We start from the raw sequence: 288,358 nt of genomic DNA, 5'->3' as shown, positions 1-288,358 counted from the left end.
ATGACTCTTGATAGCTGTTTCATATAACAAACATTACAACATGTATTCAAATAAGTATAATAAAGGCATATTATGTTAAGAACATAGTGGGTATCTTTTTAAATGTACAAAAGAATAATAGCTGCTAATAGAAATGATTAATAAATTTGCATTTAATACAGTTTGGGAAATGGCGGCCAAGTATTCTGAGAAAAACATCATAATTTTGAGAAAACATTGCAAGAAAAAAAGCTGTAATAGCTCAAAAATAAAGTTGCAGCTTTTTTTGTAAATATGAGCAAAAATCATATTTTTTTCAAGTCATAATATTTTTGTGAAATTAAGCTGTCAGGAAATTATTTCTGTAAGACAAAGACTGTATTTTCGCTGTTAGCTCGTACCACAAAATTTCCCAACACAAAATCAAAACTCTAAAGACTTTAAAGTCTTTCTAATTGTTTACTTGCAGCAAGGAGTACAGGCAATGGGTTACACCTGCACTGAGGCAGTCTCAGTGTCTTCATGAATACATATACAAGAAATGTCCCTCCCCAGTGGCTCCCCCCCGTTACACTCCTCATTTCTCTCATTTTGATCGCCAGGGAAGCGCCATCTCGGTCATCTCCACTTTCACTCCAAGGTCCTCTTTATCTCTGGAATGCTAGCTCAGCCGGATACATCTCAAACAATTCACTCTTTAGTCAGTATAAAGGTGACAACAACAATTATCACACAGTTCAACAGATTCAGACTGAAATAAAATTTCATGTTAATAAAGCATAAATGTATTAATATATAAACGTGTCTGCATATTTCCTAACAAAAGTCTTAATATTTAGAAAATAATTACAATAGTTCAAGACTGAAGTCAGATAATTATGATGCCTTTATCATTAGGAGTCAAGTTGTCATTTTTTAATTAAAAAATTTTATATTTTGATAGAAAGAGGGTGACCATTTTTAAAATAAAAGTAATTTTTTGGAGACATAAATCTGTTTACACAAAACTGCAGGGACTCTGGGTGACAAACAGTATTGACTGCAATAAGACACAACTATGACAGTGAGATACAAATGACCACAAACACACTTCAAAATGACAAAAGACAACTCCAAAATGACACCAAAAGATGATGAAGGGACAGAAAGGATGACGAAGAAACGCAAAATCAGGACAAAGAGACATAAAATTGCTACACAGAAACACAAAATCACTAAAATGTGGTACAAAGAGATTACAAATGGACACAAATGGATGTAAACAGAAAGAAATTAACTACAAAGACACACAAAATGACTATGAAAATACACAGAATGACCACAAAGTGACACAAACGACACAAAACAACTAGAAAATGACACAAACTTAGTTCAAGGGTGTTATGATCCTGCTCTAGCCCCTGCCCTTCTTTCTCCTTCCTCTTTTCTTCCTTTTCCTTCTTCCTGTATTTGTCATCTGTCTCTGCAGTAATGCACATCAGCTGCAGTAATTAGTTCACTCTGTTCACCTGTTCTCTACTTCACCTCCTGCTATTTAAGCCCCGTGCTTTCATTCACTCCCTGCCGGATCATCAACCCACATGCCTTCATAGACTCACATCTCTGCATGGACTCCGGTTTCCCCCCTCCTGGATTTTCCCCCACATGGACTCAGTTCTCCTTCCGGATTCTCACCTGCTCTGCTTCAGTTTCCAGCCTGCTATAGCCCCACCTGGACTTTTGTCAACCCCACTCCTGAATAACAGCCGGTCCCCTCTGTCTTCAGCCTTCTGTCTGCCAGTCTTGTCCCCCTGCCAGCTTCCTGATTCCCCAGGCCTGCCTTCCTTGCCTCCTTAGTTCTGTTTTCCCTTAGTTTGTGAGTACACTGTCTGTTGGCTTAGTTTAGTTTTTTGCTTGCATTTTCCTAGTGTTCCACTGTATAGTTAGTTTTGTTCTCTTGCGTATTTTGTATTTGGTTTGGTTTAGTCTTTCCCCGTAGGTTAATTCAGATTTTTAGGTTTTTTTAGTTTTAGGGTTAGATCGGGTTTTTTTCAGGTTAGACTGTTGTCTGAGGGTTGGTGTTTTCGTTAGAGGCTTAGTTTCCCCTTGTAGTTTATTAGCATTTATTTGTACAAATAAATCCTGTTGTTTGACACCTGCTCTGTCTCAGCCTGATTTCTGTGCCTGCGTCTGGGTTCTCCGGCCCTCCTACTGTAACAAAGGAGACAGAAGATGACTAGAAAGAGACACAAAATTATTGGAAGATGACACAAACAACTACAAAGGGCCACTAAAAGACTTTAAAGAGACACAAAATCCCCCAAAAAGTGACAAAATATTACATCGAAGACACACAAGCAACTAGTAAAAGACATAAAGGGTCATCATTTTAGTTCAGCATGCAAACACAGTGACAATTTAAATATAAAACAAGTGAAAACACATCAAAAACGCTAACAGTCATTCAATCCCTGCAGCTTTTAAACTGTCTTTAATTGTCTCTTATTATTACTGTGATTAATTTTAATTCTAATTCATGTAGAATAACTGTAGAATAATCCCTTCTTGCCTTAAAAATGCTTAGATGCTTACATGTAATTCTGCACTCCTCTAGAATGTGCAGATCTATGAAATCAACACTGCTAGATGCATCAAAAAGAGTGTTTTGCTTTAGATGTCATTTACATCTGGCCTTGTACTGATCATACAAGGTTCTGAGGTGCCGATTTAAATAGTCATTCAAATTCGTTGCCTTGTGCCTTGTTTATTCCCATAAAACTGAAGCTGCGTTTCTCTTAAAAGCCAAATCTTGGGTTCCCAGATAGCTCAGCTAAGCTCAGGTTTGAGTCCAGCCCATGACCATTTACCATTCCCCCACTCTTCTCCCAGCGTTTCCTGTCTCTCTCTCTCTCCACTGTCCTATATAATAGAGGCAAAAAGGCCAAAAAAATAACTTACAAAGGTATTTCTCTCTTGCTCCTCCCTCACTTTGCTATGCACACATGGAGCCTGCATGTCAACAAACTCCGTGTCTTGTAAATAAAGTAATAAATAAATAAAAACATTTGTGTATCCTACAACTCTTCATTTCTTTAGTATTAAGACGTAAAATTGAAGTTGCCTGACTTCACATTGCATTGCACGTGATTATTGCACATTTGCACATGGTGACGTTGATGCTGACAGAATATAAACGCGGCAGCTCTACTTTACAACACACTTAACTCACAGACACTATTAAAAATCTTACGTATTTTCAGGTCAAGTTGTCCCAAAACTTGAAGATCTGAAACATAAAACCAAATACATCTGGATTCAAACTTCATCCAACATCCAGGAGTAAACTGAGATCCCACTGATCATCAGTTCTTGTTAAGTAAAAAGACAGGAACACTTCTATATATGGTAACAAAATGGTAACAATTACTAATACATGACACTGATTTATTTTGAGCCACAGCGATTCTTTAAATGTCACAAGAAAAGGATAATGCAATTATAAAAGTGAGCAACAGGCGACAGAAAAGACTAAATGTAAGTGGTGAGCTGACAGTACCTGTGTGTCAGCAGTGAGCACTTTGATTCGCTGAGTGGAGATGAAAAGATCCACTTCTGTCATTGGCTGAGATTCTCCTTCTGGAGCCTAAAAGAGACAAAACAGTCCAACAGTCCAATGCAGTTCTTTAACAACAATGGTCTTTGTTATTTTTTGTAGTACTGAGATACAAATGTGTGTTGTGCTGTTTCAAAGCATTAGTCAGGGTAAACCAACGGTTTTGGTACATCTCTCTTTTTAAATTCACCTTTATTCGGTCCACAGCCTCCTGAGCCTGGGCCATGCCAGCGTTAGTCCATGGGTTCTTCTCTGATTTGATCTGAGTGGAGCCCAAGTATTTGGCACCAAATATGACTCCATCCAACAATTCTTCAGGGTCACAAGGACCAGGCACTAAAAAGCAACACAAAACAGCGTAGAAATATTCTTTCAGCTGTCAGTGAGATATTTGACAGATCATTCTTCAGTGAAAAAAGAAACAGAGTGAAGTTACTCACCGTTTTTATATGAAGGTTGTTCATCAACACTCTGCAATGACAACATAAAGACAAAAAATGAATGAATTTGATTCTAGGATCAAACGCATGCTATGGAAAGACTGATGAGCTAAATAACTGGATAGTAAATGCACAGAAAGTTAACTTTAGCTAAGTATAGCTAATTTAAAAACAAACACAAAGGAACCTGTTTTTATTTGTTGGTTGAATGTTCACAAACACAAAATGTAAGCTATGTCACTTTTCTTAGGAAGCAGTGTTATTAGATCATAAATCTGACAATCTGGTAACTAGTGATGGTTATTTTTTGTTACTTCTGATGTCACGTTGATACAATAATTAACTGATGAAACAATAAAAAGCACACATTGAATTAATGGACTTGTCATAAGAAATATTATTGGTCGTAACTTCAACATTCCACGACATATACATGAAATTCAATTTGTTTTAATTCAATCTTAATTTTTGTTTTTGCACTGACAGATCTTTTGCTACAAATTTAAAGCATACAATTCTTTAAATAGATTAAAAATTCCGAGTTACATCAGGAACGAGGTCTGCTGTAGCAAACAAATTAAATAATTTTATACCAACCAACAGTCCTGCAAAAAATGGTTATTTTCATTGACAATTAATCCATTCATTTATTATTTTCTTAATTAAAGGTTTATTTGTTTGCTCTATAAAATGCCAGAAATGTTTGAAAAATTCAGAAAAGTGGTTGCCAAAGTCTCAGACCCTCAAATATTCAGTTTACTGTCATAGAGCAGTAAATTAACCAGATGTTCAATTTTAAAAAGCTGGAATTAGAGAATTTTGACTTTTTTTGCTTTAAAAAAAAGAAAAATCGCTCAAACCTAAACAATCTTAATTGTTGGCATTGATTAATGGCTGCAGCTCTACTAACTAATTTGTGTTTTAGCTGACCGACCTGCTCGCTCTCTGCAGCAGCTTCTCTCTCTGGAGGCTCCTCCCCCAGCTTCATCACCACCGGTTCAGGATACTCATCATCAGGGGCAGGGAGGTGAGGGAGTCCACCCTGTGTTGCTGCTGTTCATGGTGCCCATAATGACCCCAGAACCTCTGAGTGTCCTCCTGGCTGTAGGAGACCGACACCACAGCGTCCACCTCCCCTCTGTGGGGGAGGCAGGTGGGTCCAGGTGTAGTGCCCATCTCAGTGCACTGCAGCAGCCCCAGCAGGTCTCTCTGGTGGCTTTCCGAGAACAGAAGCCCCGTGGTTTCAGTGCCGTCGCCTGTTAACAGGGAAGCAGCACATGCCTCCAGGTCTGAAAGCTTGGAATAGTGACCATGAGGAGGAGTCTGGTGACTGGGATGAGGCTCTTCACCCATTAGCTGGAGCTGGCTGAGCAGGGTGTGGATGCGACTGTGGTCTTCATCATTTGATCTTCTGTTAGCAACCTCAACTTCCTCACTGATGTTTGTCTCAGTCTCTGAATGTCACCTCCTCCTGGTCTTCCTCTTCACCCTCTAAGCCATCAGCCCTCACCTCTACTTCAACTGCTTCATCCTCTTCTTCCAGTTCCACCTCAGCATCTTGCACTGGCTCAGCAATATCCGCCACAAGCTCCCGGTGCTTCAGGTCAAGTGGAATCTAAATATCTCTCACGTCCAAAGGTGACAAAACTGACTCGCCCAGACTTGTCTTGTCCAGGCTGTCTGCCGAGGGAGGCAGGCTGGGGTCGTCCAGATCATCTGCTGAACCTGCTTCACTGGAGGAGTCCCACCTCCAGTCTAACAGAGGAGGCTCAATGGGGTTGTAGGTATCCACATCCTCTGCCTCTGAACCTGGAGCTGCTGATACTGTCACACTGCTGACCTCAACCTCAGAGGCTGCATTAGCAGGGACTGAGTCAGACAGTGTGGACGCTGTGGGTGCAGAGGCTGACTGATCAACAGGGCAGCAGTCTGAGTCCATCTTGTGAGAAAGTCTGTCAGAGGAAAACTGGCAGAACTGTGCTGAGTCCTTGCTGAGGTCACGATGCAGCAGAATTATCACAAGTTTTGTTCACAGGATTTCCGAGGACCTGAATGGCACTGTAAATAAATATATCAAAAAGCACATTATTACTATTATTGATCCCAGCAGAGCAAATGACAACACCACATGTGGCTGCATCAGTCAAACCAAGCATTATCTGATGTACAATCTTTCACTCTTTGGTCCTGATGACATCCCCATGATCATCAAGATAGAAAAAGCAGCCTAAAGCTCAAAGTACATGGACAACATGCACAGCGTTATATGTGCAAACATTAAACAGACTTATTATATACACCACGCTTCACATACTCTTAATGAAGAAACAATCTGCTTTAAAACATGGACAGTATAGTGGCATAGGAATCCTGCTCAGATGCTATTAAGATAAACACAGCATACTTCATTTCAAAAATGCTAAATTTGAGAATACTGTCCTTGTTCTTAAATAGTATTGCCACCAACAAGGCTGAACACACGTTAGTCTTTACATTTAGGTCTTTTAGTAAATTCGGCAAAGAAATGATCCACCAGGAAGCACAATGTTAAAAGAAATCTCAGTGTTGGTATTTGTTAATATCGCTTCATAGCACGCACTAATGTGTGAGTTCACTGCAGAAAAATCCACAGAACCAGACAAAGTATATATTTTATAGATGAGCACGGAGCTTGGATCTGTTTAGCAGCTTTAATGGGGTGAAGAATGAACTGTTTGATCGGGTGATGTTAGTGTATCAGCTGGCTATTATGGCTGCAGGACATTAAACAACAGGCTAACTTTAAATACACGGTATCTAAATGGAAACTGGAAGTAGCAGATAACTCGACCAACAAACTACAAGGACTCAGAGGAGGTGATTACACTGATTGGGTCGGCAGTAGGGAAATTAATGCTCAGCTAAAAACGTAAACAAACAAACAAAAGGTCCTGAAAAGATACTCATTTCCCACTGCACAGCTGAGTTTGGCTAACTAAAGTTAGCAGTTGAAGTAGCTTGAAGCTAACTACCTAGCTAATGCTAACTGAAACTGCAGCAGCCGCATTAAGAAGACGTGGGGATTAAATAGGTTATATAAAACGTGGAAGTTTCAGGGGCCATTAGAGGAGCTCTCACCTGATGTTTTAAATCTTCCTCGGCTTCTTTGTGTCCAGACAGAGACTCCTTTGGCTGTCACGGCAGATGAGTTGACGTGGTTTGGAATTTGAACCTATTCCAAAACTTTGGTGTACTTTTATTCGTCATACTAACAACAGCAGCGCGGTTAAATGTTGTATTTTCACATGTTCCGGTAGTTAAAAGCACTCAGAGTGTAAAGCAGTTTTCCCCACATTGCTGCTGCTGCTGCTGTCGACTGACAGCTTTTATTTATTGGTTGAAGCTGCAGTTGTGCTGCGTTCAAGTACCAACGTAGCTTCTTTAATGAGCAGCAGTTTTTGGTTTCCTCTTCCTCTTCTTCACGTCTTTCTGCACGACTGTACACATGATTGAACCACCGGCTACACATAGCAAATTCCCTCTTTCTGTTTTATAAACAAAACCTTTATTTTCTTAAAATTAAATATCGTGTTTTTACCTGACGTAAACCTGTAATAAAGACTCCTACTATATAAACCTTCATCAGTGTTCTATAGAATTTATATTTTGGATAAGAAACGACGCAGACTAAAAAATGAACGGGATTCGTTCATTTATTTTACCAGAGGAGTGTAAGGTGGAGGACAATAGCATTAGCTTACTGAACGTCAAAACCATTAAAAAATATGTCAACAGAGCATTGATCGAAATGCGCTTTATGAATTATTGATTTATTAAGACAATAAAGAAAATCTTGTCAGATCTGTATGATTGAAACAAATCACCCAAACCTACGTAAAGAGGTTAGGATCGGGTTATTGCTTGTTTAGAAGAAGTGTTTTTTTCCCCGACAATTAGCGTAGAGCTAACCAAGTGCTACAGTTGGAGAACGTTCTGCAGCGTGTGTCCTGTTGCCGAGCAACAGCATCGAAGGCCGACATGTCACACCACATTATGATGTCACAGCACATCAGGACGTCAGTTCATACGTCATATTAGTCGTTCTGAAATGTATAAATCTGTCATCTTTCTTCAGACAATCACAGTGATTCCAAGAGCTTCCCAGAGCACAACTGAGCATTTTTCTCAAGCACTGAGGACTAAAACACTTGAACACTAGTTAACTACAATGGACCAACGCACTGAAAGAGGCAGCAGAAGGATGTTCAGCGCTGCATGCAGAGCTGCATTCCACTCTGTGCAGGGCACCACCACCACCACTCAGCAACAGAGAACTTTACCAGTTCCATCTCGGACTGCTAACCAGTCACAGAAAGATGAAACTGAAAAACTGAAGGAAAAGATAAAACAGCTGCAAGAGAGGAACATGAAGTTGCAGCAAGACCAACTCCTGTATGAGAGAGAAATCTCAAGATTCCAGAGGAACAACCAGAGTCTTTCCTCTAAACTCAGGACCACCCAACAGGAGCTGCAGACCCAGACAGATCAGGTAACAGCCCTGGAGAAAAGGGCATGTCTGCAGAAACTCTCCAGACACATAGAGCTCCAAGCACGTCTGGACCAAGCCAGAAAAGAGGCACAAGAGCAGCAACAGCTACTTCAGCTGGAGCTCAGAAACCTTCAGGTGGATCATCAGACACTCCTGTCAGAAAAGGAGGACCTTCTGAAGGAGAATCAACGGCTGCACCAGATCCTGGAGGAGAAGGAGGACCTCTTGCTGGAAAGAGATGTGCTGCTCAAGACCAAAGACGGACTGGACAAAAAGGTCGGACTGCTCATGGCTGATAAAGTTCAGGCAGAAGCTGCACTGGAGACTGAAAGAAACAACAATGCCAAGTCTAGCCAGCTGCAGCAAGAGGAAATTCATCGACTGCAGGACAGTAACAAAGACATGGAGACAAGAAATAAATGTCTTCAGGAGAGTAACAGAGAATTGGAAGAAAAAAACGAATGCCTCGAACATACCAACGAAGAAATGCAGGAAGCGTACGGACGTCTCCTCAAGTCCTACAACGAAATCGAGGAATCAAACCAACACCTTCAGGAGAGTAGTAAAGACATGGAGGCAACACACAAAAGTCTCCAAGAGGCTATCAAAAAATTAGAAAAAACAAACAAAGACCTCCAGGAGCAAAGTAATGAAACAGAGATAAGAAACCAAAACCTCCAAGAGTCTGCCAAAGAAATGGAGGCAAAGCACAAACTCCTCCAGGAGAAGATTGATAAGATGGAGGCCTTCAGTACTGAACTCCAGCAGCAGAAGGAAAAAGCAGATACCAGCAAAAAGACACTGGAGGAGAAGTATAATAATCTGCTGGAGGAAAAAAAGACAATGGAGGAAGAGAGAAAAATCCTAGAGGAGGAAAATCAGAAGCTTCAACTTCTGAGTCAAAAGACTAAAAAAAGAGGTTTCTTTAGTTTGTTCCGGAGGAAGACAGAGGAGGAGAAAATGCAAAAGAAAGAAAAGAAAATTAAGAAACTGAAAGAAAAAGAGGAGAAGAAAGAGCTGAAAAGGATGGAAAAGGAACAAAAGAAGGAGGAGAAAGAAGAGAATTGGAAGAAGAAAGGCGCCTCTAGCTGGTTCCACTAACCAAGTGTACAAAAATCACAAGCATTAGGCTATTTGGATCTCTAATTTGGCCCCAAATTGAAAAGAAAAGAAAAAAAAATATTCAAATTCAAATAAATCAAATCAAATAAACCAAAGTAAATATATATCTGCATGTGTGTACTTCTCTAAATCCTCTACAGCTGCAACACATTCTGACTGCTGGATGTTGCTTTTGTTGTACGAACACTTATGTTTTTGATTTTAACAGGATTAAAGGTTTCTGCAGGTTACAATAGCTTGATACTTTATTGATCCTTTAGCAGGAAGTGATGTTGTTATAACAGCTACAGTTACATTATAACCACACATCACATGCTGAACATAAAACATTTGAGCACAGAATCTATTTGCAGAGGCGCTAAATATACTGAAAACTCTGAAGATGTGTGAAAAACAAAGTGCAAAAATGTACATCAAAAAAAGTCATGTAAGTATATGCAGTGTGCAAAAATGTGAAAAAAACAACTATGTATTGTAAAATTATACTATGTACAAAATGTGTAAAAATGTGAAAAAATGAAATGTGAAAATATAGTGTAGAAAAATGTAAAAATAAAAAAAATAATGTAATACTATATAGCATGCAAAATACAGTGTGTGCATGAGTGTGTGTGTGTGTGTGTGTGTGTGTGTGTGTGTGTGTGTGTGTGTGCGTGTGTGTGTGTGTGGCAAAAAGTGTGCAGATAAAAACGGAAGGAGGGTGTGTAAAAGTTTGTATCATTGTGTGTGTGTCTTTGTGAGTGTGTGTGTGTGTGGAGTTTCTGTCGACATGACTTATTCATAACAGCATAGAATTACAGTCGGTCCAAACACACTCACACTCACAAACATTTCCACAGCAGAATAATTCAAGAGAAAAAAGTGTAATCTGAAGATGTTATCTTTAGAGAACATTTTCAGAAAATATCATTTAGGTGTCGTGTCACTATTTTGTTAAGATGAATTGCCTATTGTCTATAGGTATTTAGTAGCTAACATACACTGCATGAGGAGCATGATGCTAAACTAGCGCAGTATTTTCTGAAAACTACTTATCTGAAATAACTATCTTTTATAAAGGTTTACAAGTCTTGCTGTGACTTTGCAAAAATTTCAAAACATTTGATGGAAAGCATCTCAAATAAAAAAATTAATTCCAATTATCTGCTTCCCAAACTGTCTTTGGAAAGGTGGAGGTTGAGAAGAAGTGCTTGCGATCTACTTAGAGATCTTAACTTTACCTGTTGAAAAAACAGTTTTTCATTTTCAAGTATAACAGCTCATCCAACTGCAGATTTTTTTTTCTAAAATCATAGAAAAAGTCTATATTCATCAGTACAACTGATAAGTGATTCTTGTTATCATCAAGTATGATTACAGTTGCTTGGAGAATAACAAACACTCCTTCTGTCCAGGACATATTTCAGTCTGAAAACATTTCCTGCAATTATGTGGCTTGCTTCAAACATTTTCTCAGTAGTTGCTTAGAAACAGTTCAACCGGTGACTTTAACATCAGTGTGCATCCTCTTGTCTGTCGGTTATATATGGGCTTCTGTCTCTGCCTCAGTTTATGCACAGAGCAACAGAACTCATAACCTTCCACTCTGTAAATAATTGTGATGCAGATTAAGAAGAGAAGCACAGAAGGGAGTCATGCATCCACTCGCTTCATTTAATTTCACTCAGTATCTGCATGTACCTCAGGAAGACCTGACTTGGTGGTGTGCATATTTTGTACAGGCATTTTCAGAAGCCAGTGGAGATGAGAATCCCCATCTGTAAGCTCAAGTGGACCATGTTAGCCACCAGCGTGATGACAGAGAGGTGTTTTTCTGTCAGACTGAAGGTGGAAAATTCAGGAGGAACTGACTCAGGTCTCCACCTGATTGGCGGGTAAAGAAAATGTGTGGGAGATGGAGTGACACTGAAGCTGCAGGGCTGTCAGAGAGTTGTGTTTATAATGCCAGCTCTTTTCTGAGAGCCAGAATGTACGTTCGACCTTTGAATGAAACAGCACCTGCTTCAGATGAAGGGTTAGCAATCACATATTGTAATTACAGATCAGTAGCTCAGCAGAAAATAACCGATTTTGACTTCATCCATAAACGATTTGCTTTAAAAATAACTGTCTCTCTTTGTCTATTCTATGTAAGTGTGTGGTTGTGTCCTCCCCTCCCCAGCTATGCTGCATTCTGGCCCGGTGCCAAATGGCAATTGGTTCTCATTCTGCCAGGAACAGAAGACCAGCAATGACAGTCACTGAGTGTGTGAACGTGAGAGAGAGACAGAGTTTTTTTTTTTTTAATGAAAGACAGAAAGAGAGAAGGACAGAGGAAAGGGGCTGTACACATTTCACTTCTCAGTGAGCACAGAGTACAAAAATGAGTGGAGAGCAGAAAGGGAGATTGAAATAGTGAGAAAACAAGACATGAGGGGAGAGAGAGGGTGAGATGAAGGTGAGAGTTTGTTAAGTTTACATTTGAGCTGCTGCATGGCAAAAAGAAGGAGTCATTCGTTTTCATTTACATCCAGAAATGCAGCAAGACTGTTACTGGAATGCTAAAAGAGCATGTTAAACATTGACCTGTCCCATAAGACCATATTTAAGATAACAACCTTGACTTTGTTCACCTGTGTTGTACAAATTACTAAAATTAGCTTGCAAAGCTTACATTTTTGCATCATGGTTGAAGGGGAATATTGCGCCGACCTTCAAAACGTGTGAAAAGTTATTCTAGGGTGAACCCAGCAATGTTAAACTGGGATTAAACTGGGATTATGCTCCCTTGTGGATGCTCACATGGAACGGTTATTGTAATTACTACTTTCTAGCCTGGAGTAAACTTCGAGGATGGGTACCACATATGTGCAGTAGACTGATGTCTATCTATTCTGTGCATGCACACTGTTGGTTGACCTTGCAGCATAGTGAAGCCCACAAATTATGATCTGTCCAAACTGCATATTGGATAGTTTTGGATCTCATGCTTCTCCCACACACAGTTAGAGGCTTTTTCACCCTAAATGGTAAACTGTCTAACAGTTTCACTGATGTTTTATTATCACATAATACCAGTTGAAGTATTTTATTGGCACCAAACTCCCTGCTGTTGAGATTCTTGTTCACATAATCCTCTTATGATACATCTTTTGCCTTTCCCTTTTTATTTTATTCCTGTAATGGCCAAGTTTCTGCAAACCAACGATTAAATTCATCTTATGCTTTACTGTGATAAAAGCTGTTTTGTCATGCAGTGTGGGTGCACTTTGTGTTCACCGTGATTACAAGAACATGAAATGCCTCAACTGTGTGACGATAAACCCGGGACTGATTTCAGCATATTATTCATTTACAGGACTTAACTGTTTCAATGACTGCATTTGAGATTTTCTTTAATCTAATAATTAAATTATGGATAAAATTCAATTGTGTCTTTTGTTTTCACAAAACCCACTTTTATAGTGCTGTAATTCTACTACAGCAACACACGCACACAGACACGCAGACACACAAACACACAGTTCTTTTCTTCCCTCTCCATCTCCATATCAATGGCAGCAGGACAATCAGCTAGCTGGTTCACACCAGCAGCCTGGCAGGCAGGCAAACACACACACACACACAAACACACACCTAAACACACACACGCACACACACACACTCACGCACGCACAAACGCGCACACGCACATACACACACACACACACAGCAGACAGAGGCTGTACTTCTTCAGTCCGACTGTGTATTTTGTGTCTTTCACTTTCCTGCACACACATACAGTATATAGTGACTGGATGTGAATATTTATATTTCAAAAACATCACCAAATATGTATTCATATTTTAGCAACTGTGTTACCACCCTCATCTACAACAGCTCGCCATCAAACATTAACAATCCAATATGGCGTCAACCCATTTTCTGTACATTTTCAATAATCAAACACTGTCTAGTGACATGCATTTTAAAATCCCCATTTTCAGAAGAGAAACACTACACTACTTTAAAAACAAAAAAAGAGGAGGGAGGAAAAAGACAGCATGTAAAACTGACTGGTTTTGCCTCATACTTCTGCAATCTGACTAAATCAGTGCTTTCACTAGCACAAATAAAATGACAACACAACAGAGAATACTGCAAATCAGTGCAGCTGATAGAAGGTCAGTATCCTGAAAATGTCAACAAACATGACCGTCTGGTACTTTCTGCCACCTGGTCTGTGTGGTGCATTTTAACCGTGTTTCAAGAGGGCTTCATTAGAGCAAGAAATCTGTCGCTGTGTTGAGAAATGTACCAATGGCTGACATTTAAACATGCAGACAGAAGACTTCAACAATGGGGAATGTTTCTGAGCTTAGTTTTGTAGTTTGATTCATGTCAACTCTCTCAAATTTCTCCTAGGGTTCCCTGTTTCCTGCCAATAAGGCTTAAAATAACTGAAAAAAACCACAAGTTATTTACAACAATATAAAAATCACCAGAACTGACTAAAACAAACACAGAAATGTGACTACAGACAATGTATGACATGAAAATATACCAAAAATACAACAAGCTGCAGGTAAAGGCTGTGAAAGTAGCTCAGTGTACACTGTAATGCACGCTTGTGTGTCAGAATGTTGTTGGTCCATCTTTATTCTGATGACACGACAGCATGCCAATTTACATAATTCCCATAACCTCCCCTTTTCCCTTCCCTCAGCATGATAATGAGCCGTTGCCATGGTCGTACAAATTAAGCAGAATGCTGCACACTCATCCAATCAGGAGTACAGTGGAATGTAGACATCACACACACGCATGGGTGGATCTTTTCATAGCGGGTGATCTCTTGCAAGTACACAAATGTGCACAGAGAAATAAGCAACAGGCAGTACACACATTAATACTGCAGACTGGCCTGAATCTCTCTCTTCCTATTCAGACAAACATTTGAGGAGGAAATGCTGTACATAAATACTTAAGTTGTTTGTGTGGGCAAGAGTAGCAAAAGAAAACTCACACGACTACCAGTCTATTGGAGAGAGAATTGCGCTTTTCACACAAACACCCGCACACACACAACCATAAATAAGGTGTCTAGACAGCACAGCCGTCAGTCTGCCCTCTGGTGTGTGTTGAACATACAAATCAACAGAGTGACACAGAGAGAAGAGGCTGGAGAGAGGGTAGCTTGTTAATAAATATGCATGATCTGTGCACTCCTTGAGGAAAGACTGATTCATCCGATTGCCTTGATTTGCTGGCCTTTGCAATGACTCACACGTACACACACAGACCCACACATATGCAGATTAACGCACAAATCTGGAGATATGTAAACAGTCACATAATCGGGCAAAAGCAAAACTTAGAGGCAGAGGTATTATTTTAACCTACAGCACAACAAGAGGCCCTTCTACCACTGACTTTCTGTCAATATTCCACTGTTTTAATGTGTACTTCCCTCTTCTTTCGATTTTGCATCCATCTTTTTACACATTCTTTTCATATTCAACAGTATTTTGCCTTTAAAAGTGTACAATGCAATAGGTAGCACTTGTGTTTTTGTATGCATTAGTCTAATAAATATGATGTAAGGCTCAGTTTTTAATGTCACCAAGGATGAGAAGTTAATTTAGTGGTCAGAAAAAAATATGAATTTAAACATCTACAGCTTACTTGATGAATGTTATATGATGAGAGATCCAGAACAGCTAATAAATGCTGCAAGGAGTGACAGAAATCAATTTTTTGAATCCCACCAGTTTCGACATAGTATACATATATTTCACAATTTGGTTACAGAATGCTTTCATTTTCCCCTCATTTCAGTAAGTCAAAGAAACATTTGAAAGCAGGGACTGATTGTGTGCCGATGCATTGATTAAATGCAATGAAACAAGAGCTTTTTAATTGAATGAAACCACTCACAACGTCCATGTTTGTTTTCTTGAATATAGTCTGGCTCAAGATTTATATTTATATCTATACCAGTCCCCATGAATGCAGTACTTTTATTGCAGTACCTAAGGACAGGAAAACAGTTCAAACTTGTATATGTATTACTAAGAAAATATAAAGTTGTCAGTGTGATGAATTGGCCACTCCACTGTATCTTCAGAACGTTTTTGAAAGTCTGTGAAAATGCATTACAATGAAAGTGTGCAAAAATAATCAGTATTTCACATGCACACGTATGCAAAACTGTGGCAATCACAACTCTAAAAGTGTTCAAAAAGAAGTGAGACTTTTGCACTGGATGTCTGCAAGTCTCTGTGCATGTATGCGTGGAGAGAGGTGGGATTTAAATCTGTTCTTAAACTCAATAGGGCAACACTAGCCCTTGGCAAAGACACACAAGCGCGCACGCACATGCACATGCACACACGCACACGCACACGCACACTCACACACACACACACACACACACACACACACACACACACACACACACACACACACACACACACACACACACACACACACACACACAAAGTCTGGGCAGCCGGAGATGCTCATTGTTATTCTGCACACAGTTGTGGTCACAGACAAGGCCAAGCAGGAGTGCAGACACACACACACACACACACACACACACACACACACACACACACACACACACACACACACACACACACACACACACACACACACACACACAGTGAGGCACATGTTGTCATGACACATTACAAATGCTAAATACCATACAAGATTAAGAAATACAAAAGCAGTCTTAATTTGCATACACACAATTGTACTTCACATGCACACAACACACATGCACACACATTCCATCAGTGGCAGAGAAACATCTGCTGCTGTTCGACTCTTTCTTTCAAGAAACCAAGAAAGTGGAGGCCAAGACTGACTAGGCAAAATACAAAGACAAAAAGTGCATGGAACAACAATTCTGAACTTGACCTGAATGACACTGAGGATCAGCATTTTTCATTTAAATTTTTAATTTTAACTTTGATTTTGGAGTTAAGCCTATTTTACCACAACTGTCCACTAGAGGCCATTGGACCCAAGAATTGATACAAGTGACCGAGGGAAAAATGTCCCCCATCTCTCAGTTTATAACAGCTGAATTAAACCCAGAGTGTTGTAATCTCGAGGTCAGTGAGTCCAGTGGGGCCCCTAATCTTCTGTACACTATAATTCATCACGGAGCCCACTCCGTTCACTTTTTGTGCTGAAGTCCTTGAACAAAAGTGCAGAATCGCTGACAGTTTTGTTGCAGCTGACCTCTGGCCCTCACATAAACATTAGAGTTCTTTCCACAATCAGCTACTTGTTTCTTCCTCTCTTGTATGGGCACCAATCAACAACAAACCACACATGAACTCTGTCACCTGATACTGGATTTGACCCAAAGCAAGTCATAATGTTGTGGGTGCAAATTATTTGCAAATGAGCCGCAGTGCAGAAGTGACACGTACCACATGCTGCACTTATAGTGCTCTGTAGAAAAAAAACACTGAAATAACAGTACTTTTTTATGTGTTCATGTACACTACCGTTCAAAAGTTTGGGGTCACTCAGACGATTTCATGTTTTCCATAAAAATTCATACTTTTATTCAAGTGCTAACACAATTGCACAGGGGTTTTCTAATCAATTCCAATTCCAATATTTAAGGCGGTAAACTAAGGTTGCATTTTTTTTTTTTTGAATTCCGTGTCTGTGTGTATACTAATATTTGGGATGCATTATTCAGATAGAAACAGAATCACAATGTATGTTGTTATATTTGTCCCTGAAATGAGGCATCATCTGAAAATATGCATGGTCAAGATTGTGGATTTCCATTTTTTTATTTGCATAAATGATGAAAATATTGACAACCATTAAAAAATAGCTAATTTTAGTTTATGTATGTTACTGACAGTTAAATATACAGAAATAAAGTAGTTATAGTGAGTATCAATGGCAGAAAACACAGAAAAGTTGAACTAAAGGTACAAATCCAAGTACATGCACTACCGTTGTGTGTATACACGACCGTTCAAAAGTTTGGGGTCATCCAGGCAATTTCATGTCTTCCCTCCCTTCAAACACTTTTATTCATGTGCTAACATAATTGCACAATTGTTTTCTAATCATCAATTAGCCTTTCAACACCATTAGCTAACACAATGTAGCATTAGAACACAGGAGTGATGGTTGCTGGAAATGTTCCTCTGTAGCCCTATGGAGATATTCTATTAAAAATCAGCCGTTTCCAGCTAGAATAGTCATTTACCACATTAATGTCTGGACTGTATTTCTGATTCATTTAATGTTATCTTCACTGAGAAAAACTGCTTTTCTTTCAAAAATAAGGACATTTCTAAGTGACCCCAAACTTTTGAATGGTAGTGTATTTTCATGTACAGTAGCTCAGACCAGCTTGAAAGGTGCTGCTAGTTAAAACACCGTGTCTTAATGCTTTGCTGTTTTACGCTGCACTGGAAGTGTGAACGCAATGTTGTCACTCTGACAGTTAGTGGTTGGGTTTCCATATAACCGTCAAGTGAATATGAATCAAACTTTTGGAATGTTGCAGGGGAAAAGACAAGAAAATGCAAATTAGATGCATTTTTCATCAATTATTTGAAAATTTAAACTTAAATTTCCTTCCGTTGTGTTGTTGAAAATACTTTGATGTAACATGGCTAGTGTAAGCAAAGAAATCAAAAAACAGTAAGTAAACAGTTGCACTTAAATGGGGCAAATGTAAGTAAATTTACTTAAGTACTGTACTTAAGTACAAATTTCAGGTATTTGTATTTTCTTTATACTGAATACTACAATTTGATGCTATTTTATACTTCACTGCAGTTCCTAAAGCTATATATTACTACTTAATTACTGCTCGAGTTTCTGTATGGATTGGGATTTTACTTGTAAAACACGTGTTTAGATGATGATGCATTGTTAGCTACACTTAAACCAGCTATAGCAGCAAAGTATTGCTTATATTTCAAGCATGTTTTTGTGACCATACTCATGGAGTTTTACCTAAAGTTGCAGTAGGCAGAAATATAGAAAATGCAAAAACACAATTTTAGAATACAGTCTTTTCCCTGCAGCTCTTCCCTTTCCTCTCTGTTCTAAGCCCCTCTCACCAGATGAGCACACGCTTCAAACACACAACATGCAAAATTAGCTAAAAGTTAAAACCTAACATCCTCTTGCGGCTTGACACAAGAATTAAATCCTGCGCTCGTGAATGAAAGTCCTCAGTTTTACCCACAATGTCCTATTTTCATTTAGCTATTTATACTATCTCACTTGATCTGGTCTGAAAAGATCTGTTCGGCTAAAGTCTCCGGTCACAGGCTGGATTTTCAAAAGCCTAAAGACAATGCCAAGAAAAGCTGTAGAAGAGTAGTTTCCTCTTAGACCACTTGAATCACAATATGCTGACATGCTATGGTGGAGTTGTAGCTAAAAAAATACTGCCTACTCCGGCTTTAAATGACATTTTTAATGCCACTCATTGACTTGAACTTGTAATGAAGTACATTATATATTGCAGAATTGCTACTCTTAAGTAATGCTTGCATCCTCAACAAGTGCGCTCACACTGAAAGGACCAGTTTGCATATTGATGGTCACTGACTACAATTTGCATTATGGCCAGCCACTCATTTTTTTTCTGTCGGTCTTGTTTTGCATTTATCTGGCTACAGATGCAATTATGTTGTGCAATAGTTGACTATAGAGACATGGCCAGCATTCTGCTTGCTGGCTGAAAGTTGCTGCAACACATAAACCACTGAAAAGAATGGCACTTGACAAACTGCGTCACAAAAGCATGCAAACTGTGAAAACCCTAACGTGAATTTGGTTGGAATGACCTTAAAAACAATATGGATAAACAATGCATGGTAATGGACTACATAATGTACGGGTTATATACATTATATATATGGATACTAATTATCTTACAGTCTGCTTTTTCTTTTGCTGATTGAACATCGCTTGTTTCCCTTTCTGGCGTAATGGCTTGCTATGTTTTGTCTTTCTGTTTTCTTCTAAAAACACTTCATGAATCTCCTCGCTTTGTTGCAATGTCAAATTTCAAAGACTCAGACTTATTTATTTCAGAATTTGAAATTGCTTGCTTACTTGCAAGCCCTTGACTCAGTAACCACATGTGAGTAAAGCCACAAACAAGTGTTTGCAGCTGCCACCGACCCTAAACAAGTTGATCTGCATATACCAACACACCACCACATTCACACACAAGAGTACACACAGGCTGGTCTTCATCAGGCAGCGCTGGCACAGCGCCCTGAGACGTCGGCACACATCACGGGCACAAAGGAGGGAAGGAAACAGACGAAAGAAAGAAAGAAAGAAACAAAGCCAGAAAGACAAAACAAAAGAGAAAAAGGGCTAAAATAAGCGCACAGGAAGAAACAAACTGCAGCGGACAGCGGGACGACAGAGAACTAAACAGGGCTGAAAAATAAATCTGACAAAGCATACCTCGTTTCTGATCCACGCCACACTAGGAGAGCAGGAGGGATGCTGCTCTCGATTGCTACAGGGTCCACCTGTCTGTCTGTCCTTCTGCCTGCCAGGATCTTTGTCTGTGTGTCTGTCTGGCATCTGCACCTCTGTCTGCCTGATGTCTCATCTTTTCTAATGTGTCTTTGTGCGCTGGTGCTGTTTCTCACATTTTAATCTGTAGCTTAGTTTATAGCTACATCTGTGTGCCTACTTCTGTCTCACTTTGTCGGTCCGTATTTGTACTTCCGGGCTGTTAAACTATCTCTCACAATTTGTGGATTTCTGTTGTCATGTGCTCTGTCTGCCATGTACAGATACAGTCTGCTACTGTCTGTCTGTCTGCTTCATGCCCAACCCTTTGCACACACACACAATGAAGAACAGATGGACGGACAACCATTTTCGACCAAAGCAATCACATTTCACACCAAAAAAGTGCAAAAGGAAACACAGACGCTGCAGTTAGCAGCCCACGAAGTTTAGCAGCACAACACGCCAATGGGAGGAGAATACCTTGGCTTATTAAAGTATTACAGATGCCCGACTGTCCCGAGTGTCCTTGCATCCCTCCGTCAAAATTTTGGATTCGAGCCAAGTTGGGCATCCCACACACAAGATTCCCACTGTTCAATCCCAGCATGCCTTGGCACGACACTGAGTGATATGCTCTCACAGGAGCAAAACATACCGGGGACAGAAAGAAAGACAGAGAGGCTGGATCTCTGCCATGTCTTCCTTGTAGTGAGCTAATGAAGCAAGAAAAGCCTGGATACGCTTCAAGCATCAACATACACACAGTGGGTACAATAGCCCCAGCCAGCACAGACAGCAGGCATATTGAACATGTCTCTCGTATAGATTGCAACAAAAAAAAAAAAAAAACAGCAAGTCAAACAGCCACAAACCTGTCCAAAATCTGACTGTATTACAACGTCTCTGTTCATCGTTAAACTGTGTTCTTCTGCTGTTTTCTTTTTTGATTCATGTTTGAAGCCGGATTATTGTGTGAAGAGGAGGTAAAACCAGAAGATTTTTTTTTTTTTTTTGCATTCACTGCAGATAAAATTGGCAAGTTAACAGATGAGGAAAGGGAGGTGTTGTTACTGTTAGTCTCTGGCCGACTGAGTTTTTAAGGATGAGAAGCTAACGTGGTGCCTCAAAATAAAGGAAAAGACCAACTACAGTGGAAAGATGACAGCAACCTGAGGAACGACAAAGATGACCACACAGATGCTACTTCAGCTTTATAACAAGTTAGTAATACTGACAGTCTCTCAGAATATTTTAAACTGGTTTCAAAATGTAGGGCTTACAAGGTCTCCATTAGAACTGTTACTGAAGGCACATTTACAGTAATCTTTGTCTAATTTCATAATTTTGTTTGAGCTTTTTGACTTTAAAGACATTGCAAATCCTAGTGAATGTGTGGCCAGACTGGGGGCTATGGTAAAAGAAGGTACATTTGGAAACAAGTAAAAATGACTGAAAATAACTGTTTCTAGGTCATAATCAACGCAGATATTTAAAAAGTTTGTGTTTATTCACATAAAAAAACAACAAAAAACCCAACATATATTACTTTACGTATTATGATATGAAATTATTCTAATAAATACATTTTGTGACAACTATTCGTAGCTTCAGTGGTCTTATGGAATGGAAATAAATGCTAATTTACATTTTTGGTCACACAATGATGACGTTATGGAGCCCTACAATTCAGGCACAAACTTAAACTGTTGAAACAGATTTAATACTTTACAGAAGATAATTTGGGACTACCTAACACGTAAAGGAACATATCTGACCGCCAAATACAATTTTTTAGCATAACATACTACTTTAATAAAACAAATTGATCTGTTTTTCTATACCTGACATAAGCTAGCTAATTTTGCATCAGGACAGTCACATCAACTTAAGTTAGCTTAAAAGAGCTCAATGTTATACACCAAGTTCAACACATTCATAACAATAAAATATTTTAAAGCAACTTTCTACTTGAATAGTGTTTCAGCTTTGGCATTTCTTTCTTTGGAACATCCAGAAGCAGAATAACGAAAACACTTCGCCTAACATGTTCGGCCACATTAGCTTAGCATGCTCAGTCAATATGGGCATTTCTAACGTACATATTAGCATCAGGACAGTTACTTCAACATAGGTTAGCTTAAAATAGATCAATGTTATCTATCAAATTCAACACATCCATAACAATAACATATTTTAAAACAACTTCTTACCTGAGTAGTGTTTCAGTTTTGGCATTTCTTTCTTTAAAACATCCAGAAGCAGAACAACGAAACAGTTCGCCTAACATGTTCGGCCACATTACCTTAGCATGCTACGTTAATATGGGCATTTCTGAAGTCCATATTAGCTTAGCATGCTATCGCTTGCTAAATGGCGCTATGCTGCTTGCATGGCTACAATGCTCTCAGATGGCAATTCAGTTAAAAGACACTCAAAAAAAAAAAAATACAATTTCATAACATTACTGAACAGAATATTAGTATTAACTTATATGTAGGTATGTTTAAATGGCACTGACAAAAAAAGCAAATTTAGTATCTCTGGAGTCTCAGGTTTTTTGCATTATCACTTTACCTGTAGTATAGTAGTATACAGTAGTATAAGTTACTGTGTATATATAAAAATACATTTCTACTGTTATTTACTAACTTGTCAGTGGTCATCCAGAAAGAAAAAAAACACAACATTTTTATGGATATTTCTTTTTATTTCCTTCAAAACAGGAAAAATTAAACTTTCTTCTGGTAAATTATCTATCCATCCAGCAGTTATTTTTAGAATAAACATTTACAAAATTAAAAAAAAGTAAGACAACACAGAGGTTGAAATCATAAATATTCACAGTATCTGTTTTTAAATTAATAACAAGCTCTTTTTCACAATCCTCTGTATGTATCCCTGTGCTCCTGTTATAGGCAAATCAAATTACTGACTTCTTGTCAAAATGTAACATCCCCTTCATTCACACTGTAACATTGCAGGTTCAGTTATAATGATATACAGCTGCTGGCAGCCCTGAGCAAGTCGTGTGCAAATTCCTTGACATTTGATTTCATTCACATTCATTTTTGTGTTTTGTATAAGGTGCTTTTCCTTTGAGCATTTTTGGTTGATGTATATTAGATATGACATCTTAAGGTGAAACAAAAAGCATCCTGGGCAAAAATAAAAGTGAAAAACAAAATAAAACCAGGCACCTTTTGATCAGAGAAAGGAAAAACATCAAGTAAATTTCACTCATGACTGAGTAGAGCTTAGTGCCGTCCTCCTCTTTGCTTTTCTTGCATTAAATCTCCTTCCTCCATCAGCTCCTGTCTCTTCTCCTTTTCGTGTTTTCTTTCCTTCTTGTTCCTCTCATTTCTCTGGTTGTCTTTGCTGCTCTGGCTTGATGAGCTGCTGCTGCTGCTTTGGCTGCTGCTTTGGCTGCTGGGCCTCTCTTCTTCCTCCACTTTATCATCCTCATCTTCCCACCAACTACCTCCGGCCACCATCTCTTGATTTTCTCTCTCCCTCTTGCCTTTTTTCACTACCTTATCCACCATGTTCACCTTCCTCTCTCCTCCCTCTACCTCGCTGTCATTTCTACTTTTGTTCTGCATCACTCCCCAATTAGGGGACCTTCTCTTAGGCCCTGCAGAGGATTCAAAGAGGAGCAGGTCTCTCCGCTTACTGTGGCTGAGAGAGGAGGAAGGTGGAGATGGGTGGGTCCCTGCTGATCTATCTTGGTGGCTGGAGTTCCCTGATCGCTCTTGGTAACTACCATAGTGGAAATGGTCTTCGCTTTTGGATTCCACATCTCGGTATGGTCTGTGGGCACTGCGATCAGACAGGTCGGTAGCTCTGCTTGTTGTACTGTTTCTGACAGTGGAGAACTTGCCGCTGTTGCTGCCCTGATTGCCTTCTCGCTGACTGTCTCTCTTCTCTTTGTGTTGCGACGGTGAAATGGAGTGAGATGAGGAAGGAGGATTTCTCCTTTGCTTTGAGGCAGAGCTGCTGCGATCCCTCTCTCTCTCCCCATCTCTCCTCCTCTCTTCCTCCTTAGTTTCTTCTTTTGATCTTTTGCTCTTGTTCGATCTCTCCCTCACTCTTTCTCTATCCCTCTGCCTCTCTCTCTCTGAACAGGAGGTGCTGTCAGTTCTGTTTTTGCCACTAGAGGGAGCCACACTCCTGTGCGACCAGGACGAAGTGGCGTTTTCCTCTTTCTCCCTGTCCCTCCCTCTCATCATCACTCCATCCCTGCCTCTCTCTGTTGACCTCCGTCTCTGTTGTTCCTTGTCTGCCCCTGTCTCCTTATTGGTCACTGATGGTTGAGGTAGAGCCACAGGAGAGACAGTGTGAACTCTGATCTCTCCTTCATCCTGCTCTTTTTTGCCTTCGTTCCCCCATTTGGAGCGAGGCACCTGAGAAAAAGGGGTAAAATGTGACTCAGACAACATGCAATTTTTGTTTGTGCATGCGCCACTTATAGCAAGGGGTAATTACACAAGAAAAAAATGCTAAGAAATTCATACAGAATACAAATATTAGTAATTTTGTGCAATTCAAATGCTTTATTGATGCAACTTCCTCCACATGTTTAAAACACCCTGGTGGCCCCTTGTCTGACCCGGTCCAGCAGACACACCTGTATGAGTACATCTGCAGCTCGGTCCTCGGTGTTTTCCTCCAGAGTTGTCACCACTGTCCACCTCTCCTGATGGTCTTCACCTCCACAGCTGCCCACCACAGAGGCGCTACTGTATTTAACACACACGCAAACCAAGAGTTAAAAATCACGCTACATGGATGTCTTTCGCTGCGAGTTCTAATCGTAAGAAACTCTAATTCAGTGTAGGTGATTATGTGCTTACATTACAGGGTTTTAACTGAATTATAATATTCACATGACATGGCCGATCCACGTACACTAAAGGCAATGAGTCTCTGTTACTCGATTTGACAGACATTTTTGTTGTATTGCCGACTATGTGATAAACAAAAATGTCTATTATGCTTTATTCCAATTCACAAAACCGGTTACAAAATTAAGTTTCTAATTTTGGATGTCAAATTCCAAACATTTTGGCACTTTTGTTTAGGTGCTGGCTATAACTTTTTTCGGGGGTGCCAACATTTCCTCTAGACAGGAAAAACCCTGAACGTAAGGCAAATAATGAACTACGTGGCAGAAAATGAAGGAACATCTGTTTAAAAACCTAATTGTCTGAGAAACTTTTCAAGCAAGACTGTCTGGTTCAGACTGCTGCTTTCCTTTGTTGGTGTAATTACTCTGCCAAGAACGCAGAGTTATGTGACGACTGGCATTGGTTTGTCCTTCTGTCGGTCAGCAACATTACTCAAAAATGTAAAAACGGATTTACATGAAATTTTCAGGGAAGGTTAGAAATGACACACAGACCAATGGATTAGATTCTGGCAGTGATGCAGCTTACAGTCTGGATCCACGGATTTGTTAAATATTTCTGTATCGTTACAAGATAGCAGCACAGCGTCACTGTAACTATGACAACAAGTGAACACTACATCAGCTGCCTGCAGACGATTACATGATTGCGACCCTACTGCAGACTTATTAGGACTTATCTGTTGGAAATGATACAAGGAACAATCGATTAAATTGTGGGGGTGTTTCCGAGTCCCATCAATTCCCGCCACCCGCTACATATTTAGGTCACGCGATTTGGTATCCGTACATAACGTACACATGTATAACACACGTGTGCTCAGCACAAGGTCATTTTGTTTGTGGGTACATCTATATGAAATGGCCACATTCTATGTTGCAGTGATTTCTGATCATCAATAACTAATAAACAAATGCTGCATTTCTACAAAAAAATGTTGCATTTCTGACAATGCCATATGGGGGAATGGACAGCCTTGGCGGAGTACTGCGCTCTCTGAGAGCTTTTCTTGTTGGAATATATTTTGGCTGTGCACTGACGGTCAGACAAAAGAAGACATCTGAAGATGATTTAAATCTGAAACTCATTTGGAGGAAGTTAGCTGTACAGCATTAGTTAACACAGTGTTCTATTTGGATTAAAACAAAACTGAAAACTTGGGCTTTGGGCTCAACATACGTCACTAATCTGGCTTTGTAGCGCACCCTTCTGGGCACGTGTGGCTGCCACATAGAGGTAATCAGCTGCAGTATGAGCACACAGGTTCAGTATTTGTACTACAGGAGAATGAATATATCTTTTTGTCTACACTCCTCTATTCCCTGTTCTCCTAATCAGTTTTGTTATGTGCAAACTTAACAAACAACACTGTGCCACCAGCCTTAAAGATAATGCTTAAGTGTTAATTAATCATTAAAGACCTCACATTTAATCAAATAAGGTGAATGGTAATTTTTTTGTTTTTTGAAAAAAGACACAAAAATAACAGAAAAAAGTTGCTCAAAAGAAATACAAGTAAATGAGTAACTGGGCATCTCCATGTACTGGAGTGGATAGTCTATTAAAGGAAAAACTTCTGCTTCTTCCAAAGATGATTTTTCTTTCTCAATTCTTAGTTGTTTTTTGAAAGGCAAGGCAAAACTAGTTTAATTGTCAGATTGATCAATAATGACACTGTTGATTGTTCATTAAAATACTGAAGTGCGTATTATTTATTGTCGATGTGGGAGAGTAGAATGAAGAATGTAGTAAAAGACGGTATAAAATGCAGATAGTTGGATAATCTGACCTGCCATCATCTGGTGTAGACTTAGATCCATCATGGTGGCCCTTTCTTTTGCTCCTCTGTGAGTTGAACCTCTCTGTATAGTCTGCTTCACCTCTGTTTTCCTTGCATGTGCTTTCTTTCTCTGTCTTCTCCTTTCGGGGAGTTGTGGCCAACCCTCCCATTTCCTCTTCTCTGCAGTCATCTCTCACTCTCTCTGTTTCTTCCCCTTTTCCCCCGACACTCTCCTCCACTCCTCTAAGTGCACAGTGCCATAAGTCAAAGTCCTCCTCCTCTATTTTGTCTTTTTTTTCTCCACTGTCCTCCTTCCTATCTGCAGTTTTCTCAAACACAAAGGTAGCTTTGTCCCACATCTTTCTTCTGTCTTCTTCTTCTGGTTTTATTTTAACTTCAGACAAAATCTCCTGGTCTCTGCTGGATTCTTTCTTTTCATTTACATCAGTTTCTATCTTGTCTTTGTTTAACTTCTCCTCCTCTCTAATAGCAGTGTGCTCAATGTTTTCCTGTGATTTCCCTGTAATGCTCTCAAAATAAGAGGGGTCCTGTTTATCAGACTTCTCCTCTTGCCTTTTTCCACCCAGGTTGATGTTGATGCTGATCTTCCTCTGAGGCTTCACCTCCATCCCTCCCTCCCAGATATCTCCCTCTGTCAGAGGCCATGTTTTCTTCTCTTTTTTCTTCTCCTCTTTATCAAGTGACTTCAGAGATTCACTCTTGCAGGTTTCAAGGTTCTCTGCAACTTCAGTTTTTAGGCATTTTCTGCCTTCAGGCTTAACAGAAAGACTACTCTCTTTCTCATTTCTCTCCAGGTTCTCCACCTTTCTTTTTCTGTTCTTCTCTGATCTGGAGTCAGGAGCTCTGCTGCCTCTGGAGGTTTCTTCTCTGTCTGTATTCATCCTGTCTGGCTCTCTCTTTCTGGGCTGTCTCTCCTCTTTATGTCTAGAGTCTGAATCTTTGCCTCTTCTTGATCCTTTCTCTCTTTCCAAATTCTTCTCTCCTTTGACTTTTCTTTCATCGTCTTTGTGTGAAGGTTTATTGAGCTTCAGCGGAGGTGATTCTGAGGCATCTTTGTCAGTTGCTTTGTTTTTTACTGGAGTGCCATCCTTACAGGAGCTTGGTCCAGAGCTCTTCCTCCTCAGGCCCTTTCTGCTGTCATCTGTAGAGTCAAGGGATGATGAGTCCTCTTCTCTTCCTTTGTCAACTTTCTTCATCCTCCTATGCTCATGTTTCAGAGTGCTAAAGTGCTCCAATTTTTCCAGTATCGGTTGCTTGTCGTCTGTGCTTCTGTCTTGCAGATCTACTTCCTCACTATTCCTTGTAGGTGTGATTGTCGGGCTTTTGTGCTTCCCAGTGCAACTCTGAGCTCCGTCTTCAGACGGTGTGGAGCGACCGTCACTGGACGACTGAGAGGGAGGAGAATGGCTGTCAGTAGCTTTATGAGACAGAGAGGAATGGCTGCCACTGGACGAATGAGACGGCGTGGAGAGACTGTCGCTTGAAGACTGAGACGGAGGGGAGCGACTGTCACTGGATGACTCTGACAAAGGAGACCGACCATCCATCCTGGCTGCGTGTTTACTTTGTGGTCGGTAGCGAGAATCCAAGTTAGCATGTGAATGATTTCTACTTTCTTCTCTGTCCTCCAACTGATGACAAGGAGGAGGAAAAAGATTTACGAAGGGAAGAGGTATCTGAGGGAAGTGGCCCACATAGCTGCTGAAATATTTCTCGTACCACTCTTTGTACTTCCACTGCATGTAGTTCTCTCTATCCAGGTCCTGCCTGCTAGTTTGATTTCTATGCTGGCCATATAGGTTTCTGGTTGAACCACTTCTAGACCCTCCTGACTCCCTCTCTGAGCACTCTCCTCGCCTCCTGGAGCTGTAGCTGCTCGAAGCCGACTTCTTGTTGTGATGGCGGTTCTTCCAGGGATCTGAAGGCGACTTGGACCTGGAATGGTAACCCACTCGGGGTGATGATGACGAGGACGGTGTAGGGGATCGTGAGCGTTTGTAACCAAAGGTGTAAGAGCAGGAGGGAGGAGATCGGGTCCGACGATCTCTCTGACGGGAGTAAGGGGAACGGGGTCTAAAATAAAAAAAAAAAAGATTCAGTCATTTTATGTGCCACACACATTTCAATGCATCATGGGCTTTATTATTTGTGTGTATCTAATTTCTCTTTTCATCTTATTAATGACAGGAAGGTAAAAATTGGGTACATGTTTTTTTTTTTTTTGAGACGGGGACACAATTCTAAATGAAGATGAAGCAAATCAGAAATATATAAAAGAAAGTATGTCATGTTATTTAAACCCAACAGCTCAACATTTCCAGGAAACACCATCCAGGACACATCAATTGTTCATTGAAAACTGGTTCATATTCTTTTCACTCTATTTTTAACCAGCTAAAATGTGGTTACAACATCGTGTCACAAAACGGACATTTTTATTTAACAATTTGATGGTTTGTTCAGTTTTAAGTCAAAATAGAGACACGATTGATTACTATGAAGACATTTCTTGTAACTCATTTTGCACTGATAGGTTGAATGTGGTCAATGTGAAGATGTTTCATATGTCACATTAAAGCAACCAGCAGAGACTCCAGAGAGTCCCAGGATCAATATTTTGTTGATTTTTCTCTGCATTTCCAGTCTTAGAGCTAAGCTAACCTGCTGCTAAAACTTTCTTTCATGCCAAATGCTGCATCACCTAAATTATTTACAGTCTTTTTATTTGCTGTGTCCCACTAGAGATGCCTTCATCTCAAGGTTTAATTTTGTATTTCTTTATGTTTGAAGGTTTTATGATTCTAAACTTAAGCTTTTCATAATAAAATTTCAAACATGTACATGGGTATCATGGTGCGCAATAGATAAATAAATGATGAGCAAATTCAAATAGAAAATCAAATTAGCATGTTAAAACGTTTTTGTAAATTTAGAAGATTTGCAATCCAGGGCGGAGCAAAGCTCCAAATGTAAAATCATTCTGTAGTCAAAACTGCAACCAAACATCTGTCTTAAAAGGGACCCAAAATACCTTGATTTGCTTTGGGATCGGGACCGGGAGCGAGATCCAGAGCGGCTCGAAGAGCGAGAGTAGGAGCGAGAAGATTTGGATTTAGAAGACTTTGAATTAGAATGAGAAGAGGGGCGTCTGTAGCTAGATCCTCTGTGAGGTGACCTGAGAGACAAAGAGAGAGGAGAGGGATATATTTTATCTTCAATTTATCATGTACACTATCCTGACAACACTTAGATACACACTACAAAGCTGCTAAAGTCACACTATAGTCAAATGTGTACGGGATTTCTGTTCTATTCAATTAAAAATATATTTTTTGATATTTGCTTTAACAGATGCAAATTTTATGAATGATATAAACATTTGCTGAATCCATACTGTAAGTAAATATGACCAAGACAAAAATGAGTGGAACATTATGCATTTAAAAACAAAACGTGTCCATCGTGTTTCTAAATAATGGTCAGCTGCACATTTCTTGGAAAACAATATAACACCCAGCGTCTGCTCAGAAAAAGACGCCCACCAGCCGAGTGCTTCGTGTACCTTTCCTTCTTCTTCCTCTGATACCTGTACCATTCCTTGGGGATGAGGGCAGGGATGGAGGAGGCGGAGGCTGGGGAGCAGAGGGGAGGGATGGGCGCACCCTGGGGTGTTGTTGGAAGCGTCCAGACGGGCGTGGCTGGTGGGTATCCAGGAGGGTAACTGCCGTGAGACTGGTGAGCTAGTAGGTATGTGTGAAAAAGGGGTGAGGGAAAGAGAGATGGAGGTGTAGCTGGATATGGAGAGGAGGATGATAAGGACGAGGGGTAACCTGAGGAGGAAGAGGAGCTGTGGGGAAGATACAGGAAGAGTAAGAGACATTAGTGTTGAAAGTATGGATAGAGTCAAATATACAACAGTGCCTAAACACACACATATACACACAATTCTTTGTACATTTAAAACTGTGCAATATCAAGTTTTCTACAAATAAAAGCATCTGAACAATATGGATAAAATCTGTGCAATATTTCTCTATCAGTATTTCTACTCATGAAAGGATCTGTTCAATATTATTTCTAAGTACAATATTATTATTTCAACATCACAGGAATTACGGCAATCTGAACTAGTATTTATGTACACTACCGTTCAAACGTTTGGGGTCACTTAGAAATGTCCTTAATTTTGAAAGAAAAGCTTTTTTTTCAATGAAGATGACATTAAATTAATCAGAAATCCAGCCTAGACATTGTTAATGTGGTAAATGACTATTCTAGCTGGAAACAGCTGATTTTTAATGGAATATCTACATAGGGGGACAGAGGAACATTTCCAGCAACCATCCAATAAAATATAAAATATGACATTTTTAATGACTAGAAAGAAATTTAAAAATCTCATCACAGTTAAGAATCCCAATATCACTCCATTAATTCATACATAGAGTCTGAAGGAGGGTTGATGGTTTCTCTCACATGTTCAAGCTGTAAACAGATACTGACAACTATTAACAACTGCTGCCTCATGCACTTCCTATTCATTTACCGAAACTGCACACTGTCATATATTTACATACAACTAATAATTTTTGCACTCTTTCAAACCATCAGCCACACTACTGTTTTTATAATTCTTAATACACCAAATCAGCTATTTTTTTTAAAAGAAAAAGCTATCCCACTGTTTTCATAGATACACTTGCATATATATACATTTGTCTTTACTAGATGGAATATATATACTACTAGTAGTCTGGGGTCACTTAGAAATGTCCTTATTTTTGAGAGAAAAGCATTTGTTTTCAATGAAGATAACATTAATCAGAAATACAGTCTAGACATTGTTAATGTGGTAAATGACTATTGTAGCTGGAAACAGCTGATTTTTAATGGAATATCTCCATAGAGGTACAGAGGAACATTTCCAGCAACCATCACTCCTGTGTTCTAATGCTACATTGTGTTAGCGAATGGTGTTGAAAGGCTCATTGATGATTAGAAAACCCTTGTGCAGTTATTTTAGCACATGAATGAAAGAGTGAGTTTTCATGGAAAACATGAAATTGTCTGGCTGACCCCAAACTTTTGAATGGTAGTGTATAAACACAATTGTGAATAATTTGTACATTTAAAAATTGTGCAATATCAATTCTTCTGCATATAAAAGAACCTGAACAATATGGATAAAATCTGTGCAATACTAATACTTCTCTATCAGTATTTCTATTCATGAAAGAATCTGTGCAATACTATTTATTGTGCAATATTGTTATTTCCACATCCAGAGGAATTTGGACAATCTGAACTAGTATTTATGTATACTTTAGATCTATTTTTATTTTTTGAAGATATTTCTTAAATGTTTGCACTGTCCCTTTTGCTGATATAACAATGTGGATTTCCCCTCTGTATCGAATTTCACTGACCTGTCCCAGCTGTTTGATGACCCAGAAGGTCTTGAGACTCGATCTGTGGATTCAGAGAGGAAAAAACTGTTCTTTTCTCTCTCTTCTTGTGCTAGTGATGTGGCTAATAATTAACCAATGCTCAAACAAAATGTCAGAACCCTTGGTAAACAGTAGCAAATGGAATATGACACAAAGCGGCAGCGTCTCTTAGTCACTCACCTGCAGAAGAGGGCTGCTGATTCACACTGACTGTCTGAGGCTGCTCTGCCACAACAGTGTGGTTAACCTAAACAGACACAAACACCACAAGACTTCATACAGAGGAATTTTGCTGCATAGAGTCAGTGCGTCTGTGGGTTTTGTGTGTCCTCACCGGTGGTGTCGGCTCTGAAGGAGCATCAGTGGGATCTTTGTTTGAAACCAGTACAGACGAAATAGCCGCTGAGTCATCCAATGTGTTTCTTTCAGTCACCCTACATAAAGAGTCCATACGTCACAGTCAGAAAGCACCAAAACTAACGAGTATGGATATATATTTCTCATATTTCTGATTTGCTTCACCTTAATTTTAGAATTCTGTCCCCATCTAAAAAAAAACCGTCTCCAGCTATCACACAGAAGCTGCCCTGAGCTGTTAAAGCAAAGCTTATGAAGATAATAAAACCTTTGTCTTGATCTTATATTATGAATATAACAGACAGCTTTATGTGTGGTTTTTACACAAGTTCAACTGTCCAAAAATGATCCCTCTGGCATTTTTGACAGTTACCCAACAGCTTTAGGCATTTTTCCTACCACTCTGGCTGGAGAAGGACCAACCCTTATTTGCATGTAGCCCAATAAACTGTATCTATCATCTGGCCAATACAGACAAATATACACCACCGTTCAACAGTTTGGGATCATTCAGACAATTTCATGTTCATTCATGTGCTAACGTTATAGTACAAGGGTTTTCTAAACATCAATTAGCCTTTCAACACCATTAGCTAACACAATGTAGCATTAGAACACAGCAGTGATGGTTGCTGGAAATGTTCCTCTGTACTCTTATGTAGATATTCCATTAAAAATCAGCCATTTCCAGCTAGAATAGTCATTTATCACATTAACAATGTCTACACTGGATTTATCATTCATTTAATGCGATCTTCATTGATAGTTTTTCTCTCAAAAATAAGGACATTTCTAAGTGACCCCAAACTTTTGAACGGTGGTGCATGTGTGTTAGTATAAATACAAATGTATTAAATCTATCTGGATAAGAGACACTTTAAATGACCTATTCTGATCAGTAAATTGCACTAACATTGTTGGTGTCTATGAGAAAAATGAAGGGAACTAACAAACCACGCTGGATGGACAATCACAAAACCACATCACCTGAAAAGCAACTGTCAATAAAGTCATTTCTATCAACTATATAAACATTTTCAAGTGTCATTTTTATTTTTGTGGTGCAACTTGTAATAACTCAGGTATGAAAATTCAACATTAACAACTTTTTTTTCATTTTTGGGACCAAGGACTACATATTGAAAAATATTCTCAGTTTTTTTTTTTTATTATTGTGACATTCAGTTGCATGTGGCTGATTAATATCACGAGTTGACTTCTGCATATTCATTTTATTTGTTAATGTGAGCTCAGAGATGGGGCTTTTCATGACGGCTTTGTTTTTCAACTCACCCATAATCAGATATTATTTGATCTAGTTGTGCAGTATTGCAGAATCTGAATCATGGTGATGAATCATGATGAGAAATAATAGCTGTCATCCAAACATAATATCAAAATACAAAGTGTGAAAAAACTTCAAGTAGGTTGACAGACTTTTTAAAAATTCTCTTGGAAAGTACTTGATTTTTCAGTCTAAAATTACACAGATACCATTTTAAATATTCATAATTTATGCTAAAAAAAAGTTTAGAGCAAATCAGAGATGTTTGAGTTTTACATGTATCTCTGCGTTTTTGTGTTTACATACTTGTCAGATGTCTCGAGGGAGTTTTGCACAGGTTGGAGGGAACTGATAGGTGTGCTGTCAGCAGACTCAGGGCCTGTTAATGTAGGAGGTCCAGACGCCTGAGATGATGGTGGTGAGTTTGTAGCCTTTGGATGTTCAAGGAGAGAGTCCTAAAGAGGGGACACATCAAGAGAATATAGCAGAGATTAGAATAGAACAGTATTGCAAGAAAGTTTTAGCTTCGGGGAAAAGGTCCTGAGAATAAACAATACCTAAACCAGTCGATATCAATTGAAATATACTGTAAATACATATTTGTTGTTAGGTTATTAAAAATATAGAGAATACCGTTTGAAATATCTACTTTACTGTAGTTTTTAACACTTATTTAAATTGTTTTTTTTTTACAAGAGAACTGATCCTGAGATCTGGCAAATGTCTGGTCCTGGAAAGAAAACAGTAATTATTGCAGGGCTGATATCTTCTCTGAGATTAAACATACCATTAAGAAATTCACCTGCTGACTGTTGGGTGACTGTTGAAGCTTCTGCAGCTGGTTCTGCGTGGCAACAGGAGGAGGCGGCGTAGCGACAGGGTTTGGTGTCGGAGTTGAATTCTGGGTCTGGGAGGCGTCAGACTTTCTTTTCAAGGTTTTAGTGTTGCTTCGTTCTCTCTTGAAATTATTAATAGTCTGTGTCGGGACAAACAGATGAATGGTAAAAGATTACTTCTGGTGAGACAGAATACAGAGGTAATACAAATCCACAACTTCTAAAAGCATTTATGTAACTATCAGTATAGTGTGTTTACTGTTACTGTTTCGCATGGTCACCTGTCTGAGAAATCTATTGGCTACCAAGGTATCAGGGGAGACATCTGACTGGCCACATGTGGGGCAGTCATGGTCCTCTGAATCCAGCAAAGTGGTGCGAATACCTGAATAAGACAGAAAGAGGGTTGAAATGTGAAGCACCATCCATTAGTACAACATATAAGCAAGTCACAATCTCAGAGAGTTTTTGAAGATCTTGATTGTGTTTGTGATCTTACATGTACTTGTGTTAACAGTTACAGAGTCATAGCAACCATTATTCTACTTCTCTGTCAACTTTGGCAGGTAAAACATACACTACGCTACACTACTGTTGTTGCTGGAAATGTTCCTCTGTACCCCTATCTAGATATTCCATTAAAAATCAGCCGTTTCCAGCTAGAATAGTCATTTACCATATTAACAATATCTACTGTATTTCTGATTCATTTAATGTTATCTTCATAGAAAAAATGCTTTTCTTTCAAAAATAAGGACATTTCTAAGTGGCACCAAGCTTTTGAACGGTAGTGTACATATTTTAGCATTTAGAATCCACTACCAACCGATTACCAGGTTCTACAGAAACAGACACAGTGGTTCCTGTGCTGCCAGTATGGATATCAGGATCAAGTTACTTTATTTGTTGTGCAGTGCATTAGGTTTGTCTTGACATGTGTGTTTGTGTAGCAGACACCCACAGTCATCACAGTAGCTGTTTCCACAGCAAGGTATGACTACAGCGTCACTCAGCAGGTCTCCACAGATCAGACAAAGGAGCTCCTCAGGTATGGGATCATCTTCGTCCTCAGATTTGGATTGTTCCTGTGGAATGAACGGAGGCTTCTCCTTCTTGCCAATAGCATACGCCTCACTACAGACAGACAACAGAATGAGCACATCCACAACAAGCTGTGTACATATCCATATGTAAAGTCATCATGTCCTTATTATATCTACATAATGTCTTTAATTTCTTAGCAAACTTTTTTTTTTTTTAGTGGTACTTTTGTAATTCTTGCGCTGCTCATTCTATGCCTCATCTGTATCTAGCTGCTGTAACATGTAAAACTGATCTTATCTTAAGCTTAGGAAAGCGAATTTAGATGTTTTGACTTAAGAGACTCCGAGTAGATTGTCCTAACCTTTTGTCTCTTATATGGTAAACATTTACAGTAATGATTTGGGAATTTACTTTATTAATCTCATCCTGACAAACTTAATATTGGTTAAATTACCAAGTTAGATTAACAACATGATGTAATTTTAGCTCTGATGAATTCAAGTTACCACAAGAGCTAAAGAGGTAGCTATTGTAGTGTTGTGATCTTGGAATAAGTCCATTTCAAATACAAGAAAAGCACTCAGAGAGCGCAGTACTCCACCAAGGCTGTCCATTCCCTCATACGGCATTGTAAGAAATGCAGTATTTTTTTTGTAGAAATGCAGCATTTGTTTAATAGTTATTGATGATCAGAAATCACGGCAAAATAGAATGTGTCCATTTAATATAGATGAACCCTCAAACAAAATGACCTTGCGCTGAGAGCAGGCATGCATTATGCATGTGTATGTTATGTATGGATACCAAAGTGCGAGACCTAAATATGTAGCGGGAGATGGGAATTGATGGGACTCAGAAACACCCCCACAGCTTAATCAATTGTTCCTTGTATCATTTCCGATAGAAAAGTCCGCAGCGGTTGACTTGTAGCAGGATTGCCATCGCGATCATCAACAGGCAGCTGATGTAGTGTTCACTTGTTGTCATAGTTACAGTGACGCCGTGCCGCTATGTTGCAATGATACAGAAATCTTTAATAAAACTGTGGATCCAGACTATAGGTCGCATCACTGCCAAAATCTAATCAATTGGTCCTTGTGTCATTTCTGACTTTCCCTGAAAATTTCATCTAAATCCGTTCGTCCATTTTTGAGTAATGTTGCTCACAGACAGACAGACAAGCCAACGCCAGTCGTCACATAACTCCACCGCATTCTTTGCCAGAGTAATAACTGCTGATTAAAGTGTATTCTAGACCAGCCACACAAGAATTGCCTACAAAAATGACTATTCTGCTACAGGGGATCATTTGTATTTCCTTAAACCAATCACTAACGTCCTGGCCAGTGCTAAGCCCAGGATGCAGTGATGGTGTCCCTGCAAAATAGTGCCGGGGGACCTTGTTTTGGTGGAACAATCACGTATAAAATGCACTAGTGGTCCTGCTTTATTGCAAAGACCAAAATCTTCAACAAAATTTGCCATTTTTAGCACGTAGGTTTCCGCTTGCAGGTTGTTGTTGTTGTTGAAAATGATAAAAATCTTTGCCTGAATTGGCAGGCTTATATCTGCAGTCTACATGTGGTGAGTCAGACTAATTTAACTGAGACGGGAACTGAAACAGGATTTAACTGGGTCAATATACAGGCAATAAAGGTCATTAGCCCAGTCATATTTATCACTCCATCATGCCTCATGCATAACAGACTCTTAAAGAAGAAGCTCCGACAAAGTATTCAAGTTCCATAATTTCCCTAAATGAATTTTACGAAGGAATGTTTTGACATACTGGGAGATATGCTCTTTCAGTGCTAAAAGATAGAAGAGTTAATAAAGACAGGAAACAACATGTAAACACAGACTGGCATTGTGATTCACACTCACGCATCTACAGCAGGAATTGCGTATCGTCCATAGTTGGTCAGCATGGCTCCTTTCATAGTAGGATCATCTACCTCGACCATGAAAGAACGAGGGATGCCTGTGCTCTTCTTTATCCTCAGTGGAGCCTCAAAGTTTTTATCCTGCTGGCAAACACACACACATTTACATTTACTGTTATGCACAGGCATAATAGTTGACAATCAACGCTTGCCTGCAAATTCAAATAGCATCAGCGCACAAAAATGACTACAAAAAATGTAAAGACGCACAAATCAAATCTATTTCTTTGCAGAACAAAAGTTGCGCAAGTCGCCGCCTCATTACAGATATGTGACACGGAGTGCACTTACCCCGCTGGTGGGACAGTTCCTGATGTGGTGTCCAGTATTCCCACAGCGGTAACAGGTGTAATTCATAGGAAGGGCAGTGCCAAGTCTCTTGTTCATACTAGAGACGGACACAGAAAATGAGAAGAGGAGGTGAAAAATAAAAAAATAAGGAAGAGGTAAAGAAAAGACATGAGAACACTTGGCATAAATTAAATTAAAAGGAGGGAAAATCAGGTGGAGAGAGATAAACAGGAGACATAAATGTCTATGAAGGAGAAGATTTGAAAGCATTAAACACATAACTCACCTCATGGAGTCGTGGGCAGATTGATATATCATAAATTTGATTTTGTCTTCCTCTGACGCATCTGCCTCTACCAGGTTAGCCATCTGCATCTACACACATCACACACAAAGATGCTAGATTGAATTTGAACTGATGCACATGAACCAAGATGAAAATGAAAATAGAAAAGAGAGCAAACCTTGGAGAAAAACGACAAGGCTCTGGTGGAACTTTGGTCATCCATCTGTCAGAATTTAACACAAAGTCAGTTTCACAATGAGAAACTCCAAGTTACAACTCGATTTGAGAAAAGATTAGGAAGTGCAAATCCACAAATGTTTGAAAATACAAACTAAAGTTACACCAAGCCCAATGAAAGTGGCTTTATTTTTTTAAATGCTCAAAGATTAGCTCTAAAACAAGACAATTTATCCTATGAAAGTGCATGCTTTAACACCTGTTCTATTGGTGAGCTCTTGTGTAACAGCAAAGCAAATGTTGCCTTTCAAATTTTCCCTTTCATAGGCTTTTTAGTTGATCAAATGTTTATCAGCAGTGATTTTCAGACAGTGTAGATAATAATACACCTCCAGCCAACTTCACTCTACATGTCTCAAAACTGTTCACGCTGAAAAATGGAGAGAGAAGCCAACAATACAATGCAACCTGGGATATTTCCATCAAGGCAGCATTTTCTTTTGCTTTGTTGGGTGGAAACATATTTGCTTTCAGCTAGGTAATGTCAGTTTTGGTGATTAATATGACCTCAGTTCTTTACTGTTTCTTAGCATTTGTTGATGAGGACAGTGTTTTAGGCTGAGCTAGCAGTGTGGTTATATAGTTTACAATGTTGTTTGTAGCTGAAATATCACTTTTAACAGACACTGGATGAATATTTTACAAACATTCACACTTTTCAGAGGATAAATCTCGCTAACTGTGCTACCATAAGGCTGACATTGGGAGATTTAACTGAATATCTCTGCATCGATTGCCATAAACGTTTATATAAAAACATTCATGGTCTCCATAAGACAGGGGTGTGAAACTCATGTTAATTCAGAGGCCAAATCCAGTCCAATTTTATCTCAGTTGGGCCGCATCAGTAAAATCACAGCATAATAACCTATACATAATGACAACTCCAATTTTTTCCTTTGTTTTAGTGCAAAACAGTAAATTCTGAAAATGTTCACATTTAAGGAACTGTCTTTTTAAAAAACATTATGAACAACTTGACTACAAATTCAATTTCAACAACGTTTTTCCTCAGTTTATCATTTACACATTACAACTTACAGATCACATTTTATCTACAAAATGGCACAAAACTTTTAGTCACAGGTCATCTGGAACTGAATGATATAGTACTTTACTTAATGATCAAAACAAAAGACTATTAAACATCTGCTTTTTGGTCATTCTTTCTCTGCTTACAACCTTCCACCTCATAAACTTTTCTACATTTTAACTCAAACATATTTACAGGCAGAAACCATTTAAACCAATTTAAAATCCTGTGCTACAATCAGAACCAAACGAGGCAGGGTTTTGCATTTTAAATTTGTCTCTTGCAAGTCTTGAACTTTATGAAAATGCACTATTAAATGACCGCAGCAACCCTGTTAGCTTGTCCAATGGACAAAGTGACTCCAGCGTTTGTTCCAATTGAGTTTGTCTTTTCTACAGAAGAGAAAACTCCAAAATGTGTTACCTGAGTTTTACATATTACCAGTGGCTCAGCATTATTCTTTCCCCTGAAGTCAAACATAATCAATACATATCACAGTGACTTTATGGGTAAAAGTTTTAGACTAACAGACTTAAAGGATGGCAAAGAGTGGCAGACACTTCTCTTACTGAGAGTCCAGAGAGAACATCAGGTCATGTGAGTGCAAACTAATTCAGACTGCAGCAAGGAAAAGCTTTTAGTTTGCTGAAATACAAACAAAACCACGACAAGAACTCAGCATATAAAAACAGGACTCCACTTGGTTTCTGGGACATGGGTTCAAGAGAGGCCTTGTTGTTTTTTTTTTTTTGCTCTTAAAAGTGCAATACTACAAATCCAGCTTGAATATAGAGACTTTTTATGCTTGGATGCCTTTTACTCTTGAAGTTGTGTTGACATTAGGTTTCTGTGCAATTCTTATTTCAATTATTATTAATATTACAACCTAAATCCTTCATTTCCTAGATTTAAAGAGTCAAATCTATGGCAGTCTATTTATAAAGCACATTTAAAGGAAACTTAAGTGCTGCACAACATCAGACGAATAAACCTAATGAAGTAAAATATAAACAAATGAGTGGATTTAAAACTATCAACAAAAGTAAGCAATGTATTAATTTTCAAGGGTATTCATCAGGACTGTACAACCAGATAAAAAAAAAGTTTTTACATTCAAAAATCGAGCATTTTGTGGAGAGAGTTTGCCACTTTCAGCATAGTTTTTCACACATTGAGGCTATGTTTGGGTGACAATATCTCAATAACTACTAAAGATAAAAGTCAGAAATTTCTACTGTCATTTCTCATCATGGGATTGATTAAAAATCTGCAATATTTTAAAGAACCATTCTCAAGCTGAATATTTGTTTGTGTGGTACAACTTCTAATATCTGCCCAATCAGTTTATAAAAGGCACACAAAAATAACAATACTTGGATTTTGTGACCAAGTATTTCGCATTAAACAATATTCTATCAGTTTTTTTTAATTATTGTGACATCCAAGTACAGATGGTTAAATAAATATTACTAGTTGACTTCTGCTTTGTAATTGTTTTTGTTAAAGGTAGAACTTTTTCTTGATAGCTTAATTTTTTTTCCAGATTCACCCATAATCTGAGATTATTTAACCTACTTGTTTTATATTGCAGATTCTGAATAGATGACATGATGCAAAACAGTAAAAAAAAAATAAAAATCAGGCATTTTTTCTATAATAGTCCTAGAGATATTGTCATGTAAACAGCCTCAAATTTCAATACGTGAAAAAACATGCTCACAATTTTTCTTTCAAAATTAGTGCTATTTATCTAAAATATCACAGATGCCATTTAAATATCTATAGATTTTAATAAAAAAAGTTTAAAGCAAATTAGAGTAGAAACTGTTTGAAAAATGTGATGATGTGAGATAAAATGAACCTATACTGACGAGGTAGTTAAGGTAAGAATGCCAAAGTCTTTGTTGTTTCTTTTAGGAAGTACATGTACACAACTGTTTCAAAGTTTGGGGTCACCCAGACAATTTCATGTTTTCCATGAAAACTCACACACAAGGATTTTCTAATCATCAATTAGCCTTTCAACATGATTAACTAACACAATGTAGCATTAGAACACAGGAGTGATGGTTGCTGGAAATGTTCCTCTGTACCCCTATGGAGATATTCCATTAAAAATCAGCTGTTTCCAGCTACAATAGTCATTTACCACATTAACAGTGTCTAGACTGTATTTATCATTCATTTAATGTTATCTTCATTGAAAAAATTATTTTCTTTCAAAAGTAAGGACATTACTCAGTGACCTCAAACTTTTGAATGGTAGTGTACGTGAATTAAAATTGCTCTATACTAGCTAAAGTTGCCCTATATTAGCTAAAGTTGATATTGTTAAAGTTGCTCTATATTAAAGTTGCTCCATATTACTTAAAGTTGCTCTATATTATTTTAAGCTGCTCAAAAATGAGTTAAAGTTGCTCTACATTAGTTAAAGTTGCTCTATATTAGTTTAAGTTGCTATGCATTAGTCAGAGTTGCTCCATAGTAGTAAAAGTTGCTCTATATTAGTTAAGGTTTCTCTAAAATGAGTTAAAGTTGCTCTATATTCATTAAACTGGATTTATCATTCATTTAATGTTATCTTCATTGAAAAAAACCTGCTTTTCTTTCAAAAAAAAAGGACATTTCTAAGTGACCCCAAACGTTTGAATGGTAGTGTACAATCTAATTTATTGTCACTAATCATGTTGATGACAATATTCCAAATTTAAAGACACCAATAAAAGGCAGCCGTGTGGTTTAACTTCCTAACCAATATAATAAAACCATATAAAACTCATCCAGTGGTTGTAAAGTACTTCACTGAATTCAAACAGCAATAAAAGCTAAAGCAGCTCATCGATGACACACCGCTGCGTAATGACAGTCAGCAGAGTTGGTATCGTAAAACAACAGTTGGGTTTATCAGCTGTGAATAGCTGGTCCGCTTGATAATGTTTGACCCACCCGAGCAGCTCTCACCTCCCACAGACACAAGCTGAACCGACGTCAACAATGAACACTGACTGGTGACACAGCAGCTTGTTAAACAAACAGCTGAGGACCTTTATTTGAAAGAACACACACAAATGTAGGCTTTTCTCTCAAGGTTACCATAAAACACCTGTTTAATTACTAGCTTTTCTTGTAGAAGGTGCAAATACTACTTTTTTCATTTATTGCAAAACATGATTTACCTCAAAGCAGAAGCCTCCTGTAAATCAAATACTGAACTTCTTCTTTTCAACAGGAACTCAAATAAGAGAAATAAAGCCTTTAAATCATGATGATATGTAGATAATTTATGTTGGACAACACCATTTTTTACATGTATTTTGTGTTTTATTTCTTTGTTGAGAGATGCAACATGAAATTTTAAAAGTACATTCAGAAATCTTTCGAAGCACAGTGTTAAAAATGTGTGTGTTTTGTGGAGCTGTAGGCGACGTGCTGTGGGATTTGGGTTGGCTACATACTGCTCTGCTGGCTCCAAAGGCGTGGTGATGCTGGACGTCGGACTGCTCACTGAAACACAGAAAGAAACAACTTTTTAGGTTAGGTTTACATTTTTGTCATGTCTGTGCTAAAACAGCTAACATTCAGCATTCTGTGTTGAACAAATCAAGTGAATATCTTCATTTTTTTACTACAAATTCCCTCTTTCTCTTTGATTTCCTGGGCTGCAGCGGAGGGATGGTGCCGCAGAGTGAATTTTATATCACAGTGACTAACTTAGGAGGACTTCTGCTTGATGTGCCAACTCAGACTACTGAAGCTTCACACTGGCCTTTAAACAAACAAAACTGCACATTTCATCTCCTTTCATCACATTGGAATCGTGCCAGGAAGGTATTTCTTCATGTCACGTGTGAAAAGGACAACCACAGCCAGCACAACCTGTTTCAGTGTCACACGGCCACCTATTTATTGTTTACAGGACAATATTTCATTTAACACACTCAAAGACACTTTAGACAATTAAAGAAAAGAGAATAAACTCAAGTAAAGATTGACTGAGATTCAATATAACATTTTTTTTGCCCCAGAATTTTCCTCCAAAGCAAACGTTGTTTTGTGTAGCTGTCATTGACCTACTTGTGTATTCTAGAAAGTGGGTTTAATGAAAGCTTTGAGTGTTTACCCTGAGTTGACAAAAATGTGGCTTAAAGTTTGCCCCCTGCACTCTGTACTGAGGGCATTGATGCACTGTTAATCGATTAGGTCAATTTACAGTTGAAACAGTTTTTACCTGATAATAATATTTTATCTAAGTACCAGTTTGGTCTTAGAAGAGGTCACTGCTGCCATGGCTGTGACAAATAATCTCACTGGTGCCTTTGGACAGGAAACAGCGTTGTGCCGCCTTATTCGTTGATCTTTCAAAAGCGTTTGATTCAGTGGATCATGAACTACTTCTAGACAAACTCAGAGATTCTGGCTTTGGTTCCAAGGCTCTCAAATGGTTTAAAAATTACTTAGCAGGTGGAACTTAGTGTGTCCAATCAGAGGGCTACAAATCAGACTTTCTTGAGTTAACTATAGGTGTGCCCCAAGCTTCCATTTTGGCTTCTGTCTTGTTTTTGATTTTTATTTTTATTTTTTTTAAGACATTCAAGCCAATGTGCATTTGTATGTAGATGAGATGACACAATGATCTATACATCTGCTCCTTCTGAACTTCAGACTGCACTTCAGTTATTACAAAGAGCTTTAAAAGGATCTAAAATTGGTTTTAAACGCCCAGAAAACAAAGTTTATGATTTTATCAAAGGATCGTTTACAAACCTTTGACAATCTAAGAATTTTTACATCTGATAATGTGTTGACTGAAAGGGTGTCCTCCTATAAATACTTGAGAATATGGATCGATAAAAAGTTTTCATTTAATATACACATCTCTAACTTAGTTAAGAAACTCAAATTGAAGATTGGCTTTTATTTATAAAATAAAGCATGCTTCACACTCTCTGTAAAGAAAAAACTCATGGAAAGCACCTTTCTATCTGTGATTGATTATGGTGATATACTGTACGGTCATGCAGCCTCCTCCACCTTAAAGAGACCTTATTCAGTATATCATGCTTCACTGCGCTTCATTTCAAATGCAAAATCTCTAACTCACCACTGTATTCTCTCTGATTTGGTTGGCTGGACATGACTAAGCAGTCGTAGACAACAAAACTGGTATATGTTCATCTATAAAGCTCTGCTGGGAAAACTCCCAGAATACCTCAGCACCCTTCTCACTTTCAGTTCTAGCAGTTACCATCGGCGCACCTCCAAGTGGCTGCTTTTGAATGTTCCCCGGGCTCTAACAGACTTTAGCAAAACAGCACCATGGTCATGAAATAATCTTGAAGAAACTCTTAAACTAGAAACATTCATATCCATTAATGAGTTTAAGAATATCATAAAGGATACAGTAAAGGAAGAGTGTCAGTGATTTTCTTGAGAGGTCACTGTCCTTGAATAGCTGTCAGTCTGTCTTATTGTTTTACAGTTAATTGTTCATGTATCATGTATCCGTTTTATATAACTGCTAAATTTTGTATGGCTGCTACCTTGGCCAGGTCTTCCTTGTAAAAGAGATCTCTAATCTTACTTGATGTTTTCATCTACATACTGTTTGAATTTTATAACCAGCTATATATGTAATATATATAGTCTTGCACCATAACAGTAAATTTATGAATCAGTTTCAATGTTAGCTTGTACTTTGTATGTATCATCTAGCGTATCATGCATGTATTAAACTGTGTGTTGTATGTTCCTTGTTCCCCACCCTCCTCTTCTCCCATGTCTCTACCCCTTTGCCTCTTTACCTCTTCTGTCCCTCTCAACCTGCTGGCCAGTAGCAGATGGGTCCCCCCACATAAGGAGCCGGGTTCTGCTCAAGGTTTCTTCCCTGTTAAAAGGGTGTTTTCCTTGCCACTGTCGCCTTAGGGCTTGCTCTGGGAGTTCAGGCATATGGGTTCTGTAAAGCGTCTTGAGACAATTTGACCTGTAATTGGCACTATATAAATAAAATTGAATTGAATTGAATTAATCTCAATGGGACTTCCTGGTTAAATAAAGGTAAATGAAGACATAAAATTAACATGCTGTTTTTTAAGCTATGTGTTGTATTTATTATAAGCTTTTAGGTTGTTAAATTATTTATCATAGATCTGTTTTAGTTGTTATACTTCATATCTATTTTGTATGCCGCTGGACCTGAGTAACTAATTTCGTTCCTTCATGTTTTTAACACAAATGAGAAAAAGCTCAACTGAACTCTTTACTCTGTAACTTTCTGTGACTGTAAACTGAACCTTTTTAGTTTCTGTCTCCCCTCCATCGCCAAAAAGCTGCAAAACGTTTCACTTCCTCATTTGTGCCATCGATACTGGACTACATTATTTTGCAGAAGTTTAATTTGGGAGAACAATCCAACTCCCAGAAGGGTGTTAAGTTACCCCAACAATGTCTGTCGAATATTACTTCTGCAATGATTTCTACATTAGTGGGAATGTAGCACAACATGTAAGTGAAAGCAGTGAGGAAGCGGTCTAATCTGACACATTACATTTTCTTGTGCATCATGTGGAAGCATCATTTATCTGAGGAAGAGATGAAAACAGGATGCACACAGAGCGGAGGCAGTGTGATGCTCTTAGTAATATTCTGCCGGGAAACCTTAGTTCCTGGCATTCATGTGGATGTTTCTTTGGCATGAACCACCCACCTAAAATTGTTGCTGACCACATACACCTCTTCACAGCAACGGCATTCCCTGAAGGCCTCTTTCAGTGGGATAAATGGTTCAGGAACAGAACAAACAGTTCAAGGTGCCGACTTGGCCTCCAAATTCCCCAAATCTCAATTTAATCGAGCACGAAAGCCCCAACTCAAAACTACCAGGATCTAAAGGATCCGCTGCTAACGTCTTGATGCCTTCAGAGTCCAGGCAGATGGTTTTAATGTTGTGGTTGATCAATGTAGAGCTAAATGTGCATTCATTGCCATAAATATTTCCAACTCCACTGAATAAAAACAGTGGATCTTTACCTGTTGCCATGGTGAATTATCAGAGCTCCATTGATTATGTATTTTTTAATCCACCACACACTAAACTCCTTACTGACCAGGTATTATAGATCTGAAAAATCAGTTCAGGCTTTTATCAAAGCTGCTGTCTGAACTCAAACAGATCTTCTGTGTATTTTACATGTTTTTCAAGATTCAATGTCAACATCCAAAATCTACGGTTGTATTTTGTGAAAAGGGTATAAAATATTTCTTTGCATCTTACTATTAATGTTTTATCCTGTGTCATTGCAGCATCAATATTTAGCTCATTTAACTGAACAATTAACTTTACTGGCCATTAACTAAGCAATAAATGCTACTTAGAAAACAATTTCACTAGTCTTAATAAAATGCATTTACAATGGCTTTATGATTTTCAGTTTAATATAAAATGTGACTGTAAAAGTCTTTCAAATTCAACTCTTCCTTGGAGGCACTTTGAAGGTAAACCAGCCTGACTGTGCAGGTAGAGGGTTAATTTTCTGCATTTAATCTTGTGGCTGGTGTTACGCCACTCTGTAGGCCTCATTCTTCTGCACCGGCCTGCATGCTGCTGACGGGGCGAATCACATGACCAGAGGTCTGTTCCAGTGAGGTCCTGCTTTCCAAGCATAAAAACCCACAACACTGCTGGCTCTACTGTGTAAGCCTGACTAATATCTGGGTAATCCCCAAGTATGTCACCGTGTCATTACTGTTCTACTCTTTTCTGTGAGTATTTTGTCACGGAAATGTTATGCAAAACCTTGTTTGATCATCTGTCCACCAAGACCTGAAGGATTCTGCAACAGATTCTCCACAACGACTGTCAAAATATTGTTTCCTTCTTTAGTGTCTTCACTTAAAAAGCAATGCAAATAGGTGCTGCTGCTCAAAAGTAACCTGATGAGCATTAACAGGGACTCATCCTCTGTATGAGTTATCCATCAACCTGCACCACTTTTTAGTGAGCATCCATGACTAACCCTTTACACAACGCAGACTTGTGGTTGCCAGGTTGTAGTTTGCTCAGTCAGGGTGGAGCCTTTGCTGCAAAAGAGATATTAAATCTAATAACAGTGCAGGAAATCAGCTGCCAAACCCAAAGACACACACGTACATATTGTGGGTCTTGCTGCTCGGGCTGGGCTTGACTCCACTGATGGGGATTCTCCGAACGATGACTGAGGAGCCTTTGTGGATCAGACTGTTGTCATCAGTGAACTCTAAGAGGAACAGATGGAGAAAAATGAGGGTTTAAAGGCTGAGGATTAGCTCATGTTGAAGAACTTTTGAAATCCACAGAAATATGTAGAATCATAAGTTGATTTCTCAGGTTAAGAGACATCATGCAGCCTTCATTGATTTTATATATACAGTCTTTGATAAAATCTTATATTAGATAGTTATGAATATCTTCTAGATTTATCTATAAATCATTTAGTCAAGAAAATGTCATAAAAATGTGTCGTAGATGGCAAACAAAAGCAACCACTCTAATCTGAAAAGGTTGAAATATCTGGTTAAGCATCTTAAAGTTGGAGTATAGGACAGTAAATCTGGTAAACTTGATAAATATCAACAATCTTTTCCAGAATTGCAGACACCACCTTCAAAATTTAACCATTTATTAATCGCAGAAATAGTTCCAGATTTAAGTTCTGTCAGTAAAGTGTTTGATCAACTACTCATTGTGGTGGAAGGACTTCTTATGTAAAAGTACCTTTACATTTGAAAAATATTACTCAACTACGATAAAACTACTGATAATAAAAAAATACCTAAGTCAAATGGCAGTACAGTATTCTTTAAAAAAAACAACGCAGAATATTAGTTTCATTATAAGCGCTGAGGTTAAATACATAACAGGAGAGTCATGTAGAAAATATCAACCGTAAAAAAAAGCACATTTCTCATAAATAAATAGTAGGCAATTTGCTGTTTAAGCAAATACACACATAAAGCAGCATTTTTTTCTCATAAAAACAATTAAGATGTTTTTGAAGGTGAACAGAAAAGCATAAACCTCTCTCAATGCACTGAAAAATAATGATGGTAACATTTCTTCACTTTCTGAAACTTCTTCTCAGTGTCAGCATGAAACCAGTTTCACAGCTCAGTCTTTCTGTCTTCACCTGGGTAGTCAGTCTTCAAAAGTGTCTGCTGTAGAGTTTTACAGCATTACTGACTACAAAATGCAGGTAAAATGTTTGGAAATTAATTCAAACTAAGAAGCAAATAACAATTTTATAAGAAAAGAAGCAGATTATGTAGGGAACCACATACCAAATTGCAAAATTACACAAATATTCATGAGTGCAACCCAAGAAACTGAAAATGAATTTTTCATGGGTGCTTTCTCCATTGATGGACTTCACACAGTCATTAAAAAAATCTTCTCGTTTTTCTTTATTTTCATGGCTATTTATGTTTCAGATTTTAGATTCTTCAAAGTAGCCACCCTTTGCTTTGATTACTGCTTTGCACATTGTTGGCATTCTCTGGATGAGCTTCATGAGGTAGAACCTGAAATGGTTCTCCAACAGTCTTGAAGGAGTTCCAGAGATGCTGAGCACTTGTTGGTCCTTTTGCTTTCACTGTGGTTCATCTCATCCCTGTCGTTTCTCTTTACTTAGCTGATTGGTTCCTGCCATAATATGGATCCTAACAGTTGTCAAATAGGGCTGTCAACTGTGTACCAACCTGACTTCTGCACAACACAACTGATGGTCCAGACCCCATTAAGAAGGCAAGAAATTCCACCAATTAACCTTGACAAGGCACACCTGTGAAGTGAAAACCACTTCAGGTGACTACCTCATGAAGTTCATTGAGAGAAGGCCAAGAGTGTGCAAAGCAGTAATCAAAGCAGGAATCTAAAATATAAAAGATATTTAGAGTTATTTTACAAGTGTTTGTTTGCTACATAATTCCATATGTCTTCATTCATAGTTCTGATGTCTTCAGTATGTATCAACAATGTAGAAAGTAGTAAAAATAAAGAAAAAAGATTGAATGAGAAGGTGTGTCCAAACTTTTGACTGGTTGTGTATATGCTACTCTTTAAGCTGTTATTTCTAGTTGCACTGTTTCTCTGAATCATGAGATGTGGTTGATAGATTTCAAAACCTCTGTGCAGGATGTTGACACAGCTTAATGCGATTATCATGTGCAATCTGGACACCTTTGCTCTACTTTATGCTGCCTGTAAGTCAGAAGATATTCCAATAGATGTTGATTTTCCTGCACGTGCGGCTGCTGCTCTTTAACCTTATGGTCATGCTCCCTCTTGCTACCTTTTCTATTTTTAACCTACATCTATCCAGAGACTTGAGTCATTCCAGAATTGGACTGCATTTGGGCTTCAAAAGTTCTGAATAATAGACCTTTTCTTTTAAGGTTTTCTGCTCCATATTCATCAATAGTAGGTAATAAACTATCAATGGCTTGATTGGCTCAGCTTACACATCAATGGTATAATTTTTATTACATGTTTTACAGTAACAGGGTTGCCAATCCATGTTAATGTTAGCTTTTTCTCAGGAGTAGAAGCTAGATATTTAGCTAGACGTTACTGCTGACCAAGAGGACAAATTTACTAATGGAAGAAAGTAAAAAGAATTAGATTTTTCCTGATTATATGCATAACAGGGTTGAATGAGTTAGAATGAGACATTCAATGAAGGCTGACAATGTTATGAAAATATGAAAAATAGAAGAGAGGACATAGCTTTGCTCTACCCATTCTTTTGGAAAACTGTTTGATGATGTTAATTCCAGCATATCATGTCATTCACTGTTTTCTTCTTCTTCTACCAGCTAAAAAGGCTATGGTAACTGGGTTATCCACGCATGATAAATATTATGTTGATTAAAAAAATGTTCCTACAATTACATCAATGACATCAATGAAAAAAAAAACTAGTACTAAAAAAAGCGAGATTTAAATTTCATTTTAACTGTTTTATTTGAGATTCAATTTGGTCACCAGGGGGATGGGACAAGAGAAAATGGCATTTTAGGGGAACTCCAGACTTATTTGGTATTTTAAAACTATTTTCAAACATTCTTTTCTTCTAGTTTTTTAGATTTGGTCTCAGGACAAATACATTTACACAACAACCACGTGTTTTAGTATTTTGTACATGGATTATTTGAAATTTAGACGGAAAATGTCCTCCAATTCTGGAATGACCCGCTTGCTTCCAGCACCGGCAGGCTGTTTAATAAAAAGGTGCATGAGGCCGTGAATGCAGCAGGAATGTGGACTCCATTCATTCGGACCCTCTCTTTTTTTTTTTTTTTTGTCCTCGACTGACTTTTTTCTGGAGCCCCAGAGGTGACGCAACATGCAGCCAGCTGTCAAAGCACGACCACGTGTTCCCTTCTCTTTCTCCTTCTCCTTCCAAAGTTCAACCTGCCTGCTCACCTGTCCAGACAAACCAATCACACATGTCGCCTACCTTCTTTGCTCTGAGCGTTGGTGATCTGCAGGTCGCAGTCGGCGGCTCGGAGCTTCTCTCTGCCCATGATCCGCCGCTTCAGCTCCTCCAGGGTGACGTGCGGGCCGTCAAACACCACGGTGTCGTAGCTCAGTTTGGAGGAGAATTTATAATGAATATGAGGCATGTTGACGCCGAGACTGAAAACTGTTAAGCACCGGACAGCTTCTCTGCGACGACAGAAAAATCCCGTTCAGTTGCTACGGGAGAACAAAGTTAGCTAGCGGCGCGTTAGCAGCCGTTGAACAGGCTCGGTGGGTAACTAACAAAGTGCCCGGTAAAGTGTCGTCCACCGGGTGTCATTTCCCGGAACGTGTCGGAACAGCAGCGGAGACTCACGGTGAAGCGCATTCACTCAGTTTCGGGTCAGGCTACAACTTTTATTCGCGTTATGTCGCTTCAATCCCCTGACAGAAACCACCAGCTGTTTCCACAAGCAACGGCTCGTCAGCAGGGCAGAGCGCTGCTGCGTTCACGGACCCCCCGCACACCGCAGACACTCCCAGCTGCTGACACGCAGGGTTTAGTGCAGGGGTGTCAAACTCATTTTAGTTCAGAAGCCACAATACACTGCATAATAACCTATAAATAACAACAACTCCAAATATATCCCTTTGTTTTAGCGAAAAAAGTACGTTCTGAAAATGTTGTAAAACAACATGAATAATCTGAAATTTCTTAAGAAAAATAAGTGCAATTTCAACAGTATTATACCCCAGTTTATCATTTACACATTGCAACTTTCAGATCACAGTGTGTCTTCAAAGGCACAAAACATTTAGTCAAAGGTATCTGGAACTGAATCATATAGTATTTCACTTTATGATCAAAATGACAAAAGTCAGACAAAAAAAGACAAAAAGTAACAAAAACAAGACAAAATATTACAAAAAGAAGCACAAAACGACAAAAATGAGACACAAAATGACAGAAGCGAGAAACAAAATGACAAAAATGAGACAAACGACATGAAACACAACAAAAAATTGACAAAAAATTAGACAAAGTTACAAAGCGACAAAATATGGTCAAAAACAAGACAAAAAATTACACAGATGACTCAAACAAGACAAAAAATGCCAAAAAAGAAACCAAAAAGACAAAAACAAGAAACAAAACGAGAAAGACGTGACATGAATGACAAAAGCCAGACAAAAAAGACAAAAAACCCAACAAAAACAAGACAAAATATTATAAAAATGAGACACAAAACAACAAAAGTGAGAAAATGTCAAAAAAATTAGTCAGATGACACAAAACTAAACAAAAAAGGCAAAAAAATTATTAGAAAGTGACAAAAAATGGACAAACGACAAAAATTAGACAAAAAATGACAAAAGCGGGAAACAAAACGACAAAAAATAGACTAACAACACAAGTGAGACAAAAAAAAACACCACAAAAGATCATGGTAAATCTACAAAAGGAACTAAGCTTTTAGTCACAGGTATCTGGAACTGAATAATCTAGTATTTTACTTTATAATCAAAGCAACTTGTCAAGATCTAGTAATTATTTAAAATTTATATTCATTTACACATCTGCGTAGTAATGCTGAGCACCACACCACACAAACTAAAGTGGGAGCTATAAATAAAAAAGATTAAATTGTCCACCTACATTGTAAAGGTAAGAAATTTATATATAAAAATAGATAAAAGTTGTAGCAAATTTAAAACAGCTGTTGCTTTTATTTAAAAATTGCAGTTAATGTCTTCTCTGTAATTTTTACACTTTGCAAAGTCGTCCCGTGGGCCGGATTGAACTCACTGGCCGCATGTTTGACACCCCTGGTTTAGTTATTGTGCTGTTTCAGTGTCAAATTCACAGCTGTGCAGTGATCACAGCTCTACCAAACTTCTGACGATATCCAAAAATAGTTTATGTGATCTGAACATTCTTAAATGTTTGTTTGTTTTTGCAATATTTCATTTTTAAAGGGAAGAATGTATTAACTTTGTATATTAGCTTTAAAAAAATTCAGATGGTGCAAAATATTCTTTTATGAAATGCTTAATTTTCTTCCAATGTAATCAGACAGTTATTTTATTGATATGTTTTAAAACAGTCACTATTTACCCGGCATTTGCAAATCTCCCTTAAAGTTCTTTTACATTGAGGTTTGCAATTATTCTTTCAAAATAATATATTTTTTTTTATAATTTTTAAAATTATCTTCACTGTGCTCAATAATTTACAACCACAGACTAATGTTTCATATGCAAAAATAAATAAATAAATAAATAAATAATTAAAATAAATCACTTATACTTAAGTTTAATTAAATCTGAAACACCATAAATGCTAATTTGGATTACAAGCTATCATTGGATTTCTAATAATCACACTTGTGTTTCTGGCATAAAAAATAAAATTTAGTAACACATGTCGGCAAAAATGAGAAAGCATCAGTGTAGTCTACCTTCACAACCTCTAAAATAGCATTTATTTATTGTAATTATACTAGCGATCACTTGAAAACTAAAAGGGTCGGTTGTTCACGTTGCGTTTTCTCATGTTTTCAAAGTTCTGATTTTTGTCTTACCAGTGAAGGCAGCATGTTGCCTCCATGGAGTGCACCTGTTTGGGCTCAGAGGAAATGCAGACAGACAGACAGAAAATCCGACAGACAGCCAGGCAGTCAGGCGTTAATGAAACCAGATTTACACCCCATAATGATTAAACAACTGCTGCCACATGTCCAGTTCTTCTCTTATAGATTTGACGTTTTCATATATTTATGTTTTAATTGCACTGAAACGTCAGGCTCTACGTAGGTAGGCTCACAAAAACTCAACACCAAGGGGGAAAACACATTTGAAATATTTTTGCCTCCATGACGATGTGATTTTGATGTTTTTTTAGAACATAATTACACAATTAAAGCTCAGCTGTTCCGTTAGTGTGCAGCCTGAAGAATCCACCAGAGGGAGACAACACTCTATTAATGATGCTGATTATACTGCAGTGTGCTCGTAACTAATGTAAAACAGGCTCAACTGTTATCCTGGGATGAAATACAGCAAATTATTCTCATTTTTGACAGTACCTAAGCCCAATTAGCTTCCTTTACGTTCAGTTTTACAGTTTATTTTTCACTGTGCTTGATTATGTGAAGCTATTTTTATATCCTCCATGTCTTTTTATAGAATACTTTTAAAACTAATAAATCAACATTTTCTTTAATCAATTCAATCTTTGTGCCGGATTATTTTGGCAGGAATAAGCGACTGATGTCTCCAATCTTTGGATTGTACCCGTTTCCACCTCAAAAATAGTCAAACAATAAATTGTGATCTTTGCACAAAAGCTACAAAGAGGTCACACATTTTAGGTGAATTGGGTAAAAATGTAACTAACAGTTGTTACTCTGAAACCTCTACAGTTGATTCAGGATTCAGAAATTTTATATTTAAATATGCAAGTTGACGTGTTATGTATCTAAGTGTGTGCTTGCTTGCAGTGGATTAAAGGACAGAAATCAGAACACTGGATAAAGACAGGTTTAAGATAAGATAAAGATAAAGATAAAGTTCTTTATTTCTCCCCACTCCAGGGGAAATTTACATTGTTACAGCAGCTTTATTTACAATATATACACGGGTGGCAAAATTTTTTAACAGAAAAAATAAAAATAAAGTTTAAAAGTGCAGAGATGTGCAGTGCAAGAATGTCAGTGCAATTAAAATTCTTGTTTCAATCTGTATGGGGGGAATTTTGGATATTACATAAGTTTTTGTTTTTATAATATAATAAAAGCAAAACACAACAAGAAAAGTACTCTGAGAGCCTAGTACTCTGCCAAGGCTGCTCAGTCGTTGTATGATTTCTGACAAACAAAATCTGTACAAAATTTGCGGTCCACAGTGGTGGATTTGTAGTAGGATCGCAATCATGTGATTGTCATCAGGCAGCTGACGTAGTGTTCCCTTGTTGTCAAGGTTGCAATGATACAGAAATCTTTAACAAATCCGTAGATCCAGACTGTAAGCCTCATCACTGCCAAAATCTAATCACTTGGTCCTTGTGTCATTTCTGACCTTCTCTGAAATATTCATCCAAATCTGTCAGTCCGTTTTTGAGTGATGTTGCTAGCAGACAGACAGACAGACAGACAGACAGACAGACAGACAGACAGACAGACAGACAGACAGACAGACAGACAGACAGACGCCGATTGTCCATAACTCCGCCACGTTCCTTGGCGGAGTAACAAAAAGCAATAAAAAACTTTCAGGAAATAAAAGCATCTCTGGGATAAAAACCAGGATAAGAACATAAAATTTACAAGTCACAGCATTAAATAGAGCTAAAAAATAAGATAAATAAATAAAATAAAGTGCAACGTCTCTACTTCTTATTGATCTCAGTGGCGGCAACAGGGAACAAATATGTTTTATAACGCTTTGTCCTGCACCTTGGGACTAAAAACCTCCGTCCAGAAGGAAGATGCTGAAATTCACCACAGAAAACTGTTAATTTAACCTAAATGGGCTTTTCTCTCATTTTAATTTTCAGATTTTCAGGAGGAGGACGGAGGAAACAAGATGAGCAAACGTGTGGCTTAGGAAGCTGGACCTGTGACATCATCATCATCACAGGTTCACACATCACACACACACATCACACACACACATCAGCGTGAAGCTAGCAGTAAACCGTTGTCAGTGCTTTGCTGTGAACTGCGAGCTGATTGGCTGGACTGGGATAGAAAGGCCAGATGAGAGAGGAGTGTTGGAGGAAGCAGACTCTCTCTCTCTCTGCTCGGCCTCTTGCTCTGCTTCCTCCTCTCCTGCCTGCTCTGCTCAGAGGAGGGATTTGCCCTATCTTCCCGGGCTTAGCACACCATTGTGAAAGCAGTGGGAGGATGGAGAGATGCAGAAGGAAGAAGAGGGGGAGAGGATGAAAGGGAAACAGCTGCTGCCTTTAAAGTGATGTTCTTCTTATCGTGATATGATACAGGATATGTTCAGTGACTCAGCCATCAAAGAGCTGCTTGGAAACAATTATATCCTCAGCTTTGAGTGTGTGTGTGTGTGCATGTTTGAATTGGTGTGTTTAAATGTGAACATGTCATAGTGTTCATGTGTTTGTCTATGGAAGCCTGTTTCTGCCAGAATATAAGAAATCTTAGGCATGGCAAAAATTAAAGATACATATAGCAAATTAAAGTTGTGCCCGAATTATGACATAAGTCAAATGTTTGGTTTATTTTTTATCTTTCCTAATCTGCCTCCTGTTTTATCTTTTCCTGACAGACGTATATAATACTTTGTTTAGGCTTTTGCAGCATGTATGATGATGCAATATAACCTGTATTTTCATATTGTGTGTGTTTTGTGTTTACCCGCTGAAATGAGACGCTGATGGATGGAGTGTCTGCCACCATTTTAATACTAATATATTTATACGTGATGAGATATTTCATCCCATTGTAGTTTTCAGATTTTATATTTCCAGATATGGGTGGCTTAGATGGGCCCATCTTGTTACCACTGGACTGAGAAAGGCTAACTGTTTCCCCTTGTTTCCATGCATTTGTTATGGGGAGGAAGCCGGAGAACCCAAGCACAGACTCACAGAAACTGGCAGACAAAGGAATAACTCAAATAGATTTATTTAACCATATAACTAAACCAATACATAAATACAGAACTGAACTAGGGGGAAAGAACCAAACCAAAACTACTAAAACTCTACAAGCAAACTCGATGAATACAAAAACGGAAGTCTACAAAACTGAACTGAATTAACAAAACTAAGCTAAAGAGGGCTACTCACAATATGGGGAAACTGAAAACAGAGGGAAAAACAGGCTGGGGAAAATCCATGAACAGACAAACAGGAACACAACAGAGTCCAAGAGGGGGGAAATCCAGGATGGGGAAAGCAGCAGAGTCCATGGGGCTGAAGCAGTCTGGAAGTGGCAGGCTTGGTGGGGAACAGTATCTATGATCCGACAGGGACTGAGAGAATGAGCAGGGTTTAAATAGTGAACAGGTGATATTGTGGGCAGGTGAGCTGATTACTGCAATGTGAGTCACCTGTAGTAATCAGCTGAGTGCAGACAGGTGAGCAGGGAGAGCAAGACACAGGGATGAGAGAGACAAGAGGGAAAGAGATGACAGACAGAGGGAGCCAAAGGAATAGGTCAAAATAGATGCAGATAAACAAGGAGGAAGAAAGAAAGAGGGAGAAGGAACAGGGGCAGGAGGAGAATCATAACAGCATTATGCTAAGCTAAGCTAACAGTTTCTAGCTGAGGCCTTTGTTATCAATGTGCACAGTCAAAAAATGTTACATTAAAAACAGAAACTCCCAGTACTGTAGAGTGCTACCTTTACAAGTCTTTTAAAAAATTATTATGTTAACAAGGACATGCCTCTGGTACAGAGACTTGGTGGTTAGCACTTTTGCCTTGCTGCTAGAAGATCCCTGGTTCGCGTTCCGGACATCCCAGGATCTTTCTGTATGGAGTTTGCATGTTCTCCCTGTGCATGCGTGGGTTTTCTCCAGGTTCTCTGGCTTCCTCCCACAGTGCAAAAACATGCTGAGGTTAATTGGTAACTCTAAATTGTCCGTAGTTGTGAATGTGAGTGTGATTGTTTGTCTTTATATGTGGCCCTGCGATGGACTGGCGACCTGTCTAGGGTGTCCCCTGCCTTCACCCTACGTCAGCTGGGATAGGCTCCAGCACCTCAAGACCCTAGTGAGAATTAAGCGGTGTATAGATAATGGATGGATGGATGGATGGATGGATGGATGGATGGATGGATGCCTCTGGTATTGTATAGCAGCATCTAATGCATTATGTATTTCATAAAGAACCAGATTGAGCTTGAAGAGCTGTACTTATGGTCCTAATAATAAAGGGAACAGTCCACACTGAACCTCCATACTTATCAAACAGATATGCTAGTTGCACCAGTCTTCTTATTTAACTCTCATTAAGAGATCAAATAGGTGTGTTTCAGGAACAATTATGTGCGACGTAAAGATATAGCGGAGTAATGGCCCCCTTACCAGAGAATGTCTGTGTTCAAATTCAAGCTTCTCTATTCTTGGCAGTAATTTGCATCCAGTGGTTCTGAATGTCATATCAGACACCTTTAAAGACCCAGAAAATCATTATTTTACATCCTTTACTTCTCCATATGATGTTTTTCACATGCTAGAAGACATGTAATTAGCAAAAATAAGCAGCTGACACCATATCTGAAACTGCAATATATCGAAGACAAATGTCAAAAACATGTTTTTAGTTTTCCAGGTTTTGATACAAACCTGAGGGCCAATTCATGCTTTCAGCTCCTGTGTGCAAAGAGAGAGAGAAAAGTCAGTCATGTACACTTTCTGTAATTTTACCAGCACTTTATTTATGTGAATTATGAATTATGCATTAGATTTTTTACAGTATTCTCAGAACATTTCTGAGTGTGCTGCAAATGCCGGCTGTCAAAATCTGCCAGCTGACACGTCACGCTGTCAGTGAGGCGCTTCTGAGGAAGGTGAGAGTGTTCGCCGAAATTGTCAAGGAAGGTAAATAACATCTATCTATTCACCTAATGTTTGAACAAAAGAATCAGAAACTAGAGAACAGAAGTAGTCATCTGCAATTGTGGAGCTGAAAGCAGCAAATGTGCTAATTTTAATGAAACAAAGACAGAATTCCAGCACTTCCATGCAATTAATCACTTATTGCTCATTTCTGTTTTCTATGTCCTCATATAACACAAAACTGACATTCTGTTTGAAGGCCAAAACTGAGAAAACAAACAAGCAGCTTGGCCCTAAATGATCGACTGAGTCCTTCTTGAGTCCTCTGCTGTTCCTTGGCACCTTTGACTCCAATAATCATCCCTCCTCTGCCGCCTTCAGCCTTCAACACATTACCCTCTTTCTCCTCTTTCTTTCTCCCGTCCTCCCCTCCACAGTTCTCTCTCTCCCTCTTGTCTTTCTGCTTGAGCAGCATTCACAGCTCCAAGGCTTCTTTTCACGCTTCAGATGGCTATAGTGTTACTCCACTCAGGACGCACACACATGCACACATATGAGGCTCTTCTTTGTCAGTGACAATGGCTCAGAGTGCTCCTCAATCACAGTTTGCCCTTCTCAAAAGCACGAGTGTCTCTTGTGCGGAAAAAAAAAACCCTCAGTTTGCAGAAATTTGTCTACCCAGTCTGGCTCTGATCTGATGTTTTGAATCTGCAAGTTCAGGCTGGGTAGCAATTCATGCACTCTCATCATGTGAGGGAGGGAAAGTGTTTTGGTGGCTTTCTACACCATTTTAGCAGCACGGCTCAGAGGATGTGAATGTCAATTGTCTGCCACTTTGGTCCGGACTGAATTATCTCAGTATTTACTGGATGGTTTGGCACAACATTGTGGCTTTCAGATGTTATATGAGCACCAACAAGACCAAGGAGGTCATCGTGGACTACAGGAGGTCCAGGAGGACAGAGTACGCTCCTCTCTTCATTCAAGGGAAACAGTTGAGTGTGTTGACAACATCAAGTTCCTGGGGGTCCATATTACATCTGACCTGCCCTGGTCCCTGAACCCAGCTCACCTAGAAAAGAAGGTTCAACAAAGACTCTTCTTCCTTGGGAAGCTGAAACATGCTGGTCTCTCCCCTCAGCTCCTGGCAAACTTCTACAAGGTGGTGAAGAAATTTCATTCTTAGTCCTTTGAAGTTTGCTGTAGTGGGGTGTTTATTGGTATACGGTGGGCTTACCAACACTGAGCATGAGTCTGTGAAGGGAAGCCGACCCAGAACATTTTGTAGGGATGGTCAGAGAGTGGGTCAGAAGTTAGGGAGGGGGCTGTATGTAAATACAAGGGTGAATAGTGGTTCATTTGTGTATGGTTGCTAATAAGTGACAGACGGTAAGACAACAAAGAACAAAAGGAAATTAAATCAAGAGGCCTGGGTAGGCAGCAAAAGGTAAGAGATGAGAAGTCCAGCAAACAGTTGCAAATAACAAAAGAAAAAAGAATTGTGGATAACCATGGAAAATGGAATGAAGGAGTGACATGTAACAGTGGAAAGTATCTGTAGCAAAAAGTGTGCTATTTTCTTCATCAAGAGCCACAGTAGAAGCCATCCTCTGTCTCAGTGCAACAGTGTGGTACGGCAGCTGCACAGCTCAGGACAGAAAGGACTTAGCCTGGGTGATGAAAACAGTACAGGGGATTGTGGAAAGTCCTCTTCCAGATCTGGTCTCAATATACGTGGACTTCTCCCAGAGGAAGGCCTGACGTATCGCCACCAACCCAACCCGCCCAGGAAATGGACTGTTTGTTCCGCTTCTCTCAAGTGAATGATACAGAAACATAAAAATTCTAACTTCCAGACTGAAAAACAGTTTTTATCCCAGAGCTGTCCAATCCATTTCCCCTCTGCACACACAAACAGGCGCACTGTTTGCAATAAAGAACTGAGTCTTGCACTGGACTTCACTTTATCATCCGTCCTTTATACCAGCGTTTACATATTTTGATCTTTTGAGGATTTTTTTATTTGTATATTTGTTATTTGTGCCTTTTTCAGTTTTTTATCTATAGCTGGGAGTCACCAATCAAATTGTTGCTGTGTGAAAACGCAATGACAGTAAAGATTCGTGATTCTTCTTGTTTCCTGATTCTTATGGCCCAGGTCTGAGGCAAATGAGTAAAACCTTTCTTTAGCAAATGCAACAAAAAGCCAGATTTAATGCCACCTATAATCATAGAGACCAGACCGGTTAATTACATTAAGTACTCCAAGTTATATCCATTTTAAATACGTACACATTTACTTATGTACAAACACAATGTCAGCTCATGCTCACTTCTGTTCACATCCAGTCTCAGCAACCGGTATTTTGAAGCGATTTTAGAGAGACAGAGATTAACTGTCCTTTCCTTCCTTATAATATGATGCAATTTCCAAAGAGTAAGAATACAGACCAAACAAAAACCTGACAAAAGGGTTGTGGACTGCATAAACAAGCACATAAGCCTAGAACAGATTCAAAAACCACATCAGTTAAACTTCTTTTTCTTTGTTTTTTACTAAATAATTTAAACAATGCCTGTTAAAAAAACATTTTGTTAAAGAAACTCTCCCAGATGATCCCAGTTTTGGTAAATTAGAGAAAAAAGTAATTATCAAAGAACAAAAATATAAACAGTACAATATGTTAAGAATGAGATGTGAGATAAATAAATAATAAAGTAAATAATGTTTGTTTAAATGTCCAAAATCTGTATTTTTACTGAGTAATTTCTCCTTTTACGATGTACGACCTTAAAATTCTACTTTTAACTGTTATTATATCAGTTACAAGTAATGTTCTTTTACAGACACTTGTAGTTATTGTCTCAGTATTTGCAGTTTTTAAATGTACTTTTATGTCAAACATGCTTTATGCCAGATTTTAACAGTTTTAAAAGGATTTTTACATTTCTTTTTCAGCGTATATCTGTGTATATTTGATCCCAGCATCCTCCTACGTCATTTACATAAGGTGTCAAGGACTTTGTAGTTACTGTTAATAATTGTATTAATTCCTACATCAGAATCAGTGCAAATCAGATTAAACTTTGGCCCACATTAAACATGCTCTTTTACACACATCTCACTTTAGCAATTGTTGTTTTGCACTACAGTGTATATATATTCTTTTCTAGATGTGTAAATATCTCTATATATATATATATTTTTAAATAGTTATTTTATCATAATCTTTTCCTTATTCCTAGAGTGACACCAACAACTGAAACCAAATTCCTTGTATGCTGTGTACATACTTGGCCATTAAAATTGATTCTGATTCTGATCTGTACCTGTACATAGTAGTTCAACACTTATTTACTGTCGTTCCTTCGTTTAAACACATGCTTTATTGATCTATTCATTTATTTCCTGTAAGTACTTTCAGAGCAAGGGAAACACCAGAGTCATATTGCTTGTTGTTGTTCACACTCGGCCAATAAAGCAGATTGAGAATCTGATTTTCACTTCAGTGATCTTCTAACTTAACTTAATTGCTGTCATCAGGACAAAAAATAGATTTGGTTTGAAGCAAAATATTTGCAAAACTAATTATATTATTAAGGTGATGACATTGGTTTGGACTGTCATAGCTGCACATCAGCATACTGACATTAGCATTTAGCTCATAGCACTGCTGTGTCTACGTGCAGCTCCACAGAGACATGGCGGCACACTCTTCGTCTTGTTATCCTGTAAGCAGCTGACAGGGAGTTGATCAATGGAATTTTCAAGGGGAGCTTCCACCCCTCACCCCCCAAGATGCAAATTAATGTTAGAATATAACGTAATATAGTTTTCATGCTGTGGGCAAAGTAAGAAGAAGTATAATAAGGTTGAAAGGTATACAGAAGGTAGACTGCCTTAGCAAAAACAACTAGAGAAACTTATTTCCAGAGCATTCAAGGAGGAAAGTAGAAGTGTTAAGGTGACAATATGTGTATTTTATTTTTGGAAACTGAATCTGAGCATATGCTGCACAGTACCTTGGTGGTCAGCACTGTCGCCTTGCAGCTAGAAGATCCCCGGTTTACGTCCCGGCTCGGGCCTGGGATCCTTCTGCATGGAGTTTGCATGTTCTCCCTGTGCATGCATCGGTTTTCTCTGGGTACTCCGGCTTCCTCCCACAGTCCAAAAATATGCTGAGGTTAATTGGTAACTCTAAATTGTCCATAGGTTTGAATGCAAGTGTGACTGTCTGTATGTGTAACCCTGTGATAGACTGGTGACCTGTCCAGGGTGTCCCCTGTCTTCACCCTAAGTCAGCTGGGACAGACTCTAGCCCCTCCCCGCGACCCTAATGAGGATTAAGCTGTGTATAGATGATGGATGGATGGCATCTGAGCGTGCATGCTATTGAAACAGAGGATAGTAAGTTTGATCGCAGAGCAGGAAATGCACACATGGATGCTTCCATCACTGTGCAGCCAAACGTTGTACAACAAAGTAAACATGTGCAGTCAGACGGTAAAAACCACAACCGTAGACATACACTGACACACATTGGTTATTTGCCTGCAAGCACACGAAAAATTATGCCAGCTGACTTTGAAGAGCAGGTGAACTCAGGCTTACACACAGTCATATACTAAACCTCTAAACTAAGAGTAACTGGAAGATAGATAGATAGATAGATAGATAATTAGGACATCAAAGCTGGCAGCTACTCTCCCTCTGAGCCTCATTCAAGTCACAAACAGCTGTGATAGCAGCATCCAACAGGGACACAAATGACACACACAAACATGCAGACACTCATATTTGTGTGCTGCCTGGTATAGAATCACGACAAAACAAGTAAGTCGGTGCAATAACCTTCAGTATTCAGAACAAACTGTGTTTGTCACAAATCCCTGTTTTATTTTTAGACCATCCGGAGGTAAGACTTGACTGTCTGTTACAGCAACATAAAATCATCTGGTGCGGGTTTCCTGCTGGGAAATGCTCAGGGCCTTTTATGGGCTATTAGCATAAAGGCCCATTTTCTCTTATTGGGCCAATGGAGCTGAAGAAAGCAATTACTACAGTAACATACTGCTTGATGCGAGGGAGATGTTCCAAACCGAACAATGTGGCAGAGGGGGAAATGGCTAAGAGGATCATGGAGAAAGAAGAAAATGGAATAGTGGAACGTGGGTGATGGTCATCTCAGCAGAAGAGATGAGTGACGCGAGAGTGACAAAATGACACACACAGAGGCAGTTAAGAGGAACAAAAGTAGAGTGGCAGCCAATCCCAGTGTGGCGCAGAGACTCCAGTAGACGTCACATTATCAGCTCAACTCAGCTCGCTTGGAACCCCGGCTGAGTAGGTACTAAAATAGTAGCTGGTACCAGGTGCTATGTCCTAATGGAAAACCTCACAAACCGAGTAGAGTTGAGCCGAGTCGAGCCGAGTAGGTGCTGGTGGAAACGCGTCATAACTAATCTGAAACTCCTTTCCAGAGCTCATGATCATAGGTGAGAGTTGGAACAAAGACCGACTGCTAGATCGAGAGCTTTATTCATAATATTCATGCACCCTAACAGAACTGAAAGTGCTTAAACACATGACCATTCATGTACAGTGGGCATGCAAGTGTCAGTGGAAACAGGAAGTAAAGGGTTGGTTGTTTAGTTGTAGAAAATATTAAAGAGGAAGAAGACCAGAGATTTTCTTAAGGCCACAATCGCGGCTAGTAAACAAGGTCAACAGTTTTTTATCTGCAGTTATTTAACCAGTGGTGGTCAAGGCTTGGATCAAAACATAGTGCCAATTTAGACCGAATTAGAAAATGAACATAGGTTTCTGTGTCACTGTTTTCAAAAGTCTCAGTTTCTGTCCATCTAGACCAGGGGTGTCAAATTCATTCTAGTTCAGGGGCCACATGCAGCCCAATTTGATCTCAAGTGGGCTGGGCCAGTAGAATCATAGCATAATTACTTATAAATAACGACAAATCCAAATTTTTCTCCTTTGTTTTAGTGCAAAAAAGTACATTTTAAAAATGTTCATGTTAAAAGAAAAATAATGATAAGAATAATATTTCAACGATATTATGCCTCAGTTAATCATTTACATATGTGTATTATAACTATCTATCTAAAATGGCACAAAACACTCAGTCGCAGGTATCTGGAACTGAACAACATAGCATTTTACTTTATGACCAAGAGAACATGTCAAGATCTAGAAATTATTTTAATTTTACATTCATTTCCACATCTGCGTAGTATCCTGACCACCACAGCATACAAGCTAAAATGGAAACTATTAAAGAAGAAAATTAAGTTGTCCCCTGCCTTGGAAATGTATTAAATTTATGCAGAAAAAATACATAAAAGTTGTGGCAGTGCATGAGAAATAGGGTTCCACGAAATCAAACTCTGTCATACTAAAGCTGCTGGACTGACATTATATTGCAATGTCTTGTCTGTAATTTTTACACTTTGCAAAGTCATCCGCAGGCCAAATTGGACCCTCCAGTGGGCCAGTTTTGGCCCGCGGACCTAATGTTTGACACCCCTGATCTAGACTAAAATGTAACACTTGAGGTTTTCATACTAAACAGGATCCATTGTAGGAATCCTGAAATGCTGAAGTAGTGTTGGTGTCTGACATGCTGCAGAAGCTGTGTGTTTTGAAAAGTAAGCATATTAATGTGGATGTAGCTCAGAGTGAAGACCAGTGTCTACACCTCACAAACGCCTCACTGCATGAAACTTGTCAGACTGTCGGTTTTGCAAAGTTACAGAATTTGTCCTGAGGTAGGAAGGAGCGGGTTTGCCGAGAAGTTCACCGTTCAGGGTCTGCCCCAGGCTCCTCAGGCTTCTAATGCTGCCAGTGCAGTGACAGACAGGTCCCAGTGAGGATATCTCTTCCCTTGAAGGGACAAAACTTCAGTCTTATCCAGCTTGAGCTTCAGAGGGTGACCACTTAGGCTATTTTTTGGGACGAAAAACACACACAAACACTTTATCAAACACCTTGAATCTGGTACATCCTCAAGTCACCTCATTAATTTTTCCTCTCTCCCTCCCATTTCCCCTCTTAACTCTCATCTTCCTCCTGCCCTCTTCTTCTCTCCGTCACTCGGACATCTGCACGGTGGCTGCTGGAGATAAGCAGGGGTTTTATCTATCAGACAGCTAATTCAGAAAACAGCGCAGCCGATACACATCTCATACGCCTCTATGTGTGCGCAGATTTAGAGAGGAGTGCGTGCACCGTATATTTTCTCATCAATATTGTGCAGGTTTTATCTTGTGGCGAAAGTCTCCGATAAAGATTAGATGACGTTAAATTGTTGACAGAGGACCACCAAACTATACTGTGTAGAAGGAGAAAGAACCACACACGACACATTTATATACACACAGTCAAATAGAAAATGAACTCACCACAGGCGCTTTGAAAAGGTGACTCTTTATTTTCTAATTATTATACTGTATATAATATTCTTCACATAGGTAATCATATTTATACCATGTAAGTAAAAGTGTGCTTTTATTCACAGCATGTGTCCGTGTCAGACTGCTGTTAGTTGGAGGTTTACATTATAAAGTATACAGTGAAACTGGCTGGCAGCTATCTATGTTTGTGTGTGTGTCTGAACATATATGTGTGTGTGTGTGTGTGTGTGTGTGTGTGTGTGGGAGCAGTCAGTGTTTCTGTGTATAGAAAGACAAATGTGAGTGCCAGCATGTTTCTGCATGCATGTGTGTGTGTGTGTGTGTGCGTGTGTGTGTGTATATGTGTTTGTAGAGGACTATGTATCTCATGATCAGGCTCAGAGGTATGGAGCAGGATAAAAAGCTGCCCACTGACGCTTCATCTTCCACCTTTCAACCGCCATGTGTTCAGGTGCTTTTAAAAATTACAACCCAAATTTTGGGGGATTTTTTAAAATGCTACTTGACGTTCCAGCTGCGCATTTGACTTTAGGCTTTCATTTTTCACTTTCATCACTGCTGCAAGGAAACACTCCCCAACCCCCAGTGTGACCTTTAAAGACACACAGAGTAACAGCTGTTTGCTATTTATTATCCTAATCTCCAGCTGAACTGTTTCGTCTTCAAGCAAAACTGCTACAATGCCTGCAAGATACATACCCTGAAAAAAAAACCTTTATGTTGTTTACCAGACCACTGCTACACAAACAATATACATATGATCATATAATATCTCTGCATCTTCAACTCTGTCACTGTGATATTCTTGTTACTCTACTCTGAGTGAAACACAAATCAGTACTTACAAATGTAACGGACTTATCTCCTGAGTTTGTGCTCTGGCATTTGTTTTTTAACAGTCCTCAGGTCAGTTTGAAATGGACAAAGTCAGGCTGACAGTCATTTACTGCTTAAGTAGCTTCCATTTTCGAATAAGAGTTTACAGCCATGCTAGCAGCTCTGTGAGGCTGTATCTTTGGTACAGCAGTGATTTGAGCTAAATGTCAGCATAATAAGATGTTCACAGTGACAATGTTAACATATGGACATACAGTAGGCCTAATATTTATCCACAGACTATATATAGTAAAAGATCGATGGAGCCTCCTTGTCGGAAAAGTGAAAAGTGCCTTAAAACGGCAATTCTTTCTAACAGCCAGCAGGGGGCGACTACTCTGGGTGTAAAGAGAAGTCAGATTGTACAAAAGTCTATGAAAAAAATAACCCTGCCTCTCACCTTATCTGTTAGCTCAGTGAACATTTCCTTTATGGTTTTGGTCTCTAGTTTACAGACTTCTTGAATACAGTATGGTGTTAATTTAGTAGATTATGGTCCCACTTACAGTAAAACTAAATAATAAAGAACTTAGGTTTCAAAAGACCACATAGCAATGACCAAATGTCAAATCTGAGGCTTCAAAACAGTAATCCATCTTTTATAGACACCCTTTGTTCATCATTTTAGTTTAGCTCATCAATATGGCAATATTGGCTGATTAGCATGAAACACAAATCGCAGGTAAAGCAGATCTGGATGTGATGGTTTTGCAGGTGTTTAGTTGCAAACCAAAGTATTGGACAAATGTGAAATTTGACCTGAAGATGGTGCAAGATATAAGCACCCAGTTTCTAAGAGTTTGCAACAAATGTTGTGACAATCCAACCAGTAGTTGTTGAGACTATTTTGCGGCTATCATGGCTAAAACCCTAGAGTCCATGTACTGTATCATACTGAGATTTCTCTGTGTTGCATTCACTGGTCTCTAAATATGCCTGTCAGCCTGACTTCACCCATTACTACATGGCTCAGTAAAGAGTGATGGGCAATTTAGACTCTCTGGGGCATGGCTTTCTTGGACTCAATACAAAAATCTGAGTGGTAATCTAATAGAGTATAAGTGTCAGTATAGTATATCCCATTGTAGGAATTGCCCCGTCATTCTTTTGTACATATCAGTAAAGACAGAATCTCATCTTCCATGTTTTGTCTTCCATGTGATTTCACTTGTTCAAGAAGAAGAAACCTTTAACGTGTCCTGATGCTACTGCTCTGAAGCAATTTAAGCAAGAAGCCTGAATATACCTGATGCAGAGCGAAACTCTCCCAAGCCCAGTATAACATCCCAGCGTTTTGGGCCTTTCATCCTTGTTCAGTGAACCGTGCAAGCCTCAGATGTATTCTGTAAACTATGTAAACAGCACTGTCTGAATACAGGGCTTGAGGCAAAACCGTGAAAAGCAGATTTTAATCGCTCTGTACTTCCTGTCAAAATAATAGACGTAAAATACAAGACAGGTACAAAATCTCTTTAGCTAAAAGGATAAAGGTTGGCAACAGGAAAAGAGGCTTAATAGGCACCGAGGCCAGAATAATTCTTGAAATAATGGAGGTTGCTCTAATCATGGATTCTTTTTAGGGCTCTTATACCAACAATGTACCTGTCTAGAATCTCTCTATCTATTGTCCTTCCCGTTAACATTAATTCTTTAATTGCAGTGCAAGGGGGGAAGACCTCTTAAATTCACTGGAAGTGGCTGTTATGTGAAAACTCCTATTGACAAATCCTCAACAGCACGACAATTTTACAAGCAAATCTTGCACACCGAGACCTTTTGTTTGGCTACGTTGGGTGAGTTTGAGGAGCAGCGAGCTATACCAGGCTGTGCTGATTCAGGACCAGGTGTCACTAGGGACTCAATAGATTATTGTCTATCCGGCGAAGCCCCCTCTGCTGATCCTAAATCAGCCACTGAGACGGCAAGGTGTGAAATAATTCTGATCCGAACAGCAGGTTTGCCAAAATATAATTCCAACAGTCCAGTCAGGCCTTTAAAATGAAAGCAAAAATAAATCCTCCAGAACCCGCTGAATCCAAAACAGTCCTATTTGCTTGTATGGCTGCGTCTGCTGAGGAGTGATCGGGGCAGTTAGCTCTAAAACTGATCCCAGTGCAACCATTGCAGGTCGTGGGAATGCAGAGGAGGTTATACTGGAAGCCCCATGGCTGATCTTGGAGCTGTCTGAAGGCAGGACAGGCAGGCACTGGGTGCATGGGTGAGGAGAGGCTAATTGCACGCACGCACACGAACACACACGTGAATATATTAACACACACAAACATGCAGGCACATAACTCCATCTGTAAGCCCTCCTCACACAGTAACCTTGTATGTGTTGGTGTACCTGTGTGTGTGTGTGTGTGTGTGTGTGTGTGTGTGTGTGTGTGTGTGCGTGTGTGTGTGTGTCGGTGGCAAGTGCAAAGTGTAGAGTGCTTATAGCAAGTGTTTGTCTCAGAACAATTCCATTAAAATTCACATTTCTCAAACAGTTCTTCTTCTGGTCCTCTGTGTTTGATTAGCTGGCTCAGTGTACTTGAAGTTCCATTGAGGAGCGACACAACATCGATGCATCAGTAACAGTTTGTTGTTTTCCTTCCAAAGAAACACTAAAACATGACACAGTGATTTTTTCTTTTAACAGGACACATTTTTCCCTGCACCGCACTGGGCAAAGCTGAAGCTGTGAGGGTGTGTGTGTGTGTGTGTGTGTGTGTGCATGTTTGTGAGCATTAATAAGTGTGTTTTTATACTTATGAGGACAAATATCCCAAAGAAAGCTTGCGAGAAATAACATTTTTTCTTTTTCTTCTACTTTTAGGTTCTATTTCAGACCAAAGTTCATATTAATAAATGATAATGCCAGCCAAACAATGGTTAATATGCATAAAATATTTTATTCCGCAAATATTTCGTAGGTCAAAGCGTGAAAGTAACTAAACATTTTCCAAAGAAGTTTGAAGTTTAAATCACTGGTTTTGAGACTATTTCTATAAAACATCATGGTTACTGTGCAAATTATGGTCCCATTTAGAGTAAAATAGAAAAGAAATCAGGGTGTGCTTTAAGGTGGAGCTACCTTGTGTTAGACCATATTAATGTGCACACTGTCCTCATGTTCTCACTCATTTTTATATATGTTTTTTAAAAACAATTCCAAAATGACACTCTACAAACTAACAAATGATGTCACAGTGATGATGTCCATCTTTTACATACAGTCTATGTTCAGCCATGGTGTTGACTACTTATTACGCTCATGAGAGGTCTTCCAGGATTTAAAAGCCCCCCACTATGAACATGTCAGCGAGGTAAAAAACTTAATTTTCATATTTAAACGTTTAAGTTTTAACCCAGTCTATCTATGTCAGCAGTTTCTGTGCTTAGCTAATTTAGCTAACTGCCAGTGGAACCAATCGTTTCATCTAATTCTTGATGAGAAGTGAATGAGCACAGGTCCCAAAATGTCAATCTTTTCCTTGTACAAAAGAGTAGATAATGCAAAATCAGTCCCAGTGCAATACAATTCAAACTCATCTGAACAGTTTAACATACCAACAAATCTATGGTATTTCTGCAGCTGTCTTGCACTGCCGTTGTTACTATTTGGGTCATAACAAAAACCTATCCTTATAATATGGATAGTTTTTCTTTACTGGATCACACTGGGTTTAAAAAGTCCTCAAAAGTATAATATCTTGTGAGTGTTGTTACTTGGAATGCATGTGTCCTGTAGGTGTGTGTGTTTGTGTTTGTGTTGCGGTGCAGAATGTCCCGCTGGCAAATTGTAAAGTGGCCTCTGGCGCCAGTGAGGTGAGGTTCATGTCCATGAGAGATCGTCCGAGCGCTCCACCGTCTCCTCCTGTCAGAGGCTTCAGATGTGATCAAAACAACACAACCTCACAACCACATCAAAGTATAAAATGAAACTAGAATAAGATAATATTAGAAAGACTACGACCCCTGCTTCCCAACTCTGCTCCCTGCGATCAACCCTCCCGCCCCACGGAATAGATTAATAACTATAATATGTGACAGAGTTTGTCATCCTCTGCACAGTGGCACCTTTAGAATAGAATACTTTTCTACTAATAATACAATTATTTGTTGATATCAGAGTATCAAAGCTGTATGGTAGTAAGAAGAGACAGTCTCAAAAAGCACCCCGCTCTGTTGGAGTAAACATCAATACAGCTCAGGCTTACAGGCCCACACACCCTTGTAAGGCGTCTTTAATGTAGCAGTCGAGTGTCTCTACGGAGTACAGAGATTAGGGTGCCATTTGAGACTTGACTGGAGATACAGCGAATGTAAGCACTGGAAGCAAATGGATATGGCATGCATGGTTTGAATGGTCAATGCTGACATGGCTCATGGATGGCAGTTCTGAACTGTGACCCCTGACAGACCTTTCAGGATCTGACGGGCCCCTGATGTGCTAAGCTACATCGCTACTACTGCTGAGTCAGTAAATCCTACGCAGAAAAGAGTACTTACAGCAGCAAACCTATGAATCTAAAGCTAACCTAGAGGCCGTGATACACAGGAAACATTTGGAGTAATATTTGGCACCAAGTATGTTTAACCATATTCTGCTAATATATGCTTGAATCTTAAGCAAGTCAAATAATTCTTGATTAATTTGTCCTACCTTTGCTTAAGGCAATATTCTTCACCTCTAATTACTTCAAAAAGTTATTTATCTAACCTAAAGTTAGCCAAAAAAGTAGCTGAGTAGAAGAGTATAGTTTTCTCTACCTCTGCTTCTCTTTTGCATGAAGCATGTTATATTATTGGTTTGCTATTCAGCTGGTTTAAAAACTGTAGTTTCTGTGCAAATGTACTTTGCCTTTTCTTCCCTCCCACCCACTTTACACCCTTGAAACAACATTGCTGCAGTGCTGAGCGTAAAAAGCCCTTGTGTGCTCCTGTCCTTTAAAAATTAAAAGCCCTTGCTTGGAGAAAAGCATTTTTTTTCCCTTTCACAGCCCATGACAACTGCTGATGTTGTAGTTAGCTTGCAAAATTAATATTTACACGTGGAGGACAGCGAGAGCAAGTCCATAGCGATGCGCGTTTGTCCCTTTAAGCTCCATTTATGGCGTAAAAGACAGGAGATAAAACAGCAGCATCATAAATTAAACAGTGTGACTGAGGTTTAAAACATCTTTTATTATCAGGGTAATAGCTGTCAAAGTAGTGCGTGACGGGATCAGCTTGGTGTTGTTTCATGTTTAGTTTATACAACAGTGCAGTGGTGGCTCGGGGAGGTAAAAAAAACAAAATGCATTTTTCCCCCTCTTTGAATTACACTTGTTACTCCCAGTTGCAGAAACAGGTTGAGAAAAATGCTGTGAAAAAGCTGCTCATGTCTCCACAGCTCCCACTTTCTGTGTTTTATGGCTATTTTGCCGTCTTAATTCAGTCTTTTGAACACTATCTGTTGCAAAGTATGCTTTTCGGGGTATTTGTAGGTGTTGCCACTGGATGAGAGATTTATCTGATAATTTGTTGCTCAGATCAGTAATGTTACAAGAAAGGTTTGATAAGTTGCAGTCATGTTAGTAAAGCAACTGTTGGAGTTCTATCTCTGAAATCATCTCACAGCTACAGATACATCTCCTCAACAAAATGACCACTTTTTCTTTAAAACTTCACAGCTGAATTGTGGGTTTATTGAAGTTTAACAATGAGACTGAGCCAGGCTACTGCTTCTCTCATCTCCACTTCATCTTCTACTTCTTCCAGGACTCAGATCACATGTCTGTTTGAGTCTGCACCCAAACTTTTCACCACAAATAACGTGCACCTCACATTCATGTGTCTGATCTGGTTGGATGGAAACGTATTGATGCTTCTCCGGAATCTGTCACAGTGAAAACTGAGGGAATATGATAATTGTTTGTGCCTGTCACAGGTGGGAGACATGGGAAAAGATGTGTTTAGGCTTGTGTTGTGTCAGCGCGTGTGTGTTTGTGCAGATGTATACAGTAGCTGCACATGTAAGGGAGATAAAGAGGAGCGAGGAGGCTGTGAGTGACAGCTGCAGAGATGGAGCAGAAATGCTTTGAATAACGGATTTCCCTCCAATTCCATCTACCTATCTGCAAATTGCGTGCCACACGCACAAACAGGTCCTCCGGTTGAGAGACTTTAAACTGAAGTGAGCATTCTCTCAGAGTTTATTTCTGCGGCGGAAATTTTGATCGTTGTTCTGGCAAGTAAAGACAACTTTATATTAAATTCATCTGAAAGATATTCACCAAGAGGTAGTGGGCAAACAAAAAAAAGTCCATCTCTTATTTGTTTAATGTCTTTTTGGCACTGCCTTAAAGCATATTCACAGCTCAGCGGTCTCCTCTCCACAGTACCCTGAACCAACAACTTCTAAAAATCCTTTACTACAAGCGACACCAACGGAAGACAGGACCTAAATCTAGCTGTGTCCCCCTGAAGAGAGGAAAGACAGAGTGAGAGGATGTGCGGAGGTGTGTCGGTGAGGTGAGTTATGGGGCTTGACAGAAAAATGTGGAAGGTGGAAGGTGATGCGTGAAGGCCGACAGACAGACTGACAGACGAAGATCTGAACATCTCTTTAAGTTCTAGGTGAAAACATAAATCAAGAAGTGTCAGAAAAGAGAAGTAAAAGGAAGCACCAATGGATCTAACGTTACCATCTAAAAGAGATTCATCCGTTTTGCTGAATTACACCTGCCTCCAACACCTGATCTGCCGTCAGTTTACTCTTTTCCACTCATTAAAACCACTATGCAGGCTTAACAACTGACCCGGGATCGGAGAGATGGGCGTAAATGTTTCCAGCTCAATTCAGTTTCAGTTCAGACACTTGTGAAATGAGCTTTCCCATGATAAAATCAATCAGTGTGAAAGGATTATATATACAATATGTATAGAAAACAAGAAGTAGTGCCACAACTGTGCTGTGATGAATGGACAAACTACATCTTCAGTTTATATTTTGAATCCAGCTGAACTGAAAATGAATCAGCCCCTATGTGGAGGTCTTATCTTCCTCACTTTTAAATAGTATCGTAATCAGAGAGTCAGCTGGGAGCTCTAAGGCTGTTCCCTTCATTGATCCAGCTCTGCTGATATCCAAAAGCTCAGGAGGACAGAGGTCAAAAGGTCAATGATCACACAAAAGTCTGTCACCTCTCCTCTTCTCCTCAAATTCACATTATTTTCATTTTTAGGAGAAGTTGCCCCAAACAGGAAACCACTTACGAAATGCATTTTAAACTTTTTGCCAATTCTGTTTCCCCCCTTGAGAAAAAAACACCAAAAGGTCAATTTATGAACATAAAACCTCATGGACATAAATTGAATGTGCCTTCATATCTAAGGAGTCACAGGTATAACTACAATGATATGTGGTGAAGTGGAGTTGGGAACAACTTCTCCGTCAAAACTGACCCTGCTGCAAACACTGAAACTCTCACAGGGCTCAGGATTCACAGTTCAAAGGCTAAAAGTTCACAGTTCACAGTCATAGTTTATCAAACCCCCTTTCCCACCCCGTAACCCTGTGTGTCCCCTGCTTTTGCTCGCACCTCCCCTGTATTTCTGATCCTCCAACTCTCTGATACTCTGATCGGGTGATATCTACAGGCAGCACCTCTCAGACAGGCGTGGTCCTGCGGTTGGGGTCCTTGCTGTAGTCTTTAGTGAGCGTGCTGCTCTGGAGGAACTCCCTCTCTGAATTGAGCAGCCCGCCCATGCCGCCACCCGCTTTGGTGCCAGCATTGCCGGCCTCTCGTGGGTTCAGCGTGTACATGGGCATCTCGGAGGCAGCGGGCCCTGTGTAGCCGCCTTTCCCCAGCGGTGAGGCGTCGCGGCTGGGGGCTTCGGAAGAACGCACGCTGGAACGGCGCCGGAAGCGGTAGCGATAGGACGGGATGCGGCTGAAGGCGGACTTCTTGATGAGCTCGGTGCGGGATTTGGCCCGTAGCTTGCGGTGCTTCTCAATGAACATGTGCACGGCCAGGACGCCCACCATTTCCGCCATGATGAAGGAGAGGGCACCGAAGTAGAAGGACCAGCCGTAGGAGTAGGACTTCTTGCTGTCGCTCTGGCCTGGGTCACCAGAGTTGGCTGAGATATAGACAATAATTCCAATGATGTTACTGAGGCCTGGGAAGAAAGAAAGAGAAAATATTTAAGAGATGGGGTAGAAGTGTTAGCTTTCATGTGCTAACACTGACACATGGATTTTAATGCACCCTGGTAAGTCCTAACACAGCGTTGACAACTTACATCTACAAGCTAGGGTGAAAATGAGGGAATCGCTGTTGTTTATACTAATGGTTCAAAAAGAAATTCAGAACATTTCTCTCAAAATTCTCAAACCAGTGGATGATCAGAAGTGTGTCTTCAGGCTGAGGACCAATTATTGCTTCTCTGCATCCATCTCATAGCAAAACTACCACTCCAAAGCCAGATAAAGAATCCTTTGTGACACGACATAAATCACGTTTGAAAAGCTGAGTTGGATCATTTAGTATAAAGTAGTACTACTGTCACATGTTGCTTACACTCAGTGGTCAAACTCTGTCTTTAAACTGTAGCTTTAAATATTGACTCCTCTAAACTATGCACGTTATCTGAACTCTAAAATCAGGACACCTCCTATTCAAACATCTTAAAACTCAACACTGCACTTCCTCATGTCCTTAACCTCTGGGGTTAAAAGTATTCGTAAGAAAAAAAAATGACAGCAACAACTGGAGAGAAAAGATGAAAGGACAGACGAGGAAAATGCAGGGAGGCAGCAGAGATTGACACAAACACTGGAGAGAGCGGTTGCACACAGCTGGGCTCTCTTATTCCATATCAATGGTCCAGAATACAGTGTTTCCTGCAGTGTGTGAGAATTCACAAAATGGAAACAATTAGCAATCTGTAATTAACCAGAATCAGCCCCACACTATTGTAGTAAATAATTACCTATTTGGCTTCATGAATTTACTACAAGACCCAATGAGTACCCACACATCACACTCAGCAGCAATTACAGTCCTTTGTGTGTGTGGCAGCCACACGAGCATTAAGTGTGCGCATATTGAGATGTTATGTTGTGTTTCTATGAGCCATGTCTACGACGAACACACAGTGTACGCAGAGCATTTGCAGAATGGCTGCTGTAACACTACACGTCCATTATAATCAATGAAATTGGTTAAATGGGGCGTGAGAGGAGCATATAAGGGCCAGATTAATCTAATGTTTTTATTCCCTCATCTGTGACTCATAGGTGAAAGTCTGACTGACAAAAATCTGTCATCGGAGAATGTACACAAAGCTTTGTGCTGATGTCACCCTTTTTGTATGTGACCATGCAGGTAGGTGGCACCGTGCACATTTTAGTGTGCATCTATGGAATATGTAGACACCAAAGTTTGATTAATATTCAGACCTTGATCATCAAGATTTTTCACAGATTTTGGGGACAAAGAAATGAACAAACACAGCATTGCTTTCACTTCCACGTTGTGCTACATGGACATCAGAGTTAAAATTAGGTTCTTCAAGTGAATTCTTGAAGCAAAATAGAGGTAAACTATGAATAAAATTGCACCCTAAGCGACTTAGCAGCTGAACATCTGCTTATTGATGGACGATACAGTTTACTGATGTTCCCTGAATGCCTCACATTCAGATTAAGTCTTGATAATACTCCTTTACAGACGTGCACAAACAGCTGCAGACAGTATAGACACATTCATATACTACTTCCGTTAGTGAGGTAGTTGTGCACAGAGAAGCCTCTAGTCTCCTCACTCAGTTATTGCATTGATAAATGGTGTCAAAATAAACATGGCTTTAACATATACTACCGTTCAAAAGTTTGGGGTCACCCAAACAATTTCATGCTTTCCATGAAAACTCACACTTTTATTCATATGCAATTATGTTAGCACAAGGGTTTTCTAATCATCAATTAGCCTTTCAACACCATTAGCTAACACAATGTAGCATTAGAACACAGGAGTGATTGTTGTTGGAAATGTTCCTCTGTACCTCTATGGAGATATTCCATTAAAAATCAGCTGTTTCCAGCTACAATAGTCATTTACCACATTAACAATGTCTAGACTGGATTTCTGACTAATTTATTGTTATCTTTATCAAAAAAAACTACTTTTCTTTCAAAAATAAGAACATTTCTAAGTGACCCCAAAATTTTGAATGGTACTGTAAATAAAATTGTACCCTAAATGACTTGCCGGCTGAACATCTGCTTATTGATGGAGGCTACGGTTTACTGATGTTCCCTGAATGCCTCACATTCAGATTAATCCTCGTTAATACTCCTTTGCAGATGTGCACAAACAGCTGCAGACAGTACAGACACGCTCTGCGCCTGTAATTGAGAGGACCTGGTTCATTTTCTGTTGAGTCCATATGTCTATCTGTAACGAAGCTGGCCTTCAAATTGCAGCTCTGCAACCAGCTGATAAAAAGGACCTTGTTGTCTCCTAATTGACCAAAAATTTACCTCCTAATCCTGTTTATTCTGTTTAGTAGCACAAACAGCAAAAGTGCCTTCCTTCTATTTACAACAGGTGCAGTAGAAACAATATGTAGGGTGCACAAAATTTGAATTTACATTAGCTGGAATATAGTTACTTCTGAGGAATATCATATTTTAAAACAATTTGCCCAATTCATACTTCTAAATGAAGTAGCCTTACTGTATATTGGATGCTTTGTATCAAATATTGCTGCCAGTGTAAGTGTTAGCATTCATGTGATATATGATGTGTGTGTGTCTTTACACTGTCACACCCTCACAGTGCATCAAAGTGGCTTCTTGGTATTCTTGCTGATCGATTAATCAGCTACTGTGTCCCATCTCCACACTTCGGCTCCTCAAACAAACAGGTTCATTTCTGTTTACTTTAGATGAACAACAGGCCCCTCCACAAATATTTGGATGCAGCACCTCCTCCGTTTAACATGATGCCACAGTAACTAAAATACAAACACTCATAGCCGCATTCAATTCTGACACATAAACTCTTGAGGTTATCTCAAATGCAGTGGCAAACCCTGTATTTAAATGCATATAGAAGTTCTTCAACATGAGACAGCTTCTTCCTTCAGGTCACAGTATCTTAAAGTCTTTTGGCTCACACTGTAGAGGATGAGAACAAGCACTGTAGCAGCATATTGTGCTTCTTGGAGATTTAAGGCCCCATATTTTTCCTCTTTTCAGTCAAAAGTCTTGTATGTTTCCAGAATGTATGTTTCAATGTTTCAGCTACTGTAAAATACTTCAAAGATGCCTCATTTCACCATGACTGCATAACTCCTGGTTTTATCACTGTTCTAAATGCGCTGTTTCAGTAGCTGATTTGCTGCTGGCCACGCCCCCTTCAGGAAGAAGACTCTCTCTGTATCTATGATTGACAATTCAGAGCCATGTAGTTGACTGTATGGTAACCAACACAGACGTGAATGAGTGTGAGAGACCAGGACTTTCCATCACTCACACTTTTTGTGCTTTTTTGGCTAAAACATTTTAGAGTTTCCAGAAGCAGCTCTAGTTCCTAAAGTACACAAAGTTGAAAGACAAGTTGTTCATTCTGAATGGCTCAACTCACAAACAGTGCGCAGCGAAATGACTGTTAGTTCTTCATTCGGAACGCTGCATCTGACTAAAATTGTTACTGGCTTGTAAGTGACATTTTTTGACAGGATTTATGTCATTTTAGACTAATTTTGAGTCATTTTGAGAATGTTGTAGTCATTGAGGACATAATTTGATTATATTTTGAACACATTTGAGTCATTTTAGACTTTTTTCTGTCATTTTGGACCAATTTTGGACAAACTCGAGTCATCCTGGATGGACCTCATCCCACTTCGGACCCAATTTAGAAAAGTTCAAGTAAACAAAACTACTAAAAAAATGCCCAAAATTATCCAAATCTCAACAAAAAATAACCAAAACTAGTCAAAAATGACTAAAACTTACCGAAACTTCCTAAAATTTCTCCAAAATGCATCCAAAATAAGGTGAAATCCATTCAACATGACCCAAGTTCATCCAAAATTCATACAGAATGACTAAAACCTGTCCAAAATGCATTATAAAATTGGACAGAAGGACCCTAATGACACTAATTTTGGATAAAGGCTCTCTAACTGGGAAGGACTTGAGAAATGGCATAAATAAATGTCATCATACACTACCAGTCAAGATTTTGGACACACTTTCTCATTCAAATAAATGAGAAAGTGTGTCTAGACTTTTGATTTGTAGTGTATCTTTACATCTATTACTTTACACCTTCCAAGTCTATGAAACTCATAAAACACAATAAAAATGAATTTTCATCATATGAGTCCTTTAAAACACAAACATATTCTGATAGACCCCCAAAATATGAAAAATGGACCTGTAAATGTGCTTAATATTGGCTGCTTCTGTCATCCAGCTTGCACTGTAGCAAAGAAGGCTATATTGTGTTTGTTTTACTTAACCAAAAAAGAAAAAAAAGATTGTTATTTTGATAATACCTGGACATCAGACGTAACTATGACGTCAAACATGAGGTGTGAAACGGCCTGTTGGGAAGTGCAATATGTGGGACTTGCATTTGAAATACTGAGTGACTGCTTCACAGTAGAGTTGGAAAGAAAAATGTAGCATCTGCTCAATGTACGTACAAGCCACCGATAACTGATAATCACTATACCTCTTCAGTAACGAGGAGCAAATACACAAATTCCGGTAAACAGGAGGGCACATACACAGCGATGACTAACCTGCAGAGACAAAGAAGATTCCTGCACTGAGGATGACGTTGTGTCGGCTTCGGTAAAACTCACTGGCGGCCACGCAGAGCCCCCCAAGGAACAGCAGACCCACACTCATGATGGGGAAGATGCTGGAGGCACGCACAGCACCTGCACAATGAAGGAGAGTTGAAACATTCATAGCTGAAAGATACAAATATCTTCTGCTGTTTAAAGACGTTGCTTTGCGCAGTGAAAATGGTGAAGGATCATTTGTGATGGAAGTGCAGAATGTTGTTTCTTTTCATATCTACTGTGCTGGAGGACAGAGCCAACACACACACACATACATACACACATGAGACACACACACATGAGACACACACACACACACACGAGACACACACACGAGACACACACACATGACACACTCATGGGCCAGTGTGCTGCTACATGCTTGACTGAGCTTGAATTCACAACATGTTAAAGCATTCAGAGGCCTTGCTGGAGACGGAGCGAGAGATGGATGGAGAAGGAAAAGATGGACAAAAACCAAGACAGATGGAGAGTCACACTGACATATGCAAGGCAAAAATAATAAATCGCACAGATGATGAATTTGAAAGCAAGGAGTGAAATATTTGTCAGAGCTCCATATGTGTGCTTGATGTGATAACATTGAAGGATATTTGCAGACAGCTTGTGTAGTATTTTTAAATATGCGGTAAAGCTGAGGAGCACTTGTGCATCACAGGTGTATCTCTGTGAAACGCTTCAATAAACGAGCCAATTCTAGTTTTTATTTGCGAATCTGTTTCTGTTTTCTTGCTAAATATTTACGCCATGACCGACAGCTGCAGTGACTGAGCGTCCAGGCTCCACCCCTGTGGCCCACACCCCTGGGCTGTATGAAATGCCGGTCACTAGGTCCTTGCTCCTTATTGGCTGGCCAGCTCTGAGGCCTGTAACCTAATTGGCTGCCTCTGGGGATGTTGCTCTGTGTTCAGTGGAGCAATGAAAAAGAGGCACAGGCTGGATCCATTTTCCTTTTTTTTTTTTTGTTGTTGCTGTTTTCTCGCTGCTTCCATCTTTAATCTCTGTTTACAGTGGGAGGAAAAACAGGGAGAGCATCTTCCTTTCTGATTCCACAATCTCCTTCTTATTATCTTTGCGACTGCACTTTTTTAACTTCTGTCCTGTTATGCTTTTGATGTATCTGGAGGTTTTCTCTCTGTACCCCTTTGTCCTTTTCTCATCATAGCAATTCTTTTTTGCTATTTTTTCTTACAAATTAGATGATAAAAAACCATACCATCTATTTACAGCTTCTGTATACCCATTTGTCAGTTGTCTGTAGCAATACATACACACCTCTCACCTTCCTATCCATCTATCATTTCAGTATCGTACTCTGTTCTATCCACCAGCGACTGGCTAATACAGGGTACTGAAGCGACCCCTTTTGATCATACAGAGAAGTAAGCCTACGTAAACACGGAAAACGTAATTATTAATTATATTTTGTAAAATACATCAACCAGGCTTGGTGGTTAGCACCGTCGCCTTGCAGCTAGAAGATCCCTGGTTCACATCCCTGGGCCTGAGATCTTTCTGCATGGAGAAGATTAAGAGGTGGATGGATGGATGGAAAACCAGCCACAGCACTGTCCCCTGCTAAGCTGCAAAAAAATTGCAGGCGTGGCTTGAGGAACACAACAAAGAGCCCAAAGCATGGATTCAGCCTCCAAACTCCCCCAGATCCCACTCTGATCAAGCAACTGTGGCATTTGCTAGAACAAGCCCAACCCACCAAGATCCAAACCTGCAACCACAGGTCCTAACAATGTGTTGCCACGATGTTGTTGCTGATCGGTGCAATTATAAAACACCATGTAGAATCTGAGACTCACTCCAGCATCTGCATGGGTTTGGATCCTTGTTTTATGCAGTCTGTTAGACCTCCATTAAGCAAATCTATCAATGAAGTGTTTCCTATAATTTTATCACTTAGGCCTTACTGTAAAGTGCTTTTATGGAGTGTTTAAGGAAGGTTTAAAGTTCATTGCATAGTAAGACAAGATCATTGGAGAGTGGGGTGGTGAGTTGAGCTTGTGCTTGTTTGTCTGTAGGTACATGGAGCTGAACACTGACTGAATACTCATATAAGTAATGACTGCATAGCAGTCATTGGTCAGAATGTCAATATGTTGATAGGCTGGTGTGATCTCCACTCAAAACAGTCTCTTGTTGCCAATATACATACACTACTGTTCAAAAGTGTGGAGTCACTCAGACAATTCCATGTTTTCCATGAACACATTCTTATTCATGTGCTAACATAACTGCACAAGGGTTTTCTAATCATCAATTAGCCTTTCAACACCATTAGCTAACACAATGTAGCATTAGAACACAGGAGTGATGGTTGCTGGAAATGTTCCTCTGTACCCCTATGGAGATATTCCATTAAAAATCAGCTGTTTCCAGCTACAATAGTCATTTACCACATTAACAATGTCTAGACTGTATTTCTGATTCATTTAATGTTATCTTCATTGGAAAAAAATGCTTTTCTTTCAAAAATAAGGACATTTCTAAGTGAACCCAAACTTCTGAATGGCAGTGTAAATATGTTGAAATGTGCATATATGCATTTGCACACACATTGCGCTTGCGTTCATATTAAACTTACGGAGGAGGTATTCAGCAGCATCTGCCTCGTAGTCGGCATCCTCTGGGAAGTGATCGATCTTCTTACACACACCTCTAAATGTTCCTGCAGAGGAGAAACACGGATCAATCAGTTCACTTCTGATCATCATTCTCCCCTAAGAGGAATTCTTAGTAAGTGGAATATATGTTCTTTTACTTAAAAGCATACACACATATGCAGGATTTCTACTGGTGTAGTGTTAAATTGGAAAATCTTAAGCTACGCAGACAAAGTCCTAAAATTTGATACATTCTCGATGGCAGTAAAACCAATATAAACCAGAAGAGATTTCATCACTGATCGCCCATTCACATCATGTTGTGTGCTGTCTGTGTCTGGAAAGTATTTTACTGATGCATTTATCGTCAGTGAATCAAAATAGGTCGGAGCTAAATGCACAAAATGCATAATGTATAATTTTCTGATCACATCACAGTAGCAGATGGCCTTATCTCTGCTGTGACCTTAATGTATGATTAAGGTTCGCAGCAGGTTAGGGGCACGACTACTGTTACTACTACTTTCTATAACTAAATGAACCCTTAGATGCATAAGTTGGTCAAAAATGACCCAGTGAGGTTGTTTTTTTGCAATATCTTGGTAATGAATAGTTTTTATCATTTCATATTCCAGCTATTCCTCAAAAAACTTGCTTTTTATATCACTCCATTTAAATTTTTTATGTTACTTTTTATATTTTTTAAAGAAATTGTAATATTTGTATTACTACCCCAAGCTCTTTATCACTGCTAATATCATACAAGAGGTGATGCAGTGCACAAAGTTGGAGGGACGGAGAGCAGCAACAGCTGGAAAAGACTGGAAACATGTCAATAAAATGGATGTTGACATTCTTCTATTGATGTTCTGTGTAATATTCTTCTTTTTCAATTATCAAAATCTTCAAAATCTGTTATAAAGTGAAAAATAAACGTATTTCAAACATGAAATAATTCTTGTGCTGACAAAAATATTATACAGACAAGAATACAAATGATTATTCTTAACTAAAATGACAAAAATCGCATTAAAACACGTTGATTCTTATAGTGGGTCATTTTTGACTTACTTATGGAAGAGTGTAGGGTTCAATCACTCATGCATCTGAGGGTTAATCAGTCATGTTTTGACCAAACAAGTAATTATTCAGTCAAGAAAATGTTAAACTTTAAATCAAATGCTCGCTGGTACTTTGGTTGTCATTCCATCATGGTATTTTGTGGGATTGTCCTGCATGAAATTAGAATTTTAAGACATTGAACATGAACAGAACCTGTAAGTAGACATGAAAATACATCAACAACAGGAAAACAAGATGAGCGAGAGAGAGACAGATGATGCAGGACAGAGGTGTAGCCTTCAGGCTACAGGAAACACTAATGAAAAGCCTTATCAGCTACACACACACACGACGCAGACAAAAACACACACAGCTGGGAAACTGCAGACATCAAGTGTACACACAGAAGCTCATTAAAATGATACATGAACACTATCAATCATACATGGAAGTAAAAGACTTCACTATCTAGATTGTTGATGTGAGTGTATCTTGTGTGCGTGAGTGACTGTGTGTGTTTTTGTGTTATATCGACTAGGATGCAGTCTCCTACGAGCATGCTGTGTGTCATGCAGAGAGTGACTCATCCTCCTCGACGCACACACACACACGGACGGACGGACGGACACGCACAAACATCCACCGGTATCCACTCACGCTCGTGGAAGTGTGTGTTTGTGTGTGTTATGTGTGTGACTACACCGCATGCAGCCTCCTTCCCACCCATCACTCAGGCCCATTCACACATGGTCAACACCACGGGGGCCATGAAAGAGAGCAGGATTGAGGAGGGATGAAAGGGGAGAGCGGAGAGAAAGAGCGATGAAGAAGGATGAAGAGAGAGGAAGTGGCGGCTGAAAGAGGTTTGGTGGTAAAACGGCACGGGAGAATTCGAGTGAAATGGGAGGATAGAGGCTGCCAATGAACAAATGAGCGACTCAACCTAATTGCTTCTTTGCACATGAAGAGACTCTTTCCAGTACCCACACTCAGAAAATCATTCATAAATTGATTCATCCAGATTCATGCAGTCAGCGATAGAAACTAACCTCTGATTGACAAAAAAAGACTTTGATAGAGTCTTTTATATTTGAATTTAATAATCTGTAAAATGTTCATATGAATCAAAGTCTGTTTTGCTACACTGACAGATAAATATATGAATACTTCCCACAGCCTCGTAATGCAGTAATCCACAACTCTTTCATACTTTCATTAATGATTTTCTTCTGTGCTGTTCAAAGTGCAACCACATATGTTCACAGAGGAATATTCAAACCGAAATTCATATCGGGAGACTTGATTTCCTCAGTGTATACCTACACACAGCTTTGAGGTGGTTGCTCTAGCTGCGTACACAAAACCCCTCTTCATTCAGTATGAGATGAAAAGATTTTGTGCTTGGAAATTACACACAAGATTAATAGTTTAGCCAAAGGAAAGAAAATGAATAAGCAATTACATTTAATATATTATCCATTTAAAACAAAATAGCAAAAGTAAAATCCTTCTCTGGTTCCAGTTTGTCAAATATGATTCTTTTCTGTTTTCTTAATGAAAGTAAACTGAATATTTTGAAGTATGTACAGAATGACAGGTAAAACAAAACTAACTTAATCTAGAAAATGGTTAAGAGAGCATAACTAATGACTAGAACATACAGGCAATATCACAATGTGATATGAAAAATCCATTCTGATTTACCTACACTAGAAAAAACAAACCAAAAAAATGCCTTAAAAACTGAAAATATAGCAACAAGTGTGCCAGAAAAACAGCAGTTAACAAGAAAAGCACTCAGAGAGCACAGTTTTCCACCAAGGCTACTCAGTCGTTGTATCATTTCCAACAGCTGAAATCTTGAAAAAATTTGTTGCAGAAATCACGGCAACATAGAATGTGTCCATTTAATATAGATGGACCCACAAACAAAATGACTCTGCGCTGAGCACAGGTGTGTGTTATGCATGTGCACGTTATGTATGGATACTGCATTGCGTGACCTAAATATGTAGCAGGTGGCGGGAATTGATGGGACTCAGAAACACCCCCACAATTTAAACAATTTTCTTTGTATCATTTCCGATGGATAAGTCCTGATAAGTCCACAACAGTCAATTTGTAGTAGGATCACAATCATGTGATCATCAGCAGGCAACTGACGTAGTGTTCACTTGTTGTCATAGTTACAGTGACGCAGTGTTGCTATCTTGTAATGATACAGAAATCTTTAACAAATCCATGGATCCAGACTATAAGCCGCATCACTGCCAAAATCTAATCACTTGGTCCTTGTGTCATTTCTGACCTTCCCTGTCCGTTAGTGAGTAATGTTGCTAACAGACAGACGGACAAACATACGCCGATCGTCACATAACTCCACCATTCCTTGGCAGAGTAATAAGTGAATCCCAGATAACAAAACTGGTTGGTCTAAGTTTTTATAATTTCATTTGTATTTTGGCCCTGACTAGAATCTCTCTGAAGGAAGCGCTTAAAGCCTCTTTGGTGGTTTGAAGGTTGTTGCACTCATTAACTGAAGATATTGGAGCAGGACAACATTTCTGATGATGCCAAGCTGAATTTTGAGATTACAACAACTATTTGATACACGGTTAAAGAAGTATGTGGCATTGGCTTGTTAAAAATTCTGACAGCATTTAAGATAACATAATAGTTTAAAAAAAATACAATCCAAAAACTAAAACTACTACTCATATAGGAGTAACTAATTCGAAAATATCAGGAGGACTTATACACATTTAATCCTGCAGCAGAATTATGCATGTGGGGGTGAGTTTAAACAAAGAAAACGACATTCATGCCCACCATAATGAAGGTACACGTCACTCACTCCCAACGGTGTGACTCAGTAATTGTGTTTTAATAGTTTTTCGGACAACAATGGGAGATTAGCTCTATCAGAATTAGGCACGTGGGATGGGATTGGTAACGAGAAAAACATAAAATACTGTTCTCCTTCTCTTTTAACGTGGCCCGGTCTAATTGGATGATACAGTACGAGCCACGGGAGTCACAGGAGGTAACAGCAGCCGGAGCTGTTGCTGTTGGGTGCATCAAGGTGTAAAGCGTCATCAATCAGAGCTGCCTGCTGTCAGGCAGCTGGGAAATTCATTATACCTCCTGCCTTTTAAATGAACGGATTTGTATCGAACCGTTTTGATGTATAGTACAACAAACGGTCTCGCACAATGAAATACGCATGAAGGGATGCGCGTGCACACAAACACACACGCAGACGCACACATCTAAACACAGTAAATGGAAAGGAGGGAACACACAGATAGATGACTGCTTTTATTTCTGTCTGTGGCAGAGAATCTAAATCACAACTGAGCAAACACACTTAAAAGCAGATAGGCGTGCGCACACACACAGACACACACACACACACACACACACACATCAGCTACTTAAACACACACACACCCTACTCACAAAGACATACACCCTCATTAAGCCACATTTTTATGTTTGTGTGTGCAATGATGTCACTCCAATCTTTGGAGAACAAAGACTATGGCTAAAAATAACCTAATCACACACTAACACACACTCAGTCATTAAGACCAGTGTGTTGGACCTCCAGGTCAGCGTGCTCATCATGATGATGTGTGGGTAACAAACAGCGCATTGGGAATCTTTACGACACCAACACACATGAATGCAGAGACAGACTGGAAAAGGCAACACACATGGATACAGTTTGTCAGCTACAACATTAATTTGACTCATATATTCTATCCTTAAACGGCAGCATGCGCCCCATTAAAGTCCCGTGATTAATATGGAGTGAGCCAGTTTTTGCTTAATGAGAATTAATATGTTATCATGTTCTGCTACAAAGGATGCAATTCTCTTCAGCAACCACTCAACGAATTCAAGTTGCTCTATAATAGAAAATGTTGTAATCCAGTGTTCAAAGTTCATTTTAATAATGAGGTTAAAAGTTTACTAAGATACAATGTTTTAAGTCTAACACTCATAGGATGTTGTCAGGGCCATAGATCATGATAACAAAGGAAGAAAATTAGCAAACCAACATTCAAGAGATGCTACCAAGGCCTTTTATTCTGTTTGTTTCTTTTTGTAAAACGTTCCTGTAACATGACATGTGAACAAAGGTGCAATATTCTGAGGATGTTTGGGGATGTTGTTGAGGTGACACATTACAGAAGGTTTTTCTATAAGACATTCCCGCAACAAAACATGATAACAAAGAAAGGACATTCTCAACACAATAATTAGAAAACGTTTTCAGAATGTTAGGGCAAAAATAGTTTCACAACATTTTTAGAATGTCTTTTCGAGGATTAATTTTTCTTTAAGAAGACTATTCAAAGAACTAAAAAAATATTTCCCCTTTAAAACATTAGCGGAACTTTCTCAGAATATTTTTAAAAAACTAAATTCTTGGTGCAGAAAAGAAATTGCATCGATCCAGTGGCAGAAGAAAGCAAAAACCTTATGTCTCAGTCATTTTAATCTATGGTTCTGTCCATTTAATTGTCCTCCAAAACAAACCTCAGTTTGTGTTGGGAAGTAAACACACCACAGCTTTTCTATGAGGCACTTAAAATTCAGTAATGAAGAGTTACAGATTTTTTTGGAGGTATCATCTGGCAGCTACTTGATGAACTGTTTTTTAAGGGATGTCATCGCTTGCTGGTTTCTACTTGAGTCAAAATGCGCTAACAGCCTGGCGACACTGAACTGCTTTTAAAGATTTATGTCTTCAGCAGGAACAAATGGACTGAGTGCCTCAGATGGAAAGCATGTAAGTAAGTCAGACTAACACAAACCCAAAAAGTTGTTTATTTTTCCACAGCATTTGCTGAAAATAACAAAGATATGGAATATCGCCTGTCTTATCCTTTAACACATTATCTTGTTTGCTGTTGTATCAAAAAGCATCACTGATGTACCTTCACCATGGAAGTTATGTTTCAGGGCCTGTTTGTGCAAATATTTTCATGCCTTTTACTGATTTTATTCAAATCTGGGAGGAAAGTTAATCCGCAGCTGAAGAAACAAGTTACTGTTTTTGCAGCTGATCCAGGATTTTCAAGGACATCTTCATGTAAACTGTGCATGATTTTCCATTACTTTTGTAAAATCTACATCATGCACACATACACTACCAGTCAAAAGTTTGGGGTCACCCAGACAATTTTATGTTTTTTCATGAATTAAAGCTGCTCCAAATTAGTTAAAGTTGCCCTATATTAGCTGAAGTTGATATTATTAGATAAAGTTGCTCCATATTAAAGTTGCTCCATATTAGTTAAAGTTGTTCAAAAATTACTTAAAATTGCTCTACATTAGTTAAAGTTGCTCTGTTTTAGTTAAAGTTAATCTATATTATTTAAAGTTGCTCTTAATGAGTTAAAGTTGCCCTACATTAAAGTTGCTCTCAATGAGTTACAGTTGTTCTACATTAATTAAAATTGCTCTATAATAGTTAAAGTTGCTCCATATTAGTTATAAATAAAATAAATTCTGTCTTTTGGCTGTAACTTGCACTGGGCATAGAATAAGTAACAATTTGGACAAGTGCCCCACCTGTTTATAAGATAGATTTGGACTAGAGTGAAATCTAAATAAAAATAATGTTCAAAAAGGACCGGGTAGCTGTCTGACTTATTGGATCTGGATCACTGTCAGTCCTGTGCATTGTCACTCCCCCTGCGACTGTGTCTAAAAATGTGTGTGTGTAGATGTGTGTGGGTGTGTAGGTGGGTGTACATGAGTCATACATTTCTTAGCACTCAGTGCTGTTTCGGTGAGCTACCTTGAAATGCTGTATCAGTAAGTGAGTCAGTGGCTGTCACACAGACTTATGTCAAGTGTCACAACCAGCCTATGATCCAACACTCCCTCTATACACTCACACACACTGTAGCATAAAGTCGGCCTGTAGTCAACCAAAGAAAATCCTGACTCAAATTGTAGCTACTCCTCAGCCAGTCATTTGGTCGTGGAGGAAAAAATAATATCTGTACATTTATTATCTCTAGATTAACTAAATCAGCCACAGTCCACTCAGCGTTCTCTGCCTGCTAGGCATGTTATCCGAAATTAATTATAAATAAACATAAAAGCTAGTATTTGCAGCATATTAACCCATTTTGATCTGGTTATTACTCCGCCAACGAACGGCAGAGTTATGTGACGATCGGCGAACTGTCATTATGTCTCCTTTTGTGTCTAACTTTTGTCATTTTGTGTCTTCTTTGTGTCATTTTGTGTATAATATTTGTTGTTTTGTGTCTTATTTGTGTTGTTTTGTCTCCTTTTTTGACATTTTATATTTCGTTTATGTCATTTTGTGTCTAGTTTTTTTGCTTTTTTCTGTCTTGTGTTGTTTCGTCTTGGTTTTTGTCATTTTATGCCATTTTTTTTGCCATTTTGTGTCTCACTTTTTACTCCACCAAGGAACGCAGCAGAGTTATGTGACGATCAGCATACGTTTGTCCTTCCGTCTGTTGTTCCGTCTGTTGTTCTGTCTGTTAGTAACATTACTCAAAAACAGACAAAAGGAATTGGATGAAGATTTCAGGTAAGGTCAGAAATGACACAAGGATCAAGTAATTAGATTTTGGCAGTCATGCGGCTTATAGTCTGGATCCATGGATTTGTTAAAGATTTCTGTATCATTACAAGATAGCAACACTGTAACTATGACAACCAGTGAACACTACATTAGCTGCCTGCTGACGATCACATGACTGTGATCCTACTACAAATCCACCGCTGTGAACTTATCAGGACTTATCCGTCGGAAATGATACAAGGAACAACTGATTAAATTGTGGGGGTGTTTCTGAGTCCCATCAATTCCCCCCGCCCGCTACATATTTAGGACACGCGATTCGGTGTCTGTATTATATGGCCACATTCTATAGTGCTGTGATTTTTGCCACACATTTTTTCAAGATTTCAGCTGTCGGAAATGAAACGACTGAGCAGCTTTGGTGGAGTACGAGGCTCTCTGAGCGCTTTTCTTGTTTTATACTGAAATCGTAAGAACAGAGTTAGAGCCACACAGGTCACGTTGTTGACATGGTGCTACGAGTTTGGAGCCGAATCCCAGTAAAGGTTCTGGAACAAGTCAGACCTAGCAGTCTCCACTAGGTGTGAAAAGTTAGTAGTCTGTTCCTCTTGCTGCCAAAAATAATACTTTTACCCTGGGAGGACATTGATGCAGCACTTTCCGACGAATAAAAGCCACTCTTGTCAACCAGCAAGAATCCTGGAGGAAAGTATGCGGACCAACCAATCAACCAGTCGACCAGGACATCTCGAGGAGCTGGATAGCCTTATTTAATGGATTTAAAAGCAGCTAACATACCCAGGATACAGTAGACTGTAAGTTCGACTACATTCCTCATCTCACTTTTGTTCTTTCTTATTAAATTTAATCTTACGTCCAACCTCTGATGTCTTCTCACTCAGCATCTTTATCTTTTCATTTATCACTTCCACCTTCTCAATCTGCTCTCTCCTCTGTCTCGCTCTGTCCATCTCCCAGCCTGCGTGTCGTGAGAACAAATGTTAATTCAGACTGATTATGCCGCAGCCCTCAACTTTAACGATATTAGCCTTCCAGGGCACAGTGGCTTATTTGAATATCACTCAGCTTATTGGCTCAAGACCACACCTTGAGAGGAGACAGAGGACGGCAGCATTAGAGAGGAACCACCAAAAATCTGTCAGGAACAATGAATAAGCTATTTTAGGGAAAATTTCTCTCATGAATTTAGTTGTACTCTTTTAAACAGAAGCAACTCCTAAAACAGAGAGAAATCTGTAATGAATTTAAAAGAAAAAATGCGGACATGGAAACTGAACATGTGGCATGTTGAAAAAAAATCAAATGCGAAGCTTGTTAAACTAAAAACCCACAATATGGGCTTAACACATGGGCATAAGATATTAATTAATTGAAACCATTTCTCACATTTCCTCCAAAAGAAAATCTTTCTGTCTCATTTACAGAAGATTAATAAGATCATTAAATTAGTCACGGATGTTTGTCTCATTCAAAACAAAACATTTCACTGCTTTAAGAGTGTGTATTTTTTTTTATTTTTTTGTCTCAAACCAGCACATATCTAAATCTTCCTATGGTTAATTAATATCCGTTATCAAACTACAGCATAAATAGTGGACTTTGACAAGCCAGTCGCTGTGGCAGAGGTTATTGTGGCAACTGAGACCTTCCTCTGAGACTTCAGCGATCACTTTCATTGTTCTGTGTCCATAAAAGTGAATGATATCATCTGCCAGTTGGGTATTGTGCTTCTAATTTGATCTCTCCTTATCAGATGAAGTCTATGAAACATTGTTATAACTTGCTCAGTATGCTTGGCAACTTCGTATTTGCACTGAAGGGCATAGATATGGAATTGAAGTTTGATATTGAGGATACAAATATTATACCTGGACTTGCAATTCATATTTGCCATTATATGTTATGCACTAAGTGGTACTGAGCATAATGTTTGTTAAATGTACAGTATAAAAAATTCTGCATTTTGGCAGCTGGAGAAAAAAAAACAGTTTATAGAAATACAGCAATTAAACATAACTGAAACACATTTTCTAGCATTAATTTCAGATGAGCCCACATATATTTTTTGGGCTTTTTAGCGTTTAATAAAGGATAATTATCTGTGTAAAAGCAATGAAATTACAAATAATATGTAATGATAATCTAAATATGATGAGATAGTTGAGATCGATCGGTGGTGGAAGCGCAATCATTTAACATATTGTTGTGATAACATCTGTAATTGTACAAGATTTCTGTCGTTTAACAAATAAATCTTGATAAAAATACAAAAAAATTCCTTCTTTCTTTGATTTATTATCATTATTTGTATCTAATTTTAGAAATATATTTACAGTTTTAAATTTTAGAATTTTATCTGTGAATAAAAAGACAACATTTTTAAAAATTTGAAAATGCATTATAGCATTTTATTACATCAAAAAATTTTCTGTGAAAAAAGGAAAATGTATAATTTTTTTTACTGCTATCTTCTTGTATATCAAAAATCTCTAAAATAAAGCTTCTTTTTTTTTACAGTGTAGATGACATTCATCTTTATTTAAGAAGATATGTCACTTCTGCCAAGGATTCAGTAAAATTTCAGACTACAGCAAATGTACAGAAAATGTTTTTTTTTTTAGCTGTCTCTGTATAAATGCCAATAAAGTGGGATTTGCATAAGTTGACCCTGAATATCTCCTGTAAACAAATTTCCCTCAATGGACTTTGGGCTCTGATCCAAGTATTGCTAAGCAGCAGAAAAAATACAGTTAAGAAAAAAAAATTTACAACTTACTTTACTATAGAAGACGACAATGGAGATAGTATGTTTTCCTCAAAAGTTAAGAGACTGTAAGATTAATTCATGTAGATTGGTTTGAGTCTAGTTTGTATTTTTGTCAGATTCCCTTTTTGCAAACATTTGTGATCATAAGCTACCGCTTACATTTATTTGAACATGCAATAGCACTGATATGTAAGCTAACTTATTACTGAGAGTCTATGCATGTGTGGCTTCTGACTGACCAATTATCTCTGGAAATTTGTTACCAAAGAATGTATCACAAATACACTTAAGATAGAAAAAATGATGAATGTGTTGCATTGCATGGAAATTTAAGCTCCAAAATTTAGTGCCAGTGCTCTTGAAACTTTCAGTACGTAGTATCAGTGCTTATTGCAGAAAAAGTTAGTCTGGAGTCCAGTCAAGTGTGAGCGTGTGCGGTAGATGCATATGAGCACTTTTGTGTCTGACGGAACCACAAATTTGTTGTTGGTTAGTGGGTATTTTTCAGTCTAATTAACAACAAAATAATGAACACAGGCAGGGAAAGAAAAGAATATACAGACGCAAACGCACACACACACTCGGAGCATTTATCAGGAGGCATTTGATTCGCAAAGGTCAGGGATGCCTGAGGGTAGCTGCAACCACAGCCGCAGCAAGGCATTATGGGACACGGCAAATGGAGATGAGAGTCCAGTGTTGGCCTCTGTGTGTCTCCGTATGTTTTATCTGAGTCATGCGGTCTACTTTCTATTGCTGGGCCTTGTTATACTACTTGTATATACACATATGAAGATGGCATAGAAGATATAAATACACAGTGAACATCTACATAATCAAACTAGATTGTAATTTTACAGCTCAGAGCAGGTAACATTTCAACCTTTTACACACTAATGCAAGCATTTTCATGCTGTATGAGTCTAGTTTTGCATTATGCATACTAACGACTGAAAACAATCCCCTGCAAAAAAAAAAGGTGCCTCAAAACAAGGTTAAATAGTACACAAATACAAACAGCATTGTGAGTCCAGATACCCCCATGACAAACTAGCCATGAGGTGCCAGATTCTTGTCCTTGATCTAACTCTCCACACACTAACCCTATATGTACTAACGCTGAAGCTGGTTACCTACTAAAACAAACCACAAAAAACATAGATAAAGGACCCTTATAGGTGACCAATTTCAAGATTGTGCAACAGTGCCCTGCTAAAAGCAGTTTACAAGCTGTTTAGTGCAACTCCGCATTTTTCCAAATAATCCGTAACAATGGCAAACAGTGCAAAGTTACCATGAGAATTCACTACCTGCACATTAAGATGTTTTTATCTGTTCAGATGAGTATTTTAGCACTGTTTCTGTATTAATCTCTGCTCATACTAACACACATAAAAATGCATTTCATATCACCATTCATGTACACAGTCTAAACAGGAAACAGAAGGGGTTGACTGCTTATAAGATCAAACATGGATGTCTGTTCCATCCTTTCTAAAAGCCTCAGTTTCTTCATGTCTACATTGCCAGTGGAATTCCTGAAAATCTTCAGCGACTTAAGACTGTACTGGCATAAGCTCAGTTAAAAAAATACCTTAGAGACCTTTAGAGTCACATTAAATTGAAATTAAAGGTTGAAATAAACCAGTATTCTCCTTTAAGTAACAACATCCAGCAAAGAGTGATGTGTTGTAAGCAAAGATTCATGTTAGTAAGAGGTCAAAGCAAGTCCATAGCCATTCGTTGTCAAGTACAGCAAAAAAAGAAATCAGGTGATGTTCATGGAGCACAACTGACAACTGACACATCTTTGTTTATTTTCAGCATCTTGGGAGAATCTCTTTCTGTGAGAACTTTAGTGATCTCAGCAAAAGTCAACTTGCCAAAACAGCAAACCATGAGCAGTTAGCGGGAAAAGAAAAATGCATTTTATATTTTAGAGCAAATGGGATGAGCTCTTTTTGTAAGTAGTTTCCCCAGTATTGCTACTACCTGCTTCAGTTTAAATGTCAGAAGATAAAAGCACAACATGAGAAATAACAAAATAAAAGCAAGTTTTTCTTGCAAAAACATGGTATAAAGTCACAAGAAATGCAGGAAAACCAAACACAGGAAGCAGGCTGAAGCAGAATCCAGAAGGATGTACTTAGAAGCAAGTTTGACACACCAAGGCTTTCTTTGTATTAGCTGGCTCTATAAAACCTAAAACCCCAGTCAGAGATAATGGATATCATGACGGCAATTATCATCTTTCTTTGCCATCTCAGGTTTTCTTCATCAGAATTTGTGCACTCTCATAAAAATGGGGCGTTGACTGCGTCATTCGACTCTTCTTCCACACAAAATGGAACAATTATGTGTTTCTTTTATGTCAGAGCTGTTTAGAAAAATATTAATTGTGTAAGTGAATACAGCAGGTCCACAGTTTATGACGTCCTTGAGCTACAGCATTTCGTAGTTACGTCGCCATCTTTCATAAATTTATTAAGAAAGTCTTGTTCCATCATTCCGACATACGAAGTTTGCGATGTTAAAACAAATTTTGCGTGGGAACTAGTTGGCGAGCGGAGCAGACAAATACGTCGTCACACAGCACTGCATGATTAAGACATTGACATTCGTCAGTTGAGGTTCAGAGTCTTCTGATGGCAGTGCTTCAGAAGACCACTGTGTTAGCATAGGTGAGTGACATAGGTACTTATCTACATAAGTGAGTTTCGACTTACAGAGAAAATCGCGTCATGGAATTTCGACATAAGTCGAGACTCCCCTGTATATGTATTTTACCACTGTGCATTCTGAATGCAGTCACTTATTTCTAACATGTCAGCTACACATTAGAGTTCTCAAACTTTAAGCTTCAACATGATACTCAAGAAATGCATTTAGGTTTACTTAGGATAGAAAAAACAGTCAAAACTGATGGGAATGGTGGTTTGCAAGGAATTTGGGCATAAATAACCATTGGGGCAAACTGAAATTCTCACCTGATGAAGGCATAAGGTGAAATGTTAAGGGATCTCCAAAGTAATTCAACCTAAAGGAAGCATGTATGTGCATAATACATGGAATAGTGGGAGGAATTTCACTGCAGGTGACAGACAACTGCCAGAGAAGTGAACATAACTGGTGATCCCTACAGTAGTTGTTGAAACATTTAAATGTAGACCAAACAAAAACAAGTTGATTGATCAACACATATCTTACTCCAGATGCCCATCTCCCCAGGAATATTTCCCGCTTTCCTCTTCTGGGTCTATGTTGATGTTAGAGCTTCTTCTGGTATCCATGATCTCTTTGTTTCAGTCACTACAAAGAGCCCATGACCATGGGTGAGGTTTGGTGCGTAGATCAACTGATAAATCGAGACCTTCCTCACTGCAACAGTCATGTACAACACCCACACTACTGCTGATGCTGCACCAAGCCGTCTATCCATCTCATGCTCAATTTTTCACCCGTGAACAAGTTCTCGAGATGCTTAATCTTTTCCACTCAAGGCAGCAACTCACCCCCAACCCAGAGAGAGCAATCCACCAGTTTCTGTCAGAGAACAGTGGCCTCAGACTCAGATATCCTGACTCTCATTCCTGTCTAGTCAACAGCAATGTAGAAAAATTCCTCAGTTCAGGTCAGTAAATGATCCCAGTCACAGCTAGAAAAAGAGACAAAATCATGCTGCCTCATCTTTTGCTTCTGGGAGTCAACAGTCCTAATTTGTACGAGCACAAGAGGTCCCAAAACAGAGGTCTTTTCAGACATTTGAACAAATGGCCAATGCGGTAGTTTTTGTGGGGACGACAGCCTCAGTCCCAGGCGAGCTGTCCCCAATCAGTTGGCATGTCGTCCAAAAGCTGCATGCGAGTGGCCTGAGTAAACCCAGCCACATGCACACACAAACACAAGCACTCAGAATGTAAATGGTTTTGTCAACTAGCTAGCAGAAAGAGGAGGGAGTGAGCAAGGGACAGGAAAGAAAGTTGAAAAGCAGAGCAAATTGGACTGCTTGTTTCCTCAGAGCGCCTCTGACAGCTCAGTCTGGGTGACTGTGCTGTTTCTCTCTCACTCCCTTCCCCTCTGAGCCTCTACCTCGCTCGTCCTCTCTGATTACCTCTTTGCAGGCACAGGAGAAAGAAGCTGGGAGAGAGGAAGAGGCTAGTTTCCACGGTGATGGCTGATGAAAGAGAACGAGGCAGGTTCTGCTCGGATGCACACCTCTTCTCTTTTCCTTTCTTCTTTTCCCCTTTTCTCTCAGTCTCTTCTTCCTCAAACACCCAAATCCTCCTCCTCCTCTCTCTCTCTTTCTCCAAAACATCTCTCTGTTCTTGTTTCACATCTTCTCATAACCCCTCCTTTACTCTACTCACATTTACAAAACATCCATTCATCCCTTTCCAGTCTCCCCTTCAGCTCCTTTCATCTATTATCATTTCTATACATGCTTGTTTCATGGAGCCTTCCACGTCACATGGCCAAAAGTTTTTGGACACGAGAACTTACACATCTTATTCCAGAACCATGAGCATTAATGTGCTGCTTTAACAACCGCCAATCCTTTGATTTTGGAATGTTATAGTAGCTCAAATCAGCTGTGGAACAAACTGTAAAAAACTGGAGGCACACTGTAAGTCTAAAATATCTTTGTGTACTTTTGTAGGTTAAGATTTCTCTTCACTGAAACTCTTGAAGAAGGCTTTGATATTAGACCTTCAAGCACAGAGTTTGACACTAAATGACTGTATCATGTATCATTGGCTAAAAATGGACAGTGCTCTTCTAAAAATTGAGTTTAAGGTGTACATTTGGATTTATGACACCACAGACAGTTTGGAAGTCTGAACTGGCAACTTAAACCAGTGTGATGTAGAAATTTAAACAATGACTCTACAGATACATTAGGTAAACTTTTAAAATATATTTTTACCTGATAATAAATTACTATTGAAAGCAGAGTACTTTTTATGTCTTCAGGGGATCTTTAAGTAAAAGTACTATATTCAGAATCTTACTATGGTTGTCACAATCATTAAATACTGGTCAACAAATAACTGTGATTACTGATTTAAATGTCTGTTTTTCTGTTCATGTTATGCCACTATTTCTTTTAGATTAGTGGTTTTAGTGCATTTGACTTCCAACTTTTTAGTGCCCATTAGAGAAGTTGCGTCCTCCACATTATTGGGTTCTCCTTTTTCATTTGGCTCAAAGCCAAATTCTGCCTGCAGCAGTGCTGCTGTGTTTGGCTTTACAACTAAATCCATTACATTAATGTCAATAGATGATCCTCAAAAGGCAGTCGGTCGAATATAAGAAGTTAAGCACCTCGAGATAAACAGTTGATGACATTAAATGATGTGGAAATACTGATGGAATTGTGACATTTCTGTTAGTTTTATCTAAAGATTGTAGTAAGCTGAAATAATTGCGATTAGGTGATTGAGTAATAATTGTGACAGACCTAAATCCTGCTTAATTACAAGCAGTAATATCAAGCCAAGTGTGCTTACTTTAGCATCAAAAGTAATGGCCTTCATTCTGTTGAAAAATGATTCCTCTGACCAACAAATGACACCAAGAACAAATAAAGAATTTCTTTTTTTAAATGGGCATCTAATGTGAATACCTCCTAGAGGTGGTTCTGAATTTTAAATCTATTGGGAAAATATAAAAAAACCACAACTGTAACCTTGAAGTCAGTACTGCTCCAATTTTAGTGTCACTGTAGCTGAAACTGATGCTTGAAGATGGATAATTTGGGCATAATTGAAGAGCTAGTGATAAAAGAGGAAAACAAAAAGAGGAACTTATGTAACGTGAGGAAAAAGTTCCCTCCGTTGACTGTAAACACAACACGGAGAGAGTTTGTCAGGCATCTGCACTTTCTATCAAAGAGTTGGTAGGAAACAAAGAGCTTTATTCGAGACATGAAGAATACTGATGTTTAAAACCCTAAAATACTAAATACAGTGATATACTAAGTGACACTGAATACAGAGGCAGACTGAACTGTCCACTGAGTTACACAGCGCTATTAAAACTCACACTTTTATTCATGTGCTAACAATTGCACAAGGGTTTTCTAATCATCAATTAGCCTTTCAACACCATTAGCGAATAGTCATTTACCACATTACCAATTTCTAGACTGTATTTCTGATTCATTCAATGTTATCGTCATTGAAAAAAAACTGCTTTTCTTTCAAAAAAAAAGGATCCCAAACTTTTGAACGGTAGTGTATTTGAGATATAGTTTTTAATATATACTTCAGTATTTCAAACTGTATTGTTGCTTATAACCACCCTCAGCCTGTTTTTCTCTCATCCTTTCAAATGCTACTTTTTTTCCCTTTAACTGTATGAAATAACGAAGCTTTACATTCAACTTTGTCTTCCATTTATTCTCAGATCTCCTTCTCTCTCTCTCTAAGGTACAGCCAACACTCTTTCCTTGCTTTATTTTCTTTCCCTCTTTCGATTGAACCATCTTCCATCATTTTTACTCCCAAGGCCCAATCAAACTTTTTATCTCCTGCTACATCTCCTCCCGTCTTCCTCTAGCCCTCAGTCCCTCATCGTCTCCCTCCCTTGATGCTTTCCTTTGAAACATGGCTAAATGTCCTGTGGCTCTGTCTAAAGCCCTCCCTCTTTTCAAGCCCCAGAGCATTTATTTTACATACTTTTTGAGGTTTTTCAGCCATCTCCCTTGGCTCACTCCATTTCTCTGTTAAAGGGAAGTTGTTCATAACCCACACTGGGCTACACGCTGCTTTCTTTTGTCTTCTCTCTCCTTCAGCTTCGTCCTCCACCACCCTTCCCTCCTCTCTACATGCCATGACACAACACGACAAGTAGAAAGCTTAAAGGGATACAGACAGGTGATAAATGAAAGGAAAAACCTGGATCCTTGACCCCATAACTCCCTGTTCTGCTGTGCGTCACTGCAAATCAGTACAAAGTCGTTCTGAGTGATCGCTTTTATCCCATGGTGAAACATTTCTATCTTGATGGAAGTGCTCTCTTTCAGGATGACAATGCCCCCATCCACAGGGCACAAAGGGTCACCCAATGGTTCGATGAGTATGAAAATGACATAAATCAAATGCTATGGCTTTCACAGTCACTAGATCTCAACCCAGCTGCACACCAATGGGAGTTGTTGAGCCGACATCTTCGACAGCGCTCTCTGCCTCCATCATAAAACACCAAATGAATATCTTTTGGAAAAATGGTGTTCATCCCCCCAGTAGAGTTTCAGACACTTGGGAAATCAATGCGAAGGAGCGGTGAAGCTGTTCTGGTGATATGTGGTGGCCCAGCAGCTTATTAAGACACTTTATTACTCTGCCAAGGAATGCGGCAGAGTTATGTGACAATCGGCGTACATTTGTCCGTCTGTCTGTCTGACTGTTAGCAACATTACTCAAAAGCGGACCAACGTATTTGGATTAAATTTTCAGGAAATGTCAGAAATGACACAAGGACCAAGTGATTAGATTTTGGCAGTGATGCGGCTTATAGTCTGGATACACGAATTTCTTAAAGATTTCTGGCATCACTGTAACTATGACAACAAGTGAACACTACGTCAGCTGCTTGCTGACGATCACATGGTTGCGATCCTACTACAAATGGACCGCTTATCCATTGGAAATCATACAAGGAACAATTGATTAAATTGTGGGGGTGTTTCTGAGTCCCATCAATTCCCGCCACCTGCTACATATTTAGGTCATGCGATTCAGTATCCATACATAATGTACACATGCATAACACATGCCTGTGCTCACCGCAACGTAATTTATTTTTTTTTGTCTGCATTTGTTCTCATTGTTTAACTCCACAAAAGAGGTGTCAACATTGTATGAGATTGATGCATATTTTAGTCTTGCAGCCAAATATTTTAATATTTAGTGCATGTGTGTGACCATCACCGGCCCTCCCTGAAAGCTAAGCAGACATTCTTTATTAGAATTCCCTATTATAAGCCAGGGAGGGCAGTGCTACACCTCAGTGATGTGTGGGGGAAACAAAGACTGGACAGGACGAACAGGATGAACAGGGATAGAAACTAACAGGCGGTGCTATTGCAATTAAAGATTGTAAGATGGTGTGTTATTCCCAACTACTAACTGTCCATCAATTAAAAAAAAATAATAATAATAAAAATTTGAGAAAATAAAAGAAAACCAAACCAGCACAAAAGAAAAAGAGATTCAATAAATAAATAATTAAACAAACGGTACTGAGCACCATAATTGTGGATGTCTTGATAGTATAGAATAGAATAGAACAGGTCAGAAGAGGATACTAGTGCAAGAGAGAATGAGTTTAGGGTAGAGACTCTGGAGAGATTCTCAGCACATTCTGGTGGGTCCCATCATTCGCTGAAATGGGACTCGGCAGTGGCTGGTGAGACCTGATCAAACATGCAAGTGTGAAGAACCCCGAAGTCCAGAACAGCAATCACGGCAAGGCAGGGCCAAGCCAACAGGGCACCCCTCCCCCCGGGCCGTAGGAGCCACAGGGCGGCACCCCCAGAGAGCCACCGGGGCCACCAGAGAGCCACTGTGGCCACCAGAGAGTCACCGGGGCCACCGTGAACGACGCGGACCCGGAGAACAAGAGGGAGCAGCTACCGACACCCCCAGCGCACCAAGACCGACCCAGGCGGCCCGGGGCACGAGGACCCACCCGCCACCCAAACCCCAACCCCACCCACCCCAGTCCCCACCAAACCCCCCTCCCCACCACCCGACCCGCCCACCCCCACTCCCTCCCCCTCCCCCGAGGGGGCCAACGGCCCCACACAGCCAGGAAGCCAGACACAGGGGCCGAGCGGCCCACCGAAGGGGCGGCAACCAGCCCATCACAAGGCAGGCCGCCACCGGGAGCCGGCCAGAGGAAATCGGAGCCTGGACCCGATGCAAGTCCAGAGGGTAAAAATGGACAGTGTGGTGGGGCCTGGTGATACCGACAGGGAGGCACCCCGCATACCCCCCATACCAGGCCCCAGGTGAGCGCAGTACACCCAGGGCCCCCACTCCCCGCAATGCGCCCTGACAACCCACCAGGACAGAGCCACCACATGCCGCCAGCCCGCAGTACAGCTACAGCGCCCACCAGGACGGCCAATCCAGCCCCCGCAGCCCACCAAGTGCCATCGCACCAGCCTGGACCCGTCGGGCACGCAGGAGAACCCCCCCCCGACCACAGCCCCCAGGTCCCGGGGACCCCCCAGCCACAGCAACACGGATGATGGTCCACCCCCACCACCCCATAGCCATAAGGGGGCCGGGTCCCACCAGTGAGGCCATATTAGTGAAATCCCCCCATTACTCCCTGTTAATATGTCTCCCGATCCCAGACTGGAGACATTATCCCTGCACCGTGATAGTGTAACCCTGAGTGTCATGTGGTGCATTAAAAGTGGAGAGGCTGGGCGAGGCGTCCAGGGGGCAGGTCAGAGGACCACAGAGGATGGCTACTCTGCAGCCTACCCTGACCCAAGTTCCCCGAGCCGTCCCAGACCTACCTGCCAGTAGCATATGCTTGTCTCAAAGATTAAGCCATGCAAGTCTAAGTACACACGGCCGGTACAATGAAACTGCGAATGGCTCATTAAATCAGTTATGGTTCCTTCCATTCCACTACAGGAGGGATCTAATGGTCTGTGCAACTAGGTAGAAAAAATATGTGCATTTATATCAGTATCAGCATCAACAATCAGCCAAAATGAGTTGGAAAAAAGTTGGCATTTCAGAAATCGGCAAAAGTCCAATAACATTTCCACTAGTACTTGGAGTAAACAAGTGTTTGCACTAAAGCCATATGGACTGAAAAATAAAACACAGGCATCACAAAGTAAAATCCAAGGCTTAATTTAACAACGAATATGGCTTGTACACGTTTTGACCATGTGCTTACAATCTTATTATTAATATATTTATTTTAAATTGTGAAATGTTTCCAATGACAAACTTTGAATTTTTTCTACTTCATTCTCTTTATCTTCATTGCTCTGTTTTAGCGACTTCTTAACTAACAGCAATTTCATGCTGTTGAACATGTAATGGGCATCTATGAGAGCGACATCAATCTTCTCATGTAACTGTTAATCAGAATAATTTGCCAAAATCCTAGTTTATTCTCTTAAGAAGCCACCTATAAAGGGCATTTTTGATTTTAAAATCCAACTGTTTGGGTAGAAGTTAAACTATATGTCAATTTAAAAAATGCTACATTTAATAAATTTCTCATGTTTTTTAGATGCAAACAAAGAAATTTTGCATAGAAGTTAAAATGGAACATTTAGATTGCTCAGTGTACTGTTGCAAACACCACACCTCACTTCCATCCTCTTCCATCTCTTTTCTCTGAGTCCCCAGAGGCCATTACTATTCCACATTATTCAAATCAAATGTTACCTCTCGCCATCTTTTTCCAATTTTTCATTTAGACCTCCTCCCATATATTACCCTTTCCGTTTACCTCCTCTATCTTTACCCTGGTCCCTCTCTGTCAGGTGATTGTTTTTATCCCCGACACGGTCAAACACCTCACATCTTTAATTAATGCCTATCTCCCTATGCTGTGACCTCCTTTTTCACTCTGCCCTCCATTCCTCAACCTCCACTTCCCTCTATATCGCCCCTTTCTGCAGCCACCTGACTGATCATTTTTATCGCTGCCTCGGTTTAAAACCCCCTTCCTTCTCTCTATTACCAGGTGATCATTTAGCTCTCCGGTGTGGTCAAACACTCCCAAGAGATTCACCTGAAACAGAGGGCATGCACGCCTCATCCATCATTTTCTCGCCCTCCGCTCTCCTCCACCCCTCTCCCCTGCTTCATTCATGTACATTCTGCTCTCTGTTCATTCATGCTTTGTCTCCATCCTCTGACTCCCCCCTCGCCTCCACACACCTCCATCCCTCTCTTCTCATTTCCTGGCTTCCTCATGCTCATTTATCACAACACCTCAGTGCACCTGCAGAGACACAAACTGCATGCAAGAAATCCCACCGTGACCACACACTGTCAAGCTGGCAGAGAAAACCACACAATGAAACACTAAAGCCCGCTACACACCTGGTATTAGCATCTGAATATTTATCAGCTCCAAAGCATTTGCATTTATACCTGATATTAATAAGCTTCCCAGTTACCTACATTCTGTATGTGCAGAAGGGTGCATGCTGTTGTGCTAAATTACAATCAGGATATCATGAATTCCTCTAAAAACTGTGTAAGGTGAAGGTTGTTTGGAAAGTTTGAGGGTGTTGTCATTCAGTGGCATTACTTGTGGTGTTACACAAACACAAAAACATGTATAAAACAGGAAAGAGACCCTGGAAATGATGCATTTCTCTGCAAAGTGAGGCATGTGATATGGATAGTGGCTGTGGTTTTTGTGTATTTTTATCTGAAAACAATGTATTCAGGTATTTTGACAATATAGGGCAAGTAAGAATGTGTTCTAGTGCAAGACACTTTATATAGCAATGAGAAAAGTGTCCCATAAATTGCTTGATAGTTTCACTCAAACGCGTTATATACAAAGCAAATGACAAAAATGCAGTCTGGTTGCATGAACAAACCCCGTTTCCTCCCTAGCTCAGAAACATCCTGTCATGTCTCTTGACAGTGGAACCCATTCGATCTCCATTACGCTCCCATTTGACTTTCATGCATTGCTCTTGAAGAGCACTAGTCCATGGGCCTCTCGTTGCCCCATCCTCACCGAAACACCTCTACTGGTGGAGCTTTGCGGTAAAATAACACCTACAACCCTGTGACCCTAAACACAGCCGTCCCGGTGGCCTGTTCTGAGGCCTGACGTCAAGGTGTGAGCTGAAGGTGAAGCTCAGTGCAGTGCACAACAGTTTATAGCATCCTATTGATGTTGGTCAGTTTACCTCAAAAGTCATAGTACTTGCCAACACCTTTATCAGAATCACTATAAAAATGACATCAAATTGATACACCGCGAGTCGCCTGTATAAGCCAGGATTATTTACACCACCTCTTATTTTATTTTCATTACTTTGACTATTACCTACTCTCTTTGAGTTAGGTACTCTTTTAATATGTATGTGTACGGAGGGTAGGGGTATTCTGTATTCTGTATTTTGTGTATGCTTTGTTATTTTGGCAAGTTTGAACAGTAAAATATTCAAAAAAAATAATCATACTCGCTTTCTTTATATAATGTGCAGTCTCTCTCTGAATGGTCTGGCTGCACTTCATATCATTCTGCTATGTGGCTTGTTTGCATTTATTTCAATAAATAACAATTGTACTGGATGAACTAAGCGAAGGATGCAGCTTTGTGTTCCCTCAAAATAGTGATGGGTAAATTGTTGTGTGGTGGAACATCTGCACACAAGCACATGAAAACTGTCAATTAAAATGGCTAATCTATCCCCCCCAAAAAACCTTTGCAACCTTGAAATTTTAAGTGTGGGGGGCTGCTGCTGGAGGTTGTTAGTTTTCAGTGAAGTGAATTTTGAAAACGTAACACATACAGCAGAAGGGGAGCAGCAAGCCACATGTAATGTATGGCCAATGGCAGGCACACACAGCTGATAAGTCAGACTAATTTACAAACGTGTGTCAATATGAGGTCATTCCTTCATCCTTATTCATTTTTATTTGTGTGTGGAAATTCCAAGCTAAATTCAAAATAAACATTTTCTCTATTTTTTCCATGGAAGCCATCAAGACACTGTGAATTCGTTTTCCTACTATGATGAAGTTATGCAGTTGCATTTGTTAATAAAGCTGCATTCCTGAAAGCCTGTCCTGAAGTCACAAGTCAAAAGAAACAATACTTTTGCAGAGGCTGAACTCCTTTTTGTTAGGCAGTGAAAGGGTAAAATAGGTGGAAAATACAGAGTTAGGTGAGCGTCTAAATCTCCAGGCACGATTTGTTTCTGAAGAATAGCCAAATTGTACAGGTTGCATTTACAGCTGGCATAGATCTGCTTAAAAAAGGCACAACTTCCAGTAACATCTATTTTTATTTATCCAGATAAGATCTCAAGATACTACCACATGGAAATGGGGTCAGTCCAATTACAGCTCACTATTAGCTCATTTGTGAATGATGTTCGGAGCGAAATCCTTTTTGTTTTCTTTGATGAAATCAGATGAATCTTAAGGCTATTTCCCTCTGTCCCCACACTGACTGCTAAATAAGTTGTGCCACCGTAAAATGTGCTATACGATGCACAGCGTGTATGCATGGCTGCTCTGTGCATTTACTGTAAAAGCACTGCATGTATGATGTTTCTTTGCTCCCCTCTCTCGTTTTATCCCTCATTTACTCACTCTCTGATGTCGGGCAGAGTACAAGCCACATGTACAGACATCCACTTCCTGACAGTTTATGAATTATAAAACCATGACAACCGGGGACCTGGGAATGAGTGAAGTGGGGATAAGATGGATGGAATTACAAATGAGATAAGAGAACTTATTCACTTTGTGTAATTGCGTAAAGGCGTGCATGAGTGGCTGTATGTGCAACTGTATGTTTCTGTGTGTGTCGCATGTGAGTCTTGTGTGTGTGTGTGTGTGTGTGTGTGTGTGTGTGTGTGTGTGTGTGTGTGTGTGTGTGTGTGTGTGTGTGTGTGTGTGTGTGTGTGTGTGTGTGTGTGTGTGTGTGTGTGTGTGCACTGACATTGTGCTGACATTGTGTTAACTTGCCGTACTGCTCCCACAGCTGTGCTTATTTGGTGGCTTGGGAATATCCTAGAATTTGTCTATTTATTCATTCAATTAGAAGTGTGTGTATGTGTGTGTCTTCAATAAAGCCTCATACCTGCACCATCTGGCCCTGTAATAGTCTTTTATGCCCCCCAGAATGAAATGGTGATGTCTGGCTCAGACACACATGCACAAAAGGGGCGTGCACGCTGGAGGAAACATTTTTCATGGTAAATGGTCATAATGAAGCATCAGAGAGCAAAAATCTTAAGAGTGCAATGTTCAGCTCAGCACAGGTGATAGGTAAGTCACCCCACGCCTTCAAGAAATAATTAGGATTTTTGGAATTTTGAATAAAGGAGGTAGATGAAAGGACTGATATTTTTTTCTCTTGGTGCATTCAGCAGCATGTTTGGACCAGATTAGCATAAAAGACAGAAAGAGCAGCTAATGACTTGCCAAAGAGGTGAAGTATACCTTCACACAACACTTGAATTGTCTTAGAAAAGGTTTTATCTCATTAACCAGTATGCAAATTGCAAATAAATCCAAGAAGCATCTGTTTTGTCTTATTTAGAGATAAACCTCTGTGCTATAAAGCCCCATTTTTAATGGTGTTACGACATCTGTTTTTATCTGACAACATGCAAGCAAGGCCAGCGTCCATCATCTTGGTTGGTTTAGTTGTTTGATTTTCAAGTTCACCAAATGACCACAAGACTTTAGAGAGCTGATCTGATACTGTAGTCATAATCTGTGGGGCTAAAGACAACCGATGCATCTCGGAATCCAAATGCCCTCAAAGTTTCTAGAAAGAAAAATTGAATTCCACATGGAAGTCACCCCGAGTTTTGGTGGTTTCGTGTTTTCCCATCTCACCTAAATAATTAAATGATGCAAAATGAGGACATAAGAAGTGCCAGAAGTGATGTTCAAACCCAATTATCAGTGAACACACCACTCAACTCACTACAAAAATGACATTAATATTCATCTGATTTCCTGCAATAACTACAAAGTTGGCCCTAACAACGTTCTCAGAAGTTGAGCTGCACCACATCCAAGAGTTTAAGTGCCAGCGGGACGACAGGGTCCCCCAAACATTTGGAATCACCAGCCACGAGCTGCTTCCAAGAGTGATAAAACAGAAAGTTTTGTTCCCCTAATATTTTCTGTAAAACCACAAAACACGCTGGAGGCTCTCTCAACTCTTGATATCAGTTTTCATGTCAACCAAAAGCAGTGAGCACAGCAGCTCTTTGCTTGACTCGCAAACTCGTGAAAGTTTTTTGTGCTCTGTATTTTCGGTACAGTTGATAAATTACAGGTGTACTGTACAGGTAAAACAGTCTGTGTGTCACTGATAGACATGCTAAATATGAACCTGTGTATGTAAAACTACTCGGTGCTACACAATGGCAAGTTGTAATTTTGGAGTACTTCAGCCACACATGTTGAAACGGGAAACTGATTTTGAAGAATAGTGATACACAAAGCAACACCCTGGAAGTTGACAGGATTGGTTACTTAGATTTCTTACATATGACACAGCGGCTATCCGAATCCATGTTTCAGAGACAGATAAGATGTTAAGATACAGTAACTGACTATTTCCATCAGAAGGGGTCTTTCAGTATTGGAGGTTTATCCAACCACAACCTCCAATTAAAACCTGACCCTGGATTACATCACTTGTGACAAGTGGAGCTGACTGCACGGACATGACGTTTAAGTCTAAAATACCACTAACACAGTGGGAAAAAGCAATACTCACATGTGTGTGACAAGTCTGGAACTGCCTTAAGATATAGTTAATTCAATGAACCCTAGCCACAGGCTCTATACAGTTTGGATTCACTGGAAAATACAAAGTCAACAAACATACTCCCAAAAATATGATTCTCTATATTATCTGTGCAGTTTACATGCCAGAAAAAAATAATCATTATATGACAACTGTGTTTGTTTGCATAATCAACAGGTGGTTGCCAAATGCACGCCTGATCCCACTCAAATAAGCTTACCTGCCAAAATTAGCAATTTCAGACTCCTAGCAACAAGACAACAAGACGGCTTCAAATGAACAAATTCTAACAACACTGGATGCAAGCGTCCTGTAGCGGTGTGCATAAACTTGGTAGTGGTGCAGCTGACTTGTTAATGACACAGTCGACTGTCTTTGAATGTGCCCTCTGGTGCTTTATTTGCACCTTCAGCACACTAAAAAAAAGGCAAATGTTGAATCAGCCTAAATTAATACCTTCAATTGGAGGCACACAATTGAATTAAGTTCATCAAAACCCAAATTCTAACAAGCGATATTAATGCAGCTGGTTTAAGTTTTATATATATTAAAAATATTTCATTCTGTTCTGTCCTTTTCTTTCCTGTATATTCAAAGCAAACAGTGGTGGAAATGCAGCAGAAACATTTGAACCTCAGATACACAACACTAAAGGTGTAAACCTCAGTTTTGCACTTTCACCAAAATTAGAATACCAGTTGTAGGGGGACAAAGTGTTATTTTCAAGCTGATAGAGTCATCAGACCAGAAAGCTAAAGAAGATTCATCTGAAGAAAGTACTAAGCTAGACTTTTTACAGTGTATGCAGCACACTGTAAAAGGTGTATTTGAGCTATAATTGAATTAGAGTACTGTTTTGAAGAAATCTCACTTATCTTTCTGCTTTTGTGAAGGCAGTTTACGTTTGTGAGGTTTATCAACTGGACATTACATTTTGTCTCTGAACAGAAATTAAATTTGCTGCTTTTTTTAAGCAATGTGCATATGGCATAATGATGTCCAAGTTTCTCTGCATCTCAACCACTGTTTTATTCAAGCAGGAGAGAAAAGAAACAGAGAAAAGCAAAGAAAAGAAAGCTTAACGTCAAAAATGTGTTGTATATTTTATGTTTAGGAAAAACAAATAATTAAGGTGGAGAAAAAAAGGAATTTTCAAGTTCTTTAAAATTAAGTTGTAGCAATTCTTATTTGACAGGAATCAGCTGATTTAGGTACATCTAACTTAAATCAGTGGCATTAATTTAACTTGTTCACTTAATTCGGATAATTCCAGTCATGTTACCAATTAAAGCAATTAATCTGAGTTGGTCCTACACTACAACTCTTGCAATTCAAGGGACCTACTCCCAGCACCTAATCCAATGCATGGTTGCAAAATTATATTAAAAAAGAAACATTTTAAGGTGCACACATTATTTTGATGGGCTGGGTTGGCGATAATGATGCATCAACTTAATATTGTGTGTAAAATGAAGCCAGCTTTCTGCATTAATTGACTTCAAACTCAATTCAAGTTGAGATAACCTGATAAAATTTTATCACTTCATGTCTCCTCTATGCGAACATGCACGGAGAATTTCAGAGTTTCAGGGATTATGGGCTGCTGTCACACTCTCACAGGCAAATCTGCACACACCAGTTGTGCTACACGGAGACAGTACGGGAGACTGGGTGTGTGTTTAACAGACAGCTACACAAACACACACAGACATGTCCACACACTCCCGGCTCTGACAGGCAGACAGGCGGCCAGTCAGTCAGACTGATCACGTACCTTCCAGACAGCAGGTTCGCCAGAGGCCGGAGTGCGTCATCACCTCCTCGTTCTTGCGGCTCGTGTCGTTGTCGCCGCTGCTCTTCACGCGGCAGACCCCGCGCGAGTACAGCCAGTAGTCGGTACCGACGGCGATGGTCATGAGGCTGAAGGCGGCGAACGCGCCCACCGTCGTCACGAGCATCTGGACGCCGCGGTCACACATCAGCATCTTCATATAGGCGGCTCCTGTTTGTCTTACTCTTTTTTTTCTGTCCTCTTTTCTCTCTTTTATTTCCTTTATATCCCGCGAGATTTGGAGAGTGAGGAGGACAGCAAGCAATAATAATAATTAAAAAAAAAAAAAAAAAACAGGAGGAAAAATATTTTTTAAAAAAGGTGAGTTTTGTGTGGAGAGAAAAATGAAACACTACTTGGCTGGCTGAGTTGACAAGAGGCTCGTGGCGAAGGGTGGGAAGGTGGGAGGGTGTCACGTCACTTTCTCGCGCATCGAAAACCGGTTTTCACCACCACCAACACCACCCTCACAAACATACAGACACACAAGCACGCACGCACACGCACCGGAGGATTAACGGCCACCGGTTGTCCCCGACTGCTCGACGGTGCCCATTCAGAGCGCAGGGGAGCCGCGGTGCCACATTCCGCCGCTCCTCTTCCCTCCTCTTTCCCCGTTAATTTACTGGTCGGATGAGTCGCTTCTGTCTCTCTTCTCAACTTCTGGCTTCTCCCTCATTAAGCATCAGCAGCCGGGGTCTGCGTGGGGGGACTCCATCTTTAAAACGGCAACAAAAACGGGGGGGTTTCGTTTGTTTTCTTGACTGATGTCACCCCCGCAGCGTGCAGCTCCGTGTTTCTGATCCCACTAACGCATCACTGATCAGCCTCTCAGGATCTCCTCCTTCCAGATAAGAGGCGACCCGCAGCCTCCCTGTCGAATTACTGAATGAATGAGCGGTGCAAAACGAATAAAGTGGACCGAGATCCGTCGTGTTTTTTCCACTCCAGCTGTTGACTCACTGACATGTTTTTTTTCTCTCTCTCTCCTCCTCGATGTTCAAAGTGTCGCTACAGAAACTCGTCCAAACCTGATCACAGGTTATCTGCAGTGAAAAGACGGGTATGCTGTAGAGTTAAACGGGCGTTAAAGAGAGATAGAGAGAAAAAATATAAACCTAAGACGGGATTCATCAAATTTCTTCTCCAAAAACAGTCTCTCGCTGCCGGACTTCAACCGGGACAAACCGGCTGACGCGCCTGATGCAGGAGCCTGTAGGACACTTACACCCGCCTGGGTTTGCTCCTGAGAAACGTGCCCGTTGGTACAAATGGAAAAAAAATGACAGCCGTCGCCTCCTCCTCCTCCTCGTCTCTCCTCCTCTTCTTCCTCCCCCTCCTCCTCTCCTCTGTCCAACCAACACAAACTAAAATTAACCGCGCGTCTCCTCAAACTCCGCCCGAGGCTGCGCGGCTCGGCTCGGATTGGTCCGGTGGGTGACAGCGCTCTTCGCCGGCTAATCGTACGTCTTCACCGCCGTTTGTCCCGCCCTCCGCCGCAGCCCCGTCTGTATAAAGACCGAGAGGCTCCAGACCGGAGAGAGCATCGTGTTCAGAGCCACGGAAGGAATGTTTCTTTTCATGTGGAACCACAGACACACCTTTATGTCCCAGAGCGCAGCGTTTTTGCACCCAGTCAGTGGAGACAATCAAAAATATCAAGTGGTCAGTGTAATCGGATATGATGCTGTATCCGTGCAAAAGTTGTATTAACACAGTAAAGTGGATTGGTTCTTAAACTGCCTGTTGTCTTGAATGCAGATTGCAGTTTTTTTCGCCACTTGCCCTCAGTGCTGCTGCGTCTGGAGAGCTGTCCCTGGTGCTGAATGTGGCGCTGTCCTTGGTGCTCATTTGAAGCGTAGCGTTATTCTCCTTCTGTTTTTCTGTTTTCCTGTTTCTCCTCCTCCAGCAGCTCCTGCACCGCACTGATTAGTTAGAGGGAGAGAGAGAGAGAGAGATTGGCAAGCGATGCATGGAGAATCGCGCCCGGGAGAGAAGCAGAGACGCCACTTAAAGAGCCATGGACCGTTTTTAATGATTCCACTCCAGCAAAGGCCTCCACACACAAGGCGGTCTGCGCTTCATACTTCACTTAGCACGCCGGAGCGCGCGTGTGCACGTGTGCGCACAAGTGTGATGTTTATGTCTGTGTTCACGTGACTCTCGTAGGTGTACTGTGTGTGCATATGAAAATCAGGCGACTGGCTGCTTTAAAGCTCAGTGTATTGCCTGGTTAAACTGCAACGAATGGAAGCATTGCCTCTTCACTGGAGACTGCAGGAATGAGTACGTGCATGTATTCCTACCGTCCATTAGGTGAGCTGGAGTCTAGCTCCTGACTTTGGTTGAGAGATTAGGCACACCCTGGACAGAATGATCAGTTAACCTACCATGTATGTCTTTGGACAGTGGGAGGAAGCTACTAAAGAAAATGCATGAAAAACTGTAGATAGGTTTTAAAATAATAATTTGTTCTTATACAGTGTCTGACTGTAAAATTACAGTATTTCTTTTACAGACATGGGCAAAAAAATCCATCCATCCATTATCTATACACCGCTTAATCCTCATTAGGGTTGCAGGAGGGCTGGAGTCTATCCCAGCTGACTTTGGGTGAAGGCAGGCGAAATCCAGGACAGGTCACCAGTTTATCACAGGGCTACATATAGAGACAAACAATCACACTCACATTCATGAGCATGTTTTCAGGTCTACTTGTGTTGTAGCCGCAGGGTGTTCAACATTCTGACTGCCTGTGGGAAGAAGCTGCTGCAGAACCTTAATGTGTGGGTTCTAATGCTGCGCAGTCTCTTTCCTGATGGAAAGGCAACATACAGTTCATGTGAGGGGTGGGGGGGTCCTTTATGATGGAGGTAGCCCTGTGCATACAGTGCTCTTGGTAAATGTCCTGGAAAGCCGGGAGGAAGGCATCAATGATCCTCTCCGCTGTCTTGACCACATGTTGCAGAGATCTGTGATCCACTTCTGTACAGTTTCCAAACTACGTGGTGAAACAGCCAGTCAGGACGCTTTCCACAGTGGCCCTGTAGAAGGTGGTCAGGATGGGAGTTGGAAGGCTGGCTCTCTTCAGTCTCCTCAGGAAGTGAAGCCGTTGTTGTGCTTTCTTCACTGTGGAGTTGGTGTGGAGAGACCAGCTGAGGTCATCTGTGATGTGCACCCCCAGGAATTTGGTGCTCTTGACCCTCTCTACTGTGGAGCCGTTGATGTTTAGTGGATGGTGGTCAGCCAGTGGCCTCCTGAAGTCCACCACCAGCTCTTTAGTTTTGTCCACATTCAGGGTCAGGTTGTTGTTGCTGCACCATCCTACCAGGTGTTCCACTCCTGCTCTGTAGGTCGTCTCGTCGTTGTTACTGATGAGGCCCAGTACTGTGGTGTCATCGGCAAACTTGATGATGATGTTGGATTCTGTTTCGGCACGCAGTCATGGGTGAGCAGTGTGAACAGAAGGGGGCTCTGAGACAGGAAATCCAGTAATATATATTATCCTGTATTATATACTATGGATTGAAAAAGAGTCAGTACATTCTTTAACTGTTTTTTTATATACTATCACAGAAAAAATGTACTAATTTACATGTTGACAGTAAAAAAAAATGGTCAAGATTTGAAATCAAAAAACTGTATTTTTGCAAATAGTAATTTATTCTGTTACAATAATAGATATCTGCTGCTATTTCCACAGTTTGCGCAGTTTGTGTACACAGGCACTGGGAGAAGATGCAAACTCCAGACAGAAAGGCTTCAGCCAACCTGTTTCATGACAGAATCTGCAATGTATGAACCACTATGCATTCACTCTACATGTTACACTCTCCAAAACTCACTGCAAAAGTTCAAAATTTTCAGGGTATATTTGCACACTCTGGAGCTCACACAGGTTCCTATGAAGGAAAGAATGGAATGGATTTCTGGTTGACTCACACATGTACACAGCGCTATGCAGAAATGAGGTGCAAGAAACCTGTCTTGTTCATACAACTTGCTAGTTTCTAGTATAGAGTAGTTTTACAGTGTTTGAGCAGAGTTAGTGGTGAACTAGTGTGCTCAAGTTGCAGCGAGTGGAGAAAGATGGGCGAGGGAGAGGCCGGGCTTTCATGGATCTACACTCTCTAGAGGAAAGAGTGGTGTAAAATTACATTTTATGGGAGGAAGAGATTACTTTCAAGGAAAAATTTCTAAATATGTAATTATGATATGCAAAGGAGACTTTTAAAGGTTTAATCAACTGCAGGAGAGGGACTTTAATCAGTGAGTATTCATACATATAATGCAATGAGCATGAAGACTGTAACCAGTATTTGCCACTGAAAAGCGCAGTGTGAAGTAAACAGTAGAAGTGGACCAGATTCAGTAGACTTTAGGAAGGAGGAAGGCCGAGAAAATGGACAACCACAGTGAAACAGAAATGCAGAACAAAATATGAGATTTTAACTGTATGTACTGAAATGCAATATACAGTGAGCAAACAAGGTGATGATGTATATCAATATAGAAATGAAAATAAACTAAACTGTGCCCACTTATAAGAAACCAAAAAAAGGGAAAAAAAATCCTGTGGTATTTCTCACAGCATCACTGTTGTCAATTCCAATCCAGTGTGGAATCAATATGAATAGAGGGAAATCGGTTATTTGTCTCTGGAGCTGTATGTGTGTGTAAAGTTCAATCCTACCACACTCTGAGCAGGTGGTGAAAATAGGAGGGTTCCTTAAATCACAGTAGTCCTACTCCCAGCGACAGGTTCTGCATCTTGTGGGCTGGTCTCGCCATCCAGTGATGGAAAAAGTTCTACATGGAGTCTCTGAAATCTTGTCTCTGCAATCTTCTCTAATAGTTCCGAGATCTGCTTGAGGTCTCATTTTGTCTGAAGAATGCTCCAACTCAAAAACCTGACCAACACCTAAAAAAAAAACCCCCTTTCTGCTAGTTCTATGAGCGTTCCTGTTCATAGGAGTGAGCTCATGAAATCAACGTATTGCTCCAATTCAACTGTCCATTGTACAATGTAGATAATTCATCAATTTAAAAATCCCAATTTCTGATGTATTCAACTGCAGAAAGCACCAGTGACAATCGTGAATTTTTTGAGAAAAGTACAGCCAAACTGCAGCTGAGCTAAAAGTGCCTTACAATGAATTATACAAGTCTTAAAACTACAGCATGATTGAACATGGCAGTTGAGTATCTTAAGCTCTTTACAAATCCAACGTTCACGTTGTTAATACTGTTAGCATATACAACTGGGACGTTACATTGCACTAATTAGCAATTAAGCTAACAGATTTTTACAGTGCTAACGTTTTTAGTGGAAGTTAATAGGGTTTAACATGGCAAAAAAAAAAAAAACCCTGCTGATTTACTTTGGACTATCGAGAATAGTCAGAAAAAGTTAATATTCCGGCAGCTGGGTTACCAAAAATTCCATAGAATAAACAATTAAAAATTTCTACAAATTTACAGATTTTTAAAACGGTATATGTACTGATGGATACATAGTGTTTCTTAACATCAATACAGATATTTATTTCTTTATTTTTTGAAACAACTTTGGGCTAAACACACACATATTCTCATGCACCATAACCAAGCATTTTCAAAAATATCTCCATCTGTCCTTCAGTGGACAGACAAGTGGTTATTTTGAGTAACTACAGCATTTTAGGAGTCTTGTTCAGTGTTTAAGTGCCACAGCCAACTAACGGACTGATTTATGGACTGTCTATCAGGTGGGAGAGGTAGAGTGAGTGATGAGGTGACTGACAGAGTGACTGGTGGTTGTTGTATTGACTACAAACTAAACAGCGGAGGAAACAGAGGAATTAAAGTGATCAAAAACAAACAGAGAGAGAGAAGTGAGGGGAGTGAGGGAGAAGGATTACAGATAAATAAATGTATGAACAGATCAACAGAGAGCAGTGACAGGTCCTATCATCCTTCTCACTTGCTTTTCCACTGTGTGTGTGTGTGTGTGTGTGTGTGTGTGTGTGTGTGTGTGTGTGTGTGTGTGTGTGTGTGTGTGTGTGTGTGTGTGTGTCCGAGGCTCTCGCTGCCTGCGTTATCTCACAAGAAGACTCATTAACATAGAAATGACTTCAGGAAGAGAAGTACAGCGTTTCACCTCTGGTAAGAGATGGGAGGGAGGGAAGCTGGAGAAAGAAGGGAGGAGGAATGACAGCACATAAGGAGAGGATGGAAGAAAAGAGAGGCTGTGAATGAGAAGAGTGGAGAGATAAGGAATAAAAGAATGAGTAGTGGATAAAGACAGAAGGGAGATGCACTGATGGAGGCAACAAGTGAGCACGGAGTGGAAGTGGTGAAAGATGGAGCAGAGGGAGTGATTGGATGGAGAAAAAAGAAGCTAGTGACATATTGTGCAATCAGTTTACAAAGCGCTAATTTGTGTTGCCAAATGACATTTGGAGAAAAACTGCCAGGACTGTGTTCAGTGGCATTTTTATTTTTGTCAATGCACGAATGCAATGCTACACTTCTTGTATTGCAGGCAGATTATAGGAAGGTGTAGCTGGTTATACAGTAAACATACACGCACTGCACTTCCAGTCACTTTTGATTTTTTTTCAATAGAAGACCATGGTATTTCCCTAACATACATCAAATGTTTAGACACTTGGTGTATGTTAGGGAAGGATGATACAGATAGAAGGATGATACTGTTTATAATAGCTGGGATATTATAAGCTTTTTATCAGTAATAACAACACTGTCTCCTCCAAATTAGACCCAGAAACATTTAGAGAGACTTCTGATCAGCCGTTTTGGATAGTTGAACTAATTTATCAAGCAAATTGCCAAACTTAATCTCATTTTACTTGATCATATCTGATAATTTGTTGTATTTCTCAGCTTTTGGTTTACAACTGATAGTCCAACCTGGAAATTAGTTTGAGTCATTTTGGGCCCTGAAAACTTCAGATTGGCACTTTAGACTAAATAATTTATTATTAATGGATAAAAGTAATGCAATAACACTGGATCTCTGACTTCACAGTGCAGAGTTTAAAGCTGTGTCTATTTTTGCTGTTGTTTTTTGTGTTTGTTTTTAAAGCGTCATAGTTGCAGAAATCTTCATTCCAACTGACACACACACACACACACACACACACACACACACACACACACACACACACACACACACACACACACACACACACACACACACACACACACACACACACACACACACACACACACACACACACTTTAGAATTTTAGAAACAAATTTAAATGATTAAACTTGAATTTTATAGTTTTAACTGTTAAACAATAAGAAAATATTTGTGAAATGATGTCAAATTTGCAAGTGTATTCTAACATTTTTGTCAAAGTTGTCAATTTTCTTACAATAGAAACCATAACAATTTTATTGTCATTCAGTTACAGTATTTATATTTTTAAAATTTTATTTTCTATTTTTCTGTATTTCAGAAATATTGAAAAATCCAAAAAAGAAAATAACAAAATCGATAAGCAAATACACTGTCTGTACATAATGAATATTTAATGTCAACAATTTGTGGTACAGCGAATACAATAAAAGGTAATCTTCACTCCCGAAACATTTTTTTTGTACTGCACTCATCATTCTGAAGTTTCTTAATGAAATAACTTAATTTCAGCTATCTTGCCCAAATCACTCACCCCACAACCAAAAACGCTAATGTGTGTTTGTGTGTGTGTGTGTGTGTGTGTGCAAATTTTCACTTTGCAGGGTGGCAAAGGCACAAGCTGCTTCCTCATATGCTCATTCACTGGTCAATCAGGGAGCACTTTCCTCAGGAATATTATTGACTTTTTCCCGGCCACCCTGCAAAAAGAAAAAGTGATACCTGTGTAGTGATTTTGGGCTTAGTGGCCAAACAGTATAACTGCAACTTCCACACTCACACGATGCACACTGGTCCAAAAGGCCTTTTTCTGATTCATAGTCACTGGAAAACGAGTGGATGGGCACATTACAAACTCCACAGAATTATCATTTTTGTTACCAAAATTTGATCCAATCTGTCCAATAATTTTTGGAAAGTCTCGGAGAGTCATATGGTTATTTTCTCCTGGGGAGCCAGATGGAAGTTAGCCGGCTTGGCCAGCAGGAGTCTCAATCATGCATGCTCTGTACCGACTTGACTACGAGAGATAATATTGTGCTTTATGGGCCCAAACTTGTGGAAGCTTTAGAGATATCCATGTACCTCAAGGAAGAAACTTGATATTTTGGCACCTCTAAGTAGCTTTCAAATGAATGAGTTACCATTGTGCTATCTGGTATTCAGGTCCCCAGTTTAGTCATATATGAACATGTTTTCTAGGAGAAAGGATTGATGTGAAAAAGCCAATGAGCAATGCAGGTATTAAGGCTGGAAAAGAGCGTTGTCATCGTGAGGTTATTAGCATACTGACATTTAGCTAGAGAGCAACTAAGCCTAAATGCAGTTGCACAGCCACTGGCATTGCTGTAGCCTTGTTGTGTAATTTTCCCTCTACCATGACAGCTAATAAAAAGTAAACACTGCAGTTATAATGTTCATTGCCTGCAGGTGGCAGAAATTTCAAAATGGCAACAGATATTGCTTTTCTTCCAAGTACATTGTGCATATTATTAAGTCTACCAAAAAAACTGCTGCTGCCGTCACTTTTCTTACCAATAAGTGGTGCAGATCATTGTTTCATCACTGCAACATCAGCATCTTTCTTTCTTACTGCCTTCAATTCTTTCTTTCTCTCTCTTACACCAGACGTATAGCGCAGGCTGCTGACAGGAACTTTTCTGAAAGATACAGTATTAACTTCTATCTGAAGTCTGATTACCATTTGGCTTATGGACCCCGTGTTGCTAGGCAGCAGGGAGAGAGAGGTCTCAAGGGCCCTTGTGGAGAACAGCATCATGGGACATGCAGTTTGCAATCAGTAAAGTGCCCTGTGTTTGCCCTTTCTTTCTCTGTTGCTGTTTCTCTCTTGTTCCACAGTCCTCTCCTCTCCTCTCCTCTCCTCTCCTCTCCTCTCCTCTCCTCTCCTCTCCTCTCCTCTCCTCTCCTCTCCTCTCCTCTCCTCTCCTCTCCTCTCCTCTCCTCTCCTCTCCTCTCCTCTCCTCTCCTCTCCTCTCCTCTCCTCTCCTCTCCTCTCCTCTCCTCTCCTCTCCTCTCCTCTCCTCTCCTCTCCTCGGTTATTGGCAGTACAACAGAAGGATGAGGAGATGGGGTGGTTCTTGAGGAGAGGAGGAGGAAGACTGCAGGGTTTCTGCTCAGTGAGCTGGAACCTTCTCACGCCTCTGGCCAGTGTTCAGAGACTGAGAAGAAGAAGAGGAGGAAGAGGAGGAGGAGGAGGAGGAGGGTCGGCAAGATGAGGAGGAAGTTAGAGGAAACTGAAAACCAGGGAGAAATTAGAGAGAGAAAGATAAACTGTTAGGAGGAAGAAAGAGTAGGAGGAAGTACAAGATGAATAGCAACATAAATATGTTGCAAAGAGCCTGATATTCTCACAGATGTGGGGTGGGTGGGGGTCAGTTAGATACATGCATAGATATGTGTGTTTTTAAAACTAAAACTGAGTTTTAGTTCATTAAATGAACAGGTTTTCACTCTAAGTGACCCCTTTATGTGTAGGCATGTCTTTACGTATAATGCACGGGCTGATCTAGAAGTTCTGCACCTATAAAAAGAAAAAACTGTTTTAAAAACTTCTGCTAACTGCTATTCCCTTCAAAATAATCTACTTCTGTAGCGATGCAGTGCTCACAGGGCTCCTGCCATGCTTGAAACACTCCCTGGAAGTCCTGTTTTGTAAGAGCATTCAGCACCAGCTGCGACACATGCTGGATCTGTTTCTAGTGACCCTTCAACTTTAATTTCATCTTGGGGAAGCGGAGAAGGTTCCTGAGCGCCAAATCTGGCAAGTGGGGTGGTTGGAGGGCTAAGATTGTGTTAGAGTGGCCAAAAATGTGTGCTTTTCCAACAGGCTGTGAGCATTTATACGGCAGCACGTACCACAGCTTGGACGCCTCTGGACGTTACAGTAGAACTCAGTGTCGACAGTGTGATGCTGGTGGATGAACTCACAGTATACAACCTCATGAAAGTTGAACAAAAAGACAAACATAGTCTTGGTTGCACTGCTGACCTGATACACTTTCTTCAGACTGTGTTTTTTTTCCACTGAAGACTACTATTTGTTCCCTGGATTGTAGCTGCACATTCAACTCTTGTCACCGTTGATGATTCTCGACATGAAAGTTCTGCCAGTTTAACGCAGAATTTATGTTTTGTCCCTAAGTTTGAGTTCCAGGGTGAAACATGCACCAGCAGCTTGTCAGAACAGGACTTCCAGAGAGCGTTTCAGATGTGGCTGGAGTGCTGGGAGATGTGTATCGCTGCACAAGAAGGCTGCTTAAAGGCGGATAGTAGGCACATTTAAATTAGGTACGCTTTTTGCTTTTTTTTAGGCTCAATCTCAACTTCTCAATCGCTCTTTGTACTTAGACTTTAATGAGAATCATGATGTCTGTGTATTTATTAAAATGCATATCTACCCATCTGCCTGTGCACAATAAGTGTGTGTGTATTTGTGTGTGCATTTGTGTTTATATTTGTCTTTGTGTGTCTTTTACCAGATGGAAATAACTCCAGGCCAGAGGGAGGACATATGGTGATGTGGCATGATTCTGGCATGATGCTTATACGTCAAAGCTGTGATTTATGACTTGAATGTCTGCAGACAGAGCCTGAGGAAATGGCGTGTGAAAGTGTGTTTGTCTCTTTGTGTAGACTGTTTTAGACAGTGAGTTGCTTCATTTGAAAAGACAAAAATATGATTTACGATCTGATCTGACTTCCAAAATTCTTTTAAAATGTTGGAGTTTTGTGTTCTTTAGGTGGTGTTCCAAAGGGTTGATTTGTTGTGGGACTGAAAGTGTGTGTAAAAGTGTGCATGTGTTACTCATGTTGTAGGGACATATGTCTGATTAAATGGGGGACAAAAAGGCCCCAAAAAGTCCTTATCATGAAAATCAATAACTTCTCTTATGTAGATTCGATTTAAGGTTAAAGTTAGGTTAACGTATAGGTAAAAGCTAAAATTTTGGTTCAGGTAATTTTCCAGTAAACATGACTTTGTGTATGTTTGTCTAATAGGGTGAAAAACCGACAGTATGATTGATTGATTAAAAGAAAGGTGTAGTGGAGAGTGAGTTAAAGGGAGAGACTGTGAAAAAGAGATGTGTATTAATTGTAAAGGCACGTGTCTGGTGGTGTGAAAGTGTGTCTAATATGTTTGCCTAATGAAAATGTCTGTAGGGCTGCATGAGCGGGAGAGAGAGAGAGAGAGAGAGATAGTAAAAGAGAGGGCAAGAAAGGACGATAGTGTGAAATAAATCCAATAAGCTCCTCTGTCATGCTCCCCTCTTGAGCATTTTTAAGATCCACTGAATGAAATAAATAAGAGATTCTTTTGCTTTTGTCAGTTTCCCTTTTCCATCTCGCTCCCCAGTGTGCTGCAGTGCCCTGTTGTCGTTCATTTCAGCATTCATCTTCTCACCATCCTTTTTTTGATCAAAAACAGCAGCTACCCACTTTCCTAGTTAGAAAAACATCAGATGCATTTGTTATTATGGTCTGGAAGGTACAGAGTCACAAGACACATTTATGAAACACTCTAAATATGCTTAATATGGGGTGAATTGCCATAATGTGGGACACTGAATTATGTGGGATACTTAGGCTTTGTCTCAGAAAATGAAATATATTAAAACTATAGGTTAACACCAAATAATGTATGTAAAGATGATCAAACCCTCCAATATGTCACCACACTGGCTTTGAAGTTGCCATCTTGGCAGCATTTTAGATCCTCTAACTCCTGGCTGTTCAAAAAATGAGCAAAGAAGTGGAGCTAGATGGGGCTTTGGTGGAACATGCAGACGTCGTTGAGTTATGAATTGTGGTGTGACAGCACCTATCTGTTACTCAAAGTGACCGTGCCCTTAATCATGTATAATTTGAGGTTTTGATACAACATAAACAGATGAGTTACTGCAAAAATCACCCCATACAGTAACCACCAACAGGGAAATTAGCAAGTCATATCACTACCAAATTCTAATCAGATGGTCCTTGTGTCATTTCTGACCTTCCCTGAAAATTTCATCCAAATCCGTTAGTCCATTTTTGAGTAATATTGTGCATAGACAAACATACGCCGACTGTCACATAACTCAGCCACGTTCCTTGGGGGAGTAATAAAGGCTTCAGTAAAATTAAGAAAAACGCTGGTTATAAATGATTTCATGTGTGTCTCAGAAGAAGAAGGGGTGGCTTCTAAAATGTAATGATTAAAAAGTTGGGATTGGAAAATACCTTAAACCTTAAGCTGAAGTTGCAAGGACACAGGTACTCCAGGATCCTCTCCGGGGGCACCATAATGGCTAAAAACCTGGCCTTGTACAGCTCCATCTGCTCCTTGTTGATGGGCACACCACTCATGTACACTGACTTTTTAGATATGATGATGGAGAACAACATCCATATATTTAGTCAACCCTGTCACATCATTTCACTATCTGCAGCCGGCAGACACAGCACTGTTCAAGAGCTTAAAACACTTTCAGGGATGTAGGACCCCTAGGGAGAGTGAAGGGAAATCACTTGACAGGGCATTGTTCGTGCCACTATTTTGAAAAGGAATAGGTGAAAGCTGCACCATCAACCTGTTCTTTGAAGGTCAGGGAAAAACCAATATAGCCCAACTGAGTTCAGTGAGAATCTTTTCATGCCATCTCAAACAACTGAGAGATCCTTTCAAGACACTCCAGTGGACCCTGCACTAACCCAGGTTGTCCTTCACTTGATGATGATGATGATGATGGTAATGATGATGATGATGTGGGATCTTCTGGGACAGCCCATATGCCACTCACTGTACAATGCTATCCATCCAGCAGACTCCACTCCTCAGTGCTTTCTTTCTTGTCCACCATTGTAAGATTTCCATTCCTGGTAGAGGAGGTTAAACTGGTGAAACAGCTACATGTCTCTCTCTAATAACAGATTAAATTTCCAGTTAGACAGCACCCAACCATCAACCACAACTGGGCCAAACCTCCTTCCTGTAATTTGACCATCAACCACTACGTTTCCTTTAACAAAAAGAAAGGGGGAGTGAATAAGGGAAAGCCGCAGTGGACCGAGAAGCTTATGCAGTCTGCCAGCGTTCATAGAAAAGACCACAAATCCACAGAGGAGTGGCTTCCATGTGCAGTCTGAGCCCAATGGTTTTGTGAAAGCTGTGCAGTGGATAATGCTGTTACAGACCATGATGGCTTCTGGACATGCAAGAACTGGCTGTTTCCAAAAATGTAATGAGCTAATTTCAGCAGAGTGTTGTTTTTATGCCTATGCATTAAAGGTTATTTAATTATCATCTATACTGCAGTGTGAGTTAAACAATGGTTTTACGCTTCAGGGTTTGATGTCTTGCCTTCAAATGTAACTATTTCGGTTGTATTTGTTTTCTGTTTAGTGAAATAAAAAATAATGTAAGATTTTGCAAGACAGGCTTGTGAGCGTTTAGCCTCTATTTCCGCTTTCTCTACATGACAGATATGTTAATATAGACTACTGAATGTCTTTCTAATGAATGCATCAAGACATTCTATGATTGGTTTTATAACAGCAATACTATTGTAAGTGGTAAAATTACTGAACATGGGATTGCATATGTAGCCTTGATTATAAGATTGAGGTGATTTAAGCCTTTTAACATAGACTATTTGTGTCTTAGTTTTGGACAGAGCTGTCCCACAGAAGGAAATTCAGAATGATAACACTGATATGTTTCTTTTATGAATGTGATATCTGCATTTTCTCTTTTGATTAGGACATATCCTGGGGATGTCAGAGTAGCACTGGGTGTAAAGTAAATGTATTAGAATCATATCACAATATATTCCAGAACTCTGAAATACAAAAAAATATCCTCCATTGGGCTAATTCACCCTGTATTGTATGCCTGCACGCACACACGACTTTGGTTTATTTGGGAAATGTCATTGTCTTCAGGGAAGGTTACTGTTTGGCAGGACAGAACATTTTGTATTTTTCACAGTTCTGTGTATTCTCATATGGAACAAATGTCAAGTCTTTTATACCATTGCACTTTGTGTATATGCCAAGTGTGTAGAGAAGCGGGTACAGCAGTTAATTGGCAACCTGCTTTGTTTCTATTTGTTGACCATCTCCTGTTTCCTCTTCTTTTCCATCACACGTCCTTCATCCTCATTTTTCATTCCTTGTACTTGTTTTAAATTTCATTTCGCCCCCACTGTCCCCTCAGCTGATCCCACGCTCTCTGATATATTGATGTTGTCATTGTGAGAAGTGTGATCATTATTATCACAAAGGCAGATGAAGCCAAGCATGGCCATATGGGATGTGCATACAGAGGTGTGTGTATATAAATGTAAAATGAAGGGCAGACCGCCAATTCAAAATATACAGAATAAAGACTTCTGCACCACACACATCACTAACAGGCACCTCATTAATCTTGATGCCTTGTAGCACACATACAGATTTATTGTGTCTAACAAAAAGGCAACCTACCAATGCCTTCAAGTAAACTCCCATGGCGTTCCTAATTATTGGAAGCTTTCAGGAGCTAAAATTGTGAGTGAGGAGGTTGGGGTGGATGGATGGGATGACAAAAACATACTTAATGTACTGTTGATTCATAAGGTCATTATTTTTTTCACCCAAACCATGATCCTTCCGAAAAGCCTAAATCTTCCCAAACAAAGGCACTACATAGCTATAATTAACACTTTGATGAATTCAACTGGTTGCAAAATTTAGACTTGTTACCAAAATAAATAAAATAGGTTGCACTTGACAAAAAAAAAGATTATCTCTGACAGAGTATTTACACCAAGTTTCTGTAGGTTGTTGGTGGCTAACAAGCTAACTTGCAAAATTAATGTGAGTTTGTAAATTCATTTCCTATTTAGAGAGAGGGGGAAAATATTTTGCAAAATAGATGGCAGATTTGATTAAAATGCTATTTACTGATTTAAACTAAGAAGATATAAAGTACATTTCTCAAGTAGCATGGTATACCTCAAATTAGAATGCTAATGTTTTTGTCTGATCAGCATCAGTTTGGTTAGCATAATCTATGCTTGCACCACTGAAAGACAAGTTTTTCATGTGTCCCATTTATTATATTAATAAATAACTATATAAATTAACAAAACATTGAGAGTCAAGTCAATTATATCAGTGGACTTGCTTGCAATAGCTGTTCTATTATCTTGTTTTTTAAATGGTCAAAATTACATATCCTTTGTGATAAGGGAATTACAGGACACTTATAAAAGTCTTAAGTTAATACATTTATTTTCAATTTTTTTATGACGCAACCTGACTCCATAAGGATGCAAAGAATGACTTTACACATAAACTTACTGTAATGCTGGATTCACAGTTTGTATAATCTCTTTTGAGTCTTTCTTTGCACCAGAGTAATACTGATATTCACATTCAGCACAATACAAAATCACCATCGCATTAGTCACAGATAAAGAACATTTGACTGGAAACAAGGCAATATGTGATTTTTCAACATGATTTATTATTCTACAATTGACAAAATCACAATACAGATTTTCTTATAAGTGAACTATCTCACATAATTACTCTTCTCTTGCATTATCTCTGCTGCTCTCTGCATTTAAAAACTGAAAATTATCTCCAGGTTATTGTTAAGTGACTCAGTATTTCACATCTAAGCCCAGCTAAAATCAAAGCAGAAGTAAGTTTAAAAGGCAGCTATCAGATTGTAATTGAACTGTTGCTCATCAGATGTCAAGTTTAGTGTTAAGTGGCTTTAGAAAGACTGCAAATGGTGGGAGAAAGAATTAGAAATGTAAAGGCAGTATGGGAGAAATCAGGGATAATGAGAGGAGAAAACAATGCCATGAGAATAGAAGAGAAGAGAAGAGAAGAGAAGAGAAGAGAAGAGAAGAGAAGAGAAGAGAAGAGAAGAGAAGAGAAGAGAAGAGAAGAGAAGAGAAGAGAAGAGAAGAGAAGAGAAGAGAAGAGAAGAGAAGAGAAGAGAAAGTGGTTGGAGAGAGTGAGCAAAGGAAAGCCTATAGAAGAAGGATAAAGGTCAAGAGGAAAGAAAATGAGGAAAGAAAAAGACAACAAGGAAGATGAGTGGGAGAGAATGAGAGGAAGAAGGAGAGAGAAAGGTCAGAAGAAAAAATAAAATGACAGGTGAGAAGGCGTGATCAAAGAAAAGGTCGGACAGAAAGAAATGCGGGACGGACGGAGGACACTTTTAGGCCAGTTCAGCCAGTCTACTACAAACCTGTAAAACTGTGTGAGCATTAAACAGATAGGTTTTGATTTCAGATGTCATTACATTGCAGTCAGCCCTGATATTTTTCTATTGCAACTCATATGTTTATTATTTTTTACTCCTAAACACATCGGTTTCTATATGTATAAATGTAACTATGGAATGGAAGACTCTTACCCCTATGTATTTGAAAAGTATTTATATATGTACAAATAAAGCAGAATGTGTTTCTCGTATAATACTGAGTAAATATGAAGCAATGAAATGAGACATCATTTTATCATAAATCAAGCAACATAAATTCTATTATTGTCCAATAAAGTAATTATCACACACCAGTCAAACACTTAATATAGAATAAATCCATATTATAGGATATAAAACAGAGAGAGATCATCACATGCATGCATAGTATAATTCCCCATAGTCATGAACCTTAACACAAAACATAACTGTGCACTTGTTGATGATTATTTTAAACTCATGTGAAGAATGGAGCTTCACACAACTTGTGTGTGTTACTGTAGATCAGTTGTAATCTCCTGTTAGCTTTACATCTGTGCTGTTTAATCAGGTGACATTAGAGATACATGTTCTTATTAAATGTTCTTATTAAAGACAGATCTATATTAAATTGTACAGTACTTAACATATTCGAGTTACATGCATGTACAGTGACACACTCATTCGTTGACTCAGCCATACAAACAGGTAGACAGCTGTCGAGTGCTATAATGCTTTAGGGTCTACGATTCTCAACAGCAGATGTTAAGATGAGGCGTGATTAATATTTATTTACACCCTCGATCGGAGCAATGTACAGTTCTCTTATGGGAAAGGCCGATACACAAAATGTACTTCATGTATTTTACATTTTACAACATCTACACAAAACAAAAAGGACTGCAGGGTGAAACTGCAAAGACTCAGGAAAGGGTTGCTGTGCATATTGATATATATGTACAATATAGGCGTGTGCACTTTATATAGTATGCATGAGGGTACTGTTTGTGCTAAAGAAGGGGGGAAAAATCTAGGCCTGTGCAATGGACCTACAGTATATGTCTTGTGTGCCTCCAGGAGCGAACATTTCACAGTCATTGTCCGCCTTGTTACGCTTCACCTAATAATTCCAACCCTCAGTCATGGATCGGACTATATGGCCGTGTGTGCGTGTGTATATGTGTATGTGTGTGTGTATAGTACACGGAGATAGTTGGCATTATAGCCAGTGTAATGTGGTTTTCAAGCTAGAAGGCAGATTTCCTGAATTTCAGCTGAATTTGAAGTAATTGGTTGTATCCAGTTGAGACACACACACGCACACACACACACACACACACACACACACACACACACACACACACACACACACACACACGCACACTTCCACACATGCTGTTACGTGTATTCAAGTCAAGTACATGCATATATGCTAATGCACAAACACAGCACAAAACACACACAAATGGATTGGAGGAATGAGGTGCAAAAATAATGAAATGAGGAAAAGCAGCATTGCCGTTGTTATTATTGCTGTTTGTGAAATTACTCACTTGGGGGTTGTCAAAGCAGCTCATCGTTCGCTGTGCTTGTGCGTCTGTGTGTGTGTGTTTGTGTGTGCGTGCTCCACTGGTGACTGCTGCATTGCCAGGCCTTGTGACACCATGTCACACTACGCTCCCACTGAGGCCTTGTCAGAAGTAGGGATTAGAGCCAAAACAAATAAAAAATAAAAAGAGAGACAACAGAGGGATAAGAGGAGGGAGAGAGGGGGAAAGGCAAGAGCCAAAATAAAGAAAAAGAGGGAAAAAGAAAAGGTTTGACAGGCTGTGATGTTTGCTCATTAGCCATATTCCTCTGTGACGGCCCAGTGTGAGATGTTCGGTTTAAGTGTGTCAGCGCTTCCACACTGCAGCTTGTGGCTGCTTGAAACAGGGAACGACGGTCAACACACACAAGTTGGAGGCAGTGCTGCTCATGGTGCACGGCAAAGATGGCTACCAGTGCAGGAAAGGTCTGCCTCTGTTTCCCGCACTTGCAGTAAGTGGTTGGATGTAGGTGTGGATGTAAGTTGTTAAACTGAGGAAGTTATAAAGTTTTCCTCCTATACATTTTTACAAAGACAGCAAAATATATAAAACTTTACACAGACAACATCATGACACACCACTCAACAATCTATAAACATCAGATGTACATTCCCATTGTGCTTTGTAGTTGTTGGTCCCATTTGGCCGCAGAGGACATGACTGAAAGCAGGAATAAAGGGACTGTGGCATATTACAAAAAAAAAAGTTATGGTTACTTATCAATAGCAGTTATTTTAACAAAACCAGGACATTCCCACCCCGGTGACTGAAATTGCTGCTCGAATCTATTTAGGACAATCTGGGTTTCATTTCAACGACTAGTTATTTTTCAGTGGTTTCATTTTTGATGTCACAATGATGCGGTGAAACGTGTGGAATCACAAGAGAACATATCACCACACTTCACTTAAGAATGCGAAAAATAGTGAAAAGCTTGTTGCACAATTTAAGCAGACTAATGCCATCAAAAGAGCAGCAAACCAAGTTCTATAGGTTTTATAATCGCTGCTTGAAATGAATAAAGGGAGAGCTAGCTGAGCTGCAGTTTTGGTTGTATGGAACTAATATTGCCCTACATAAATCTATCATGTGCACAAAAAGCAGATTTTGACACCTTGGACATTTCTGTTTTAAAACTTCAAAATCTTTGGTATCCAGTGTTTTATGCAGGTTTTGGTGTTGGGATACCTCTCTTGGGTGGACTGATTTTTTGAACAGACCCCACTGTGGCCTAAAAGGAATGCAGGCATTTACTGAACACACACAAAACAGCTGTAATTTTAATGTGAGTTTGCCTTCTTATCAGCTCTGAAACCTCCCTCTCTACTACCTATCAGTGTGTGTTAATTTCCAGGAGCCACGTATTCAGGGTTAGTGAAGGAGAAGCCGAGGAACTCGTCCTGGTCCAGGTTCATGATGACGAGTTTGTCCGTCGGCGTCAAGTCCGTCGCCATTTTGGTGAACTCTTTGTCGAAGTTGCAGGTGTCCCGACGGTTTTTCTGCAAGTGGAGTTTATGAAGGGAGGGGGTGCGATGGAAGGAAAGAAAAATGAAAAAAACAGTTGGAGGAGAAAGGGATGGGTAGGGAGGGAGAACAGAAAGCACTGTTGTTAAACATTGAGTAGTGGAAACACTTTGTCTGTCCTTATACTTTTTCTTGCTTGGAGAGAGTTTTTAAAGTAACATTTCTGCACATTAATGTTACCATGAACAAATTATACATACAGCACCTTAAGAATACTTCTATAGCACTCCTTCCATTGATAACACTCTCATGTTTGTCAAGCCCAGTCTTACTCCTGAGTCGTCACATACAACCGCTTTGCCAGGATCCCTTGGCGTCTCATTTGAGTGCAATAGGTACCCTCTAGCACCGTTTGTCAATGTACATATACATATACATATAAAAGCCAGAAGTAGACGCTATGAGTCTGCAGCCAAATGTTTTCCACTGGTGTCGTCACTGTCGCTCTTTTTCAGGCAACGAGAAACTTGCCCTGTAAAATGTGCTTAATGTTGTGGGGGTGTATTCTACTAATCGTGACCTTTTCCTATGCTTAACCCATTACTTGTGGAACCTAAACTTAACCTTTAAAAACAAACAGCGAGTGAAACTAACTCTCCTGCATGAAAGTCCTGTGACTCCACTTCCAACTGAACCTCTCCAACCTCTGACAAGGCATGTTTAAACTGCAAAAACTTCTAAATGTGAATTGGTGTCAAATGTTGATGGTGGCGCAGACATCAATAGACTGCATGTGCTTGTCTCTGAGACACCAGTGGGTTTGACAAAACTGCTGTATTTACCCCCTTAGGATTGAGAAATGGTCTGTCTGTTCAATACTAACCCCTGTTTCCGGTATTTATGCTATGCTAATTGGCAGCATTTACTGTACAAACATTTAAGTGGTCACAATCACCTTATCCAATTCTCAAAATAAGAGCAAACAAGTACACTATCGTTCAAAAGTTTGGGGTCCATCACTTTTTTTTTCAATGAAGATAACATTAAATTAATCAGAAATCTAGTCTAGACATTGTTAATGTGGTAAATGACTATTCTAGCTGGAAACAGCTGATTTTTAATGGAATATCTACATAGAGGTACAGAGGAACATTTCCAGCAACCATCACTCCTGTGTTCTAATGCTACATTGTGTTAGCTAATGATGTTGAAAGGCTCATTGATGATTAGAAAACCCTTGTGCAGTTATGTTAGCACATGGATAAAAGTGTGAGTTTACATGGAAAACGTGAAATTGTCTGGATGACCCCAAACTTTTGAACAGTAGTGTATACTCTGAAATCATTTCTTTAAAAAAACCTAACTTTTAAAGTATTGACTGTTTTGGCTTCTTGCAATTTCTTTTGCTGATTTCTAAAGAAATGCAAACATAATGGAAATCATACAGCAAGTATACCTTCAAAATTCAACACAATTCCAGGCAATATCAGCAAATTTGTAAGAAATATAACACATAAATTAAAAAAATCTCTGTAAACATTGGTATCGTTGATGGTAATTCATATGAGTACCAGTATGTACCTGTTGCTTCTGCAGATGCATCATTCGACTGTGCAGAATGTACAGTCAACAGCACGGAACAGACCACACGGCATATTAATTGCGTGTCCTTTGCTCAGATGTTTCTTTTGTTATTTCCCTTTTCCTCCTCACCTGAACATCCAATCTTTACAGTTAGGTCGCACCAGCCAGAAGCCATTTTTCAGTGTTATCTTTTTATGTGAATTGGAGGAATCTGGATGTTTTCACAGCTTAATAATGAGAACCTCCTTGTCCACCATGGCAGCTACAGACGGCATACTACCACCTGACAAGAAAAGAAGTTTGTACTGCAGGTGGGACATGCTAGATGCTGGAGTGAATCTAAAATAAAATAAAAAATAAAAAAATGCTGTTTTTCTGGAGCTTCAGCATTGAGAGGAGGGTAGAAGAGGTGCAGAGAGGACTCAACAGAGGGAGAGGTGCTAAGAGACACACAGTAAATCAAGAGAGAAGAGAGATGAGAGTACCAACTGTGACTTTGTGTAGGAGGTGTGTGTGTGTGTGTGTGTGTGTGTGTGTGTGTGTGTGTGTGTACTAGCCGTAGTAGCGGTAGTAGTAGTAGTAGTAGTAGAGGGTTTCTCTGGGGCAGAGAGCTGTTAATGCACCACTTGGCTCGGTTTGTGTATGGATGGAGGAAAGAAAAGAGTGAACAGGCTGTTAAAGATGGAGGAGTGTATGTTAGGTGGTGGGGGAGGGGCACATTAGACGCAGTAAAAGAGAGCGGCTGCCATTTGATTCACACACACACTGACACTGACACACTTGCACGGCTGGAGATTATTGGGGCTCGGCCTGCTATATACAGTACAGTGAAGCTCTGCGTAGAGGAGCAAACACCGAGGGACGATGGTATTCACACACACACACACACACACACAGCGCTATATGCCCAAAATGGCTTGTGGGATGTTCCCCAAAGAAGAAGAGCGAAGCATAGACAGTGCCAGAGCCAAGACATTACAGACTATGACACACATGATCCCCAATGTGCTCATTTTCAACTTTCATCAAAGTCACTGTGAGAACTTCTAGTCAGGGAGGCAAATACGGTCGACTTTGTTTGCTGAGATGCACCAGAAACAGCTACTGTATGAGGAACAAAGGAGGAAGCATCTACACTGTTATATAGTGGGTTTAATGGAATTATCACAATCAAACATTTCACCTGCTTTAATCAGATTTTTAAAAATTATATTCTCTCTTCGGAGGTGTCATAAAACCCTTCCTTGTAGATCTCATCATGAAACTTCCATAGATTGATAATTACATTGGCAAAAACTATTTATTGTATTATAAGATTTCTAAAATGTAATGCTCAAATATGCATATGGAGTTTTTCATATTGAATTAAAACTTATTTGCTTACATTTCCACTATAGAAATCAGAGCAATGGATGAAGCCAGGATCAAAATTCTTGTTTTAATTTGCTGTTAGAGCCTTGGGCTTTTACAGAGGAGATTTTGGATGTCTTGTTTTATCACTCCATGAAGGCAGATAATACTGGATAAAACTGGAAGATTTGGTGTATGCGAGTGCCACTGAAGAGGAGATTTCTGGCTCAAAGTATGAGAACATTTTGAGAAAACAGCCTTTTAAAATACACTACCAGTCAAAACTTTGGATACATCTTCTCATTCAATGCTTTTTATTTATTTGTATTATTTTCTACATTGTAGATTAATATTGAAGATTAACATTTTTTTGTTTACAACATAATTCCATATGTATTCTTTTGTAGTTTTGATGTCTTCAGTACTAACCTACAATGTATAAAATAATTAAATAAAGACCACTGAATGAGAAGGTGTGTCCAAACTTTTGACTGATAGTATATTTGTTGTAAAATTCTTAGCATTTTTAGAGGGCATCAATATTTATGGGTAAGAATTTGAACAGATATCACTACGGAGCTTCCCCTGGTGAATACTGACATTAAGACAATTATTTTTGAATGACAAGTTTTCTTACCTTTATTGTTTAAATATGCAACTATGGCATCTTATAATATATTACACAATATCAGTATGAATAAAACTAGAAAGTCTAGTGTATCTAAGTGCTGCTGACCAGGTTTCAGAAAAAAAAAGCATTTTGAGAAAATAATCTTTAAAAAGTATGTATTGTCAAATTCCATGCTTTTTTTTTATTATAAACAACTTATTGTCATGTAAATATTTTCTGAAACAGATATAACCATAAAACGTATCCAGTTGGTTACTTATTATTTTTTGCACAAGTTGTCTGAAATTTTATGTTTAAATATGCAGACTGTTTTGTATTATTGCATTAAATATACACTAAGTTGCACAAATGTCCAATAAACTGTAGTAAAATAAACAGAATTGCGCATTTTGGATGATTTCTTTTCACTAGTTTGTAAGAAGACATGCTATCCTGCAGTGTCTCACCCTCAGTGAATAATTATAACACATACAAATATGTGTGTTTGTGTCTGTGGAGACACCAAATAACCAGGAAAAACACTCACTGTGTAAATGCTGTCGCTGGTTAAGGCACAATATCAGAAAACCACAGGTAGAAAGATAGTGATCAGATGTGGAATGAAGACAGCAAAGAGGGAGAGAAAGAAATGGATGGAATAAAAGCTGGAGGTCACAGAGAAAACCTCACAAGGATCAGCCAAGGAGGAAAAAACATAACCATGAATATTTTGTGAAATACGACAGGAATGCCAACAGTTTAAAAAATATGTCCATAAAATCCAGAGTCTGAAAAACACAAACATCTGAAGCCACAGTCTGAATAATAAGACAAAGTTGAGCAGGGAAAGAGAGACAGAAGCAGGATTACAGACATGGACTTTGAATATAATGTTGGTCCAACACTTCTGAAGGCAAAAAAACTGTTTCTATTTCTAAGTGAGGAAGATGATGGTGGGATCAGAAGCATCAACGAGGAGGACAGAAAGGGACAGGAGAGCTCGGAGAAACCACAAACCAACGTCACATCTCCTACCTTTATCTGCCAACTGTCTCATGGCCTGAGAGGAGTTTCCTCCATCCACAGGGACACACAGCTGCCACAGCTGGCCCAGATCCACCTCTCCATTCCAGGCCATGATATCCGCTGGAGTGCCTCCTCTCAGGAGAAGCCTGCACTCCTGGTCGGTTCAACACTCATATGGATGTAGTTCAGCTTTCAATTTGAATGCCACTTATAGTTTAATCAGCTTTAGATGGAGTTTCATTTAACCCCATCAATTGAAGTCCAGAATGGTGGAGATCACAAAGCTTCTGAAGATAGTGAATGTGTCTCAATGAATTGTGTGTGAAGTGATGCACAAGATGTGTAGAACATATTCTGTGGATTAAGAACAGGTGTTGTGCATCTGGCTGTTTAGATGAGTGGATTAAGTGAGGTCACCAGAATCTGTGAGCAGTAATGACAAAGACATAATTACAGCTAGAACAAACCTAACACGAGTGTCGGGAAAATGTCAACTAAGAGAGGAGAGTCCACACATGCTCCTGAGAAGATGACAGTTCAGTCATAGCCCAGCAGTGACCAGGCAATATTTACCTGTCAAACTTTGGATTTTTCAACATACTCAAGTAGTTTTCATGGGCCATTTACAATATTTGGTAGTTAAAGAGCTTGGAGTGTCATGTGAACACACTCAATGTTCTATATCCGCCTGTCTACATGGGTCTGGAAGGGCACATGTGATGCAAATTTCATCATCCAGCCAAGTCTGCAAGGTGTCCTCATGGACCCTTCTATGAACCATACCGATTACCGCACTGCCATCACACCGACTGCACAGGTATCAGGAAAAAACACAGTCTTGCTAGAAGAGACTTTACAAAGAGATTCTGCATCATCCACTCCTTTGTAACTAGTCATTAAAGCAGCTGTAATTGAAGAAGATGCTGCTTAACTTTGGAATCACACTGACTGACAAGCCCAAACACATTAGGAAGTTCTAAATTATCCAGAAATCCTGTGTAATGGAGCTGCTCGGCACACCTCAGGAATAATCACAGTGACAGGGTGATACAGTCAAATCTGGAAGTAGTTTCTATATCCTGTAAAAAGTGCAAAGTCCCAGCGCTTTCTGAAACATCCACAGGAGCCCCATGTGTTTGTCTGTGTCTGGTGTAAGCAGAAATGTCACGCTTTGCATGGCAGCTGTCTGCTTTCAGTCTGTGCATATGGATACGAAGAGTACGCACCTGCATATGTGCTGTGTAAGAATAGAATGCTTAACAGGCCAGTATTCAGAGTCAGCTATATGCATGTGTACTACAGGGCATTTAAATGGAATTCTGATGTACTGGAATATGCATATATATATACACAACCATTCAAAAGTTTAGGGTCACCCACGCAATTTCATGTTTTCCGTGAAAACTCACACTTTCATTCATGTGCTAACATAGTTGCACAAGGGTTTTCTAATCATCAATTAGCCTTTCAACACCATTAGTTAACACAATGTAGCATTAGAACACAGGAGTGATGGTTGCTGGAAATGTTCCTCTGTACCCCTATGGAGATATTCCATTAAAAATCAGCTGTTTCCAGCTACAATAGTCATTTACCACATTAACAATGTCTACACTGGATTTATCATTCATTTAATGTTATCTTCATTGAAAAAAATGCTTCTCTTTCAAAAATGATGACATTTCAAAGTGACCCTAAAGTTTTGAACGGTAGTGTATATGTATATATTCATACACTACCAGTCAAAAGTTTGGACACACCTTCTCATTCAATGCTTTTTATTCATTTGTATTATCTTCTACATTGTAGACTATTATTGAAGATTAACATTTTTTTGTAAACAACATAATTCAATATGTGTTCTTTTATAGTTTTTATGTCTTCAGTATTAATCTACAATGTACAAAATAATTAAATAAAAATCATTAAATGAGAGGGTGTATCCAAAGTTTTGACTTGTAGCGTGTATATATATATATATATATATATATATATATATATATATATATATATATATATATATATGTACACACATATATACACATATATATATATATATTCATATATATTCACTATCAACCTAAATCTTTCTATTAAATATACATCTCAGTTCTGACTGTGGCTAATTGTCATTTAGCTTCTGACTTGCAGTCAAGACATTATTTTATCTGACTGAAACACAAACACACACATGTATGTGTCTATGTTCCCAAAACCTCGACAACAGTCCACTGTGTACATTGCAGAAAACTGTACACACACACAGATATTTAGCAAGCACACACATGTACACACACACACATGCACGCAAGCACGCACACACGCACACACACAAACACACACACACACACACACACACAGCTGCCAGCCATGTAGGCCAGCTCATAATGTGTTCCATCTCAGCACGCTTCAGTTGAAGTTAATGCTGCGAGGCAGAGAGACAGAGATATGGAGAGAAAAAATACAGGAAAAGAGATGCAGCAGAGGACAGGGCGTGAGATAAATATCAGTAGCCCTTGGTATAGATGCATAGATAGAAAGCTCAGAGTGTACAGTGGCATTAGGGAAAACACATAGAATTATTTTTTACATCACTGTGTTCCAGAGGCAATGGCTTTAATAGAGAAACATGACTCCGAGTCTTCAATTTAGTCTTGGGCTCTTTACTCCTCCCTTCCCTCTCTTCCTCCCCTCCACCTCTTTCTCTCTCTCTCTCCCTCTTTCTCCCTCATCCCATCTTTTTCAGTAACGAGAGGATTAGCGGGAGACGAGCCGATGTCAGCTGAGGATGCTGGGAGAGTGGGAGGCACAGAGGAAAGGGGAGGTGAAGAGGAGAGGAGGGTGAATGAAAGGCGGTATCGAACGCTGACCTGTTTTGGGCTGATAAGCGCAGGCTGCTTTGTGCTGAAGCCACTAGCTTTAATTTGGGGGCCGCAACATTTGGAATTAATTATCACACACACTCCAGCAGTGCTGCGGCTTACTGTGTACACTGGCTATTACATCCACTCCAGTACAAACTTTATACAGCTTATGTGCTGGAACTTACTGTTACACAGGAGTCTGAATTGCTTTATAATAAATTTGCATAAAACACAGCTGAGCTGCAATGTTAGTGTACACTTAACAAAGAGGGGTGTGGGGCATGTCTTCTGTTCAGGTTATTGGCTAAAGAAACCCAAATTATTCAATGAAAACATATATATATAATATATAATATATATAAGAAGAAAAATGCTCTTCACTAAGCTGAGTTTGTTCCATACCGGAAGCTGAACTGAAACTGACTCATTGCTGCTGTTAACTGAGATCTGATTGGTCAGATCTACTGTCTCACAGTGTTATATATTGTTTCTGGATAGTCTTTGACTTGCCTGCTAGTCAGATGGCTAATCAGGAAAGGTTTTGTTGCTCAGTGTTTCAGACAATTGTACGGATTACTTAAAAACCCTTTCATGTAGCTGATTTCATTCTTAATTCTTTTCAGTATAAATAGGGGGGCTGCACAGTGGATTGGTGGTTAGCACTTTTGCCTTGCAGCTAGAAGATCCCTGGTTTGCATCCCTGCCTTCCTGGGATCTTTCTGCATGGAGTTTGGATGTTCAGACTGTGCATGCGTGGGTTTTCTCCGAGTACTCCGGCCTCCTCCTACAGGCCAAAAACATGCTGAGGTTAACTGGTAATTCTAAATTGTCCATAGGTGTGAATTATAGCGTGATCGCTTGTCTCTACAAGTAGCCCTTCGATAGACTGGAGACCTGTCCAGGTGTTCCCTGCCTTCACCCAAAGTCAGCTTGGATACGCTTCAGTCCCCCTGCGACCCTAAAGAGGATTAAGCGGTGTATAGATCATGGATGGACGGATTCATGTGGTTCGTTGCAGCTTTTGTTTTCCAAGGTTCAGATTCTACATCACCATTCAAAAGCACTTCAGTAATAAAACAAATGCAGGTCTGTTCCAAGGTACTCAGGTCGGTGCAACAGCAGGTGAACACATCGACTGTCCTCAGATCAGATTGCACATTGTGCAACTTTTCATTGGTTTCATGTGGAGTATTCATTTTTGTCTCCACACAAGAAATGAAAAAAAAAACAACCAAAAAACCCCATTTACTAGTTTGGTTCAGATTTTTCTGCTTCTTGTCTTATCCCTGGTCCACTATCTGTTGCAAGTTTAAAAAGGTATTTAGCAAAAACAAAATTGCACTATTTTTTGAGTTTGGAATCAAAAAATAAATAGTCTGTGTGATTTCCTTCTTGGTGAAATGAATTATAGATTATCAGATGACACTCAGTCAAACAGTCACTGGGGTTAACAGGTCAGCAGACTATTATTTCTGCCCAAATGACCGGATTGCGACTGTTTCTGTGGCTTTGAATGTCCTTTCATTGAGGATCACAGAGGAGCTGACTGCAGCACTCCATTACCAGTGAGAGAAACTCTACTGCTAAAATCTACTGATTCAGACAGTATGATGGCATTTTACCACAAAAAGTTCACTTTAAAACTGTGTCAATAAAGATCTGATTATGCAAATACATGCACTTTGATACGAGAAAGCTTTAATATCATCCAGGCAAAAGCACCATATGTCCCTTTTCAAAAACAATTAGTCATTTTTACATTTCTTTTAATGGACAGATTAAACAGTAAATACATAATGTCCTAGTTTGTGAGAATCCACAGTGCTGGTAGATGTCGAGATGTGTTTCCTTTTGTTTTCAGTCTCTATACGTCCAGCTTCATATTCAACAGAAAAACACTAGAGTGGAATCAAGTTTCTCATCTCTGCAGGACAATGAATGAGAGTATTTCCCTAAATATAAAACTATTTACCTTAAAAGAAATCATTTATCATTTTGTGGGAAAACAACATTATGCCTGTTTATGTAGAGGACAGACTGTGAAAAAAAAAGAGTTACTGCATTCTGTTGTAAACGTGTCAACGACAGTCATAGTGCAAAGACTGCTGACTAATCCATGTTTCTTTAGTGCCACTGCATAAATGAGATATACGTGCTTGTATAAATCACAAGGTTAACTGCTAGAGCTGTAGAGTTTTACAGCTACATGTTGTAAATTATATACAATGTTAATAAGTACAGAGCTGATATTGTGGTCCAGAGTAAATATGACAGTAAATACCACATAGATTTAGTGAGTGTATATGTTCAGCTTGTATCAGGCCTGGATTAAAGAGTAACAGGCAACGTGGGTGGTACACACACCACCCAGGGTTTCCTCTACATTCATTCCCAGCCCAGCCGCCGCTCCTTCAAATTTTTTATTTATTTTAATCGTCACAAATACTCCACCGCCGCTTGTCTCCACTTTCACAGCAGTATTGCACTGTCGGGTACTCGCGAGTACTAAGGTAAACTACAGATAACTATCTTGCTCAGTATCTACTCTTTGAGGGGTTAATGCGACGTTAAATACTCGCGAGAGCGCGGCCTTGAAAGTGACGTCACGTCAGGGAGCAGGGAGCCTGCCACCGCTGCTGAAAAAAATCCTAGAGGAAACACTGCCACTGTTGAAAAGTATGGGGTCACCAAGACAATTTCATGTTTTTAATGAAAACTCACACTTTTATCCATGTGCTAACATAACTCCACAAGCGTTTTCTAATCATCAATGAGCCTTTCAACACCATTAGCTAACACAATGTAGCATTAGAACACAGGAGTGATGGTTGCTGGAAATGTTCCTCTGTACCTCTATGGAGATATTCCATTAAAAATCAGCTGTTTCCAGCTACAATAGTCATTTACCACATTAACAATGTCTACACTGGATGATTAATTTAATGTTATTTTCATTGAAAAAAATGCCTGTCTTTCAAAAATGAGGACATTTCTAAGTGACCCTAAACTTTTGAACGGTAGTGTAGATGATGATAGAGTCCACATGATATATCGATTGGCAGATTAAAAATTTGTGCAAAATTTGTGAAATATTGTTCACTGTTTTTAGAATATATATATATGTGTGTGTGTGTGTGTGTGTGTGTGTGTGTGTGTGTGTGTGTGTGTGTGTGTGTGTGTGTGTGTGTGTATGTGTGTAAAGAATGTCAGCTGTCAAATATCAGTCGAGCTCTTATTATGGAGGGTCTGCTGGGCACTCACAGCAAAATCTTATTATATCAGTTCAGTGCTCTGTGCTCTTTCCAGTAAAACTTGATGAAACTTACTTACATCCCCTCTTAGCCAGATGTTTCATTAGCTGTTCTCATAGGATATGAGGAATGCTCATTGGTGATATGCCTTGAGATTCTCCCCAAAACTGACCACCAAAACACTTCTGAGTAGAGTCCTGAATCTCGCAGGCATTCAATGCTCAGGGTAAAATATTGCAAAGTAATGCATCGCTGTAATCACATTACATTTGTCTGCTATGCAGTAAGGTAGCACATTTCTGTTCCTAATTTATAGCTAGCAATCAGGTACAGTTACCACTTTTATTCTGAGCATTCTGAACATTGCCGTCGGCTTTATGACAAAATGTCCTTATTAAAAGAGATCGGATTTGTGCTGATATGTGGGCATATGTAAAAAAAAATAGCGTTATATTGTTAAACAAATGTGAGGCGATATTGTAGAGTAATGCAAAAAAAGCCCAGAAGTGTGGCATTATAATACATTTTCTGAGTGACATCCCAATTCTTCTTGCTTCCTTATGAACACAGACATGATGGATAATTGGCGCACTGTAGATTTAGTTTCCCATCCCAGACATGGTTGACAACCACTGCATCCAGTTTGTGTCCATACGTGTTAACATTATAATGTACTAGAGGCAGTAAATGGTGCAAGATACGGTTATTAAAAGTAAATTTGCAGCTAGTCAGAGCAGCGGCAGCAGCAGTGGCTCGACTACAGTGGATTGCGAGCAGCTTTAGAGGCGGTGAGAAGCGGCTGAGTGGCTCAGCAGGGTTGTGTGTATGTAGGCCGTGTTCTGCATGTTATTTCCTTGAAGTCATCAGACCTACGCTCCCCCATCAGGGAAAGGCTCTTATGATAAGTGGCAGCCATGAAATATGCACAGCCTGTCGTAGCCGCCTGCCTCGCTTCAGAGCCTCGCTTTGCTTCCTCGTCCCCTCCCTCCATCCTTTTCTCCTCACCACTGTCCTTCTTAATACCTTTTCCTCCCTTCCCATTGCCTCCGTTTATTGTCGCTCATTGCTTGCCTCTTCTTTTATTTTTCATCAGTTATTCTTTCTCTCTTCCAGCTGCTCAGAAACCTCCCTGTCTGTCACCTTCCATCACTCTATCTTCCTTCTCTCCTTTTTTCCCCTCTCTCACTGTCCGCTATCTCCCCTTATTACTTACTCCAGCAACAGTGTGCGTTTGTGTGACAATGTGATGGATTAAGAGTGAGTAAATGAGGGGCTAAATTAAAGAAAGCATGGAGAAACCCACAGCCACTAGACATGCAGTGATCACACAATAAACATCCTCTAACACTGCTTTTAATTTCTTTATTTTAGGTATGTCTGCATTTTTTTTTTGGAAAACAACAACAACAAAAAAAGATTTGGCACATGGAAAGCATTGTGAAAAGCATTTTTTCCTTTTTTTTCTTCTTCAGATATATATGTATTTTCACACACAGCGCACATAAAAGCAGCTTGGATCACACTTTTGAAGCACTGCTGATACAGAAAACATGGACCGCCCTAATGTGTTAAATGTATATAAATCCTAACTAATAAAAAGGTCAAACAAAAGCGTTTTTTTTCATGCAGAGTTCATTTAGTTTCTCCTTCAGCAGGAAGGAATCCTAGAGACAAAAATACCAATCCTGGAGTAAGACCTTTCCTCTTCTCCTCCTTCAAAACACTGACAATAGGTTTAATTATATGCAAATACCAATATTTGACACAGTAATATATATGTTTCTGTATTAGCATATATATGTATTTGTTGTTGCTGTTAGAATTCAGGGGGTGATGACTGAAATAAACACTGATAGTAGAGATGGAACACAGACAATGGACACACATGCATTCAATTATACACTCACAATTATGGACGAAATATAAAACCAGTAAAATTGCTCTTCATTGCTGGACTTGACTAGAGATCTCTGACAGGATCCAGATGTTTACTATGACTTTCCACTATTAATGGAATCAAAATGTAGAATTACTTAATATAATACATTCCATTTGAGTGCGTTATATGAGACCATGCCTGAAAGTATGAATTGACAAAGCTTTGAAAGGAGGAAATAACAACCTTCAAAGTGTGACTTTCCCATCTGAATTTCTGACCTGGCTTTGGTTACCTTGTTTTTTTCCCCAACTCTTTATCGCCCATCTCTAAACCACAGCAAAAATCAAGCTGGTTTCACAGCATATTTCAGATTGTATACAATCTGTGCAGAAGACTGTAACACCAGTTCACGTGTAACTACAGCTATCAGATCAACATCGATCTTCTACTAAATTCTAGTCACTTTTAAAGATATTCTCAGATGTCGGTGCTCTTTATCTTCATAATAATGTGTAATAATGCTGACTGTGACTGATAAGTGTTACTCCTTTAAATGAATCAGCTGTGTGATAGTGTTTCTACTGGATAAACCTACCAACACCCTGGAGTTCACACAGTCAGTCAGACCTGATTCAAGTTAGACCAGATCCAAAATATACAAAATGCAATCATCCCAAACATATGCTTATACAGAGAACACCAACAATATAAGGTGCTATCATTTAACAGATGATCAGGAGAGAACAGCAACATGATAATGTCCTGAGAGCAAAGACAAAATCACAGGAACTTATTCTGAGAATTAACCTCTTGGAAGTCTAGTTGATAAAAGTATGGCCACGTTTTGCACATTTTGTAACTAACTGGGCGATAGATGATCATTTTATAACCTCTCCCATATCTGTAAATTAAATTCAAACAAGTAATTGTTATCAAACAGCATAAATCTGATTTCCTGAAATGTCCTCATACACTCTTTTGAGGATATTACATTTCATGTATTAAAAGTCAGTTGTGTGCTTGGATTCATTTATGGGATTGGACATAATAACGCTCAGACCTGAGACTTGTGGACAACGCTAAGTCCAACCTAAATGAAGTATAATTTGGATCCAGTCCAAGTCAGACTCTGGTCAGTCCTGAAATTCCTTCCAGAAAAATTAACAAAACTGACTCTCAGTAACAGATATACACTCCCCTCCACAAGTATTGAAACAGTGAGGCCAATTCCTTTATTTTCGCTGTAGACTGAGAAAAAGGTGAAAGCCTGGAAAAGCATCGCAAAAGAAGAATACAACAGTTTGGTGATGTCAGTGGGTCACATGCTTGATGCAGTTGTTGTACAAAAAGGATTTGCAGCTAAATATTAAGTCTTATTCACTTTAATCTATGTACTTTTGCTCACCTAAAAATGTGGTGTTCTGTTACAAATAATGCAATCAGATCCAGATGTAAATACCTGGAAATAAAAGCTGAAATGTTGATCTCTTGTCTCATATTCATCGTTTGATGTCAAACCCAAATGTTTTCAGTCTACAGCAAAAATAATGGAATTGGCCTCACTGTTTCAACAGTTTTGGAGGAGAGTGTACATGTAGAAAACTACTGATGAACGCCAGCGTTTGACTAGAATGTCAATGTGTCCACTTTGCAGAAACAAACTCCCCCGATGTCCCTCTGTGATGAAGAGTGGTACGTAAAGTACAAACGCTTCTCTCCTCTGGCAGAGTGGAAAAGACCCACTAATAACCTCATCGCCTCTGTATGTAAATCACTGACAGTTCTAACCTACAGTTCTGTCTTCCTGTCAGCAGGATTATTGCTAGCTAGGGAAAACAAAAGACGAAACACACACACACTTTCTCCTGCTTCGGGAGGCCAAGCTGTAACCTGCGTCCACTTTTACTGCGTGGAAATTCTTACTGCACACACTGATCAGACAAACACCAGTCACAGTGAGCTGAGCTTCAAACTTCCAAAAAATTTGATAAAAATATCCATGGCCACAAGACATTTAGGTCTGTTTCTGTTCTCTTTTCTACTTTTTAAAACTTTTCCTAGTAACTTTTTTGAGATGCTCGGGTATTGAACTTTGAATTTGAAAAGCAGGGATCTGGGTCCAGGTGGGTCCTTCTGTCTCCGTTCACCGAATGCCCCCCGTCTGACCATCTTCAATTTGACTGATTAACAAAATTGTCTATGGTATCATCTTTGATAAAATTATTTGAAGCGAGTTGGAAAACAGTGATGTTTGTTTAGCTCAGTAACAACATTATAGAACTCTTCTAGCTGGGGTCACTTTCAGAGGGGTTTCACCTATCAGGCCTGCTCAATGCATGTTCAAATATTGCCCATAAATGCAAAATATGAAATCTTAATTTATTTTCCTCAGTGACACTGACGGTCACCATTCTCTAAATTTTTAAATCTTCTATTGGTGGCAATCATAGAAAAAAAAATCTGCCTCTTAGGCTGAAAAAGTAAGGTGGAGAGTGGACAGAAATTTTTTGACCAAATTTGCCCCATCATATAACTGGTTTCAAGAATTCTATCAGCGCAGGGCTGCGCCATTGAAGACCATATGTACATATCAATGAACCTGCAAAAGTCACGGCAGTTCAAACATTGATACACAGATTGGTGCAAAGAAAACACCGCAAAATGTGACATGGCCTCACCTTCTTTAGGAACTTTTAACTCAAAGACTAAAGTCACCTATGACCCCAGATTTTAGAGATGTTTTACTTAACCTTTAGATGTGTAAGTGGGTCATAAAATGACCCGTTGAGGTCATTCTCTTGTAATATCTTTGTACTGAAAAGTTGCTATTATTTGATGCTCCAGCTATTCCTCAAAAAACATGTTTTTGATATCATTCCATTTAAATTTTTAAGTTACCTTTTATACTTTTTAAGAAATTATAATATTTGTATTACTACTCCAAGCTTCCATAAGTGGGTCAAAAATGACCCACATGCATTTCCTGTAGAATCTCATGGAAACCTGAGATTCTTATCAATTGTGACTGTCAGGAATATATTTACTGTGGACCACACACACTATGTCAGAAGTGTCACCAATCAGGAAGATTATTTTACATAGCGAGACCTGATGCATGTAAGTATTATCTACATTTTTTATCTCAGAAGAAATTAGATGCCATCAAATTGATATTTTTCAACGTACTTGCACATTCATGATTTTTGCATGAAAGAATATGAGTTATTATTATTATTATGTATCATCAAATTAGCCTACTTTATAGTTCCACTAGCAAGCAAACTAAACAAGCTAACATTGCTTTATGTAATGTTGGAAAAATGTCAACAAAATGGATGTTGACATGCTGTTCTGTGTAATCTTCTTTTTCAATCATCAAAATGTTCAAAATCTGTTGTAAATCAAAAAATAAATGTATTTCAAACATGAAATCATTATTGAGTGGATCAAAATATAATACAAACAATAACACAAATGACTATTCTTAACCAAAATGACAAAAAAACTGCGGAAAAACACATTGCTTCTTATACGGGTGATTTTTGACCCACTTATGGAAGAGTGTACGGTCCAATACTCGTGCATCTAAGGGTTAATAACATTTGTATGAATAGAAAAAGAAATCGGACAAATATGAGATAGCCAGACGAGAACTTTTTTAAAAAAAAATCAGCCATGGATCTAAGGTGGTGCTGTCCAGGGACTCTATGGGTGGAGACTGCAGCCAATGCTGATTGAAAAACAAAATTTAAGAAAGCTGTTAAGATTAGTCCATGACTGAAAGCTATTGTTCCAATTAAAATGCACTTTTACATTAAACGCTTATTTTTCTCCTTTACCGCTGTCTGTTATTTCCTTTTTTGCAACTCGTTGAGCTGCTAACCGAAAGCAAAGTGAAACCCTACTAATACTGCTTAATATGAAGGGGCTGCTGATATTCGCCATACAAACAAACAAACGTAAACACTAGGCCAGGCAAGGCGCTGGGAAGGCAATATGGACACATACGAAAATGCAAACGTGCATTTTTATGCACAATACTTGTTCACACACATAGAAAACATACATGTGCACACACACACACACTCTGTAAACAAATGCCCAGGTATTGGAATCATGCTTCTGTAAAACACAAAGAAACTAACCGCTAGTCTCTTTCATTGCTTAAATACAAGATAACAGAGTATAAGAAATAGTATTATCTATCTATCTATTTCACTGACTCACACCCTCTATAAAGACTACATTTCCCAACCACATTTTATCATTCTGACCTCAGTGTTGGGTGGACACTAATCAGCAGATGAAAAATCTGATATTTGTGGTACAATATTTTGTTAAAATGCCATTGGGAGACAAGATCCAGGGCTATTCTTGATATAGAATCTCATGCACGTATGTCAAGCATTCCAGTTTTAGCTAATATAAGGATACAGACACTATTATTATTATTGTACACTTATTAAAAAAGCACACAGAAATTACAAGCCTAAACCAAAATGTGCTGGAATAGCTGAGAAATGAGGAAAAGAAAAGGTAAAAATCACAATTTCCACCCAAATAAAAGTCTTAACATGGACTTCTGCAGCTATGTTACACAGGAAACCTTGCAGTTGTGTGTAAGTGTGAGCTGACTTGTTGATATTCTGTAGCGAAGTTGGATATTTTTTATCAAATAAACATGCTTGTGTCAGTTAAATTGCTCTTCAGTTATGTAAAAATGATGCTCTAATTATCCAAACAATTTTGTCTCTGAGTTGAAATTCTAAAATTTCTGAACTTTAAAAGGCCCCAATTAATTTGTAATCCTTATTCTGATCATGTATGGTGAAGTGAACACAATTTGTTGTTCACACTGTGAGCAGGATCAGTTGAAAATCATCCAAAATGCAAAATCATTTGGATTCAAAAAGCTTGTGGTGAATGAGAAGCTTCTGGTTTCTCTGCATATGATATTTACTGGATCATGCATAACATTAAAACACTAGTTTATAGTAACAAGCCTCTCAAAAATGATGCTAAGACAAAGTCAGTGGCAAACTGTAGCAATAATGTGATTACAAATGAGCATGAAAGATTTCTTTAAATACAATTAGCTCAACTACTCAGTTTAGTTTCCTACGTCCACCAGAGTGCTACAGTACATGCAGTCAGGTTTTTCACCTTCAGATAAGAGCCAACACATCATCTGAGCTGCAACAGTGTGAACAAGAAATGTGTGTTCAAAGTTGAATCTGTTCGTCATGACTTCATGTCTTCCATGATATTTAAAGTTAACATGTTTGTGCATGTTCCAGGGTATGCATGGCTGATACCAGAGAGAGGATTGTGTATATATTTGTGTGTGTGTGTGTGTGTCCATGTGTCTGTGCATGAGCTGAAATCAAGCCTGCTCGGTGTCAGTGGTGGTAGCAGCGTTTCCTGGGAACTCGGGGTTGATAAAGGAGAATCCCTGGAACTCGTCTTGGTCCAGGTTCTGAATCACTTCCTCGTCAGGAGGGGTCAGCACCGGCGGGTGGCGTGTGAAAAAACGGTCAAAGTTCTCGGCATCCCGTCCGCACTGTTAAGGAGGGATGGAGCGGGAGGGAAGGGGTGGATAGGAGGGATGGAGCGGGAGGGAAGGGGTGGATCGGGGGGAAGGATCGGGGGGAGGAGTGGGGATGGACAAAAATGGATGGATCGAGGTCGGGTGGGGGGGAGAAGGAAAAGGAGAACAAAAGAAGGGGAATGGCAGGTTGAACCAGGGTGTGAGATGACATCACTTGAACATGGTTTCAAATATGAGAACAAGTGCCAGTACTTGGGGTGTGCTTGATTTAACTCTCCATTAGCCACGGATAAAATTGGAAATTGTTACTGCCTTCGATGTGATACGAGAGCATCACTCTCAGGAGAGGATAAATGAAGCACGCCTCAGGTTCGCTTTCCTTTTTCAAATATTTGAAGCATATTCAACTCAAATCTTAAACATAACAAGGTCACTGAGGTCTCAAACATCCCGTGGCAGTGCACTACATTAAACTGGAGACCATGCAGGTGTCATGCATGGAGCTAGAACTTTTTGGTAAAGAGCATTTTCACCATGAAGTTACTATTATTTATTTTTTGTTTCATCTAGATTTTACGGTTCTGGGATTTAATTGGGATTTCTCAACAGAAGAAAAAAAGGCTCAAAGCCAAAGATAATTATTGGTGTAATGGTGGGTTAATTATATGCTGCAGCTGTGGAGACCTGCTGAGATACGATAAACCAAATCAGACAATCAGCTCCTATGCAAAAGAGCACAGGGAGCAACATGAAATCTCTTTAGATATTTTGTTTGGAAGAGGCACAGTTTGCTAAAATGTTCCACTGACTTTTAAGATATTCTCTGTGTGACATTTACCAGGTGAAAATGGAAATCAGAAACTAATCAGACTCTTGGCTAGCCTAAATGCTAACAAAGCAGTGATGGATGATAGAATTAAATTATCTGAGTACTGTACAGTTTGCATCAGGTCGGATTGCTTTTGTAAAAAAAAAAAAAAAAAAAAAGAAGTCATTGTTCATTTCAGTTTCCTTCATTTCCTGCTTCTGACCACTGGGAGCCCAAAAAGAGCTTCTATACCCCTGAGATGTGTGTCCATCTAAGTACATAAAACAAGTTATTAACTTGAAAACTATATTTTCCCGACAGTATGCCTCACAGGGACTTTGGGCCAAGCTCTTCCTTTTTTTTCCATCTCCATCACTGCGCTGAGCTTTAATTAACACAACAAGGATTTGGTGTCCTCTGACAACATCACCCAGAGGAAAACTACAAACTCATTAAATCTCTGTAACTCGGAAAAACCAAATGAAATTAAGCCAGACTGTTTATAGTTTGGGGAAATATGTGAAATGAGAAATACACCAGGGTCAAATAATATTTGCAGCTAATTACTTGCATTTGTTTTAACCTGTTTGGAGGGAGCCAGATAGGGAGGATTTGCCACAAAGGGAAATGAATTGAGTGTGCAAAGTTTAGAAGTATCTGAGAATCAATGTCTCATATCAGAGAGGAACAAAGGTCAACAACCTGAATGATGTCAGGGGTGTTACTGAGTTTGTTTTTGGTGAAATGCTGCTTTAGAGCAATTTATTTCTTTTTAGGCCAACTAGATGTTAAACTTTAATCTCATATTCCCAAGAAAATGGATCAGCATGTGTTTCGCTAAGATTTTGATATTATTTTCAGTACTGCGAGGTTTAAGAAGTGCACTCCAGGACAGGTTTCATTTGAGACCGAACCCTAGAGCATGCAAATAAACAGAAAAATACACAAAAAAAACTGAACACATAGAGGACAAATAAAATGTGTTGATGAAAGGACAGATGGGTTGATGCAGTGAGTAGATGGATGGATTGGTGGAAGGATGGATGGATCGCTGGATGCTGATGGAGAAACAGACCCACTAGTGATTGCTGGAAGGACAGATGGATGGAGACGGTGATAACTTTAAATGAAAGTCCAATGTAATGGCATGTTTTATCTGTCGGATGAATGAATAAACCAGATAGTCAGTCGGTCTTAGCCGGTCAGTCAGTCATGCACACACGTGCTCGGGCATCAAATAGATTCATTAAATGCAACTACGGCATACAAAACCACAACAGACAGTGATCAGGAACAGTTAGGAGACTAAATTCTGACCAAAGCGATCCTGCCGCTTCAACCAGCAATATGCATTTAAAAAGCATCAATCATCCTTCATAAACAACTATCCTAATAGAAGCACTCGCAGGAGAAGAGGTTTGAGGTGGTTTGTAGTCAGAAATAAAGGGAGACCCTCCTTAAAATAACACAGAGGCAAAAAATGAACCCGCTTTACTAAAATAAGTCTGATAACAGCAGCACGGAGGATCAAAGAACCACCTTGAGACAGTCCCTAACTTTTATGTGTCGTAAACACAACGGTTCATCAGAAAAATCTAAACCTATTTATTCTCTTCAGTAGGAAGAAAGACAGGAAGAGAGAGAAAAGTGACGGAAAAGAGAAAAGATGTAAGAAAGACGAGATCAAACAGAAAGACAAAGGCAGACAGAGGGAAAGAAAAAGTAGAGAGGAGAGAAGATCAGACAACATATGTTGGTAGCCACATCAGAGGACTTTGCAGAAGCCAGGCCCTAAATGTGACCTCTAGGATACATGAGAAACTATACATGCACGCAGGCACACACCCAGATGCATGCTTCCAGATTGCGGTGTTACTGATCCAGCACACACACACACACACACACACACACACACGCCCCAGCGGCCCGACAACGCTGCATAAAAAGCTCAACTCGGAAAAACTCTTTAGCAGCAGCGTGGCCCGAGGCTGCCTGAGTGTGCGCATTTTATGTGTATGTGTGAGATGACATCATTCCAGCTCTAGTTACGCTCAAACTCATTTTGTCGTAGAATAAAAAAACAACAACAACAGAAAAGCACAAACACACACATGTTTTAGGTCACTTTCTGACGTGAACGTGCATTTTCTCCCCAGAGCTTTAGTCTAAACCCCAGTAAGGACTAAAATCCCTCCAGCACATGCAGAATGCACCAAACTGCAGACACCGATTTTATATCCAAGACTGTCGTAATCATCATCACAAGCACATTTTTTTTTTTATTGCCGCCGCTGATATTCATCGTCTTTCCCATCCGACCCACATCGTCACCGTCTCATCATCATCACCTGCATCAACGTTTTTCCGGCTTTATTATCATCACAAACCGTGGCCTCATCAGCACACATTCTTAATCATCACTGCCATGATTTCCTGACTTACCTGAGTGCGTTGTCCCACACAGGGGAGGGGAAGAGACAGAAACATCACATTGAAAGTGAGGAGACAGAGATAGATAAGGTGTCGAAAGGAAACAGAGGACGTTAGATTGAAAGAAGGGAAGAAGTGTGAACCTTATTCTGCACCACATGCCTCTAAGCAGAGTCTTCACCTGGAGTCTAACCAGCAGCAGGACCTAAACTCCTGCTCTCTGCTCTGCTTGGGGAGTGTTTTGCCTCATGTGCCACTCGTGTGATTTGCCACACTTACAGCTCTGGGTTTGAAAGGAGGCTGCACCTCCTTGTTCTCCAGTTTCTCCCAGTCCATGTAGCGGAAGAAGCTGTGCTCTCGAATGTCTCTCTCCCCCTCCGGACCACAGCCCAGTCGCTTCGCTGGATGCTTCGTCATCAGCTGGACAGATGGGGAGAAGAGAAAGGATTACAGTGTGCCGCTCCTGCTTTTCTTCCCTCAATCTAATGTTTCCCAACTTGGTGAGCAATTCTTCTTATTTCTATACTTTATTGTCTGCATATTTGCAGCTGTTACAGCTATCTTCTTTCTCACAATCTCTTTCTCCTCCATTTTTATTCATGGCCTCCACCTTTTCTTCCTTCACTACTTCTTTTTTCCATCTGAAAACAAACATTTATCCATATTTTTATCATGCTGAGTCTCAAATCTGCTAACAACCCCACATTTTCACAGCTCGAAGCCCAATGGAGATTGCTAGGTTTAACTTCCAGGTATTAACTTTCAGGCAAATGAAAGGTTACTTGGAGATGGCCCAAACTGATTGACATGATGTGAGAAAAGCCATTGGTGTGGGTGAACTTAGTTAAAACTGAGGGTCAAAAAGTCAAGTATGCAAACAACAGACATGGGGCCAATTTGTGTTGTACTTCTCAACAGTTCTTGTTCTGGAATCGCAAGTTGAAATAGTTTTTCCTTGCTAAAACGCTTTGTTATGCTGTAATTTTGTAGATTTATACATTGTAAAAACAGTAATTTTAAAAAAATTCTTAATGTAAAAACAAAACATTAAACATTTGTAACTTTGAGTAACCGTTTAATTCATGTTGTTGCCATTTAACAAAAACCGTTCAAGTAGATGAGTGTTAACTTCCAGTATATTTACTATTTCTAAAATGAGATACAGTTTATGACAAGTAACAGATAATACAAGCATTGGTTTTTGTTGGTCAAAGGACAGATATCTTGTTTTGGATGAATGTGTTCTCTTAAAATTATAATATCTAGAAGAAGAGCAAAAAATAAATAAATACACACAATCTCATGTAAAATTAAGATTAGCAAACGTAGATTAGGTATAGAACGGTACTTTATTTTTATGGGATGTTCATTTTTGGCTATTTTACAGCATTTCATTCATTTATTTTTTGGGGCACAAGCTGATGGAATGCAGCCATTTTTCAAAACTTTTCTTTAAAAAAAATTTCAATAAATATATATATTTGTAAGTGTAATATTCATTTAGAGAAATAAGAATTTTTTCCCCCCCGTATGGTGTAGCTACTCATCAACTTGACTTGACTGGTTGATGAGTAGCTACACCATCACTGAACCAACTTTTTCTTTGCAGCACTAGTCTGAGCAATATTTAGTAACTAACCGTTGAGATATTTCAGTTTGGATGAATATGACAGACCGATCAACTCGCCGGCTATTCAAGCCCCGAAGCCACGCTGCTGGTGTTGGCAAAACGTTTAATGAGCTGCTTAGTAACCTCTGTCAAAAAGGAAACAGGTATTGTAGGTATTTTGTCTTTCCAAATTACAAAGGCCGATCACATACAAGCTCTACCCCACTAAATTTTAAGTATTAAACAATACTGATTTATAATTATTGCATTGAAAAACATGTTGTGTCTGCATTTTTAACATTTTCATAAAGTAAGTAGCAGGAATGATCCTAACCAGTATGACAGGTCTGAATCTGATCTCCACTCACCACTGGGCTGGTGTGATGCACCAAAAATCCCCTCTGGTATCATCAAACTTTCATCCTGACTCTTTCCCTCAGTGAACTATGATTCTTTCATTCATATCTGTTTGTGAATAAATCATTACAATTATTAGTCTTTCTTCACCTTTAATTTCCCCCCCCTTTCTTTCATTTTAACATCCATCAGTTCTACTATCTATCATCTTAGCTGCCTCTCTCTGGGGACCAAATATAAGCCACCAACCTACAGCCTGCAGACAAATGAATAACTGTTGTTTTTTCCCCCTCTTTTACCACAGCAGTTTGTCCGCAGGCGTAATTAAGGACTGTTTACAATGTCGGTACACACAAAACCTTAAGAATGGCATGGAGGCCGGTGACGTCAGCATTGGTGTGTGTGTGTGTGTGTGTGTGTGTGTGTGTGTGTGTGTGTGTGTGTGTGTAGATGGGTGTGCCTCCCTCAGGAGCAGCAGTCATAACTCATTACATTAGAACCAGAATAACATTTTCCAGGGGTCAGTCAACCTTACACCGTGCACACACAAACACAGTGGCTACTCGGAGATAAGTGCATAGACACACAAACACAGTTGTTTTAAAAGTACCATTTTACATGCTACTTATTGTGACAGAGACTCGTGTTCGTGAGTTGAAGGTTACCCTTGTCTGTAGTGCTGACAGCAGCTGACCAATGACCGGAGCCAAAAATAACTGACATTATTATAATTTGAATTAGGAAATGTTACAATTTGGCACTTATAAGGAAGATAAACACTTGTTTTAAAGAACTGGAGTATAAAAAAACAGACCTAGTATCACAGATTTAAGTTTCTAACCTTTAAATAAGTTTATATTCTAAATGACAGTTTAGTCACTCATCTTTAGATAACCTTAAACGTCATACTTGTGGTTACACCCGTGGTTCCCGGTTTAATGAAACGTGCTTCTTGCATCATTGAATCCAACAGTGGACAGCATCGGTTTTTGTGTGCACCTTCTTTTGCACTCGCGAGGACATATCTGAACAATTACTCTTTGCTGTAGAATGAAGTGAAGTTGAAGACATCATGTTCCAACACCACAGCACTACAACATTGTGGCAGCTTGTGTGTGTGTGTGTGTGTGTGTGTGTGTGTGTACGTGCATGTGTGGCACATTGCTGGCTATGAAATATGGATGCTTGATATGGTGGATGCAGGGGAGTGGAAATGTCTCTGATCACTCCCTTCACTTCCACACGTGCTCAAATACACTCTCACACACACACATCGCAAGCCTACATTCTGCCTATAGTTTATACTGTATGTTGGCAGGAATTAAACTGTTAAATTCTAAAATGGTGATTTGACGTCGAAATCAGTCGAGTCGGACACAATTTCACGATTTCTCCCTCGAAAAACCGCTAACTGATCATTCAGGTAATGGATTAAGGTCTGCAGTGTTGCTTTGAAGCTGCTGTATAGAGAAATAGTTGTTTTAACTGGCATGTGTAGACCGTTTTCAATTTTACACTGACATGCGTCACTCATTTGGGAAGAATATTCATGAACGAGACGAGCACCTTTATTTACAGGAGATATGATACAATCATACAGTTACATAGACTGTCTGTCGCTGCAAACATAACCGATTTGACCAAAACACTCCTCCGACCTCAGATCTCCATTCAGAATTATTGGTGATTTTTACTCATTCATTTAAAACTTTATAAGCTATACTGAGAATACTACATTATAACTGCACATAAATGTTATTCTTTTCCATAGAACATCATGTACAGTGTGTGCACAGAAAGCATCAGCTTCATTGCCAAGTACTCAAAAATCATCTTTATTTACAGATTTTTTCTTTTTTTTTTTCCTTTTTCAAAATGGAAATATCTTGTAGCGTTTAAAAAAAATAAGGGTTCATGCAGTGTTCACATGCACGTCCTCCCACACACACACACACACACGCACACACGCACACACACACAGTGAATTAACCCAGGCAATGCTGGCAGGGCGCACTGGGAGCTCTGGGGGTGGACGGAGGCGAGCTTTTCATGCTCCACTGAAGATTCTCTGTTGTAGCATTACAACCCAGTAATCATCACTAATATATAACACAGCCTCTGTGTGTGTGTGGCTGTGTGTGGGTGTGTGTAGATCAGTGAACATATTTGCGATTAATTTGCCTATCAATGTCTTTACCTTTAAATTCAGTAGGAGGACGTAACACAAAAGTAATGCCGGAATAAGCATATGTGTCTTTATCAATTTTGCAGTATATGTTTGTTTTATACATTAATGTAGGTGTGTTTTCAGGTTATTGCAGATCTTGAAAAAAAGGGAAGCGAAAAACTAAATGGGTTCTTTCTTTTCTTTAAAAAAAAAAAAACAAGACTTGAAATGTATTATTTATGGGGTGAAGTATGTATTTTCTGCTGCTAGGCGCCTCTCGATCAAAACAGCAACAAAATAAGTGATTTGATGATGTTGTGAAGCAGCTAAGGATCATGGGAGTTGTAGTCTTCACCAGTCCTGCTGGTGAAAATCTATCTGATGAGAATTAGGCATAAATCATGCTCCAAGGCGAGATAATGTACGAAAGCTTCACTCACGTTACATTTAGTCATGAATATTCACATTATGCCACTTCATTCTAATGACATGATATAACGGGATGTTAAATGCTAACTTCTACTTATATGGTAAAATCTTTTGTGGGGTAGACCAGCACTGTTATTCGCAGTCTAAACAGTCATACTAAAACAACAGTGATCCATTAAGAGTAATAAACAACAGCATATATAGCCCCATTACTTGCTACATCCAGTAAAGGGGATTTGCTACCATCGACAAGCCATCAAAATAAAATGTATTGATGCACTGAATAAAATGAGGTATTTCTCTGGGTTTTAACACTGTTGGAAACATAGAGGGTCATTTAAGTACACAGCTCAACAGATATAATGGCTGTCTAGTTAAGGGATGCAAATTCATACAGTTTTCTTATCTGATGGTTGGACACATCAATCAATAATCAATTAAATGTTAAAGCAACTGAAGTCTGGTGGCCATTTTTTTGCAAATACTGATAAAGCCATTTTTAACCATGTACATGTGACATCTGCTGTAAAAGTGGCTTAGTTTCAGAAGCCACTCAGTTATAGCTAAGCTGTCCTGGTAAACTGTGGCGCATTTGCAAAATGTGAGCATTGTCCAGAAGCCATTAAGCGGCACAGAAGTCTTTGTCATGGCTGCCTGTTGCCAGCTAAACACTCACAAACACGGATAAAGCCATTTCTAACCATGTACACGTGACATCTGCTGTAAAAGTGGCTCATCCGTAAAATATGAGCATTGACCAGAAGGCATTAAGCGACACAGAAGTCTCTGTCATGGGGGCCTGCTGCTAGCTAAAACCCTTGCAATCTTCTCTATTTGCCAACATGGATGTACTCATAGACTGAAAAAACTATTCTTTCTGGTTGCTGCGGTGTTAAACATGGCACATGAGCTGCTGAGTACTGCTTAATGCACCTGGTACTGCACTTAATCTACAGTACATTATCAGACAAGCATGTCCTTTGTCCTCTGCCGTTTTGTTTGTCAGTAAATAACTGATTAATGATTAAAGATCAACATCCCTAGTCTAGTTGATTTCAAACATTTAAATATGGACATGTTAGATATTACACCTTTAATTGGATGTTTTTTTCAGTTTGTGTACTGCGATACAAAGAATGAGTGTCATACTATCGAGCTCGAGCTCTCAGCAGAGCTTTGTTAGGTCCCGAATGTCGGCGGAATCACTAGAGAGAGACGACCTGTGCTCTGTAAAAGGACCGAATGTGTATCTAAAGATTCCATACATCACTGTGTGTCTGTGTGTGTGTTTGTGTGTAGTTGGTTGTGGTCGGTGAAGCGTGCGGTTAGGAGATGAGACAGAGGTTTGATAGAGAGGTCCCACTCCATTTATAGCAGTAATCAGCTCACAAACACACACAGAGTTTCATCAGTTCAGAGGACATCGAGTTCCGAGAGACTTACCCGAACTGTCCCTGTAACAACTACTTGCTTAACCCAAAATCTTAAGCTATTAAACTCTAAAATTGACCGTTTTGCATTGTGTGGACTCCTCACAGTGAAACATTCTATCCCTACAAAATGAGTAATATAAGGACAAACACCAGTGTAATCCAGTTGAGAAGTGTCAGAGCATCATTTGGTACTGGCCAGTCTCTTCTGGAGGGGAGTTTCCACAGCCAACTGAGCACACTGCACAAGCTTAAGCTATTAGAGCAATGCAGTGTGTGTGTGTGTGTGTGTGTGTGTGTGTGTGTGTGTGTGTGTGTGTGTGTGTGTGTGTGTGATAGAGAGATAGAGGGTACGTACAATGAAAAAAAGCGAAACAATGGCTTAACAATGAACACTGCAGAGACAGCGAGAAGGACGGCAGAGTGAGACGGAGGGTGAGATGGAAGCAGGACAGATAGTGAGAGTGAACAATGTTGTTTCACTCCAAATAAATGTTCCCTCACAATGGCTTTAATTATGCAGATAATTTCGATGTCTCCTTCTCTTCCTCCTTCCTCCATTCACCTCCTTTCTCTATTCTTGCTCCTGCTTCCTTTCCTTAAACCTAATACCCTCCCAGTTCTCTACTCAGTGTTATGTTGAGACAAAGAAAAAAAGGAGGCAAGAGAGAGATTTTGTGAGGCGAGAGCAAGGCTGAGCTTCAGAGCTAGACAAGGACTTGCAGCGTGTGTTTGCGTGTTTGTGGACTCACCCCTTTACAGATAGCGACAGCCTCCTTGGACATGGACTTGGGATAGGAGACGTGATGCTCCATGATGGACTGAAATAACTCATCCTCGTCCTCGCCATCAAATGGAGGCTGGAGAGGACAAAAGAGACGAGTTAGAAGAATCACAGGGCAGCACGGGACAAATGGAGGCTATTAAAACCGAATCATTAAAAGCTGTTTTGTCTGAACTCATGAGAATCAAAATACTGCCGGCCTTGAACACTTACAAATTCACAATAGCCACTCCAAATGAGATATCCAGGATTTGAAAATGTCACATCTATTCTTAACAATTATTAATGCCATGAGAGGAAAACTCATTATGCGATATAATTTAATAGCTAACCTTTCATTAGACAGTGTCAAATTTTAAAGGCTACCATCAGCAGTGTTTGTTTTAATTCACAGTCAGTCATGAATACAAATGCTACAGACAGAGGAGTTTGACTTACGTATTCATGCTGTTTCAAACATTCTTTTATTTCCTTTTGTGTATTTTTATTTATTTATTTTTTACCAGTTCTAAAAGAATCTACACATAATCACATATTTTTAAAGGCATAAACACACAGACCAACCTGTCCAGCCAACATCTCATACAGCAATACTCCAAAGGCCCACCAGTCCACAGATTTTCCATAAGGTTGGTAGGCGATAATCTGGAATATGACATAATTTGCTCAGAAAAGTTGCAAAAATCATGAAGTCAAAGGATCAAAATGTACAGTAGAAGGAGAACATTTAACCTAACATAACCTAAAATGCCGCACCAAAAGTCCCGTTACCTGTCAGTGATTTAAATGCTGTGGCTGACTGATTACTAAAAGTCAATAACATGTTGTGTCACAGCCTTGACCGGGATTGTTTTCTACTTGGCATCATGCTGGTTTACTTTTTAAACTTGGGGTAAATCAGAATGCTATGAGGTTGTACCTAAATAATGAATGAAGCTACGCTATTCACACTCAGTTGACTAAATTCAAGGTTATGAATGTGTCATAACAGAATTTAAAGTCGTAATATCATAGCTTTAATTGGAATTTTAAACAAGACTCAGATCCTTAAAATGCAGGACAACCACTCTGAACTCAAAACAATAACGCACAGTGCCACTTTTAATGGTTCTACTGCTGCTTACATGCAATCTCCTGCCCATATTTATTCTATTTTCTTGGTTTTTATTTGATTTCATTTACCTCCCACACTGTATTTTGCATGTGTTGTAATTCTTACTATAGTCTTGTTTTATATGTACATTTGATTTTATTATTTATTGTTATTTTATTACTTATAGCTTGTTTTCAATGCACCGTTCAGTAGCAGCCATTTATATTTTCATCATGCCCCTATGTATGATGACAATAAAGCTATTCTATTCTATTCTATTCAAAATATATGATTTTAATTCATGGCTATGTGAGCGAAGTGTATTCTAACTGGGCTTAAATGCTGATCGACATTTAAATGCAGCTATTATGATTTCAAATTATGATTAGGATGAAGCTAAAATGCAGTGACTTCTCCTTATATACTGCAACTACCAATAGCAGTGGTAGAGTTTGTTTTAAATCATTGTCACGTCGTAAGAAATGTGGTAGCAGCAAACACAGCAAATAAGTGGTTGATCATTTGTAAAGGCACAGTTATGAAAGATGATTTTCTATGTTCTTCTCATGTTCCTGCTGAGCATTAGATGAGAAAAACAATCTTTGACCCTAGCCTAGAAACCTTCTAAAACCAAAAATGTTCGTTTTCATGTTGAGACATTCATACAGATAAAAGAAATTAGACAAACTAACTTATTATTAAATTTCAATGAGTCTTCAAAGCTGCATTTGTTATCTGCAAACAGAACTAAGCTGGCTGTGTCCCTGGATCTGTTGTAATGCTCATACTAAAATGCTATTTGGTGAGCCACATTAATATGTCCAGTTAAATACTATGTCAAATGCAGAATGCCAAAAATACCAGAATGTCCTGCTGAATCCAGTCACATTTTGCAGTATGCAACCACTTTGGCACACACAAGTCAAAGTTGGTCAGCACTTGAAGGTTAAGGTGCAACATTATAAAGAATTAGTACATCCCAATTAAATGCAAACTACATGCAACCATGCTTACTATTACAAGTATTCATGTGAACATAAGTATCCTGGCTGCTGGGTCCACATACAAATTTAGAGTAATAATCTTCTCACCTAACTCTCTGTAGGAAAGTAAAAGAGGCTGTTTACCTTCAAGAAACTGCGAGTGTTTGTGTATTACCGATTAACCGCTGATTGACCAGTCACCATCACTCACACTCAAGCTTTACCTCAGGAGCGATGTAGTCTGGTGTTCCACAGAAGGTCTTGGTGGTGACTCCGTCATTCATGTTTTCTTTACACATGCCAAAGTCTGCGATCTTAATGTGGCCCTCACAGTCCAGCATGACATTGTCCAGCTTCAGGTCTCTACGGGAGGGAAAACAAAGTTAAAGTCTAGCAACATATATTTAATTAGCAGCTGTAGTTTTCTTTTAGTGGCAGTTTGTTGGTCATCGAGACAACATTATGCAACTCTGATGATGTTATGAACAGAAGAAAGCTGGTAATTGTAGGTCATGTCTAAAGGTCAAAACCTACTTCTTGTCTGAAATTTCTTTAGTGGCAACTGGAGGGGAATCATGATCAATCTCACTGTATAATCCTGTATAGTCAAAACATTACATATAAATACACATTATGTTCAACTTCCCACTGAAGATAAAGTGGATTTGTGGTCCAGAGATATTTGTCTGTTCAATAAGTTTTCTTGTAAACAGACCTGGCTGTGTTTACATTCAGTGTTTCTTGTAAAACACATTGTGTGTATCGTAGAGATCTATCAAATGTGTTGGGTGCATTTCTTTCCTCATAAAATACTTGCCAAGCTAATGTTTACATAAAAAAGAGCTTTTAAGTAGCAAGAGTTTTTAAACTTGTATTATAAAAGGTACAAAAGTGTGCTTGGGATTTTATACAGAGAATTCGTTCAAAATGTGATTATCATGTCACAGTTTGGCATTCAGACTTCCTAATGCATATGATGTGGTCTAAAAATAATGGCAGACTGTTTAATTGTTGACATATTTTATAAGATATTTTAAATAAAACTATATAAATATACAATTTTTTGTGAATTATCTCATCTGTTTACTTGCAATAAAGCATTATTCGACCAGCAACACAAAAAAACAGTGAAGGCATTCATGACTTAGCTGTTATCAATAGTCGTGACAAAAATTCAGTTTTTGAATGAGCTGCAGGCCGTGTTTGGGTAAGTTCTAAAATTAAGGTTATAAAGTGTACTTTCATTAAAATGAAATTCTAGTATTTTTTATGAGACGGTTTTTTGTTTTTCTTGATTTTCTGGTGCCCCAGCTGCTATTTTCTTGCAGTGTGCCATCTTGAAAGATGTCTCAAAAGAGGAGGCTTGCCCGAGGATACAGCAAAGATACACCTGTGTGTTGTCACTGTGTCCTTGCTGAAGTCTTTTCTGCACCCGTAGTGCAGAAAAAGAAACACAGCTCAAATATACAAACCAGTAGCTGGAGCAGGTCTGACAAATGTGTGTATATAACATGCATCACTCAATCATAATGTAGGTTACTCTTCTTCTGTATGTCACGCCTTCTTTATACCTCACACTCCACGCGTGTTACATGAAACAAAATGAAAATGTAGGTGTTGATTCAGAATGACGGCTCAGAAGCGAGGACGTCTCATTTTGTTAAACGTCTCAACTCCTCTCTCATCGCATCTCTTCGTTGCCTCCTCGACTCGCATCTCAGGTGAGAAGACGCGATGAGAGGAGGTGAGGAAAGATATCGAGATTAACATATTTTTGAGTATTTTTACATGGGACTGTGGATATAATAAATGTCCTGCTACTCGTGATCCAGATGATATCGTCACATGGGCACATCTGCGTCTGACGTTAGCGTCACTTGGTTTGTTGGGTATGAATCTTACCTGTAGATGATGCCCTTTTGATGTAGGAAAAACAGACCAATGGCGATCTCAGCAGCATAGAACCTACACGCACAAAAGAGAAACAACAACAGCAATTAGAAACAGACTGAGAGAAAGGACAGCGGGAAAACAGAGGGATAATTTGTGTGTGTGTGTGTGTGTGTGTGTGTGTGTGTGTGTGTGTGTCAGCATAAAGGTCAGCGCTGTCTCTTCAAGGCCAGAGAGCAGCTGATAAGATCAACAGCAGAAGTCTGGACAGACTGGCCACGCAGTCAGCCATGTTTGCATGGGCGTGCACGATCAGCATCTGTTTGTAAAGTGCATGTAAAAGATGTCAACAGGTATTCTGAAGGTGTGGAGACAAGCGTAGAATATGCAGAGCCTGTTTAGAGCTTTGTAGGTGTTTTATCTGTGATCAGAATGATGACCAGCGGGAGATTGCTGCAGCGAGAAAACCAACAGAGTCTGTTAGATGATAAATACTGAGCAGCACAAAATACAAAAAGACATGACACTGAGCCAAAGTTCAAGGGAACATCATCATCCATGAAGCAGAATAATCCTGACTATTGTCTAATAAATAAATTAAAGAGGGAGGAAGAAGTTGATGGCCTTAGATAAAAGAGTTCCTCATCAAGTTCGACTTGCCCTTCAGCAGTCTAAACCCTCTGCCAGAGGGGAGAAACTCTAATTCCCTATAAAGTAGATGAAGGTCTGACTCTTCCACGGCTCTCGCATTCCCCGACAGCCCGCTTGTCAAATATGTCAGCCCGCTGGTTCGGCTTGACACCAGTGATCTCGGCAGCCACCTTAATTATATTCTGCAGTTTTGGAGGTATTGTACCACACACTGAAAACTCTCAGGAGCTGCTGGATTACTTTCATTTCTTTGAAGCTCCTCAGAGCAGCAAGGTGCATCAGGGCAAACAACATATTTCACCCCGAGGCTCTGCTCGGATTGCTCATCCATCACCTGAGCCTGTCAAATTGCTGATGGCTTATTCACTATGATTAAGAAAAGGTATTACTAAACTGTGAAACACCTATTTTCACGGTGCTGAGATTTTGTATAGACGACGGCACAAGAAAGGTGTGTGTGTGTGTGTTTGTACTCACACAGCATGGGGCTCTTTGAACTTGCCGACCTGCTGTATCTGATACATGAGATCGCCGCCGTTTATGTACTCCATGACGAAATACAAACGGTCCTATGGAGAGACAAAGGGGCAGATAGAGAAAGAAAGGTCAAAAAGTACATGGTTATAAGGGCAAATGAGGGAGAAATTACATGATAGTGAGGAAGAAAGTGCAAAACACAGTGGAGGGAAAGCGGTTGTTCAGAGATAGATGGGTCAAATGAGAGGAGATCAAACAAGAGAGACAGAAAAAACTAACACAGGAAGTGAAAATTGAAGGATAAAAGAAAGAAAAATGGAGCAAGAGGAAGAGAGGAGGAGATGACTGGGTTGTCGTCGGTGTTTCCAGCCAGTCTTCAGCAGAGGGAACACAGTGACATCAATTTAACAACCTATTGTTCTCCATTATCTACAGAAATTGCCAATAAGGTACAGTATGAGAGAAAAAGTTGAGGGATTTGGTGTGTGGCCATGTGTGTGTGTTTTGGAGAACATATTGTGGAGTTTTGTGTGTCAGGACCTGCACTGCCTGATAAGTCTTATGAGCAGTTGTTTGTGTGCAGTATGTGCACATATTGTACACTACACACCACATATAGTATGTATATGTGTCTAGATGAGTCTTATAATTGCCTGTATGTAAGAGCTGCATGCTAAATTCCACATACAAAAGCTCTCCTCTGGTCAAAGAATTAATGCTGAGCAGGATTAACACACTCACTTGTAGTTTGTGTGTGTGTATGTGTTTGTGTGTGTGTGTGTATGTGTGTGTGTGTGTGTGTGGTCAGCTTTATTTGTCTAGTCTGTAACCACAACCTCAAATTGATTCACACTCATCATTAATCAAGGAAAACACCCACAGATGAGTGTGTTTATGTAGCATGTGAATGTAAATGAAATACCCTCCGTGTGGAGTATGAAACCAGCGAGCTATATTTACTCCTCTGTTGACTCATCTTCAGTGTAATATGGATTATACGTCAAAAGACGAGCACGAATCAAGTACGAATCCAGCCTGCGTATTCCAGCTGTGAGCTGGTGACAGCAGGAAAGGTGCTGCTGCTGTTAGGACCACAGCGTTCACCAGCGGTGTTGCTGTGCCCTTCAGCAGGACGGCACACTGTGGCTCACTTCTGATAGCATGTATCATGACAGTGGGCTGCGAAGGGCAAACGTTCAGTTTGTTAAATGGTGTGTGGGCACATATGTAACCAAACCAGCACATATTTCCTAATTACAGAAGTCTACACAGTCTGAACCAAATGCTTCATAAAACTCCACAAGAAAGCCAAAGCTTTGCTGTACTTTGAAATTCCTGGTTCGCATTATTAGTGGCCAGTTTTAGTTTGATCTGTTCTCATGAGAGATTCAAATGCAGTGGCTAATACAGATATTTCAAGGCTTCATTCTTTCATGCTGTTGGGTTAAGGTGAATGCTAATGCAGACAAGTTTATTGTATTTCACGACTGTGAGTGAAGCTGCAGTATGTGATGCATTCCAGAAGCATTTATTACTCCACCAAGGAACGTGGTGGACTTACGTGACAATCGGCGTACGTTTGTCTGTCTGTTAATAACATTACTCAAAAACAGACTAACGGATTTGGATGAAATTTTCACAGGTCAGAAATGACACAAGGACCAAGTGATTAGATTTTGACAGTCATGTGGCTTATCGTCTGGATCCATGGATTTGTTAAAGATTTCTGTATTATTGCGAGAGAGCGGCACAGCGTCACTGTAACCATGACATCAAGTGAACACTACATCAGCTGCCTGCTGATGATCACATGATTGTGATCCTACTACAAATTGACCGCTGTGGACTTATTGGGACTTATCTGTCAGAAATGATACAAGGAACAATCGATTAAATTGTGGAGGTGTTTCTGAGTCCCATCAAGTCCTGCCACCCGCTATATACTCAGATCACGTGATTCAGTATCCGTACATAACGTACACATGCATAACACACATCTGTGCTCAGTGCAACGTCATTTTTCATCTATCGGAAGTGATATAACGACCGAGCAGCCTTGGCGGAGTACTGCGCTCTCTGAGTGCGTTTTTTGTGTTATATTTGTTAAAAATCATTTCACATCCTGATATTAATCAATAAATCAAGTGCTGTGGTATTACAAAAAAAACCCAAAACAATCTATTATCTGGCAGTCACAGGCCTCTAAAAACCCTGTTCAATCATTGCATTTGACCCACATGAGATTACTGTATGGCCAACCTGCCCACCTAACTGCCTACCTGCACACACTCTGACTGTGGTACATCACCAGAGGCTTCAACAAGGGCGAACACATTGCTAGAGCTAGTGAGCAGATAGCACAAAAATTTTACAGTAACACTTCAACGTCCAACATCATTCACTGCTGAACATGCCAGATGATTGCTCTTTGTTCTCTCCATCCTCCTCTAGTTTCAATACAATTTGATTAAAGGTGTTTGTGTATAATTTGTGCCTTCTCTCCCTTGTAGGTTGTGTTTTCTTATCTGGTTGTGGAACTACACGTTACCCTTACCCCAACCAATCGAGGCAAATGACTGCCCTTCCTGAGCCTGGTTCTGCTGGAGGTTTCTCCCTGTTAAAAGGGAGCATTTTCTCCCCACTGCTGCCAAGTGGTGCTCAGAGGAATCTTTGGATTTGTTGGGTTTCTGTCTATATTTTGCAAAGTCATTACCCTACTTTGTGAAGTCCCTTGACGTGACATATTTTATAAATTAGTGCTATATAAATAAAGCTTATTTGAATGGCTTGCTGTGTCTCTACAATAACCTAAAAGTTGTTTCATATTAGTCTACATTAGCTTTGAACAGAACGTTTTACAAATATTGTGATGTTGCCTCTTTGTGTGTTTTTGGGTGATTTTTAGTGTAGCTCACTCTTTCCCACCATGCACAGTTGCAAGAAAAAGCATGTGAACCCTTTGGGATTACTTGGATTTCCACACAAATTGGTCATAAAGTGTGTTCAACAAGAGAATGGCTTCAACAGAAGAAAATACGCCTTCTGGAGTGGCCCAATCTGAGTCCTGACCTCAACCCGACTCGAATGCTGTGGCATGACCTCAAGAGAGCGATTCATACAAGACATCCCAAGAATATTGCTGAACTGAATCTGCTTTATAAAGAGGAATGGTGCAAAATTTCTCCTGACCGTTGTGCAGGTCTGATCTGCAACTGCAGGAAATGTTTGGTTGAGGTTATTGCTGCCAAAGGAGGGTCAAGCAGTTATTAAATCCAAAGGTTCACATGCTTTTTCGACCCTACATTGTGAATGTTTACATGTTGTGTTCAATAAAAACATAGAATGTTTTGTGTGGTATTAGCTTAAGTAGACTGTGTTTGTCTATTGTTGTGACTTAGATCAAGATCAGAACATATTTTATGACCAGTTTATGAAGAAATCCAGGTAATTCCAAAGGGTTCACATAGTTTTTCTTGCAGCTGTATTTAGGAGCGTTAGCTTTGGAAGGATTTTTCTGTTGTATGTTTTCAAAATCTAGCTCACACTTGCTGTTTTCAAAGTAAGTCCTGCCTACTCTAGCTTTAATTCAAATGACTTTAACATCAGAGGGTGTTCTGTTCATTGGTGTCAAAAAAAAAAGTTGAATAGTAGTCTGTTATATTAGTAATGACAGAGGAAAACAACAAATAGGAGAGCAGTTTTTTGTAGGATATAAAAACAGTAATTTTGTATAATATTGTACAACTACTGCGAGGATATGTTGGCTTTCCCACCATAGACTGGAAGGTGGAGTGCAGCTGTGTTAAGAACGGAGGCTTTCCGGCCAGAGCTAACACTCTCTTCTCCACCATGGTGCACTCCACGTCATCATCCTGGATCACAACGTCCTTCTTCAGGATCTTTATGGCAAACAGCTCCTCTGTCCCCTTGCGCTCCGCCAGCATCACCTGGAGAGGCAGAAGAACAAGGAAGGGCAAAGAAGACAGATGTGAAATTCATCATTAGTCAAAATCTTCATGACAAACAGCTCCTGTCATGGTTTTAATAAAACTATAAGGAAGAAGGGTGCAGTGTAGAAAGGAACGAAGCAGAGGAAGCAGAGGGAGAGTGATGGGGGAGGCAGGGAAAGTGGGAGAGACAGGGGAGGTAGTGCAGAGGACGAGGATAAAGGAGTGCAGTGATAAAGGAAAGCTTCTTTGACTGTTTTGGGTTACACAGTCAAAGTAGAAATAAAGACAGAAAGGACAAAAGAGAAAACTGATTCATCACTTTTCAAGATGTCAATGGATGAGAGGAAACTGGGGAAAATGAAAATGGTAAAACAAGAAAGACAGATGTGAAGGAGGTAACAAAAGCTTCCTACATAATGCAACTGGATGTCATTCGAATAAATTCTTGTTGCGGTTTGTGTCGGAATGTTAAATTTGATGCACATCAGATTGTGGGATGAATGTCTGGTGTATTCTAGTGCTAAAATATAACTAAAAAATAAAGCAAAAATCAACCTTCAGCAGAATGAAAAAGGCAGTTTTGGCCACAGCTCTAGTGTTTTTCTGCGGGGAGAATGGAAAACTTAACCAACCTCCATCTCAGGGGAGGTGAAACTTGGCCAGTGGTGAATTTGGTGAGAACTTTCTGACCTTGTTGCCAACACTACTCTAAGATCTTCATGCTGTTTGGGTTTTCTTTGCTCTTTATGAACGTTACAAAGGACATATAGGAGAAGAGAACGAGGAGAAAGAATGAAAAAAAAGGAAGGATTATTTCTCAGTTCATTTCAAGGTACTTCAGGACGAACAGTTTTGGGGTGGATGGAGATAAAAGAAGGTGGATGGGTGAAGAGAAGGGGATTAAAAAGCGGAAGAAAGGTTGATGGAGTATGAGAAGGGCAGAAGGTGAGGAAGGACAGTTACGGAGTTGCAATGCACGTTTATTTGATTCTTTCTTTTTAAAGTTTTGGGGTAAATCTGCTGTGATATGCATGCACACACACATAAATAAATAAAATACACCTTGAATTGCGGTTTCTAAGATTTCAGAGGTGGACCAGAAACTTCCAAATACACCTAGAATCTACATCCACAGCTTGTTGCATTGCTCTGTGTGTGCGGTTGTGTAGTTTCCCTGCAGTGTAAATGTCCTCTATCCAAGGTCGGTTTCATGCTGCTACACTCTCTTCCCAAAAAAAGAGTAAATGTTTTTGTATCGTCTTCCCCTCTCTTGTCACTTGCTCACTGTATCCTCTGCTGATTTTTATCTCTTTCTGCTTTCCTCTTCCTTTCTTTTGCTCCCATCCTCATATCCTCTTTCCTGAAGAATCCGGTAGCTGCTGCAAATAGCCGACCAAATGTGGGTCAAGTCTCAGCTCGCAGGTCATCTCATAAAAGTTGAAGGAGGCTCGTGATCAAAATTAAAGTTCACTGAAGTTCAGCTCTCTGGGCATAAAATCTGGACTAATATGAGCGACTGAAACTGTTGGAGGTGTCTGTTCTGTGTCTATTAACAGGCTGAGAAAGTGGAGCTTCACGTTGAGACATTAGTTTGTCTGAGAAATTCACATTTTTGCTCTTTTGCTGAGAGGTAGATGAGACTATATCTGTGCTTTTGTTTGTGTGCTTAGGTATCCCTTAAATGTAAATCTTGCAACCATGGGCATATTGATTTGAAATAGGTAAGGATTAAGACAACAGTTAAAAAAATGCAAGTATGTCTAGGTCTGCATTATATAACAAAGTCAGTCAGATGTAGCAGAACATCTGTGCCAGTTAAGAGCAAAAACTTCTTCAACTTTCCTTGGTCAGAATGCTTCAGAAGGACAAAGAACAAGAAACCCACCTACTTTTCAGAAACTATTTAAGTGATTTATGTGAACTTTAAGCACGGATAAGTTTTTCTCTTTGACACATACAACTACACTGTTTTATTTTAACATTTTATCTTAAAACAAGGCGTCGAACAGGCAAGAAGAATGTGGAAGAGAAATGAATTTCTATTACATGGCTAGCATGGCGTGTTTGTAGTTCCCACAAGGCTAATTGAGTTTTGGGACCTCAACAAAGTATCTGTCATTCAACTGTATTATATATTTAAACCTTTTATTACATATCTTGTGTTCATTTGCATAAAACACAGGGTGAACCCAGTTACTTGAACATTTTGCAGCTGCTCAGCTGCTTAGGAAAAGCTTAGTTTGATTGATTCATTGATGTGTTTAATAAAGCATTCTTCTGGGGCTGCGAGATAGTCGAGATCTTAGAAGGAACACAGGCTTAATCTCCACAGTCAGCTGACAGGCTGTTATGTTTGTAAACACAAACATGAGCCGCAGATATGTGAGAAATAAGCAGAACCGTTACTAAGTCATTCATTATAAGTTACTGTAGATGAATGTCAGCTTAATGATGTAAATGGAAAACGTATCTCACTCGCTATTCTCTCCAGGTTCATTAAGATTTAAGAGTGACCTTATATAAAATTTTTTCCCTATGAGATCAGAAACTTAGCAACTTTGCTGTTTATGTCTTATAAATATTCAGGTATGATAATGCAGAGGGGTTATCGGGTTCGGTGTTCTACAGGGAGAGCAGCACAGATGGACAAAGAGACAAAGTTATACGTGTGTGTGTGTGTGTGTGTGTGTGTGTGTGTGTGTGTGTGTGTGTGTTTCAATAAGGGCACCACAGTTGAAGAAGCTTCAGCATTAAAATCTACTGAAGTTGGATCCGTACTGGTGGCATCCTTTGTTGAACTTCAGATTAAATGTGTGTTTATGTGTGTTTGTGCGTGTAGCTGGGCCTAGGCGCATATGGTAGCAGTGTGACTCTATGTAAATACAAACTCTATAAAGTTGAAACAGAGACGAAGGACACCATCTGGCCCCAAGTTCATTTTGTACAACCACAAGGACACAAGCGACACCAGAGAGAGAGAAGACACAGGACCAGAGCGTTTCATCAGAAATCACATGCTGCTGCAGACGGAAGCTGCACAGATCACAAAGCAACAACAGGAGCTTTGTGGTGTCATTACAATCTGTCACAATCTGTCTTCTGCTGTTGTAATTTGATTTACCTGATGTTTTCACCCTCCCAGTTAGAGTTGTTGACCACATGCTGGCCTAGTGTTTTACTTGCGGTAAACTCGGGCTCACTGCCATTCATAAACTGCAGCAGTGTACTACATTATGAACTGTGGCGTGAGTCAGTATTTTATCCAAGAAAATTGTTCAGGGTCATTTGCCAGAAAGCAATCCTGAGGATATTAGCTGTCATGTGTCGTAAATGATGCCACTGTTTTCTCTGCTGACCTTGCACAGTGAATTTATCCAGGCAGAATTAATGAAACTGCACTCTGCTGCACTGCATGAGACTGCACTGTGTTGTATTACACTGGGCTGCGTGCATCATGATGAACTGTCATATGGCATATATTGAGCATGTAGCCATTGTTTCCACTAAGGTAGAGTGCACCAGAAAATCCTAAATAAAAACAGGATTTTAGACATTTTTGTGTAATATTTCATCATGTAATTGCAGCTGTACTTTAGATCCCAGTCTGCTTCTCGTCCACCATATGGCATCTCATTCAGTTTTGCAACATCAAAAACAGCAGAGATGAGATGCGTCATGTCTATATTGTCACTGGGCTGCGTTGTTAGTTCAGTGTAGGGCTGCAGTTATCGAATATTTTAGTAATCAAGTATTCTAACAAGTATTCTGGTGACTAATCGAGTAATCAGAGTGATCAGAGTGCGCCTTACAGGATCAAAAGTGGAAATGAACGCAATGTGCAACAGAAATAACAATCCTGGCAGAACACAGGCGGACATCTGTGGTGTATTGCATATATATAATATAGTACAGGGGTATTGTGCATATAGTATAGTCCAGGGGTAATATGTGTATGCATGCATATATATATATATATATATATATATATATATATATATATATATATATATATATATATATATATATATATATATATATATATATATATATATATATATATATATATATATATATATAGTACAAGTGTATAGTACATATATAGTGTAGTACATGGGTATTCGATTAAAACTAAAGCCATGGGAACCCCACATGTATTTACTTGATGATGCAGAAATGACATAAATATGTTTTTATGTTTGGTCTGTTTAAACTGCTGCTACTGCACCTGATAGACCACAAATAAGAAAACTGATCAGTTTATTAGTACTTTGACTTGGTTATGAATTAAGGCATGTAGGTCTGACAGTGTCAGACCTACACTTTAATACAATATTTATATATATATATATATATATATATATATATATATATATATATATATATATATATATATATATATATATATATATATATGAAGTTTGATAGTTTTATTGTGAAGCTGTCTGTTATTAATCATTAAAATAAATACGTGAACACACGTTTAACAGTTTTCTACCAGCATTCCTGTCTGACATATTTTTCAGTTGCAGCTTTTTACCATCACAAGTTTGTTCCTCATTGTTGTCCATTAAAACAACCTGTTGGCGATCGGTTCATTTTGTAGAAAACAAGTCAAATGATTGTTCAACGCTCCTGTTTGTATGGGCAAGTTTGAAGCAGAAAGTCTGAAAGCCTTAACAAAGAAAGCTGAAAACCATCTTCATACCTGTTAACTCTGACTGATGTTTTAGTTTTTGTCGACTCACACAAAGAAAGCTTGACTATTTGACTATGTTAAACTGTCTTCGTAGTACAGCCCTCTGATCTGACAAATGCCGTAAACACCCAAAAAGCTGCGCCGGTTAAAATACAAGTGCCCCATCAAATTTAAAATCTCCTTATAATCTGTTGATTATAGGTCGGGGTCCGTATAGGATAAAGTCTAGGTCCGGACTCGGACCGCCAGTTAATGACCTCGGGTCTAATATGTAGTGGATTAAATGATGCCTCGATTCAGAGAATTTTGCCTTTAGGAATTGTAGTAATCGAATTACTTGAATAACTCAAGGAATTGTTTCAGCCCTAGTTCAGAATCAGCAACTTTGACGTATTAAGATTTAAAAAACTGTGACCATTCAGAGGATTCTACAATATGACAGGTTGTAATGTTGGCTGTGTTTTCTTTGAGGGGAAATTGAAACAGTGATTGAACATGAGCACTAAACTCCATGTGCAAAGTTGTCATGGCATCTTTTATTTTGATTCACTGCATGTACAGTACATGCATAAAGAATAGTTCTTTAGCATAAGGTTGCTCTCACAGTTATAGTTTGGTCGGTTGGATTAGACAAAGAAAACAATACACTGTTATCCCTTAGGTAGCAGGAGCTGTAAACAGTAAGTCATGTGAACTGACAGGTTGGACAGTTTTTGCAACGTCATCCTGCATCATCAGCGCTAAAACTGACTCATCAAATTCCAGGGACAAACAGCAGGTCATGCAATTAGAAATAGCTAGAAAATAACTCTAGGTAGGAACAGAATAAAAATAAAAAAATTCAAAAGGCACATTAACTGTAGTATGGGGAAATAGTGTCTGTAGTCACTATTCTCTTAAGTCTAACCCACCTCAAAGGGGAAATCATAGGAAAATAACAGTTACCAAGCTACCTAACACTGCAATGAAACAGCTTAAAGCACAAACACAAACTCAAATCTGGTGGTGGTTTGTTTTACTTTGACAACACAAACAAACAGCACCAGAATCTGCTCGAAAGTGAACTTTAAGTCTCCTTTACACAGAATCTGTTTCATGTTGCGGCTTCAGTCATGTTTTTGCCACTTTATTGCCACAATAAATTAATTTTGTATAAAGAAACTCATCCTTAGCAACAACAAACAATAACTGTCCAAAATGCCAGGGAGCTGAGGATTTAACAGGAGCTGTCCATGGTGCTGAGGCTTAACTGCAATTCGCACAAATCCAAATCAAAGTGTGCACATCCTGCAGTTAAACAAACGAGCGATGGGTGACAGAATACGTGTGAATTCAAACATGCGCGTTTGTATGTTTGCGATCCCGCTGTGCTGTGTGAAGAGAGATGACGATACAGATCAGAATGAAGCAAATCTTTGCTTGTGTCTGCCCCTGAGATCTGGGTGTGTTATTATCACACAGTAAGAATGTCCACAGAGAAACGGCAGCAGCAGTGTTATGATGCAAATGTCCTCAGACACTGTGGTGTAAAACGCAGCTCTGAAGGTACCAGAACCCCTCAGCCTGCAAACTAAGGAACCTTTAGGACGACACACATGAGCGCGTGTTGATGTTAAATACTGCGCTAATATTCACATGATGTACTGGTGAGTGTGTACATGGTACAGGCCAAAATGAACAATGTGTGTGCATGAGAATGTGTATGTGTGAGTCCCTGTTTACCCCAACACAGGCTTGTGTGTGTGTGTGTGTGTGTGTGTGTGTGTGTGTGTGTGTGTGTGTGTGTGTGTGTGTGTACAGAAGGTGTGTACTCATGCATGCATGTTTATGAAATCTGTTTTTATGTGTTTGCATGCGCGAGTCGGGTATTCCAGTAATGATCGAGCCTCGACTCCGGCTCTCCACAGTGACGCATCAGCGTAGCTTTAAAAGCCTGTTACCATGGAAACAGGCAACCGGCATACAGGTCTGATACACAGACAATGGCCTCTCTCTTTTTCCCTCTCTGTCGTGCTCGTTCTGTCACTTTGACTCTCTCTCCACCCTCCCGCTCTGCCCATCTTTTACCCAATTTTTTCCTCCGTTCCTCGCCTGCCACATCTTCCCATTCATTCCGTTTCTTGGCTCGATTTTAATTCATTAATGTCTGTCTTCCCTCTGCAAGGTTTCCCCCTCCTTTCTCTCGCTCTCCCGCTTTTCATTCAGCCTGACGTTTTTACCTCTCCCTCGATTCATTCATGTCAACCTTGTCACCGTGCCTCACATCTCATTCTCTCCTTTCATCCCTCTCTCCACTTGTCACGTCATCCTCTTCGCCTCTTTCGCTTCATCCATCTCTGTCTACCTGCGCCTCGTCTCCTTTAATTCCTTCTATCTCTATCTTCTCTTTCTGTCCATCTTTTCCCTCCTTTCCTCTGAGCTCCATTTGTCGATATAGAGCTCTAATGCTCACTAAAACATGGATGCACACACACACACACACACACACACACACACACACACACACACACACACACACACACACACACACACACACACACAAATAAAACCCAGGGATATTTGCTATAGCACACAATTAAAAGCAAGCCTTTGCACAAGCATGACTGCTGCTACAACGTACAAGCACTGACAGGTGAACATTGATCACCTCATTACAATGCAACGCTCTGCTGGGAAACCTTGGGTCCTGGCATTCACCTGAACACTACTCTGAAACCCACCTAAAGATTATTGCAGACCAAGCACCATGGCAACAGCACTACCTGATGTCAATGGACTCTTTCGGCAGGATATTGTGCTGCCAGACTGTTCAGAAACAGCTTGAGAAACACGACAAAGAGTCCGGGTTTTGACCTGGACTCCAATTGTCTTTTATTTTCCATCCATACAGACTGCATACTCATAATCTACAGGACCCAAAGGATGTACTGTCCAGATGTCCCATGTCCAAAGCTGTTTTGGGCAAGCGGTTTCATGGTGTGGCTATTCGGTGTAAAATATGTTCCTTGCACTGGGCGTGTCCATTCTTCAAAATGAATGCTCGATGTCTGCAACTAAGCTCATGAATTATGGAGACAGTATATCAAGAAGTATGGCACATTCTCAAGAGCAACAACAGTGGTGGGTAAGCTCTGAAGTGAAAGTTACAGATTATGTTGATAGTGAAGGGTAAATATACCTTGGTGGTACAATGTTAGCAAGCTTTGGATTTTTGGTCAGAAAGTGCTCTTTAGCTCACATTACTATGACAAGTCTCTACTGCAGTTACACTACAATGACTGCCTTATGGTCACAGCAGTTGTTGCCATGCAAAGCTCCTTGAACAATACAAGACCCTCCTTAAATGTGTCCATTTTTTTTAATGTCATACACAGCTCAATCGGCTTCCTAGTGGATATGCATCCTAATGCTCCAAGTTAAGTATGCAGAAAATGATGTGAATAATACTGCTAGAATTACAGCTAATCTTGTACATGTATGTGTAGATACACAGCAATTACTAACATATGCATCTGCGTGACATAAAGAATAGTGGACAGAAGGGACATAAGCATACATGAACATAATCCCTTACCTTTCCGAAGCTGCCCTTGCCCAGCACCATCAGGAAGTTAAAGTCGGCCAACTTCATGCGATCCTGGTTGCCATTGGAGTCAAACCGGGATGCAGCATTGGCAGACTTGCCTTCTGTGTGCTTGCCTGGACCAATCTTAGCTCTCTAGATGGAGAAGGGAGAAAATGGGAACAAAATTAGGACCATAAACTATGCAATTTAAAGAAGGTTAAGTTGGTACTAATATAACATACAATACCATTCAAAAGTTTGGGGTCACTTAGAAATGTCCTATTTTTGAAAGAAAAGCATTTTTTTCCAATGAAGATGACATTAAATTAATCAGAAATCCAGACTAGACATTGTTAATGTGATAAATGACTATTGTAGCTGGTAACAGCTGATGTTTAACGGAATATCCACATAGGGGTACAGAGGCCCATTTTCAGCAACCATCACTCTTGTGTTCTAAATAGGGCTGGCCCAAATAACAATTTCTGGGTTAGGGTCAGGGCCCTGAGTAATGACGAATATCAGAATATTCGGGGGGGGGGGGGGGGGGGGGGGGGGGGGTCCAAACTTTGGAACGGTAGTGTATATATATATATATATATATATATATATATATATATATATATATATATATATATATATATATATATATATATATATATATATATATATATATATATATATATATATATATATATATATATATATACATACAAGCTCGCTGATGTTCATAAACCGTTATGCTTTATTGTCTTACTCTGATTGGGACTTGAATTACAAAATCATTGTCAGGCAGTATTTATGGGGACTGAATACTGACAATTGAGAGCAGAAACTCAATAGGAAAGTTTTTTTTTTTAAAGTTATTCTTTTTGCCTTTTTCAGCTTTTGATTTGATAGGTACAGTGAGAGACAGACAGGAAAGGAGGGAGAAGAGTGGGGGGAAGACATGCAGCAAAGGGCTGTGAGCGGGAATCTAACCCGGACCACTGCGTCGAAGAAGCCCCTGTACATGAGTCGCCTGCTTCACCCGTTGAGCTATCCCGGCGCCCTCAATAGGAAAATTTTAACTGTGGTAACAAATCAAGCTAGAATTAGGGTAATTTCCTCATAGATTTCTATACGACCTGACCAGACAAGTCACCCCCTGCTGGCTAATACAAAGAATGCAGTTTTAAGGCACTTCTACACTGGCTTCCCTTGTCAGACCCTAAGGCTGTGATCATCTTTTAAATGCAGTCTTTGGTGGTAACAAGACACAACGACTGTAGTAACACAAAGATCTTGCACAGACACATATATTTTACATTCAATGCTTAACAAAACAATCAACCACAATTTCATAAATGACAAAAGTAACTGTTTAAACCTCGTTTTTCCAAAATTTGGGCCATTTTAATAGTTAGAGAGAGAGAAGTGAAAGTGGCACGTGTGTTTAACAGGTACGTTTATATGCTTTTTTCATTCAGTTTCATTTATTCTGTACAGGAACTTTACACTTCATGCCACACATTCCATAACAAATATGGCCTCCCTGTGAGTCTGCCACTCTATTCAATCACGACTGTCACCACTTCCCTTGTTTCTGTCCTTCAACCAGACTCTCTCACTGAAAGTTTTCATAGCATTTCTCATTCTCATTCTCGTCTGTGTCTCTGAGTCTCCATTTATTCATGTCTATCATATCACCACTTCCCCGTCTCCGTCCTCTGTTCACTCTGTACTTCATTTCTAACAATCTCTCAATTTATTCTCCGCCTCGACCTTGTCATTCTCCCTTGTCCCGTCTCTGTCGTAAGAAACTTCCATTATAATCTTATTCTCTACTTTGTTAAGTACATCTTATCTTCTTCGATCTTATCTTAAATTGCTGATCCGCATCGAGGCTCTCTGCACTCCTCCTGTCCTGTGCAGTTGCAGTAATTTCTCCACTGGTGAGTCTTGACAAAGCGAAGCATCCGACTAACTCTGCTGCTCCCTACACTGCTAGTTTGGAGTGTTGGAGTGATGCAACCCGAACGATTCTTGACTCGTCAATGGATAAAACGTTTTATCTGTCTCCATCTGTTGTCTCACACACACACACACACACACACACACACACACACACACACACACACACACACACACACACACACACACACACACACACACACACACACACACACACACACACACACACACACACACACACACACACACACACACACACACACACACACACACACAGAGGAACAGTGGAGGTATTTGTGTGCAGCAGAGCATGCTGAAGGCAACACTCTGAGAGCCTACAGAGATTATCGCTGCTCTCTCTGTCTGCAGCCATGTGTCCAAGTATTTTTGTGATCATTATAAAGAATTTGCATGCAAAAGGATGAATGGAAACAAAAGAATGTCCTCAAAATGTCACTATATCCTGGATGCCATTAACAGCACCTAAATACAGGGGATCCTCGGTTTACGATGTCCTCGACCTACGATGTCTTGTCGTTACATAAGAACTGGTTATGGGCGGGTCCTCGGTTTACGCCATTTTGTCGTTACGTCGGAACTGGTTATGCGTAACTAGTTGGCGAGCGGAGCAGACGAATACATCGTCACGCGGCGCTGTAAGATAGCTTTGTTTACATTTGCCGGTTATACACCATCTTGGATTGTGCTACATACACTAACTTTTTGCCCTTCATTATGGCTCACAAGCATGATCAAGCAGATCAAGTGTAAAAACAGTGCAACATATTCTGTTATCTTCTTGTAAAGTGACTCATACATGCATGAAAGGCATTGGTATTCATGACTTTTCCAAAGAACGTAACAAATGTAGCGGCTTTGTTTACAGTTTGGCCGGAGTTCCGACTTACAGTGAAAGTCGACTTATGTCAGAGTTCCGTTCCTGCGGCCCGAGGACCCCCTGTACGGGTACTTCAGTTTTGGTAATCTTGCAGTATTTTGACCAGATAAATAGCACTGACTAAAAAAGTGCATTGACTTTTAAGACCACACCTGCTGTGGGTTTGCTGCTATAAAAGTGTGGTGTGTGTACTACCGCTCTCCCTTCAGTGGGGAGCAAAATCCATTCAGTTCAATCCACGGTGTAGTGAGTCTGATGAGAGAGATTGGGCAGACTGTGGTGGTCTGAAGAGTAGCGGTGCAGCTGAAGGCCGAAATGTCTTGCAACAGGCTCTTAACGTGCCTTTTCAAGAAGTCAAACTCAATTGAACGGAGCAGAGAAAAAAGTCTCCGCTGCAGATGAAAGTAGCTTTTAATGTAAAAATAGCATTTTTGTTCCTTAACTTCCTTTAAACAACATTTTGAGCTCGACTGGGCCCATGTGTGTGTGTGTGTGTGTGTGTGTGTGCGTGCATACGTCCAGCATGCATTATTTATTACTTGTATGTGTGATTCTGGATGAAATGGAATGGAGGCATGGAGCTCATGTTACCAAAGTGAAATCTCTCTGTCTGTCTCTGTGTCTTTCTGTCTCTTTGCTATCTCTCTGAGAGCTTCACCCCAGAGGTTGTGTGCATCTGTGTGTATTTGTGTGTGTGTGTGTGTGTGTGTGTGTCTGAGATAGCTGCCCCCCTGAGAATTTGTCTGAGTGAAAGTCTGAGGACCGTGACCTTGAAGAGATGAGGGGAAAGAAAAACAGATAAAGAGGGAGAAACACACAGGGGGGCACTGAAGGTGACAGAGGACAAAACAGATAAGTGAAGCAGAGCGAGGGAGGCAAAATGAGGAGGAGCGAGGAGGAAAAGGGAGAGAAACGGAGGATAAAAGGACATAATACCCTCCCCATGAAGCCGACAACTCTTAAAAAGATTCTGTTTCGCTGCCCTAAATCACGATGTGGGCCTGCAGCAGAGAAGACTGTTTCATCCTCTATATCATGAGTGGCATCAATCTTCTCATCTCACCATCAGCAAGAAAATTATTAAGCGGGTTTCCCAAAAGTGACACTATTCCTTTAAATCACGGGGAAGAAAACATCACACTTGGAAGAAGAAACATAGTTCCATCAGCATTTCATTTTTCTTGTTTTGCTTCATTACTTATCTTGCAAGAAAATCTTTCAGATGAACACTTTTAAAAACTCAAGTCTGTCCTGCAGAGTTTAAAGCAAGAAGACCAGAGGAAAGAAAAGCAGATTTATCCCCAATCATCACTACTACGGCTGCATGATATTGACAAAACCTCACACTGGGATATTTTGTGTTTCTGCTATATATTTTGCAATATTAAAATACAAGAATTTTCATCAGATTACTTAAAAGAATTAATTTTTCTCAAATGATTAGGGTGATTTTAGTGGAAAGTGAATTTGCATAGAATTTTTTACAAACTTTACAATTCAAACTTTACTGTGAGGACTTTTTTGAGTGGGAATCATTTAGAACCTTTCTCATACAGTGTAAAATATTGTTGTGCTTTAGATGGCATTCAGATCTGGATTTGTGGTGATTTAAATGGTGGAACTAATTAGCTGCGCTGCCTCATGTAGTGGAAACAATTGCAAGACGCTGCCGACAGAAAACCTATTTTTGGTCAACATCACGGCCCCTGAGCTAAAATGAGTTTGACAGCCCTGGCCTAAAGGGTCAAAAGTCTGCGGCCAACCAGAGAAGAACTCAGTGGTTCTTACATGGGATGGAGATTGACGACAGAGTTACATTTACATCTATGTATAATGTAAAAAAATTCCTGACTGTTCGCATTAAAGACGATTACATTTCTACTTCTCCTTTGAGAATCTGGACGACCTCTGTTATTCTATTAAATCTGCCAGTAAAGTGTTTTGTACTTTCTGGGTTTAAAGATGACATCCTGAGGCGCCCGTATAGCTCAACGGGTTCGATTCAAGCTCACAGCCCTTTGCTGCATGTCTTCCCCTCACTCTTCTCCCTACTTTCCTGTCTGCCTCTCCAACTGTAGCTATAAAAATAATTTTAAAAAAAGAAAAGATGACATCCTAAGCAGTCGATGCTAAAACGATATATCTTGCAGGCCTTCTTCACTTTGTGACTAACACAATTTAGAATGAGTCTCTCATGTTTGTGGCTTGGTGTCAGCAAGACAGAAGGAGAAGAGGAAAAGAGAAGGGAAAAAAAAAAGGAAAAGCACAGAGCGGGGTTATCCTCACTACTGCCAAATGTGTTAATGAGTGGGCCTACTGGTCAGCGCACACACACACACACACACACACACACACACACACACACACACACACACACACACACACACACACACACACACACACACACACACACACACACACACACACACGTCTGGACCTGCAGTGTGCCAGACCGGATGGTACTATAAGTGCGCCTGCCAACAGCTAACAGCTCTCCCAGAGTGGCCCTCACTCAGACACACATAAATGCATAGTGCTCACACACATTCACAAACGTTCCATACCGACACACACACACACACACACACACACACACATACACACACGTAAGCCTAAAACACGCGCACACACCTCAAATTTCTGTCGTAGCTCCTCGTTGCCCTCCTCCCCCTCCGGAGCGACGGGAACGTTGAAGTACTCGCCTTCTTCCTGGGAGAGCAGCTTAAACCTGAAGAGAGAGAATATTTCCAGTCAAATCAATTCCCAATTAGTTTATACAATTAAGGTGTTTAAATGTTGCCATTAGCCGAAGCTGCTGACAGTTAGCGCGCCGCTTTAAAGTCCTAAAGAATAATCAGGTGATTATTTAGTAATTCGCTCTCCTTCATGGTGATCTAGCAGAGCCTGATGGAGATGAGTCCATAACGCAGCTGAGACGACACACAATCAATCCAATATAATATTTCACATTAGGCCACATTTGGTCCACTAGTGCTGATGCCACTCTTGGCTGAACCTCATACCTCACGGCATAAACACCACATTGAGAGCAAACAACTTGTGCTGGGTGTTAATGGATTCGGTAACATAGATCTCTGCTCTTTACTTTGACACTGCTGATAATAATGTTTTAGATTTAGTTTTTCTCAGGAAATATGGGACCTCAACCCTCAATCGGTTAGATTTTCAACAACATTTGTATTTTAAATCTTATCCAAGTTGAAATACTGCACAAGTAGACAATATAACCGTCAGTTTCTGTGCAGCAGCGTGCTTGTTTTGAACCCTTGGGGGTAGCAGAAATAACCTGTGCACACAACCCTGACATGGTATCAACTTTAAAGTTGATAAGGCAAAGTTGCTGGCAAACGAATTCATATTTGCACATCCAGCAGACATGAAGCAACACTATTTATCTGGAGCTAAGTTTCTGGCAAGTGTTTGACTTTCTAGCTGCTAAATGCCCACGTTCCTCAGTTACAGCTTATCGAATCTGGAGACAATCCAAGCAGCGAACCAAAGCTGTGAGCCAAAGGAATGAACCGAGAGATGCTATAACGTTCTGTAGGAGTCGAGGGGAAGCTGCCTCTGTGGAGCTGCGTCTGTGAGTGACCCTGTTCACATTCAAGCGGTAATTCGATTCATTGCTAATAAGAAAATGCTGATTAGAGTCAGTGGCCTTTGCACATCTGAGCAAATCAAAGGAAATCAAACGGTGCAACCATTTTATGAGATCAACAAACATAAAGCTTTACACACATTTTAATACACTGCCAAAGTAAGATTACGTTACAAGCTCAACTCTTTTAAACATTATTTCAAAGATCACCCGCAGAACATATAAAAACATCAAGAGTTTTTTTTGTTGTTGTTTGTTTATGCCACTCTCCCACTGCAGCCACTGTGAGGCTTCGGAGCTGCATGAAGACGCAGCGGATGAAAACCTCCACTTGCACAGGTTCTCTCTGAATATCAGGCTTTAATGGCATCTCTCCACATCCACCATTCCACCTCAAATGCTGGCATCTCATTAAAAACCTTGACAGGGCAGAGTCAGCAAAACAAGAGGAAGATAGAGAGATATAGAGACTGGGCTACAGAGAGAAGAGGGAGGGAGGGTGACGGAGAGATAAAGAAGCCGAGATAAAGAGACGGGCTAGAGTTGCTCTGGCACCGAGTATAACCAGAATAAAAAAAGAGGAGCTCCGACTAAAGTATTTCTCCCACAGTGCAGTAATGAACAAGGTCACCTTCACTCTCCCTCCTCCTCTACTGGTGCTCTGCCTCATGTCTTTCCACTCCCTCTTTCATTCATCCCTTCGTTCCTGCTTTCATCTCACCATCCGTCCACTCCTAGTTTCTGGAGTTCTGAGATGCCGAAGGACAGCGATCCCATGAAGTCGTTGCGGCTGGTCAGGTCCCAGTCCCACACCTCCACGGACAGACGGCGGTCCTTGTCGTACTCCTTCAGGTGACTGGATGGTTAACAGAGATAAATGTACAGGTAGTGGGTTTAATATTGCAGCCCTGTCTCATTAAAAATTCTTTAACTTTTACTGCACATGAGAGAAATCTTGGATTCCTCATTTACAACAATTTGCAGCCGGCCGCCATCGTTTCTCTGTTAATCATATTTATAAATACATGAAACGTAATAGTAACTGTCAGGAAGGTTTTCATAAATTCATTCACACTGCATGCATGAACCATTTTATTAACACTCATCTTTCATCTCTTATTTTGATTTGTTGGTTAGTTGCAAAAAGTGCCTCTCAGACTGAACATCTGCACCGAGACGCCTGCAATTGATAATCTCAGTCTTCTCTCGTGCAAACTGTGATGAGGTTTATTAAGGATGTTATTGGAGCCAACTGCAGCAAACGAGCCCATAAGCAAGATTTTACAAATATGAGAAGCCAGATGTTTTTATCTGAGCGCCAGCGGTTACACACGCTTGGAAAGATGAGCATAATACCATGGTCTCAAAACACTGCACTGAGCGAATGAGAGCGATGAAAGAGGAGAATAAAAGATAAATGCAAAGGGATGAGGGAAAAGGGAAAAACAGGCAGACAGATAAATTAAATAAGAAACATGCGGTGATAAAGCCTTACAATTTAAAGGTCTCATTCCAGGTGGGGTTGAGGCAGCACTTTATGGTCTTGGTCTTCTGTTTACTCTCGCTGCGAGGATCTGGGATCAGTTTGAGCTTCACATAGGGGTCTGACAGACCGTTGGGGTCCATGGGAACCAGGTTCCTGGCCTCTTTGACTGAAAGGACAAACAGAAAGACAAAAAGAAGACAGTACAAGAGAGGAGGGAGGTGAGAGAAGGAAAGAAGAAAATGAGATTTAAAATCATTCCAAGTAGCAATATGAGTTACTTCATTGATGAATAAAAGCTGTAACAGAAAGCTAAGACATTTAGAAGTATCTATAAACTGAGACAAAATTTGAGGACACTCGCAGAGAGTGCATCATAAAATATGTTGGACTTTTGCATACAAAAAAGAGCAAATGTAGCTAAAAGCATCCTGAACAGTTACGTAAGTAAAATTAACAGTAAGCCTCCTGTTACCCCTTGAACCCAAAAACTCATTAGTGGGTTTGATTTTTTAAAAAAAGAAAAAAAACAAATAAATGGTGTCATTTGCAGACCAAATGATACCATTTATCAGAGCCAGAAACTGCAAACAATCATTGGATATTTAATTTCGCAGCAGTCTTTAAACTACTCATTTCTGCTGTGCTGTTCTGTTGGTAAATAACATGTTTCACTAAACAACTTGCCAAAAATAAACAGTTTGCACTAACCAGATTCTGTCAAAAAAGAAAAAAAAAACATGATGTGGATCATAAATGTCAGGCTATTAGTGACTCAGCTGCAAAACAGTTGTGACAAAAAAAATTAGAGCTTTTTCAATTGAACTGGGATGAACTGCAGGATGTGTTTACCCAAAGCAGAGAGGAGACAAGTCTGGAAACAAATTTAAAATACAAGTAGTAAAATATCTATACTATGTGGATGTACCACATTTCGATTACCTATGGCATTAATGGCATAATCAAGTTATACATTATCCATGGTTGTCCTGTTTCCAAACAGATGCATGACTTTATATTGCAGGTAAAATTAGTCTACAGTGAGTAAAACTGTGACATGGAGCTGTTTGGTGCTTGTTCAGAGGGTTAAAATTTAGAAAATAATATTAATAACCATTTTAATACATTCATGGTAAAACTTATAACTACAAATCACTCACTGTGCAGATAATTGTTTATTAAATATCATAATAAAGAATGGAAATCAAGTTAACACTAAGGTGACACTAAATTTCACCACTTCACTGCCTCACAGATGATTGTTTTCCTACTGGGTAAAGCTGCAGTGGATGGTTCTGCCAAGAAGATAATTATTTACCACACACTTGAACTGCATAAATAGAAAGTTCTCAGTGATAAAACATTATTTGCATCCATATTTAGGTTGCTAGATTTTACTTTAAGCCTTATGTGTACGTGTGTGACCTAAATTCTGAGAGTGCTTCCTGTTGGTAATGTATTTACCAACTAATTCTCCCCCTGAAACCAACAAACAAAACAAGCCACGGTGAACTTGAGGGACACACTCAAACACACCAGAACCCCTTGTTGCATTGGAGGTTACAGCCTCGGGGTTGCCAGATCTGTCTGTAATGACCATGTAGACAGATGAAGGTTGCCAGTTCCAACACTAATCCTCCTTTTGTGGCTTTCTATTATTGGACTGTAATTGTATTCCAGCGGTGTAAAATCCCCTGTGAGTGGAGTGTGTGTGTCAAACTGTGCGTGTGTGTGTGTGTGTGTGTGTGTGTGTGCAATTATTGTTGCTGGTCAAGTTGTGAGGTCACATCCAATTACCAGAAGCAAGGCTGCTGTGTCTTAAGCAGCTCGCTGGGGTAGCGTTCAACGCAAATAAACACACAAGAACCTTCCCTCCCACACACAATAATACACACAATACCCACAAGTACTTAGCAGATGCAGCTCAATAATTTGTGTTTTGTAGGAAATGACAAAGGAAAAAGAATGGTGGAGGAAACTATGGTAAGCTAAGGTGATGATGTGCAATATCACTTATAAACTATTTTAGGACAAACTGTTGGGTCATGTACCACAGGGACAATAGTAAAAGCACATTAGATACTCATAGATGGAGTCTTGTAGTAACTCTCTGCAATATCAGAAATTAAAAAAATCATAACTTGTAAGAACTTTTCAGGATATTTTTTAATCAATTGAAGGTTGTAATATATATATATATATATATATATATATATATATATATATATATATATATATATATATATATATATATATATATATATATATATATATACTAGCAATGTGCTGCTCTGAGTAGCAGCAAGTCCATGTAGCTCTGTAGGCATAAGTTTCTTTAGTGGTTTTTGTTTGCACATTATTTAACAAATTCATTTCCCTATTTACCTTATCAATCAATCAATCAAGCAATCAATCAATCAATCAATCAATCAATCAATCAATCAATCAATCAATCAATCAATCAATCAATCAATCAATCAATCAATCAATCAATCAATCAATCAATCAATCAATCAATCAATCAATCAAAGTTTATTTCTATAGCCCTTTTCAACAGCCCAAAGGGTGACCAAACTGCTTCACAGTGAAAAACAAGAGAATAACTTGAAAACAGTACAGTGACAAACAATCACACTCGCACTCACACCTATGGGCAAATTTAGAAAAATCAATTACCCTCAGCACATTTCTGGACTGTGGGAGGAAACCCACACCTGCACAGGAAGAACATGCAAACTCCATGCAGAAAGATCCCGGGAAGGCCGGGACGTGAACCAGTGATCTTCCGCTGACTGGATGACCTCAGAGCTCTTTTTTGGTCCTTTCAAGTTAAAAGCTCAGACAAATAAGTGGAGCCACACCGTTGAGAACTTTAAAAACGAACAATAAAAGTTTAAAAGGAATTCTTGACTGGACTGGAAGCCAGTGAAGAACGTTAAGGACTGGGGTGATGTGCTCATGTCTGGGGGTGTTTGTTAAAAGAAGTGTTTCAGCATTTTGCACGAGTTGCAGGTGGTGGATAGACGACTGGAAGATGCCGATGAAAAGTGCATTGCAGTAGTCCAGTCTTGAACTAATAATAGCATGAATGCCTTGTTCAAGGTTGGTGCGGTTTAAATAAGGCTTGACTTTGGCTAAAAGGCACAATTGTAAGAAACTTGCTCTGACAACAGTGTCAATTTGTTTGTTAAATTTCAAGTCTCTGTCAGATATCACCCTGGGATTTTTGATGGCAGGTCTCAAAGTCATTGAACCAAAACTTGATACATCACTATCAGTACTCCCAAACACAATGCATTCAGTTTTTTCCTTATTTATAATTAAAAATTAACATGTGTGAGCTACTGGATACCTTAAATTTCCCCAAGGGGATGAATAAAGTATCAACCTGTGAGCTGTCAAGGTGTACTTCTACATTGCTGTCATGCTTGCATAAGCAAATAATAAAAGCAAAATACAAAAAAAAAAAAAAATCTCATTTCTTAACTCAAGCACTGATGGTTTATTTGAACGAAAAAGTTCACCTCTGCTGCTCCAGTCTCGTAACACAATTAACACCCAAATGCAATGACGGCTTATCCTCATAAAAATATCCTGACGGCTCCGATGCAGCTCAGGGTTCATGCAGAGAAGCTTTAATACAAATAATTCCACCTTAAAAACCTGCAATCTGTGTGGAGCAGCTGACCTGCCAGGTGTGTAGGAGATCCAGTGCTAATGAAGATACTGCTGCTGTGGCGTGCATCACTCTCAATTTAAAGCTGCACTGATAATTTCTTCTGCTGTCTGATATTGCAGGTATTTATTAAAGTCAAAGGGAAATTTCTGACACACAGCATTTGCATTCAGCAAATTCTGAATAACATTATTGTAAGATTCAGGCATTTATCTAACACATTGTCTGAGTCACATTAATTACTGTATTTTGACAGATGTGTCCATATATTATGTAATAGATAGCGCCACCTGGACACACGCCAGGGCTTCATCAACCCTGACTGGGTGACCTGAAATACCTGATGAGTCCAGGAAATGAGTCTGATGATGTGTTCAGGTACGTTGAGATGACACATTCTATGTCAAAAGAAGTGTAATCGATGTGAGGGAGAGGTACAACCAGCACTAGACATGACAGCTGATTTGTGATGCAGCAGAGTTCTGGGTGTTTGCACCTCTGCTGACTGAAAGGACACAAAATGAGACTTTTGAACCTTCTGCACTTTTGATTCAGCATCAATCTGTGTGTGAAGAAAAGCTCTGCTCACTGTAAAGAGTAACTTCACTGCCTGTGATACATTATTCTCTCCTCTGTCCAATACATTACATTAGGCTTCTCTCTGTTACATTAGTACTAAAGACAAGAAATATGTGGTGCTCTGCTCTGAATATTCAGGACAAGGAGTCAGTGGTGGCACTTCGACAGGGTTCACAAACTAGGGAACATTATTTAACTTGTTTGGCATCATACACTACGGCTCAAAAGTTTGGGGTCACCCAGTCAATTTTATGTTTTTCATGAAAACTCACACTTTTATCCATGTGCTAACATAATTGCACAAGGGTTTTCTAATCATCAATGAGCCTTTCAACACCATTAGTTAACACAATGTAGCATTAGAACACAGGAGTGATGGTAGCTGGAAATGTTCCTCTGTACCCCTATGGAGATATTCCATTAAAAATCAGCTGTTTCCAGCTACAATAGTCATTTACCACATTAACCATGTCGAGACTGTATTTGTGATTAATCAGCTGTTATCTTCATTGAAAAAAAAAACTGCTTTTCTTTGGCCCCAAACTTTAGAACAGTAGTGTATATTTTCTCAGTAGTGAAGGAAAACAACCTGCCTAAAGAATGCATGCTTGCACAACAGAAAGATACGGCCTACAGCTATTTGACCCTCAGAAAAAACAAACAAACAAAAATAAATAAATAAAAATAAGGAGATACCAGTTTCTGTGCCACCCCAGTGTGAGTAATGGTCTCTGCCTGGCCACCCCCATAAAAAAATTGTCTGGCTCCATCACTGGAGAGCAGATAAAACATTCTTTTCCCCCAATCTCAAAAGACACTGGACAACTTCTGAGCAGGAGTTTGATTCATGAGTCAGCGCTGCGTATAAAAGTGAGACTAACTCGCTGCTTTGCCACCAACTCAGATTTAAGAACACTTGAAATCTAAAATCTGATTTTTTCTTTTCCTGAAAGATGATGAGAAATACATTTAGAAAAGTAGAAACCAAAAAATAACTTCTTATTTAATGGTCAGTAACAGCAACAATGATAGTTCCTCACAGATGTGCACACAGACAGTTGCAGAGTCCACAAATGCATTGTTGTTCTTATTATACGACTTTCTAGTCTGCTCCATACATGTGCAGTAGATCTGCATCTATCTGTTCCATGCATGCACACAATGAATCACATCAAAATGGCTCATTTTGTTTTCTAGTTCATGTGAAATTGTGGGTCACTCCAGAATTGGAGGACATGTTATGTCTCACCCATCAAATTTCAAATAATCCATGTACAAAATGCTAAAACATGTAGTCGGTCTGTAAATGTACTTGTCCTGAGATCAAATCTAAAAAAAAAACTAGGAGAAAAGAATGTTTGAAAATAGTTTTAAAAATACCAAATAAATCTGGAGCTCCCCCTATAATTCCACGTTCCTCTTTTTAAATTTAAATCTTCTTTTTTTGGTATTATTTTTTTTTTGAAGTCTCTTTTAATTGTGGGAACATTTTTTTAAATCAACATAATATTTTAAATAATAATTAACATGCATGGAACATGTGTCCCACAACAACTCTGTTAGCAAAACCTTTTTAGCTGGCAGACGAAGAAGAAAACAGTGAATCACATGAAACGCTGGAATTAACATCATCAAACTTTCAAAAAAATATGTAGAGCAAAGCTATGTCCTCTCTTCTATTTTTCATATTTCCTCACTCTACCTCATGCAACCCTATTAAGCATATTATCAGGAAAGGACTAATTCTTTTTACTTTTTCACATAAGTATGTCTGTCCTCTTAGTCAGCAGTAACAGCTAGATAAATATCTAGCTGTTACTGCTGAGAAAAAGCTAACATTAACACGGATTAGCAACCTTGTTACCGTGATTAGAGTAGGGTTAACAAACAACAAGTAAAACATGGAAAAAGTGGTACCATTAATGTGTAAGCTGAGTCAATCAAGCCTTTGCTAGTTTATATAGTTTATTACTGATGAATATGTAGCAGTAAACTGTAAAAGAGAAGGTTTTATTTTTCAAAAATTTTGAAGCACAAATGTCCTTAAGTTCTGGAATGACCCTGGTAGTATAGTGGCTCCACAGTTACAAAGAAATGAAGGGTATGCAGATGACTTTACTAAGCCTTGCATTCATCATCTCATGACTAAATTATGTCATTCGGATCCAAGTGGAACCTTGTGTACTCACAGATATTTAACCTACAGCACAAGTCTTCATGAATGTGGCCATAATTGTAGTCACTTCCCTCCAAAGCCACATGGACTGATATGCCACACACTAGACCATCATGAACACTTACAGCTCCTCTCTGTTTACAAGAGTTACGACTTCACCCCAAATCTGAGTCAGTCAGATTAAAATATACGCGGGCTAGTTCAGTAATACTACCAGGTCTTGAGTCTATGTGTCAAGACATCTAATACCTGATCTCACAGGCTCAGTACCAGCTTTGATCTCCTGGAGAAAGTGTTGTTCAACAAGTAGTGCAAATGTGAACCGAGAAGTAGAAGAAAAAAGCAGCATGTATTGCTACTTGTTTCAGCCAAGGTTAGTAAAAGGGCTGTTTTATACTAAAAAAAAGTGCAGCACACTGTTACGGTAAAAGTCAAACTACTTTTTTAGAGTTAACAACCGAAATGCTGTGGGGAACATGCAGCAATGCTTCAAACCAGGATGGAAAGAAGAGCTTCCCAGTGAGCACACTGTGAGAAAACCTCAAGATGTCAGAAAAATGAGGTCTTCATGCTGTTAAAGCATTATTCTACGCTAAGCTCCGAGAGGTTAACCACAGCACAGACCCACGGGCAGCATTAAACCCTCAGTGGAGCAGGGCAATAAATATTAGATGATGCCTGTTAAAGTGACCATCAAATGCCGGTTGAATAGAGAGGGTAGCATGCCAAATAGTCTCAAAGGACATTTACAGTAAATACACGAGGACGTGTGCGTTTTTGTGTTCTGCTTGTGCACGTACGGCTGTGTAATGCCCATGTGACTGCATGTGTGAAATTATTGCTTGCATACGGTATGCGCTAATTGCAAGGAACATGCAGGGGTCTGTGTGGAGATAAGAGTGCAGTAACAGCAAAATACCGGATGTCCACAGCTGCGTGGGTGTGGGCGGTGCACCTTCTCCCTCGTGACACAGCCTCACTGAAGCTTTGTAGGATTCCTGTGCTCTGTCCAATTTCTTCTTTCTGGCATATATACAGCAAAGCCTTTCCAGAAAATTTAATTGTGACTGATGACAGCATTCATGGGTTCGCACGGCCTAGTTTATGCCTCACAAAACCGCTCTTTGGGGTGTTTCCTGAGGCAGTTTTTTGCAGTGTGACAGTGCACATGTCCCTGCTGCTGACTGGAACAAAGTTTACGCACAGAGCAACAAAGGTTTGCCAGCAGAACATTGCATTGTACCGAGATGATCAACGTTATTCGCTTCACCTGCCAGTGGTTTTTAATGTTGTGGCTGATCGGTGTAGTTTGGCTTGTCTGGACAGCTGACAACACAAAGACGTTTTAAAATCTGAACGCTGTAGTGCCATATTTAATGGCTGTTTAAAGACAGATATTGACTTGATTCTCATTTTAACTTCAATATTTGTACTTGTGTTGCTGGCCTAGCTAAATGAGAAATCCCAAAAGTCTTGTCAAATGACACAGATCAACTTTCCACATATTCTTCATTTGGTTTACATACTAACTTATTTATGCCAATAGCATATTACGAATAAATCTCTACTTGTCATTAGTATTCAGTAGTCTTTCAGTGATTCTGCTGTTTTCTGCAACATTATGAATACCTGGATAAAAACAAGTCTAATCTGGTCAATCTAAAGGAGCACAGTCTTACCTCTTTTAAGGAGAGGTAATGCATTAAACCACAACTTAGTCCTGATTCAGTTACATATTTAATTACTGATTTTGAACATCCATCCATTATCTGTACACCACTGAATCCTCATTAGGGTCATGGGGGGGCTTGAGATGATCCCAGCTGGCTTAGGACGAAGGCAGGCGACACCCTGGACAGGTCACCAGTCTATCACAGAGCTACATATAGAGACAAACAAACACACTTGCATTCACACCTACGGACAATTTAGAGTTACCAATTAACCTCAGCTTGGACTTGAACATTTTTGGACTGCGGGAGGAAGCCGGAGTACCTGGAGAAAACCCACACATGCACAGGGAGAACAAGCAAACTCCATGTAGAAAGATCTTGGGAAGGGAAGGTGGGGATGCGAACTGGGGATCTTCTAGCTGCAAGGCGAAAGTGCTAACCACCAAGCCAATGTGCAGCCCTGAATTTGAAGAGTGATTCTTTATTTTTTTGATCATTTATCATGGTTAAGTCTTGAGTTAAACGTTCGACTGATTTACATTAGATGTGAATAAAAATAGAAACATGCACAAGACCCCTGCTCAGGGAGAGTGTCTCTGAAACAAACAATATGCATAGTATATTCCTGGAAAAATAAAAAGGTTGCGACGGCATTGAAATGAGCGTCACTTTATCGAGCAGTCGGCAGGTGTGCAGAGGCGAGAAGAGTCGAATTTGAGCTTCTCTTTTCATTTTCAACTAGTCTGTCACTATTTCAGCTCTATGAAAGCCTTCTAGAAGACAATGAGATCTGTAATCATGCACCACTATCCTGGCTTCAGCACAACTATAAACGGTTTGGGTGGGACGACATGTCGAACACGGTAGTTCTTTCAGAATACACTCTTGCTATTAGGCAGTTTGGGTGCAGTACCACGGGAAAAGGGCATGTTTAAGCCCCTCATTCAGCGTCCCACTGCATTTTCCCTGCTGGAGAGTCCTTGAGCTAGGGATGCTGACTCCCCTCCATTTCCATGGGTGCTGTTCTGCCTGTGACCCTGAGCTCTGATCTCCCAATGAAAGGGAACGGAGGTGAATTAAAATTGATCAATTAGGTGTCGCTTTACATCCATGTCAATTGCTTTGATTAAATCTACAAATGGAGTCCACAGTACAAATGCATTTCTCAGTGCAGCAGCCATTTCCACCATCTACAGCTACGTTAAGCTGGAGAATAATTCCTGGTGGTTCTGTGGTGGCAGTTTTTTCTCTCTGCCTCACTGCAATGAAGCTACTGGTGGCTCCACACTGACCCCTGTGGACACAAATCAGTACTACTCCTGCTGACTGAACCCTGTAAAGCATTACCTCACTTAAGGTGATTTATCGCATCTGCCCAATAACAAGAATATCAACATAAAATCAGCGCACTCTGCAACACAAAACACAATTTTGAGTGTGCAAGTATTAATGCATCCTAAGATAAGACACATGAGACTAAACTGTGTATAATAAGCACATTAGCTGTTGATTTTTTTTGATAGTTTTTACAATTTAGCTTAACTGTACTCTGCTCTGTTGTGTAGCACTAGTGGATTCTAGCCTTTGCTGCTGTCCTAGCAGTTTGTGTGTGATAAGTCTGCTCTCTTATCATTTCCCACAGTAAGTAGCAGCTAATGATCAGTCTATGAGCGTGGGAACCAGGAAGAGAGAACAGTGAGGAAAAGAGTGAGAAAGAAAAACAGCGATGAAACCCAGTGAAAGACGCTGCAGAGAAAATGGTCTACAAGCAGAAACGGGCATACACATGCATCTTTGTAAGCTTCCACTATGTTAATGTTGTCATTGATGAACAGATCCTGCATATTGATCATACATGATGTGCCATCCAGTCAATTAATTCTCTTGTAGATTGCAGCAGTAAAAATCCTTTAAATCACTTCTGCCTTTCCAAAAGTTTCCATTTACTTACACTACCGTTCAAAAGTTTGGGGTCACCTGGACAATTTCATGTTTTCCATGAAAACTCACGCCTAGGCCTTATATTATGGGGGTAGAATTGCATGATCTGTTCAACAGAGGTAGGCGATTTTACTAGAGTTGGCCAGCAGCACAATGGAGATGATTTAGGAAAAACAACAACTTTTTTCAAAAAATGACTTATTATTTTAGGAAGGTGACAAAACATGTTTGGCATCATACACTACTGTTCAACAATTTGGGGTCACCCAGACAATTGCATGTTTTCTGTGAAAAGTCATACTTTTATTCATGTGCTAACATAATTGCACAAGGGTTTTCTAATCATCAATGAGCCTTTCAACACCATTAGCTAACACAATGTAGCATTAGAACACAGGAGTGATGGTTGCTGGAAATGTTCCTCTGTACCCCTATGGAGATATTACATTAAAAATCTGCCATTTCCAGCTAGAATAGTCATTTACTATATTAACAATGTCTAGACTGTATTTCTGTTTAATTCAATGTTATCTTCATTGAAAAAAGCAGCTTTTCTTTCAAAAATAAGGATATTTCTACCCTAAATTTTTGAACGTTAGTGTACATATGGCTAGTGGTTGCACTGCTAAAAAGGTAATTATAAAATGTTACTTATTACTCAGCTCAGGCCCCATATTCTCACTGAAAACAGTTTTTACACTTCATATTTTAGACATAGTCAGATGTCAGAGGTTCCATTTAATGCAAAGCAACCGAGATTCCTTTAAACCAGTGAAGAGATGAAAAACAGAAGAAAAAATACGCAAGGTGATCATCACTGAGTCATCTACTACTTGAGTATGAATTTGTGCACAGATTAGGATGGAGCTTGTTTATGTAGACTAATTATTCCACCCAACCAGAGTCAAATGTGAGCAGACTTGAGATATGAACAACTGTTGATACACTTTATGTAAGATGCTTTTAAAGTTTGTGTTAAATGATGTGGGTTACTTTACCTTTCATGTTAATTGAACTCACATGGCATTGGATGAGGGTGAAGCCCAGTTTTAACCACAAGCTAAATCTATATCAAGAATGTTTGATTATTTCTGAGTTGACTGGAAAAAAGCAAAGTTACAGTAAAGCTCTGCTGCCATCTGCAGGTGAAATGACCGACAACAGGATGGTGACACTGATCTCTGGAATTTCCATTTTGACTTAAATAGAACAGAAGGCAGGTCAGAAACCTCCTTAGAACAAAGAGGTGAGTCTATTTTTAATGTGTGTCACTGAAATGTCATTTGTTTCAGACGAGACACGTTTTTTTCATGAGCTTGTTAATTTCAAGGTTTTATCATCTTTCAGATTAGTGGAAATGAAACTTCTAAAATACATATTGAGGCAGTTATTTTACTCAAGTTTTTACTTTGGAAATATATTTAATAAGATTACACCTCATTTGCATAATGGACCATAAACTTTGAGGCAACTTGTAATAAAAAAGTGATCACTTTCTTATTGGATGAAATCATCTGGGGCAATTTCAAGATGATATTTATCAGTTAAAATGTTGAATTTATTCAGTTGTATTGTTTCCACTTCGGGCTGCACAGTGGCTTGGTGGTTAGCACTTTCGCCTTGCAGCTAGAAGATCTTCGGTTCACGTCCCAGCCTTCCCGGGATCTTTCTGCATGGAGTTTGCATGTTCTCCCTGTGCATGCGTGGGTTTTCTCCAGGGTCTCCGATTTCCTCTCACAGTCCAAAAACATGCTGAGGTTAATTGGTAACTCTAAATTGTCCGTAGGTGTGAAGGTGAGTATGACTGTTTATCTCTATGTGTAGCATTGTGATAGACTGGTGACCTGTCCAGGGTGAACCCTGCCTTCACCCTAAGTCAGCTGGGATAGGCTTGAGCCCCTCCACAACACTAATGAGGATTCAGCAGTGCATAGATAAAGCATGGGTGGATGTTTCTACTTCTACTTGTACTTTTGTAATTCTTGTCCTGCGGCTTCAATGCCTCATCTGTTATCCAGCCGCTGTAACATGGAAACTTCCCCGCCGAGGGATCAATGAAGTTTATCTTATCCTATCTTATAGCCTTACAATGTCATGGTCTTCTTGGAAACGTTGGGTTTTGGCATTCATGTGGATGTAACTTTGACATGTGCCACCCAACAATACATTATACCAGGCCAAGAAAACCCTCAAATGACAGCAGCACTCCCCAGCACTGATACATCCTGCTACAGAACAAGAGCTGATCAGGAACAGCTCCAGCAACATGACAAAGAGCCTTAGGCGTTGTACCAGCTTCCAAATACCCAAAACCCAATCTGACACATGAAGGCCCCACTTGACAAACCACAGCAGTCAGTAGAGTGTCAAATCCCAGTAGCAGATACCCCCCAGAAGTCCCCTGTTTGTCCATGGATCAACAGATCAAAACTACACAAGCTGGAGCTACACACTGTTAGGCTCCTGGTTTTAATGATCTGGCTGATCAGTCATTGTCTCAAATGTGACGTTCTGCCAAACCAAAATTTAATTATCATTTTTGTCAGTAATTCTGACCAGATAATATGAACATTCTCCTTGGTTTTGCATTAGAGAAGCCAGTTCTGATATCCTGTTAACATAAAATGAAAATGTAATCTTTTGCCAGAGACAGGCTTAATCATTCTAACACCAGTCGTTGGGCAGAGAACAGTGTGAACATATAAATGCATTAATGATTAATATTTCATTTTTCTTGAAGGCTTGGCTGACAGGCTTCTCTCTGAGCAACATCCTGCTTTATATTCATACAGCTTCACTATTAAATCCGAGGCTCAGTCTTGGGCTGCCAGACACAACCACTGCAATCCTGCAGGCTTAAAGGAAGAGAAGTAATTGATTAAAAAATTTCAGACTGGCAAAGTCTACATGAAGATGCTTCCAGAAACATTTCAATGCGGCAGCAGCAAAATAACACTCAACATAAGGTAAATAGGCAGACTACCTATGTACACCCACCATACATCTGGCTCCACAGCAAAAACTCTTATTGTCACTGTCTAACTATGATTGAAATCACTTTTTCGCTCAATTTACATCTAAAACTCAGAGATGCCGAATTTGTCTGGAAGCATCAGTATCAGTCACACTCTAGAGGTCTGATAAATGTAGAAATTTTCTGCCTTCCTCCACAAAATCTGAACATAATGGAGTACAAAACCAGGCTGCTGGAAACATGATGTGAATGAAGTCAAGTGAGAGAGGGTGAGTATTTTCATATTTATTCTTCCTATAAGGGAAATGGGTAAAGACATCATCTTTCTATAGAATTTAATGTTGAGTCTGATATAAGTTTATAATTTATGGATGGTGTATTTCCCAATTAAGGTGTTATTTTAATGGCTAATTAAGTAAAACACTTTAAGCTCTTGAATGTAGATACGTCTTGACCAGGGTTTCGACTTTTGAATTAATCTAGTAGCATAACTGACAAATTTGACGCATTCAAAAAGAGTTATTTTGTGTTCTTTGTTGTTTATTTTAATCCCCTGTATTTAACATTTAGCTCTTATTGCAATTGTAAATGGTTCTATAGCTAAAATAAACAAAAGTGGGGACAAAGGTGGATCTTGAGGGCATCCTCTTGTTATACCAAAGGGTTCTGACACCACATCGTTTGTCATTACTTCAGCTACAGGATTGAGATGTAGTAGTTTTATACATTTAAGAAATGTATTCCCAAATCCAAACAGGGCTACAACATCAAATAGATAAGTCCATTTGACCCTATCGAAGGCCTTCAAGCGAGAGGAGAGCCATATATTTTTGCCCTTTTTGATTATGTAGAAAATTAAGGACACGTCTTACATTGTGAAACCCTTGTCTTCCTTTTATAAACCCATTTTGGTCATCCCCCACTATATTAGATAGTCTTGAATTTCCCTTGGGATTAATAAAGTATCTATCTATCTATCTATCTATCTATCTATCTATCTATCTATCTATCTATCTATCTATCTATCTATCTATCTATCTATCTATCTACCTACCTACCTACCTACCTACCTACCTACCTGCCTCCAGCCTTTCGGCCAGAAGGTGTGCATAAAATCAAACTGCAATGCGATACTATTCAAAGCAGCCAATCAAAAATCAGAACGGACCTCACAAATGAAACATTTTCTCATTTAGCATAAGGCTGAAGTCCAGCTCATAGTCATAGGAGAGGAATTTACATGCAGAAAGCAACAGAATGTGAGAAAAAGCACAAGAGAAGCGAACAAACCCCTGATGTGTAATGAAACCTGTGCAATGGCAATTCTGTTAATTACATCCGTCACACTACTGATGTTCATGTTTGTCACAATGAAACAAATGGCAGCTGGTGACCACTCAGTGACGCCTCTTTTCAGTCCATCAGGCCAACAGCAAAACACAAATGTGAGTGAAAGTGTGTGACACACTGTGTAAACGGATTTGACTCCTTTTTTCTTCCTCCTGCTGCTCGGACACATAGTGAAGTAACAGCTCATTCAGTCTCATGAAACCATGAAAATAAGTTCATTTGGTGAAACAAGAGTGTTAAATTGCATTATTTTTTGCAAAATCTTTTGTCCTTTTAGGCATTTCTAATAATAAATGTGCTAAAAACTGAGATAGCCTTAACTGTGTCGCTTTGAAAAATGGAAACTCATTGCAAAGACAGATACACCTTATATTAGTTTCAAATCTAAGGTAAAAACCCTTGAAAAATTGCTGTAAAATACTAGATAGTGAGGGGAGTTGCCTCTACAATCCACAGCTTATCTCACTGCAATATGATTTCCTAGGTTGTGCGTTAGACTTGCCACAGATTTGGAAAATACATTATTTTATAGCACAACCACAGAACAATACGCTTTTCACAACCTCAGTGCAAAATGAAAATAATTTGCTGTTCAGTCACACTTCAGTCAGCTGAGAAACAGCATATTCACTATCTGTGCCGATGCTAATCTCGCTCCCATGAAGTATATTGCGCTGATTTTTGAATTTACACAATGACTCAGAGACTAAAATAACCCAGAAATTCCTCCTACATCAGTATATTTGAATCAATCCCAGTAACGAAAACAAGCTAGACACTGATGGCTCTTATTTGACTTCCAAACGTCATGTCTGACAATCCAACAGTAGGGGGAGACAGATAACTGGTGTTCTCCAACTGGAAAATAAAGTAGCAAGAGGCCAAATGTCTGTTTAGCTGAATATTGTATAGGAAGTGTGTGTGTACTGTGTTGGTTTGTGTATTTTGTACTTACTGGTAACAGTGAGAACATTAGTCTTGACCTCAGCAGTGATCTGGATGCGACCTCTCCTCTCAGTGTGGTCTGTTCCACACAGGCTGGGGACGTTGGCCACACAGCGCTTATGGATGTTCATCATACAGTCTGGAAGACACATACACGGAGAGATGAATGCGTGATGTTATGTAACAGTATATTGTTTGAGCATTAGCATAACAGCATTTGTGGATGCCAATCTATGTGTCATGGAAACAGCAAGACCATGGCTAGAAGTACAGAGAACCGTCTGTCTATTGTGCAGGATCACACATTGAAAATGCCATAAATCATTAAAAAAAAAGAAAAGTTGAATTTCTGTGATTATTTATTTCACAAAACCTGAAAAACTTGCCACATTTTTTCAAATGGTGTTACCATTCTGAGAAACAAACTATTTGACCATATACTGTAGATATTGTACTACATGCATTTCTAATTTGTTTCCATGCTTCCCTCCTATCTGTTCCCTGCAGTTCAGCCAAGTTCAGCCTATTAGCGCCTGAATATTTTAATGTGACTGTTGGTCACAGCTGAGTCACTAATCAGTTCTACAGAAAAGCACAACATTTTTTTTTTTTACAGACTCTGGTTAGAGTAAACAACTTATTTTTGGCAAATTACTAAACGAGACAGCCAAACAAAAAGTGATTTTGACGACTTTAAGCTTACATTTGCTTAAGTTTCTTCACAGAACAGCATGTCACAGATGAGTAGTTCGAGAATTGTCAAAAAGTTTAAAACGTGACATTTTTTTTCTGTTTTCACAGCTTCTAGGTCTGATAAATGGTGTAATTTTTTGCCAGTTTTTTAAATAAAAACATGCCCTTTGAACACTCTGGCAGATTTTGGAATTCCAGATAATACAACAAAAATATTGCTTAGACAGTACGACTACAATAAGTATACTAATATCAACAAAAAGCATAAATAGTACTGCAGATAGACCATCCTCTAAATGTCGTACTGTAATAATACAGCTGAAATATGTGATGTACACTACCATTCAAAAGTTTGGGGTTACATAGAAATGTCCTTATTCTTGAAAGAAAAACAGTTTTTTCAATGAAGATAATATTACATTAATCAGAAATGCAATCTAGACATTGTTAATACGGTAAAAGACTACAATAGCTGGAAATGGCTGATTTTTAATGGAATATCTACATATAGAGGCCCATTTCAAGCAACCATCACTCCTGTGTTCTAATGCTACATTGTGTTAGCTAATGGAGTTGAAAGGCTAATTGATGATTAGAAAACCCTTGTGCACTTATGTTAGTCCATGAATAAAAGTGTGAGTTTTCTTGGAAAACATGAAATTGTCTGGGTGATCCCAAACTATTGAACGATAGTGTATGCGCTAATGCCAACGTGAAAAAGGCAAAAGGAGTCAGACATGAGTGGATGGGTTTAGCGTCTAGTACTTACGGTCACATCTCATGCCCTGGTGTAGGAGGCCGTAGAGTAGAGAGCCACAGTGGTCACAGAAGGTCGGGCTAGAGTAGGTGTGGATCTTAAACTTATGCTTTGCCCTTGGATCCTGGAAAGAAAGACAGAAAATCAGATGGATAATCGCTAAAATCTATATCAGATCACATATCCAGTCTTCTAGACAGACAGAGCCTTCAAACTAGGAGATAAACATTTAATTATCAAACATTTCTTTAAAAATCCCTTCCGTTGAAAAGTTTTTGAGGTTGGTAACATGTCTTTATGGTAGTTTTGGAAGCTAAAAGATCATATCATGAGTTTAAAAAAAAAAAGGCACCAAACACCATGGCTGAGCAGTTCCACTGTAAAATTGCAGCATACCCATGATAGTCTCAAAATACAGGGACTCAGACTTTCAGTATTTTATACATAACAAACCAAAGGAGCTGTGTCCTGTCAACTTGCAGGACGGGGCTTTTTGTATCTTCAGAATCTGTTTCCAGGTTGAGCATGTATGGCTGAATTACTCCGATACTACAATATTGCGTAGCATAGAGTGGCTTTACAGTGCTTGAGCAGAGTTGTAGGTGAGCTGGTGTGCTTGAACTGTAGTAAACAGTGGGGGAGTGAGTGGAGAGAGAGGCAGGGATGTCACAGATCTGCACATTCTAGAGGAAACAACAGTGTAAAGTTACATCTAAGCCATTTTCAGACAGGGAGGGATTGTTTTCATGGAGAAAAACTTCTAAATATGTAACTTTGATACACAGAGATGAGTTTTTAGGGATTTAATCAATGACTGGCAAGGGACTTTAATAATTAATGTTGTAGAATTGATGCTGTGGCCAAATGTGCATCATCCAACCTATTTAGAAAAAAAAGAACAAATAAACAAAAGACACACAGTGAAGTTGCAGCTCTTTGATATTTGTTTTTCCACCAGCAGCGTACACGTCAGTCTATCTCTAACTTTCCACCTTCTGCTGCTGTGAACATTCTGTAGCATTAACAGGAAGTTTGACAGGGGCGCTGACATGGGGGGATCTGCATTGTAATCTGATAAAGACAGATTTCATCACAATTTCTTTGCTCACATGACTTCCAAAAGACTAAAAAGGCAGCTACATTGTGGGGCTGTTTGCGTGTGGGTGGGTGCACACACGCACAACAACTCAGTGGAGTCAGCCTTCCATGAAGACCTATTGAATTTAAACAGATGTACTATGAAGGTCGGAGTTCACCATAATCTACCACATAGGGCTGTGTTTCCATCACATGTAAACAGATTTATGTCCCCATAACGTGATTGATTCAAATACACACACCAACATCTGCCTCTTAGTTCAAGGTGACAAATTCAGGTCTTTTATTGCAATATTGTCAATGTTCCTCAATAACATCACAAAGACAACAGAATAAAAAAAAATGTAATCTGTTGAATTTTGAATTTCTTTCTCCTTTTTCCCCATTTTAATGTTAAGTATGTGCCTCAGATTGACAGAACACTCAGGTACTAATTCCTTTATAATGAACATTCATAACCGTGGCATAACTGGGGCGGAAATAGAGGCTATTTCTGTCTAATGTGTCTAGTGCGTCGCCAGTTCATGTGTGTGTGTGACACCTGCAACCACAGCTCAGTGGGAATACACACAAGCACCGATGGCTGCTGAGAGGCTGCTTAGTCTTGCACAAACACTCACACGCAGCCTGCAACATGAACCCACAGGCAGTAATCACATCCAATACACTGCTTGAGATGGATCCAGGTTGTGCAGTGAAGCGGGCATTCTTCGATGTAGGAGTTTTAACATTTCTGCCAAGGGGATCCATCACAGTTACCTAACACGAGTATTTAATATGGATTTATAAAGGATCTCCTCAAGTGGAAATTGCTTTGATGGCATTGAATACACAGGTTATTACTGCTAATATCACTTCTAAAACAATTCCAGGTACATGTCTCATGTATGTAGACATGTGTTGTGCCTTTTTATCTCATCAGCCAGGAAAAAAAATAAAGATTTATTCCTTCCTCTCCTCAACACCTGTCCTGGAAAACAATGCCCAATTTAGGCTGCCACTGCCTGAATTAAATCCAGCTTCCCCAAGGCGTCTTCAGGAGTGTGTGTGCAGGTGTCTGTCACTTGTCTGTGTTTCTTTACACAACTGTTACGTGTTTGCGCTTGTGCAATGTGCATCTGCGTGTGTTTGTTCCTCCGCCGGTTCCTCGTCTCTCTCAAGGACAAGACCACCTCCTGTTTGTTTTTTGTTCCTCTGAAAAAACAAGCGAACACTGTGCTGCTGAAGCTCCAGTGATGAGCAGCAGAAGACAGGGAGCAGGATGAGGGTTGCGATGAGAGAAAGTGCCAGCTTCTTAAGAAACAGTAATTATCAACTACATCCGCTTTGAAAATTCAAAGATCAATGAGAGACAAAAAAGCAGGAAGGAGGAGGCATGAAAACTGTGAATAGGGACAAGAAGAATCGCTTTTACTGCCTTTCAACAATCTTTTGTTGATGGGAAATCCGTCAAATTACTAGATTTTTTAAAGGGATGTGAAACAACGAAGTAAAAGTCGATTTTAGATACTTGGTTTATATTGTAAACAAATAGCAAGTAGAAGATCAGAAGATTTAAAGGACTTAAGGTGGAAGCAAAAATCCAGTTTTACATGATTTATCAAGTAAAACTGGCTGTAAGTAAAGGTGGGAATGAAGCTCTATTGCAGTTTAACACAGTTTAAGACAAAACTTTTAAGCAAATTTTAGGATTGTAGGAAACAGTCTCATTAACTTAATTCACCTAATAGCACTAACATTTCTGTATGGCTGCCCCTTGAATGTCGATGTATCAAGCATCAGATTCTTAAAGTTGAGAGTTTGTTTATCCACATAACGTTGTCCACTTTGCATGTGGTTCACCTGAGGTGTTGGACAGTTCTGATATCAGCCAACAACGAGCCATATGGGTAAACTGTATGTAATGTAGGTCCTGTATGGTGGGGAGTAAGAGACTGTAGAGTGTAAAAGAAGTAACAGTACCAGCACGTCACCACTGCCAAGTATAGAGTGACAGAGGGCAGACTGAGTTGCTGCAAACAGTTATAAAGTGTGTATACAGGCTTGGGTGTCGGTGTAAGAGCTATTCAAATGCTATGTAACATTTGTGCTGCCCAGGCAAGAGCATCTCAGTGATCTCCTGCTCAAGAAAGAAATTGGAACATGCACTGTCCGTTCATTGGACCATCTTTAGCTCTGACAATGACACACGTTCTCCGTGATAAGCTTCTGCAATGTATACAGCATTTATTTCTGTTCAGAGTTATATTAATTTTCTGCCAAGATCTTGTATTGATGATGGGAGAGTCGGACAAAGTCTTCTCCAGAACATCCCAAAGATTCTCAGTGGGGCTGAGGTCTGGACTCTGTGGAGGACAATCCATCTCATGCTCCCTGATCCACTCATTCTCAATGTGACCCCATGAATCCTGGCATCATCATCTTGGAACATGTCCATGAACATCAGGGAAGAAAAACTCCACTGATGGAAAGACTTGGTCATTCAGTATATAAATGACCAGGGGTTGGTCAGCTGAACCTGACCAACCCCTGGTCATAACTCTAACCCCCACAGGCTTGTAGGCACTATGATGAGTGAATCACTTCACAGTCCTAATCGTCTTTGCAGTGCATACAGTCCACCAGAATAAACAAAAAAAACAAAACACTGTTTGGCGATGCCTGCTAAACAACATACAGATAGGTTTTCTGACCTGAAGCCCCTATTGCATTACCGTGTCTTTGTCGTGCCTTTGAAGATTAGAAAAACAATGTGGCTTGGGTTCAAATGACTACTTGGTTAAGGTTAGGGCACTTTCCTTGTCAGGCTAATAATAATAAACATGTGGTTAAGGTTAGGGAACAAATGCTTTAAAAAGGAACCATGTTGACTCTCTATTTTGACCCCTCCATCCACCCCATCTCCTCGTTACAGTACCCAGACTTTGTCACTGCATAGTAACGTCATCTTATTCCATCCTTTGCTCTCGCTGTAATTACAATCATTGCTGGGTTTTATCACTTTTACACAGTTTAAGTGACAGTTTCTAAAAGGTTACAACCAACAGTCGGTTAGCTTAGCTTAGTATAAAGAATGGAAATTGATGGCCTAATTTCTTAGTTTGGACCAGTTGCCAAGGAACAAACAGACACTCCAAGAAATCAGTGGTAGCAGCTAAGAAATAGTCCAGCATATCATTCCAGGGATAATGGGGAATGGGGAAGTGATATAACATGTCAATTATTTGAGTTTCAGAGGTGCTGGAAGGTGGATTTTATAACCTTCAGATACAGCCAGGTGAGCCGTTCACCTCCTAGCAAAGCCCCTTTTCTGAGAGGGAAATTTATGGTAAAACATTAAATAATGGCCATTCCTAATACCGTGATTGTCCTCTTGTAGCCACAGTCAGACACACAAAGTGAAGAATTGATTGTGGTGGATGCATGAATTGATCATTGGACTTCAAACTGACAGTCAAAAATTCTTTAAACCAAGATCCCTTCTGTAACCTGAACAGCATGTTTATCATTAAAACACTGATAACAAAGATGCTCTATTTTGCTGGAAACCTCATCTTTCGTAAGTCTAACAAAGTTGGTTTTGTGCCTAAATTAAACCAAAGAAGCAAATAAATAGGCGTAGGTACAAACAATTGAGATGGTTTCAGAGATAATCCTGTCTGTGGGAGGTATTGGGAAGAAAGTACTAAATGCCTCATTTTTGTTGTTTGTTTATTCCCTTGTGTTTTTCACGTTACTAGTTTAATGCCGATACATTTATCTCTGTGTTTTATTAAATATCCTTGGGAATTTGCCCTTAAAAGGGAACAATACCTGGGTATTCACAGTGTTTGGGGTTTTTTTTTGGGTTTGTTTTTTTGTCCTCTCTGGGTGTGTGTTTGCTATTTAAATTTTTAAAAAGTTAAAAAAAAAAAAAAAATGCTCTGACAATCTTCATCTGGCACACTATGGTTTGTGTAACTCCTGACATTTTTTGTTTTCCTGCCTCCATGTTGCTGACTTTTCCAACAGTTTCAGCCTCTTCTTGCACTTAATTTACTCACAGAGACCTACTTATAACAGTGTGGTGCTCCCGGACAAGAGTGTGTTGCGTGGCGTATGTTGTGTTGCTGAGTGTCTAAACTGAAAGCCCGCTCATACCATCAGCACAGTTTGCCAGAACAGTGACTATCCATTAGTCAGTGCTAAGACGTACACTGTTTTGACTGTTTTCTTGTCATCCCTCACTCTGTGCTTTTCTTCTGGTTAGGTTTAACATTTACTGTCCATTATATTCCCTGTCAGATGCATCAGTCGACGCCTTCTGTGACAAAAAAAGATATCACGAACACCCATGCTGTCATGTCATTCATGATGCCGTGTGACAGGCAGACAGACAGCCGGAGTCCGAGCTTACAGTCGCTCAGCCACTGACATGAAACCTCTTTTTGTGTGTGTGTGTGTGTGTGTGTGTGTGTGTTAAAAATTGATTCTCTCTTCAGTCCACTCACGCCTCTCAAGTTTGTGACCTTATGACATGGTGGCAGTATCACCGCACAGAGTAAAAATATCATGACACTGCTTTGTGCCAAATGATAAATAAATGTCTTTGTGATTAGATACTATTTACAGTTTATAAGCAATTTTGCTACTATTTTTTTTTTCATTTTATGACATTTTTATCCCATGCATACCTTAAATGAAATTGCTGCATGTCTGGCAAAAGCTGAAAGCACCACTTAAAACTGCAGTTAAGCATCCAAATACCACAACTGTAAATACAAATTAAGCAGAAAAGTTAAGCAGCATTCTTTCTTTGGTCTTTATTATATAAAATACAACACGATATTTTCGTCTTCTGGAAAAATCCAACAGCTATGGAGACATTCTAGAAATTTCAAAGTGTAACAATCCAAACAAACAAAAAAAAAAAGCAGTGACGTTACCATGGAAACAGAGGTCTTAGTTCAGAGTGGTTGGGGGTAGAGCAGCGAAATTATTAGGCTTAAAATGACACCTAACTTGCATTAGACATCCAAAACATGTATGAGAAAGCGGACCCAGCACAGTTTTCATCACCTTTTATGTGTTTATGTCAAACACCGACTGTTTCTATTCGTCTTCCCTGTAATTACCAGCACTTAAGACTGCAGAGGTGATTTTGTCTGCTGAGGTGCTTTGAGTTAAAGGTACTACAGCTTGTGGAGTTACATAGTAAGAAGTAAACTGTATATGAATTGAGACAATAAACTCTTTAATTGCAAAAAGTGAAGTCAGTCTGTCTCGTATTAAAGTGAAGCTATTCAATAACTATGCGCATGTCTTTAAAGAGAGTCAAAGTAAAGCGAGCGAGCGTTCTTCTCTTTCCACCCACTCTGATTCAATAACAGGCTGCACACTCGCTTCGCTACAAAACAACAAAGTAGAATGTAATATAACAGAGGCTGCAGTAGCTGCTTTTTCTGTCCTGATCAATAAAGCAAATGCAGTATCATGGTGTTTATCTGACTCAGGCTTGTGATTCTACCTCTGGGAGCGTTTAAGTGTTTTTAGGTTAGATATTATTTAAAGGATTTCTTGTCGATGGAAGAGACGCACGGTAATCATTCTTGTGGGGGAAAAAAGCAAAAAACTGACAGCCTCACAAAAGTAGTGAAGAAATAATGAGTGATAAAAAGAGAGGGAACAAGTAAGGAAAGAAAGAGCCTGGGGTGGTGGTTTCATCTTCACACTGAACGTAATTCTTCCCATTCTTGCCTCCCAACATATGTTAATCGCAGTTTTTCCATCAATTTATCAGCCCTCCTCCTCTCTCAAAGGATCCCTTGTGGCTCCACTGCAATTTCTAACCATCTGGTCAGACATACTGTTAAAATATCACAGCTAGATATACGACTTTTGCTCATATGTTTTCTGTGAAACCACATTTATAGACGTACCAGCATACACAGTGACAGGAATTCAACAGAAGGGAAACAGCTGTCACACAAAACCATTAAGCTAAGTGTGTCTCATAACAAATTTCAAGACATTAATGCCTTTATAATGTATGTTAATATTCATTTACTTGACTCTAGGAAAAAAAAACTTCTTTAAAGTGTAACGTTTGAGTTCTTCTGGAATAAATAAATGACGATCTACTGATTTAAATTAAAGATTTTAGCTCAAAAGTTCTAAACTCTGTATTTTGCAAATGCTCTCCCACTTTCTTTGAAATTACAGGATTTGGAATTAAGTGTTTTAATTAGAAGCAGTGACATTTTGTTCTCCACAATAAGGTTAAAAACACATTCTGGTTAACTCTAAAGTCCCATTAACATGGATGAAAAGACTTGGGCTGTCACGTCCTCAAATGTCTCCATAAATGTAAAATTAGACCAATTATGAGATACAAGTGTAATCAACATGTTTCCAAAAAAGAAGAACACACATGACACGCTGGAAACGAATACTTCAAACTTAAATGTGGCATTGGATCAGGGGTTCACAGTCACTGGGTTTGAACTTGAGTTTGTTTTCTTCATGTTTGCATAGGTTTCCTCTCTGTGCTTCCGTTTCCCCTCACAGCCCAGAGACAGGAAGGTTAAGGCAAATTTACACTGTAAATTAGCAGTCAGTACTTGGGGGTTATAAGCTTGTACACTGTTATCAAATAATATCTAATCATTTTCATTTTTCTCTAAAATTAACAGCCAATAATCTCTAAAATTCTCCATCTTTTCCATACAGTCATTATCAAAGCTTCTATGATTCAATGTTTCATCCACAAAGATAACAAGGTAACATGTCACCAATTTCCTTTGGTCAACAAACCAGCTACTCAACTACATCTTTGGAAAAGAAGTAGCTTACACACTATTTCTTAGGAGAGGATATATTCATATTCTTATCTCCCATTTTCTCGCCTGAAACACATAGTGCACATACTGATTTGAGTTCAATACTTGTCTTTCCTTATACAATAATGCATAATGTTACTGTAGTACTGTAGTTATAGTGTACAGTTATATTGCTAGTACAACATTAGAGAACATTTTCGTGCAGTTTTAGCATGCAGTAAAAATTAAGGTTTTGTTGCACTTGTGAGACATTATGGACATGTTTTCTGACTAATAATAATCTTAATATAACTGCATGGAAACAAACTAAAGCTTGTAATGCAAACTGTTATGTCAAGCTACTATTATAATCTCTCTCTCACCCCACTCACATGGGGTGATGATATGTCTTCCTCTACCAAAGTCCTGGCAGTGTGAGCCTCTAATGCTCCTATTACCACTGGGACCACTGTGGACATCACGTTCCACACCTGTTCCTGTTGTTCTTTTAACTCCTGGTCCATCTTAATCTTCACATGCTCTTTCTTATGCAATGTTACTGTCGGATGGGACTGCCACATTACAGATATGAATAGGAAACTGGAGCATAAGATGGACGGATTGATTGTTGCAGTATCAGCAGTAATATGGGCACTGTACTGGACGGTTATAGTGAAGAGGGAACAGCTCTCGATTTACCAGTCGGCCTTCATTTCAAGGCTCACCTATGGACAGGAGCTCTGGGTAGTGACTATAGACACCAGCGGCTAAAATGAGTTTCCTCCAAAGGGCGGCTGGATTGTCTATTGTGTGACACGTTTGGACATCCAGAAGGAGCTCGTCCTATTGCTGCTCTTTCGTGGAACCAGCCAGGTAGTTCAAGCATCTGACAAGAATACCTCCTGGGCGCCTTCCTTGGAAGGTTTCCCAGGTGCATCCAACCGGGAGGAGACCTCAGGATAGACCCAGGACTCGCTGGAGGGATTACATATATCATCTGGTCTGGGAACACCTTGGATTCCCTCAGCAGTAACTGGAAAACGTCGCAGGGGCGGGGGGAACATCTCAAATGATCTGTTCATCTGGTTTTTCAAATGCTACGGTTTAGTGGATAGCTGTGAATGTGATTATGTTTAGGGTGTGATATACTGTCTGAGGAGTAACCTGCCTCTCACATGTAGAGACAGATTCTGAAAGGGAGGAGTCATAAACATATCATTTCTGTGCAATAAACTGAACTCAGAGAACATCCACGTCTTCATACAGTTTCTGGGTGTGTGCAAACATGTCTATAAGCATTTACTGTATAAAATGGGTGCTCTGACTGCTGTTGCACAGGTGAGGAGGCAGAGGGATTTGGGAGGAGAGTAGGAAGCATATCTAATCCAGTTTGATATATAGGATAGCGTTACTTTTAAACTGACAATTCAGTAATAAAGTATGGTTTTACCTTGCTAACATGTTTTGGCAGCATCTGCCGTCTTCTTCAGAGCGTCATCCGACGTGTGGTGATGTCTTTTTTTATCACGTGGCCGATCTGACAGATCTGTCAGAATCTAAAAAGTAAACACTATCCTATAATAAGAAATGATAAAATGGACATAATCCAATTACCAGTTTGATATGGTTCGATGAATAGGAAAGTTTCAAAAGCAATCAGGAGATCGACACGTCTTTCACATCTGATGACAAAAAAAATGTTGCTAGACCCAGTGCCAGTTAGCTTAGCTTAGCATAAAGAATGGAAACTGGAAAATCTATCTGCAGCACCTCTAGCAAAAACAAATAACATTAGTGTAGCAGGTGAGCTGTTTGTTTCCAAACTAGATAGAACATTGATGTGTACATATTATAATTGTATTGTTGCTGTTTTGTTGCATTCTGTGGAAATAACATCCACTGTATATCTGTCCATTCAGGAAGAGATTTCTCTCTTCTTCTTTGTCCCTTTGTAAATCAAGGGTGTAAGGAGAGAGGCATGTTTATGATGTATGACTTTATGGGTAATTAAAAAAAATGACTTGACCTTTCTGTCTGTAAAATGTATTTCAAAGGCATTCCAAGAATTCCACAAGTAGCAGAAAGTGAATCAATACTCAATCAAAGAACCAAGATAAGTGTCTTTCTATTTTCTATATTTAATTGTGAAGCTATTTTGGATCTGCCTTGTATATAAATTTAATGGTATCTTGGCCTCTCACAGACACATGCACACACACACAAACTCACCACACACACACACACACCGAGTTCTATACCTTCAGCAGGCTGTGGGCCTGAAATGTAGGTTTCATTAGAGGATCTCATCCCTCGACCTCTCCCACAGGGAACCCACTCTATTAACCCAGATCTATAATTGAATTCTTCTTTTAAACATACGTAGCTGACAGAGAGAAGGAGGGACTGGCAGGAGGTAAAATGGGAGTGATGGGCTAATTGCTGCAGACAGTCAGAAGATATTACTGATAATAGAATAAATCGTTCTGGCAACTGTGTCTTCCTCTCTGGCTGCATTTTTCTCTGATCCTTGTCTAACAAAAAAAAAACCCCTCAATATTATCAGTTACAGGACTCGGAGAAATGCTCAGCCAGAGCTTTCATTTCATATTTGACTCAGATGTAGATTAACCCTGTCTGGGAAAGAACTATTATACCAGTAATGGGGCTTCCATTAATGATGTCTAATCTGCCTATTATTGCTTAATGAATCCATAATTTGAGGAGACGCCATTGCCATCAGTTGTACAGTCATGGAGGGGTGTACATTGTCTGGATCAGTGTTTTGGTAGGTGGTATGTGTCACCACAAGAATGCCAGTATCCAAGGCTTCCCGGCAGAACACTGTGTAGTGCACCACGCTGCCTCAGCCGGCTTGCCTTCTTCCCACAATGCATTCAGCTGCCATCTCTTCCCCACATAAATGATGCACGCACACACGGCTGTTCACATCCACATGATGTAAGAAACTGTGATTCATCCCACCAGGACACCTTCTTCCACTGCCCCATGGTACAGCTGCGATGGTCATCCATCGTTGGTGATTTTAGTGGTGGTCAGGGGTCACTCTGACAGGTCTGCAGCTATATACACTACCGTTTAAAAGTTCAGTGTCATCCAGGCTATTTCATGTTTTCCATGAAAATTCACACTTTTATTCATGTGCTAACATAACTGCACAAGGGTTTTGGTTTTTTTTTTTCATCATCAGTTAGACTTTCTACACCACTAGCTAACACAAGGTAGCATTAGAACACAGGAGTGATGGTTGCTGGAAATGTTCCTCTGTACCTCTATGTAGATATTCCATTAAAAATCAGCTGTTTCCAGCTAGAAGTCATTTTCCACATTAACAATGTCTAGACTGAATTTCTGATTCATTCAATGTTATCTTCATTGAAAAAAACAGTTTTTCTTTCAAAAATAAGGACACTTCTAAGTGACCACAAACTTTTGAACAGTAGTGTATATATACAGTGTGCTGTGACACTTTTCTGGCAGCAATTAGGTCTTTAGCAATTTGTGGCATCTCTTCTGTAAGACTGGATAATACAGATGTCCAGTTATCTTTCCTTGGACCACTTTGGTAGGAACTCAGCCCTATAAACAAGGAATGCCTGCAAAGCTGTTTTGGACATGTTCCGACTCAGTTGTCTGGCCATCACAATTTGGCCCTTGTCGAATTTCCTCATCTTGACACTCACCCATTTTTCCTCCTTCAGATGCATCAACTTCAACAACTGACTTTTTTCTTGCCGCCTATTAAACCTCACTCCTTGACAGGTACCATTATGACGAGAAAAGCCATGCTTTTCATTTCACTTGCCAGTGGTTTTAATGTTGTGGCTAATCAGTGTACAGCATAATCAATCTGAAAATAACTGAAATAAGTGCCGGAAATGCACTGTTCTCCGTTTCAGTTTCCAAGAACCATGTGTGCATGGGTGAAAACATTGTGTCAAGCTGTACAAGTCTGACACCGTTATTAGAAAAACTCCACCCAGGTGTTCCATAATGTGCCAAGACTAAGTCTGAGCACCTCTATGAGTGAATATTGTCTAAAATCTGGATAAAATCCCTTATATTTTCAAACCGGAATAGATAGGTGCCACAGAATGTCATTGTTTTCAAGGAAACCTGTATATTGTTAGCCGCTTCCTCTTCTTCCTTCCATAACCACGATGCTCCCTGTGTTGCCGTCTCCTATGTTTAAATGAGCAACTAGTTTGGAGCTACATTCCCACTGTGCAGGAGCCGAGGTCGTAAAGCCATGAACTCATTAAGGAGATGACATGGTGGGGGTTGTGAGGCCCCCGTAATTAAGAGCAGGGGCCCCCTGGGTAGAGTGGCATTTAAATAGAGGATGTGCAGAACAGAGTCAGGTATGGCGGAGAGGGAGAAAAAGGTGTGGGGAGAGTTACATGTATGCCAAATATAGAAATATGGACAATTGTGAGAAACGGGGAGGGGGCATTCGGAGGAATTAGACTGGAGACTATAGAGATGTGAAATGATGTCTGAAGTCACTAATAAGGAAAAAGGCTTTCTGCTGGTTTCAAAAAGTCAATTAGAAAGAGAAGAAGTTAAAAAGGCCTGTAATTAACATATACACGGACAATAAAACTAAAATTAACGATACAAAAGGTACATAAAGATGGGGAAAGGAGTCGCTAACAGTTTAAGTCAGAAAATGATCATCAAAATGCACACCGAAATTATTACAGCTGATTAAACAGCTACCTTTAAGCTAATGCAACCGCAAACTTAGTGCTCTGCTTCTCCTACGGATGTGTTACAATTCATTTACAAGAGAACTGAATGGGACACTGGGAGTATTTTTCTAGGCGCAATGATGATTTCCTTCATTTCTAACTTTAAGGGCTTCACCAGATTTTCCAGCAGAGGAAAACTAAGGTTTTACAAGATAAATCATATACAACAGAAGTGAGTACACATTTGTGAAATATCACTTAAATGTCAACTACTTCAAAATCGTATCACTTCTCACTAATTGCATTACCTATATGCGGAACAATAAAGACATGTAACAGTTTTGACTTACTATATTAAAAACATAAGCCCACAGCACAAAGTCATTACTAAGATTTCTGTCTTTTCTTTCTTTAATGCTTCGTATGTCCACCTTTGTTTTTGATGACAGACACAATCCTCCTCGGTATAGAGACCACAAGTGTTGCTCAGTTTTATAGAGAGATATTCTTTCATTACTTAGATGCTTGTCTCAGCTGCTCTTTGTTATAAGGGTTGGGTTGCTCTACCTTTCTCTGCAAAAGGATTTTTAAAGGATTTCTGTTGGATTCAACTCATAGAATATACCTTGACCAGGTCATAGTTTTCACTTTTTTCTTCCTCAGAAACTATTATTGATTGTTATCATGCTGGAGTATCCCGCTAATGCTACACTTCTACAGACTGGGAAATCTACAACCTTGTCAGTCAGTATTTCAGTCCATCCACTGACATTCATCTGTTGCTGTCTATAAATGTCTTCTCTCCAACATCTTTGGCACCCATGCAGCTCCATATCATCAAATCCCACCTACGTGCATCACTGCCAGGAATATAAATTCACTGTCGGGATTATGCATTAACTTTGATAGGTTCAAGGCAAACACGTGAGACTCCATCTAAGCTGTACAAATTTATCTTGGATTCATCTGACTAAAGTATGTATTCCTAATATTCATCAGGCTTCTTTGCATATTCTTTAGCAAAGCTTTCATCCTGCAGTTTGATGGCAATGTGCAATCAAGGTTTTCTATACTTTGATGTCACGTATACAGGTTGACTTCATGCAGCATCTGACTATCTGTGCTGTAACACAAACTCTGATTTTTATTGCACGTCCTTGCACCAAGACTCAAACACTTGCCTGTTTTCAGAGCTCGATTGAGAAAGTAGTGCACTCTCCGTGGCGTTATTTTACACTGATGGCCACTGCGGCTCTCATTAATGGTAAAATGGCTTGTTCTGTACATCCAGATTACTGCTGCAACTGTGTTTCAACTAATTCTAAATTGGTCATTGATTTTTCTGTATCTTTCCTCACACTGATTTTTTGTGATTCCTCTTTTCCGTGTCGGGTCATGCAGTACGACTAAATACTCTACCAAGGTATGCAGTGGAGTTATGTGACGATCGGCATACGCTTGTCTGTAAATCTGTGAATCTGTCTGTCTATCCGTGTGCAACATTACTCAAAAATGGACTAACGGATTTGGGTGAAATTTTCACAGAAAGTCAGAAATGACACATGGACCAGCTGATCAGATTTTGGCAGTGATGCAGCTTGTAGTCTGGATCCAAGGATTTGTAAAAGATTTCCGTATCATTACGAGATAGCGACATGGCGTCACTGTAACTATGACAACAAATGATCACTACGTCTGCTGCCTGCTGACGATCACATAATTGTGATCCTACTGCAAATCCACTACTGTGGACTTCTCGGGACTTATCCATTAGAAATTATACAACGACTGAGCAGCCTTGGCAAAGTACTGCGCTCTCTGAGTGCTTTTCTTGTTGGAAATTTAGTTCAGTGATCACAGGTGTATTCACTGTTGCCGCATTGAGTTTCTACTTTGGCGCCTGTGAAAAGAAGTGAAGTGGCTGTTAGACATATAGTTTATTGAGTGGAAATACTGTAGAGACTTATCAGTTATATAGAACACACCACAGGAAGCCAAACAGCCAACGGTAGCGTTTCCTCTGGAGGCGGCTCACTGAGTGTGCTTGTCAGACTAAATGGGCACTGAGAGGCAGGTAAAGACACGGCTGAGGAACTTAAAGAGGGTTTATGAGAGGATCAAGATTGCAACCCGAGAGCACTCTTAAGAGAAAAGAGGAAAATAATTGTGTCCCTTCAGAAGGATAGATAAGAGAATAGATTTGCATTTTAAGAATAAAAATCAGAGAAAAGACAACTGTTCAGCTTCTTGACAGAGAACCACTTAATTGCACTTCGCATTAATAGAGCAGATAAGGTGAAGAGAACATTTGAAGAGAATGAATAATACGAGATTGGCTTAATTTTTTACCTTCCTACAACACCATGTATGTGTAAAAAACATTGCAAAGAGGAACCTGTACTGAGATGTGGCCCACAGTGTTGGACGATGTATAGATTAGAACATTTAGAAGGTATATTTTGAATAGAATCACCTTACTTTGAATGTAATCGCTTTATTTATTAAGGCACACATTCAGATGTAGTTCATTCAGTTGATATTGCAGAAAAAGAATACCTAATAGCAGATTTTCCTGACCAGATATTCAAAACATAGGTAGTGAGAATGCTAGAGTTTGAGCCATTTAAGGGGTTTAACCTTGACTAGCATAAACAATTGAATTTACAAAGTAGTTAGACAGATAAGTGATACTTTGGGACCAATAGTGAATGAATACAGAGTTCATTTTTACAGTTTTCTTGATAGAACTAAAATTAAATTTTGTCTCAGATTGATGTAAATAGCCAACAAACTGGCCCGTGTGTCTAACATTTGTAGGGATTTGTTTTAATTAAAGACCATAAATTATTTTAAGGACACTTGAGGTGGCTGAATTAAACTATTTAGACATCTAGCATACAATACTAGGCCCCTATAAAGTGATATGGTGAACATGCTATAGTAGTGAGTGGTTGCTTTTTTAAAATGTTAACACGGGGTTTATTTTTCAATTCATCAGCTGCCTGTAGGTCAATATTACTGTAGTTATACGGGGAAGCTCCAGGTGTTACATGTGTTCAGGTAACTTTTACAGTATCGGGTGTCTTTGGTCGATAAAATGTGTGAGATTTCTCTGGAAAGTGAGAAGGCAGCAAGAGATGGATGCTCATCCACCGTAACAGTGGTGTCAGCAGGTGATGGGAACTCAAGAAATGGAAATGTCTGAGCAGTCTCTGTCTCTCTCACATTCCATATGGCTTTCACTACTCATATTCACTCTCACACAGAACCGTACAATTTAAAACGATAAATTTATTTGTACTCACATCTGAGGCAGGTCCTTTATCAGCTCCTGGACAGGAGAAAGTGACAAACTCATGGCAACGTTTGTGAACCACGAAACAGCACACTGTGAAGAAACAAGAGGAAACAAAGAGAATATTTATCAAGAAATCAAGAAGAAAACAAGGAAATGATCCTTTAATTTCAAAACAATCACCTCCCAAGTTGTCCAAATGATTACCAAAATCATGAAATACTGGTTATTTGCCAAAGTACACTGGTCTGATAATAACATTAACCCTAAACTAGCTTGAGTGTTGCTAATTGGAGACAACTCTCTGCCTGAACTGACTCATGTCCATTTGCCAAAACCTAAGGCCCTGTTTGGCATTAACAGGGATCCTGGGTGAGTCAGTCTCAAGTGAGGAGCCCTAAGTGCGGGTGTGAACGCACAAACATGCACTTAGGATGCACTGATTGCTCAGACCACATTGGGAGATGGTTGGAGCCACATATGGCCACATTCTCTCAGCAGTGTGTGTGTGTGAAGACACACTGAAAGACCACCTACTCCATTGACACCGCCTGCATAAGCAGAAGTGCATATTTATTCTTGTTCTCAAACCACGCAAGCTGGCTTTGTCCATGACGTTAAAAGCCCACCAAAGGGGTTACGTGTGCTTAAAACGTCTTAAGTAATTTGGTTTGCTTGGAAGATGGGAAAGAATACACCCAGTCTGTGTCGATCTGATTGTTTCTTCTTTTCATTCGTTGAATCCATTCGGTCTTTGCAAACAAAAATGATGAAACTCTGTATTTGCATATGGAACAGAGAAGTGAGATCCAATCATATGTGGAGACCGATTCTAATGCCAGGTGTGAATTATGTACAGCTGTTCACCTGTGATAGGCCACAACAAGTTCAACTTTGGTCCTTGGGTATTATAGGGCAGTGGCCCCCAACCACCGGGCCGTGGACCGATACCGGGCCGTGGGTCATTTGGTGCCAGGCCGCACAGAGAGAATAAAAACAGTTTATTTTATATTTGATTTCTGACTGAGTCTGCAGGGTGTTTTATTTAGAAAAATGACTAGATCATCGTCCCGTTGCTTCCATCTGTGCTTGTTTCTCGTACTTGATGTCAAATGAGGCCGTCTACCAAAATTAATAAAAAACGAAGGTCTCTGGAGAGCTGCTTTTAAGAGTGAGAGGCTTGATGCTGATACAGAAGAAAAAGTAAGCAAATATTTAGCAATAACAAGTACTTCAGGACTCTGAAAAAAAGATCATTATTACTCTGCCAAGGAATGTGGTACAGTTATGTGACAATCATCGTACACTTGTCTGCCTGCTAGCAACGTTACTCAAACATGGACTAACGTATTTGGATGAAATTTTCAGGGAAGGTCAGAAATGACACAAAGATCAACTGATTAGATTTTGGCAGTGATGCGGCTTATAGTCTGGATCCACGGATTTGTTAAAGATTTCTGTATCATGGCGAGATAGCAGCACAGCGTCACTGTAACTATGACAACAAGTGAACACTATGACAGCTGCCTGCTGATGATCACATGATTGCGATCCTACTACAAGTCGACTGCAGCGGATTTATCAGTCGGAAATGATACAAGGAACAATTGATTAAATTGAGTCCCATCAATTCCTACCACCCGCTACGTATTTAGGGCACACGATTCAGTATCTGTACATAACGTACACATGCATAACACGTGAATGTGCTCAGCGCAACGTCATTTTTTATTAAAGATTTCACCCATCGGAAATGATGCAGCCTTGGTGGAGTACTGCGCTCTCTGAGTACTTTTCTTGTTTGTTACGTGCGCGATGACAGGTCTGTAGAAAATTGTCTTGCTTGAATCCGGTCTATGGTGCAAAAAAGGTTGAAGTCCGCTGTTACAGAGAATCATACTGTATTCATCAGGATGTTTAAATACAATTAGCATCCCTATATGATCTGATATATGAAATAATAAGAGGTGAACCTTCTGTTTGTCTGAACTGACTATACTGAAGATAGATCCTTCGTTTTATGTGAAACATTGTGAGCATGTGTACTAACTCATCAAAACCTGATTCCAGCTCTACAGTATGTACATAAAAGGAGGAATATTGTCAGCATATACTGACTCACTGAATGCCATCTGACTGAAAACTCGACTTTAAGGTGTGAAACTACAAAAATGTCAATAATAAATTTAAAGTTCAAGCAAAATTACAGATAATTTTTAGCAGAAGGCTTGATGGAGGATGAGTTATTTTGCCACCTCTAGGCTGTTAGAACGAGCACATATTTAACCTATGAAAAGCTTTAGCAATGGAAAATGTACAGAGAGATTCTGTGCTTGTGTCTTAACACCCACACTCTCTTATTGTCGCTCCCGCACCGTTGACTCATTGTCAGCCACTCTGGGTAAGAGCACCTTCTAAATGTCTTGGCTGTAATGTAAAATGTAACCTCAAATGTACCAAAATGTCTTCCTATTAACAGTGTTACCCATGTTTGCAAAGTTTGCTGCATAAACACACTAAAAACAAATCTGAAACACATCCAATGTTGACTTTTTTTGGGCTCCCTAGACACAGATTTGTTGAAAATAACAAGTAAACACGTCAACAAACATGAAATAACAAAGAAAACCAATACAATCTGAATCTAATCAGATGAAAAGCGGAACATGGCTCCACTTTCTAGGTTGGTAACAATCAGCGGTGCAGAAACATGCGAAAGCTTTGACGCATGGCGAGCCTGTCATCTCCACCCTGATCAATGTCAGCTCCACTGACAGGCAAGACGAACAGGGGAGGCTAAAAATAGCTCACACGCACACTCACACACACACACACACACACACACACACACGCGCACACGCACACATACACACACACAGTCCTTATGATTGTGCATATTTCTATAGTGCGTATGTAAAGTGAGAGATGGAGATGTACTCAATGCCATGTGCAACCAAGATTTTGAAAACAGCAGCAGCCAAATCACTCCACTGCAGAACAAAAGAAGGCGTCCAAACTGAATAATCAATCAGATGGCATTAACTAGGGACTGTTTTGTAAATCAATTAATCATGCAAGTCATTTTGAAACAAAAACTACAAGATTTGCAGCTTTTTTTTGTTAGCAGGAGAAAACTCAGTATTTTCGGAGTTCTTGATTGACAGAAAATCAGTATGCAATTCTTTTGACAATCAATGAATTATTTTACATCATTATGGGGGCATTAAGGGCTGCCTCTATAGTAAATTACACTTTACCACTTGACATTTTTAAGTATTTGCACAATATTTCCTACACTTTTGCCAGATGTACTTGTTTTACTGGGAGATCAGAATATGAACAAACTGGTCATATCCAGAAAGTGCTTTTAAAAAAAGAAATTCACTATTTGCTGTCTCATTTACATATTTGGAGACCACTTATTCCATTATATACTATTTGATTCTTATCCACTGGCAAACCTGCACCGATCAGAGGGCTTATAATTAACACAAATACACTTTGCCCAACACACACATAAATCATGTGCACCTTAATGGTATTTCACTTCCCACGCAATATCCTCTCTTTGGTTACACCGCCTACTCACCGCAATGATACTGTACCACACACACACAAAGACCTCCCACTCATCCCAGTGATATCGCAGATTGAATTCAGCGGGAGTGAGGGTAGAGGGGTAGAAGTACAGAGAGAAATGGTGTGAGCTCTGTGCACATATTGCTTCAAGGCAACTGCTCTTTTGGTGTATTGCTCCTGCCAGATCCCTAACCAAAACACACACACACACACACACACACACACACACACACACACACACACACACACACACACGTGTTACTAAAATAGCCTTGTATGCTACTCAATAATATGAGCCTTGGGCCAAAACAGACACCACCTCTTTACAAAAATAGCATAAGAGCTAAAATGTGCCCTCATTTTCTCATTTTAACCAAAATAACTGCTAATTATCTTCTCAATTATTTACACGTCCATTCAGCTAATAAAAAAAACCCTGAAAGACAGATGACATAATCTAATCTTGCAAAACCAGACTAGATTGTTAAATGTAGAATCTGTTGAGAAAAAACATCTAGAAACAGTAGTACAGTGAATTTGAAAGAGGTGGCAGGTTAATTTCTGCTTAAGTAGAAAAAGGTAGCTTCAGTCATGTTTTAATCAGTTTGGAATTGAATTTTGAAATGAAAGAAGGATTTGTATGCTTAGCTGTGAATATTAATACTGAAATTACATGTGATATGACAGCTGCAGTAGATAGTGATTAGCCCAGATACTTCCTTTGGAAATCTTACATGGTAATGGTTGTTGAAATTTCTATCAGTGTCCCTCAAAAACAGTAATAGAAAAATTATTTGGTCCTTTTTCATTAAGTAAAAGCAGCAAAAAAATATTTGAAAACATAAATGTTGCACATTCAAACAACCTAATTAATCTTCCATCCAGGTTTGGAGCAAATCTTAATTAAATTTCTAGAAAAGTTGTGCATTTTCATTCGCTGCAGATATGCAAATAATAGGAGTTGGACACAGTTGGTGGTGCTGACTCTCCAGTTGGAAAGAAGAAAAAGCTGATAGATGTAATTAGAAGAGTGCCAGTTAAACACTAAACAAATGGAAATATGCAGAAAACAGGATGGAAATATAGGATCGATGTTTCTCTTTCTGCTGCATTTTGTTTCTCTTGCTACAGACACTTTTTGACCTCATATAAACACAGAAAATCTGCATTTTAATGTGACATCTGGTGTGATGCAGCTACTTTTCAGTGCAGTTCTACATACTGTTAGTTGTTTAAAAGCTTTTATGTTCTGTTCAACTTCCTGAAAAGAAACTTATGTTATCCTGGTAATGTTCATGGCATCACAATATTTAAATTGAGATTATTAATCAGATGTTGAGGAGCAAGACCACGCCTCACACACTCCTCTTCCTGCCCATTTCCTCTTATTTCTCCACCCAGTACTCTTCTTTTTTCTCTCTATCATGTCTCATATGGTTCATATCATAACCATCAACCTCCTCCTCTTTTTCCATCTGCCACTCTAATACATTTTAAATTCAATTAAAAAAAATGACTCAGCTGATGGCGTGGTCGTTGCTAATGAAACCACAATGAAGCACTTATTTGTTAGTGTTCTACAGCTCTCGGATCCAGGTTCTGGTGTTTTACTCCATGAATAAAGTGCTCTACCACAAGTTAGGAGCCTGTATCCTCAAAAAGCCTCAGTTTCTCCTCCCCCTCTGCCCTCTCGCTGCCCTCAGTGCACTGATCGCAGTCTGACACCTGTATATCTGGCACCCTGCCCACGTACTTTCATTATTTATCGTATACATTAAATATCCATGGAAAACACACGCACACACACACACACACACGCACACACACACACGCACACATGCACACAGACACAAACTGTTTTCCCTGGTCTTTCTCTTTCCATCGTTCTCTTTTAGTGTCACTATCTCTCACCGGTTTGTTACATCACAATGGCTTATGTTACTGCACAGGTAAGCGGCCATGTAGAGAACCTGTAGGGTTTGGCTGAGCATAAAGTTACTGGTCACAGAAAAGCACCTCAGGTATCTGTCCTAGGAGCTACTTTTTCACTCTAGCCAGACCAAGCAGGAATAATTAGGCAGGAACAAAATGTACAAAAGCTGTACACAAGACTCAGTCCTCAGCCTTACTGTTGCTTTGCGTTGATCTTAAACCAGTGTCAAATCACCGAATCCCCTCAACCGGTTTCTCTGTGATTTTTGTGTGTTACTGCTATACAAGTGACAACATGTTCTCGCAATGTCCCAAAAGCAATGAGTTTTATGGTATTTTTTCCCAGGAGAGGGCATGTCACTACATGTACATGCAGCCACGTCAGCTGTCGATGCAATTCTTATCTTGACATTTTAGAGATGTCCAACAGTGAAACTAAAAGGAAAATTCATATTCATGGAAAGTGATTTTTAGAACAAATTTGATTGATGAACAACTACTATGGTAATTAATTAAATCATTTTCCATTTTCCCCTTTCTTTCTAATATCTGACAATAAACTGAATATTGAACTTAATGTTAGAACAATGAATCCAAAGGTTTCCATTATGGGCTCTGCAAAATTCTGAGCATTTTTCACATTTCGTTTTGTATATTAGCAAACAATTGATTAAACTAAAAGAAAATAATCAGCAGTTTAATCTATAGTGACCATTTGTTGCAGCTCTGGTGATTTGATTGCTTTCATGGACATTCAGTTCATTGTCTAATCCTTATTCATAAAATTAACTTCCGAGGGCCCAAAAAATAATGTGCAATATTGGAAATGAAATGATTAAATGTTCACAGTGAGTATCGTATGGCAGCACATCAATGAGAAACTAAAGCTTTCACATCAGTACCCAATGATCATCATGAACAAACTTAAGAAAAATAAGTTCAATTTCAAAAACATTATGCCTCAGTTTATCATTTGTGCATTACAACTTCCAGATCACAGAGTGTCTACGAAGGCAATGAACATTTAGTCACAGGTATTAGGAACTAAATGATATCATATTTTACTTTATAATCAAGACGACAGAAGTCAGACAAAAAATGGACAAAGAAGCCCCAACAGAAACAAGACAAAATATTCAAAAATGAGGCACAAAGCGACAAAAAATGGACAAACAACATGAGTGAGACAAAGAAAAGACACAAAACAACAAAAACGAAAGAAAAACCAATGAATAAAGTGAAAAACAAAATGACAAACATAAGACAAAACACACAAGCGAGACAAAAAGGAAACAAACGACAAAATGACAAAAACCATGAGACAAACGACAAAAGTCAGACAAAAAAAACAAGACAAAAAACAACAGAAACAGGACAAAATATTACAAAAATGAGGCACAAAATGACTAAAGAACAATGAGCAATATAGCATTTTACTTTATGCTCAAAACAACTTGTCTAGAATTTATTTTAAATTTAAAGTTTTACAAATTTAGACTCTGCAGTTGATGTTGTCTCTGTAATTTCTACACTTTATAAAGCCGTCCCACGGGTCGGATTGGACCCTCTGGCTGGATGCTTTTGGCCCGGGGCCTGCATGTTTGATATCCCTGATTTAGACAATCAGAGCAGTTACTGTGCCATGTGACTTCATTCTGCAACACTTCCCTGGCAGTAAAACACTCAAACACACTGCGACTATCTGTTTGAAAAGTCTTTTAGGAGCTATGGCACTTTGAAGTGTCCCTGGCTGCCTTGAGCCCAACGCAGCGGTCACATGGCATCATTATGTAAGAGCTTGTTGTCAGTCGATACCATCTTCCTATCAGGCTTTCAGTCTATCACTAAAGTGGGAAAAGGGGGGTCCAAAAACAGAAACTGTAACTCTTACATTATGGTAATAATGCATCATCTTATATGGAAGACACGTAGTCAACAATTTCCCAAATTTAAATCTCGAAAGATCGAAAAACCATCTAACTATGGAGAATACAGCAGAGTCTCATCTATGCAGAATGAACCTGTAGGTTTTATGAGTAGTGGAGTTTTTACAAGCCCTAATGCTTCAGAATAATGGTAATATTGCTACTTTTTCTTCTTTTTTTCATTTCATATGTTCTTCCCTCCATTCAACTATTTTCTTTTGCATTTTTTTCCCTCTCCTCTCTCCCTCGTTCCAGTATAGTCTGCTTATGAATTGTTGGCAGAACATGGATGTTGTACACAGCCTTCTCCCTCTAATGAGCTGCCAATGTGTGTGTGTGTGTGCATTTGTTTGTGTGTGCATGCGAGACATGGTGACATGCCATACACTGATGTCCCAGATTCAGATGCAGTCACATTCAGTAGCCAGGTTCAATGTTACAACACATAGAGTGACAATGATCTCGAGTCACTCCTATTTATTAACCTAGAACTGCAGTAGTATGTCACCTATAGCTTTAACACAAACAGACACACTGTGTTCTCTGGTCGGATGCCTGCTGGAAATGACAGATGTTTCATCAGTGATTGGAAGAAGAAAAAAAACACTAAGGCCATTTACATTTTATATAAAACATTTTTTTCCAGAATTTCTGGTATGTTCACTATTATACCTTGAAAATGTGTATTAAAACACATGGTGATGAGTCTGCTATGGCCTCGTTTTAGTACTAAACACAGTCGACTGCTGCTGTCATAAATGAGCTGTTTTCTGTGTTTTACCGAGATGCAATAATGTTTACAAAACTTTGCTTTGTGCAGCATGTTTATTTCATGTGAAAGTTTGTTACTCTTTGACACCATAAGCAATTTGATCCTAGCAATGACTCGTATATCGACAGACTGGGCTCGCCGATTCGACAGGCAGACCTGGCACAGTGTTCGAAACAGCGCGGAGAGAAGGTCTGGGCGAGCTAGACTACTGTTGCTGTTTCTGTTTCTTGCTCTTCCTACTGTCTCAGAGAAGAGGAAACACCCTGATGACTGGGGCGAAAGACTCAAAGACGAAGCTGATGCAACAGGAGGAAGACGAGAAGAAGAGCAAGATGATAAGGAATCCAGAGCGAGAGGAAGAAAGTCAATAATGTGAACAAAACACACCATTCACCTTGGGCACCTCCCCTCGTGTCTGTGTGTGTATGTGTGTGTGAGGGCTTATATAAGGGGGCTGAACAGCCTACGCCGATGTATAAATACCCACAATGCTGCTGGTGGAGCAGGGAGAAGGGTCAGAGTGAGTCAGCACACCCATATCACTCCTCCTCTTTCTCTCTCTCCCTTCCATCAACCCATCCGCTCTTCTTCTCCTCTATTCTCCTCCTCCGTCTCCGCATCTTTCAGTTTTTTTTCATGCTGTTACACAAAAAACACAGAGGATTTCACTTGGCAGGCAAACTGTGACCTCCGGTTGGTGATGATCGTAAGACAAGTAATGGTGTAAACAAAACAAAACAATCAATTACGCTCTCACAAAAGCACCCTTTGTTTGGTGCCAACACTTTCCAAAAGATCCATCATACCGGATTATTCTGAAAAGCAATTGAAGTTAGAGGAATATTCTGGTCACACTTCGCTTCTATTCTTTGTATTTCTGTGCCTGAAGTTCATCTGCTCTTTAAGAGGTCTTGCTGTGCTTGAAATGTCAATATCATGAAAAGCACAAATAAGTGTTGCTGATACTGACAGCTCTCATGCAGTTTGTCCATTGCTGCTTCGTGGCGCCGTCATCTATCACAGAAATCTGTCAGTCACTAAATTATCACAGTGTTTTCTCAGATTACTGCACATGAAGAGCCAACTGCAAGGAAGCAGTCCCCAACTATCAGTCCAGTTCAGTGATGTAACTGGAGAAGCAATAACCACAATCCAGACACATAAGAAGAAGAAGAAAACAGGAAGAAGTGGCCATAACATTGTGTAATATACAATATACTTGTGTGCAATTTATCACCTCCGGTATGGACTGAAATTTGTATTTTTTCCCAAATAATGAACATAATCCTTAATGCATTTATGAGACTGCGTATGTCATTGAAATGTAGTCCAATCAAGAACTAACTCTTGAACAGATTGTGATTGATGATTGATATTTAGCTCCATCTGTCTATTTTCTTTGAGTTATCCAGAGTTGGATTATGCTGGCAGCAAGCTAAGCAGGAATTAGCAGACATCTTTCTCCAAGGTAACGTTTTCCAGCTCCTCCTGGGGGATCCTAAAGGTGTTCCAAGGTCAGATGAGATATGTAATCCCTCCAGCAAGTTCTGGGTGTATGCCAAGGTCTTGTCCCAGTTGGATGTGAACAAAAAATCTTTAAAAGAAGTGGTCCAGCCGTACGAACCATAAGATGGAGGGACTCTACTCAGAGCTCCCACCAGATGTTTGAGCTGCTCATGCTATATCCAAGGTTAAACCCCCCAACGGATGAAGTTGCTTCTATGATCTCACTCTCTCAGTCACGACCTGGACCTCAGGGCCAAAGATGGGAGAAGGATGGATTGAAGATTGACTTCTTTATGTTATCCAGAGTTGGAATGTGCTGGCAGCAAGCTAAGCAGGAATTAGCAGACATCTTTCTCCAATGTAATGTTTTTCAGCTCCTCCTGGGGGATCCTAAAGGTGTTTCAAGGTCAGATAAGATATGTAATACCTCTAGCAAGTTCTGGATCTATGTCAAGGTCTCCTCCCAGTTGGACGTGAACAGAAAACATTTAAAGCAAGTGGTCAAGATAGTAAGGCAGAAGAACTCCACTCAGAGCTCCCACCAGATGCTTGAGCTACTCAAGCTATATCCAAGGTTAAACCACACAACGGATGAAGCTGCTTCTACGATCTCACTCTCTCAGTCACTACCTGGAGCTCATGGCCAAGGATAGGTGAAGGATGGATTGAAGATTGACTTGTAAATCAAGAGCTTTGCCTTTCTGCTCATCTCCTTTCACAATGATACTGCTGACGCTGCACCAATCTGTCTGTCCAGCTGACACTCCATTTTACAATCATAAAATGAAGTGTGATCTTTATCTGATCAGTTAAAATACACAAAAAACGCTGGTGAAATCCCATCACATGTGTGGTGCGAAGATAGTTCTGGCGCTCTCAGGCCTATTCACCATTTTCTGTGATATCTTTTTCAATAGTTTATCTTACATTCAGGGGTTAGACGGAGTGACAAAAGAATGAAACTCTTCCTTTTTCCGGAGACACTACAGTCTGGCTGGCTTCACGCTCTGTTCGATTTCAGTTTCAGCTCTGTGCCAGCACTGTGAAAGTTCTGGCACATAGAGATTTTACGTGGTCCAGCAAACACCTCCACCCTTATCCTCTCTCTCGCTCCCTCTCCTTCTCTCTCTCTCTCATTCACCATCTTCCATTCACTCCATCTCCTCAGTTTCTGTCCGTCAGATCTGTTCTGTCTCTTTTTTCATCTTTTCCCTTTAATCCCACTTTCTCTGTTTCAGTCATCTGTCACTTTTAATTTCAATTCCCTTCATTCTTGACCACATTCTTTGCTGCACTCTGTTGTTCAAGCTTAATTTCATTGCATTTGTGCTCTTTTTTGTCTGCATTGCTTTTAATAGCATTCATACATTTGCAAACTTCTAGACCTGAGAGCTGACTAGTGTACACACAGTCTGCAACTGAGCCAATCCTCTGCAGCGTGGGTGTTAGGTGTCGTGCTTTTGTGCACCTTGATAGAACTTGTTAAGATGGGAGGCATACGTTTCCATCTGCACGTGGGCAAGCGTAATCAAACTTGCAACCTTGACTAGATGCACTCAGAAGGGACTGACCGTCATCATATGAAAGATCATGTAAGCAGGTACAAAGCACATCTTCCAAAATGACTCTTTACCAAATATATATTCATATACAGTGTATATAGAGTGAGGCCGCACAGTGGTGCACTTGGTGGTTAGCACTTTCGCCCGGAAGCAAGAAGATCCCTGGTTCGCGTCCCGGCCTAGGCCTGGGATCTTTCTGCATGTAGTTTGCGTGTTGGAGGAAGCCCGAGTACCCGGATAAAACTCACGCATGCACAGGGAGAACATGCAAACCCCATGCAGAAAGATCCCAGGCCCAGGCCAGGATGCGAATCGAGGTTCTCCTAGCTGCAAGGTGAAAGTGCTAACCACCAAGCCACTGTGCAGCCCGTCCAAAAACATGCTGAGGTTAATTGGTGATTCTAAATTGTCCGTAGGTGTGTCCGTTTGTCTCTATATGTAGCCAGCTGGGATACACTCAGCCCCCCCCCACAACCCTTATGAGGATTAAGCAGTGTATAGATAATGGATGAATACACAGAATGTCAGCACTTTACTTTGAGAAAACACAGCTGTCTTCTGAAGGAGGAGGCTGAAAAGCAGGACTAATTGTAAAAAAGTAATGACATTTGCACTGTTAATCTTTGCATCTGTGTGTGTAGAGGGCTCTTCATAACCTCTCATTGCAGAAGTACATCTACCTCCGCAACATGTCCAGCCAACACACACACACACACACACACACACACACACACACACACACACACACACGCTAACCCTGTAATCTCCTGTACTGTACATCAACTTTTCTTCTCTCTCTCCTGCCCTCATCCCTCGCTCCCTCCACCCTCCACCGCCACTTTCTCTCTCTCCCTCACTCTCTCTCTTTTAACTCCCCCGCAAACACTACCTGCTGTTTTGGGCCAGACGGCAAGAAAATAACCGAGGCGAGGGAAAGAATAAGTTGGAGAAATAGAAAGCTCAAGCGTATACAATATGTGCAGCTCATATGAGAATTCCCACTATGTCTTCAATTTGCTGACGAATAGTCATTATCCTCAATCTGCCATTTTTTTTATCTAATCTGCTGATTTACTCATTAACTCCGAGAGAGACAGAGGTGGTATGAAGAGGATGAGAGAGAGAAAGAGTGTGGGAGAGAGAGGACATAAGGGTGAGTGTGGAGAGCTGCACATATTAACAAGAGGGCCGATGAGACTAACAGGTTTGAAAATCAAATAATGCACTAAATACAAGTTGTAAAGACTCAAGTATTCGTTACAATATTAAAAATAACACTGACAGTAATCTGATTTTAAAATCTGACAAATGACTTGTAGAAGGACACTCTCCAGTCAATCAAATGCAATCCATTATAAAGACCCTACAACAAACACCGCGGTTGTAAAAGGTTTGTAGCATTGTTGCAGGAGGGCGTCAATGAAAAACAGAAATATGAAGGACCAGCACTTAACTGTCAAATGTGTCTGCATCTGTGGTTTTGTACTACATTATCATCTATCATCAACACTATAACACAACAATGATGCAAGCAATTATTCATTCTGGGAGAGCTTTTACTGTATGTGTTCATCTAAACAGCTTTTGTGTGGTGTTTCTGTGACAAACTGTGAGTGTTTAATTGATCATTGTAAGTCATTTTGGACTGAAATTGGACTACATTTAACGTACATTTATCCAAAACATTTTACAATTTGCTTCTCATTCACCCATTTGCACACACACAATTGACAGATACGTGGATTATTGTTCACACAAGTCACAGCATTAACACAACAAATCAACCAATTGAAACCACCATTTAGGTCATTTGTTCTTTCCTTTTGACAAAACCGGTGCAGGAGATCATTATAAAGTAAAATACTACATTGCTCATTGTTCTTTTGTCATTTTGTGTCTCATTTTTGTAATATTTTGTCTTGTTTGTGGTCTTTTTTTTGTCTGACTTTTGTCTCATTTTTTTTCATTCTGTTTCTCGTTTTTGTCACTCTGTGTTTCCTTTTTGTCTCGCTTGTGTTTTTTCTCTTATTTTTGTCTTTTTGTGTTATGCTTTATTTGTTGATTTGTGAATCGTTTTTGTCGTTTTGTGTTTTTGTTTGGTCTCACTTGTGTCATTTGTCATGTTTTTGTCGCTTTGTAAGTTTTTTGTCACATTTTTTGTCTCTTTTTTTGTTTTGCTCCGTGTCATGTGTCTTGTGTTTTGACCAACCATGATACTGATTCATAGGTTTGGAAGATCCCATTAGGCCAACTACTGATTTTAAAGTAAATTCAGGCAAAAAGAAAGAGAGAGATGGACGAACATTCATGATCTTGGGATAAACCTGCCTGGTGAAGAATAAATAGCAGAAGTTGGCTTAATATCAGAAACAAGCTGTTACAACGTCATTTACCGTTTACTCAACACCCTATAGTATATGTAGTTTCACATCTGCTACCATGATTCTGCAATGGTGAAGAAACTATTTTTGTAGTTTTTGGTACTCCACCCTTTGTCTTTTTTAACTGTCTGAACTCGAGGCAGTTTCTACATGTTTTTACTCAGTATGGACAAATTTTTCAATAAAAACTGCTGCACCTCTATGGAAACAGCACAATCAGGGCTAAAAGTAAAAGAAAAATACATCTTTTGTGCGGTCTGACAGATTTATAAAGCATAAATGAAGAGGTGGGGGAGTGGGGGTGGGAGGGTGATAACCATTTTTCCAAGTCCCCGCAGATGTTACCAATACTGGAAAAAATGTAGCAGTAGATACAATGCACTATTTTACTTCTTACATTTTTAATTTGTATATACTTTACTCCTATCTGCTCTAAGGAAACAGCCTGCAGTTCAGTCGAAAAGTCCCTGAATTTGTGTTACATGTCTGTTGGTCCGAACTGAATCAGTCATGGCTCGATTGCTTGTTTTTTTTACAGAATCTCACGCAAATGGTTTATTTTTGGTGAATTTCTAAATAGGACATGTAGAATACAGTGATTCTGATGAAATAGCTTAGATTTGGTTTCCGATGTCATGACACATGACAGATGGGCAGTTCAAGGACGGTCAGCGGGTTGAAAATCTCACAATTCTTTCTGCTTTTTTCCCATTCCTTTTAGCTCTAATAAATAGTATATTTTAAAGGATTTGTTTAAAGATAAGGCTACTGGTGGGTTTTAGATCATTAATAAAGGTAAAAAAAACCAAAAAAAAAACAGGCAGACTACATGATTGTAGCTTGTGGTATTTACCAGTATTACTATCTCTGAAAGCCAAAGGGGCAAAAACAGGAAAAACCTAACAACTAATGAAAGCTGCAAACACACAGCTAAGGAAAACTTTACAGGTCCGATTGTAAATAAACCCTTCAAGCAACTTCTTTACCAAATAAACAGGAAACAGCATACGTTTCTGGATGTGTTTTTGTGGCTTGAGGGAGAAAATATAACACATTACAAAGACCACCAAGAGCTTCTGTGTGAATGTTTGTGCGTCGTTGAGGGGAAAGCGAGACACTGTCTACATTTCCAGTAACGTCATGACCGTATAACAAGCGAGAGAGAAAGTGTGTTTGTGCTGCTAGATGAAGAACATTTAACACCTAACAAAGACCACAAGAGCTTTTGTGTCCATGTTTATGTGTCTTTGAGGGCAAGACAGTGGCTACAACAGCATTTGGCAACAGACAGGTGGTGCCTGTCTGTCTGTTATCTGTTTTATGTGAGCACACACACAGTTAAATAAACAAAACACGAGCATATTTGGATAATAAAGACATTTATGATCGTGACAGTCAAGACCACACACAAACAATGAATGACTCACGCTGGATTATTAATGTTTCTGTCATCTGTCTTTTTGTCAAAGTTAAATTTAAGAGTGTTTTAATGGTTTGACAGGAAAACAGGAACAGGAAGGTGTTTAGGTTAATCTGCAAATGGAAGAAAATGAAAATATCAAATTGATGATATTTACCAAAAAAAGGGAAAAAAACACTATTTCTGCTTTTTCATAAAGTCCCAATCACAAAATAATAAAATGAAACTAATGAGTGAGTTGGGAAAATGGACCGGCTACTGATGCTGAAGAGAGAGAGTGAGGAGGAGGAGGAGAAGGAGGAAGAGGAGGGTCCAGGTGACAGATGCGGGACAGATGTGAAGGGAGCGTGGCACAAAAGGATGAAGTCAAATAAAGACACAGATAAAAAGCTGGAGGGAGAGACGGAAAAAGAGGTCTGGGATAGCTGTACTCCTGTCGGCTCATGCCCCTGTTGCTAGGTTACCATCTATAGACGAATGGGTTAAAGTATCTCAGGAGCAACAGTGACATAGTTAGCTGGTCTCCATCGGAGAACACACACACATTTACACAAAAATAGAGCACGTCTGAAAACTACATGCACTGCTAGTTGGCTTTAGTTTGTGCCAGTGAAGATGTGCGTGCAAACAAACTCTCACCACCAGGATAAACACAGCACAGACTGAAAGCCCAAACTTGGAGTGTATTGTTGTCAAGTCTGGAAACACACGTTCAGAATTTTTTCACTGCCAGAGATGCTTGTGAGTTAAACAGACCATAAAGCCACAGAAAAAACACTATAACTCAGCATAAACAGGCCATAAAAAGGGATATTATCGCAATCTCAATAGCATTTCCACCCAACAAACCTTCTAGCAACATTTTGCTTCAGAGATTTTGTTTGTGATGCCTCTATTGTGTGATTAATTTTGACTAGAAACAGATTCACTACAGATGCCTGGGCAAAGGGAGAGAGCAGCACCTTCGCAAAACCATGTTTAAAAAAAAGCACTCTAAATCGTAACATCCCTGTAGCAGTAATCTGTGAAATCTGAACAACCAACACACTCGATGACCTTCTGTCCTAGAAATTATATCACAGCTTTCTGTTTGGAACCAAACTCGTCATACAATTGGAGCCCTTTTCAAAGAACACTTTCAAAAACCACAACAGCAGCACAGCAGCTTCTCTCCCCCAGCAGTTAGTAATCCAGGTGGGTCATCACACCTACATACCATGACTCACGTTTTAGACATTTAGCTCATCTCATCATCAGCACCAATTTGTCCTGACTGCAATGGATCGAGTTCAATTCGTAGATCACCTACGCTGCAGACGGCCAGTAATGGGTGGTGCAAAGGTCCGGTGACAGTGATCATGTAGGAGACAAGTGTTGGGATACTGAATAATTAAAGAAAAACTGAGCAAGAGTGGCATCTGATTTTTGTGGTGAGAGTACAGTGGGTGGAACGGAGTTATAGACGTGCTTATGGCTTTTGGAGCTTTTAGTTTTGCCATACTATTGGCATGCAAAATCACACTGAATGTATGAAAAGTAGCAGAAAAATTATTTTCTAGATTAGTTTCAACGTGATTTTGCAGCATCAGTCCAAGACAACCACTGATCCATGAACTTTTCCTTAAAGACTTGAGGTACATGAAGAAGAAACTCATCTGTGCTAAGTCATGGCACCCTAATAACGATCAACAACGACTAAAACTTTTCCTCGAGCTTAAATAGCAGGTTAAATGATGGATATGGTAGAAGACAAAAGCAAATTTGCTCATGATGTTTTCTAAAACTACTGTACGTAGCCTACAGAGAGGTTGGAGGCAAATATAACATTTACTATGTTCGCTTTTTTAGTGTAGCAAATTAGCATGCTAAAACATGCTATTCAGCACAATATCCACAGTACTGAGGATGCTGTTGAGCTGCAAAGTTATATGTAGAAATAAAAACTGGACCAGATGGTGAGGAAAAAGTGACCAGATTACTAAATGAGTATCATGTATGTGTGTATAAATCCAGCAGTTGACGTGTCTTACTCAAAACTACAAACTCATGATGATCATTAATGTCCACAGTATTCATTCTCTGAGGACCACAAACGCCATGACGATCCATTTAATTGTTACTTTGATTTTTCAGTGTGGATCAAAGTGCTTCCAGCACAATATACTGATTGACATCCCTATACCATGATCTTATCACTAGGATGCCTCAAATCTGCAGCACAAATCTACTTCCATTAACGGCTGAGCAATTAATTGAAATGTTATAAAAGGTGCAATATGGTCAAGTGCAATATCCAAATTGCCGGAGCTCCTTTTTTTTTTTTTTTTTTTTATAAATATAAAATATGTCACAACAAACCATTTTAAATCACTTACTGCAGTGCTACAGAGATGTCCTGGTCTATAAATCAGAGTCTCTAGATGTAAGGGAACATTCTTGTTGGCGCAAGTCACAGCAAAAATCAGATCATCATTTTTATTTTTTTATTTTTTTGTCAAAGGAAAAGAAATGCAAAAATTACAATGTTTACTGAAATTGCTACTTCTACTGCAAATGCAATATCAGTCATTCAGTCCTGCTTCCATGTGCATGCTTTGCTGCATGCATAATTAATTTATCAGATTTACATGTACTTGAAGCTGTTTAGTATTTAGCTTCTGTCATCTACCAGACACAGAGTGACAGATATCATTCAGTTGAACATTAATCATCATTATCACTGACTATATGACATTATCTACATGGAGGACCACACTGGACCAAACAATTTCCACTGAGGATACTTTATGAGAGCATTAATTATATTCAGACTGACTTTATTTGACAAGTGCAATAAAAAGAAATTTGTCTTGGTGACACTGGAGCATTGATCCTTCCCCTCATATTGAAATATTGGTGAATTGGTGCATATTGCTGCAATATTTACACAATTAACCATGCAATGCATCAGTCCTGCTACCAAGGACACAACCACCAAAGTCAAAACCTTGCCTAATCTGCTCACAGAAGCTTTAATGAAGCCTGGTCACCTGCTCGAGCAGGTGGTAGAGACCAGAAATCTATCAGCCGCAGACAGCATGAACACTTTCTCCTCTGTGCTTTAGGGAAGCAACTATTGACAGAGTTAAGTAAAACCGATGGTACTTAAAGGGTCCGACACAGATTTACAATGAACTAGTATCTACCAGTGTGCTACAACTATGAAACATATCAACAAAACGCTGGTTTAATGAACTGAGACTTTGTAATGTCATGATCTTTTGAATGCTGAAGCGTTGTTAACTAAAACAGGAAATTATTCCTTCAGATTCTTGAAATCCGAGTACCTAAATGACTAAAAAAGTGATTTGTGAGTTCCCTGTAAAATGACACATATGACTACTACTTGGTTTGTTTTATGTAAACTATGTCATGCCACATTTGCCCTTACTACTTAGAAAAGACAGTGATTATTTGTACAAGCATACAGAATCCAAAAAATGGCCCTTTAGTTGTAATGACAAACACCAGTTGCGATCAGCTGAGACTGTAACGGCCAGAGCTTCAACTACAACAAACAAATATTTATATTATTTTTCAAATGACTAAAAATAGTGAAAAACTCCAATTCTATTTTGCCAGATCTTGCAGTGAACTTAAAGAAGTCAAAAAACCCAATGATAATAGGTTTAATGTGTAAGAGGATAACAAAGAAGAGCATCAAATCCTCACAACCAGAAAAAGGTTGCCATTTAGATTGAAAAATGACTGAAATGCATTTTCAGAACACTAATTGACCTTTTTCAGCTCATCGATTGTTTAATTAATCATTTCACCTCCAGACGGAGCTAACAGAAAGGGCACCTTGACTTTCTGGATACTTTCTTTTCCAAGTTCATTAGATTTAATAAAGACCTGCGACTTAGTTGTAATAATAACTTTCTGTCAGTGATTATTCACATTTTGTCTAATTTGTTAATCTGTGGGAAAAAAGGATGTGAATTTAAATCCTGGTAGATGCTGTCCAGTCATTTTTTGTTCCTGTACGTGTATGTAGAGTGTCAAACGAGCCTGACCCACATTGGCCGTCTGATCCGTCCCAATATGTCTCAAAGGTGTCACCACGGCAACGGGTGTACAATTGCCACAAATGTCAGCAGTAAGGACATGCCAGCCCTGAAGGAGATTGTCAATCACTCTGTAACTGAAAGTGAGCACAAACAAACACACAGACGCTTCGGATGTGTGAAAGTAGTTCAAAGCAAAAGGAGCTGGTCCTCAGTGACAAGTAAAATTAGACTTTGTCTCTCACTCACACACACAGACACACACACCTGTGGAGTAACAAACACACACACACATAAACGCATCAGATCGCCACCACTGATGGGCAGACAAAAATTAACTCCTGTTTTAAGCTCAGCTGCTTGACTTTCTCCCCCACTTATTCTCTACAAGTCCACATACATTACACACATACCGATGCACAGTCTCTCACATTAGACACACTCTCTAACATGTTCACACATTGACAGATACGCTCTCACACGCATGACAGCTCTTTAACACGCTTCATATTAAGCTGAGAAGAGGAAGCAGTAATGCGAGGAAACACGCTGGGTGTCACTGTGAAACGACTGGTTGAAACCATACACTCAATAACTACGAAAATCTATGAATATTCGCATTTACTTCTATACAAATGCTTTAATCTGAATCTTTCATTGAGCGCAGCAGTAGAGCTAAATTCAATATTCATTTCGACAAACCACCGGCATCTCCTTCACTTGTAATAAACAGAGTGAGACTTTCCACCCAAAACATATGATTCATACTATGTTGCTGCGTGCCATGAGAATACGCTGTTTAGGATGCAAGTTTGTTGTGTCTGAACACCACCGAGGGAATGATGGACAAATCAATACACTACAATGCTGCAATATTTTTGGCCCTATCAATAAGCAGACCCAGGCTCACTATCAGAGCTCTACACACCACAGTAGCACAGCACAAAAAAGACCACAGAATGGTGTTGTGTAACACAAACTCTTGAAAACGCTGCAAATAAAGTCCTTGAAAAGCTGTTCGGATGAGGTCAGCGCTTCACTGACAATAATCAGGATTCCAACTTAAAGAACTCTCACAGTGTGCTGGCTGCACTGTGACTGTGAGGGTTTGCTGGGCACAATTACTGCGATTTTGTTTTACTAATCTAAGTTCAAAAGATAATTTGTACTAATTGGCACTTGTCCATTTTGCTATGTTAAATACAGATGGGTGACGAACTAAAGCAAAAAAAAACAAAGTGTCTTAGTAAGGTGTTTGGGTCACAAGAACAACCTTAGTGCACCTCAGCATTGATTCTCAAAGTCTCTGGGACTCAGCTGGAGGGATGGACACCATTCTTCACCAGTACGAGGTGTCAGACTCAGAACATCTGGTTTGATTTGCAGTGACCTTTCCCTCTAAGGGGACAAGTGGACCCACCAACAACTGCCCCCAACAACATAACACAGCCACTAGATCCCCTCACTGTGCAGGTCAAAGGTTCAGGTTTATCCTTTAGCTCCTCATATATCTAAAGTCTTCACCGTCTCCTAACAGCACTGTATTTGTAAAGGTGCCGAAGCCTCTAAAACAGCGTCTCCAGTCAAACTCCCACAATGTCAACAGTTCAAGAAGCTCCGCAAAACACAACGTCTGTAGATTCTAAAGTGCAAATTGTGTAGAAATGGATGATTTGTGGAGAAGTTGCAGATTTCACAGGATGATCTCACTGAGCTGTGATTAATCTGCATTGTACTGGAGGGAGATGATTATAAGTGTCTTTCCAGGAGAGCAGCAGCAGCAGCAGAAACAGGAGCAACGTAGGAAGTGAGGTGATGTTCATGTTTTTCCAATCAAGCTGAACTATAATAACCAAATCTATTTCAAAAACTGTGATTCTCTTACAGCAGATCTGATAATTAAAGAATATTTCTGCTTTTTGAAAACTCCTCTTTACTCTGTGATCAAGTCGTTCTGTTATCTCAGTAAATACCTGCCTTCCTCTGTCACTTTTTAATCCTTTTTTTTGATGATTTCCAATGTTCTCTCCCCTCACACCTACACACTCAGCTCTCCCTCCTCCTCCTCCACCCCTCTCTCTACTCCCCCATCCATCCATCCATCCATCCATCCATCCATCCATCCATCCATTCCATTTGGTGGTACTCTCAGTGGAACACTTTAGCTATTTATAAAAGCATCAAAGCCCACAGCTTCCAGCACACAGCCACTTGAGAGAAAGAGGGGGAGAGAGAAAGAGAGAGAGGGAGAGAGAGGTGGAGGAAGAAGATGGGAGATGGAGAAATGGTCCAAGGAGGACAGAAAGGGAACTAATTGACACAAGGCGGGAGAGAAATAGAACAACAGAAGGGTAAAGAGAGGAAATTATGGGCAGAGATAAGGAAAAGCAAGCAGGCGATAAAGGGGGAAGAAACGAAAACGTGAACAAGAAGAGGTTAGAGGGTGAGGATGACTGAGTGTGTTAAAGTAGAAAGGGTGGAAACAAAGAGCATAGAGGGGCGGGAAAAAAAAAAAAAACAGAGTCAGGTGTATTAAACCATTTTGCTCCAGGATCTCAATATCAACTCTGTGTGCAACTATTTCTGTGTTTTATGTGATCATGCATGAAAAACACGTTTTGTTTTTTCTGCATGTGTTTTACTTGTGTGTGTGCGCATGCATGTGTGTGTGTGTTTGTGTGTAGGAGGCAGGTTTTGGATCGCGGGCCCTCGCACCCACACAGGTTGGAGTTGCAGAAGCACCTGAGCTGCATTCGGCACCGCCAACAGACACCAGTGTTTGCAAATATTCACCAAGTCATTTGAACCCGAACCGACTCATGAAAAGGCAGAAAAACGTATTATGTGTGTCCAGAGGAACTGTGGGCACGGTGCCCAACAGCAGCTTGATGGTTGCTGGTGAAAGCCAGAGACACCCGGTTAAACCCGAACACAAAAGACGGCATCAGTCAAAGGGAGGCTTGAATAGAGCTCTTGAATGGTGCTTTTTATAAATATATAGATTTTTTTCCCCCTTTTGAAGAGTGCTAATAGCTGCAGCAAACAACACCTTCATGGGCTTGTTTTAGGTGCTATCTACACTCTGTGCCTACACAATTTCATCCTTCCTCATCTCGCTCGCCTCTTTTCTACCTCTTCTTCCCTGTCCATTACCTTCTCTGCAAGAGTGCAATTTCCAGCATACCTTTTTCACTCATTTTCAACCATCTGCCTCGCTTTAATTTATTCTGCTTTTTAGAATACATTTAGCTGCTGAAACAGTTAGTGTTGCGTGGTTCTCTTGATCTCATTGCACTTAATGGGAATTAATTAATGGTATCATCGGCCTAAGCACAACATGTTAGCATACAAATCTATCCAGCACACTTAAAGATGAATACATTCAGGTGGCTGAATACAAATGTGAATCTATTACAGAGGACTTTGTGTGCACTTCATCTATTTCTGCCCTAATTTATTCCTTTTTCCCATATTACATCATGTTACATTTTAAGACCACAGAAAAAGCAACACTTTTTCCCCCCATCGCTCTCAAAGGACATGTACCATATACTTCAGTTTTCCCCTGCACTTGATATGAGCTACTTTCAACTTTCAAGGAAATCACATGCAATCCTCCTTCCTCCCACACCCTTCCCACTCACGTTCTCCCCCTTTTGTCTCTCCGTCTTTCCTCTATGAATTCCACCCCCACTTATTCTTTGTCTTCCTTCGCTTCTGCCTCCACCCCCTTTCTCATCTCTCATCCTTCTCTTCCATCCTTTTAATGCATCGGGTGTTTTTCTCCATCCATTTCTCCCTCCCTCTTCCCCTATTTATGATGTTTCTCGCTACTTCCTGCCACTCAGTGTCCCCTCCATTCCTCTCGAGCTTTCTAAAGGGATAATTTGTCCATTAAGTCTGAGGAGACGGTGGAGGACACTCGACAGCCTGTTACAAACCGAAACCCAACTCGTTATTAACGCACTCATTTCGGAACACGTGTATAAACACACACGCAGAGCCAATCACGTGGAAGCATTAGAGCACACACAGCTATGCACAAGCAGCCATTAAGGAAATAAGTGCTCACCAGCTTATTAAATGGAACATGGAGCACATGCATGCACACAAACTCCCAACACAAAGAAGTATAAAATACGCCCAAAACGCACGCATACACACAGAGACGTTTCTTAGATTCACCACATTACATAATACAAACTGCTACCGCCCTTTGAGTCAAACTCTCTTTCTAGTGTATGGAAAACGAAACAACAGAATCCCACTGAGGCATTACAGTTTATTGTTTACAGCGACAACAACGCTGAGGTGTCAGCTGTTCAAAACCAGAAATACTTTATACTGAGTTGTGCAAAACCCTGCAAGGCTCACAACTGCATTTGTGGTAACAAACCTCCAAACTACCTTTCTTTAAATCTTTATGAAGAGTCTGCTGTCATTTCTGATAGCAATGTAAAACACAGAGGACACAGAGGACAAGGATGCTGCTGTAAAACTGTCATTTTAAAAAATTAACCCAAAACAAATCTTGATTTCAGTGAATTTTAATGTGTAACACTCACATGTTTCTGTCTCATATGTAGTCAGCTTTTGTTAGTCACTAGGGTTTCATAAATTCACATATGTAGCTGTGACAGTTAGTTGATTGACAGAAAATTAATCAATTAATCATGACAGCATGATCATAAATGGAAAATCTTTGGAGTTTAAACTGTTGTAGAACAAAACAATGTTGTTGATTTAGGTTCTGGGAAACAGTGATAATTATTTTTAACTGGTTAATGAAGAAATTAATTTAGAAACAGAAAGATTCATCTATGGTGAAAAAATCATTGGTTGCAGCCTCAATGAATGCTGAGTGTACATATGGAGAACTGATTTTATGTTGCAGCAGTTAAAGAGGTTTAAATACTTCACCCTCTGAATCCCAAAATCCATGTTTGAAAAGCATCTCGTCGCCAAAATGAAACCATTTATCACAACCCTGAAACTGTGAAAGCAGAAAAAAACATCAGATTTGCAAACTTCCAAGAGTCCTTGAGGTAAGAATCTGTGACATGCCATTCAGTTGGGAAACTTAACCAAATCTAAGCCGAAAATTGTGATATTACGTCAAAATTACTTCATTCTACACGTCTCATTAAAAAAAAAAGCAAAAAATGAACAGTTTGCTTTAACCAAAATCTGTTTTTAAAAAAAAATCTCTGTTTCTCGGTGCAGCTGCGGCGTCATTAGTGACTCAGCTGTGACCAACCTTCACATGACAAAAAGCCAGATACTTAATGACAGGAGACAAATATAGAAACAGACCAAACAGGTAAGCAGTAAATTATCTATAGCATGTAGAATCACATTTTTTTCTAGTATTGGTAGCACCTGTGGGTTGGAAAATGTTGCACATGATGATTCTTGTTTTTTTTCAATTTTTTTAAAATAAGTAATAAAATAGTTTTTACTTTTGAAATGTTTTATGGTAAAACGACTTTGTGCTGCACAGAGGAGACATTTCTGAGCTCTAATTCTAACCATCACCATCCAGTCACCAATTAACCTCAGCATGTTTTTGGACTGTGGGAGGAAGTCGGAGTACCCGGAGAAAACCCACGCATGCACAGGGAGAACATGCAAACTCCATGCAGAAAGATCCCGGGAAAGCAGGGACGCAAACTGGGATCCACTAGCTGCAAGCTCAAAATGCTAACCACCAAGAAAAAGGAAAACACCCAGAAACTGTTTGAGATTGAGAAGGTTAAACTGCTAACTGTACAGCAGACTCTCATAACAGCAGTTTTGGAAGTTGTATTAAATAAAGTTCAAATATTTCCAAAATCCAACAAAACAACTCTGGCAAAGGTTGAGCGACTAAAAAAACAACTTACATTCAAGATTTCTCTGGCAAGAAAGAAAAGTTATGTTCATCACATGGGCTGACTGTCAGTAGACCTAAACAGCATCTGATAGTGTTTGAAAAAAATAAAACTTTCCACCACATCCTTTTTCACAACGCTGCTCTCTGACACTGATGGCAACCTGCTGTTGAGTGGGTTCTCCATTTAAACCCCTGCTTGTCTTCTCTGTCTTTCTGATAGTCTGCGTGTAATTTGCAGAAAGAATTTAAAGTTTAAAATAAAGCAAGGTAGACTGCTACAACTGTGGATTCAAAGAGTAAAACTCCTTTATCAGAAACTATTTGCTTTCCAGTGGAGAGCACTGCAACTCACAGCTAAATGCAATTGAATAAAATATCTTATTGGTGTTGCAGAGGCAAATGTCACTTCCTTATTTCAGACATGACAAGGCAGAATGAAGACAAAGGGGCTAAAATGTCAGAGTGTCACAAGCTGCTGCTGAACATTTTGCTGAACCTTTGTAGCTCGTCAATGTTCGTCCTGCGTTCCGTTACATCAGCGCTGCTCATCATTTAGAGGCAGTAACGATATGATCATTATGACCTTGGTTGCGTCATAAAAGCTCAGATACAAAACTTTCAGGCTACAGTGCTAAAATAATCTTCCGCTTCTGAATCACCAACACTTGCAACCAAAAGCGAAGTGGTCAAAGGTCAGAGCTTCAAAACTGATACTAGAAACATTAGGTAAGAAAGAAGTGATGGAGAAAGTAACCAGTGGGGAAAAAAATCATAGAGATCGGTCAAATACGGCAAAAGAGACGGGATGTTATCCGGCTGTTTGCGTACCATCAGTACATATTCACCATTTAGGGCAGTGATGCCACAAATTTGTATACAGACTGCCAGATTTTATAGATGATTCATCTTTGAAAGACATGTGGGCCATAAATGCTTTCTCTCTTGACTTCTTGTTGGTCTTTACTAAGAAAAATGCTTCATAATAAATACATCAAATCATTCAGTGAAGTATATCTTGTTGCAATCACACAAACACCCCCCAAGTAGTTCTTTGAGAACTACGTGACTGGCTATGTAAAGAGAAGAGGCAAACACCCCTAGTGTGACTGAGAGAGAGACCTTGCAGAGGAATTCCCTTTCTCCCTAAGCTACTGGGAAGCGATACTCTGCTCCAGACGGACAAATAGGTCAGAGATCAACACAGGACATACACACAAACAACCACACGCATACCTGATGGAAAAAAAAACATTGGCCAGTCACTCATATACACATTCACACTCTTTTAGAAGGATCTGAAATGTTATCTGTGAAATATTTTATGTTTTTCCTCCATCCATCCACTAATCCTCAGATATAAGAATGCATAGGTGCTTTCAACATACACCTACTCCACACCTCTTCCTCTCCAGAGACACTGAGGGCTCCCACTGTGCAACGAATGCCTCCTGCCCTAAAGGACACTATTGACCCGTTATATATACACACAGGCTAATTACCAGCCAAACTCCTGCTGTGTTGAAAAGCACCTCTTCCATCCCACAGCATATAGAGGGTTACATCCGAATGTTTCACTGTTGCTAGGAAACATGAAAATCCTTGAGCATCCAGTTGGCTGTTAATACAGTGGAAAAAAAACAAACAAAAAAAAAAACATAGACTTCAAGCAAATTGCAAAAAAAAATACAAATACAAATGCCAAAAGCACCTCCACATTTTTGTCATGTTTTCTGTTTATGTCGTTTCCTGTGGCAGGAGCTGCAGAGCGGATGCTGAATCTGTCTCTACTGTACAGTGTGGAGATGATGGACAAAATACTGACAGGCAGAAAGGGCTGCGTATTTTTGCATTTATTCAAAAAACACTCTGTGTTGCTCAGCACAGACACACACAAGTAAAATCTAATGCTGTAGGGATAGACCGTTTATCAGCCTGGCTGATTATCATGGATGATATTGGGGATTTTTTTTGATTATTTGTATTTTAATTGGCCGATTATTGATCATTTAGCACTGATGCAGCCTCCTCTCTCTGTCTATCGTCATGCTGTGGTCTCAGAAATATCTCTCAAGCAGCAAAAACTGAACAAGCCGTTGCCACAAACCACGAAATTAGCTCCTCTCACAGTGGCTAAGGTTATGCTAACAGCTAAATTCGAAGGCAGCCACAGATTAACCTGAAACAGAGTCTGGAAAATAATAATTAATTAAGCTTTACGATATGGACCTTAGTGGGCAATAAAAGTGATAAAACAGTGATAGATTAAGAAAAAAATGAAGATAGGGAGACAGAACTGCTGATCAATCTCAGTTGATCCCACATAAACAGAGGAGATAACTTAATCACGTCTATTTCTATTTTACATATTCACTTATAGTTAGCTTACTAGTAAAGAAGCCTAGTTGTGAATGACGGGTTCTCTACTATCACAAGTTGATAAAACACTACATGACATAAAGGCGGTTAAATGTTGGTTATCTGCCTTTATTGAGCACCAATAATCTGCATCGGTATCGGCCCCAGTAAACCAATATCAGTCAATCCCTACTGTAGGGTGTGTTATTCCATTTATATGGGAAAGTTTTACATTTTGTTTGGGAGAGCAGTTCTTGTGAGTCTGTGACAACCACACAATCATATGCACTACCGTCCAAAAGTTTGGGGTCACTCAGAAATGTCCTTATTTCTGAAAGGAAAGCAGTTTTTTCAAAAAAGATGACATTAAACGAATCATAAATTCAGTCTAGACATTGCTAATGTCGTAAATGACTATTTTAGCTGGAAATGACAGATTTTTTTTTTTGTTTGTCTGCATTTGTTCTCATTGTTTAACTCCACAAAAGAGGTGTCAACATTGTATGAGATTGATGCATATTTTAGTCTTGCAGCCAAATATTTTCATTATTATTATTAAAATATTTGGCTGCAAGAAATGACAGATTTTTAATGGAATATCTACATAGGGGTACAGAGCAACATTTCCAGCGACCACCTACATGTTACATTGTGTTAGCGAATCGTGTTGAAAGGCTAATTGATGATTAGAAAACCCTTGTGAATTATGTTAGCACATGGACGAAAGTGTGAGTTTTCATGGAAAACATGAAATTGCCTGAGTGACCCCAAACTTTTGAACGGTACTGTATATTGCTAAAGTGATCCAAAATGAACAAACATGAACTTTTAACTTCATCCTCCATTAGGGGTGCTGACATAACACAACATGTTTGCTCATTTATCAATGTATACATTTTTTTAATCATAGACATTTCATTTTTCCTAGTAATCAAATCACAGGTGTCAGTATTAAAAGTAATGATGGCTGAATTCCATTTAGTTGCTCCAGTGTGAGGGTCATGGCTCCCTGTCACTGAGACACTCAAATAGAATAGAAACACTGCTAATGTTGTCAGTAACAAGTTTGCTTTTCCTACTATGACAAGTGAGAATACGCCTATTAGTTTCATTTTATATGTTTGACTTCTTAAAACAGAAAAGCCTTTTTTATGATTCAACTGGGAGTGTTTCAGAGTCTGTAGGCATAAATCAGATATTTATGTCCTTCCTAAGTCTTGGTCACCTTCCTGCTGTCCATAAGTGTACCTACACCTACAGAATGCTTCACTGTATGAAGTAATCACAAAAGTCCTGCCTCCACTTACAGACTTCCAGCCTCACTTGCAATATATACTTTTTGCCAAATATACTTTTTATCCCACTCATTTCTGACGAAGGCAGAAACAGTTTACTAGATGTTTCTATTCATACCTCGTGAGGCAGCTGGATTCTCACGAGATTCGCAAGATCACGATCATAAGAGTCCATCTTTTCAGGCTTCGAGCTACACACTTGTGACCGATCCATTGTTGGTCGGATCGACCTGTGAGGAACTACTGGCAGCTGCAGGCGTGTTTTAGGTTGGAGATAGTCCGTAGTAGACAGCGATAGACAGATGATTCATCTAATCACCTGCCAAGTATTTTTTGAAAGTGCCTACCCTTTTCCAAACACTTTCTTAGAACGACTTCTCAGATGGTTCTGTGTAACAAACCATCTGGCATGTCTGGTAGACTCTGTACATAGGAAAAGCTAAATCCACAGCTGTATGTACCAATCAACTTCCTCTGTCGTTAACAAACAGACACAAAATCCTCGAGTGTTTAACAATAACCCATCCAATATACGGTATTCTGTCAAAACTGCTATTGTCTATTTCTTTTATTCATCAGAAAGTATTTACTCATAGGGAAGAGAAGAAAAAAGAAGAGAGAAAGTCGGGGCAATAAAAATTGACATTTGATCGTTAAGCAACACAGAGCGCCACCCACTAGTGTGTATATGTATATGCATATGTGGTTGACCTACCTTGACATTGGAATCCCTGCTTGCCAAAACCCCTGTGGAGAGAATACACACATAGAGAACGAGTTAAAAACTGACATACATCCACACAGAAATTAGTGCTCTGTCTTAAGATATTTGCATTGGGGCAAGTGCAAGGTGTAGTCGTTTTTATAAAGCATTAAAGTCATCCATCCAAAAGAGCAAACTTTAAACTCATGCACACACACTCACTGAGGTGTGCAAGCAGGGATGTCATTCAGTTACTGTAGCAAAGTGCATGAGGCTAACTCAAGCTAACCCACACCTAGTCGCACCCTGGCATTCTAATGTACAGTTTTGTTGTGAAGGCCTGCAGCTGCCCCGGGGCAGAATAGTCAGCCACACCTAGTCAGTGGTATATGGGGAATGCTGGGATGCTTGCAGGTGCACACACACACACGCATGAGCACACACTCAACCCAGCTCATTTTCATATTGTGCCTACAAATAGATAATCTCTCCGGGTGTGGAACCTCTTAGCGCTCATATTGTTCTTTTTCATTATACTTAGCTTATTGACCCAGATAGACAGATAGATAGATAGATAGATAGATAGATAGACAGACAGATAGATAGATAGATAGATAGATAGATAGATAGATAGATAGATAGATAGATAGATAGATAGATAGATAGATAGATAGATAGATCAAACAATTACACTGGGTGCACACAATGTTCCTCTTTTTTGGAGTATTTACACCGTCCCATTACAGTCTCATGAACACAATCTTTTAGGTCAAATCATTTAGCCATTCACAAATTAAAAAGCTTGTCGCAGGACTTAAATAACGGCCGTTTTGGGAATAGTGCACAGTGCAGATAATAATAAACGGGACAAATTAGGCCAAACCAGAGCCCAAAATTCATTTAATAATGTGAGCATGTCACTGTCTAGTAAAACCCCTGTTGGGCCACAGGGGTGACATGTCTGCACAGGTGAGACGAAGAGAACGAAGGGAGGAGGAGGAGGAGGAGGAGGAGGAGAAGGAGCTGGAGGAGGCGGGAAAAAAAGGCTAAAGTGTCAGCGTTTGAAACACTTTATGTTACCACTCAGGTTGAGCTCTGCTGGCTGCCGTTCATCGCTCCGCTTTTAGAGAAAATGCTGCATTTCCTCTCAGCCTCTCAGTTTCCTCTGCCTACTTAATACCATCAAACAATGGTCTGCTGCCATTCCTTCCTCTCTGGTGCTGCCCACATATTTCTGAGTCTTCCCTTCTGCCCTACCTGACACATAGTATCAACAAGTACCAGAATAAGGAAATCGATGTGTATATTTGAGGAAACTGTGCAACCCTCTTACTTTATTTATTCCGGCTGTATAACTTAATGATGTAATTCTATCAAACACTGGAGTCCACTGCCATTTTGCGGCTTAATTTTCTCTATCCATCTCTACAACTTCTACTCTAGTTTTTTCTGCTTTGTATTTCTCACATTTGAACTGGTGCACACACTTATGGCTAACTAAAAATGCTGGATTATTGTGTGAAACAAGCTATACTCTATATTTTTCATTTATGCATTCTTTAACCCTGCAGCAGCTCTAACCCATGCAGTGACCTGGCTGAGGGGGAAACAGTGGAAACTGTCCATCGAGCTGCTCACCAGATGAAGTCGGTGCAGTGGCTGCAGAAGGTGGGCTGCTTGAAGAAGCGCGCGATGAATTTGTGGTCCTTCACCTCGTGCACGTTCTTCTGCCGGAGAGCCCCCTGGCGCGCGAAGCCCCGCATGGGCTCGCGGGGTCCGTCCTCGCCGTCGCTGTTGGCCGCCGCCGAATCTGCCATGATTCCCGGTGTGTGTGTGTGTGTGCAGCAGCCCGGTCCGCCCGGTGAAGCTCACCTGTTGTCGGTGTCAGGAGATGAGGGGAGGAAACGAGAAAGAGAAAGAAAAAAAAAGCTCGTCTCTGGAGCAGCTGGACAGTTTTTCTGTTTCCCGAGCAGAGGAGTTTAAAACGCAGGTTAGTTTCTGCTAGTTTGTTTTCTGGTGTTTGCTCTCCTGTCCTTCTGTTGAGTTGACGGAGCGACGCTTTTTCTGCTTCACTCCGCTTCCTCGTTTGTTCTTCTAAAAGCTCAACTGCAGCTGAGAGAGAGAAAAGAGGGAGGGAGAGAGAGAAGGGTGAGAGAGAGAGAGAGAGAGAGAGAGAGAGAGAGAAAAGAGGGAGGGAGAGAGAGAAGGATGAGAGAGAGAGAGAGAGAGAGAGAGAGAAAAGAGGGAGGGAGAGAGAGGAGGGAGAGAGAGAGAGAGAGAGAGAGAGAGAGAGAGAGAGAGAGAGAGCGATCAAGCTTTCACTTCATGACATTTCTCATTCCGTGCTATATCAGGCAAATACAAGCTCATTGGTCTCACACTTTGAATAGAAGTAGTGCAGTTTAAGGAGTTCATCAAAGGTCATGCAAATGTAAAATTCCAATTTATAAATAAATACTTACCTATAAATATTTACAAACAAATAAAAAATAAAAATCATACAGCATTTTTTCTCGTTCACATGATGTAAATCTAAACGTTTAGCTAATTTCTGGCTAAATGAACTCAATGTGTGAAGAGAGCTTTAACTTACTTATCTATAAATAAATAAATATGAGGCCAATTTTAAAATAAATAAATATGTATTTCTTTATTCATAAATAATGCATAAATGTTTATTCATAGACAAATAAATATGTATCTATACATATTTATTAATAAATATTTATGTATAAATATTTGTTTATACATAAATATTTATAAATAAATACATAAAAATCATATAGCATTATTTTTCTAGTTCACGAGGTAAATCTAAAAGTTTTGCTTATTTCTGGCTAAATTAATTTAATGTGTCAGAGAGCTTTAACTTACTTATCTATAAATGCGTAAATAAATATGAGGTCAGTTTTAAAAAAAATAAATATGGGTTTCCTTATTTCTAAATTAATATGTATTCCTTTATTTATTTATTTATTTATTTATTTATAAATAAATGTTTATTGATAGACAAATAGAAAAATATACATCTATATATACACATTTATTCATAAATAAATAAAAATACAGAATTTTTCCTCATTCTCTGAGGTAAATCTAAAAATTTTGTTAATTTCTGGCTAAATGAATTTAATAATGTGTGAGAGAGCTTTAACTTACTTTTCCCAGATGTAGCACTCACTTTGCCAAAGTTCACTGTTGGCAGTCAGGAATCCCAGCATGAACAACTGCCAATCAGTCGCAATCAATCACTTCCATAGTATTGGACCTCCTCACTATCACTCACAACACCTGAGCCAATCACCTGCAGTCTCTCCCACCTGGAATCCACCCCTGTTTCTTTGTTTGAAGAAGATCAGCTTCATTCAGTCACACACAACAGTCACTTGAACAGCAGGATCACCCCACACCACTCAGCTCTGGAAAACCATTCACTTTTCACAGCCTGGAATCCTGGAAATCAGAGCATCAAGGAAAGTGAGTTAAAACTCCTTTTAAGCATGTTGGAAGCTGTTTGGTATCACGCTAATGTCATGCTAATACTAACCGGCCTTCACCACTGCAACCATGCTTTTTGATTTCTGGATGCCACCAACATGAACCAAACATTTTGCTGAACATTGGCAAGAAACTAATGAAAGATGTGATGAGAATGTGATGATGATGATGAGGATGATGATGATGATGATGGGGAGGAGGATGATGATGATGATGATGACTGTCTGCTGAACAGGTTAGGCTTCGATGGATAATTTGGATTGACGGCGAGCTACGCTTGAAAGAACGGGAACATTCTGAGAAGATTCACCCCTTCACCCACCCCACTCATTGGCAGGCCTTCATCCCTTCCCCGATGGTGTGGTAGGACTTGTTTCATGGATTAATTACTTTGATTAGCACACTGGCAACAGTGGAAACACATTCACCTGAATCAAGAACTGCCGTTTTATTACTGACGTTGAACATAGCACAAAGTCACTTTAAATTGTTTAAAGTGAAGCTGCTTTATTGTGATTGAATTGATTGAATGACAGGTGAATGTTTTTTTTTTTCTGTTAATGTTTTGTTTATTTATTTTGATCATTGTTTTTCCTTGATACATTCAAGTATTTTCTACTGATTATTTTTAATATATTACTGGTACCATAATTTCTGTGTCTTGATTGATCTTCACACAGCTCCCAGAGTCGAACCTTTCTCTAGCCCTTAGCCCTCCTATTGGTAGCAGATTTTCACTGACATTTACGATTTCCTACGTGTTAAATTAGGACAATACCAGCTCATTGCTCTGTGACACTTTCAATTAAAAAAAATGCAATTTAAGGAGTTCATCATAGAGATATAGAGATTTGTAGATATATTGTAGATGTAGATATATAGATGTATATAGATATTTGTGATAACAAATATATACATTTGTTCATCTGGAACTGCGGTCATTGCCATGCGATTTCTGTCTTACTAGGCAATATGAATGAAGTCCTCCACAATATAAAAGCCTATAAAAAAACTAACCTAATAGAGTGTTTGAAATTTCCAACACTGTAGAACATTATAAAGTGTTTTTCTGGTTTCCATAATGTAAATCACAATCAAACAGGATTTATTTTCAAATAGATACAAGGAATTTGACTTGTTGTTGGTAAACAGTAATACATAGCTGAAAAAAGTGTTGCTAGTGGGACAATCTAAATCCAAAAGTTTTGCTAATTTCTGCCTAAATTAATTTTAAAAATTAGGTCTTATAACTTGAGGCGTTGAGTGAAGTTGAAGGTGAGTTCATTCAACTCATTAAATAAAGTTTATATGAAGCAGCTGGAATCTTCCCAGGATTCATTGTTAGTATTAAAATTCCCCAGAGACCCTTGTTGTTCTTTTCACGATAATCAACAGTATTCTAACCACGGTAAAAGTCCAGTCTGTACACCTGTGGATATAACGTTTATTTCACTGTAACCAGGAGCAGCTTCACAGATTGTGTCTGTTTTAATTCTGATCAAAAAAGCCTTCATCAGCTGTAAGTTCTCAATGTTAAAGAAGAAACTCTTTAAACTGACAATATGTAAAAGGAAAGTGTGTTTGTCTGTAATCACTGCCTATGTGACTGGTTGATTCAGCTTAATATATTAAACATATTCAGTTAAACTCAGCTGGTTTTACACTTTCACAACTCATAAGATGATTTTAAACCCATTAATCATCCATAGTGCAGTTAATTCACATTTTTAAGGTAGCCTTGGTAATTTGATTTTTCCAAGCTGATTTCCTGTGTACATTGGTAGTGGCCTAGATTTGCCAGAAAATCAAGTGGAAAAACTGCTCAGTGATTAAATAAGAAAGTTTTTTGTGTTACCTGAAAATTAAACTACCTGACTGACAACATGTCTGTGTAGATTCTCAGTATTCCAGGTCATGGTAATCCTAAGTGCTTCAGTGGAAGGCAACTGAACTTATTTTTTGGTTTTTGAAGGCGTTTCACCTCACATCCAAGGACTGAGCAGACCGAGGTGAAATATCTTCAAAAACCAAAAGAGAAGTTCAGTTTCCTTCTACCAAGCCACTCCAGAATATCTGACTGGCAAATTGACAGAATTCACCTTGTCTCCTAAGGAATAGCGGACCTTTTTTTTTTTTTTTTTTAAATCAGCAAGGACATCCTGATATGTACACTGGCACTGGTTTCTGTTATCACTGTTTTAAGGTACAGATATCTGAATGTCAGTGTTGAATTAGATACATTTAAAACACTTAACTTATTCTTGAATGCTCTGAACCTCAAATTTGTCAGCGTCAGAAACTGTGGAAACAGAATCACTGGATGCTCAACTTTCCACTGATCCTTGAACTTATCATATGTGACATGCAGTTCTGTGAGTAAAATTAATGGAGTCTCTGCTTAAAATCACAGTATTTCATCAAAATCAGCATGTTTGATTGAAGATTCACCAAAAATAAAACAAACAACATTCTGTGCTCCACAACGCAACTTTGAGGCCATTAGCAGCGCAGCTGTGGCCAACAGTCACGAGAGAAAAATGAAGGAGTTTTTGGCTGAAATTGAATCTGTGTTTAAACAGAGTAGAGATGGGATGACAAAAGAGACTTAGAGGAAAGTAAGACATAAAAGAAAACTAAAATAAATACAGCATGGCTCAAAAATAAAGAACTTAGGAGCAAGTTGTTTGAAGATTCATTTAGCATGGTAAAACATCACAACAATTTTTGTTTCCACAGAGGTGCATGACTTTGTTATTGCAGTGAAGATGAGCCCAGCGAGTAAAAATGTGACACAAGCAGCAACAACAGACAAAAAAAAAACACCCAGAAATTACTAGCAGTTCAACTTCGGAGATTTACAGTGGTGCCAAAATCACATAGAATCCAGTATTACCAAGCAGTGCTTCTCAGTGTAATAACATTGTCCACAATGGTGTATGTAAACAATATGGTGAAATCTGCGACTAGTGGTTGGTGGTTAGCACTTTTACCGTGCAGCTAGAGTATCCCTGGTTCGCATCACAGCCTTCCTGGGATCTTTCTGCATGATCCCACATGGAGTTTGCATGTTCTCCCTGTGCATGCGTGGGTTTTCTCCAGATACTTCGTACAGTCCAAAAACATGCTGAGGTTAACTGGTAATTCTAAATTGTCCCTAAGTGTGAATGCAACTGATTATTTGTTGTATGTAGCCCTGCAACAGACTGGTGACCTGTCCAGGGTGTCCCCAGGCTTTGCTCCAAGTCAGCTGGGATAGACTCCAGCTCCCCTGCAACCCTAATGAGAATTAAGCAGTGTATAGAGGATGGATGGATGGATGATCTAGTGGTATATATATCAGCTCTGCTTTCAAAGGAAACTGCATTTGTGTTTTTAACATTGGATGTCGAGAGCATGTTGTCATTCAGATGGTGACAAATCCTTCAGATGATTACAGTATGAATATTCCCTTGTCACAGACTGATACACAACTTCTACACAGACATCATATTTGAAAAAACACATTTGAAATGTGTTGTCAGGCTGCTTCCCTATCGATTGTTAGAAACATTCATCGTGCTCCATTTTAACATTAAGTTTTTTATGGAGCAAGTTATGTAAGTCCAATATGTGGAGCAGCAGAAAAAAAATAATTTCATACATATGATATATACAGCCAACAGTAAACACAAGGAATGATCCTCAATATTTGAAATTGAAGTATTCGTTTCCAAAAAGAGACATCAACATTTGGGGAGGGAAAAGAAAAAACACACACAGCCTCCCTTCTCTTAGAGTCTGAGTGCTGGCATTGAAAACGAGCACAGTTGAGTTGTGACTCATCTTAAGACTTTTGCTTTCAAAGGGATTTCAAAGGATCATCATCTGTGATTGTTGGATGCATTTCATGTCACAAAGTTTTCCAAGATACATTTAAGGTATTTTTGGAATGAAACCCATCAATTATGACTTCCGGAGTCATTTGAGTGGTGAATGTGGAGCTTTAAAAAGGAAGCACGAAATGCGAAGCACCTGCTGCTCTCGATATAGTAAATGTAGAGGGATGAACATATGATGCAGGAACAGGTGTGGCGCCGGATATCAACACTAACAACAGGCAAGCATGGTCAATAGCGACTTATTCTTCATTTACATACAGCATATACACTCACCGGCCACTTTATTGGGTACACTTGTCCAACTGCTTGTGAACACAAATAGCTAATTGGCCAATCACATGGCCGCAACTCAATGCATTTAGGCATGTAGACGTGGTCAAGAAACCTTGCTGACTTTCAAACCAAGCATGAGAATGCAGAAGAAAGGGGATTTACATGACTTTGAGCGTGGCATGGTTGTGGGTGATAGACGGGCTGGTCTGAGTATTTCACAAACTGCTGATCTACTGGGATTTTCACGCACAACCATCTCTAGGGTTTACAGAGAATGGTCAGAAAAAGAGAAAATGTTCAGTGAGCGGCAGTTGTGTGGACCAAAATGTCTTGTTGATGTGAGAGGTCAGAGGAGAACGGGCAGACTGGTTGGAGATGGTAGAAAGTCAAATAATCACTGCTTACAACCAAGGAATGCAGAATACCATCTCTAAACGAACAACACATTCAACTTTGAAGAAGATGGACTACAGCAGCAGAAGACCACATGGGGTCACACAGGCTCACCAAAATTGGACCATAGCAGATTGGAAAAACGCTGCCTGGTCTGATGAGTCTCCATTTCAGCTGCGATATTCAGATGGTCAGAATTTGGCATAAACAACATAAAAGCATGGATCCATCCTGCCTTGTATCAACGGTTCAGGCTGCTGGTGGTGTGGGTCATATTTTCTTGGCACACTTTGGGCCCCCTAGTACCAACTGAGCATCGGTTCAATGCCACAGCCTACCTGAGTATTGTTACTAGCCATGTCCATACCCTTCATGATCACAGTGTACCATCTTCTGATGGATACTTTCCGCAGGATAATGCACCATGTTGCAAAGCCCAAATCATCTCAAACTGGTTTCTTGAACATGACAATGAGTTCACTGTACTCCAACGGCCTCCACAGTCACCACATCTCAATCCAATAGACCACCTTTGGAATGTGATGGAACGGGAGATTGGCATCATGGATGTGCAGCCAACAAATCTGTAGCAACTGCGTGATGCTATCATGTCAGTATGGCCCAAAATGTCTGAGGAATGTTTCCTTGTTGAAAGTGTGCCACGAAGAATTAAGGCAGTTCTGAAGGCAAAAGAGGGTCCAACCTTTTACAAGCAGGTGTACCTAATGAAGTGGCCAGCGAGTGTAACTGGATGCAGTACATATTCATTCACAACTCATACAGCGTCTCCCATCAGTTTTAAAGCTCCAGACTGTCATTTCAGAACAATGACCAGCTATACTCAAAACTGGTCCATGCAGTCCACACACATGCTCACACACAGTCAGCTGGCAGTGTATGACCTAGATGAGATTGATTTAGCTGCAGGGCATATAACAGTGTTTGCAGTTCAGCCTCATCTGGTCAATATAAAATTTACTGTGGATTTACAAAGCAGCTCAAATCCCCAATTTTTTCCAACCTTTCTCTTTTCTCTTACCTCACTTAACCTCTGATATGAGAAGTACCTGTATCTTTACGTAACTGTCTCGACGGCTGGCAGACTGTAAAATGATAAGGGCAGCTTAATTTGCAATGGTGACAGGCATCAAGAGACTCTGGTAGTGACACAAGTATATAACCCATGAGTACCTGAGTTAGCCTACGTGTATGTATAGAATGTGACTCATCATTTCACGTATTATATCTCCGTCAATGTCATCAAACCACAGGATCTGATGTAACTTTCCCCCTGATGCTTTTGAAATATTGAAGAGTTTCTCTAGAGACCAGCCAGTTTGAAAGATGAAAGCTGGATTTGCAATCAGTGCAATGACACCTAAATCACTGTAAATCCTTCCATCCATTATCTATACATCACTTAGGAGGGGGTTGAAGGTTCACTTGGACAGGTCATCAGTCTATCACAGGGCTACATATATAGAGATAAACAAGCACACTCACATTCACACCTACAGACAATTTAGAATTATTAATTAACCTCAGCATGCTTGTGGACTGTGGGAGGAAGCCAGAGTACCCAGAGAAAACCCACACAGGCACAGGGAGAACATCCAAACTCCATGCAGAAAGATCCCAGGAAGGTGGGGACGCAAACTGGGGATCTTCTAGCTGCAAGGCAACAGTGCTAACCACCACCACTGTGCAGCCCTCCACTGCAAATCAATCACTTTTATTTTTTTTTGAAAGATTTTTTGGAATTGTCACGTCTCCATTTTGCTGATTGATGATTTGAGCCAACCTGTTGCGACTGAATTTTTATTCAAATCACCAAAATGACATCAACTCACTTTTTAAAATAAATGCTTTATCTGGTCGTCTGACAACAATATGCAGCCATGGTAGCGACTCTGTAGCCGAAATTCCTAACTGTCAAATTAATTTGCAGCAAACTTTTGAATTGTTACAAAGAAATAATAATAATAATAATAATATATGAAATTGTGAATTAGGCTGCTTTGCAATGAATACACTAGGTTGCATAGTGTCTTCAGAAGGTGGCAATGCTGGGTACGTTCTGCATGACTGCAATAAACACAGAAGAAAAAGTCAGAAATAACACAAAATAAACTAATCTTGTACCACCTGCTTCAGTCAGGAGGTTGTGATAACAAATATATTTATTTTAACTCAGTGACTCTGAATGCACTTTCTTATTTCTAACATGACAGCTGCACATTACAGCTGCTGGACTTTAAACTTCATGCATTTAAACATGATGAGCTAATTAGAACTAATTGGCCCCAAAATTAAGGTTACATAAGAGTAATTAGTCTTGGTCAAATCAAAGTGAAATTAAAGATACTGACTGAATGTTCTCTGTAATAAATACCAGTCAACTGATCATTTTTCTAATTTGTGTTCTATTAGCTGCAGTACCAGTAGTGTAAAACAGACTTGGCAGCAAATCAGGACCAATTTATGCATTTTTTGTATCACCAATTGAATGCATATAGGTTCCCACGGCAATACAGTGTATACACTTTATGCTGCTGTAACTGCATGGCTGCCTTCAGTGGTATTAGTAAAGCACAGCTCAACAAGTTTGTCGATTAAAAACAGATTTCCTCAGCTGGGAATCTTTATAACTCATAGAGATTCATCAGGAAACAAACTGGTTAAAGAGAGACGCAATTTACAGCCGACTTAAATGGAAAAGCTAAACATAACTTCCTCCAGTTGTGCAGCATCAGTTACCATGGTGATTAATAGAGCTACCTTCATGACACTGACACTGATGCCACTAATCTTACAGCTTCTTAGCATTTACTAGAGAAACATGAAGAAAACTCCTCAGGAATGTACTCAATATAGGTGTTTCCATCTCCCATTACATACATTAACTTTTTTTTAATGAAAAAAAAAGAAAACACCCTAAGTGAGCTTTTTTCAGTTTTTACATTTCCGTAATATGCGCATAAAAGTACATTATGGGAACACTGCTTGTGCTTTGAGCTAAATTCTAACGCCACCATGTGAAAACACTCGCAGCATGGCTATAAGAATGAATCTTCTAAAGCTGCAACTAGCATTTTCTTCTTCTTGTTATTATTAGACCCATTAAGACAACCTGCTGCCACTGAACTTTTACAATCATATGTTTAAATAATCTAAAATGCTAAGTGTCAGAGGTCCTCTGAGCATTCCTTACACTCACCATTTTGCAGCGTCTTCCGGTAATATTAAAGTGCGCAGTAAACTGCAGAAGTGGCAGAGATAAAAGCCTCTTACAGCTGAAGTTGGCTAACACAGGTGTAATTGATTACATTCATGATGGAAAGGCTAAAAGGAAGCCTTCGTTAACTTTATTTGTTACACCTGTGCTTTTAGCATTATTATGGTCTAATTTCTCCACTGTTATCAGCCTTTAGGATGTTTCCCTGCTTTCCAACTGTCACTTTCCATCTTTCTGTCTTTGCACTTCACTTTTAAAAGACCTTTCTAACAACAGAGTTCATAACAGCAGCAGAAACTCTGGTGTAGCCTACGCAGGCCCAAGGCTAAGTAGGCTAACTCACTGGTTTCCGAAGTAAAGGTCGTGAGACAATAATGGAAAGGGTGAGAAATGATTTCAGGAAATCAATAAATCCATTGTTACAGCCCTAGGTGGCCTTGGATCTTCTTTCCTTGTGGCGATCCCTTCCTGACCCAGTTTGATGTATGCATGTGTAATAGCTGGTGAACAGGGCTGGTTCCTATGCATTACATCCTGCCGGTCATTCTGGGTGACTGACCTGGAGCTCCAGCCCCCTTCCCCATCACTGATTGGACTGTTGTCCAGCCCCATGCTCCAATCGAGCTGCAGCAGTTATTACACCTGTTTTGGTGAGTGCACCCGACCTGTCAGTATGCGATTTAATGTGAGCAGGTTGCTTATATGTCTGTTGTGTATTCTGAATTACTTGCTGTGTTCTTTTCTGACAGCTGATGGTCAGTCATTGTCTTTATGTCCCTTCATGCCACTTACCATTTAGTGGACACTTGAATCTTGGTCTAATCTTGTTCATCCCCGATGTTTTCAGATTCGGGTCATTCCAGAATTGGAGGAAATTTTACATCCCACCCATCAAATTTCAAATAATCCATGTAGAAAATTCAAAAACATGCATTTGTTGTGTAAAGGTACTTGTCCTGAGACGTAATCTAAAAAATAGGACAAAAGAATGTTTGAAAATGTTTTTAAAAATACGGAATAACTTTAAAATGCCATTTTCTCTTGTCCCGCTCCCCTGATGACCAAATTAAATCTCAAATAAAACAATTAAAATTAAATTTAAATCTCCTTTTTTGGTATTATTTTTTTCATTGATTTCTCTTGCAATTGTGGTATTTTTTTAATTAGCATAATATTTCAAATAATAATTATTATGCATGGAACGTGTTTCCCACAACATGTTCACATAACCTTTTTAGCTGGTAGAAGAAGAAGAAGAAAACAGTGAATCACGATATGCTGGAATTAACATCATCAAACAGTTTTCCAAAAGAATGGGTTGAGCAAAGCTATGTCTTCTCTTATATTTTTCATATTTTCATAACATTGTCAGCCTTGGTCGAATGCCTCACTCTACTTCATGCACCCCTGCTTTGCATATGATCAGGATAAGACAAATTCTTTCTACTTTTTTCTTTACTTTTTTACATCAGTAAGTTTGTCCTCTTGGTCAGCAGTAACAACTAGCTAATTGTCTAGCTTCTACTCCTGAGATAAAGCAAAAACATTAGCATAGATTAGCAACCCTGTTACTGTGATTAGAGTAGGGTTAGCAAACAACAAGTAAAACATGGAATAAAAATGGTGCCATTGATGTGTAAGCTGAGCCAAACAAGTCTTTGATAGTTTATTAACCATTGTTGATGAATATGTAGCAGACAATTGGAAGAGAGAATTTTTTTTTTTTTTTTTTAAATATTGAAGCCCAAATGTCCTCCAATTCTGGAATGACCCATACAGTGTCAAACCCACCAAACTGTACACAGATTTATTGTTGGCCTTCTGCTTTTGTTGCTTTCACACAGCAAAGTTTTACAGCATTATAGTAAGTTGTTGCACCACAGTCTCCATGCTGTTTACATCTGATTCCCCATGATATCACATGAGGTGGTGCTCTGCTCTTTGATTGCTCACTCTGGCAGCTTCACAATATGCTGTAGTGCCATTAGTTTCAGATCCTATAGTTTGTGTTTTTAGGAGATTAGAGTGAAGAATATCTGTGAAGTTTCTCTTCAGACATGTGGTGCAACCCAATATCAAAATCAGTTAGGATTTTAAAACTCCTGTTGTGTGAGCCCGGCTTTTAGCACACCAGGAGCCAACGTGTTTTTGCATCTGTATTCCAGTTTCGTATGGAGTTTAGTCATTTTCTTATTTGTCTTTCACAGTTCTTTCAGCATGTGGGAACACTGTTATCCCTCTCTTGATGTTATTTCTTTCATTGATTTTTGCATCACACACAGGACCTGTTTTTTGTTCCTTTTTTCCTTCTTTTCCGTTTTGCCTTTTTGTTTGTTAATTTTCATGTCGCTTCCCTTTACTCTCGCAGAGGTGGAACATAACATGAATTAATGAATACAGATTGTGACTAGTCTGACTCATCAGATGTAGACGGCGGATATAAGCCTTCAATTGGCAGCACATTCCACACGACTTTCTACCCCCTTCTGCTACCTACATCTTAGCATTTTCAAAATATCCTTCAATACAGGCAACCCTGTCTGCATATAATGCAACTGGATTCTCAATTATATTTTGAAGTGACATAGTTTTGTTTTGAAGTAAACAGAATTTGTCACTTATGACGTGATAGGAAAGGCAGTCAGTTTGAAAGAGCCACAAAATCAATGTTAGGAGGCAGAAGTGGAGGCTGGAGGCATTAACCAGAAATTGGACTTTCACTCAGAATACAAAGGTTTGTGTCCCATTCTGTGCGAAGACCATCAGTCCCAGATTTAAGCTTTGTTTTCTGTCACTGTTTACTTTTGGTTATCATTTGCTTTCTGGTTAGATTTATGCACCAAAACTACGTAGTTAAGTTTAGGGAAATTTTGGTAGACACTTTTAAACATTAAACACTTGTTGGAGGTTGGTCACCAACAAGTCTCGGTTAGGGTTGAGAAGATATTATTGTTTGGGTTAAAATACGACCCTTTAAAGTCATTGGTTGACTGAAAAGGGGCAACAGTAAAGCAGTGAAACTAAATGACAAAGATATGTTGATTTGAAATGTTTTTTTGATAGGTTACAAACAAACGTAATCGGAATGAAACTATGTTCATTACATAAAGTAAATGCATTCTAAATTACTGAATTAGTCATTTATGTGCAAATGTTCCACTAAAACAGTACCCTGTAACTATTTTGCAGGGACACCATTGCTGCATCCTGGGCTTAGCTCCCCATAACACAACTGGGACTGGTGTAGCCTCCTAAGACCTGACCTTTAGTTGGACTTGCATTTTAGATTTCTTCTAGATATTTGGGATAAGGAGCAAGCAATAAATACAATAATCAGAGAATATCTAGCACCTGATTATTATATTTATTATACTTTATTCTGTTATTATTCTTCTTGTTATTATTATTTTAATTTTTATTATTATTATTATTATTGACAGTGTGCTCTTTTCAAAAAAAAAAAAGTCCACATACACTATCATTCAAACGTTTGGGGTCACTTAGAAATGTCTTTATTTTTGAAAGAAAATCAGTTTTTTTCAATGAAGACAGCATTAAATTGATCAGAAATACAGTGTAGACATTGTTAATGTGGTAAATAACTATCCTAGCTGGAAACGGCTGATTTTTAATGGAATATCTCCATAGGGGTACAGAGGAACATTTCCAGCAACCATCACTCCTATGTTCTAATGCTACATTGTGTTAGCTAATGGTGTTGAAAGACTAATTGATGATTTCATGGAAAACATGCAATTGCCTGGGCAACCCCAAACTTTTGAACAGTAGTGTAAGAGGACGCCAGGTCTTTGAAGGTTGAACAAATATAAACAGGCCAAAATGTTTTGTCAGACTCTTCGGCAGAACAGAATGGTCTGGCTGTAATCAAGTATTGTGACTAAATGTGGATCTAAGTTTGCACATGGCAGCAACAGTTTGAATTTGTATGCTTCGATCACCTCCAGAGAGTGAGGCTTGTTAGTCTCTTGCACCATTACTTATTTTGGGGGATCAGGGGATGAATAGATGAACCAAAATGTCTCTGCAGCAACTTTATACCTGTTTTCTAGGGGTTTGTTGGAAAGTATTTTTGGAAATGTAGAACAGTAAACTGCTACACAAGTACACGTTACTGACAGAGAGCAGCTGATGAGTAAATTGGTGGATTTCATAAAAAATTGACTCTGATCATGTAAAATGAATGCAGAGCAATGCATGGTGTGTCTCTCTGCTTCATGTGATCTACAACCAGATTTTCTTACATACTCTGTTTTTTTTAAAGCCCTTGTCTTTCTCTAGTGCATCTAGTATCTCTAAAGATTTTCTTCATTTCTTTATTTTCTACTTCTGTATTTTCTTTCAGTGCTCCGTCTTCTGCCGCTCTCCTCTGTTTGTGAGCATCTTTCCTTTCCAATCCCATGGTCCTTTTTTCACATCTTCTGCCACAAAGGGAGGGAGTTGTTATATAAACCTGTTGTTTCCTTCATCATGTACTAACTACAGCGAAGAACACACACTGACGCACCGTTTCACCAAATGCATACACTCACATATTGCTTGCGCTGCATCACTGTATTGAGTTTTTGATGGCTTGTCTGGTGTCAGTTCTTTGAATTTTCTTTTCTTTGTGCATTGCAAACAATATCGCGCTTTCATCTCTGTATTATCTGTTATTATCACAACCACATACACACACACACTGACACACATGGTCAGCCATAAGCACAAGTGCAACACTTTGAAGCTATAACCCTTACACGCACATAAACACATTTTGTCTACTTACTCCCACATGCTTTGTGGCCTATACCAGCAAGTGGAGGGAATAGGTCCTGCTGTATTAGCCTCCCTACACACACAACCATACACACACACACACGCATGCATGCACGCACACACACACACACACGTGTATGTTGAGCTAAAGTTATGTTCCAAACCTACACTTACAGGCACAATTACCTCCCTTATATAGCTTTTATATGTATTTGTCGACTTATCAAGCTCTTCTTTTCCTTTCCATCTCACTCTTTCACTCCATCTCTAATCTCTTCTCTTTTTCAGCACCCCTTGCCCTCTTTCTCATTTCAAGGTTTGTTAAATAAAGCTCAAACATCATTGATCTGGAACCAAAGCGAGCTCATTCTTCTGCTTTTTCACTGCATTTGCATATGCGCACTTCTCTCTCTGGCTCTCTTTGGCTGAGTGTTTGTGATGGATTGAATGTGTTCATTGTGTGTAGCCGTGCTTATGTTTGCAGTTGTCGACCTGTTTGCGTGTGTGTGTGTGTGTGGCTGTTGTGTGGCTGTTTGACACCTCCACCAGCACAGGCAGCTCAGGGTTGGATGGTGTGCATTCCAGTAAACAGTGATCTGAGCAAATATGTAAAAGTTTGGCTGTAGCAGTATGCATTTACTGTAAGATAATGGTTATATAAGAAACTTGCAAAAATGATCATAATTATGCAAATGTACATTTTGGAAATGAAATTACAAACTTGAGGTGAACCACATACTGTGCAATGAATATTTTCAGTCTGCTGATTTGAATTTAGAAATCTAACCTCTTATTTGAATACCACATGCCACACGGTCCAGGTCATGGCAAGGGAAGGGTTCATATTCTCAGAAAATATCTAGATAAATCTAATTGTTATGCTACGTCTGTGCCATCAACACATTTGGCTCTACAGATTTGAAATAAAATCCATCTCATTATTATGTGTGGTTCTGTACAAGTATACTAATTTAGATTAATTGGCAAGGGTGACAGCTGCTTTACTAATGAGGCCAAGGACACTGCCAGAGATCTTGTTTACTGCCTCTAAGCAGCACAAACAGGTCAGTTGTGGATCTGTGCACGAGACTAAAATCTGTTTTTGTGTCGAACAACATACAGCATGAGGGCAGGTCTGTCATTAATACACAGGCCTGCACACTCCAAACCCAAAACAGAGTTCCAGGGAAAAAGCTCAACAGTAAACATAGGACTTGTATTTTTCCAGTTTAGCTGCTTCAGCCTGCAGAGTGTAATATTTCTCCTAATTAAAGCCTAACACTATTATTCTTTGACAGAATGTGCTAATGTTGGATTGCTTCATTAAAATTTGCCAAGAAACTTTTCAGATGTTTTGGAGTTTGTCACAAAGCAGCTGCTGGGAATTATAGTTAGGTTTTCTTCTTGTTGAACCCACCACAAGAGCTTTGCTTACACTTTGTCTATCTTTATGAGGGTAAATCCCATCTGCCAGAGCATGTTGTTAGAAATCACACTGCTTGGCTTTTTAATGCTGCTCGCAGTATGAATGCCCTGTCAAATTTGCCAGCAGAAAACCTTCACATTGTCTCAGTGACTTTGTTAGTTTATTAGGAACTTTGGAACTACTATTATACATTGCAATGTCTTAATACTAATGGGATTACAAGATAAAAATGTAAGTATTGCCGCAATGAAGCCAATATCTGTCAATCCATTTTCTTCTGCTTATTCGCTGTCGGGTGGTGGAGGCAGCAGACGTAGCAGGCTGTTCCAGAGGTCCCTCCCCCCAGCAACGCTTTCCAGCTCTTCCTGGGTGATCCTCAGGCCTTTCCCGACCAGATGAGATACATAATCCCTCCAGTGAGTTCTGGGTCTACCCCGGGTTCTCCTCCGAGGCAGATGTATTTGTGGAAAACCTCCAAAGGAAGTCTCCCTGGAGGCATCCGAATCAGATGTCCAAACCGCCTCAACTGGCTCCTTTCAACGCGAAGGAGCAGCGGTTCGATTCCGAGCTCCTTTCGGATGTCCGAGCTTCCCAGCCTATCTCTAAGGCTGAGCCCAGCCACCCTATGGAGGTAGCTCAATTCAGCCACTTGTACCTGCAATCTCATTCTTTCGGTCACTGCCCAGAGCTCATGACCATAGGTGAGGGTTGGAACATAGATGAACTGGTAAATCGAGACCACAATGGTTCAGTACAACGCCGGCATGCTGCCACCACACCAATCCGCCTGTCTAGCTCTCTCCATTTTCCCATCACTCGTGAACAAGATCCCGAGATACTTGAACTCCCTCGCTCCTTTGAAAGTGCTAAAAACTGCAGTTCCTCGAATGATCACTAGATGCTGGCTCCAAAAGAGTCCATCCCCATTGACTCTCACGTTAAAATGCTCAACTTTACAGCAGAAATAAACATTTTTACCACCTGGTACTGAAAATAGTTTTTGTGTCCTTACGTAGCTAATTTCTTCTTTCATGACATCTGTATGGGAAGTGAAATGTTATCTAACTCAATCATTTCTATTGCATTAAGGCTCAAAGTTGTGCATAATAACTCACATATGGGTGTTTTCATGTTAAAATCAATGGCCAAAAGACATTTACATGGCCTGTTTCAGCTCCACTGGTGCTCCACAAAAAAATGCAAAAACAGAAATGTAAAAACGTGAGAAAGATGCACATGCAGGCATTTAAATCCTGTTGTCTCTGTAAAGAACCATAGCAGAGCAGAATATGTAATGCAGCTGTGGATTTGACAAGTCCTACATGTAAATTAAAATCCACTGTTTGTTGCTGTGTGTGCACCTCACGGTCTCAGCACACCTGAGTTGGCAAGCGTGTTAAAGCCAGAAGCACGCAAGACTGTTTTGCTGGAGGACATCTCGCATTTATTGTTGTATTTTCTGTTGCACGTTTTCCCTTTTTCTCCCACATTGAACAGCCAATTCCCCTCACGCTGCAGCTTCTTGTTTCTGCTCACTCCCACTGCTGGCCTGGGGAGGGTGTAAACAACATTTCTGTTTGGATGCACAGGCTTCATGTTGCTGTGTTTCACCTTTTGGAGAGGAGCTTAACTGGGAGAAAATATCAAGTAGCACCAAACTGCCCTCAGCACAACATTCAGTCTACCTGTTGGAGGCTTCAAAACGGGGAATTCTTCTATTTATTTAAGGGAATGACCTGACCTTTTCACAAAAGGTGATACGAAGGAGTTTATACAGATCTCTCAGATATGCTAATTGTAACTGTTGGTCTGAGAAGTCCCACAGGTTTCACATCATGAGCTTGAAAGACAGATAAGACACCCAGCTAGTAACACATTAGCTGCTTATTTTGCATGTTCTTTGGAGGTGGATGTGGTAGTAAGCAAATTTTCTAGATCCCTGAATCCTAGAACATCAAATGAGTGATGAGGAATGACGAAAACAAAATGTTACACTGCTTACAGTACTGCTATTTATATCAAAAGACTGAATCTCATGGGAGACACAGAGGATGAGAGAGAGGTATAGATGGAGGAAAGTAGAGAGAGGGAGAAAATGGTGAGAGACTTTCTATCTCTAGCCTGATGGTGATCTCCATCTCTCATCTAGCAAAACACTCCCACACAGCACCTTATTATGACCCTGCTTCACTCTGCCCGTCTCTCATTTACAGTATGGCTCTCCAGTTTCTTTTTCCTCTCTTCGAGGCAGAAAAAAATGACCCAAAACACCATTACACCATTACAAAATGGTGCACTCTAGTGGTTATATCCAGTACAGAGTAATCTTTGTGTCCACTAAATATTGTGCTTTCCAACTTTTTTACAAGCACCAGATACTATTTCTTTCCTCTTACCATGGTTTCACAATCCACTGTGCACTACTAATTCCATCTTACTTTATCTTTTGCCATGCTTTGTTGTGCACGTTATTCTAGAATCTACATTTGACCGTGTATTTATCCACATAATAATTGCCAAGAAAACACAGATAAAAATGAAAAGGTCTTTTGAGGCGGTTGCCACTAGAGGGGGACAAAGCTACATATTTGTTACCATGTTGATTGCTGTACTGTAAACTGTGCTCACTGTCCTTAAGCAAAAGACTATTACCACACTGCAAAAATACTCAGTTACAAGTACAAGTTCTGCATAATGTTACTTAAGTAAAAGTATGCAAATACATTGAGTAAAATGTACTTCAAGTAGTAAAAATAAAAGTTTTCAGGGCAGAAAAATGTCACAAGAGTTTAGATTATCACTCGTGCATTCATGTAAATGCAGGATTTCAATGTTGAGGTGGAGCTCATTTTAGATCCAGCAAATGTATTTAAATGAGAAATTACCTACATGACTAATTGCCAGTTATTTTTCACCAACTCTAAATAATCCACGAATTGCATCAGCTGCACTTGTATAATCTAGAGAGATAGAGGCTTTATTGTCATTGTGCAAAATACAACAAAACTTGTGTGGTAACTCACTGCAACCAGCAGCAGTGCAATACAAAATGTAAAAAATAAAAAGAATTTAAAAAGAATTTACCTGCTGCGTAGTTTAGTTAATAACAAAACATTGGAGCAAAAACAAGGAGCTGATTGAGGACTTTGGGAGAAGCCAGCAGAGGAATTACATTCCACTGAGGATTAACGGGTCACTTGTGGAGAAGGTGTGCAGCTTCAAGTACCTAGGAGTGAACATCTGAGGATGTCAAACAATATCGAAGCCAAAACTTGCCAGTACTGGTGTTCCGCAAGGGTGTGTCAGTTCAGCAATACTGTTCAGACTCTATACTAATGATTGCTCTAACAGAAATTCCAACAATTTTGTTTTTACGTTTTCTGATGATACTGCCATATTAGGCCTTTTGCACAAGAACGAAAACCCCTCAAACTACTTTTCAAAAGTCGAACAATTTACCCATTGGTGTGACAGCCATAATTTGATTTTAAATGTCACTAAAACTAAAGAAATGGTCTTAGACCCAGTCCTTTGAACGGCTCTTTTAAGTGAACGATGAGAACCGGTTCACAGTTGTGAGCTGTTCGTGTATGCAAATTGCCCACGCTTTCTTCACGTGTCACCTGTGTGCCCATGAATTTGAGCTGTCCACGCTGCTTTCACATGGACACGGCTATATATATGCAGCTAACTTAAAGCAGGAGGAGTGTGAGCGCAGCCCGAGTCCAAATGACTGGAGAGTGGATCCTAGCCACATTTACTGCTTTATCAGGTGCTTTATCAGGGAGGAGGAAATAGTAGCGACGGGAAAGAAAAACCCATAAAATCAAAGGGAAGAGTCAAAGGTAACGTAGCATCATTTGGATGCACTTTCCTGGGAATGACATGCAATGTAGGTTTACCTTGGTTTAATACTGGAGATTAACACTTTTTTACAGCATAATTCCATATGTATTCTTTTATAGTTTTGATGTCGTCAGTATTAATCTACAATGTATAAAATAATTAAATAAAAACCATTGAATGAGAAGTTGTGTCCAAACTTTTGACTAGTAGTGTGTATATATAGAAAACAATTTAAAAAAAAAAAACTATGTAAACCACACAAGAACATTTTAACAATACAGACAAAATAAAAATAATAAATAAGAATAAAATGTATATATATGTGTATAAAATATAAATAAAACTCAATAGAATATTGGTGGGATGTAAGTTTGAACGATATGGATCAGAAGATCCATATCGTATCTTGTAACCTGTGATTGTTTCCTTGATGAAAACGAGTTACCCCTGGTTGACTCCTAAAATAAATGAATGTAACAACGAGCCAGTCTTTTTAACAGCTCTTTGAATGGAACGGCTTCTCAAGATCCGGCTCCCTTCAAAGAACCATAAATCCCATCTCTACAGAACACATAAACAGTCAGATGAAGGAGGGGAGGCAGGGTTAGCACCAGAGCTGAGGGAGTTTAGGGAAGCGATTCTCATTTACATTGTAGATTCTCACTGAAGGCATCAAAACTATGAATGAACACATATGGAATTATGTAGTAAACTTAAAAAGTGTGAAATAAGTCAAAACATGTTTTGTATTTTAGATTCTTCAAAGTAGCCACTCTTTGCTTTGAGCACACTCTTGGCATTCTCTGGATGAGCTTCATGAGGTAGAACCTAAAATGGGTTTTCCAACAGTCTTGAAGGAGTTCCAGAGGTGCTGAGCACTTGTTGGTCCTTCTGCCTTCACTCTGTGGTCCATCTCATCCCAAACCATCTCTATTGAGTTTAGGTCAGGTGACTGTGGAGGCCAGGTCATCTAACGCAGCACTCCATCACTCTCCTTGGTCAGATAGTCCTTCCACAGCCTGGAGGTGTGTTTGGGGTCATTGTCCTTTTGAAAAATAAATGATGGTCCAACTAAACACAAACTGGATGGGATGTCATGTCACTGCAGGATGCTGTGGTAGCCATGCTGGTTCAGTGTGCCTTCAGTTTGGAATAAATCCCCAACAGTGTCACCAGCAAAGCACCCCACACCATCACACCTCCTCCTCCATGCTTCATGGTGGGAACCATGCATGTAGAGACCATCAGTTCACCTTTTCTGCGTCGCACAAAGACACGCAGGTGGAACCAAAGATCTCAAATTTGGACTCATCGGACCAAAGCACAGATTTCCACTGGTCTAATGTCCATTCCTGGTGTTTCTTGGTCCAAACAAATCTTTTCTGCTTGTTGCTTTTCCTTAGTAGTGGTTTCTTAGCAGCTATTTGACCAAAAATGTCTGATTCGCGCAGTCTCAGTACTGCCGAGGGTGCTGAGATCAGCAGTGCATACCATCAGTACTCGCCCAGTCATACTGGCAGTGTAGTTTAGAAAAAACACTGGAAACAGAACAACAGAGCTGTAATCCTTGAATGGGACTTCCTAAAGTCTCTATTGGCTGCCTGTCAACATTATGATGCTAACAAGACTTCAGGAAGTTAAAAAATTACTCCTCGTAAAATACCATCATGTCTTTACGGTCGGGTTTTTGTAAACAGGCATGATATCAGTGGTAATTAAAGAGCCAGATTCACACTGCAAATATTTCTGTCTGATGGGATCTGATGGGGGAATTACAGCATCATAAATTCTTGTAACCAGACTATGCAAACCAGTCATTGCATGCCGTCAGTCACTAGCCCAGGGCCAACTTCTTTAAACAAGAATGTAAACAAACACTGGCAATATGTTACATCTTGTGTTTGGAAAGACAAAAGAAAGACAGCTATGGACCCATGCACGCATAAAAAAAGATGGCAAGGGTTGTCTATCGTTTTGCCTGTTTTTTTGCTTTGCCATGTTGTGAAAGGAAGATGACTGTGATCCTCTTGGAAAAGATTCCAACGATAAGGTTAAAAAACTTGGACAAGCTAATCTTGGTAGGGATAAAATGATCCGTTGTCATTTCTGATAGCCCTGTTTGGACCCAGCATGAGATTATTTTGTGTGAACCCGTTTTAAAAGGTGCTGATAGGTTGATTTTCTTATCCTCTGATGCAGCCTGAGTGGCTGCATAGAGACAAGAATGGAATCAGTCTTAAGAATTTCCATTCAAGGACACAAATAAGTGTCATTCCCAAAACACGTTGAACCTTTTTTCAAATGTTTAATGCTAGCTCTGCCATAGCTGCACACAGTATCATCAAAATTCTTGCCTCTAAGTTTTATTTTTTGTGATAAATGGCTAAATATGGCTTCCACCTTTGAACTACAGCATTAGGCCTTTGACACAGCAGATTTTTTGACACTAGTGTTGCTCAAAATATCAACGTTGGCTCCGTTCTATTTAACCGTGTGACAACGAGTTAACATGCACAAGACTTTGTATGAAGCAGCAGAATGGAGTTCAGGCTTGATTCATCTTATGTGTAATTTTCAGCTGTGATTTGTGCGTGACTCAAACTCACGCCAGCATTGTCCAGTGGAAATGGTTGACTAAATAAGGCTTTTTGTTATCAGCGTTTTTGTTATTATTGTAGCCCCTCCCCACCATCATGTCTATGCACTGAGTAATCCTACAGACTCTTTGGCATTAACCAAATAAGACCCTCCATCCTACGTGAACACGCTGTTAATGAGCCGTAACTGTTCTGTCACCACACTGCCTTTGTGTTTTCAAAAGACCAGGCAGTGATTGATGACCTGCCAAAAACAATACCAAAACACAAGCGAAACTACCAAACAGCATTCTTTAGAGATGCGTTATTTTAATTTTGTGTGTGGTGTGGTTGTGTGTCTGAGTGTGCTTACTGTAAATGGTTTTCCCACATCTTCTTATGAAATGCTAAATTATTGCAGAGAAGTGCCATTTCCCTCTTTTTTTGGTTTTGGATACCCAAACAAACAGTATACTTATGAACAAACATGGGCAGACAATACTTGACCAATAACAACCATTGTTTTAGGAACAGTAACTGCTTATTCCCTTTTTGGTTATATGACCAGCTACCTGACGTTGATGTCACTTTCATTTCATCATTTAATTTCTTTGAAAGTGAAAGGTGTAATTCCAAGAGCAGCAGATGTACTTTTCTGGGTAGACACAGTTTCCAGAACATGACATCATGTAGGCCAACATGGTCAAATGTGAAACGGCTGTAAGGTTTGATTATTAAAATAGATCCACCCCTTAGTTTAATAATGATGCTTGAAGAAATAAATCACTAAAGCAAAAAAAAAAAAAAAACTCCTGTGATTCAAGTGTGAAGATCAAAGTAGAGGCTTTCATACTAACACAGCCTCGTGGGTTTTTCGGTGAATATTACCGAGTATGAGATGCTGCTAGTTTTGACAGGTCACATGACTTCAGCAATGTGGAAGAGTGACGACCACAGAGTTGTGGTGTGTTGGCGTGTCTGAGTGTGTAGTTTGTGGGCGTATTTGTGTTTGTTTGTGTGTGTGTGTGTGTATGTATGTATCAAAGGCCATGACTGAGACTGTTTAGTGGAAATATTAGAATTACGATTAGTGCTGTGTATGATAAGCATGTAACTGAGTGTGTGTATGTATTCCAGTAAATAGTTTGTTTTAATGGTATTGAGAAGAGGCGGAGACAAGAGTTTGATGGTGCCATTGTCACTCATAAATCTGTATTATTTTATCATATCAATAGAAAGCAAAAGCAACTCTGGTGATAGTGCTAATACAATCAGGGCAGGAGTCACAGGGGAAATAATAAGTGACGTATTAGATAACTGCAACAGAGGAGATTTACTGGAAATAGGAATCCAGGTTTTGAGTCTTATTTTAATGAAATTTTTGTTTTAAATAGAACATAAGAAATTTGGTCTTTCATGTTGTTGTTGCCATAATACTAACTGGATCCAAGTTTCTGGTCATTATCAATGTAGAGTTGTATCTTAATTCTGTAACATCTCAGCCACTTGTCTCTCTACCAAATTGGGAACCTGGATAAGATGATTATCCCAGCTCCCATACTTGATGTAGCATATCTGGCTTTCTCATAAACCAGGATAAAGGCTTGTCCAGGAATTTGAAACCTGGATGTGTGCTTACGGTACTTGCACAATACATAACCAGGATCCTGAAAATACCACGTCATGACAAGTATGCTACTGTTTATATGAACACACACTGTTGTACTCATAGGGCAGTGACAGCAGGTCCTTCTGTTACTGATGATGTGTTCAGGAGTCAGGATTCAATGCAACACATTGTTGATTTAAGGAAGTAGCAGTAGTGACAATACAGACAGACGAGACGAGATACAATAAGATGAACTTTAATGATTCGTCACTGGGGAAATTTACATGTTACGGCAGCTTGATACAGATGAGGCATGGACGAAGCCAGAGAAGAAATACAAGTACAATAAGGCTAAAATGACATTATAATAAAGGTGCAATAAAGGCAATAAACAAGCCGTGATGAATTTACACATGGACCAATTGATGTTGTAGGTTACTGATAAAATAGAATGAGAGTAATAGAAATTGCATTGGCAACAGCACCTATAGTAGAGGTAACAATAGCTGTGGTGTAGTACCGGTGCTGCACAAATACTCCATATAGAATTCCAGGAGTTTAGAAAATAGAAAACTGCAGTTGAATCAATTTGAAGCATACGAGGTGAAATCAAAAAGTTATATCTATATTAAGCAAAAATGCTATCTCATTTAAACTCGGCTTCCACTGCTCTCAGTGCTCCTGGGACACTCCATGGAAGTCCTGTTCTCTAAGCTCATCAAGCATCATGTGGAACTCACACTAGATCCCCTCCACTGTGTCAAAATGGCAACCCTTCAACATAAATTGTAGTTTGGGGGAAGAACAGGAAGTCAAATCTATGAGGTCAGGTGGGCTGAGAGCACTGATTGTGCTGTTATTGCCATGAAACTAGTGTGTAATCATCACACTGTAAGCAATGTCAAAATAGAGGCTCCAACTACATCGCAAACACAGTTTCTAGCTCTTTGCAACGAATGTTCTCCATCAGACACCTCAGGATGTGACAGCAAACGTTGGATGGAGTTGGAGTATAATCTTGGTGTGGTTCTGACCTGATGTGGGATCTTCTCCTACAAAGACTGCTGTCTGACTGTAGATCTACCTCTAGTCACAAAAGATGATCCCCAACATGAAGGTTGTATCGTCTGGGGTACATTGACAGAGACACCCTTAGACTTCAGCATGGTGCTGCTTCTGCTGGTCCAGGGTGAAATCGCAAATGCACAGCTGCAAGTAGTCACAATATGGCATGTAATACAGATGCGCATGTTGATTACATGACATGACTTTCATTCTTACTGCTTACACTTGCTGCAGAAGTATGACTGTGCTGGACTCCATGTTCTCAATTTGAGTTCATCTGGAACAGAGATTGCAACTTAAATAAACTTTTTAAGGATACTGATAATATGTGCGACTGCAGAGCTGTGAGGTAACACCGCTATCACTGTATGTACTCTTCAGACACATATATTGTACATGCATATAGTACACACACCAACAATTAAGTCAGCAATTTAGATAGAGAGCAAGCTATAACATGTGCACTAAGAACACATCCCCTTGAATGACTAGATAATAGAGAATTGCATCTTTACTGCTGCCGTAATTAAACTTAGTCATGGGGGCATGTCAGTACAAAACAGGCTGTGTTGGCTGTGTTCAAAACCACAATGAACAAATTGTTGAAAATTGTTATTTTATCATTCAAACAAAGCTATGCAGAAGACAAAGGTGTGAAGTCCTGATCCCAGCATCACTGTTTTAAATCAGCCAGAAATCGAAAGGATTGTATGGAAATTTCAACGTCAAAAAATATCAGTATTTTAAAAACAGCAGTCAAAGATGTATCAGCAGATTGCCAAAAAAAAACATTTTCAAGGAAGTTAAAATTCATCCTTGTTTGCTTTGCACAGACATGTTAAAACCAGCCCGAACTGTTGATGTCACATAGTGACAATGCATTTTAAAGCAAATCTACTCAGTACTTCCCTTTGGCTCATGTTTTTGTTTTGCAGTGTGTGAATCCACGCCGGTTTGCAAGTTCATTAGGCAAAATCAACAAAACTGCAGCAGCAAATGAATATGGCAATATCACAGTCTTAAGAGTTGCCTTATATAAGGCAATAAGAAGCTGGTCTTCTATGCATGGATTTTTTTTTTTTTTTTTTAAAATACAAAAAAAAAAATTAAAGTTTTGTTTTCCTAACAAATTCTAAATTACAAGCCATCAATATAGAACCTGAGAGCTAAAAGTTACAGTGAAACACACTTTTTTAAAAAAGTTATTTCCAATAGGATCCTTGAAGGCAGCATGGTAGAAAAGAGCCAATCATAAATCTGAAAGACTCCTGCGTCATCTGTTGCTATGTCAGATCAGTTCGACACAGTGGTGTAGTCTACTTTATTCTAGTGGGCATACTCTGATTTTCCCCTCCCACCCTCGTACACCTCTGTCCTGGAACAACATCTGTCCGGCAGCAGCTGCTCCAAAACGGCCCCACACAAGAACTACCACGCTCAGTAATATATATATATATATATATATATATATATATATATATATATATATATATATATATATATATATATATATATATATATATATATATATATATATAGTTGAGATCATGAAGACTGGTTATGTATTATCTAAATGTAAATGTACTGTAAGCAGCACAAGATGTGTAACAGTCATAAACAGCTGGACCTTAATTAACCTTTGTACAGCCAGTGACAAGACAAGTAAGTTAAAATAAATATATACTTATACAAATAAAGTTTCAGCAATCAAGTGCAAAAAATGGTGCAAACACAAATAAAATTCTCTGAAACTTCAAAAGGCACTAAAGTAACTGCCAGCTCTCAACCAGCTTTGTATCATTCGTAGCAGAAAAATGTAAACAGTCATACACAAATTACATCAATGATCCATACCACAACTCAACTTTCAATAACTTTTTAAGTAATGATTTCAACACTATTTGCATTCCTTTAACACCATCATATGTGTACTGGGATTACTGTGTGTTCTTGGCACGAAAGCCCTGGAAAAAGGACAGAACTCTTCGATAGGAACCGGGTCTTGTGCCACCTAGTACCCATGTTGACATAATTTTTTTTGCTTAAGCTCAATGAGATCATAATGGTCAGTGAACGGTCGGTTCATCTTAGCAAGATAGTACGCTGCTCTGAATACAGCATCAGTCTGAGCTAACACAGTCTCTGATACAGTTCTCTCTATATTTACAAGTAAATCCCGTCTGCCGTTTTCAGTGAGCTCCTGAGCTATTTCGTGTGCCCTAGACATCTGATGTCGTCGAATTTTGCTCCTATAGGACGCTGGAGCTGTTTGTCCGTCATTTGTGCCCTGACCACTGGATTTTAAAAGACACTCACTCCTCAGATGTAGACACCTTCTTCTCTGTGAGGACGCCAGTTGACTTCATGGCACTGCACATGGCACAGCCTAGAGGTAAACAAAAACATCAGTAATTAACATTATAACATTAAAAATGTTATCAAATTGACCGGGATGACATCATAATTCCTGTTATTAGGCCGCTAACTACCGGTCCAGTAATTACCATGCATCCCTAAAGAAACGGCATGAAAAATAGACAATAGGAGGCAAAAATTCCACTCTTTCTTTCAATAGTTCCAATTATGTGACAACTACAGCATATCAGTTAGTCATTTAATGGTGTACATGGTGTCCTAATTAATGGACTTTTAAGATGACAATGAATTAATTTCATTTGTATTCACAATTTTATGAATGAACAATATTAACATTTAAATATATTACTTTAACTTACTCTTAACTTTGTATATTTAAATTGTTTCTACTAGCTTTACAGGTCTAATATTTACCCAACTTTCCATTCCTCCACTCTAACCAAGGATGCCTGTCTTTAAACTCCCTGGCCTGAGTCTCACTCCACAAGGCTGGCCAGGTCAAGTTCTTATCCACACACACACATGCAGCTCTTAATTTCAAGCAAACCACCAGTTAGCTAGTTTTAGATATACAGTGGTCCCTTGCCATATTGCTGCCTCACTTTTAAATATTTTTATACCAAATAAATTGCACTTGGCATCACAGAACTGTCGCTATACTGCGGAATTATGCAGTGTATCATATTTTTTTGATATTATTGTACCAAGCAGAGTTGAAAACGTATGCTCTTTCGTGCAAGCTGCAACTGACAAACGCTTTTATTTTGACATACAGAACATACAAACATGCATACAGTATACGGCAGGAAGTCATCAAACACACTACATTCACGGTCTTCACAACGTAACACTTAACCAAACTAACTAGTCTGACTAAACCACAACAACATAATAAAACACAAACGCTAATAACACTAACATTAACCACAATAATGACATTTAAATCCCAAACACCCCGAACTCCCATGGTGCATTGCAGCACAACAGTTCAGTCATAGCGACCGGCTCTGTGATCCCTACAATATTTTAATTATTTTTGTGGTTTGGAACGTAACCCCCAGGGACCACTGGAATTCAATGTGCCAATCGCCTGCTGCTGCAATAGTGGGTACTATTATTATAACATATACGAGTCCACTTACCAGGTACGGGATAGTCAGCAGGCTCCTCTTCCCTGCCATCAGGTAGAGCTGATGTGGCCTCTTCATCAGACTCCCTTTCTGGAATGTTAACATTAGCTCCAGCTGTAGTGTCCCCTGAAGCGGCAGTATTCACAGGACAAACAGGCTTATTAAAACACTGAAGCAGTGTCATTTGGTTTTGCTTCATTTTCACTGTATTTTTTTCCCCACTGACCAGCCCGTGTCCCTCTTTTTCTAAATCTTTCTCCCGCCATACAACTTCACCGCTTCCTTAGCATTTTACGTATGGCTCACGTCACGTCTGACGGAAGCCCCCTATGGTCAAAAGAGCCCGCTTAGTAACACACAGAAGGCGAATTTATGAAAGTGAACGTTATGTGAAAAAACATATCGATCTTTGCGTATTTTTAAGTAGTTATGCAGAAATTCGGGACCTTCTCTAGTGGGTATACAGCGTATACCTGCATATCACGTAGACTATAGTACTGGTTTGACACCACAGGCGACTACTTTCAGTTTCGCATTCCTAGAAACAGCCCATTTCTGACACAACGCGATCGCTGCAGAGGACACAACCCGCAATTTGGAAGGCACGCGCACATGCAGACTCATATATAAATAGACTACACACACACACACACACACACACACACACACACACACACATATATATATATCAGACATGCATATCAAAATATAACAGCTGCATTGCATGTACACACAGTGTTGTACACACAGTGTTGCACACACACACACACACACATATATATATATATCTGTGTGTGCAACACTTTGTGTGTACATGCAATGCAACTGTTATGATATTTTGATATGCATGTCTGATAATCTGTCTTCCAACTGTCAAATGCTTTTATGCCTGATTACAAGTCAGATTGTGGAAGTTAACAACATGCTCTCAACCCTCCTCTTTCATTACTACAGCCTCTTCTTTACTTTAGCCTGTTTTCCCAGAAACTAGGGATACAACAGGAAGCTATAAAGCACCAAGACTACTTATCTCAACAGAATGAAGAACCTTACGTGATGAATTGATGAGATGTTTAAATTTCAGTTTCATTCTGAGGCCTCACTCCTGTTTAACACGTCACCCTTGCAACAGCAACTGCATTTAAACTGCAAAGCTTTGTATTTCATTAAATAGCTGGATTTTCTATCAAATGCATTTTCAGATTCTGAGGTTCTGATATTTTTGACAACAAAGACCACTTCCTGTTTTTTACCACTCATGTGGCAGCTAATTCCTTAAACCACATCTGGATCTGACTTTATCCTAGCAAACATCTGGAGCCTGTAGATGAACAACAAAGTGTTCAGTGGCAGTGTTGTGCACAAAGCCGTCCACTGACAGACAACTATGGAGTTTTTTGCACATTATCCTCTATTAAAACTGTGTTGTGATTGATATATTGCAGTAACATTTGTGCCCTGTTTGAAGAAGCAGAACAGGAGGCTGAAGTTTAAACAAACTCAGCTGCACTAACACTTATTGGAGGTGATGTAAGATAAAAGCATGATTTACATCCTCTCCAGGTGTTTCCTGGACCTCCCGTAGGATATACATTGTGCATTGGCTCTATGGCGTTATAAATCAGACTTCCAAGTCCATGATTCATTGTTTGCCAAAGAACAACCAAACATGACTAACTCTCAACAGAATGTGGGTGAGCTAACGACAACATTTTGCTTTTCACATGACAGATAACTTAAGGACACTGAAATAACAAATACGACAAAAATGAAGCAATGCATTGTAGTTTTGCAATGTTGGAAAGCTTCCTTCCACATTGAGGGATCAGCAGATCTACAAAACATGTCATGTCATTGTCATGAAAAAAAATAATAATTGTATGGCTTTGCATGCCCTTTGCGGATCTGCATGATATTTTTTTGTCAGAATAGTTGAAGGTCAGGCAGCTGAGAAGAATTGAGTTGTTACTGCTTGAATAGTAGATAAGTAGTATAGTGGGGAACTTGAACAATAAATGGGGAGTGTTCAGAAGCTGGGAGCTTTTGGCATCTGACAAGCTGAATTAATTACTAGATGTATAATTTAAGCTGCTCTTTGTAGGTCGTATTTCATCTTCTCACCAGAACAAGTAGCAACAGGATGCCACTAATGCAAGCCTTGGTGTGTGTGTGTTTATGTTTCCTTAATAAAATGACACTTTTCCCATGAACTCTCGGTTATCAGGACAGCGCTGCTCACATGGGGTGAAAAGAAAAAGAAATCCAGGGAAATTCGGAAACTTTGAGGCACATAGATGACACCATAAACCAAAGGTTACAGTTTATGTCATTTATCAAAAGTATGAAGACCTCTGACCAGTTCAGAGTGAAACCAAGAGTCAAAGAAGATTCCTTATCTCTTGCTTGTTACAGACAGTACGACTGCAAAGTAAAAAATGTGATCGGTCTTGAGATGTACTTTAGGATCACATAGCTCATCATACAGAACACGCAGTCATGCATAGACATGCTGTAAATGCATACAAATGTGCTGATCTTAGCATGTCACTTCTTGGTTCTTCTTATTGTATGTTTTAGTCAATGGCACAAAGTACATTTACTTGAGTATTATACTTAAGTGCACTTTTGAGGTGCTTGTATTTCACTTTTTCTTTTATCCTACTATATTTTACAGACAAACTTTGCACTTTTTACTCCACTACATTTATCTAACAACCTCACCAACCCAGAAACAGAGTCTGGTTGGCGCCTGCATAACCTCAAGGTGAACACCAAGAAACTCAGGAAGAGGTTCTTCATTCATGCTGTCAGGACTGTGAACTCAGACTTCAGATTTAAATATGTATGCACTCACACATATGCTCTTATACATAAAAATACAAGCCTAACGCTTGCATAGTTTCATTTCTTTTTACTCATCATTATGACTATTTTTTCTTCAATTTTAAGAAATGTTTTTTTGTCATATCTACTTGTTATTGCTTTGTGGAACCGTCATTTTGCACTTTAAAATCTTGAATCACTTGTAGAAAATAAAAAAATCGAAATAAATCTCCGACGCTCAAAAAAAGCCCAACATTGCCACAAAGCAAAGATTATAAATATAAATATCTAGAAGAATAAGTAATATTTGTGTAGCAGAATTAGTTTTTGCTTCTTCCTTCTTCCCTGAATCATCTCACCACTTCCCTGATTTATTTTGTGACTGACTGGAGGAGGACTACTGTCTGGTTCTGCGGGACTAAAATACCAAAGTGTATACGTCCAGTGTAAAGTTACTGAAACTAGATCCACCTCAGTCAACTGTGGAAATAAGTCTGTCTCGTCTACAACAAAGGCATCAAGCTGCACACACACTGATCAGTAGCTCATAATGTTAAATAGAAATACATATCAGCCACAGATATTTTTTCTTATGGCTTATGAGTACTTGTTACACTTTATTTCTATTTTTAGGTCTACTTTCTTTATTTTACTGAAGGTAATTATTAGTTACTCCACCAAGGAATGCGGCAGAGTTATGTCACGATCGGCACTGGTCTGTCTGTCTGTCTGTCTGTCTGTCTGTCTGTCTGTCTGTCTGTCTGTCCGACTGTCTGTCCGACTGTCTGTTAGCAACATTATTCAAAAATGGACCAACAGATTTGGATGAAATTTTCAGAGGTCAGAAATGACACAAGGACCAAATGATGACATTTTGACAGTGATGCGGCTTATAGTTGGGATCTACGGATTTGTTAATGATTTCTGTATCATTGTGCGATAGCAGCACGCCGTCACTGTAACCATGACAACAAATGAACACTATGTCGGCTGCCTGCTGATGATCACATGATTGTGATCCTACTACAAATCCACCGCTGCATACTAATCAGGACTTCACCGTCGGAAGTGATACAAGGAACAGCTGATTAAATTGTGGGGGTGTTTCTGAGTCCCATCCATTCTCACCGCCCGCTACGTATTTAGGTCACATGATTCGGTATCCGTCCATAAGGTACAGATGCATAACACATGCCTGCGCTCAGTGCAAGGTCATTTTGTTTGTGGGTAGATCTATATTGTATGGCTACATTCTATGTTGCCGTGATTTCTGATCATCAATAACTAATAAACAAATATATGCATTTCTGACAACGCATATATGGGGGAATGAACAACCTTGGTGAAGTACTGCGCTCTCTGATTGCTTTTCTAGTTTTAAATGCAGGACTTTTGCTTGGAGTCATTTGCAATGAGGTATTGAACTTTTACAGAAATAAAGACCTAAATACATAATCCACCAATACTTTAGGAGATGAAAGACAAAAAATTCTCATTTAATGGTGTTAAGTGAGACTCAGCTTTAATTATTCCCTGACTCTCACATGAGAGTTCAGTTTTAAAAATCCCAGAAAGGCCCATTGAGGGTATTTTCCCCTGTGAGATTTCTTTGAGTGCAGATGCCAGTGGACTGAATAAAAACAATCACAGTAAAATAACGCTTAGTTTGGCCTCTTGTCAAGCAACAGGCTTGCATTTTTACACTTTGTTTCACTTCTCACTATGTACTTTTCTTTGCCAGTTGCATGGGCTGTTTAGATTCAGAAATCTCCAAAAGGACGAAAAATTCAACTTTGCCAGCAGCCGAAAGCAGTTTTCTGGAACTGTGCTTGCACCACATTATCAAGAAGTCATAACATCTTAGTCATCGGCTGTATAATTCCAGAGGATCTTTCTTCATAAGTTTAATGTAACGACGAGGAAGCTCCCATTAAACGTTAACCAGTACAGCTCTCAGGCTGGTTTTCTTAGAGTCGCTTAGGCTTTTCAAGTAAACCTGTTGTTTCACTTGCTGTGACAGTATTCCTGTAAATCTGTTGTTTGGTTTTTTTATTGCTGAGTCACCTATGCGTTTTAAGAGACTGGCCATGCCTGGAACTCTGGTGTCATGGTTTTTAAGGGCTCAAGTGGATTAATAGTAGGAGGTTCTCATTGACCTTGAAGTGGTTGGCTTTAACATGAGTCCTTGAGCGGGACAATGAATCTGTTCCAGACCAATTTCTCTATATTTATGCCACTGAGTTTTTTGGTTTTTTTTTAAACAGCATGTGGAACAAAGTGGCATTGTTCTGAGTACATAGAAAACAGTTGTTGAAAAAAGGTGAATGAGCAGGATAAATAAATGGAAGATGAATATATCTGAAGCTATCCATAAAACTTCTGTCTTATTATGAATACACGTTTGTTATTATGAAATACAGATGGATATCTTCTCGAAACAGTGGTGACTGAATTGACGTAGTAACTCAACATCAATATCTAGAAGGTACAGCAATTTTACTTTGTCTTCCTTACCTTTTTACCAGCTTATGCGAGCTTGTTAAAATCCACTGCTGGGATTCAAACCCAGGATTTCCTGTTTACTAGAAAGGCACTTTAGCCAACTAAGCCACAGTGCTTAAATGTGTGCTGATTCAGTTTGAAGTCATCAGACACACACTGGTATTTTTTGTTTCATTGTTGAGAGTGTATCTGTTTTATCTTTTTGGTGGTTTTCTCTGTCTGTAGTAATAAGCACAGACTCAGTAAGACTGTCAATATGTCTAGCAAGATTGTGGGTCAACAACTACACAGCTTAGTACAGCTTTATGAGTCCTGAGTGGTGGGGAAAGGCCATGCAATCCCATGGTCTATTTGGTGGATCTGTCCTGGTACCGTTAGGGCGAGGCCGCCTCTGCAGACTGCTAATGTCCGGAGATTAAGTGTAGCTTTGTTAAACATATCCAGATGAGTGCAATTTGTTGTCTTGATTGTTGCCCATATTGTTGTCGAGCACTTGTTGTTATGGAATTCTTATTTCGTTTCTGTTGCAGTTGAATTTATGTAACGTTTGCCAGAGACGGCAGTAAGTGAAACTAATTTCTAAGGAGCCTGGAAAAGTACTCAGTGGAGTAAAAAGAAAAGGCGAAAGCCCAAATAATGAAATTCACAGATTTAGCAGAATGATGGTTTCAAGGTTGACACTTAATATGCATTTTTGTGGCCTTTTGGCATAAACTGGGATTTAACATTTAACATTGTGGAATGTTTCCCAGGAACATCTGGGATTTTTAAACACAGTTTTACTTCCACATTTAGCATAAGTGCGCTTGACTTCATATAATCTAGACTGCACAGCAGATCTGCAGAGTTTATCAGCATCTGTCAAATGTCCCAATGAGTTTCTAGAAAAAAACAACAACTCCTTACTATAAACAGCAAGGATTCAATGAAATGCAGCTTCTCATTTCTCTGCAACTGCACTTCCACTTTCATTCCAGACCATTTTTGTTGTGAGCGATGAATACAGGAACTACTGGATCACAATTACTTGCCTTGGAACTTCAGCCAGGTGGGAGGCCTGTCGGATCTTGTCTGCCCTCGAAGCAACAATTTTGAACATTAACATTTAGAGAGAAACAAAAGCAACTGTCAAGGTTACAACACCCTGAGTGTGAGTTCTATATTAAGGTTTAGATCTGCTCACCAAAGGAGCTGGAAAAACCAAAATGGATAATTATTAACTTTTTATGGCAGTTTTCGGTGTTCAAAAAAATGCATAATAAATAAGATTTACCTTTGTGCTACAGTAACAAGAATCTTTTTCCTCACTGTTTGCACAGTAAGATCCAGACATGGCAATTCTCCAGAATTTCTCAATTTCCTTGTGGAGAATACATTACGCATCATCTTCAACAAACTTCCCTGGTTTGCTTATATCACATCATCATTATTTAAAATATTACATTAATGTGCTGCAAGTTTATTGTCTTTAGTTTCTTTTATTCTGCTGAATTTACTTGAAACCACCTTTCCTTCTTGTAAAGAAGCTGAAGCAAAACGAAACTGTGAAGCTCACATGAATATCCAACAATAAAGATTTTGTATCACTTAGGATTATGTGCTTTATGGTTTACGGCACCAGGGCACACAAGGACACTGCTAGAATACAAACGTTTCACAGCAGGTTTTTTGCCTCTATGTGTACTTTGTAATGTTGACTATGCCAGCAGGAGCCATTCATCTCTTATCAAACAAAGGGAATATCAGTGCTCCTTATTACTGAAAGTTGAATTCAGACAGTATGTTTCAGATTTACTGTTCCTTTCACTCACAGTTCCCTCTTTCCACTCATCTTCCCTCAAGCCTTCCTTTTTACCAGAATACACTGGAAGAGTTGATCAGTGTGAGCCACTTGGTTTGTTTGCCATTAGCAGCAGCAGGGGTGTGTATGAACGCTAGATTAGTTTTCAGTGTACACACACAGAACAAACAGCGAGGAGACCTTCACGTGAGGTTTGCTGTAATTGACCGTGCATTGGATAAGAATCACTTTAAAGAGTTTCCCTTGGGAATAATAAATAAAGTATTATCTTGCTTTATCTTATCTCACTTATCTCGCTGAGATAAGGTACATAAAAGTGAAGCTACAGCAAAGCTGAAAGTTTGAACAAGTGAAAAATAATAATAATAAAACAAGCTGAAGTACATTTTGAGATCATTCTCATATTGAAAGTACAGTCTGCTATGTGGCAATGACAGGTACTGTGAGATGAGTTTCCCCTTACTGGCACCTTTGCTAAGGCTTTGCAATGACTAGATGAGGAAACATGGAGCATATAAAAAAGTTTTTACTCCCCTTGGAAGTTTTCCCCTGTTATTGCTTTTCAGTATTGAATCATGGCCAATTGAATTTGGCTTTTTTGGAAAGAAATTTCAAAATAAAAGTCTTTAATGTTGAAGCAGCATGTTTTTGGACTGTGGGAGGAAGCCAGATCACCTGGAGAAAACCCACACATGCACAGGGAGAACATGCAAACTCCATGCAGAAAGATCCCGGGAAGACGGGGATGCAAATTGGGGATCTTCTAGCTGCAAGGCAAAAGTGCTAACCACCAAGCCAATGTGCAGTCCTGAAGTGAAAACTGATTTTTACAAAGTAATGTCACTTAATTAAGTGATTGCATAAACATCAAATTCAACACAGGTGTAGCCGATCGGTGCTAGAAGTCCCACAATCAGTAACACGGAGATCATCTGAGAGCAGTGAATGTGTCTGAGTGATTGGAGTATAAAGACACCTGAGGTCCAGTCACGAATGAATCATTACTCCTGGATAGAACTACACCCTGAAGACAAAAGAACACCTAAAACAATTCTTTGAAAAGGTTATTGAAAAGCATAATTGTGGGGAGTAACTCTTGAAGGATAGGTAAATCTACAGTTGAGAAATGGAAGAAATATGGTACATGTGTAAATCTGCCAAAAGAAGGAAGTTTTTAACCTTCCTGTTATGTTTGTTTCTCAGGAACAGCAGTCAGTTTGACCCCAGGCATGTTAAATTGTCCAAAAGTGTCAGAAAACAAAAACTCTTCTCATTGTTTATATCTCATTGCTAACTCCGTTACTAACCAGTTCTATCTATTTTTAGTGCAGTGGTGTTCTTTACCTCACAGATCATGGTTTCATGGGGATAATTCACTTGTTTTCATAAAGAATGCATGTTCAGACTTTTTTATGTACATTGAAATGACATACATATAAAATACAATCATTATACATAACATGGATTTATTTTAAATTTTATTTTACATTTTGAATTTTTTTCTTTTTATGGACTGATGTTGATAAATTAACTCGTTCTGTTCAGGGTCAAATTGACCTACTGATTTAAAATCAAGATAAATGAGTCATGTTGATGAAATATAACCCTGCCTGCCTCTGCATCCCCCAGATTGGCTGCTGATTCAGCCTTTGATTTCCAGACCCCAGTCAGGATGAGGACCCTCAATGCATTTTATCTAGCACCTTCAACTCCTCCCCCAAAACACACCTTCCTTCTAGATGCGCCATTTCAAGTCATGTTCTGTACTGAGTTGAACATGACCAGCTGAAAAGCTGACTTGATGTCTGTCACGCGAGTCACTGCCATCCTAGTGGGCACTGGCACTGTCGTTATTATGTTTTCTGCAGACAGTTTTGCCTGACGTATTTCTGGGGGTGAAGACCACTGCATTTCACCATTTTTTGATGTGACCGTCTTGCTTGGAGGAATACGAATAACAGTTTCCTCATCTGGTTCATCATCAGAACCATCAGACTCAGAATTGACCTCAAGATGGTCTTCATTCCTTACTGTGTTGCATGGCGGTGGCATCATCGTGATGTGGGGATGCTTCTAAGCAGCAGGCCCTGGAAGGCTTGCAGAGGTAGAGGGTAAAATGAATGCTGTAGGACAACCTGATGCAGTCTGCAGGAGATCTGTGACTTCGAGATAAGATTTTTTTTTTTCAAGCAAACATACAGCCAAAGTTACACAGAAATGGTTTAAAGACAGCAAGGTGAATGTTCTGGAATGCCTGAGTCAGAGCCCAGACCTCAGTCTAATTATGAGTTTATAGCTGGACTTAAAAAGGGCTGTGCACTCATGATCCGCATCCAGGCTGACAAAGCTAGAGCAGTTTAACAAAGAACTGGGTGAATATTTTTTTTAGTAATTGTAAATCAAAACGAAAGCAATAGCAGCAAGATTGCATGGAAAACTCACATGCAAATATAGTTATGCAAGATACGAGGCTGAAAGTGGACAAATATTTAATGCTGATAGCACAGTCGGCAACAATAGCAGTCATATCAGTCTCAGACAGAATTAAACATAGCAGAGAAAGAACATGTGTACAACATGAATGTTGAATAACAATGTACAGCAACACAACTGAAAATATGCAAATGATTACTGCAGCCAAAGAACAAGAGAAAGATGGTAAACTTTGAGGTATGTTGCACACAAAGAAGTGCAGATTTTTCTTTGTAGATGGGTGGAGTGAGTCTGGAAGCAACAATGAGCCACAGGAATACAAAGGTTTCATTTTTCCTAACACAAAGCCACAGAGACGACACACCCACAGAGATGCACAGAACCAGTTAATGATCTCCTGTCTGCTGTTCAAACCAGTGGCACCTGAAACTATGTGAAAAAACTACCTGATCTTTTGATTGCTGAAAATTGTTGGTATGCAGGACAAGTCGATGCACTGAAAGTTCAATAGTTACTAATATCTCTGCAGATCTCAAGTGAAAATCTCCAGGGTGCATGTGCTGTGACTTGCTTGTTTGGGTTCATCTGCGGATGTCCAAGGACGTGCATGCGAACAGACAGACTCCAACAAAACTACTATTCTACTGCAAATGGCTCTTGCACAACTCGAGAGAGTAAAAACAGATTTTTCCTACGCTGCATTTTTCATCCATCTGCTATCCGTCATTGAAGCCTGCAAACTCTCCTGCAGAAATAAAGAGAAAAACAACACACTTTACCAATTAGATTTGCATCTAACAAAACTTTAAGGAAATCAAACTGATCCCAGAATTTACTAGGAATCTATCCATGCAATAAATGCCTCTTCTGTCTGCATTTCTACATGCAAACACATTCACAATAGTCTACAGGGATTAGACACAACAGGCCCTCTGACAAGCTGGCTGTGTTTCAGTCTCTTGCTTCTCTCCCTGTTTCGCTGAAATGAAACTTATGGAACATGCACGCATACAAACAAACATTGCGTGCACATTAAGCTACATGCAAGTCACATGTCTGCACGGGTACACTGTTTCAAAACAGTGTTGCAAAAAGAAAGAGAAGTTTGTGATTTACATTTGCAACCCATGCAGGAAATTCAAGACAGACACACAAGCAGAGCCAGCAGTGGCTTGCATCCAGCACTACAGTCAGAGTGTGTTTCTGATTACGCGCAATTCTTTAACCAATTATTATCTTAACAACACAGACGAGAGCCAAAAGAGCAGCCAAGCAGCACTCCTTCACTCCTTGCACTCTGTCTTTCTGCCTCTTTATTTGGATCAGGCTGCAGGGATCCGACTGCATACTCTATTTTTGCATTGCGATCACTACGCTTATGAACCCAGTAACAATAAAAATAGATTTGATCCTACTTCTTAGCATCATCAGTTATCATCCACAAAACACACAACTTATAAGCAAAGTGTTTATTTACCTAGGCAAGTGTTAGAAACTTTGCAGCGACATTGTTTCCCGCTGACGACTGAAAAAACAAAGCAGATGCTGTTGGTGATGCCTTGAACTGTGGAAATTGAAACATGTATGCATGTAACTCGTGCTTTTTGCTGCTTTCTGCTGGGTTTTCCATGTGGAGCAAATACAGATGAGTGATACACGATGCAGCTAAAACTCACAAGCCTACAGAGTGGATTTATTTAGAGCCATTAGATATGCATAATGGAACCACCATGCTAGTCTGAGTACTAATAAGAGTAGTCCTTTTAAAGTGAAACTTACCCTGACACAAAGACAACATGACCTCACACAGCATGCATTCTTTATCATGAGAATACCTGCTGCCTGCCTGTCTCTGTCCCTGCTGACCTTGAGTCTTTCCTTAACTTTCAGTTTAGGCTCTTCTGCAGCCCGACTCTGTTACCATTTTGGGCTTGAAACACGAGACTCTGCAGCCACAGTTGCCTACAGCAGTCGTTCATTCCTATCTTGTAAAACTGGTACTACAGTGGGAAGAAAAAAAACACACTTCTACAATTGTGAAGCCAGAATGATGCCACAAATATGAGTTTGTTTTAGGGCAGGGCGATGTCTTCATGTATGGAGGCAAAAAGCTGAATCAGAAACTGCAGAAGGGGAACTTTTATGCAGAATTTTGTGCTTCTTTATGCCACTTTGTCATAACATAGGTTTGTAAAGTTCAAATGTGCAAACATATATCGCACAGATGAGCTCATGGTACACTTTGCTATGTCATTTTACAGTCTATTGTACAGCTGCATGGCGGACCAGTGAATCAAATCACTGATGAAGTCATATGCAAACATTTACCAACATGTGGTACAGCTGCATATACCCAACATCCAAATACTGCAGTGAGAAGAAGTCTGGAAAGAGTCCTACTCAGTCCTTGATTCGATTAAATTCAGTCACATTCCTCAGAAGTGGGTTTCGCATCACAAGCCAACTCAGTTTCACATCACATGGAAAGAAAGCACCACGCATGCCCTTTGAATAATGTTAAAATGGAATTTAATTAGAAAAAAAATCCAGCATTTCTAATTATATGTTTGTCTGCTGTCATTTGGATGATATAATTAGAAATCATCAAAATAGCCCAGACTTTATGACTGCAGACTGATAGGACTTGTGAAACAGTTGGCAGTTGGTGGAAACTAACTGTCCTCAGAGTCTCACTGGATAATCTTGTTGCTGATAAGTCGAGCAAAGCAGCAACCACAGCTCAGAAGAGATATGAACAACACTATGATGTGTAATCTGAACGCCATTAATGCTGCATATTGTTGATTTTTTTAAAAAAGTAGGGATACGGATTTTAAAAAAGCCTCAATGTGGCTTCAAAGAAATTGAGTTCTGAAAGTTCCAAGTTCCAAAATAGTGAAATGACTGTCAGAATGTCACAATATGAGTATTTCTTAGATGAAGAGATGAATCACACTTAAATGTGAAAGCCGTGTCATGCCTTTTCTGCAGAAGCGCCTCGATTATTGACAAGGAAGAAGTGCAGCAGGAGAACTGGTTTAATTTGCAACTGATTTTCTCACTACTGCTTTTTGGAAAATACACACACACACACATATATATAATTTAATAATAAGAACTGAAAGATCCTCTACAGGACTTGATTAGAAACGCATGCTTTGTGACCACAGAGCTTTGACATGATAAAAAAGGAGATCATTATCCTAACAATTATTATGTACAAGGAAAAAAAAGAAAAAAGAGTAATCAGAAGTTTTATCTTTGCAAAATCTAATGTCATAACTTCATATTTGATGTAAACTGCTAAGTGCAGGGTTACATCATGTAATAAACTCGTGTTTTTGCATTCATGTGTCATAATATATTCAATAAATCTATTGAAAAATCTCCACCACACGAAAGAAGTTCGGGAAGTTACACCAAGCAGAGCATTCAATAAATGCTATCATTACTCGAATCCTGTCACCTGTCTTTCTGTAAACGCAGTCATGTGGCTTTGCGGTTTTCTTGAAATTCTCTGATGAACGGAACGGCGCTAAACTCAGTTTCACTTTCGTTTCACGGAAGAGGCTCGCTCCACCCTCTGATAAACACCCTCTGTGTATATAAATGAAGCCAGAGAGGTGTTTATCTCCTCACACACAGACGATCTGCCGGCTGGAAGTCACAGCCAGTGGGTTTAGAAGAACCAG

The 288,358-nt window shown here is 39.5% G+C and overlaps 5 protein-coding genes and 1 pseudogene across 9 annotated transcripts in view; 2 read left to right on the top strand and 4 right to left on the bottom strand.

The window, feature by feature from the left end:
- Positions 1–132: 132 nt before the first annotated feature.
- On the bottom strand, positions 133–7,428 carry LOC111581534 (uncharacterized; annotated as a pseudogene).
- Positions 7,429–7,990: 562 nt separating this feature from the next.
- Positions 7,991–10,044, top strand: LOC111581539 (golgin subfamily A member 6-like protein 22). Its single transcript, XM_023289752.3, has one exon. It carries the CDS (start codon positions 8,219–8,221, stop codon positions 9,638–9,640), a length of 1,422 nt encoding a protein of 473 aa, XP_023145520.1. The 5' UTR covers positions 7,991–8,218; the 3' UTR covers positions 9,641–10,044.
- Positions 10,045–22,816: 12,772 nt separating this feature from the next.
- On the bottom strand, positions 22,817–51,624 carry LOC111581537 (E3 ubiquitin-protein ligase RBBP6). Of its 4 annotated transcripts, XM_055005361.1 has the most exons (20): positions 51,115–51,624; positions 47,772–47,877; positions 43,081–43,129; positions 38,534–38,578; positions 38,356–38,444; positions 38,070–38,166; positions 37,720–37,862; positions 35,753–35,925; positions 35,073–35,176; positions 34,743–34,931; positions 34,262–34,410; positions 32,648–32,747; positions 32,494–32,560; positions 32,293–32,335; positions 30,697–30,713; positions 30,429–30,606; positions 29,898–30,041; positions 26,855–28,939; positions 24,786–24,897; positions 22,817–24,561 (listed from the first exon to the last, which is right to left on the bottom strand). In XM_055005361.1, the coding sequence occupies exons 1-20, from the start codon at positions 51,278–51,280 to the stop codon at positions 23,416–23,418; spliced, it is 5,202 nt and encodes a 1,733-aa protein (XP_054861336.1). In that variant the 5' UTR covers positions 51,281–51,624; the 3' UTR covers positions 22,817–23,415. The 4 variants fall into 4 exon arrangements, with proteins under 4 accessions (XP_054861336.1, XP_054861334.1, XP_054861335.1 ...); XM_055005359.1 differs by having other exon boundaries at positions 30,429–30,713; positions 51,115–51,623; XM_055005360.1 differs by having other exon boundaries at positions 22,818–24,561; positions 30,429–30,713; positions 37,720–37,859; positions 51,115–51,623.
- Positions 51,625–66,074: 14,450 nt separating this feature from the next.
- cacng3b (calcium channel, voltage-dependent, gamma subunit 3b) lies at positions 66,075–112,088 on the bottom strand. Its single transcript, XM_023289746.3, has 4 exons — positions 110,136–112,088; positions 82,409–82,492; positions 79,747–79,887; positions 66,075–75,105 (listed from the first exon to the last, which is right to left on the bottom strand). The coding sequence occupies exons 1-4, from the start codon at positions 110,350–110,352 to the stop codon at positions 74,594–74,596; spliced, it is 954 nt and encodes a 317-aa protein (XP_023145514.1). The 5' UTR covers positions 110,353–112,088; the 3' UTR covers positions 66,075–74,593.
- A 13,506-nt stretch (positions 112,089–125,594) lies between these two features.
- Positions 125,595–247,136, bottom strand: prkcbb (protein kinase C, beta b). Of its 2 annotated transcripts, none has more exons than XM_055005126.1 (17): positions 246,665–247,136; positions 245,039–245,070; positions 215,689–215,771; positions 199,792–199,903; positions 198,340–198,468; positions 183,028–183,184; positions 182,254–182,388; positions 180,545–180,641; positions 175,072–175,215; positions 166,625–166,798; positions 162,852–162,943; positions 161,736–161,798; positions 160,058–160,196; positions 158,322–158,402; positions 157,726–157,833; positions 151,261–151,401; positions 125,595–129,666 (listed from the first exon to the last, which is right to left on the bottom strand). In XM_055005126.1, the coding sequence occupies exons 1-17, from the start codon at positions 246,841–246,843 to the stop codon at positions 129,511–129,513; spliced, it is 2,022 nt and encodes a 673-aa protein (XP_054861101.1). In that variant the 5' UTR covers positions 246,844–247,136; the 3' UTR covers positions 125,595–129,510. The 2 variants fall into 2 exon arrangements, with proteins under 2 accessions (XP_054861101.1, XP_054861100.1); XM_055005125.1 differs by lacking the exon at positions 125,595–129,666 and adding an exon at positions 141,665–147,755 and having other exon boundaries at positions 246,665–247,135.
- A 41,083-nt stretch (positions 247,137–288,219) lies between these two features.
- Positions 288,220–288,358, top strand: part of socs1a (suppressor of cytokine signaling 1a) — a 3,482-nt gene continuing 3,343 nt past the window's right edge. The window contains exon 1 of the mRNA XM_023292386.3: positions 288,220–288,358. This exon is cut by the window's right edge and continues 149 nt beyond it. The gene's annotated coding sequence lies outside the window, so the exon portion shown is untranslated.

Source organism: Amphiprion ocellaris, chromosome 19 (assembly GCF_022539595.1).
Source record: "Amphiprion ocellaris isolate individual 3 ecotype Okinawa chromosome 19, ASM2253959v1, whole genome shotgun sequence".
NCBI classification, from domain to species: domain Eukaryota; kingdom Metazoa; phylum Chordata; class Actinopteri; family Pomacentridae; genus Amphiprion; species Amphiprion ocellaris.
Note: the sequence above shows the minus strand (reverse complement) of the source record. Positions and strands in the feature narration are given on the sequence as shown.

Excerpts from the sequence above, each read along its gene's own strand:
- LOC111581539 (XM_023289752.3), top strand. The coding sequence starts at position 8,219 with ATGGACCAACGCACTGAAAGAGGCAGCAGAAGGATGTTCAGCGCTGCA.
- LOC111581537 (XM_055005359.1), bottom strand. The coding sequence starts at position 51,280 with ATGCCTCATATTCATTATAAATTCTCCTCCAAACTGAGCTACGACACC. Across the intron at positions 34,932-35,072 it reads CCAATAGATTTCTCAGACAG|ACTATTAATAATTTCAAGAG; the intron begins GTGACCATGCGA and ends GTCCCGACACAG. Across the intron at positions 30,714-32,292 it reads TCATCAAACAGCTGGGACAG|CTCCTCTTCCTCCTCAGGTT; the intron begins GTCAGTGAAATT and ends TCTTCCCCACAG.
- cacng3b (XM_023289746.3), bottom strand. The coding sequence starts at position 110,352 with ATGAAGATGCTGATGTGTGACCGCGGCGTCCAGATGCTCGTGACGACG. Across the intron at positions 79,888-82,408 it reads TGCTGCTGAATACCTCCTCC|GTGCTGTGCGTGCCTCCAGC; the intron begins GTAAGTTTAATA and ends TTCATTGTGCAG. Across the intron at positions 75,106-79,746 it reads AATCTTCTTTGTCTCTGCAG|GCCTCAGTAACATCATTGGA; the intron begins GTTAGTCATCGC and ends CTTTCTTCCCAG.
- prkcbb (XM_055005125.1), bottom strand. The coding sequence starts at position 246,843 with ATGGCAGATTCGGCGGCGGCCAACAGCGACGGCGAGGACGGACCCCGC. Across the intron at positions 182,389-183,027 it reads TGGAATGAGACCTTTAAATT|TCACCTGAAGGAGTACGACA; the intron begins GTAAGGCTTTAT and ends TTAACCATCCAG. Across the intron at positions 166,799-175,071 it reads GCAAGGGCAGCTTCGGAAAG|GTGATGCTGGCGGAGCGCAA; the intron begins GTAAGGGATTAT and ends CTGCCTCTCCAG.